We start from the raw sequence: 288358 nt of genomic DNA on the forward strand, positions 1-288358 counted from the left end.
TATCTCAGATTACATCCAAAGCCGGAATTCCAGCCCGACAATCCTCAGACATCGCTACTATGAAAGCCGAGCCCTGAGCTGTCAGTGTGAGTGTTTTCCTATAAGTTAATTCACAAAGTGGATTCACTTTAACTACTATTGATTTTCTTTTACTGTGTGTTCATCACACGAGGTTACCTGCTGTTCAACTGCAGGGGAAGAAAAGATGGTGCGACTTGATAGAGCTGCTGCTGTCATGTTATTTGTGTGTCTGTGTGTATGTAGGCGCTGTGGCAGAGTTGGCATGCCAAATGAGAAGCAAGTGCTAAAGAAAATCAGCGATAAACTGTGTCAGGCAACACAAAAGCAAAGAGGTTTAAAACACGGGGCCTTGGGAGCTAATTAGAAAGAACTGCTGCAATCAGCGTCACCATCTGAATCACAATAATAACAATAAACATCCCTGAAAAGAGAAAAAAAACTAAATGTATCACTTGTTTGTTTTAATATCCTTTAGCAAAATGATAAATCACATTAGTCGAGGTCTGGTAACAATCATTTTGAGAGCGATCCGGAGCCGAGCACGTGTCTATTTCTCTCGGCGAAGGAGACAGTGGGAGGAAATCAGCGCAAGCAATTTCGTGATTGTCAATTATTCCGAGAGTGCACAGAACTTTTAGTCAACAGAAAATGTAAAATAAACTATTCCAGGGTGTTTGTAAAACGCTCCAACGAATGCATGTTTCTTTGGTTTATCTGAGGTTTGAACACCTACACGGTGACCTCTGCGATCAAGTGGACTCACAATCGGGGACACCAAGCGGGACCTTCCCTCGGCGTCTGGCTCACAACCACGTGTGTAGCAGCGCCATTAATGCACAGATCAATACAAACAACAACAGCACGGCTCACCAAGAGGCGCGGGGATAGCCAATACACAAAACTGGCGTTTTTAATGATATGAACAGTCCTGGCATTTAGATAGCTGCCGAGTTAAATAAAGCCCGTGCTCTGCGGCGCTGTCAGAGTAAACACGGCCCGACGGCGGCTCTTTATTCTCTGCTTTATTAGAGTGGTATAATTAATCTACAGGCTGTGCGAGGCATTTGCCTTTTCACAGCTGTGTCCAATTATTTCCCGGAAGTTTACCTACCCTTCTAATAATGCGTATTACACACTTAATTGGATTTTGAAAATTTGAACCCCAGGCCTCGGGAACCACACTATAACGAAGTCCAGGTATTTTCCTGTTCAACACAGTTGCCCATACATTCAAACGTAGTTAAAATGATGTATTTTGTAGTATTTACTGGCTACACTATTTGTTTTTCTGCAAAGGTTTGAATCAGCTTAGAGAGAAGTCTTAAATGAGATCCATGAGGGCTATGAATGCACAGCCACTCAGGGGTTTAAAGTCAATTTAAAGAAGTTCACTTTCATAAAGTTACCATTAGAAAATAACCGCCAAGGGAAGAAACCAACTAAAACGGTGCTGGAGGAACCTATATGAAACTAATATAACTTCCGATTCATTACAAACAAACAATAACAACAGAGTTTAGGTGCTGAACTCTGTGAAATAAAGCAAATCAAGACCTGCAAGGGTGAAGGTGTCAACCCAGGTGTTGCACAGAGTCTGAGCTTTCCTTGTTTGCTTTCTGGCAAAGGTAGAGCGAACAGGTTATGTGGGCTGTCAAACACAGCACTATCAATGACTAAACTATACAATTCCTGGCCTGTTTCAAATCCCAGGTGCACAGGACTCTGCACACAGGTGGAGGGGGAAACATGGGAAGACAACGTGAGAGCTCTGACACAAAAGAGGAGCCACTCCAGACAAACAACGCTGACGGACGCCTCTGCCACCGCGCTGTCGCGAGTCCGTCGTGCTGAAGTGACTCTTTAAACGGACAGCACTCGATGTAAACCGCTGCGATATATCGGCCTCTCTTCCCCGTCACATTGAACTGCTTTCACGGGGACAGATCTAAAGACGCTGTAAGCTGCTATTAATTATTTAATCAAACACAGGATAAAGCGCATCTCCTTACACCAATGTTAATTATTTAACAACCGGAGCAGTGAGAGACGGGGAGAGTGCGAGGAATACTGAAGTGGCCGGCCTGTTGTTCTGGTGCAAGCACCGCTTTGCGCCAGTAGGGGGAACACTATCTATGTCAGATCGGTTCAGAGGTGGCTGAACGTTTTTCAGATCTAGTTAAAAATAAGCAATTCACAAAGAAGTGTCACCTTAGTATCTTTGCAATAAAACAAAATGTTATTCTTCTACATCAGATCTGTGTGTTATTTCAAACGTTGCAAGCACAACTATAATGCCACTGAATTTATACATTTGTTTTATCTCAGTTTGGCTACAAAGGGATTACCTGGCTTGGGTGAAAACAAAAAAACTGAAATGCATGCATTAAAGACATACAATTGAGACCAGCCGTAGGTGGGGAAATCAGGGAGTTGACAGGGGATGAAGAAATAGGTTTCACTAGTTTTTACAGACAAGGAGGATTTGTGTGAAATTAAAAATCACAATCACTTCTCGGCTCATCCTCGTTATGACTTTATAACTCTGACAGATAGGTCCTCTTCATATTCTCTCCAGCTTCAGTCTTGTTACCTTGAGTTTCTTAAAGCTGTGAAGCAAAGGGGAGGAAGACCCCGTATCAAAAGGGTTCAGGGGGGATTTACACTGGCAGGTAGGCATCTCCACAGATCAGTCCTGTCAGAGGAGCGCGGGGCGAACGTTACAGGAGTGTCAACCCGGACTATCCCTGGTTCTTTCAGTAAACAGCAGGGACTTGGATGTGCTGCGTGTCTGATCCGAGGCTAAGCCACCTCAGCCAGAGAGAATGAAATAAATAAATGCATATGATTTGAAGAAGAGAAAGAACTCAGTGCAGACAAAAAAAAATGCAATTACCTCAGCCCTTGAAATACCTAATTAATGCAGAGAGGAGAAACAGCTGGATGGCATTCAACCCCATGTTTCTGGTGAAGCACTGATTAAGATTGCTCCCAGTTCTGGGGTGACTGCTTAGACCAGAGCAAACCAGAGGAAAACAGAGAAATTACCTTTAATTACAGTCAGTCGGATCGGCCCTTTTGGGGGGAGAATAGAGTGCACGTGTCTGTGTGTGTGTACATATATATGTATATGATCAAGCATAAAATCAAAGGAGAGTTTTGCAGTGAGCTTGAATGACACTTTCTAATCACGCATCCTCTGTGTTTGCGATCTCTAATACCGGGATAACCAATGCCATATTGAGCGGGAAGCTGCATGAAAGATTTACACGTGCCGCATAGGCAAACATCGCAGCGGATCCGGAAAAATGACTCCTTCTGGATGAGCTGTCGCATTATCGGGGCCCAGAATCGCTGGGGAGAGAGGCAAGTGTTTTTGCACGCTTGAAATCAAGCACCTCAAGCGTGGGTTTAAGACAAACCTGTCTCTTTTTATTCCCCATAAAATACACTCTCAGCACTGGTGCTCGGTATCGCAGTTCTCCGATATCATTCCCTTCTTTGAAAATGCCAATTTCCCTTGCATTTAGGTCACTCTTGCCTAATTAATGTTGCTTGATAATTGGTAACACTGATGGATGAGAGAGGGATCCACAGCGCACTTTGCGAGCCTCCGACGCAGTTTTAATGCTTTAACCCTCTGCCGCGTGATCAAGTAAGACATTATGCAAATATCTTAAAGATTCTCAGAACTCGAGATTAATACTGGGGCTTAATCAGGCTGGCAAAAGCAGTCCACTGTGCCTCCCAGCCCAATTGTGAAATTCGCACCAAAGAACTGGAGGTTAATTGTCTTCTGTGCACGTGTGCAACTTCAAAATCTATCACCCCTTTCCGACAATAAGGAAATTGTAAACCATGAAACTGCAATATTTTTTTCCCGTTCCTTAACAGCGCTGACTCACTTTGTTGATTCCTTTGTTTATGTGTCTCACAAAAGGCACCGTTCGGATCTTTCCTCGCCGTCGACTGTAACTGCACTTCATCGCACGTCTCTCTGCACACAGAGAAAGGGCCCCTGGCTGGGCCATCGCTGAGCAATATTGTGTCTTGTTCAAATGAAAGCAAGCGCGTCCGTGTTTAGAGAGGCGGTAATCTGTGTGTCTGGTGATGGATAGGCCTTTATCAGGGTTGTCTGCGCGGTGAGATTAGTGTCTTGTAAGCAAAGCGTCGCGGTACAGGAGACAGATAATGCGGGGGGAAGAGAGAGGGGGGGGAAAAAGACAAGAAAACAAAAGGCAAGGGAAACAAGCCCATACGTATAAATAATAATAACACAATGATGCCTGATTTATCACCAGGAAATGGCCTGGGACAGGGGCTAAGAGACCGCCACGGGGTGGTGTGGGCAAATCCATCAGCCGCTGCCACTCTTGTTCAAACACAGTGACAAATAGGAGCTGTCTTAATCTACCTCTCTCAGGTATACTTCTCTCTAAACTCGCTGTGCACTGGAGTAATGGGCTCTGTAATTTTACTGCATTCATGTCATTTTTCATCTCTGGTTACCTGCTGAGACGGCGATGACGAGCTTTGCGGGGAGCATTAGGACGATATTGCCGCTGACAGGAGATAATGCCGCGAAAACAAACTGACATGCACGGCGTGTTGGGCCCGGCCTACATTCCAGCTCACAACAATGCCGGGATATCACATTGATGTGAGCTTAGACGACATAATAAATAAATAAATAATAAAAGCAACGCCACAGTTTTCTGGCTTACAATGTGTTCTGCGTAAATTTGGCGACAATTTAACAATGTAAAAAGTAAACAAGGGCATAAAAAGGTAGATGACACCTGCAGGGTGAGCCCTATAGGTCAGGGGTTCGAATACACATCAGGACCAGATGTCAGTACATTCTCCTGGTATAGCGAAGATAAGTTAGCTGCCTCTCAAAAAGCTGCTTTGGTACGTTGGCATTAATGAAGACATTCTTGAACACAGCGTTATTATTTAATGATTAAGTACAACCACAGTAGCAAGAGAGAAATGTTTTTTTTAATATAGTCTTTTAGCCTTTAATGTTAAATACAGCACAGAGAGAAACAGACATGAGAAAGCAAGGAAGCCTTTCTACCGCATCAACTGCACATCTTGGCCAAATAGGGTTAACACCGTAAACTATTTGAAGCATACTTAAAATGGTACAAGTGATAGCTGTATTAATTGCCTTTTTTTATTTTTTCTCCCCTCTCCAGCAAGGTCAGTGAAGCACACATTAAGATAAGGCCAAGTAATTCTTCTATATTACGCTGAAGTAGACCACATCACAAAGTTAGTCAACCTGAACAAAGGACTGGCGCAGGGGCTGACTTGACAAGAGTCACTTGAATTTATATTAAAAGAAAAAAAAAGGAAGGAAAGAAGAAAGGAAGGGGGGGTGGTATTCTAAATCTCATTCCAAGACTCTTGTCATGTAATCACTGTGCCTCATTAAAACAGAAATATACCTTCAGATCGAACGCATGTGCTAATTTAAATATTGTTGGGCTCTCGCACAGACTGAGACGTTCGGCCGCAGTTTCCAACTCCCGGAGCAGCGATACGGCCGTCGAAAAAATATGAAATAATTGGTGGCGTTTCATATATACACCGGATGTATAATGTGTGCCGTTAAGTGTGCTTATGCTTATTTCTGATTAGTAAATCTATAAAAAAAAAACGGGTAGACTTTGCACTAAATTACATTCAGAATATAAATGAGGGGGCGTTGCCTTTCATGGCCTAAAACACTTGACCTTGAGTTAATGTCACTAGTATTTTAATAATGTCACAGAATCCAACCTTCCTCGCCTCAGCATGACCCCCTGTGAACATCCGTTAGTCGGCATTATAAAGCAGCTGGGTTCAAATCCTGTCCGTTAACCGAGTGTTATGAGGCAATTGTCAGAATTCGGTGCAGCACGGAAATGTGCGGACGCACAGAAGGGAAACGTGCCTTCGATTGCGATTCTTTGTCCGTGTACTAAACCTGATAAAAGGTGGGGCGCGTTGCCATTGCAGAGAGGAGCGCGTTAGTGTGTCTATGACAATCCCAGGATTTACCACCCTCCGATGACTCCTCTCACTCGAACTACCGTCAAACGACTTGTGTTTTGTTACACACGGGGTCCTCAGTTTCATAAAAACTGCAGTTGGAGCCCTCGTTCGGGTGGGGGGGGCGCACGAGGATGCCAGTGGGGACGTTTTACCTGCCCCCAATCCCCAAACTCTGCAAATTACCCTTGAATTTACTGCCTGAATGCTGTTTTATGTAACCTGACCTAAAGTGGCATTAAGTTTTTTGTGTGTGTTTTTTTTGGAACTATAAATGTACCACATGATTGTTCCCCGCAGTGTGCTGTTGAGCTCCTTAAACTGAAAAATACAGTAGGACCCAAGTGGCAAGACATATGCATGCTTCACATACAGTAAATAATACAATAATTTATTCTGTGCTGCCTGAAAATACTGCTGCCCCTAATTAGGTTCAGTGTACACTTCTAAATGTGGTGAAATACAACCTTTTCTTTAGTTGACTGCAACTGCTTGGCAAATCCTCTCATGACTTTAGTAATATTACATTATTTTTTCTACTTTTTAACAGGGCATTAAGTTACACTGTTGTAAAATCAAGATGGATCACTCAGTTCTCACAAGGCCTAGCATTCAGAAAACGCTCACCGACGCACACGCGGTCCCACCAGAGAGTTTTCGACAAGAAACCTTTTCATTAACAAAGAGCTCCTCACCCTTCTGTGGCCAGTCATCACTCACTTCTCCAAAAAAGGGAGGCTTTATGGATACCGACAGAGGTGTAAAGTATCATAGAAATGCTGAATTCGCTGTCGTTTGGCCAATATCATCAGAAGAGCTGAGCGCTGAAACAATAAGAAAGGGTTTTTGTGTTCTTGTCAGGACCGTCGACAAAATGTATTCATTATGGTGGACTGCCGGTCCCAAACCCTGGTCACTTTTCAATCCCACACATACATGCTGAGAAGAATGAAATGTGGAGGAAACCACACTGCCAAAATCCATTATTGCAGCTTTTAAAAATTTTCACACGCTCGCGTCGACCGCACAATAACGCAGTGATTCATGTTCACTAATTAACGGTCCCCAACATCCCACCTACAGTGGAGTTCAGAAGGGCAGGCCGGAGTGGAGGAGGAGTCCTTTGACCCGAGAGAGAGATGGTGAGAGAGAGAGTGAGAGTCAGTGAGAGAGTGAGAGAGACAGAGAGCTGGTGAGATAGACATAGAGTGAGAGAGGAGAGAGAGTGAGAGTGAGTGACAGTGTGAGAGAGAGAGAGCAGGCCAGAACCCAGCAGCCCCCCACACACACACACACGCCTACCCTCAGTCCTGGGGGAGCCGCCCCCCCGCGAGCTGATCGACTGCGCGTTCTGTTTGAGCCCCTGCCATCACACACTCAACTCATAACACTGGAGATCTTTAAGCAAACATCATCTTCTCTCGTTTTTCAGCTCCGCGCTCAAGCAAAACAAAGCGCGGTGGAGGCGGCAGGAAATGAGAATGAGCGCCGACGGGGCCCCTCTTCCTGTGCGGGGTCCCTGGCGGTCCGAGGAGACGGGCTCGCGCCGCACCGCGGATTCCAGCCCCGGACGGAGAGATTAGCTCTGTTTCTCTTCTGGTTTGGGGCCACTGCCGTTAGCACGTCAAGTATTTAAATTTAGACACTGAATACGCTGATGCACGACGCCTCCTGCCAAATTATATAAACACAGAGTGTGTAGTAAAAAATGTGCAGGAAAAGCAATTTTTTCTGCCCAAAAGAGATTTTTCTTCTCCCCCTCGCCACACAACTATATTTGCAGGTAGAAAACAAAATTGAGAAAATAAACCTCAAAATAGTTCTTGCTACATTAATGGATGATAACTGGTACCAATTTGGCCTAAATTAGGGTCTGTTTTCTCACTAGATGTGTAGGAAACCCAACAGACTGACCCCTTGAGAACACAATACCAAACTGACAGTAGTTTTGCATTTAGTTTTCCTGTATTTAATGTATGTAAATGCAATGTCAAGTTCTGCTATGTTACTACTGGATGGATACGATTCAAATTTCTCTCCTAATCTTTGTACAAAGCCCTTTAGAAACAAATCTGGCCCAGATGACGGCCCAGAATAGTATGTGCTAACCACGGCTGTACAGATGGTGGTTAAAGTGATTTTCATAAAAGACTCTGTTTTACAGACTGTCATTGTGGGAGATTGATGTAAAATACATTCTTTCGTACACAATTATGGTACCTTTTTAATTTTACTCTATTCAAAACGTTCATCATCGGTATTGGTCGTCTTTATCGGTTATTACTCTTCATTACTGAAGCAGTTTGAAGGCATGTTTTGACTTGGGAATGGAGGAACTTCAAACTTTGACCCACATGCCAAATTAAATTCCCCAAAAAGCGCATGTGGGATTTCCACCGAGGAGAAGCCACAGCCCCTGATAAACAGAACAGCTCTCAAGTTTCGGGTTTGTAATGTGCAACCTGATGGGTGATCACCATTTGTGTTAGGATGGCTGAGTTATTGGGGGATATTTGGGATTATTTTTTAAATCACAGGGAGGATTCCAAGTTGAGGTTAAAACTGAGGTAATCACTTTGGACCTGGTTCATTAATATATATATATAAATTTATATAATCTCCATCAGCCCATATCGATCCACTGCTGGATGAAGGCCTCCCCAGATGTTTCTACTCGCTTCCAAGCTTTACAGCTTCTGTTTTCCATGTCACGCCATCTTTAACATGCTCTTTTTTTGTCTCTTGGGATCCATTCCATAGCTTTCGTTGTCCATCTTTGATCTGTTCTTCTTGCAACGAAGGTCTGTTTAATATATACATACCTATTTTTACATTGACACTGCAATGCTCAATTTGAAGAGAAAAACGTGTTGCAAGCACTTTCTAAAACTGCAGTCACTATTGTCGTAAATCACTACAAAATAAAACAAACTGGACATCCCCAAGATGTTGAAAATTAGGAACACATTGTCTCTCTTTTAACTGTGTTAAAAGTGTGAGAGACACAGGTTTCTTTGGAGAATTTCTCCATTCAGCCTTGCAGGCAACTATGACTGATTCAATGGCCTATGGTTGTTAGTCAGCTTATGACTAATTCTGCCCATTTTGGTATAACGCCCTGCAAAGAAACACTCCGACAAGAGCTATGATTGGGATTGACTGTAATCTGGAATGGCTTTTTTGTGGACATGATCCACTAGTAAAGGGGTGGAAACCCATCCCAGCTCATTAGTGGTTAGTTTACCAATCTGACATTCGGGGAGAACCACAGCGGCCTAACAAGGGAGTTATGAATCCTGTCTTTGTGTAGCGCTCTGCACTGCATTGTTTGCATACGGGGCCTGAGGCGATGGTGTCTGTCCAGCGGTCTCAGGACAGCACACTCGTAAGACAGTGGGAGGCTTATTCTGCAGCTTCTGAATCGCAGTTCATTTGGTTCAAGTGGAGGTGGCGCTCGGGGAGGCGGGGACTTCCACGTACATGTTCAACAATGTGACCAGCAAAAGCACATCCTTGTACTCCAAGCTCCAAGGATATATTGTGGTGTTCTAGACCTGGCGGAGATCCAGATTTACACAATCACTTTGACTTTGGTTCTTACCATAAACCGATACATTTGTCTCTCTCACTTTGTTGATGTTAAAAATAATATGTTTGTACACGTTGGTGTGTATTGGTATTTTTCTGCCTTGATTTATGTATGCACTGTTTTTTTTTAAGATGATTATCAATGCACTCACAAACATCTGTGTCCTACGGTGGTACCAAGCAATGGACCGCACCCTTTGTAAGTTTGTCTGGTATATCGAACGCATCACGCTTTGGCCCACACCAGATCAGAACTGGGACCCACCCACCCACAGGACTTGTTGGCGGTGTGCTTGGTCTTGAAGCAGGAATCCTCCATCAGACAAAAAGACACTGTCAAGAATTGCAATTGTATTAGCAACCGGCTGACGTTTTAATCTGGTCTCTGTTTTGTTTTGCTTCACAGTCACAATCGGACGCCTGGGTTCGAGTAACAATTTACAAGCAGCGGCCCAACATGACTCGATACACGATTTCCAAACGAAGAACCCGTCGCGTCTTCCACGGCCGAATCACTTCTCCGCACCCGCATGCACACGCGCCACATTCATTATAAATAAGGATTGTTTTTGTTATCGCTTCCATCTTTTAATTTTTCTTTTTTCCCTCCTCCTCCTCCTTATTTCTCTCCCCGGTTCTTTTCCTGATTAAATAAAAAGCCGAAGGGAAGGATCTGGGTTTTAATTGCAGGACTCTGCAGCTGGAACTGAATCAACAGTAAGTAGAGGTCATTAACTGCAGCAAGCCCTCCTGCTCTGTTTGTCTTGAATATTTTAAAGCGCATCTTCACAGATATTGGAAGGTTGCTTATTTCCATGTCTCTTGCCATTTTCGTTTACTTATTAATTATCATCACACCTAAGGGGGCCAACCCTACATATTTTCACCATTTATTTTGCCTACTGTTTACAGCAATGGTTATAATTGCTCTTCTTTTCACAGACCTTATTATTGTTATAACTACTTTTATATGTCATACTGTAAACATGATTAGAACCCTATTTATTTGCTATGGAGATTCCTATAGGCACTTTGTATACACATTTACTGTATAATAGTGTAAATTGGAAAATAAATGGCATCTACTGTTGTTTTTTTAATCATGTATATGCATTTCCATAGCTTTCGTCTTGATAACAATACATAAGTAGGGTAACAATCCCTTCCAATGCATTTATGTTGAAGTATTTAAATTATCTGTGGAAATATGGATAAACTTTATAAATAAACAAATACATACAGGTTTAATTTATTAAATGCATCTAGTTAACGTCAGACTCATTTACCAATTTGGCCGACTTGTTAGCTTCTAATTATCTAATGATGGCCACGTTTATAATGATCATAACGAGTTACAGTACACACACGTTTCTCACGCAAAAGATCAGCTGCCGTTCTGTGGACAGACGGAAGAGTAAACTGTGAGTATCTCTGACTGAAGCGTACGCTCTTAGTTTTATGTATCGAACATGTGCAGGCGGTTATTATGAGTAGGATTACATACAGGCAGTTTAAATTAACACACGCGTTTTTGCAACGCAGGCCTGGCATTTATTCATCAGAGAGAAAAGCGCTTCAATGCATCTTCTCGGAGGGCTTGGAGCAACACCTTCTTGGAGGCTGTCTGTCCTTGGGCTGCGGTAATGAATATCAAGCTGAACAGAGTGACTGGAGGTCTGTGTGTATCTTGGATTAGGGTCCCAGCCGAGGAACCACAAAGGTACTCCGCGCACATGAAGAGGAGAATTGTGTCGAGCACGTGTTTCAGTGGACGTCTTAATGCAGCATCTAGCTTGTATATTATCAGACCACAAGAAGGGAAACGTACAGAGCAGCCAGGCTGTGTTTGATCAAACAAGCTCCACGGAGGAAGTCATTTTAATGGCTTTTCTACGGGTTTTCTCGGGCCGTATCCTATTTCTCGGGCCTCTGCCATCCACTGCTTTAAACTTCGAAATTAAAAAATGTCTTGGCTTCACCAAAGTAGGAGCTCAAATACCCGATCTGAGGTAACGGCAAATGCTCTTGTTGTCTTGTTTATTTTTTATATCTTTGTGGGTTTTTGATTTCCTGGAATTGAAAACTCTTTGTTTGTCTGCTGCTCGGATAAATCGTTTATAGAAATACCAATCATTTTGCGATTAAGAAACACATCTCTTGCTCGTTTGGTGCAGTCCAAGAGCCGCAACTCATCTCAAGACTTTTACCAACTTTATTGTTTCCCCCGCAGGGCACAGCATTCTCCCTGCCTCGATTTCTATTTTTATATGAGCTTAATTGAATTTTTGGAAGTTTTTTTTACCCACATACTATGAATAATGTAGAAACCTTGGGATCAATTCCCAGATCAGCTGACCACCCACTCACAGGGAGTCCACTGTGCTTTGTAAGATACGGAATCAAAGAATAGCAGCCAAACTTTTAGGAGTTTTAGGTGCGATTCCCACTCTCACTGCGACTGGCTTCCTAGTTCATGTGCAAAAGTGTTTTATAATAACATGAGGAAAAGTCAGCAAAGCAAGGACTATGTAAGCTTTATAGTCCAAAGACCTTCACTGACCTAGATCTTGGAGTACACCAAAAAATGGAAAGGTTACCGGATGGCTTGGTAATTTATTCCAGACTCGTGACTTTTATAAAAGTACCTCTTCAGTTAATGTGACTCATCATCCTGCAGCGATCCCACAGCCGGCCACGGCCCTGAGAAAAGCCTGGAAGAGAAGCCTGCCAAAACATAATCAACATGTGTTTGTTTTACTTGAAATGTAGTTGCATGTCTTCCCTTCCCAGTTCACGCTATCAGATCATGCATTTACTGTCACAACCCAAGTCCACTGTGCAAACAGTGAACTGCAGTCTTTCGAAGGAGGACCGCAACACGGGATTGCCGACGGTTGCCCAGTGCAGTGAGGTTGTGTGGAAATGTCAACCCATCCACCTCAGGCACTGACCTCCTAGTTGTGTGTCTCACTATAGGACATCACAGTGAAACTTGACCGAGACATGGTCAATACACGAAACAGTGCAATCCGGTGACCTGCCTTCTGAGACTACGTTTTTACCCGTGGAACCATTCACGAATCCTTATATCATCGATCCTGGTTGTAATTAATGTGACAGGACACTGAATTCAGGATGGTTTTAATTACTTTCTTGACTTACGTTGTTGAGCGTTGTTGACATTTTTTGTTTACAATTCACAGATTTAGACGTTACGAATTGTGTTTCCTTATACTCAATTAACTCAGGTGATAATTCTGGAAAGATGAAAACAATAATTCACCTTGACTGTCTCTGAACGCTTGCCTGTTCCACCAAATTCCATACATACACTGCACATGTTCAGAAACAATACAATAATTACATAAATAAATAAAGATGTTAAATACAGACTCATTTTCACTTATTTTTAATGGTTTCTGTGGTTGTGGTCATAAACCCTTTCAAGAAATCCACACTAACTCTCACAGCTGGAATGTTTTTGTTTTGTTCTCTCTCTCTTTTTGATATTTCACAAAGTGACTTGTTAAATGTCTTTCCCAAGCATGCACTGTGCGTGTGTGAGAGCTCAAGCACTGTGCTGTGCATTCGCCTGTGTGACTGTACTGGTGCGTCTGTCTGCTGGAGACGGCTCGTCAGGGTGCATTTGATACAGCGATGGTTTAGAAACGGGCTCTCTGTGGGATCGCTGCAAAGGGCCCTGCTGCTTTCATGTGGGAAGACAAGATGTTTCATTGTAGTAGATGTCTGGCACAGGTCCCGCCAAGTTGGTGACTCATGAAACTGTCTCAAAAACAGATTTATGCTAAACAAAAAATCTGCTGGGCTGGCAAGAACAGTTGCGTTTGTGTGTGTGTGTGAGTATGTGTTTATAAGGAGCTGGATTCTAAAAGTGGAGCTAGGTTAAGGTGTGGAAGCTCATTGGCTGTGTTGTGGCTGTGGGATTCAACCACTGCAGACTAGACAACACTAATTAGCCTCTTCAAAATCAAAAGTCCTTCAGTTAAGGTCAATTCTGTTCTCTTTCACGGGAAAGTGTCTCATCTTGAACAGTACAGACTCGGGCTAGATCTTCACGTGGTAAGAGTTTCTGACCCTCTCTGTGGCTGACTGTCAGTTACATTAGACAAGTATTTCAAAATGGCAAGACAACACGAAACCCAGCCTAGACACAGCCATGCCTCATGACAGAGTTCGGACACAACAGCGCATTAAATCACCACACTAGTCCTCTGTGTTTCAGGATAGATAACTGATGTGCACTAAGATAAAAAAAACAAGTAATGCCAAGTAAACATACATAGGTGTATATATAGACAACAAAATGTGAACGGTTCAAGGGGCTGTAGACTTTCTATTGGCACTGTATACATCATTATACATCTACACTTTTCCTTTACAGCTGGCCTCACACCTAATTATTAATTTGCATTTGAACAGATGCGTCTCTCGATTTCCATAGTTGCATATTCACACACACGTGCAGATCCAGAAATGAGCCAGTTTACACACAGGGGGGGTTGTGTGTGTGTGGGGGGCAGTCATGTTACTGATACCATGTGCATTTAATAAAGGCCCATTTGCATATTGGTTTACCAGACTCAAATGTAGATCTCCTGCCGATCCCTGGCCGAGAGCCGCCGCAGATGATTTGCGAGTCCATCTTAGGTGACTATTAAAATGCAATTACAAGCCACATTGGGAACACACACAAACGCAGCCTGAGGAGGTCCGGGCAGGCACACAACTCGGCAGAGAGCTCATTCGAGGGAGGGCTGGGGATAGCGACGGGTCCTCCAATGTGCTTAACCAAATGCTACCATCTTAAAATCTTGATCAAAGGACTATTTCATATGGGGAACAGTTTTTGGTGTGAGACCATCATTCCCATAGTTGAAAGAGTCAAACCACTTACATTTATCTCCCTCACGCCAAATCACAAATCAGTGTGGATTTATTTCAGAAAACTACTGAAACTAGCAAAATGTAGCTACATTACTGAAAACAATACTACATTTAACCTTAAAGATAATCTCTAATGTATAGTGATTATATATATATATATATATATAATTGCCAAACTTTCAAAATTTGAATTTACAGTCTTTTAAAAATTAAACTATCCTCAAACCAAATATGCAATTAATAACCGTTAATTAGCCTAACAACTCGATAATATTCAAATTATTTATTCAGGACTGTGATATGTGAGATAAAATCAAGGATTCCCAAACCCGGTCCTGGAGGACCCCCTGGCCCGCTGGTTTTTGTTCCAACCAAACTCTTAATTACATAATTGCATGATTAGTTCAATTAAGGATTCAATTAAGCAATCATGTGCTCAAGTGGAACAAAAAACAGCAGAGTAGGGGTTATTCTAGGACAGATTTACAAACCGCTGTACTACATCAAGATAATACACTAATCATCAGTTGACAACAATTTGAACCCTGAACATACTGAACACGAAAATTGGCGCTGGGCTCATAACAAATCTGCACTATGAGCTGGTACATCTCTAAGTGTTTGTGTGTGTATATATGTACATATATCTTATAAACAACAAACACAAATCTGCAACTCAAAATCCTATCAGTCTGTGTTTTGAGAATCAAGGCATTAGATACATACCTCTGAACATTTGAAACATGTTAAACAACTATAGACACATATATTCCTAAGTCACGCATTTCTTTTGTTAGTTACTTGCACGTAGAGCCTGATGGGGATGTTTGAATCTTTCCCTGCTCAAAAACAAACGTCTACATTAATTTGGTTCGTCTAATATCGCTTTAAAAACAGGTTGTAATTAAGTGCAGCACTAAATATTCTCCCAGGATAAAACACAAACAGAGCAGCACACTCACTCGTGCTCGTAATTGTCCATTTCGCCACCAGAAGGAAACAAATCTCCCCGACAAGATGTAAACGTGACACTTCTAATTGACTTGGCCTTTGGGAGGTGGCAAGTTAACAGAGCTTGTGGTTTTGTGATCGTGAAAAACGGACTGGTTTCCAGATGTCTTTCTGGTAGGCACCGAGGTACAAATATCAATTTACATTGTTCACAAATGGATACCAAAGGCTATTGTACACAATAAATTGCAAGACCAATGTTTTAATTAGACAGTCCCCTGACAATTGGTCTTTCCTAGTTTAGAACAAGCATAATTAAAACTTAGTTTCCAGGCTGGTGCAAAGCGAATGTCGCACAATCAAGGTTTCTTGAAAACTAAGTGCTCACCCCAAGGCAAATTCTCTATAATGCCAGTGTTTTTCCCCCCTCTTCTTTCGAGGCAGGATTGCAAGATTAAAAGCAGAACTATTCTACTCAAAAATGGTGCAAAAAAGGCAGGCAACACTGAAGGATGTATAAATACACTGTCCTTTGAAGAAAAAACCTTTGTTGTAAACACATAAAGATACACGGATGTGATCTTAATGAGGATCTTTACCACTAAGCCTGGCATCCCCTTACAATTGGGTTTAGAATTAGTTTATTAAAGGTTACACAGGGCTGATAGCACATTACTGAGAGCAACACCATTGCAATGTTAAACAGATTGTATTTGAGAGGGGGGAAAAAGTGAGATATCCTGCTATTCTTCCATTCCCTTGGCCTCAGTATTAATAAAACAGAAGCTCTGCCCTGCGTTTATCACCTTTTATTACCGAAGAAAAGAAATGCAGAATTTTTCTCCAAAGCCAAAGGCAAGTCTCGTTTCATGTCGAGGGTATTAATTTATGATTTTCATCACAGCTGGCGACCTCCTCACCTCTATTATAATGCGGTCTTTGTAATTTCATAGTTAATATTCAATAGCGGCTTGTCCTCAGTTCCTGTTGAGTATATGAGAAATTCCAAGGAGGAGGGGTGGGGTGGGGAAAGAAAATAAAACAAAAAATAGTACAAAAAATAATAACACTTTAAAAGAAACCCACTTCAAAAACAGATGCATTTGTCAGCAGACAGGACACTTGATTGTTGTGCACAAGGCTCTCACACACAACATGAATCGACACATTGCACCTGAAGGCATTGCAGCTGTATCCCGAGCTGCAGTGCAGCGATCTGCAGCAAACTCGTGCACTTGTTCACCTTGACCTTTTGGAGCAGAGCATCCATATCAACTGGGCATGATCCCCAGTTCGTACATGCTCGTACATTTCAGTGCAGGGCAAGCAGGGCATTCTGAGGCAGGGCAGGACGGGTGATTAAAATGCATGCGAGCCTGGCACCCTGGGAGCGATCTCTCCCCGAGACTGGGGGCGTACGTGGTCCCCGGGTCCCCGCGCATGAGCGCACATCGCTAAACCCACCCCAACCGGCCCAACACACGAAACGAAAACTATAAAAGCACAGTGCATTGAAAGTGGTCCAGCTCAAAAACTGGCTGGGGTTAACTCCTTATATGTCACCACTTGCAAAAGAAGGGGGTCTTTGGATTATTGTTCTCTGGTTAAGCATTTAAACACATTAATAATAACTCGTGATGACACTCGCCCAGCTTGCATGCGGCATATTGCATCAATTAAATGATCGACAGCCTATCCGTGCTCCTACCCCCCGCGCTGCTCTCCTCTCTCGAAGAGCACGTGCCAGAATACATCCCCAGCAACGATCTTGGTCATCAAAATAACTTCTGCATTCATTAGCCAAACAAATACTGTAGTGATCTGGGACTGTGTGTGTAGGGAGGACAATCTCTGTGTGTCGGTTGGTGGAGCAGTTCACGTGGATGTTATTGACGTTGTTACTAGTTAGCGGGAAATACTATAGCTTCCGGGGTCATGGGTTAACCAGGCATGCGACCAGTGTAGGCGCCGTGATTGGAGGATCCGGTCATGTGGTACAATAGCATATATATGGGTGTTCCAGTTCCCGCCCAGCAGGCATATTTGGAGTGAGTTAAGACACTACGAGAACAACGTTTACATCGTCTCTATTTGCACGGATTTGCAATATAGTGTTAGGGTTGTACCTGCACACAGGTGAGAGACCCGCACTGCCCCCTGCAGGACCGGGCCAACACTGCAGCACCGCCGGCGGTGAGTGATGAAAGACACGGGCTGTTAGAAAAGCTCATTGTTTAAAAGCATCACAAAAATCCCCACCACATATTGAACATAAAGCAACTTTATTTATAATTACACATTTTAAAATATTTGTTCTTAATCTATAAAACCACATATGAAGCAGTTTTTTTTTTATGTGATCCTAAAATCATTCCACAATATCCTAATCAATTATCTTGAGATTATAATGGCGTATTTTAATTGTTTTTGTATGACTATGCAGTAGCTTTTCTGCCCCTGTGTGGATTGGTGCACCGTCTGAGAACATCACACCATTCAATCTGCACTCCTGTGATAAATTAGAGGGGGGGGGGGTAACAATTAAGCAGCCTGGTTGGTGTTGAGTGTCATTTCGGGGTCTGGCTGGTCCCTTATCTAAGTGATGGAGGACAACCTTGACACAGATGTAGGTCAAATACCTTGGCATCGACTTGAAACAAAAGCAAATTGGAGACTTGGAAGCCGTTTGCAAACAGGATCTCCTGACTGGCAGCCTTTCGCTCTCTGGGCTCAGTGCTATTGTCTCTACGCAAGATTGTGTATCTGACCTGCAGCTGAAGGTGACAAGATGACCAACAACAGCACACAGCAGCATTGTCTCAGTGTCAGTCCACAAGATGTGTCTTAAGTCCCGCAGGAATACCCTACACAATAATTTTCAGTTTCCTATTGCATGGCCACAGAGGAAACTTCCCTTCTCTATATTTTTAAATACAGGGCAACAAATCTTTACTTTTTATGCATTTATTTTCTTATTTTCCTTCTATGGACACTCAAAACGTGGCATTTTTTTTAATACATGAACAGATTAAACTGTTATAAGGCGCACTCAATTAAAAAAAAACACTCATATTGGATTTATATAAGCATAGAATGCATGAGTAGATTGTATACACTATAGTGTTAACTGGATGGTAAATAATCTAGTATTCATTTATCCATGTGGAAAGTGTCTGACATTTACTTCATAGTATTTCTTGTATAATCACATACATACTCCACATTAGACCACTTCAAACACAAAGTTTGCAATTCTAGAACATACATGCAAAATTACTTTGGTGGAGTATTGTATTCAAACCGCAATGTCACTTTGCATCATGTAATCTTTAGCAATTAAGCAAAGGCCTTGTAATGTTTCCATATTCAAAGTAAGGTTTCACGGGCTTGTCAGTCCAAAGGCAATAATGTTTCGGGCTTCTCACCAGCTGAAGCAGGCGCTCATAAGCGAGGAACGCACTCCATAAGATATTAATGCTGTTTATAATACTTGTCTAAAAATATGTTCACACCCATAATGATGCTGTAATAAAGGGCAATTGAAAAGGCAATTAGAACAGCTCAACAAAGAAACACACCGACACATCAAAACTGAAATTAATTTCCATGTTTAGCCAATGACAGAGAGCCACACTGTTTATAAATCAAATCATGCTGCCACATTAAATAACAATGCATTTTTAATATTGAGTCGTCTGTCACAGTCCTCAGTGTTGAGAAACAGCAGGTGATATACAGAATATAAAATGTTAAGTCATTTGTACCTTAAATTTACATCCTAGCAGAGCAACATATTAAACCTAAATCTATAGAACATAAATCTACAGAATACGCCCTGGAAAGATTCAGCTTAACAACAACACAAATCCCATTAACACATTAAATAACTGCATTGAATTGCACATCAAGGGTCACAAAAACAAAAACGAAACTCCAGTCACGCTGCTAATTCATCACTGACTTAAGACTCCCAAAGGGTTTATTTTTATTGTATTATTTCCAGACTACAGTCAATGATTATGGTGGTCTGTAATCACATGAGCTTGTGTGTGTTTGTTTTTGCACTGACACAACTGTGCCAATCACTTTTCTAAATTACAATACGTTTTAAAAATGAAGCGACAAAGACAAGGTACACAGTTTGGTATCGTTTTCAGTCACACTGCCATCGCATTTCCATACACACACACACAAACACACACACAATACCAAGTAAGATATGAAGCTGATCCAGCATTGCCATTTTTGCCCGATCCTGTATTGCACACATCGTTTAAAAACCTCAGCAGTGAGGTCACCTCGAGAGTTGCGCCAACCTTGTAAGATCGGTCTTCGTGATTCAAAAGGACAACTCATATCCCCTGTGGTTGCCTGTTACTTCATTCCCTTCTTCTTTCACATGGTGCTGTGTGCACTTTCGGTTATTCTCTCATTTCCTAGTGAATCAGCTACACCGTGTGCCAACCAAGGGCAGGTCAGACTGCTCTCGAACTCGCTCAGAAATTGCAGTCTTTCCAGCCAAAATGTCCTAAGCCATTACTGCTCTATAGCAATGGATGCCTACCAGTACTGCAGAGGTCCTCTGGGCTTCAGCAAGCTGCACAACCCTAATTTGTTTCCCCCAAAGTACTACCTTTGGTCAATTCAAGCTTAGTATGATTAAGGTTAAGGCGGCTTGTTGTGATAAAGAACTACGACAAAGACCCTTACAGAACACACAGCAAGCAACGAGACAGCTGGACCAGACAGAAGAGAATTCGTGATCCCTCTATCACACATATGGTCATGCTGAAATACTGTTAAAAAAAGCACCCACATTGCATTGCCATAAGAATTTAAACAAAGGGTCCCCAAACATCAACATTTCATACATTTAAATCTACCACTGTAACCAGGAGATTAATTTTAAACCAAATTATAAAACAGTTGTCCATCTTTCTCCCTGGTCCCATCGTGTACAGCTTTTATAGAGTTAAAAAAAAACGATATTCAGATGGTTAAAAGATTGAGTCATTTCCTTTCACAAGGCAAAAATGTGACTTCAATGTGACTATCTGGATTTGTTCCTTAAATGCCTTGAATTCATTATGCAACAGCATGCCTGCGAGTGAATCGAAAGCCTGGAGTATTTACTGGGACGTGTATGTATATGTGTTTGTTTGAAATGCTAATGCCAACAGTGGCAATCCCTGAAGTAATTTCTTAATAATCCACACCTTCGAAAATGGGCTATTACTGCATGCAAAAATGGTTAATGGAGAGTGTGTGCTGGCATTTTCATTTAGCAAGCATGACAAAATTCTTCCTTGCTCCCACCTAGCAGAGTCTAAATATTGTTGATACCACTCGTTAGTGGCCAGGGTATTTATTTACAGGTCTTTGCACGCCACTGGCTTTAACCTTGGCATTAACACATCACTAATTTGTGATTTGTGAAATGTAATTTAACAGTAGTTCTTTAGAACTAGATATTTTCAAAACACTTCCAAAATTGTGCCAGGAACTCACTTTTTCCAATGAAATACTCTTATCCTAACTAAAAAATATTTATCTTGAAACAGGACATTATTTGTTTATTCTAATATTGTTTTTTTACTACGATTTTAGAATGTAAAATGTTGAGCTGTAGCATTTCTGTAGTTCAATTACAAATAACAGTGAAACCCAGCAATCCCAGAAAAATGTCACATCCATTCCTCACTCGTTGGCTCAGAGTGCACTGCCCTGTTGTATAACGAAGTGAAGGCAGGTTACGACACAGTAATCATTTAGTAACAGTGTGTCAGAGCAGAAACCATGCTTTTCAAAGTAAAATCCCAGTTCAACATTTGCTGCCCATTTTCTGAATGTAACTGTACATGCAAAAAGGTTTAATACCATCCCAGGTATGGAAGAGCGTGTATCACATAAAAAACATTTACTTCAGTTAAACAGTTTTGCACAATTAGCTGGAATTTATTTGGAGTCGGACAAAACTGGAGCAAATGTTGCCCTGGAGCGAAATGCTTTGAAAGTAGTCCTATTAATGTTTATGCAGTGTTTATTTCTCTCCAGCAAATTGAATAATTTCCCTCCCCAGTTCAAAACGTATTTGCGCTCACCATCGAAGGCATTTTACACTCTCAGTCCATTATTCTTTTGTTCATTTGGCTACTTTGTTCATTTTGCTATTGTTCCAAGAGACGTCCTACCCCTCTGCTGTACAGCTCAAAAACATTGTGTACATTGTCTCGCTTGTACTCATTTCCAGGGCTCCTAAAACCATGATCCATCTTAAGCCCCCAAACAGCAAGAGTGCACAGCTCTGAAGCCTGCAGCACTGCATTAAAAGTTCACTCTCAGACTCGAATAAGACACTTAAAAAAAAAAAAAAAAAAAGGTCTCCCAAAATGTACTTCTGTTTTTTTTTTTGCAGGAGTAAAAATGTGTAAATCTAGCGAGGAACACATTTAATGTAAAAACTGGAAGAAAAAGGTAATATACACCACAAGTTTATTCTTGTCAGGAGGATATTCCTATAACTAAAAATGCGTCAATCTAACAAGAACGCTAAAAGCTTTGATACACTAATTGATTGTACTTTGGCGGAATTAAAACCGTACTTATCTGGCATCAGTGACCACAGTACAGTGAGTAATTAGTAAATCATCCTGCTAACTCTGAGACTTCGAGTACACGTGCACCAACAGCATATGCACACACAAAATATATATGTTATCTGGGACGATCTAAAAGTAATGAGAAAAAACTGCTTACTAAGTCCTTAAGGGTATTTTACTCACAGTTTGCAATAACGAGCTTTTTTAGGATCCTACCTAGCATCTAGCATCCTATTTAGCATCCTATCTAGCTAGACTCCCAAAACCAAAAATACTCCAGCCATCATTTAATTCTAATGTTTGATTTAAGTTGTGTGAATATTACAGGACGGCACACACACACTCACACACACACACACACAATGACAATTTAAGCGTAGTTTTCCAGTCGCCTGTCTTGCCAAGATCATTTGACAAACAACGGTTATTTCAAACCTTTCCAGCATTATGGAATTTTTCAAAAAATAAAATATAAGATTTAAAAATCTCTCCGGCATGGAAAGGCCTTGGGCTCGCATGAGAAAAGTGTCTGTTCGCACGTGAACATAAGGGTGATATATCACAAAACAGTATATTACAGGCTTACATTTATATATTAAATATATACATTTGTCTATTTTTAACCACTACATATGTCTTTGGCCACACCACACGAGGATCATAAATTTAGTGTCTCTGACTCTGACGAGGATTTCTCTAACCCTATCTGAGCTGCAGTCAGTAGCCTCATTGTCGCCCGTAGAGTCTGAGACAGCGTTCATTTCCCAAACAGCAAGTGTCTGTACTACAAGATTAACGCTGAGCAAATATATGAACCTGTTCTGTTCCCATTTCAATTCAAAATATGTTCTTTCATCGCATTTTCCTTTCTTTACATTTAATAAATGCTGACATCCTGTCAAGTTTGCCTATTAATCCCCAAAAAACAATTTAAAATCTTGACAGGTATTTGTACGTTCTTACTCTGCTGACATTTTATTATTATTATCATTAGTAGTAGTAGAAGCAGTAATATATATATATATATATATATATATATATATATATAATATATATATATATTTTAATAAACTATTACCCTATGCTCTTCGTGAAGTAGTCCCAAGCTAGGCTAAGACTTACACAAGATTTATATTTAGGAAACAGGAAAGCCCAAATACACCCAGAGGAATTGCTCTGAAATCAGCGCATCTATGTAGCATGGACAGGTTGGCATGGGGCTGGCAAGCAAAAGCTGCCTCTGTCCCTTATGGTTTGCAGGGCAGAGTGAGAGAGAGCTTTAAAGGATGAAACCAGTTTTTGAAACGGAGTGGTGCCGCAGTCTCTAGTCTGACACCAGCTTGGCCGGCTCCTCAGGGGATCACAGTCTACCCGTGGGGCGACCCTGGGGCCTGCCTTGTAAGCCATTGGCTGCAATCTAAACTGTCTCAAACCCCTCCCGGCGACAGGAAGCCCCGCACGTCACGAGGAGAAGCACAGGCCGCAGCACTCCATGCAGATCTCCAGGCAGTCGGCTGACTCGCAGCAGGCGTCGATGATGCCGCAGTCCATGTCGCAGGGCAGGTCGCAGTCGCCGCAGTTCTCGGAGGCGCAGCAGCAGCACAGGCACGGCTCGTCGGAGGCGCAGGAGCCGCACAGTGCGCAGTCCAGCACGATGTTGCACAGCGTCAGGAACTCGCAGAACAGGCAGGCCAGGATGCAGTGGACACAGCAGTCTGCGGGGCGGGACCAGGGATAGAGGGACAGGATGGGAGGGGAGGGGAGGGGAGGAGGAGGTTAATGATCTGGGTCACTTTACTCTTTTCTCCAACTCGGAATCAGGAACATGAACTTCAACCCAGGTAGGACCCGTAAAGACCAGCTTATAGGACGGCTTGTTTTATAGCAGTATGAGTTCAAGCAACCGCTTCAAAATCGCACTTCATTCACTGTTCTTAAAGGCTTAATTATAGCGGGGCATATTACATTTTTCGGTTGATTTATAATCTAGCTTTTAAATTTCAGGATCTTTTTGGCTGTTTGTGGCCTATATTTTGGCAGTTGATCAATTCCAGGATTCCCATTGACCAATTCTCTGAGGATCCTGGAGTCAACTTTATCTGCAGGGCTTGGTATTTACCAGACTACCCAAGCCCTGGGTCTTGGAATGAGAAGAAAGGGCCTCACCTTCCCCTCCTACAGCACTAGGGTCAGGCATGTGACCGACTCCCCTCCCCCCACACGAACACACTCACCATCCTGCGCTTCAATGGGGATCTGAGAGCCGGCCGACTTGGAGCTGCCTTTGCTCCTCTTGCTGCTGTGGCTGTTGATGGATGGGTTGGACCGCAGCTTCCGGTGTGCCTTCTGGGAGGCGGCTTGCGAGAGCGAGCCCGCGGCCGGGCGCCCATTGGTGCTGCCGTTCTTCACACCGTTCTGCTGACGGGGGGGCTTGGGCTGGACGCCGTTGTGCAGCAGGGAGGCCGTCTCCGTGCCCTGGCCCTCCAGTGTGGGATCACAGGCTGGCGACCTGGCTCGAGGTTGGCCTGCGTGAGAGAGAGCCACAATGTTCAACAGCAACAAACCAAGTCACCCCTGGTTGACCCCCCGCCACCCAAAAACTAAAGATGATTTTATGCAGTTGTATACATATTAGCCGATATGCTTTGGGATGGACACCTGTGGGAGCCGACACTTTCCAACTCAAAGTGGTCACCGTGGACAAGGAATAATGACTTCAGGTTCTTCTGGAGACTGACCCAAAAAAAAAAGGTGTCAAATGTAAACCTGAAAAAGAAAAACAGCATCCAAAGCAGCCCATTCTACATCCCATTCCCTGCGGGTAACAAGATGGGCTCAGCTCGGCTCCGACAGCACAAGGCCCCTTTCTGACACGCGGTGTTGTTGTCTGCCGTGTAGGAGGGACCTGCTCTTTGAATTTATGACGGCTATATCCTGTTCCAGCTGGAAGACCGAGAGACCTGGTCCTTTGATACAATGGCTAGGTTTACTTAAAGCCGAAGGTTCTGGGAAACAGCTTGTAGGAGTCAGTCAGGACGGTGCATTCATGAGCAGAAACCGTATGTTTACAATAGCTGCTTCCCTCAGGCACAGCGCTAACCCGCCGTGACACCTCGCCTGTGAACCGACACACAGCCCCTTCACCAACTGCCCACTGTCCCTGGCCTCCATGTCACTTTCCTTCTTTCTTTTGACTCTTTTTTTCATGCACACTTCCCCTGTTTCTTATATATCTGTCTCAATATAAAGCACAAGAAAAAATTTAAAAATTTAAAGCAAGAAAACAACAAAGGAACAATCCGAGAGGAACGTTTCTTAACCAGTTCTTCACGGTATTTCTATCTTCTATGGAAAAAGACCATCCACTGTCTGAAAGTGTAACAAATGACAGAATCACGGTCTACTGAAAATCCTTAAACCTGAACAACCGTCTACATGAATGAGACACATTAGTGCTGTAGATTTCTAAACTTCCACACAGAGAAGCACGAAGGTGACAACAAAAAAAGCCATTATCGTATGTAGAGATTATGCAGTGCTGTAAACTACATGCATTAAAAACAATATTAAAAGAGATATGTATATATACATACAGAAATATAATTCTGGTGCATTAGATGCAAACGCTGTGCTATTTATTTAAGACCACCAGCAGGTATCCCAGTGAAGGACAGGGGAAACGATCACACAGAAAGAGGTCAGACTGTGAAACGCAGACACTGTCGCTCTGTGGCTTCTCAGCCTACAAATGTCCCAGTATTAGTCTGCAAACACCACCTTGCTCGAGGAGTTGATTTTGGCATCCACCAGCAGCGTCTTGCATATTTCATTCCTGAGCTTGATGAGCACTAATTAGACTGGCAGAAAAAATCATTGTGTGGCAAATGTACTTTTTCAACAGGAAAATAAAATGGGACTTTATTATCATTTTAGGACTGGGTTTGTAAGGATAGTCAACAGGTCTAGTACAATAATATCCAGTCAAAGTAATCTTGGCTACATTGTTCCAACTGTAAGTCATAATTTTATTAACTGCCAACGAGATCTAATATATATAGCCCAAAAGGTTACCATGATTTAGTCTAGCAATCCTTTTTTGAGAAGAGGTAGTATTTCACGTTTACTGCCTCTCTGTCGTCCTCAGCTGAGAGTGAGCCATGAAGAAAATATGCGTTTCATTTGCGTGTTAAAGAGCAGCCCGGCCTCGCTGCCTCCCCTCTGAAGAGACGTGCCTGGCTGTCACTGTAATCACAGGTCCGCCGCGTGCTCACGGTTCAGAGACAACGCGGCATAAAAGTGAAGACCTATGGCACAGGTGTATTATGAGAGAGTATTTTCAATGTTAAGTGTTATTAATCACAGTGTAATAAGCTTCTAATTAAACACTCCTGTTTGGATAAGCAGTGTTATCAGTAGGAGCTATACTGTTTAACAGATGTACAATACTAGAGTAGCAGTAGTACTTACCAAATGTAACTACTGCATTTAATCACACAGCGTTCAAAACATGTGAAACATCCCTTATTGATGAAACCTCCCTCCTCGAAATATAAAAGCTCAGCAGAGTAAAGACCGTATCCGATGTTCAGGAACCTATAGTGAAGCAAACCGTTTAGAGTTTGAACTAAACTGAATTGTAGTCAATTGCTAACTACTTTGGGCAATACAAATATTTTAGACTAACCCGGCCCACCCCCCACCCAGTGCATACCTACAGAGACACACTTCTTTTGTCACAGTGGACCTTGCAGACACCGGCTCAGAAAGCAGTCCATTGCACACACACACACTCATAAAAACTCACAAGCCTGGGCAAATGAAACAGTCCATAAAGTATAGCTGCAGCTTTTTCATCTGAAGGAGAAAAAGCGTGCAATTAGAACGCCACCATTACGGCTGAATACTGTAATAAGAAACAGTTTTACTGAAACCACAGTTTGACTAAGACTTTTCTCGTTCTTTTTTTTTTTTTACAACGTGTGTCACTTTCAATCTCCAGTACGTTTCTAGAGGAAATGGTATTGGTACAGTGGTCTGGAAATGAGAAACGATGAGTTATAATCTGGTGGAACCTAGCAGAATTTGGAGGTTTTACATCATACCAAAGCAGGGCGAAATAAGTAGGTTATAAAAATAAATAAATAAAAAGTTATCGCAAATTGCACCTACGATGTTATCATGGGCTGAGAATAAGTACAAAGCTGCATGAACATGGAATGAAAGTTAATAAACAACTGAAGTCAGCAAGCACTCAAATGTACACATTATACAGCAATTGACTGTATGATGTAGCATGAAAAGAGTTCCTTTTAAAAAAATCTAAGTGTGCAACAAAAAAGAGGCTGATTTAGTTTTCGTGTTTCGACAGTAAACAAGCAAGCAGCCATGACACTGGCTCTCCAGGGCATCTGGCAGACGCAGTGTTGTTCGAGTTGGCGTGCGGCCGTCTCCACATGGAGTCTGGGGCTGACGGCGGCCCAGAAACACGCCCTCCGCCCCAGCCCTGCGGCTGCACACAGCACAGCACCAAACCTGTGCCTGGTGGGCCAGAACGACGGTATTGTCCCAGGCGGGGCAGGTGGCGAGAAACACTGTACTGCCTTCTATCCTAACAGCCTGACACTGCCCCCCTACTGCACTTCCTGCTGGGGACGCTCTGTTGGTGCTGTTGATTAAGTTGCATGGGACTCCAGCGCAAACTGGTTCTATATCACCGATGGACGAGTGGTGGAGAGAGGAGGCGAAAATGATGGGTTCCACAAAATAGTAACTGATACGACACAGTGTGTATTCAAGTCTGTGTCCATGCACAACTGTATGAAAGGCATCAGTTGGCTGAGGAAGCTAAAATTAAACCGAATAGGCAAACTCTCATGTCAAAGGAAACGGGCACCCTCTGACACAGTGTTAGGCCGTTCCCAAATGCCAGCGCTGTGTGGTAAGTGGGCCATGTGTCAGACTGTTGCATGCCGACTCCTGAATACCGTGCCCCCGAGCCAGAGGTGTGGTTCAGGGTGGGGAGAGGAGGCTGACTCACTCTGTCAGCTGCATCCCCTTTCACCGCTTTTCCCCTCTCCTGTCTTTCTCTTCGGACGGCAAGCTTCCCCCACAATCACCCTCTGAGTGCTATAATTAGAAGGCCAAGTCAGTCGGTTCTCGCCTCCTGTTTGTGAACGACAACAGAGCAACGGCCCCGAGGGAACATTCATCAGAATCAGGAGCAAAACGAGCCAAAGTAAGACGCTCGTTTGGAACCATAACTTGGCAAAAGCACACCGCAGGGGAGCGTAGACTGAATGCCAACTGGAGATGCTGTCTAAAAGAAAAACACACCTCTGCATGCAATTGTGACTATAAATATCAAAATGCGAAACAAACAGTGTTTAAGCTCACGTTCTGTAACTGCATGGTTTGATCTCCGTTACCTGAAACTGTGCCTTCAAACACTGAGGCTTCAGAAATAAATAAATGAGATCCGCACGACACCACGCTGTTCTCCACCGTGCTTTTCAAAGGTACAGTAAATAAATGGCAAGCGTATAGCCACGCTTAAAATGTAAAATGCGCTGAGGCAAAATTACCGTGCAAATTTACCAGGGATAAGGGATCATTTAATGGCAGCGTTCTTAACCACCAAAGCGAGATATCCACTGTGGCCTAGGCCTGTGCTTTAAATGGGAGAATTGTAGCTCTGGACGTGCCCGGGCAATAGAATAACCCTTAATCCCCATCGAGCCTCATTTCAATGACAATCTGAAGTGATGAAAACTCTAATCAGAAAATTTCAGACTAGTAATTCAAGGATGGGTTTTTAAGAAGTTTATTTCCCTTGACAGCCCCCTTCTGAAGTGTGATAATTAATGAATGAAAGATGTCAGGAATGAAGCTTAAAGCCCGGCACAGATTGAATAAATGTTCTCTTAAATATCAAGTGGAACGAAAAGAAGAGGGGGGGAAGAAAAGGAGAGGGAAAAAAAGCATTCCTTAAGAGTGATTGAGACCAGGTCAGTGGATAAATGCAGACACTTTTCTCTCTGAGGAATTTAAATCCTGCAGAGGCTATTGTAAGTGAAAAATCATAACCTTGGGGAAGCTGGTTATGCGCTTTACCGCGGTGGCTTATGCTCTCGTCTCGGTTAAGGTTTACAGGGGTGCGTCGGGATGAACGCCTCTCGGACTGAATGGGTGGAAAGTGCGCGAGGGGTGTTAACACAGTCGGAAAGCAGGTTAAATAGAATAAGCAGGACAAAGGACTTTTTAGAAAGAGAAGTGGAACTGAAAAGCACCAAAAAGGCTTGCCCTTTAGTTTGTCAATCAAAATTTTTTCTATCTTTTCACCCTCCCTCGCCTCCTTCAAAAGCCTGACAATGTCAGTTCTGCATCCGTTGCCCCTTGTAGTCCGGCAATCGTCGAGATATACGACAGCGAGACGTTTCCCCGGGTCGCTTGGAGACAGGACGTGTGGTTGTGCGGAGGATTGGGGTTATGCTGATGTGCGGCTTCACGAGGAAGGCGCTATAACACGCCGGTGCCAAATGAAAGCTGCTTTGTGCCACAATTGTGTAGAATTTTACAGCGAGATCTCAATCCCTGATGCGCACGTATCATATCCCAGCATCGCGTGCTTCCCTGCGCTCGGCCCTAGACCTCATCAGCGGCCCAATTTGAGATTAGCAAGGAAGGCCCAGTTACCCTTCTGCCTCTAAATCTGGGTACACCATTGCACATGCTACACCGAGTGGAGATGTTGGTGCTTGTTTAGCGGAAAGATGACAGAGGTTTCAGGGGAATAATATCTATCCTTTAAATCGATTTCACAACTGTGGGTTACAGACAGGGGGGAGCTCGCAGAGAAGGGGAATTATGGGCGGATTTAATCCCCCCTGAGATTCCTGTAGCACAATTATGTTTGCGTTGAGAAGGTGAGCCCGTTTAGCACTGAGCACAGAGTGTCTCGGTATTATGCAGCTGGCGCGGGTCCATCTTTTCATGTTCAAGCAGTGCAGTCATTACATCTCTCTAGTCTGTCATTAAGCTGGGAAGAAGTACAAAAAGAAAAGAAAAGAAATAGAATATTTAAAAGCAGCCAAACGATCCCAAACAGAGACGTCTACTGAGTAATATAAACACAATGCTTAGAAACGACAAAATATGTTGTAAATTATTGCGGCATGCGAATGAAAACCACCTGAGATGACAGATAAATGTTCTTAATAATATTCTATACATTATATGTACATTATTACTATTTGTTTGAGAGAAAATGCTGTAAAGATGTAATTCTTAAATTATCTTTCAGGAAAGATAATTTGAAAATCTAATTATAATAGCATCAATGCATATTTGTGGATGTGTTTAAGTCTAGAGCTTACCCACAAAATATCTTAAACTACCACCGGAAAGGAAACCAAAAATGCTTAAACCTGAACAGATTTTTGCTGCTGTTGTTTTTAGAAGTTGGCTTGATCAAAGAGTTGTGCCATCAACACCTCACTGTTCCCAACGTCATCCTGCATCATACCCAGACACTCCAGTGTACAGACACATGGGGCAGAGTTGACATCATCGCTTTGTGTCACAGCATCTGGCTGAGGAATGCCTTCACAAGCGAAATTATATCAGAACAAAGTTTGCCAGCAATCCTGTTCTTTTCATAATCTCTGACACTCTCCAATAAAAGTCAATAATGTGCCACAGCCTTTTAGATTAAAGGGATCTATTAAAAAAACACAATAAACACAATGATGCAATAGTGTTTTTTTTTGTTTGTTTATTTTTACAGCACCAAACAGACTCCATCTCAACCAGACGAACCAGACGTGAAAATGAGAGGTTCTCACAAAGTGGCTATGATGACTACGCTGTGTTCACTGTGTTGTGTGACTCTCTCTGTGTGTGTGCGTGTGTGGTAGAAACCAAATCCGCACTTCCTGCCTTTGATTTGAGCGCATCGGCAGTGTGGTGTACAAGTACAAGAACACACATGCTGGCGTGTCCCCGCTGTACAGAAAACACAAATGAAAACGTGTGACTCTGACCTGAATCATATTTTTATAATCCAAAAAAGGAAAAAGAAAAAGGGATTAATGTAAAATAACTCAGTTGGGTCTTTATGCTTTCTTCAAGGTGATACGCCAACAAAATGCTGCTTCTCCAACTATGTTTTTACATTTGGCCCTGGGCAAGTCACACAATGATCCATGTCCGCCTGGACAGAGGTGATTGAGCATCTTTAAGACACTGACACAATCTCTTAAGCACTCTCTCTTAAACAGCCAGGGTTATCGGCGGCTCTATCACATAATCAGCTTGGGCATTAAGAACGTCTCACTGAAACACAGAGCAGAACTAACTTGGAAGATGACCCACATTTTTCAGGCCCTCTGTCGTAACCACTAGACCAGATTGCCTCATTAAATATCAACTTAAAATGCTGCTGGGTTTGTGTGGCATTGTAGACGAGTACTTGAAACCCCAAATCAGCGAGAATGAAGTGACATCGATAGCGGTGCTTTATTAATTAGGCAGGACAGGACCTGATTATAGGTTGTGCTGGTGGTAACAAATTATTTTTTCCCATTTTTATTCCCTTTTTTCTAAAAAATAAAAACAGAAAATCTGGGCTTGAATTCTGCAACTACAGTGTGGCGTTTCGAAGGATGAAGCAACTTGGATTTTGTCTCACTTTTGAAGGGGGTGGGGGAGAGGAAATGGCAGTGAAATCACACATCATATGAGTCTACTAAGTCGGTTGTAATTAGGGTTCCAACGCTCGACACTTATAAAACTCAAGAAGCCTGCAATGTGTCAGCAAACAAGCAGTGACTGTGTGATCTCGCATGACTTCAGCACCGCGCTGATGGCAGGGCTACGTCACTGAGCAGCTGGTCACCGTTTAACAGCTGAAAGAAAGAGCTAGGACGCCCTGGCGCTGAGGAACACGATGCAGCACCTTACGGCAAGAGAACCGGGAAAAGAAAACACTAGAGGCTAGGATGAGTTTAAAAACAATGGTAATTCTTTAAAGCAGCCTTTTTCCCAGTCCTGCTCTCAGAGACACCAGGGTCTTCTTTTTTACTTTTGTCCAGCAAAGCTTTTAAGTACTTATTGTGATTGATCCTTGAAATGGCACTGCTAGCTCGAATGGACCATTTTCTCTTAACGGTTTTCACCTCTTAAAGAGTTGGATGGGCTTTACAACTCCGCATTAAGCCCACACCAACACAAGGATCCAGAAATCTCCTTATAGGGAATATGGTTTTGAAGAACAGCTGTCTGTGATTTACACGCCTAACACGATGCCCATTTGATGCAGTGCAATATCGGTAATTCACGATTAAGTAACCTAGTCCTACTCGTTTCGATGACAGTTGAGGGGGGGAGGGGAGGAGGGGTTATTGAACAAATAAAAACAGACTGACAAGTCTTCTGATATGAAACTGTGGCCTGGCAAACTATACACCTACAGCTCGGTATCGATGAAACCCAAGGATCGATTGAGAAATACATCTTTAAAACATCCAACCAGTGAATAATTCAATGAAGGACTCGATTGTCTCAGAAACCGTTAGGCACGTAACACTTTAACGTCATGTCAAATTTCCCACTCCTTCTCAAAAGGTGAAAAACAAACATCCATTGGTACAAAACACATAAAGTGTTTAATTTACTTTTGTGAACTTTTATGTGAGGTTTTATGTGAAACTTCACCCAGTTTTCTCCCTTGTTAGTAGAAACAGGTGTAGACATGGCACAACAGTAAAGGTTTTATGAATATGACCCCAGGGGAGTGGGTTTCTGGGAATGATTTATATATTTTCTTGTGGCGTTTATTCTCGGATCTATGTTGCTCACAGACAATATACCGGAAGCATATCTGTTCAAAGAAAGCCTTTAATATCCAAGCAGGGGAAGGAGATAAGTGTTACAGCAGCTCACAGTTCCCCTCCACAACCTTTTCAGCGCTTTAACAAGCTCCCTTCCTGCTGTTCGACTTCGTAAGCCTCTGTTGACAAGCTGCTGTCCTTGGAACGGTTTATCAGCATGAAAACATCCTGGGCAGAGGCAACAACATGGACTCTGCGACGGGAGAACAGGAGCAAGGAAGGAATGAGAGGAGAAGCTGAGAACAGTAGCTCTGTGGAGGCTAAGGAGTGCGACTCCATGGCCACCCACAGTGCTCAAGGTCTAATGACACACATCAAGACAGACCTGGGAGGCCATTTCTGTAGTTGTATATAAGGCATGTTTGCAGGCACTGTATACATAACATTAACTCACTTTCTAACTTAGGCGCAACTCTTTATTTTTCTGCTTCTTCATGCTGGATGACTTCCTGCTCAGTGCGAGGGGGGTCCGTGACCCAGTTCTCGAATGTAGGTGTGACAGGCTTGGGTCACACCAGCGATGACTAAGCGCTCGCTCTGGGAACGCAGCCCGGCATGTCTGCAGGGTGTTAGTCATCTCAACCTGCCTTTCCAAAGATACCAGTAAAGGAGCTTAACGGATGATTTCTTTTAAAACTTCTTTGAAAGAGAGAGGTGGCCTGGTGCTTTTGCAGATCCACTCCACTGCTTACTTTAGGAGCAAATCCAAGACCCGTATCGTCAACGACTGCCCTCTTCTCTGGTCTCTTGTCCGTCCCTGTACCCCCCCGCCCTCTCAACGGGTCTGTTAGACATGCCTTCCCTCAGGTGTCCGGCTGTCCGAGCTCGCACTTCCTCTCCGGTCCTGCAGTGGTGCAATGAGCCGCCCATGAGCGTTAGGACTGCACTTTAGTTTTTACCGCCCTTTGACACCTACTAAAGACACATCTGTTTACATGTCACCCTCAGAGCCTTAAAATCTTCTCTGACATGTTGTTCAGTGTAGTGCGTGGATTCATTTTTATGTTACACTTGTAATGTTGTGTATATGCAGGTCATTGTATGTTCCGGTTTTTTAAAGCAATGCAAGTTATGTTGACAAGTAATGATTAAATTAAGGAGCTTTATTGTAAATCACTGAAGTAAGAGGTACTCAACAGGTACTCAACAATTCAAGAACATTCTACTCACATGTGACGCTCTTGTCCGGCGCTGAGACGTGCCGCTGCAGAAGGCTGCTGTTGTTTCCGTGCTCTGGCGCACCGGGTTCTCCAGCAGGGTCTGTGTTTGCAGTTTCAGCGTCCGGCTGCTCTGTGGCTTTAAACTCCTGGTTCTCTGCAAAGCAAAGGCAACGACAACAATTTGTTAAAAAAATTAAGAAATCAACTGAATCAATGTCAACGCCATAGAAAGACAGTTCGCGTTCACCATGATACCCAGCAAATACTCTGTAAGAAAATGGTGTGTGGTAATTGAAGTTGTGGTTCACACCTCCACCCCTTTACTTCTTCAATCAGATTCAGTCTCACTGTTCCCCTGCTCTCGTCATTACGAATCAAAATAATAATAATTCATAGTATTAATTAGTAATGTACTTTTATATTCCCAGTGTGGTGGTGATTAAACAGATTTTGCTGTGTGCATATTACTCTTCTTAAGGCTGGTAAATGGCAGCTAATGAATGAAGTAAAACTAAAATTCCCTGTAGTTGTACTTCTGATTTTGGGAAGGAAGGAAATCTCACTTTTATCTTTTCTCTGAGCGTGTGCTTGGGATTGAAAAACGCAATGGTAGAAATCAGCAACAAGCCCCGCAACACAACACACTGGACACAGCCTGCAGATAACACAGCTTACATTTCTACTTGATATGACCAAGAAACCAAAACATACACATCTATAGGTGAGCATGGACTGCCGTATCAAACGGTTTCACCGTTGGGGGGCTGGGGTACAGCTACCACATACATCTCAAGGCAACAACACTATTGGGGTCTCTGTTTTTTTATTTTTTTTTATATATCTTTTCTGGAACCAAATGGTGCCATTATGTGCTGGCAATTACACGGGATTACTGTGCTTCCTCAGACTGGTACTTCAAAGCGTCAGGTTTTAACCTCAGAGAGGGGCACAACCCAGGGGTTTCGTTTTCCACTAAATTAAACACAGCTGCAGTTTATTTGCTGTCTGATAAACACAACATCTCCTAATGTGAAACATTTCTGGATTTGGAGTGGGAAGAAGGTCTGCAAATATAAATATAATTTTTACTTCCTTTTCTTCGGTACAACTGAAAAAGTGTGGTTCAGAACACCTCGCCTGGTAGTTAACATGAGCATGAGTTTACACACTGATGTAAGTCAGATTCAAAAAGTCTACGTTAAAGTTTCTCACAACAACACTGACTCAAAAAAATGATGACAAAGTCAGCCTCATTAAGGCGCTTAAAAAATCCAAATAAAACCTAACACCTGAACGTATGGATGTTGTCACTGGCTAATTTGCGCTCGGCTGTCACATGGAAGCTGTTTTCTCAACGTGGCCTGTCGGCACAAACCTGTAGGTTGAGCCTAATTGCTCGGTCAAGGAAAGAGCGAGGACATTCGGTCCGTCTTGCCAGCCGGAGTGACTGTCAGACTTCACCCCCCACCCCCGACAACCCCTACCTCCGACCATGTTCGCTGCCTTTCAACTGCCATGTAATCCTATTTAACGGCGCTGTAAACAGTGGGTTGTCTGTAAATGCCGGTGCTGTAATTAGGGCCCAGCAAAGCTCTGTGTACGTTTGCGTGGTGTTTACTGCACATCTGGAGCCCAGCATCAATGGCAGGACAAGCTGCTTTCCCAGGACAAGACTGGCAAACACATCCGTGGGAGGCGTATGTCTTCAGAAATAACATAACATAGTAGAACTCATTAACACCCTTCATTTGAAATGCTTTACCGTTTCATCATGTCAATCAAAGACAGTCGAATCGGGTATGAAAATCTTGACGTTTGTTGTTCATTTCTTAACCTTATAAAGCAGAGTTTTGTGGCTTTTGAAAATGTGGACTTCAAACAATGAAGCGTAGTGGATTGAGATCTGTCATGAGATGCAGGCCAGAATAATTTTTGAGGCGGACAATTGTCGGTTGATGATTCTGCCCTGAAGATATGTGTCAGCATTCGACTCTAGTTTGCAAAGTATGTGGTAGTGTTGTTAGTCACTTTGTTTTTACGTTACACAATAGCCTTTAAGAAATTAGAAAGAAAATTAAATGTGATTTTACTGATCAAAAAGAGAGTTGATCAACACAATGTCTGCAGCAAAATCATACATCAGTTTATGCTAAAAACAGAAAGACCAAATTACTTTAAATGCATTTCAAAAATGCATGAACAATTGTAATAGATGTGCACATCGTATTAATATTGTACAATCGATCCAAAAAGTGCACAAATAAGCCATTTCATAATGAGTCGAACCCCTGAAACATGACCGCTTGTGAAAGCTTACTCGATATTTTTGTGACGTAGAGAAAAACGAGACAGAGATTAAAGAAATACAGTATTGGCGGTAGGATCGGCACTGTGGTGATGCTTCAGTAGCGATCTTAATTTAATACAACTGTTGAGTTACTGTTCCTCCTCCAGCCCTGACCAAACCCCAGGGGGTTCTCCGAGAGGTGGATATAATTTCAGAGGATTTTCAGCTTCTTGGCAGAGTGTAGCCGAGGGGGGGGGGGCTTCCTGCTAAGATAACATCTCTCCTCTAGCCGCTCACAGCAGCCCCTCTGCGTTAGAAATAACAGCCTTGTGCATTCCTGTCACACGGGACGAGGTCTCGGCCTTTCTCGAGGGCTGCCATACCCCTCCTCTCGCCGCACGGGGTTCGTTTGTTTACACACGGGGCAGGTAAGGACGACAACGCCAAGACTGGGCGAAATATAACGAGCCTTTTTATAAGTCTGCAAAAAATAAATAAAGTCTGAGGTTTTTAAACTGAGTATTATGGACTACCTCTAGCTTTGACAGGGCTTTGAAACTCTTACCACCCTCGTACGTTTTGCGATTCAGGATTGGCAAGTGTTACCACTGCCACATTCAAGGCACTGTTTCTTCAGTGAAAGAAAGGGTGTTGAGTAATGTCAGGTTTCTTATCCGCTGGAGGATTGTGTGTCTGTGTCCCTTGGGTGCACACTGAAGGGAATTACAGCTTGATGCATCTCCACTTTCTGTCCTAAAGCAAACCCAGATTCTAAGGCTTTTGCGGGCGCCATCGACACATAATAAACATTTAAAAAGAGACTCTTCCACTGTCTCTGGGTGCTTAGATTTTTTTTCTTGAAGGCACTCCATTCATACCCCGCAGCGCTCCACGTTTGCCGTATGCAGTGTAGCTTTATTTTACTGTAAATTATACACAATGTGCTTGATTGTACTGTCTCAAACCCATCGCATCACTCCCGCACAATCCGGAGAACTGTCACTGCAGCTCCCATCGAGGCGGTCTCTTGGACTGGGTTGAGAAGAGAGAGGCTAAATTATTTGTACATGACATCACCGTCAAGGGAGCCTGACGAGAGACTCTCGATTAAGGATTTAACTGTCTCTGCTGACCAGCACTGCACCCCCCTTGCAGCACATCAAGATAAAGACGTGCGCACTGGCGGGACACGACTGCATCTGCCGTTTCAATCTGACCAGAGAGTAAAATAAGGTATTTATTGATATGAACCAATTTCACGCAATAAAAAAAGACTACTGTTGTATCCTTTTCTTGCTGCACAGTGCCCAAGCCTAGCTGAAGTTTTTTCCCAGGGTTTAATTAGCAGGGAGGCAGTGTACCAATGCCAGCAGCGGCAGACACTCTTGACAGCGCTGAGGGTCGGCATTCCAGCGCCGGGCCGGCCCAGCTGGCGCCTCAGCTGTTATCTCCATGCTCTGGCGGGGGCTCGAGAGTGCCAGGGCCTCGGCATGCCAGTGTGGGAGGGGGGACAATGGTCTGGTGCTCAGATGTCGAGAGCTACAACATCACTGGAGAGCGAGGAGGGCAGCAGACCCGTCCAGCCGACGGAACAGGAAAGAAATGCACTCGTTGAAAGCGGTGGAGCTGAGATTCTCCAGTCGAACGTGTGCTGAAGAAGAGGTGGATTCATGTTTGTGTGTTGTTTGCCTGCCCATCAGTCCATGATGAATATATTAAGGACAGCTCATTCTCACAGAGAGTTACATATGGATACAGGTGACGCTGAAGACAAATAAAACCAAAGACAAATGTACCAATTTCATAACAATTATCTTAATATGAGATGAATGCCTTTCTATGGACCGAGAGATGAAGAGATGTGTCACTTATTTCAACAGGAGTCTTTTTTCCTGTCACTGCGTTGAGAAACAGAGCTGTCAGTTGCCGCCTACCTTACTAATAGCAGTTACATGTATCGCTGTATTAGTGAATAAGAAACAGGTGGTCGAATTCATTGAAACACGTAATATTGATGAGAGGCTGCGGCTTGTCATCTGCTGCGTGGCTCGTTTGAAAGACGACATTTGTCTTTCCCGATACAGTGTCGAAATATACATCACAATCTGCTGGGAAGCTAATATGACCCCCTCGGGGTATAATTAGGGGGAGAAAAAAATATTAATTAAGCATCACTCTAAATCTACTCTCAACATGTTAATAAGTTTGTAACATCTTTACTAAGCCGATCCACTAAAACAATGAGGCTAATCTTCCTTGTAGTGGAGCCAAAACTGAACACGGATATTCAAAACCGCTTGAAAGCACGGGTTCTGGAATTTCTCCAAATTCACAGATTATTTTTGAAAGAATAAAACTGCGTAAGCTCATTAAAGCAGAAAGGGCTTGCGTTTTACATCGCTCTGAGCAGAATTTAATTGCTAGGGAAGAGAAACACGTTGTTCTTCTAAGTTTCTCCATTCAAAAAAATTATAATACCTGAATAGAAAGTTTTAATGTTTCTCGGTTTTGTTGTGGTTAAAGCCGTAACCTGATGAGATAAAGTGGGAAGGAAAGAATTCAGAGTGGGGAGGGTGGGCAGTCATTTTGTATTAGAAAAAGGAAAAGCGATTCATGAGATACAGATCTAGATTCCTAATACAGAATCAATGTTATCTCCGACATTACAAATTCACTCTAAAATGCCATTAGCGCTTTGCAGTTGTTTTAAGAGACACAGGAATTGAAATATATTCACTTCATAATTACTGTCTTTATAAAAGCAGTACCTTTTATTACAAAACCATTGCCTTCCTTGAAATTCAAAGATATCATGGAGGCTAAACTGTGCAGGTTTTAGACACTCTTGGAGTATCTGCACTAAGAACAAGAATCACACATTTGTGTTGAAAGATTTTTGTTTCACAATTCAAGGCTCTGAATGGTTAAAAGTGGAATAATAGTCCCTCTGAGCAAGCTGGGGATCAGTTTGTGTTTTAAGGAGAGTACGGTGTATTCACAAAGTATGCATATTACTCTGAAACAACAGCAAAGAATCGCAGGCACACAAAACAAGGACGCCCGCTGCTTTTCTTAATGGTGCAGTGACTTTCACATAAACAAAGTGAACTGATTGTATCTTTTCAGCTGAATTACTTAAAAACTCATTCAGCTTTGGGGTGACGACAAATGAAGGAGATCATTATGTCAACAAACGCTGTAGCATAAACTCACACGACGAAGTCTTTGTTGCGCCGTCTGCCAAAGTACACCAGACACACTCACTGAGACAACATCGGACCACTGCGGTGCTTGCTTGATTAACAAAATCACGTTGTCTCAATATCTAAGGATAGGGAAATAAAACAGCTGTCACCACTTGTACAAGGCTACTGTATGCAGCGGTGGTATTACAGTGACTAAGCCCATTTGTCAGTGCACCGAGCAATTGGGGAACACTTATTAGTACTCGGATGAGACAAGAGTTGATTTACTGCATCCACTCGATGACTGTCTCTTTGCCGAGGAAAATTAAACTCTGGCACTCAAGGATTTTGGACTAACGTGTAAGTGACTGCGACCTTTCGGCGAATTTAAAAGGAATTTGTTGCCACCTTCAGCGAGCAATCCAGCGTACGAGCCGTCGCACAATACCGCACAGATTTCACGAGCACTCCAAAAACCCTAATTTAATCACAGCGCTTGACGTTTTCAGGCCAAGTGTAAGTGAAGAGATCAGGGAGATTACTACCGTGAACAGGTCCACTGCCAAGTTTTATAATGACCATTAAAGTTAGGGGCCCTAGTAAGGCTTTCCTTTTCTCTGGCCTTTAGAAAAACCAAGCCGAAGCCGACAGCTTTGTGTGGTGCTTTAAAGACAGGATGCATCACAGACAGGGGCCAGAAAAACTATTCTGTGCATCCTCAGACATTTATTTTGCTCTTAGACATTTGTAACAATAAATAAAAAAAACACATTCTACATTCAGTAGATGTTACTAACCTGGCCTTCTACTTTCTAAACAAGAAGGGCTCAGTGTGGCCCCTCAGAAAGGCCCAGCAAAGCCCTTCAATCCTACCTTGACTAACTAAGTAAACAAAAAGTAGGCAAAACACAAATTCAGCCAAGTAGACATCTTTCCATAAAGCCAAAAACAAGCACCGCTTCGCCACAAACCCCTGCGCAGCACAACGCCAACAACAGAGTATTGTCTGGGATTCTGCACAGGAACGGAGGTGGGTTTCACAGCCGTCCTTGAAAAACGTCCAGGTAAATCAACCCTACAGTGACAGAGCAGACGCACTTTCGTTTTTTTTTATCCCGCTTCTGACCATTTGCTGGCCTGCCATCCAGACCGGAGTCTCAGACCGCCAGCTAATTAATTCTGTGGTTTGCAGCCTGGCCTCCCAAGCAAAGCAGGGCACATTATAAATAAAATGTTGTGTCTCTCGCTGTGTTTGCCTTTTTTTTTTTCTGGGAACCGAAGACCAAAGCCGAACGTCAGCGCAGGGCGAGGGTGAGGAATGAGGTGACGCTTCCTGCGCTGTGAAAGGACGATCTTGTGGTGGCAGCTGGCCCTGTATCGGGCGCTTACCAGCTTCTGTACCTCAACACACTGGCTTTAAAATAAGCCTGCGGGTCTGCAAATAATGGCCACTGCTAAAAACACTGTGCGTATTTTAGATCTCTCTCGAACACAACACACACGGGGCTGCACATTCCAGTCCATGTCTCATTTTAAGTAGTAACAGATGCATCAGATATTTTCACCCATAGTAGACTATACTACTACTGCTAACATTGCTTCTATTGTTAATAAGAATAATTCATAATTATGCTTAAAAGATTGTGCACTAAGCACTGCTGCAAAAGGCTGAAGATCACACTTCCCCTGCTATTTGAAGATCACTAATGAACACGGCCGGCCCTCTCTGTGAGAGCAGTTCTCTGCATGCGCATGGCAGCCCCTCGCACGGGCCGAGACGAGTCTGGTGCGCTGCCGGGGCCGCAGCTGGGCGAGCTGAAGGGAAACACAGACGACTTGCTGGGCCACACAAACATTCGCTGTAACGGATCTGGTGTGCAGGTGTGTTACCGCGATGACTAAAGAGGAGCTGACAGCCACCCCCGGGGAGCTGTTCCTGTCCTGTTCTATTCCCAAATCTCTCGTCTTGATCTCCGTCTTCAAAACCCCCGAACATCCCAGGGTACCTAGAATACCATCTGTACTGTACATCAACTCCTCTTAAGTTAGGGGTTTGAACATTCACTTCTGCAACGGTACAAGAGCTTGGAATATCCCCCAAAGGTTTCAGGTGTGTGTGTGTGTGTGTGTGTGTGTGTGTGCGATGTATCGGGATGTACACAACCCTGAATTCTGTGCATCTATTAACCGGGGTTTCCAGCACAAATCTTGCTCTGAAAATTATAACTGTACACTGTTTAAAGAAATAATTTGGTTCTCTGAGAAAAAAAACTAAAATGTGGTTCTGGGCATTCTAGAAAACAATAGCCATTTCAGCTAAATTAACTTCACATGTGTGCAGAAGAAAACTCATCATTCCCAATCATCTGAGCCGTCTCCTTATGTTGTGTACTAATCTGTGCACTACCCAAAATTGCAAACAGCCCACGAGCATCAGCAATATGCCCCCTTGCCCCCTGCCCCAATCCCTGTTGTAGGAAAGCTCTAGTACAAGGAGTGCTCAGAGAATTTATGATAATCCCTGTTAATCACACCGGATCTCACTACGTGAAATGAATAATCATTACCAGCATACGTGTGTTTGTGAAATGGTAACATTGAATGCTTTTAAACAGAATTGGGACGTGTTTGCCATCAACGTAGACACCTCCATGTACCACGTCTAAAAGTGCACCAGCAGACAATGTCTTCTACTCTGACACAGTCCCGACACCCCCACGTTGTCGTTACCTGACTCCGGAGTGCTGGAGCGGTTCTGTGGCGCTGTGGGGTCGTCATCGGCAGAAACAGGCAAGCTTGCGGTTTGACTTTGAACCCCAGACATCTGTCCGCAAGCTAGAGGGAAGGGACAACAACAATCGGGAATAGGGTCAACAAGGCCAACAGCAGCTCTCTCCTGTAGTGGAGCAGTCAGGGTTTCCCACAAACGTGGATACAGGTGGAGAACACAACAGATGCTGAAAGGGTGTCAGAAACCAGTTTTCCTTTGTCTTCCTAAATGGGGACAACCCTCATTCTACTTAAAACACCTGACTTACCTGAGCTAAGGATGTCAACATTTAGGGTTCCTGGGTTTTACATCAACTGCATTGTTTTGTGTAAGAGAAACACAAATTAATATATCATATAGGCCTATATATATATATATATATATATATATATATATATATATATATATATATATATATGAGATGCCACTGACACTTCTGAGAAAATAGCTGTGTAAACTCTTGACAATATCAAGTTTCTGATTACATGGTCAGGCTTTGGTTGGCCAACATTCCCAATATGAAAGATGCAGCTGGTGATTATTTCATGCTGTTCTACAATTGTTCACTAGATAGTTATTCTGCCCAAAAATGCATAGTTTATTATTATTATCATCAACTCTGAAGACAATATTATTCATTCAGATCTTTATTTTTATATTAACTAGAATATTTATTTGTTTTCAGTATTTATTCCTGCAACATTTCTCAGTGAAATCTCACAAAGAAGCAAGAAAAGTTAGGAAAATTGTTTGTTTCCCTTGTTCAATGTGTATTTTGTGTCTTATTAACTTAAGAATACGTCAGAGGCCAGTTTTCATGTTTTCTTGGAAGAGGTCTACCAGTAAAGTTGAAGACAACCTTTTCATTTTCATCCACAACATGTCATTTAGCACATTTTCTAAAAATGTGTCCTAATGAGTATTTTTAAATGTGAAAAACCTTTGAAGAAGAATAAAGGAGAGCTAAATCACACATATTTTACAATCAGTGGCATTAAAACGCACTTTCAATATTTAAAGGATTTCACACACTTTAAGTTTAGTTTTTTTCTAGAATTACCTCCTATTACAAATAATATTAATAATAATAATAATAATAATAATAATAATAATATAGTCAACCTCGGGTGGATATTTCAAACGACATTATATGATTAAAATTGTATCAGCTTATTGTTTTAAGTAGGCTACATACTTACTCAAACACAAAGTACAGTATAAGTCAACGTATCATATCAACCATGTAAGAAAACGGTAAACAGATTGGACTAACTTTTTTTTTTGTTCCCCTAACTTGTACAATATGAAAAAGAAAAGAAAAAAAAACCTTGTGTCCAAATCTGAGGGAAAATATACGTTTTAGTATACAATCAAGACTAGAAGTCCGTTTTAAGACAGCACGGCCATCCAGCACCTCGGCGCCTTCATTTGTATGATCACCTGGGGTTTTGAGCGAGTCCACACTCGCCGCTCGGCCGCTGAAGGCTGTCGGCGGTTCAGACCCAACAGTCACAATGTAACGATCGCAACGGTAACATTTACAACAACGCGGCATTGGCAGCGCTGCCCTGGACCCACCTTGAGTCGGAGAGTCAGTGGTACTGCACCGCTTTCATTCTACGTCCCCTCTTACGGAGTTTACTTTCACTTGGACAGGGTTTTTAAGGTCCCGCAGGCTGGCACATTCCTGGCTTCTTCTCCTCCATGCATTCATAAAGTTGGTGCTGCTGTGATGCCCAGCCTGCCGGCTCTGCAGAAGTCACTTTTCTCGGGTTGTTTGGTGAAGTTGTCCGTCTCTCCTGCCGTCCCGTCCCGTCCCGTCCCGTCCCGCACCGCCGCTGCCAGCTCCCCCTCTCAGACACTGCCAAACCCCGCCGCTCGCCCGTCCTGTCCTGTCCTGTCCTTCCCACCTTCTCCCCGGGAATTGCTTTGTATCTTGTCTTGATTTACTTTCTCTCCCTTTGCCCCAGCTTCATCTCTCTCTCTCTCTCTCTCTCTCTCTCTCTCTCTCTCTCTCTCTCTCTCCTTCTCTCCCCACTTTTCTCCTGGAGACAGCTTCAGTCTCTTCAACAGGAAATTGCATTCAAGGCTGATTACTGTGTTTCCTTCAGGCTAGAAACTTAGAAGTTGTGTTTAACTAATCTATAATTAGGTCTAACCTAAAACAGGAACACATCAAAACACGTTCCTTAGAGCAAGTAAAAATAACACAAAATAAAAGATACATGTGCAGTAAACAGTAAAAATGTATTATCATCATCATAGGAATACAAAATTATAAATCAGTTTTCTTCTTTATTTTTTTAACAAACATCCTAATCCAGTTATCCAGCCTCCGGCATCTACTTATTTTTTGTTTTATACAAGTTAGACTTCTTTTTCCTTGGCTTCCCTACCAGAGATTCACCTTTTTCTGTATTTTGTCATACTGCCCCATAATCAAAACTATTATTCTGTAAACTCCCTTTATGTGACTCTTGCAAAAGAAAAAAAATAACCCCAAAATTGAAGTTTCCTGTGATTGGCATGAGTGTTTGGTCACTGGAAACTGAATAGCAATGGATTTTAAAAGTCACAACACGGGCACAGCAATACAGGTGTGTCTGCCCACCTAATTAGAATGAGACTGCGCATGCCCACCTAATTAGAATGAGACTGCGCATGCCCACCTAATTAGAATGAGACTGCGCATGCCCACCTAATTAGAATGAGACTGCGCATGCCCACCTAATTAGAATGAGACTGCGCATGCCCACCTAAAGGAGGTCCGCAGTTTTTTTTCCAAACGCGCGAAATAAGATTGGTCACATGACAATCACGTCGATTAATTTTCTCTTAATAGAAATTGACAATGTTTGAATACCTAACCACACTTCAGATGTCCTCGTAGCCTTTCTTCATTAAAACATGTGATTGGTATGATGCCCATTACTTAAATAAAAGTAGTTGGATGGAACAAAGTTCAACACGAAAGGTCAAAAGTCCGCAAAGCCGCTCAGCAGGCATTGGACCGGACCATTCAGTGAATCCATCGGCGTGAGTTTAAACGATGCAGTAAATGCTTACTGTACAAGTGTGCAATATGTTTTAAGAAAGAAGCTAAGGTATAAATATGAAAACAAAACTCTGAAACATTACTTAATTAAATGTTTATTTTGTAAAAGAGCGCAACCCCCCCCCACCAGCTTGCATGTGGTCCACTCCGCGTTACTCTGCGTGTTATTTTGTTTCTCTGTCCGGCATTTAGAGCAAAGTGTTGTGCGATATAAACGACAACGTAAACACAGCTCTGGGATCAATTATTATTATTATTATTATTATTATTATTATTATTATTATTATTATTATTATTATTATTATTATTATTATTATTATTATTATTATTATTATTATTATTATTATTCCCTACAGGCTGAGAAGACCCCAAAAAAGATGAATGTAAAAGCTGTGCAAGAGGAACAACCCATCTCCTGGATCGTTTATCCAGTGTAAGTTTTAATTACTATGCATTATAGTCCCTTTAGTTGTATTAATTAAGGTACTCAGACACACTATTTTACTGGAAGGTAAACACCTAAAATAGGCCTACCTGTAGCCTACATAATCCTACATAATATATAATGTATATTGTAAAATATACATAAAAACACTTACTGGTTAAGATAACCTATTTTAAACCACATGGGGATGTTTTGTTTTGTTTACATGGATTACCTGTATAAAAAAGGAGGATTCTCAATCAAATCTATACACGAGTAGCTAATGTAACATCATGGGCCAAATATGCAAATTGGCAGATTCGAAACCTAGAACCTTCCTTCCTCCGGTCACGGGTTCCGCGCCCTTCGGGACAGACCTGCTGATGTGACCCCGATTTGCATCTGAGTCTTCAAGGCTGTGAGCTGGTAAGCAAGGTGGGAGATCAGTGCTACACACACTGTATGACTTCTGTGTGGGTGTTGAGACTAACATGGAAATAAGCAAAACTGTGTTGGGCAGTAATACGTGTTTGAGTTGACTGTCTCTCACACACAAACAAGGACTGACAGGACAGCCACAGAAGACGCACGACAACGGCTCATTCGCTCAGACCATGCAGGCGGGTTTACAGTATTGTTTTGTGGCACGTGCATGCTCCGCACCGAACACCGGGAATGACAGGAGGCCCTGCAATGTCTAGTTCTAGTTACGGCGGCACATGAACACCAGTGAATGGTGCTCAGGGACAGCTTTTGTAGTGAGTGCTGTCAGACCTCACTGGGACTCGACCTGCCATCCCAGCACAGGCCCCAGTGAGCGAAAAAAAAAAACACACTATGTAAAAGAGACCGCCCCCCGGGAACAGGAAGTTTGAACTCTCTACCAACGTTGGGAGAGTGAAGTCAACGAGTTCACAATGATCTCAGTTACACTCTCTCCCGTCCCAGTACAGTGCAGTCAGGTACTCTCACTAATCTCTTGAGCTCAGCTAATGACCCTGGATTAAGAGTTTTATCGTGTGCAAGCTAAACCTTCCCCCCTGGTTTAAACTTAGCATCGTATAGCACCCAGTGCTTACGAGCCGGCATCGCTATCGATCGCAGACGAGAAACAGCTCGCGCTCGCGGTATCGTCTGAACGAGCCAGGCACGTGATCCGGCACCTGCTGGAATCGTGGAACTAATGAGAATCGTCTGCACGGTAGACGCACAATGGGTTTGTGGGTCAGAGAAGTTGACAGGGCTACGTAAATCAAGTCTAAAGGTGTGTTTTTTTTTTTACATCACAGACTGAAATGAAGGCACAGAAATAATATTTTGGCAATTCAGACCGTTTACAATTTTACTAGTGTGATTTCATAAACACACTGATACTAATTGCCCTTCAAGAAAATACTTTAAGTCTAGAAAAGGCAACTCTCTCCCTCTCTCTCTCTCACTCTCTCTATGTATATGCCCACTATATTAACAATATAAAGGGACACGGCTTCTGACATCTATAATCGATTGTCTTAAAAGTGATACTCAATGCCCAGGTTGTTTTTGTTAAGGTCACTTCACCAGTGGTATGAAATATGACAACTTGGACAACAGTGCACATTTGGGATAACACACTTTGTCACAAATCTGTATAAGGACTTCAAGGGGAAAAGTAATGCAAACATTTATTGGGCGGGTACAGGGTATTCTACCAATTGTATTTAAAACTCAGTTATTTCAATGTTTGGTAAAACACACATGCACACACACACACTCACAAACTCTCTCACAGACACACACCATGTACTAATATCTAATACATATATCAGTACATAAGAGCTTTTGTTCATTTTTCATATTTATCATCCTCTGCTTCTGTCCACAACTGATAATTTATACATCTTAGGTTATTAGTTACAGAAACGTTAGTCTGGATTAATTGAAATTACTGTTGAGTGACTTCCATCTCTACGACGTTATAAATCAGGAGGTGTCGTATCCATCAGAATTACTGGGGCGCTTTTCTCCCCTCCACTTCTCCCTGGTGATGCTTTTCGAATCTTATTCAGTCTATATTCCCTGTAATTCTCCTGTAATTTATGTGCAGGTTGTTTTCCAGGCTAAATGATTAACCATGTGAAAAAAAGTAGCTCCTGAAAAAAACTTCTGGAAGTTGAGTGAAGGGAAACAATATCAAAATGAGTTAGAGCCCGTGGTGCAGCACTAATTTACTTCCAAGATGCACTTGGCGCGAGAAGAGGCAGTTCAGAAGTGATTTTTTATAAAACAGATAATCAGCCGGTCAAATAGAACATGCAAGCGGAAATAACAGGGAATAACTCACATTAAAATATCAGGCAAACCAAAAAAGAAAGAGAGAAGTGAACTAAGAGGAGAATGCAGATGGTTTTAAATACTCTTTGTAACGGGACCAAGAGGTACAGGCGCACTTATAAAAGCAGATATGTTTTATGAGGCGAGACTATAAAGAGTTTTTTAAGAGGCCGGCTATAAAACACACAACTTTCATCACCACAGCAGTGACACTTGGTATGAATGTCAAGTTCACTGCATCACCCCATTGGAAAGAGATGGACTGAACCTTTGTACTGTATTCAGCAACTCGTCCCAGGAGGATTCGGGACTGCGAGGGCTGGTGCAGGAGAACTAGCCGAGACTTGCACAACCCACAACTTTTTTCCCCCTAACCAGCACACCCAGGCTACATTGGATCTGACCCGACCATGTCCAGCACACACACCAGCCTGCTTTGACGTGTTGAACGCGGGCTCAGTGGTACAGGCCACTGTGGATTATTTCGTATCCTTTTCTACTCCGGTTTGCTAGGAGTAATTGGCAAAGCTCGGCTCCTATACAAATTCTAACGTCTCCTCGTTTTGAAAAAGAAAAACCTCTCTTTCGAGGTGGCAAATCCCCATTGGGGACTCCTGTATGAAGTCTTAGATTGCAGTCTAACCGAAACAAATGAAATAGAATGAAATTCACTCCCATCCAAATTTTGTCTTTTTTTTGCGGTAATCTTGAAATGCAATCCTGCAACACCGGTAATATCTTGTTCTGGACCAGAACCCAGGCTTGCCAAGTGTGCAACAGCCCTACAGATATTAGCAGCGCCGTGCAGATGTCTATTGGGAGTCTTTGTATTATTATAAACTTTTGACGTTGATTGTTTTCAGTGGGTCGGTTGACTTGGCACGGCCGGGGATAGAGAACTGAGCGAAATGTGCTTCTAATCATCCACAATGATGCTTTTGTTCTCCAACGCAAGCTGTTTCACCAGTCAGTACGAGAGGGCCGGGGCGGGAGTCTCTCTCAGTGCGTTCCTTAATGGAGTTGATATCGAGCAGAGCCGTAGATTGTGATGCCTTGAATAAAAGATGTGTGTGCTTGCGAGGGAGAGTGTTTGTGTGAGAGTTAGTGTGTGAGTGCATGCATGCGTGTGTGTGTGCATGAGTAAGTGAGTATGTGTACGTTTGAGTGTGTGTGTTTCTCTCGTGGTTTTTGTTTTGTAGCAGGCGAATCTGCAGCGCTTTTGACGTTGGACTGTTATTTTTATCCTCAAATTACAAGAGCACATTAAGATAATTGGATAGATTTTCTTCAACTGGTTTTTAACTAAAAGCAAGGAAAAATCAAATTGCAACAAGAGTAAACAACTGCCATTCCATTGTTACACCCTGAGTGTTAACTAAAACATTGCTTTTCCTATATACTGTTTTAATATATACACAAGAGCGAGGATTGTTTTTTCAGTTTTTCAATTTGCATCATATCTGATGATGTTAAAATTCAGTTCAGTTAATTATAACAAAGCCCAAAATATAGTCAATGCTATCTATGTGATATATAATTATTGCAGAAACAAATAATAAAAAAACTACCTCCCCACTCCCCAAAAAAGGAATTAAATAAATAAGCCTTGACATACTTTAATGGGGTTAAAATATCATCCCTTCGTCTTCCAGTTGTAAGAACTATCCTTTGTAGAGTATAAGAAACTATTGTTTACCTCGGAGCAGAGGTGCAGATTTTTTGTGGTATTATTGTGGAGGCTTGACTGGTTTGTTTACCCCTCCTGGTGGACAGAACATGTAAAACAGCATCAGGGGTTGCCTGCCGTACTCTGCCACTGCCCACACGCGTGACACAAGGCCGGCACGTACTTCACATGCACTGCCTTTCCCACAACAACGATTGAGGCTTAGAAAACAAAAACAGCAAGCAAAAAATATATTATTTTTGTTTTGTTGTTTTAATAGGTTGAGTCAACAAGTTGGATTGTAATTGTAAAGCAATTGTAAAGTAGACTAACTGGACATAACACAAACCTGCTTGTGAAATTAGATAAATCCCCCTGGAGAAACAGCATCATCTGATTGGATAACTTGAGATTTATTTGACCAGTCAAAAAGGACTATAATTGAAAGGTATCTTGAAGTATATAGATGTAAGAGCAGAGCTATTTTCTCATTTTTTTAAATTATTATTATTATTATTATTATTATTATTATTATTGGTGATAGTAGTATTAAATGTTATCAATGTTGTTAAACTAATGAAAAAGCCATATTACTCAAATACGGCAAATCTAAAGCTACACTGTATCACCATTTAAGGCAGTATAACACTGAGCAGAATGTCTTACTTCATCTAATTAAAAAGGCATATTGGAATATCTGATTTTCACTGTTTGACGTTCATTACATTAAGAACAGTTAAGCTGTCAGATGAACTGTCTGCCGCTTACTTTTATTGCTTTTTTTTTTTGCCATAGTTTCAATTTTCAAACTTTTTTTTCTAAATGAAGCGTTGATTCTATTTTCTTTTAAAGTGCATTTAATTAGCATTTATTACATTCTTGAAGGTCAAGGATCATTGCCAAAAACGTTTTAATTCTTTAAAGCTCCGAGCAGATCAAAGGAATTTCTTAAATAGAAATTCTAAATTATTTTAATAGAATATGTATCGCATTGCGAAGTACTCGGCAGACTGTTCCTACACCCAGAAAACCCCCTCAGTCCTAAAATGATTAGTTTCCACTTTAATTAAGGATTTTCTAACTTTTGAAACCGTGTCTGTATAACTAATCTATTGTTGTTTTAGTCACGTCATGGTCGAAGAAAGAACTTAATGTTTGTAAAATATGGTTTTAAAAAATCCCTCAGATGAGATTGAAAGAGTCAGGACACAATATTGGCACGATCTTCCTGGTTACAGCCGTTACAGTGTTTTTATTTCCCATTTCCAGTTCAGTTGGGAAATAAAATATAGTATCATGAACAATCCCAATACACATTCACTTCCTGCTCTAGGTACATATAGTCACAGGAGACGCTTCAGTACAGAGGCCCAGAGTTCATTATCTCGAGGCACTAATAGGTAAACCTGGCGTATAGATACATATGGAAACTGCTGTATATATAATTCACTCATTATGCACTGAATTGGAATTCCAATTATAATAATTTAAATGGCTCACATATCGGAGCTTAACCATTCACTTTTAATGCTCTGGGCAGGGGACATACCAGAGGCGACAGATTTGATTGTATTCCCTGAGAAGAGACTGACCACAGCTTGCGTTTATAACATCAGATTCACAATGACTCGTAGGAAAGATCAGATCACGAGTGCTTTGGTGTCGTTCTTAGATTAGCAGTTGTTCTAGGCCGGCTATACGTTGTATCTCTTGTGGTGTTTCACTCTCTGCATAATTCTTGATTGTTTTCGTTTTTTTTTTTTATATAACAACTTTTTTACATTTCCTTGTTGGGTTTGAATAGCCTTGGACAAAGGCTAATAATAATATTGATAATAATGCACATACACTGTATGCAGAATGTGCTTTGGACGCCCTAGTTAAAATCCCCACACAAGCATTTGATGTGCCAGACCAAAACCAGGCATTAGTAATGTGCTGGAAGCAGCAGCTGCAAAACAATTAAAGGAGTAAACTCCACATGTTAAAGGACAAGTGGATGACAGAACCAAGACAGTCTCGCAGAGAGTTAATCAGAGCCAAGTCTGGGCCAAAACACACTGAAGTCCCAGTGAGGGGAACCTCGCCGTACCAGACGATCACATCTGTTGGGCTCCTGTCCTGGGCCAGACCTCACCCCATGGCCTTCCTGACAGGAACACATTGCAAATGTTTTCCTTTTCTGCGTTTGACTGGCAGGCCAGCCGTGGCCCTGGGTGGCGGCTAATATTAAACACTTTCTACCAGATGTTTTCTTTGACTTCTCTTTCTCTGGACTGTGCCGTGGCCCCCGCGTTGAGACCTCACTTTGCTACCTCTCTCGTTCCCAAGCAGAGCTGCCAAGATGACAATCACCAGTTGTTTGGATCGGGAACTCGAACGGCCTCTCACATCCAATCCAACGGCAACACTGAACATGACGCAGAGAATTGTCATTCATGATTTCTCAGATGCCGTCTACCCTAATTGATACCAGATTCTCCAGCACAATAGACCCTTTTTTCTTTGTGTGTGTGCGTCCGTGTGATGGTGTGTGTGTGTGCGAATGTGTTAGACGCAGGTCTCGACAGTGGTAGGAGGATTTGAAATTTAAACATGCTATTAACGTGTTCGCTTTTCAGCATGTCGACAATAGCAGTCTGCTGTCAGTATGCGTGTATTCCACACTGTTTGAACAGCAGACAAAACATTGAAGCACCAGGCTCATATCTTGAAAGCGGCCTGTTTGTTTTGATCCGTTCCAATGCTCAATTAAATAAAAATACATACTTTCAGATTGCAGGGTGTTAATAGTGATTTGAAGTGCAAGGAATGTGATCCTTAACGAACCTATTTAAACTTTACTCCATGACTACACGTACGTGCAGTGAAAAAGCTTGAGTGCTTTATGAGAAAACTCATTCAGTGCAGAGTGATGGAGAATTGAATGTCTCGATAGGAGTAAACGCACGCTATGCCTCTGAAACGCCAAGCGGCGGTGAGCTGCAATTTCCCAGGCAGCTACAGCACAGTGTGTCAAGACCCAATTAAAATAATGAGCGTTTTAATCTGATTGAAGAGTTCCCGTAAAACACGGCCTTAAAAAACGTTACGAGACAGTGTAAAATATTAACAGAAATATTTTATTGCCAGTTACCGTGAGATTACTTGGTTTTCTTACATTAAAGTGTTTTTTTTGTTGTTGTTGTAAATCGCAGTCATTAATGATGTGTTAATGGCCATTGAAAACCGAGCAACAATGGCTACATGGCTCCATTGTTGACAGCCTCCTCCAGCAGTCATGAAGAGCGCACTGTGCTATGGCTCCACCTGGCCAGCCAGCAGAGCACACTTGGCAGAAAGGTCGTGCTGTGTTGTACCTTCCTTCTGCTAATTTTAACAAGGGTGCTAACCTGTGACCAACTGCCGGTCTGCATTAAAATGAAAAGGTTGATCCATTGCATCAGCTAAACCCAGAGATTCATGCTGTAGCTGCTTTTGTTTGCCTCTTCCTCCAACAAATGGAAGCCCGGCTGACAGGTACTCCTATCGGTAATTTGGAAACGTCGGGTCAGTTGAAGTTCGACTGTAACCTGGGCCTGTGTGAGGGATTAACAATATTCACTCATTTTGGTCTGTAGAAAGAGATGATTTTAGTTGAGGTGACTAGGAAGGTATGGTGCGACACGATGTTGGACTTCACCATCGCCACATACCCCTCCCAGGATGCCCCCCGATTGCCATATACCACAGATGGTGTAGCTATGTACAGATAACTACAGCATGATACAACAGCCTCTACTGCATCTATGGTCTGAGGCCAAGTGTAGGAGCGTCCATCGCCTCAACATCTGTATAGGGAGGCAGAATCTCTCCAGTGAGATCACTGTCCTGGAAAATCCACATCCAGCAGGTTTAATAGATATCATCAGTTCATAAAGACTTTAAAACATCTAATTCCTAACAAATTGTGCAGGGGCTGCATTTTGGTCAATTCCCTTAGAGATTGTGTTGCATTGCACCTACTTCTTTGATCCATAACTAACACACGTTTCTCAATAGTCTTTTGAAATCTGGGTTTTACAAATGGATTGGTCTAGCATTCCTAAAGTCCTAGCAGTCGCGCGCTTGAGAACACATCCTCCACACAGATACACGCCAGAATCGCAAAAGCTTCGGCACCAAGAGAACCGTGTAACATATGAGCTTAAAAACATGGCAGGATGTGAGGAATGAAAGCAATGACTTAAACCTGTTCTGCAGTGCGCTATCCAACCCACGTGTCCCCTGGCATCCAGCTACATCAAGTCCTCTTTAAAGATTCCCATCCCAGCGTGCAGGACGGGTGTGACCTGTCTTTATTGCGGCCATCGTCTCGCAAGCTAGGAAGGTGTTCCAAAGGCTGTGAACGTGAGGAGAAATAGAAATAAAATTGGAGTCTATGACGAGCTTAATAAATCGGAACAGACATTAGGAGAAACCAGCACTGCAGTGTTCGTTCAACCGATCGAACGGCTTATGTACTGTATTGGGCCATTAGTGGATGAATGCAGTGCTATCAAGCTAATCTTCAGTTACAGGGTTATATAAGACAATGATGGGAGTGAGGAATATAGCCAACATCCCATTACAATGTCTAAGCTCTTGCATTTACAGCACAGTGTAACTCAAACAGCACTCCACACAGCAAACCTTGATACTACTTTTATTTGTGTATAATATCCAATTCTTGACCCCCCACTCCCCCAAACAGATTCACAGAAAAAGCATGAGCCACCGGAGACAGTGTAATAAGTATTTTATTGCATTTTATAATGCCATTGTCAATAATTAGTACAGATTACATGCAACTAGAACTACTGTACAGTTTTTTTTATTGTCTGCATGAACAGACACAAGGAGATTCAGGTTACAAATACACAGATATATGTGTGTGTTTCTTTTATACAGCATGAAGAAAAAAATGGCAGTGACCTGCATACAAAAAAAAAAAAGAAGGGTACCCAGGAGACTATCAATGTGGCGGGTGGTTACAGTTTTCTGCCACCTCGAAGCACCCACTTTTTCCTCCCCTGGGTGGCATGTAAAAAGAAAGGAACCCAAATAAAAAGAGAAAAACAGTTATAGAGAGTCACTGCAGAAAATGTTCACACATTCGTAAGATACAATGCGAGAAGGAAGTGGTAGTTCCGATCGGTTGGTCTAAAAGCTGACACCATTGGGCAGAGCCACCACGTGCGGTCTTCTGCCCGAGCGAAAGTCACGAGAAGGCCGTTGTACACAGCAGAATGGATTTCCAAACATGTTACAGGGTCTCACCAGCGAGCGGAAAGTGTTTGTGTTAATGTCGTCTAAGGACACAGTCAAGAACAAACAAACAAAAAAAAGGAATCTCTTTAGATTTAGTAACACTAAGAAGGGCACCTTGTAAATCAGTCCTTGAAATGAAATCCACTTCATAAATGTACAAACCCCTCTTCCAACTCTACTAGACATCATTAAACACTTTTAAACCAATAACAATATTAGAAAATAAAAAAACAATGATAATAAATGTATCAGGAAAGCGCATTTCTTTCACACTCATTTACTTCGGTTAAAGCCAACTAATCTGTTTTGTTGATGGTGATGTACCGCGGGGTACGAGATGGTGAGACGTGGCGCCCAGGAGAAGATGCCTACAAAACAGCTAGATACAACCCCTTTGGCAGCTGATTTGTGAAAGCCTTGATGCTTCGTTTGGTATGGTGCTGTCGAAAGTGAACAGTTATTTACTGCAAATAAACAAAAATAAGTGAGAGAATGAATGCCTTTGTCATTTTCCATCTGCCTCCACGATGGAGTTGAGTACGTTTGACCATTTCCCGTCACCCTTCCAGTCTTTGGAAAGTCCAAGTCATGGCTTGTAGAACAAAAGGCAGAAAACGTGTCCAACTGCAGAAAGCTTTTTGATACCCCATAACTCTGCTTTTGGTAACTTGACATGGCAACTTATTTTACGAACACAGCACGGAGAGAGGAGGGGAAAGACCTGTTAAAAGTCCCTGGCCTTGGCCCGTATCTTTCGTCCATCCACTGCTGTGGGCGAGTTCGGTCACACACCATCCTGACCAGCCTCGCATCGTCCAATTTCAATATTGCTCCACTGGTTTACAGAGACGGGGGACGGGGTGTTTCTTTCAACGCGTCGCCAGAGGTAGATGGAAGTAAGACACGGTTGAGGGGAAACTGGGAGCTCCATCTTCAGCACTGAGGCCAAAGCTTGGTTACTGTCTGTCAGACGAATTGTTAAATGACGTATGAATGGGTCTCAGGCTCAGACACTTGGCTACAGCCGAAACTACCACTGGCTAGTGAGATATGGTCTGGAAGATAATGGTAGATACAGGAATGACGCGGGTTAAAGGGAGTTTGAACACATATTGGCACCTAAAAGGACCAACAAAATACCTTACAATCGCTCGCTCTTAAAAGCAAGAGAGGGCTACACATTTTCTTCACTTTTTTTTTTTTTTTTTTTAGTTTACTTTTTGAGGTTTTGGTCCTGTCTTTGAGAAAAGTCCTTCTGAGGTATCAATACACAATGATTTTTTTTCTTTTATTTGTTTGTTTACTTTTTTTTGTTTTCGATTTTTTTCCTTAAAAATGCATAAATGCAGTACGGAGACAAAAAGTATCAAAATAGACCTAGCTAAGATAAATATACAAACAGGTGTGTTACCTAAACCACTTATCTAACTTATTATTATTTTTTTTTTAAAGATAATACACATAAAAAAAAAAAAATCGTCCCAGACGTTTCATGAAAAACAAACCGAAAACAAACCAAAAAACAAATCTATTTAACCATTATATCTGCTGCACTTATTATGATAAATACATACACTTTAGCATAAGCAATACAGTATAGGAAAAACTGAGCTCAAAGCTTTACAATAGCTAAACTGGTGCAGTAAATTAAAACAGGAAAACATGAAAAAAAAATGGAGGAAAGAAAAAAAAAAAAAAAACTGCTCTTGAGAGCCAAGCCAAGCCTTAATATACAATAACACATCGAGAAGAAGTTTGTAAAGTAACTTATTTAAGTGTAATGAATTCTAATTCCATCAAAGGATGTCAGTTCATCTACGTCTTATAAAACGAGTTTGTTTACAGGTGTACCTTAAAGCACAATTGAAGTTCATTTTGTAAATGCAGCAGTTCCATTTTCTAGATTTATTTTCACTCTTTAAGATGCGGTTTTGTCCCCGTCCCCCCCCGTGTCATGAGCACGGTAGCATAACAAGTTCCGTTGTGGTCTTTGGATATCTTATTTGTGTCGTAAATATACAATGCCAAGTTGTACAGGAGAGAAAAACAAAGAGGGACACCCCCACACACACAATGAAAGATGCGGACAGCCTGTGCCTTATTCAGAGATCCCACCCCCACTGTACATCTGCACGGACAAACGGGAGAACAAGATCTTTCAGTGATCTCAGAAGAATATCCTTCACTATAGTCCTGTAGCCCATTTAAGTCTCTCCGACTGAATTCACCGCCACTAAAAAACAAAGCCAAGTTGAAGCCGAGAGGAATCACTCGAGCATTACTATTTAATCACCCCGTATCCATCCTCCTCTGCAGAGGCAGGGCAAAGCTGGCCGCTACAGCTGTGAAGCAGGAAACGCAACCTTTGATTCATCAGCTGACTGTTGTCCTAATCCAGCAATGGGTTTCGTTTGTGGGATTGTTTACCAGTGGGCCATAACTTTAGTTTGTATTATTATCATTACAGCTAGTTGAAAAGAAAACACCTCCATCTTAAAACCCGACCAGTTGGGAACAATTTGTGCAGCCAAACAGTCTCCCAGACAATGGTGTGATTGCCTCTATTGAGCCCACTTGATAATTGGCCATTCAGATGCGTTCTGATTGGCTTAAAGCGAGCCAGTCTTCATTATGCTGCGGTAATTAGAGGACGCAATTAAGCTGCAACATAAAGGACGTGTTTATAGAGGATATGCTAATAGATCACTTAAAGAAGGTGAATATGTATTCTGTGTAGACCTTTTAAATATGTTGACCGCTTCTGTTTTGCTCTTCGCAGAACAGTCTTTTTATTCAGTTTTTTTTTGGAGAGGTAGTCATTTTTCATGTAGTACAGTATTGTTCTGTTCAAGCCTGTTATTCTCGTTTGGAGTCCAGATGCAACGGGAGGCTTAGGGTTTGCATCAGAAAATTATACCTTTTTAGTCTCTCTAAGTTGCAACAGGAAATTGTGTTTTGGTTTGTGTTTTTTTTTTTGAGTGTTTTTTGTATGTGAAGTAGTAGTAGTGGTAGTAATTGTAATAAAAAAAGATGTCACATGGGATACTCATGGGTTACTCGTGGGTTACACATGGCATACTCAAGGGATACTCAAACCTTGTTGTATTTTGCTCTGAAACAAACATGGGCAAGGAGGTAGTGTTTTTATTTCTGGTTTCATTTTTGGATTATTTCGTTTTACGGTGAAAACGCAGTCATGTGAACGATTTTATAAATTGGTATAGGTTGGTCACAATAGTCTGTTGCAAACTTCTGCTTTAAAATAACAGGAGAGGGAAAATAAATCGATGAAAGTGTGATAACTTATTGATGTGGGATCTAAAGGGCAGAGGGAGCGAGTTCTGTCTCTATCAAGCGCGGGATGGTTCAAATTGCTTTTGATTCTTGGAAATAGATTTCTATACCATCCAATTATGATTCCCTGGCCTTTCTGTATTTATACTGTATATATACACACACATTTGATATGAGTGTAAAATGCCAGTGATCTCCCCCCCCACCCCCATGACTGGTGTTCCAACACAAACGAAAAACATTGGTTTTAAGCTAAACAGTATAAACAACCAGTTGAGCAGCGTTTGCAACTTTTCTTTTTATCCACTTTCTTTCTAAATGTGGATTATCTCAGACAGTGTCTGTTTTGGCCTTTACAAAAAGTACGACCGGCTCTTTATTGGAATTTATTTACAATTTGTGACTTGCACACACAAAATAAAACGTATTTACTCTGCAGTTATACAATAAAGATTTTTGTTTTTGTGATCTTACATGATCTTATAATGTAATACCACTACACTGCCTATTGGTAATCGGTCAAATGTATGTTTGTGTATCGATCACTGCTTATACTCTAAACTATAGATTTGAATTTGAGAGAGTTTAGAAGCAATGAAACAATACAAATAAATTGAATAAAGAGCTGTCTCTTATGATTATTCTGAGACAAATTAAATAGAAAAACACACAAAAACACAAGTTCTGTGTTATTTTCAATATTCCCATATTGGTCCCAAACCTGACTTGGACCAAAAAAAAAAGTTGCAAAAGAACAGAAGGAACTTCACTACTATTAGATTGTCTCAAAAGATATCAATTGTGGGAAGCTTGGTTTGAATAATCCAATCCAATACAGCTGAAGAATTACAGCATCACTATCCATCCAAAGAGCCTGAGGCAATCCTTGTCACTCGGCTCCGAAGAGAACATGAGGAAAACATGACAACAGTTTTGCTACATTATAAATCTGCTGCCCCTTCATTGACCACCTCAGGGAGGGAGAGACAGACGACCCAAAACATACAGTCCCAAGAAGTCCCATCCGAGTATCAAAAGCAAGAATGACTCCCTTGCTCTTCTTAGTGTTAATGTAGACCACAGAGAGAGAAAACAACATGTCTGGTAAACTGCTTACTGATCCCATTTTTAAATTTCAGTTTCATTAATAAAAGAAAAAAAGACAGCAGCAAAAAACATAAATGAAAAAAAAAATACACGCCATATAGGCTAACCGCTTCAAGAGAGGGTGGTAAATTAAAATGAATTTGGTAGATGTGGAGCTGTAGTACAGGGCTGGGTGTCGGATTACGTGAATGCACGGGCGCGACGCCACGAACCGTGCACGTCTGTTTGTGTCTTCCTTGTTTGTCTGTAGGTTTATTCGCTCATTTGGTATCTCTGTTTTAAAGGTATCCACTGGAGAGAGGCATTGAAACATCACAATGGATACCGAGAGGCTACTCTCCCATGCGTAGGTACATGTACTGTTGCTTTCAAGTGCCTTAAAAGGGTACAAAAGATTTTAAAATCTTCCAACGTGAGGCTTTACTAGGGTTGTGTTTAAAACACTGTTCGCCTGAGCGTGAAAATGGTACAGTTTACTTTTTTAAACTTTATTTAAGTGCTTTTTTTATTCAAAAAGAACTGTAAGAGGTTTGTTAATACTGTCGTTTCTTTTTTAGCCTTTTACCATACCTATTATGTATCCTTCTGTCCAGACAACTGATCTTTTCAAAGCTTTTAAGAAACCAAATCATTATTAGTAATTTTTTTTTTGTCCTTTGCTTTTAACTTTGGTTTGGAATGTTCTGTACTGTAAGTCATGAAATTTAACGAAGAAGAAGAAGAAGAAGTATTAGTAATCATCATCATCATCATCATAAAAACATTACAGAATGGTATTCTTTTGGCCAGTACTTTTGGAGGAAAAGGTTAATATAAAACAAAAGGTAAAACTGAAGGGTTTTTGGTTTACTACACGTCTCTTTGGTAACCTGTAACGCAAATAAAACGGGTAACAAAAAATACAATAGAAAGTCATTAAATTTTGGTATGGCACTGCAGAAAAAGGTTTGCTTTTGTGCTCACGGACAAAAGTTTAAAATCTCAACACGCTGTTCCAAAAAATCCAATTCACATAGTGAACTGCAAAATAGCTTTATAAATTTATATACGAATATAACTTTAAACTTATACTGAGCAAAGAGTCACCAAGTTGGTTACCCACATTAAGAGTCACCTACGAATCACACTTGATACGGTTCAAGGTAGGATCTTAGTGGAATGAGGTATTGTGTGACAGTATATATATTTCTTAAAGCAATGCTTTGTATCGCAGCTGATGGTAGTAATAATAGAAATAATAGAAACAAATAATAGAGGAAAAGGAAATGAAAAACAGACATGGATAACTGTCTGAACTAGGGATGTTTTGCTTAATGTCTGTGCAGAAATTCTCTTCACTGGACCGACGAGACTAGACACAGAATCAGATTTCATACTACAAGACTACTTTTACTGCAACTATAAACCTCGCGGAGTGTAACGAATCCATCCTTCGGTGTACAGATTGCGTTTGGGGTTGAGATTTCCAGTCTATAGACATTAAGTGCTATTCTTGAGAAACTACTTTAAATCCATCCACGTCACAAGCTGGAAGGAAACGAAAATTCGTATGGACTGGATGTTTCTGAAACCAACTAAAGTGTGTTTTGTATGTGAGCGCATGTGTGTGTGCGTGGGTTTAAGGGGCGGGGGACACACAGAAAAAAAAAAAAGCAGTTTTCTTAAAAAATACCCAAAATAAAAATAAAAAAAATCATTGTTTACTGGAGACACCTAGTGTAGCAACTGTAAAATGCCATCCTGGAAAAAAAAAAAGTGATCCTTGGAAAGAAACAAAAGACAAAATGAAAAAGAAGAACCCTAACACATAACATTTTAAGAGTCACCCACAGTATAGTGCTCAAATGTCACAATTGGCAGTTCCCTCCGTTCCGGTTGTCAGATGGCATTCGTTCGTGCAGCCTAGAGAAACCGTACAGCTGTCGAGACGAAGAAGAACGCTGATGGTCCTTTCCTCGATTTCTTTGACCGATGCCTTCCGTCTTCACTGAAGAGCGCCGTGACTCTCGTCTTCCGGGCTGAAACGGAAATCCCGGCCCGGCGCGGCCGCGACAGAGGGGCTGTGCATTAGCAAGCGAGCGTTTTTTCTAATTACAACATGTCCCTAAACAGGAATGAAACATTCAGATTTCCCTTCTCCAAGTTCTCCACCATGAAAAAAGGACCAAAACCAAACCGATACGTGACAGACTTGCTCCTTACAGTTTTGTTTGTTTGCGTTTTTAAATCGGGCTGAATGAAGATCTCATGGGCAGTTCTGCTTGTTCAAACTGTACGTGGACTCGAGCAGGGTGGCACCTCCGCCCAGTCATCTTCAGACCCAGCTCTCCCTCGAAACACCCCCAGATCAAAATGAAAAACACTGGGAATATAACACTTCATAGGGTAACTTCGTTCCCAAAATTGATCAGTATTTTTTCTCTCTTCCAACCGATTTCTGAGGTAATGTGTCGAGCGTTTGCCATCGCTTCTCCCCACAAAAGAAAGCGGGGAAAAAAAAAAAAAAAGTTCAATGGAAAGAAAGGTACCTCCAGGAGATAATCATAGAAAAATAGATATATGTGTATGTGTTTGTGGTTGTGAATACATACGGCCACACACACACAGACATATATTTTACTTTGTGTGGTAAAATCTCTGACCACTAACGCCGTAACACTGAGAACCAGACCGTTCGCACCGTACGTCTACGTTGGTCCGGGGGTGGAAGAGGGATCCCGCCTTCGTCTCTGACAAGGGAGCTTCAGGTCTGTGTTGAACTAAGGTCACCAAATCAGCATAATTTGGGAGCAGTAAAAAAGAAAACTAACATCAAGAAATACAAAAAAACAAACCAAAAAAAAGAAAACCTAATTTAGTTTTTCCGGAGAGTCTGAGAGCCTTGCCTGGTGAGTCAACATTGCCCCGGTCGGTACTGTGGCTGAAGTTTGTGAGCAGAAGTGAGGCCTGACCCTGTTAGTATTTTTCCTTTTTTTTCTTTTCTCCTCTTTTTCTTTTTTTTTTTTTTTTTCTTTTACTTTACATCGTGAGAAAGAGGTGTGGCATTTGTCGTCCCCATCCTCTACTCCAACTCCTCGGCGGGGATGTCCTCCTCCAGGTCCCGCTCGTCTCCGGGCAGCGCCAGGTTCTGTGGCACCGACGCCATGAGCGATACGGGCCGGCTGTCCTCCTCCATCTCGGCCGGCTCCTCTTTGACGTGGACCTGGTGCCTGAGAGAACCGAGAGAGAGAGAGAAAACATTGAGCATCTTGTCTGGAGAGAGGCGTACAGTCACTGATCTGACCTGGGTGGCGGACTGGTTCGAAAAGAAGAATAGTTAGTCAGGACCTTCATGTTGACTTTGTTATTTAGTTATTTTTAATGCTGGATAACCTCTGTGGATGTGAGGTTGTAGGACTTGCAAAACTGAGAGAGACCATGTGTTTTCACACAGCCGTGAGGGCAGTGCGTCTGCCCGTGCTCGTACCCGTACTGCTGGGGGGACAGGCCGGGGCTGCAGCTGCCGTTGCTGTTGACCTGCTCCACCGTGCTGCTTACGTCATCGTGGCCCACGTGTAGCATGTTCATACTGGCTCCGGTGGAAGTGTTCACCAGGGTGGGGCTGTTGAGCAGTGGCAGGCTGCTCTCGGCCAGGGCGGCCTGGGGGCAGAAACAAACAAACAAACAAACGCACGTTAAAGGATGAGTTAAAATGTCTGAGTTAAAAAAGGCTTTCTTGTGTTTCTTTCCTCCGCTAGACTCTCTCATTCTCAGTTTCTGTGTGTCGCGTTTGGTTTTTATTTTTCGGCTGTACTTTCTTCCGTTTGCAGGGAGTGTGGGGCGAGGGATTCGGCTATCGATTCCTGTTATAAAAGCATGCTGCCATTGGAGGGGTGCGGTTTGAAAGGTTTTAATGGGGCTTTGGGCAGTGTGTGTGTGCTTGTGTGTGCTCATTATTCACAAACTGGTTCCATCCACAGACAAATAACCTGCTCCCCCCCAGGTAACTCAAACGTGTTCACGTGAAGCTGTAAAGCTAATGCTAAGTGTGTCTCAGCTTGTCATCCCAGCAGCGGTCAAAGTGAGGTTCAGAAATAAAAGGACGGGCAAAACTTTGAAAGTAAACGAATGCGATAGATGCCGTGCGGAGACATCATGCCTTTATAGGACACTATGTCACATGATGCTGGACTGGAGTGGAGACGCTAAACTTGCTCTGATGGAACCCATTGTATCATCAGCAAAATGAGCTGAAATTGCTCTTGCGCTCTAACAATCTACTCAGACATTACAAATAAATAAATTAATTAATACACTATATATATATATACACACCAAATGTAATGGGACAAAAGGGAACAGCACTGAAAACATTTCATGGCCTGCTCAAGGTCCTGACCTCAATCCCATAGAACACCTCTGGGATGAACTGGAACGGCGATTCAGGCAGAGACCACAGAGATCCGACTTCTCTCGCGGCACTAGAAAGGGCGCTGCGGGAGGAATGGCCCAGTATTCCTCCGGCCATCTATCAAAAGGGATTGCAGCAGTCATTAGGGCGGACCTGCACCCTCGTCCATACAGTGTCAACAGCTAGTGCTAGTGTGTCTCTGTTGTCCCAATACTTTTGATAATATAGTGTAAAAAATAAACAAAGTCCCCTGGGAGGTTAAGTTTCTTCTCAGGCATCGGAGTGTCAAGTACTAACAAGTCGCAGCTCATCAAACGCAGTGCCCACCTTAATTAAAAAATAATTAACCACCAGGGAAGGCTCACGACAGAGTCCACCCAGATGGGTAACCCCTGCCCGGGCGCCAACCTGCTTTGTCTTTCCGTACCGGATTACCACGAGGCACATCAAAGCAAGATCGCCGAGTTACGCACTTAGGAGGATTTAAACGCGTATTAAGTCAGGGAGTGTTTCCCCCCCGCTGTCTCCTTTATTAAGCTCACTAGGGAAAAAAATAAAAATACATGAAAAAGTAGAGGGGAAAACGGAGAGGGGAGAGCGCTTGATCAGACGCGTCGACGGTGCGCCACTGAGCTTCCTCGAACGCATGCGTCGACGGGGGGGGGGGCTCGTGCGGACCACTGCAGGACTCCTTCAGAATTTAATTGAAGCTGCCAGACATCAAGTGTGTAATTGCAGAGCTCATTTGGAAAAGTTAGCTAATGGAACGACTTGGGGGGCCGTGGGGACGGACGCCACCTGGCCAGGCGGAGCTGTGGCGGGGGGCACCGTGAGGCCAAGGAGAGCACCGAAGGGCTGATCCTCACATCAGCAGGAGAAAGGGGGAGGAAAAAACAAAACTACAACAACAACAACAACAACTCGATCTCCGCGGTGCCATTGATCAGATCAGATCACAGGCGTGCTATCTCAGATCAGCTGTTCTGAGCCAGAGCACACAGGAGTCCCGGCCGTCTTGGCACAGACCTGAGAGAAAATGTTGTCATGCAGTATCTTCATTAACCTGGCCCGTGCGTGTGTGTCCGTGTGTGTGTGTGTGTACAGTTGGTAAGGCTCTTTCTCTGTCCACTAGGTGTCTCCTGTTCACAAGAGTAAAGCTGTCTGTGGCTGCGGCTCTATAGGGAGGACCTTTAGGGCAATGAACAGCAAAGAATTTTTTTTATTTTTTAAATAAATAAATACAGACACATATACATATCAATTAATATCTATGCAGGCTACTACTTGTACAAATACCTGTAATCAAAATTTAACTTATTTTTAGAAATCTCCCCTACAAGGATCTAGGTGGGTTTTTTTTTATGTTTTACGTCAGTCATTAGCTTTATAAACGGTGAGTTTTGTGCCCTAAAGACTTGCAAATCATTGCATTATAATACAGAAGAACAATACACACACAACAGATTAAGTATCTAGAATGGAAGAACTATATATATATATATATATATATATATATATATATATATATATATATTACAAATGTATCCTGTGCAAGAAGCGCATTTAATGACAGTAAGCAAAAAAGGGGAAAAAGTAGATATGCAGATCAGAGGGAAGAATAATTTTGCTCTGTCCTCACTTGTTATTGGGCTCTTTCAGTCACAAATAGAAGCTCAGAGGAGACGATGCTTCCGTGCTACACATGACAACTTAAAGTGTAATAAACACAGTATGGTCAAAAGACTGAAAAATGGGGGGAAAAAAGAAAAACAAAGTTCTGCTGACTGAACACCCTGCTCGGCAGCCCGCTCTGTTATTTCACATGTTTCTGGAGGCTAGGGTGGAGGGAAAGCAGTGAAAGCATATTTCACAAACATTAGCCGTTAATTGCAACAGCTGTGTAAAATCTTGAGAATAATAAAACACCCTCAGTCTGGTTGTAAAAAAAACAACAGAAAACAGGATCACCGAGTTCAGGATTAAAAAAAATACAAAATGTAATCCAGTGAGTCGTGCGTCTCGTAAGCATAGTATTACTGAGTAAGTCAGTAATGTATATCGCAGCATTAGTATTTTTGTGTTGTAAAATGTAGATATTATTTATAAACATCTCCTCCTACAGTTTTTCAGCCACCAATATTTGCGCACTCTTATTACTTTTGGTGCAGATTGGGGGTCCCGATTCCTTATGGGGCCCCAAGGACTCCAAAACTTTCAACAGCTAATAACTACTGATAGGGTGCTGTCAGCACAACAGTTGCCATTGAACACTAATAGGAAACCACAGGCTCTCTTTCAGACTATAGCATTACATCTGACCTTTGACCTTTCCAGAGCCAGATGCTGCCCGTTGGCTCTGTCCCAATGTACCCTCAGATACAGGAACATAGACGGGAAATAACATACTTGTCCAAAAACACAATCCGTTTTCTGATCTGAATTATAGATCATGGGATATGGCCAGAAAAGAATGACTTTTAACAACATCTGAAGCAGGCCAGATGTGTTCTTGTGAAAACACTTTGAATTTTGCACTTTTAGCTCTATAACGCCTCACAGAGGAGACAGACCCATGGTCAATATATAACACAGATAGCTGTCAAAATATGGCCTGGAATTTGACATTTCCTTCAAGGTCAAACTCACTAGAAGTATTACAAATGTGCTGATTTGTCCTAGTAGGAGAGCTCAAAGCTGAATCCTGACTTTGGATTTGTAAACAACATAATGGGTTAATTGAAAAAATGGTTCAAGATCTTTTGACCTCACCTTAAATGATTATCAATATTTAAATTGCTTTATATTGCCCTAAAGCGTGTATAGAACCCAGGAACTCAATATACGGTCTGTTCAGAAATGTCCTCCATATGACCTCTGACCTCTCCTTGAGGTCAAATTGAGAACTGGCTCATAACTCCTTACACAGTGCAGCTAGGGTTACACTTACTATGGAGCAAACATAGGAACCCATGTATGATGTCTCTGAAAATGCCCTTTGCTATGACCTTTGACCTTCCCATCAGGACAAATGCAAAAGTGGCTCATAAATCCTTACAAAGTCATTTACACACTGATGCACTGAACTGCACTGAGCAGCTACACTTTGCAACATCATAACCATCGTTTCAGTACCCAGATCAAGTTTCTAGAAACTTCTAAATCTAGTTAATTACTAATGAATTGGCAGGTGTTACAAGGAGACTCGCATTTTCTTATGGTTTTAATAAAATAACCTGAGAACAGCCCTAATTCTGTACTCTTTCCCTGTGACTTTTTACACTGATCTTTCTAATGATTCCCATGTGCATTGGAATCTTAAGACACATTTAATGCATTATAGCTCTTTTTCTGTTGTGGTTATTATTATAATTAAGAGAGGCTGTATTTATTGCATATCCTTTCATTTTATACTGCGAGTGCGAGTCCTGGTGGGAGAGAGCGTCAGATTCCTCCACATTAAGACCTGTAGTCAGAGATGGCCTGCGTCTGAGCAGAAATAATGCCTTATTAATAGGTAGCTTAGGGCCTGTATTTTTTATTCATGATGGCATTTTAAAGAGGTTATAGGAAAATAAAGGGCAGAGCGTCTTCACACAGAACGCCCTTCTTGTAGCTGTCGAGTGCAGTTATTTATACATTTTTATAAACGCCACGCGCTACCTCTTTTCACGGCGTAGCTGAAAAGACATGTAAATAGTGATGTAAGGATCCCCTTTTGTACGCACGGCACCTGCCACCCACAGTCAACGACGGAGACTGATTTCGATCTTGATGTGAGAACACTTGGGGACACGTGGAGTCATTTCCTATTCTTCCACATACAAGTCGCCTTTTGTGTGTCCGGAGTTCGCTTTGAACCGCGCTTCCTCTTACGCTGAATTGCTGCGCGTAGCCAAGGTCAAACAGCGATGTGTTGCAGCGGTTTATCGTACTCCGAGCTAGGAAATGGCAGTGAAGGATTAAATATGGCGAATCCGTGTTGCCGCTGTGGAGTTCTGAAGCCGCGCAGGTGTGAATGTTATGGGGGAATAGTCAACCGCGTTGGAGGTTATACAATGCATACGCACACCGATTCATTACTCTAGTGTATGACGGCAAGCTGATTTTGGTTATATAACACGTTTATGAACACGAATAGGGCTCATGACACCACAGTATCTGCGACTGCTTTTGTTCTTGCTTCACAAACCAGATTGACAGCAACACAGGGAGGCGGCGGGAATCATAGTGTGATGCAAAAACCACGAAACACGCCAGCAAGCAGAGAAACAGAAGCTCCCGTTTGTGTTTCGGCGGATCTTGAGCGTGAAAACTAGACACTGTTGCTTTAAAATGGATTTTCTAGGACAGACACTAATTTTATGCTATGACCTTAATTGACAAACACTTGATGCAATAAATCATCCGAGGCTGCTTTCAGATAGAGTTGTGTGTGTGTGGGGAGGGGGGTTTGGCTCTGGAATGCACTAATTACAACAGGAAATTGATATTACTGCCCTTGTACGGTTGATCCAGCCCACGAACAGAGCAAGCCGACTCACAAGCAGAGACTCACCTGGTAGCTGGCGTTCAGCGATCCGTAACCAAGTCCTGATATCATATTCTTGACTAAAGTGGGGCTTCTGAAAACCAGAGAGAGCGAAAGAGAGAGAGAGGGAGACAAGATAGAGAATCGGTTACACCTGTGCACGATCCTCCGGGCCTGACAAAATCAAAACCTGAAGCGTGCGTTACCCAACCCCCTGTGGTCTTGCTGCATTTTAAACGGTTAAAGCAGTATCGATCACATCCTGGGAGCAGATTGCCTCTTCAGTACCTCCTGCCTTCTTTGACAACTCAAGAAATCTCACACAATCTACTCCTTTAGAAAAATGAAGCCATCTGGAGTTGTGTGTGTGTGTACCCAGTGTTAAACAACTAAAATAACCACCAACAAACATGAAGCACGCGCTGCCCTACACCCGTGGGTTCCCCAGTGTCCGAGCTTACCCGGTCATCTTTGGTGGTCTCCTCTTTTGGTATTCAACTTCGTCCACTGTCCACACTGCTCCCTTCACATTCTCTACTCGCACAAAGCACTTGTGCAGACTCAGGTTATGGCGCACAGCATTCTGCAAAGAGCAAAGGGAGGAGAGAGAGAGAGAGAGATGGTCAGCGAATGATCAGAGGAGGCTGGGCACATCAGTGGTTTAAGTAAAGGTCTTGCAAATAGTGGGTTTCCAGTCCAAGTGCATTGTCACCCCGAGAACTCCTTGTGCGTTGCGACAAGATGGATCTCCGGGGGAAAACACGTGGTATTCAGCTCAGTGAAATCCAAAGACAAGAAAAACAAAGCGGAAACAAAAGACAACCCAATATCGTGTCTATATTTTCATTAGAGAATAATCGAGCGACAACAACAACAATGAAAAGATCAGACGAAACGCAGATCACATTATGGATTTAGCTTCAACGTCTCTGCCCCTTAACCCGTGTTCATACATATTCATATATTTGGATGTGTGTTTTTGTCGCCTGTTTGTGCTGGCGTGGCTGTCGCTGTTTGCCAGTGCCCCAACGCGGCGCCCGAGCCATGGGGCCCTGGCAGAGTCGGGGGGTGGCATGGCACCGCAGCCGAGAAAGGTTCCATCTCTGACGCTAAAATAAAAAGATGCGCCCCCTTGCACCCCCCCCTTTTAAATTTCACTAATCAGCCACTATCTAGAATAACACCCCCCAGGGAGCCACATTCCTTTTCATCTGCTATTTGTAGTTTGTTCATGCCCAATTTCATTACCAATTTTAATTCGTGTATAATTAAATCCTGTGTATTTTTTCTGACACGCTTTTTTAATCCATAAGGGAGAGACGGCGAGGCTGGAATCACTCCTAACCATAATTACAAGTGCCATAATCAGGCTAGGCCTCCCTTCTTTGAATAAATTTCCTCACGCAGAAGCGATGATGCTTAGTTTTGCAAATTAGTATGACCCCAATTTCAGACAGCCACCTCGCGAATTTTATTTGCATTCCCATTCGTGATGAAAGACTAATTCTCCCAGTTAAAACATTAGCAGCAATTTAAAGAGGGTCAGACACTGCAGACATAAACAAAATGCCTCAGCCGCCAAAGAAAGGAAGGGGGGGAAAAATCTGTTCAAGAGGTGTGGAGGAGAAAGAAAAAAAATCAGTTTGTGCACACAATGCTGGCATCAAACATGTCTCAGTTACTTGAGTCAGTGCCACAGATCGCACAAACCGAAACCTGTTTCTCTCATGATTATTGTCCATCACTTTTTACTAGAATTATTGAATGTGTATATATGTATATATATATATTTAAAAAAAACAACAGTAATCATATGCTTCTGGGTTTGTGTATTATATCTGTTCCTCAAATGAGAAACAGGTTCAGTATTAATATATATAACTGTTACACACACGCAAACTCGCACTAAAGGAAAAAAACAGTTCCAGTTCTCTCTGAAAACATTTGTGCTGATTGATTGATTGACTGTAGCTTCGTGTGGTTTTGAATATGACTGACATCTCTTCTGCACCCATTTCAAAAACAAGTTAAATAAAATATTCTTATGATTTTAGCTTAAATACCCATGGAGTAGAATCATGTGGGTATTTTTTTTTTTTTTTGTAAAGACAGGAATAACTGTCATTGCGGCTGCATGTATATATATATTCAGATATCCATAGGAAGTACTTGAGTTTCTTAGAAGTAATCATGATTCTATGAAAATAATATGCTTCTATGACGTCTATGCAAATCATCCATTTCAATTTTCAGACAACAGGAACACGAGCCGTTTCTGTAAGTGAACTTGAAAAGGAAGATTTAAATTAAAGCGTAATATTATTGTATTATTTTAAAAAAGATGCAACTAATGAAACGGAGATGCCCACATGTTAAGACGATGGTTAGGTCTTTTAATTATTTAACACGAAGGAACGAGTTTTAAAAACGATTCTGGGAAGAAAAGAAAAAGAAATGGGGAGAGAAAAAAAAAAAAGAAAAGAAATGAAGGTTTTGTCCTCCTGGAATGAAATGGCAAATCTATTAATTGTTAAGTTTCATAAATGTGAAATGAGTTGTTAAAGATATTCTGCTCAGGCCCCTTGCCCGTCAGCCGGCTTGTGACGATCACTTCCCTGGTTCAAGGCCATTAAACCGCAATAGTGTCAGTCGCGCCTTCTCTCTCTGTCTCCTAATTCGCCCTGCTCTCCCGAGGACCTGACACACAAATTAGTGGGCTTTTTTCCCTCTTCCTTTTCTTCTCTCTCCCCTAGAACTGGGTCAGCACCTGCAACAGTCCACGCTGCAAGTGTGAATCTCTAATGAGGCCCAATGACAGCCTGTTCCCTCGCTAAGTGGGGCCTTCCCAGCATCCTCTCTGTCACAGCCAGCCGTGCGCTTGAGTTTACGCCAAGAAATCCCTCCCAGACCAGTTTTCTTATAGATTAGAAACTAAACGCACCCGCTTTTCCCAGAAGCGACGGAACATCGTTATTGAAACGGGACGGATCTCGTATAGCGCCATAATCGTGTCAGTGGGCGACATGTCTGGTTAGATCTGTGATGTCTAGGTTCAGGTGCTGCCGGATCTGCTCCTTAAGAGGCCGAGAAGAGGTTTCAATAGTTTATGTAGCCTTGAGCATCGTTTCAATGGAGGAGAAATATGAATTATCTGCGGACAGAGAGGGCTTTATCCTCACAGAGACAATCGCAGAATAGCTCTTTACTTTCCTGTCCCATGAGCTGCATTGTCACGCACCGGCATCGGGATGAATAGGGTATGTACGGAGATGTTGTTGGCTTTACAAACTTCAGGATAAAATGAGATTGACTAGGCAGGGCTGCACCGGTGCTGTCAGAACCAGGGGTAGGGATTTGTATTCGGTTATTTGTTTTGCTTATTCTTGTCACTTGCAGTTTGTTTCAGGTATCCATCAATTATTTCCCAGCGCCAACAGGAATCCTGCCGGGTAGGGACACTCCTTTAAGACTGATTGTCAAGTCAAGGTCATGTACTAAACACCAAATCCCTGAGCTGAAAGGTATAAGCTCATAAAAACAAAAAGCAAAAACAACAACCCCTGCCACGTCTGCGTCAGCCGGCCTGCCCACCCTCCCCGCGGCGTGCGACTGTCTGGGAGTCGCCACTCTCTCAGACCCCGGCCCACACTCGCAGGCACCTCTCGGCGGTGCGTGTCCGATGGCTCGCGCAGATAAAGTGCCCCCCCAGAGCCATGCGCCGCACATTAATCAACGACCACAAATTAAATAGGCAGATAAGGAAGAGCTTTATTATGGTGAACTCTGTGTAATGCGCCTGCAGTCAGATAAAAAGCATAAGCAAAAAAAAGAGGGAAAAAAAGAAAGCAAGGCAATAAACAGGCAATGTCTGAGCTGAATTCCTGTCACCCGGCGCCAAATTCTCCCGGGCCAAGCCAGCCTCTCTTGTTTTGCAGGAAGAATGAGATGCAAAGCAGGCGAGTGATTTGGGTTTGCGATTTTTTCGAGATTAACGACACCTGACAGCAGTTTAACATGGTGTGAGCTACCCCCCCACCCACGTAACTCAGAAGAGTTCGAGAAAGGGTACAAAAGGTTTCCGAGGTGCCGTACTGAATTCCAGGCATCCGTCATCGGGGCAAATACAGCTTGGACGGCTTTCGCTCCTTTTTGTTTGGAAACTAAACAACCGATGGCACCGTTTTTTTGTTGGAAGGGCTTGTTGTTGTTATTGTCACGGTGCAATATTTATTTAAACGGTTTAAATGTTCTTTCGCCTAACCTGTTTTCCAAAAGACCTTAGCCAGCAAGCGCCAGTTAAGCTGAGCACGCCTCCAAAATAAACTCCAGCCACCCGACTGTAAAATGTGTTTTTCCACACAACAAACACGGCGGAGCCAAACACGACAAAAGAGTTGCTGGCAGGGGATGACAGGGCTCTGTTATTATAACCAAACAAAACGAAACAAAACAAAACAAAACACAGAACTAAACCCAAAGGGTGGGTGGAGTTCCCCTCTGTCTCAACAAGTTCAAGCCTCTCAATAAGGTCCAAACACCACACTGGGAACAGACTGGGGGCACTGGTCCAGTTGATTTAACCCCCTCTTATTCATCTGGCGATCTAGCTAATTTAATACAAACAATATTAGCACAAACTGACAAAATGGCAGAAGACAGCTGTTCAGAGTGCACCTCAGTTGAGTGTAGGCCCAGTCTTGGCCTGAGTGACTGTTGTTCTCCTTTTGAATTCTGCTGTGCCGAGAGAAATGTTCGGGATACGATGTCCCTGCTCATACCAAAAACTCGGCTCAGGGATTTAACACAATTTCAGCTCAATTGTCCTTAACCCGCTGTTTTGTTTCACTGTGTGCCATTTGTGTTTAGCTTTCATTTGGTTCCCTGATCGGGACCTCATGCGTAAACCTTCTCTTACCTTCCATGTTGCTGTGTTTCTCCTGAAGTAGGCGAACATTCGCGTAAACCAGTTGTAGATTTCGTTGAGGGTTAATTGTCTGTCGGGGGCTTCCAATATTGCCTGAGAAAAACAGCAAAACCGGCAGTATGAACAACAACTAAACAGACTGAGTAACTGGCAAAAAATAAAAATAAATATTATCTATATAAAAAAATAAAATGGCAGTGACTTAAGTATTTGGGGTTTTCTTACAGGCAAAACTATGTGGCAGACTGGCTCGTAATGAGTGATTTTACTTATTCTTAGATTAAAAAGAAATCTGATACTTCCAACTTCTGGCATACAGCATTAAGGGACTTAAACCAGATGAAGCTACATGAATAGTGAACCGCAAAACAATGTCGCAGGAAGTGGAATGGTCCGTTTCACGGCAATCCGCTCTGTGGATGCCATCGACCACGAGATCCGACTTTCTCCATTTAAACACAGGCACAGAGAAAATAAAAACACATTAAAAAGGCTTCCTTACGTGTCGTATGAGCGAGGCGTAGGTAAAGGGAGGTCTGACATCAGCGTTTTTGTAGAATTCGTGGTTCTGTGCGAGCTCTGGGAAGGGAAAGAGAAAAAGACACGGCCAACAATTACATAAGTTTTTATTCTTTGTTGTTTTTCTTTCCGTTTTCCTTTTATTGTTTCTGTAGGTGGAAAGGTTGCACATCCTATTCCTTCAACCGAGACCTGGGTGGAAAGAGACGCTCTCTGACCTCAGACTCGGGATCTAAACTTGCGAACACAAAGCTGGGCCTCGGCAGTGTAAAAGTGCATCTTGCTTTTCGCTCGCAATCAGCGTCTGTATCTGTGTACGTGTTCATTATTCTGGTAGAGAATTAGGATGCGGGGGCTCACTCCGGTGTCCACGTGCAATAGGGATGATTATATAAAACTATATTGTGATTACTGTCGTTGCCTTTTGTATGTGTCTCGCTAGTTTGCCAGAGATAGCGTAGGTGTTCTGTGACGCACCATATATGGGTGTGTGGGTGTGTTCTGTGCGGTCTGCTCTGTTCCTCTGTGTATACGATTGGCTGTGCCCCCCCGGTGATCGTACAAGAGTGCTCGATGATGCACAATCAACACGAGGCGGGCAGATCCACTCAAGGGCTTAAGGGGTTTCTGCTTTTCACTCCACCTTCTTAATTGCTTAATTGAAGCGATTACTCAGACAATGAAGTCAAATCCCCAGTTTATCCCAGGTTTTAAATCAGTCGGCTACCTGCCACAACCCCGCCCTCGAGCACTGGACTCGTACGCCACCGCCAGTGTGCCACACTGCCCCCCGCCGTACCTGAAGCGATTGGGGTGCAGAACTTGTCGGAGTTCCGGCGGCGGATGGGCCCCCCCACGCCGTGCAGGCTGGAGGAGCTGATGACCGAGGGGCCCTGCCGCAGGGGGGTGATGGGCGCCGTGGCCGAGGTGGGGGGGTGAGGTAAGCCTTCCGGGAATGTGTCGCTCTCCCTCTTCAGCAGAGTCGCGCCGGAGGCCAGGTTGAGCTGACATGCAGGGAGGGAAGGGAGACGGGTTTGAGTCACGGGGGTTTCAATGCCTCTTCCTAATTGACTTCAAGTTCTGGGATTGTGGTTTCAGTCTGGACTGAATTTGGGCCTGTATCTGCCATTGGTAACAACTACTCCTGCAAATACTATCACTCTGTTCCTATTGTTATGTTCACGGTCTGAAGGCTGAACTAAAATGAATTGCAAGTAAGTGAAGTGTCTGTTCTCTTCTGAATGAAACCGCAAACCCATCTTGCTTCTGGAATTTAAAAGGCCACTCAGCCATTGTCTCTTGCTATGGTGTTCAATCTGTCGCCCTGGTTAGGCCCAGAACACAAACCGCACACATCAACACACACACACACACACACACACTGGCGTAATACAATCTAAAAGGCTGTACTAATCAGAGAGCCTTGTGAGAGAAGAATAACAATAATTAAACAACACAACAACAACAACAATCTCTGTTAACAACGGCGCACATTACCGAGCAATCAGCGGCTCTAGCGCTCTCTACAGATCAGTTCTGCCCAATTAGCTACAGCTGAGATGACTGGAAACCAGTTCCTGGCCTCGCCGAGTCTCGATGGGAGTTTTCTTTCAGAGGCTGCCTGTGCAGCGATAATTAAAACCATGATGCACATGTGCAGCCGGGAGAGGAGAGCAAATGGAAAACTAATACAATAAATTAACTCGACTACCCCTCTGCCGACAGCGACGCAAACCTGGCCCATCTTGAGTAATTAGGGGGCAAAATTGTTTAACAGGTACTTAATTAACACTGGATCGGTGCCAGTTTCTCTGCAACTTAGACCATCTTAATTGAGGGCAATTTTTTGTTTTGTTGGCTCCTCCCGGGTGCCTCGCGCTACTCTGAACCTCTTCGGCAGATGCCAGAGGCAGTTTCTGATTTCCCATTAGGTGCTAATGGCAGCTCATCCACTAAATTTGTCTCCAAAACAAGAACTCGGCCTACTTTTCTTGCACGCCACGGTACAATACAATTTATATCCCCTCGAATTAAGACACTCCACTTCTAATTGACAATTAATTTCAATGTCTTCATATTTTAATAAGTCTACTCATAAATCTTGCCATGAAATATTCATTAGATACCTAATAATTGCATTGCACCGGGTGTTATAAATGTGTTTTCATTCATGAACGGGGGATTGTGCTGCAGCATTCGAAACGTTGCCGATAGAGATGTTTTCTCCCTCCTACTACTCTCGTATTCTCTCTCTCTCTGTGCGTTTTATTCTACCTTTGATACAAGCGGCTTATTGGAAAGAAAAACTGTTGATTGTCACTTTATTATGTTTTCAATTATAAGCCTTTAATTGAGAGATTTAGCATCTGCCTTCAGATTTAGTTTTACAGACAGATTTTACTGATCTATTAAACACAAACACACCTATCTATCCATCCATCTACATATACACACACACCATAACACGCTCAGCAGTAACACCTCTTATACATGATTCAATCTTCCATTCATTTCCAACGTATGACTCTGAATTTGAAGTGGTAAAAGTGGGAGAGCGTGCGAGTCTATATGAACACAAGGTGGCGCAGTCCGGTCTGTTCCTCCAGCACAGGGACTCGTGCCCCCCGTCGACAGAGCTGCGCAATCTCAGCTCCGTGCGCGGGGATATGGCCCCATCACGACAGGGGAGCACGCTTCACTGGGGAGAGGAATGCAGACTGCTCACAATGACGCCACTGTACACACACACAAGCCTTTCGCTCTCACAATAGCAATAGTGATGGGAACTAGCCATTGGCCATATTTTGCAAGAAAAGTTATCTGCTAAACAAACAGAATGAGGAATGAGGAAGAGGAGAGACAAGAAAACAGACGCCGATACTCACAGGTTGGTTGAAGGGCTTTGGCTCCGACGGCCTCATATGCAAGTGAGTCATCATGGCCTGAAGACGCTCGCTCTCCTTGGCCAACTGCAAGGACAAGGCAGAGACACGGTCAGGAGAGCGGCCATATCCGAACAAGCGAGCACAGTCAAGGGTGGCTGTCTGTCAGGCGGACACTTCCACCCACTGTACCATTTATTCTCCTCATTTGTATTTCTATTTAGTTTTATTTACAGCATATTTACACAACACACATTGTGGCTCCAGACGTACAGTGCTTGACGTCATCCTGGCGAGACTGTGACTGCTGTGTAATGTCAAAGGATAAGAGAGGGGAATGTGACTTCATCTATTTTTTGGTAATCTTTTTCAGGAATGGAAGGAATTGAAGGGGCGCATACGTGTGCGTCTGTGTTTGGGGGTTGTTGGAAGGGACCGGAGAGCGAGGTTTCACGACTGTGCACCAGCCATGCTTTCCACACTCAATGTTAAAGTGTGTGACGCATGTGATTAAAAGCAGAGCGACTGAAAGGGGAACTACAAAAAAAACACATCCAAGAAACTATAATGATTTGAATTTCCCTAGATCTGAAACACACTTTGTGTACTTTTTACTTGTGAGAACATTGAGGTCGTTCATCTGAAAAGGCTGCATCTGTATGCATGTGTGTTTGCGTGAATAATTAAACATTCATATGTGAAAAGTGATAAAAGCAAGCCCTCAGCAAGGCACGCTCCACACAATCCCACACCCGCAGTACGGTCTCCGATCTTCACACTGAAAGGAAACCTCTCACAGACACCCAAAGTGCGACCGCAGCAATCGCCTCTCACGTTTCACATTTTCCAAACTCCCGTAAGTGGCGGATGAGCCAATCGCGCTGCTCCGACAAACCGCCGGGCCCCGGAAACCTGTTCAGGCACTTGACCAAAATATAAAATAAAAAGGCTGGTCGGAAAGTGAGCCCCCCTCCGCAGGGCTCTCCAAAATGTCTATGGGCTGCATTAAAACACAACTCGATGCGTCCGCGTTCCTCTGAGCAGCGCCGCCGGGATGAACAGCCCTGGAGAAGGAGCTGGGAGCGCCGCTGGAAATGCAGAGTTGCTTTTAACGTGACCAATTAAATTGTTTGGAGAGGGCCGGAGAGCGTGCTTGGCCGGCTGAAATGAGATCATTAATATATAAAGCCTTTTAAAAAAAAAAAAAAAATAAAATAAAACAGCTCTACAAACAGCATTTAACCACTGCAAGTTTTTTATTGTTTCGAGAGAGGAGAGGTGGGGGAGGGAAGTGGAATTCCCCATTCAGATTGTGTCACTGCTCCCCCACTCAACCAACACCAACTCTGCCAGTTCACCATTCCTGTCTTCAGTGCCGACACAACCAGCCTCTTTTCCATATTATATTTTTGGTAGTTTACAACCCCAATTAAGACTTGGTGTGAGCAGTTAGTCTTTAGCTTAGGCTTTATACCCGTGGTTGAGGGGAATGGGATGGATCCCAACTCCCAGCTGAGAGGAACAAGCCGAGGAGCAGCGGCAGAGGCGGCAACACAGAGGAGGAGGAGGGACGCAAAACAACAAACGATAGTGTTGTGTGTCAGAAAGCAGGTATTTATAGTTTATCATTGAGTCGAAATGGATGTGAAGAATTGAGGTGGTTTACTCCTGAAGTTTCATGATAAATTCCCTTTATGGATCACACCTGGCATCCCTCATCAAACCACCCCCCACTAGTGCTGAACGCACTTCCAAATTACATGCTGCAAGAAAGAGCCCCGCCTTGTCTGATGTGAGTGTGGACTCGTTTTCAACCTGAATTAAACTGCTTCTGCACCGCTGTCAACACGACTTGCATTAGCAGCACTGCTTCTCAGGCAAAACTGGAATCTCTAATCAGTCAATAGATGGGTGGTAACAAACTAAACCAAAATGGCACCGACACAGACAGAAATTGGAGGCAGGGTTCCTGGATCCTGTTTTCTAATCTGTGCACTTTAGAGCTGATAGAAAAATGTCAGTAACAAAACCGTGTGCAAGAACTCCCTTAAAATCTTACGGTTTAAGTTATTTTTTAACTCAGTGTGTTCATATATTCTTTTGGAACTTTAGTTTCCACCCGCACTTTGGATTTCAGGGGCTTCACAATGAAAGGTTACGTCCACCGGCAGGATATTGAAACGCTTGACGTCAATCAGGGCAATTCTCTCGTATCGGTGATCGTCTTTGAGTCAACGGCCGGTCTGGGCTGGTGTGACAGAGAGGTTTAGCGCTGTGATCTGTTTTGACACAGGCTGTCTCCCTGTCACTTTGCGTTTCTTTTGTGCTTTTAAACAATTTACTACACATTGTTTACTGAAAATAGCAAAGGCTTTTACAACCAGTCTGAACTCACTGACATATATGTACAGTGATGGAAAAAAGTATTTGATCCCCTGCTGATTTTGTACGTTTGCCCACAGACAAAGAAAAGATCAGTCTATCATTTTAATGGTAGGTGTATTTTAACAATGAGAGACAATAACAACAAAACAATCCAGAAAAAAACGCATTTCAAAAAAGTTATAAATTGATTTGCATGTTAATGAGTGAAATAAGTATTTGACCCCTTCGACTTACTTGGTGGCAAAACCCTTGTTGGCAATCACAGAGGTCATACGTTTCTTGTAGTTGGCCACCAGGTTTGCACACATCTCAGGAGGGATTTTGTCCCACTCCTCTTTGCAGATCCTCTCCAAGTCATTAAGGTTTCGAGGCTGATGTTTGGCAACTCGAACCTTCAGCTCCCTCCACAGATTTTCTATGGGATTAAGGTGTGGAGACTGGCTAGGCCACTCCAGGACCTTAATGTGCTTCTTCTTGAGCCACTCCTTTGTTGCCTTGGCTGTGTGTTTTGGGTCATTGTCATGCTGGAATACCATCCACGACCCATTTTCAATGCCCTGGCTGAGGGAAGGAGGTTCTCACCCAAGATTTGACGGTACATGGCCCCGTCCATCGTCCCTTTGATGCGGTGCAGTTGTCCTGTCCCCTTAGCAGAAAAATACCCCCAAAGCATAATGTTTCCACCTCCATGTTTGATGGTGGGGATGGTGTTCTTGGGGTCATTCCTCCTCCTCCAAACACGGCGAGTTGAGTTGATGCCAAAGAGCTCGATTTTGGTCTCATCTGACCACAACACTTTCACCCAGTTCTCCTCTGAATCATTCAGATGCTCACTGGCAAACTTCAGACGGGCCTGTACATGTGCTTTCTTGAGCAGGGGAACCTTGCGGACGCTGCAGGATTTCAGTCCTTCACGGTGTAGTGTGTTACCAATTGTTTTCTTGGTGACTATGGTCCCAGCTGCCTTGAGATCATTAACAAGATCCTCCCGTGTAGTTCTGGGCTGATTCCTCACCGTTCTCATGATCATTGAAACTCCACGAGGTGAGATCTTGCATGGAGCCCCAGACCGAGGGAGACTGACAGTTATTTTGTGTTTCTTCCATTAGCGAATAATCGCACCAACTGTTGTCACCTTCTCACCAAGCTGCTTGGCGATGGTCTTGTAGCCCATTCCAGCCTTGTGTAGGTCTACAATCTTGTCCCTGACATCCTTGGACAGCTCTTTGGTCTTGGCCATGGTGGAGAGTTTGAAATCTGATTGATTGATTGCTTCTGTGGACAGGTGTCTTTTATACAGGTAACGAGCTGAGATTAGGAGCAGTCCCTTTAAGAGAGTGCTCCTAATCTCAGCTCGTTACCTGTATAAAAGACACCTGGGAGCCAGAAATCTTGCTGATTGATAGGGGATCAAATACTTATTTCCCTCATTAACATGCAAATCAATTTATAACTTTTTTTGAAATGCGTTTTTCTGGATTTCTTTGCTGTTATTCTGTCTCTCACTGTTAAAATACACCTACCATTAAAATTATAGACTGATCATTTCTTTGTCAGAGGGCAAATCTCTATACAAACTTACACACACACACACAATTTCTTTCCCCTCCCCCAGTTGTGTGAAAACACACGAGGCAATAGCAGCCCAATTAACAGGCCCATTTAGCAAGAGCGTCTGAGGATCGAGCTGGAATGCAGAAATGTGTTGCACCCGTATAAAGCATCGAAGAGACTGAGAAAACAGCTGAAGGGCCAAACTGAAACAAACAAGGATTGCACTAAGCAACGCCAGTCTTTCAAATTACATTTCGGTTTTGTTTTTTTAATGACATTTGTTGAACAACACTTTTAACTGCAGACACTAATTTCATGTAACAACACAGACTGCTTCAATTTCCCATACGCTGCCCCCTTGTCTCATGCCAGTACTAACTGGACAATTATGTTGAAAAAAACCCCAACAACCTTTCATTTAGCGCCTGAGTTTTACAGTCAGCGCCGGTGAAATCTGTGCCTGGTTTCTGCAAAGGGCCGCCAAAGATCCTTATATAATTTTTTTCTTCTTTCAATTGCATGGTATTAATATATATCTTATTCATTCATTGGGGACATTAACAGGAATACATCTCTGGCACCTAAATGTCAGGCAACACCAGTAACCAGAAGTGGGAGCTCATCCACTGTAATTGCATGTCAGGAACCAGACTGGGAGGGGAAGACGGAGCGAAGGGGGCGCAAGATTCCAGGGCTGAAGGTGTTAAAGCTCCCACTGCCTGGCTTGGCGTGGCGTGGCACATCAGACCCAGGAATCACACGCCCCCCCCGCTCTGGTCTCATTAGAGATGACACCGCTTACACCACTCCAACAGCACTTTCCGAGCCCACACAGCAGGCGGGAGGCCCTGAAAACTTTATAATTGGTGGCTGCGATGGCAGGTTTTTTCCGTTTTTTTTTTATTTTTATTACAAGCTTCAGTAATTTCTATAAACTTCCAACTCTACTGTGACAAATTACGCCGGCGAAATCAAGAGCCGGCTCTTATCGGTGGTGTATGCAGACGACGGGCATTATACACAGCCCCTTGTAAACAGGCTCAGTCTTTGTTGAATCTCTCAGCGGAAATACCAAGCCCCCGACGTCTTCCAAGGAACAAATCACAGCCCGACGCATCATCTGGCTGTGACCCACACTGGCTCTGACAGGAGGGGTTACCCGTAAAGGGGGCACAACTGTATTGGGCTGCTGCTGTCTGCGGAATCTGCGATCATCAGATTAGATTGGGGGGGGGGATCAGAAGTCTTCATTCAAAACGATCTTCAGAGGATTCAGATAATGTCTTGGAAGGATATGAGTGACTAAAGACTATTCAAAGACCAGGCACAGGGAAATGTGGAGTTTAAGTTTATCATAGTCGCACAACAGTCATTTTTATATCAAATTACTGAGGAAGCCGCTGTATTTTAGACCCTGCTGAACAGGTCCACTGTGGACAGACAAGATATAATCCGATCCAGATTTTTGTGCCCTTTTCACCGCACACTCAATACAGCGTCCGCACAATGCATTCTGGGAGTAATGTGCGTCCGAGAGAGGGGAACTCACCTGAATCTCCAGCTGCTGAACAACCTGCATCTGCACCCTGCACTGGGCCGTGCTGCGGTCGTCCAGGGCGTGGTCACTGTTGAGGTGCCTGTTGGGGAGAGAAGCAGCTGTGAGACACCACCCCGAGGCCGGGCACACACACACACACACACACACACACACACACACACACACACACACGTGAGGGCGGACATCCAGGCCGGATTCAGACGGACCAGATCACAGTCAAATAAATAACCGAACAGCTGATGGCAGGACGAGGCTGCATGCAAACCGGCACGGCGTGGATTTTTCACGTCAAGTCGAGACGCTGGAGTTCTTTTCCACCATGACGTGACTCGTGGGGTTTTGGTATGAAAAGCTCTTTGTCTGATTAACATGATTGTTATATTATTCATTTCTCTGGCCGACGCCCTGTTTTTTTTTTAGCCTAGACTCACAGTAAAGCTTTATGAGAATCTGTGAAAAGTTACGTAGTGCGAAAGTTAAAACGGTGCAGAGAAATACAAATAATGGATTAACTCGAAGTAAAACACTGTAAACCCGTTATATTTACTCTGGTTAATGAGGTGGGGATTACAACACATGAATAGTGAGCAGGATAGGAAATGGGGAAAACCAGGATTGAGACAAGGTGCCGGTCACCTGACCCTCACCAGTGCGCGGTGTGGAATAGTGCCGTTCCGGCGAGATGTTAAACCCTGCCGGGAAAGATCCCCATGCAGCATAAATGGACTAATGAAATTACTCCGATGGCAAAGTAAATAAATAATACAGTCATAACCCGAGGGGAGAGATTCAGCAGTTAGAGACGACTCCTCAGATGTTTACCTTTTCCCCTGGATTAGCATTAAGCTGCAAAGAGCTGCAGCCTTAGATGGATCTACGCCGAATTCTTTGTAACTTTGCCACATCAAATATTAAACCACACAGAGCAGAGACGGCTTGCTGGCCCACAGCCCTTTGTGCAGCTTTCCAAAATACTCTGGTTTTGCAATTTTTCTGGAAATAAAGTACACAATAAATATAAACAAACAAACAGGATCAATGTTTATTGTTTGGTTTCTAGGTCTCTCTAATCAGAATTCCAGATATTTAAATTCACGAGGGGCTGCCACGGGACCGCATTGTTTTTTTCCGTCTGTAGGAATAGTTTTACTGGCCATATAAAGTTTATTTTCTCCACCAAAGACATTTGGACATGAAAGAAAAGACTAAAAGTCAAATGTAAGCTGCCTTATTAAACAACATATTAAACCAAGTCCTCATGCAATCATATTAATTGACTTACTTAAAGAGCAAAAAGCGGGGTTCCAAAATAATACAACGCTACACAGCACTGAGTGTTTAAGTAGCAAGGTTGTAATTTGCGTACATCGCCGACATCCTGAGTCGTTTAAAAGTCACCGATGCGGAAAGTGTATCGTCAAAAAAAAAACAGTTGTTTTTGTTTAAGACTCACAATAATCTAAATTACTTCTGGACATGACAGTTTCTGCTGTGTATTTATGCTAATAGCACACTGCCTGAATTCCACCCTCAGCAAGTATCTGTTTTTCTTTACAATCAAAAGGGATGTATCTTGGGAAAAAGAAAATCATACATAAATATATATACACACATTATTGCACCCAAGAGCCACATTCTGAGCGAGTTTAATTCACTCTAATCAGATTTGTTGCTTCCCTCGTACCAGGACCTCCCGATCATTCTCACCGAGTCACTGCTACTCCTACTAATTGTCAGTAGTCATTTACTAGTGGTTGCTGTCGCCTACCAGCCTTTCTTGGCTGTGAAAGCGACAGTGTGGTTTTCCTGGGAAACCGTTCAGTTCCTTCCACGCCTGCCCCATCTGCACAACAATGATCTCACCCAGCAGCCCCCTACACTGCGGCGATAGCGAGATTTCGCTTTGACTAGCTTCAAATGCTTTCATTTCCTCTCTTTAAACAAACAAACACAAGAGGAAAAGACATCCCACACTCCACGGAGCCAGAAACCAGACACCAAGACACAATATGTCCTGATTCATTGCCTCATATGATCTAGGATATACGTTTAAACTGAACATGGTCAGAGAAGGTGTTGTTACAGCTAGGCCCAAATATATATTACACTCCCTCCCCTAATGTTTTTTTCTAGTTCTTTCATGCATTTTAAAAGGTTAATGTCCCACAAAACAGTTACCTTTAAGTTTACTTGTGACCAACTGTATTATAAACTAAATCCACATGTACAGAGGGTAAAGTCTCGGCGGTCTGCCCCCCGAAGTCATGACTAAAACTCCCACATAACAGCACACGCCGCGCCAGAAACCAGTCACTTCATCTCGTATAAAGCAAAGAAAGTAAATGCAAGTCTCTGCAGATGGGGTTACAGGATCCAATGGAAAACCCTGTCTAGACAAACAAGCCTGGTTCTTCTCTACAGAAAACAAGGGGCCGGCTTTTTGGGGTCCGAAGCAGATATCAAGAGCCTTATCACTGAAGTGAAACGGCTATTTCTTTCATATTTAATCGAGTAGACCGAGGCATTCAGTGCTTTCTCTTTCTGCTTCTGTTTTCTCTGCCGACAGTAGCATGTTTGTCCAGACGTCCATGAAACCCCACATCGTCTCCCTCTCTGAGTCGGGACACTGCGTCTTTAAATGCGGACGATTCGGGTCTTATTCATTATCGAAAAACTTTAAAACAATAACAGTGATGTCACCCTTCCTGGTAACCCAAGAACAGATAGCTGTTTCTCCACGACGGCATGATAAAAAATGAGCTCACCCCATCCTTCTTTTTTCCTTTTTGTGAACAGAACGACAAACCACAACGCTTTATAGCTTATAATAAACAGTAGCAACATTTTTTCCATCATATCCAACAATGAGGCACTGTTTACTTCAGACCGACAGGGATTAACTGCATTTACAACAGCCGAAACCACAACCAGGGAACAAAGGCTCTGAGTATTCTAACATGTGTACTCCAACATGCCAGAGAAAACTGAACATCATTAAAACGCTCGCGGACAGGGGGGTGGTGAAGGAAAGAGAATGGGGATTAGAAGTCAATGAGAGTTTTATCATTTTCAAATGGTTTGAAGGCTTTGCTCACAACCTGTGGCCTAAAGCCAGATCACACTCTCAAACGCCAACAGCCTCCCCGCCACCCTCCTCCTCCTCCTCATCTCGGGGGGAACAAGACAAGCTGGCAGCCACACACTTTCCTCTCCCGACTCACTTTCCGTCTACTAGTACTGTGTCTGCATTTAGGCTGCTGCCATTTATTGTTTAAATGTTCCTCTCGGACCCCCCCCCCGCTGATTTCTGCGTTTTTATTGTTATGCTTCACCTGTAGATTTACCTGGGCGGGCAACAGATTGTACAAGTGGTCATGAGCCCATTTATTTTGAAGACATTGCTTCTCGGTTTTGACTAGAATATTTCTGGGATAAGCTTGAATGGGAAATCAAAAAGTACTGTGGTAGATCTAGACACTGGGTGGATCTACACACTATTAAATACACCGTAAACATTCTGTTATGAAACCTCTGAGAGGGCAGTTTATATCCATACATACAAGCATTTACACACACTGTGTTTGTGTTTCTCCTAAATATTTGCAGAGCTTTTATTGACCATATTCAACCTCATTCACTGTTACACAAATTCTCCTTTTTCCTGGATGTCTGGGTGTAGAAATAATCATCAGTTTGTTTATCCCTTTTAAGGGAGAAAAACAGTCTGGAAAAACACAAAACCTATGAATACATAACAGTAATTAGCAGATGAAATGGTTGGGCTTTTGTTTGTTTGCTAGAATATTCATAAACCCGATGTATTTATAAAAAATTAAACAACCCAAAGGAAGTAACGCGTTTCTCTTGCTGCAGACACAAGCGTTTCTCTAGAGACTTGAAGTGAGAGGGAGGCAGACGGGGTCACCGGGCCAGAGCCAACCTGCTGGTAGGCCTCGGGTTTACAGTAAATGGCGGGACTGGAAAGCTTGTTTATATAAAAATAAGATGGTTGGGGTGAAGATCGGGAGAAGTGGAGTAAAAAAAACGAAAGCTTTGGATTTGCCAGCCCACCTCCTGATCCGAGCGCTGGCCTCTGGGGCCGAGAGCACTGAGTCAACCACATGTGACAACCCACCATGTCAGCCCTCGATTTTGAAGTCTAATTATTTTAACACAAAAAGACAATGGTGTGTTTACATCTCTTGTGTGCTCAGATCTTTCCTCCCTTTATCGCTACCAGCTAGCTCTTTTCTGCGAGTCCCCAAAGACACAAAACTGGCAAACAGACAAAAAAAAAAAAAAGAATAAAAGAAAAAAGAAAAAGAGGGTGGGGGGATGCAAAAGCCGGTCTCTTTTTGATGTCTTTGCTAGCATCCCAGAAACAAAGAGATCTAATTGTAAATGAGCTAATTAAGTAAACTACTGACGAAGCGTGAAAACAATTTGTTTGACCCTTTGCTATTGTGCTGCGAGGTGGAAGGGGGGGGTGGCTGTCAGAGCAGAGAGCTAATCAGTCATTCGCAGGCACGCAAATTACAGCGAGACACCTGCAACGGACGCATCAGGTAGCTTAAAGAGCGGAGAGAGGCATTTATTTACGCAGTAATGGGAAGGGTTGTGGAGGCAGACGGAGCACAATCCTGGGTCTTGAAAACTGAACCGTGGGGCTTGATTTCAGAAGGTACATCGGTAAATCTACCAGCAATTGTTTTGCCACTGTATTTGGAAATCATCACAAATGACATCAGATGCGTCAGAGTGAACGGCGATCAAGTTTTCGACTCTTCGGGGTCTTTAGCGCTTCACAGACTGGGTTTTAAAACCGTCGTCATCGGAATTAAATCAACGGAAGGATGATTTTGCGTAAGTGATGATAATACAGAATTTAAACAGAAGTCACAGTGATGAACAGGCATTAAGGCACTGTATTTAATTTCTCTAAATACATTTCTTATAAATGTGAAGATAAATAAATCAAAATGAAGAGCTCCTACAGCCGATGGAGTTGCCCCAATCCACCAAGGAGATCAACCAAAATAAAGAGACGGCCTCCTTCCTACAACACTATGGCTCGCCCTCCATACTAGACAAGATCTCCACAGCACAGTGTCTTCAGAGCTCCCGTTCTCGTGTTTGTTTGTTAGTTTTGGATGACCGCCTAGCTCTCGGACGGCCTTTATCCACTCGAACACAAAGAGGAGAAGGAAGAGGAGGAGGAGAACAAGGGCGGGAACGATTACTTACTTTATAAACTGGCCCATGTCATCGCATAGCGCTTCGCACCCGGGCCACTTGCACTCCCCGTGTCCGTACAGAGGGTGTGTGCCCGTGTGCTCCTCGTGGGAAGAGCTGCGGGAGAGCGGGAGAGAGGCGTTAAAGACTGTCTGCGGACCGGTGCTCGGGTCATTATAGTTCTGGCCCTCTGACTGGGTGTGCTCGGGAAGGAGGGTCACACAAACGCACCACATGGGTGACCTGGGACCCCTCCACCCCACCCAGTTAAACAGGCAGAATGAGTCACCTGACCTTGAGAGCATGTGACCCAGAAAGGATGTGTTCAGAAGAGACAGAGGTTTGGTACCATCAGACTCTCTTAAAAAGGTGCTTATATTTTTATTTTACAAACTAAATAAAATGGGCCTCCTGTTAGTTCGTCTGCCCGCTACTTCAAAGCCGGGCGACACCGAGGACAGGATCTCACCAGCCACGTAAGGTCAGGTGACTGCCTTTCTGCCGCCGCTACCACTGCCAGAAGTGTGATAAGGATTAAACATGACCTTCAAACCGATGTGGAAAGAGAAAGCCATGTGACTTCAGTACAATAGAGCAGCAACAAATATTTGAACCTTAATAAAAAAAGAAAAAAAGAACAACTAGCCATCCAGATCACTCAGGCTATGGGATTTAGGAAAAGCAGGCCTGAGAAATAAAGAGCTTCATCTCTGACCTGTGGTCTCGGGGAGACACGGTAAAGGTGGCAGGACTCTTTGTGAATAAGAAAAAAACGAAAAAAAAAAACAGTCCAGACACATCAGTTTGCAGGCATTCAGTTTAGCGTCATAATGCTCAAAGCCAGCGGTGGGTAAAATAAAAATGTTAAGATGTGGGCTGCATAACTAACACGGATCCAAAAAGCCAACCTGGAAGATCTTATAGGTTAATCCATTGTTATATTCCCTGTTATGGCAACAACGGGGCTGAAATGTTGACTCAAGCATAGGAGTTATTAATATCGAGACACAAAGACACACGGGCACTGGCGCGCATACATATATATACATTCATACATGTACACACATCAGCCATTCGCCCAGGTCTTACAAACGTCAGAGCGGGAAAAATGTATTGATTAAAGTGAGACAAAGCAACAGTTTCTGTATGACAATTACACAAGTACATATATTGCTTTTGTTTGTTCTATTGGCTAATGTATGGGTCTCACTCAATTGCAAAAAGAAGGGGGGAAAAAAACAAACTTAAAAAAACATTTTGGCTGCACGGCTTGTATTTCGGATGGCTTTGTTTATTGTGCTTCATTAGCATCCTAAAACTACATCCAAACAATTGGATAAGTGGCAAGACTTTTCCAGGCAACTTTTGTGCGTCTTTCACTTTCAGGACTCATTTTCAATTCAGTCCCTCAAACAGTTCAGACGGCTTCGGCCATTTTTACTTTCCCTTGAACGCACCTTCTGGGAAACTTCCCGAGGTCAGTGGACTGTGATTCAGGTCTGAACTTATTATGTAAAGAGAGGTCAGTGAACCCCCTTCCTCTAGTCCTGGACTCGGTGTTTAAGCTCCGAAAACATTACCATATACAGCAATGTCAGGAATGAACACGGCTGAAACGCTGAGATTTTTTTTTTTCCTTCCCCCAACAAACCCCCCAAATCTGCATCTTCGTGTTGAGAACAGGGGCAGGAGTGCCATCGAGACAGCAGACACTGAGATATCGTGCTGGCGAGGGAAAGATCTTCGGCACAATTGGACTCGAACGGTTCCTGGAACAAGATCGGGGCCAGTTCTCTTCAAGAGGTGAAAGATCCGAGAGATCCAGCAGAGTCTCGCTTGAAGCACTGGCACCCAGACAGAGACTTGTCTTGTAAACTCCCTGAGCAAATCTCTCCAAGGCAGTGCCCTTCTTTAACACAAAGCTGGGGGAGTTCCTTCCAAAACCACTTACAGTCCTAACAGGAACCATCTTGCTTGCAGATGACGTTGTCTTGGCAGTGGTGACTCTGACGTACTGGGGACACAACCTCAACCTCGAGAAGCTCCTCTCATTCCTGACACTGCACGGGACAGCCACTTCTTCCATGCATTACCAGCGCTACACAACGCAGCACCTACACACTGAAACCTCCTAGTCTAGGCAACGAGAGCAATCCTACTCCACAGCGTGACACGGGATCTACTCACTGGATGTTTTGCAGGTAACCGCTTTTCAAGTGTGGGGTGTAGTGATCATCCACAGGTTCGGCCTTCATGAAGGAGGAGATCCAGTCAAAGAGTCTTGCTCTTGAAAATGGAGAGAATCCGTGACTACATTGTGAACCGCGAGCCACACAGCAGCCGAACAGCATCGGGCAGCAGCGTCCTTTTAAACTGCGCCGCACAACCCCTGCCCCCCAACCCACCCCAAACAAACCCAACTATATATACATGCAAACTGCTCACAGATTCACGAGAAGCAGCTGTGATAAACACTCACTCATCTGTTTATCGCCAAGCAATACAGCAGGAGATTTTCTCTTTTCTCAATCTTTAATCGTGGATGTACCAACGAAAATAGTGGCTTGGGCCATCTCTCAATTTAGCAGGGCGCTCCAGTCATGGGGAATTGAGTGCAAATGACTCTGGTTGATATTTAAGTAACCAGCTAAACCCCAATCTGCGCTTGAGAAATAAAATGACTGCTAAATACAGCTCCCTCCTGACATTTTTATATTTTGAGCAGTGCATGTCTGGGTCAGATGTCTAAGCACGGTGAGTCACTGATTGTGGTGTTCGAGAGGAAAGCGAGCGACTCGACAGAGCGTTCTTTCAAACGGGAAAAGAAAATCTCCGGGAGAAACAAAATGCATCATTAAAAAAAAAAAAAGAAACACTGAAAGCCGCACGAAGCACATGCGAGCGGGCGCCCTCCTCACCTCTCTCTCTTTGGAGTGTGCACAGAGTTCTGTCCGTTTGGCAAAGAGTGATGGGGTATCTGAGGTGAGACCTTAGCGGCCGAGTACGAGGTAGTGTTGGAGCTGTTGGTTGTCAGGTCGAGGCCTTCGTGTTTCATGGCGTCCTCCGCGTTCTGCACGCTGGCCACGTCTTTCCAGAGCTGCTGCAGGTCCGCGGGACACATGGCTGCAGAGAGCAAGAGCAAAAGAAAGAGAGAAAGACACGGCGGGTTAAAATCGGCAGTAAGATGCGTGTTTGTGTGAGCATCGCATCCCTGCGTGTGGTGGAGAGCATGGCTGGGCGGAGTGTATTTATGTAAAACCTCATTTAAATAATTGAACGAGAAGGGAAATGCACAGGACAGACAAGAGAAATGCATTTAACATCGGAAAGTGAGCCGTCCTCTATGAGCCTCTTTGGGAGACGCAGTCCTTTCAGTTAGACCTTGGCTGGGGTTGCAGTCCCCCATGAATGCCTGGCTCCGTGCCTTTGTTTTTCCCCTTAACATGCACTTAACATACAGTGAATCATGCTTAGTGGTGGCACACACACATTAAAGCACATCTGAGTGAAAACTTGCCATGGTGTTGTGGACTAAAAACCAGACACTCTACCTCTAGTATCAGAAGTAAGCAATTGAAACATACGGGCTATCAGGCACGTACTCCGAGAAATGAAAAAGGACATTTAATTAATAAATAAATAAAATAAGTATCATCGGCCAAGAAAAAGACATGAAAAGAGCATCTCAGACTTGAAATCTTGAAGGACAATCTAAAAACACTGCAAAGGGTTTGTTTGTTTAATGTTTTAGTTTTTTCTTCTTTCTAAATCCAGAGAAAGGTTTGGTTCACATCGAGTTCTGGCCCGTTTGGGATTGTTCCATTTCTGCGAGGCGGATTTTCACTTCCTATCTGCACATATATGCCTGAATACCTCTGATGCATTTATCTGATGTCTGATTAAAATGTGTTACAGGAAATCCACCCATCGTCTTATCATCGCTGGGCTTGAACGCACGCCAGCTGGCACTGTGCATCCCTTTAGGAGATAATAAACCTTGCAAGTAAGTTGACATTAGTATGGTAACTCATAAAACAAGACGCGCACAGCACTGCGCAGTTAACTGGACTGCAGAATCACTGGGGGAATGTTAAATAAGTGGAGGAAGGAAGGAAGGAAAGGGAAGCGGGCATAATAATAAAAAATAGCACCGATTTCAGCTTTTTTGTATTCCAATTCCTTTTCTTATAATAGTTTCTGGATTTTTGCAGCCACACCTGGGATCTTATTACAATCAGTGTCTTTAAGTACCCCCTACTTTTATTGTACATTAAAACCTACTCGGGTTTTCCGTCTCTATACTCAACTACTGCAGGTTTTCCTTTTATTTATTTTTTCTCTTTCCGACGCTGGTAGGGAGAATAAAGGGCTCGAGATCTGGCGCTGAGCAGTTGCTTAAATGCTCGGTCTGTCACATTATCTTGCGTGGCAACAATTTAATAGTAATCCAAATATTATGTCTGGTATGTCCACATTTTTGTTGTAGACCACGCCAAAACAAAAACTCTTTGTCAGGAATTGCTGAGCTCGAAATACGCCTATTATATCTGACAACTTGACAGAGCCGATTAAATTGCATTTCTATGCGTGTGTGTACGTATACATGAGATACGTGTGTGTGGATTCACAACGTTCTCACATACTGACCCTAGCAATGCACCTCCTCTGAGGAACTTCAAACGACATCGGCTAATAACTCTAAAGGGGCAATTGGCGGAGATTAGAGTTGACTTATTATGAAGTGTTTTTATACATGTTCAAATTAATTTTACCTGCTGTTTCATTCAAAATATGTTTTAAAGTCAGGCCTCCGGGCTTTTCCTGTGTGGCACCCCTCCAAATCTCTCTCGTTGCCCACGCTTTCCCCCCTTCTGCAGCGCTGCTCTTGGCATCGGCTCGGGATCCACATTTTCTCCCTTTTCTCTGCTAACATGTGTTTCCCGACCAGCTTATATCAGCACAGTCGATCTGACTCGCTTCACACACAGATTCTTCCACCTTCTCCATTTTCGTCTACTGTCTGCAAGCGATTCCGCAAATTGGATAAACGGTGGCTGCTGGCCGCCCGCTGGTAAAATAAAGATGGGGTCCCCTCCCTAATATGTCTAATGTCCTATTACTCGATCATGTATTTCCCCGCTCATCTTGATTACCGTAGTGGGAGCAGGGAGCGACTGACAAACACAGCGTTCGGAAACCGGATATTCTCCGCAACAAAATCAGCTGGAACTGATCCGGATTCGTCTCTGAAAGCTGACAGCAGCCGAGAAACGCAAGATTTCAGACTGTATATCGAGGAAGTAAAGGGACAGGAAAAACGATACAAAACAAATTTAACTAAATTAAAATCTGAATTCTGAAATAGTAAATTAATCTTCCTTCACCCCCCAAATAGTGATGTTTCTTCCATTCAAATCTTCTTATAGGCTGATACTAAAAAATCTATTTGGTCGATGCATTTATTAGTATAGTTTGTTATTAACAATTGGTTTAATTTTAAGCAATATCAAACAATATGAATATAAAATTAAAACACAAAATGGAATAAATACAAGCCCTTCTCTTGCTTTTGGAGTAAAACCCGGTGAGCACGACCAGACAAGAATGCACAGTCGGCCGATTTGTCGCAACGGAGCGTGTCTTTCAAAGGGATTGCAGGGAAATTCCACGGCTCCCCGTCCCAGGACCCATCCAGGACTGCGAGACCGGAGTTTATTGTTCTTCGGGCTCCCGAAACTATGACATCACCAGCGCGAGGAAGCCAAAAGGATGCCAAAGCCAAGAGTGTACAGCTGTCTAAAAAATTACATTCCTCCACTCCGCAACCTCCCAGTCTCCCTTGTAGACGGACGGTGCCTAAAACCTCTCGACACAGGGTGGTATGAGAGAGAGAGGGGCATTTTTTTGAAGAGTGGGAGTAGAAAACTAAAACGATCCCACATAGGAAGCATAACACCGAATTGAATTAAATCCACTTATAAATAAAGACTGTTAGTCCGTCAACAAGGTGAACAGTCAGAAGTATTTCGAGGCCAATTCTTCCCATCTGTAGCTTTCGTACTCTCACTTATTGGACTTTATAGGAGTGATCCATTTCCATCAGAGATCATGACTGTTTTGTTTTCTCTTCAAACTGGAACAAACAGACCCATTCTGAAGTACAGGGGGGAAAAAAAAATCTAAGCATCATGGGAAAATCTGCCTCTCCTCCCCCCCGCGCTCAGAGCGTTTTGTGGCATATTTGACCTATTATCCAAATGACTGCCTTCCACAAAACCAACAATCAACTGTCCCTTTTATCTTTTTATGACCTGATTAAGTTAACAAGCCTCACATGTGGCTGACGGTACGTGGCTGCGGTTCTTTTTAAGGGGGAAACAATCACACGCTAATAGATTGGGACGGTCGCTGATTGCTGATTTTGGGAGAGCGCCATCGCTGGGGTTTTATTCTTCTTCAATAATTTATTTGACTATTATGATGATGATTATTACAGAACCGCCTGCCCTCACGCCCTCCGAGGGCGTCAATCAGCCAAGCAGGTGACCTCTTGGGGGGTGGGGAGAAGAATTGCTTTGATGTGATTCTTTGACATGAAGGTTTTCCTCGCCGGGCTCCAGAGAGGGTCCGGCGCCCCTGTGAGCCCCCCCGCGGCGTGTGAGCGGCCCCTCACCTTGCTGCAGCGTCTGCATGGGCACGGCCCCCTGGCCTGGCTGCAGGCTCACCAGGCCCTGCCGCTGCAGGTTCAGGAGGTGCTGCTGCTGGAGCTGCTGCATCTGGAGGAGCTGCTGCTGAAACGCCAGCTGTTTGTTCCCCAGCTGCTGCTGCTGTGGGGAGGGAGAGAGGGAGGGAGAGGAGAGGGGGTGGAGAGAGAAGGATAAAGAGGGAGAAGGAGAGATGAAGGGAAGGAGGGAGAGAGGGGGGAGGGGGTGGAGAGAGGGAGAGAGAAGGAGAGATAGAGAGAAGGAGGGAGAGGGAGAAGGAGAGTTGGAAGGAGGAAGGGAGAGAGTGATGGAGAGGGGGTGGAGAGAGAGAGAGAGGGAGGGAGAGAGAAGGAGAGAGGGAGGGAGGGAGGGAGGGAGGAGACAAGAAAAAAAAGATGGGTAAGTCTCAATAGTAGATCCCTGGGCGGGGGTGCAGACCCAGAACATCAGTGTATATTGCCTGCGGTCGTGCCAGGGCAGCACAGCACAGACACTGCCCCCCCCACGGCTTAAACGGACTCCACTCTGCACTCTATACGGGATCTAACGGCCCTGTGCATAAAGTCAGTTTCTTCTCTCCAGTATGGATCGCTGCATCTGGCCCGACCTACGTACAGATCAAAACACACACTCCCCAGAAACAGCGCCGTTTCTCACATTTGCACACTGTTTGCCGTGTCACATTGAGGCACTTTCCCTTTCACACAAACACACAGCCTTGCTCTGCTCCGCTCTCTGGGCCCGGACTTCAAAACTCGGTACCTGCGCTCATAAATGTCATTCAACACTCTTCATACATTTGTTAACCGGGTTGTGAACTAATTTTTTTTCAGTCAGGGATTTTCGAAACAAAAGCTCAATCTTTATACGATCTCAGTCTGGACTATGATCTCCTCTTATTAGATATCTTATCTCCTTCTTTGTATGACCTCCATAGGCTGGTCCTGTATTTAATGATACATGTATAATTTGGAGAAAGCACACACACAAATACTTAGTCTGCTCATTCTTTATCAAGGAAAAAATGAATGCAACTATAATATGTCTTAAATGTGCATCGTCAATTACCTTTATGTAACATCAGGGTGAAAGAGTGATAACTATTTTGATTGCTACACTAAATGTGCATTTGTCACCGCTGACTTTTTTCCCCAACACCTATTGTGTGTGTTTATACCACATGGTGCAAGTTCTGCTTGCTTTTACCTCTAATTATATTTGCACACATTACTGGGCACACTTTGGCCTATCCATGATAGAAAGAAGAACTTGTGTTAGCCCTGGGCACTGTAGTTTGGAAGAGGAACTTGTATTTATTATTGTTTCATTATTAGTTTGTCAAAAAACCTCAGCTTTCGTTAACCTTGACTTCACACTTCCTGTGAACTTCACAGCACCTTTACTAGTTTATTTTCTTCTTCGAGGGTAGTTTTGTGGCCAACCAAAATAATTGACAACCAACATAAAAAAATCCCTCCCCAAAAATAAGAACTAAATCTACACAATTCACTCTACATCTGACAATGCAGCGCTTCATTAAAAAGATGCCCCCAACATTAGAAACCATTAAGACAGCACTATCCCTTTCGAAACACAGTCGAGTCAAGTTATGGGCGAGATTGCAATTCAACACAACTGCGGGTCACTGTGGATTTGAACCTGCCAGTGAAAATAACATAATTCTTTTATTCCTGAAGCAGCGAGAGATGATTGAAACATCTGGCGGTTTTATTTAGGTAGAGTGTGAGATCTAAAGGCAATCATTGAGCTGTTTCTGAGAGAAACCACTGCACTGGAGTCGCCGTAATAATGAATTAAAAAAAAAAAAAAAAAACAGAGAGAAAGAAAATGTTCTCCAGACACACTATCACATCCATCTTCTCACAGAGGTGAAAATATGGGAAATCTACACAGGGGGTGACTGGTACGGGCTATATGGCATCTGGCGATAACGTCAGAAAACGTTAGCTTGATAAATGTTCCCCTTCCTGGTTACTCTCACTTAAAGAGGCTTTCCGGCATTTTGCTTTTGATGTTCCCCAATGAAATATGGCTCTTATCTTCTGGAGATAAGACCCCTAAAGTATATATATATATATATATATATATATATATATATATATATATATAAATAAAACTGTAGTTTCCAATCTCTTCAGAAACGGTAACCCTCCCTTCAAAGACGAGCCATCTCAAGAGGAGGGTGAAAGGTCACTTCCTACGAGAGGCGCGGAGGAGCCGGTCTGTCAGAATCAACCGGTACGATTCGGCAGCGGCGCATCTTTCACATTAATCTTGTTAGGGCCCGGGTAGAAGCTATAAGTGTCCTGACAAATTACTATTATTTCTCTCAGTCTTTCTTTCCTTTTCTCTTACTATTTTTGTTTAGTAATTAGGTGTTGTGATACGAATCTGATGTTTAAAATTTTGTTTAGATATTGAACACATGATCTGACGGAAAATGCATTCAGATCAGATTATCTGGAAGTGTTATCAGTCTTTATATGAAACCCAACCTTAGCAGTAGGGCTGTTTTCTGACAGTATCACACTCCTGTACGTTACTAGTTTACCTTTTCAATTGTGCACGAGTGAAGGCATATAACATTGGAGAAAAAGTGGCCGTCTGTACCTGAATTAAATACTGTATTTGTCAAAGCTGTAGATTCAATTTTTTTCCCCCTTCAACAGGTTTAAACTCAGAAGGAAACTTGACAAAGACGAGAGGAATGTCCTCTTTCTCAGAAGACGTCACACTTCAAGAAACTCACACTTGTGGAGGAAATAAATATAACTGTCAAACTTTAGCCAGAAGTACAGTAGCAAGCTGTCCAGCCGGCACTACAATGCTTTGTTGTATCGAACTTCAGTTGGACAAAAGCCGTGCTGTGGCCCGAGCAGTCAGGGGGTGTCTGCTGTTCCAAGGAACACTTTGATGGTTTTGGACAGCAGAAGAGAGAGAGAGAATGTGGTGTGATTCCCTTTTTCTTTTCCTCTTTCTTCCTCCTCTTCTTCCACCACAGACATGAGCAGCAGCATCTAAGACTCGCTCTCCGGCGCGCGCTCTCCCCAGTGACACGGTTCAAGTTCTTTAACACATTGTGTCTGCGTTCTGTTTACATTAGATGCAGTTGAGTGGCTAAAGCTAGCGAAGTAACAGGCCTGTCAGGTTGATTTATGAGCACATCAAACAGAGTTTCAGCATGCCACTGCAGACTGACAGCGGCACTTCATTAATCCGACTCCTGGGTGACTCGCCAGCTCAACCGTCAAACCGGCATTTTAAACATCACTTCTTAAAAACTGCAAAAGCGAGCGTCGCCGGTGCACAAGCATGCGGGCGTCTCGATTCTCAAACCCGGGTCCGTTTATCTCCCGTTTCTGCTGACTAACAGCCCTGCGAGCCAGAATGGGGGCAAACTGTGTTTCTATTTTTTTTTTTCTTTTTTTTTTTTAACTTCAGTTACCCTTTTCAGAAGAGATGCTCTGTAATAAATACTAAGAGGGAACAGTTACATTCCTGCAATTAATTACCAGAGATCAACTCGCATTATTGTCAGTATTAAATCCTCGCCGTAACCAGGGCTACGGGGAAACTATTTCCTAAGATGGGCCCTCTCTCCGTTTCTAGCAACGGTGAAGTGGTGGCGAGAGCCTGTCGAAACAAAGTTTACAACTCGCTGCCTCGGGTGAGATAACTGGCTTCATCAGCAGTTTGTTGAGCAGGTGGTAGCGGCGTCTTTAAAACACACTCACACACACACACACACACACACAAAGAAGGGAAGGGAAAAAGACTGAAACAAGCCTCTGATAGCACCAAGCAACCAGCGCACATTTTACACGGTCAAGAATCACACCGCTTGCTGCGCCTGACTGGCTTTCATTTAGTCAAACACTGTCAGATCCTCTCACTCCAGGGGTTAGAGACTCCAAAAGAAATTAAAAAGGGAAGGGAAAGAATGCACAGCGCTGGCTAATGCCTCTAAACTGATGCGTTTTAAACTGGGACCGTTGCCGAGTTCACCTTTTCCAACCCCTTCTCCCTGTATCCCAAATTCCCTGAAAATTACAGCCCCAAACCAGCTCATCTGCCCGGCAGTAAATTTGACATTTTGCTGGTAAAACACTGGTGATCTCGATGTGTAATACGGCTTCTGTCCAGCAGACAGCTACTCTCTGGCCTCTGAAATAAAGTACAGCTTTTTTAATTCTTCATAGGTTTCGATAATGACACAAAATGCATCGGCCAGGTTTAGACCAATTTGTGCCGCCCGTGCTCTGAATTCTACAGTTACGAGGTTTAAACTGCACAGATAAAGGACACGCTTGTGCCCAATTGCTTGACTGATGTCTGCTTGTCATTTGCATAAACCACTTTGTGTGGTCACCTACCAATGGGATGAGTAATATTCATGGGAAAACAAACTGTAGAACATAAAACTGGAACATATTTCAGCACATATGAACTGTACAACATCTGATACGGGCCTGTTTCTGGACATTGGAACTCTACAACATCTGATTCTAGCATGTTCCAGCTCATATGAACTGCAGAACATCCGAATGGGGCATATTCCAGAACACATTAACTATAGAACATGCGATTCGAGCATGTTCCAGAACACTGTCTCCTAAACTATATTCTCCGCTGCGTCCGAGACTAATCCTGCCAAGCAGCCGAGGGGTGTGAGCTCACCACAGGTTTTCCACTGGGGAGGGAATTACGGCGCGACCCTTGAGTAAAGCAGTGGCCTCCTAATATTAATTTCACGTGACACCGTGCTCTTTAAAACCTGCGCTGTACCTGCACTACTATTTAATAAGGGAAAATGTCTCAAAAACTCCAGAGGCCAAGAATAAGGTTAGCCCTGTGTTTTTTTTCTTCCTCTCCTTCCGAGTCTCCCCCCCCCACCACACTTCTCTCCTCTATCTCCTGATTTCTCTCTCTCCCCTCCCTGGAAATGTCAGGCCGGAGCCTCTCTGGAGGTTTTTGCTGGGAAATCGTGCTGCATTAACCATGTATTTGCACGATCAGTCAAGAGTCTGTCTGGGGCAAATCTAACAAGTGTAGCAGAGGAGTCTTAATCCTGGTGCTTTTTCAAGAGGAAAGGGATTTGCAGCCAGATGCCGCTTCTATACATTTCTCTTCAGCAGTTTCTCAATCATTGTATTTATTTTATTATGTAGACCCTTTTTGTCTCATCCAGAAAAAGCTCATTTATATATATTTAAATGACTGCAAAAACTACAGCAACAGTACGGTTTTTAAACTATAAATTCTGGACACATTCACAGAAGAGCTCAAGCTGGACATCAACTTGTGTGAAAAAAGTACAGACTAGGGGTCCAAAAAGTGTAATGTCTCCGTTTTATTCACTATTTGTGAGTGGTGACGTTACCTTGGTGAAGTTGTGTGTTCGAAGTGCATTGTATGTGAGCGTTTGGGATAGTGGCATCTGGTAAATCACTTCTGAATAAAAATGAATAAAAATGTATACACTCATAGAATTTGAAACCTTGCTGACTAGTGTTCCTGTTGCTTCACTCAGCCTGTGTGTGAATAAGGAGTGGGAGTATCTACTGGAAGTCTGACCCCTGGGGCCGCCGGGCTCCCGGTGTCTCGCTGTAACCGCAGATCTCACTGACTCAGATCGAGCCCAACAATGGAGAGCAGGAGGACTATCCTCCTCGCAGGCCGAGTCAAATTCTTTTCAGGTGGAGTAATGCCATTACCACCCCGGCTCCTTGTGGAAGGAGCCTCTCGCTCGTCCTCCATCGCAAAACGGCAGACTGCTCTCCGAGGTGAATTCCAGAAAATAGTTATTTTGTCTTTCGCTTCGAGGAGGGTAAAATAAAATTTTCCATCATTAAAATGTTAAAGACGAGGCCCTCTCCTCGGCCGCGTCGATCCGAACACTTGCTTACAATCCACTGAGCTTGCTTTACAGAATCTGGTAAACCGATATCTGAATGAATCTTTTCTCCGGGGCACGTTGCCTAGATTTCTGATAAGACTTAAGTACACTAAATACGTCTGACAAAGAGCTATGCGCACGGGATATAAAACCAAGTAAGTTCTGCCTCCCGATATTTACGCGAAGACTCGAGTTTCCTTTCGATATTGACTCTGGCATGACCTCTTTCACCGAAATGAATGTATGCGCTGATATTTGGGGAATTCGACCCCTCTTTGACTCGCATTAAACCTCAAGTATGTGGCTCTGCTTCTTTAAGAAAATAAGAAGAAACGAGAAACACAGAATTGAGATTACCATCAAACAACAATAAGCCTGCTGAGTAACCTCAAAATATCCAAAGTATCTTGACATTTATTTACATATTTTCAAGGTCAATCTATCACTGTAAATAATTTCCCTGTCACACTGGAGATGGTATTAATGTTTATGCTCAGATGTTTTTACTGAACTATGCGATGTTTGCTAAATGCCAGTCATAACTTTTTTTTTTTCTTTTGGAGGGGGAGATGTTTTTGTCTCATATAGACCTGTCAGAGTAACAGCTGAGGAATTCTCACAATGCAAACAGACCGTGCACTCGATCTTTTAACAAACCACGAGAGCGCGGGTCTGAAGACACGACGGATCTCTCGCTCGCTGCTTCACACGTACGGCTGGACACGGACGCTAGCTCTCCTCAGCCCAGTGTGTGTTCACTGCCCTTATGAATAGAGACTCCAGTCGTGACATTGATCATTGATGTACAACTCTAACAGGCATCCACGGCAGCTATGAAAAACACACACCTGTTCTGACAACGGTGTGGCCCACGCACAGGAGAATGGCCCTGCAATCCCACATTTTCGTATTCCTCTCTGGAGAGAAATAATAATACACAACGATAACTGATAATTATTACCTACAAGCTATGCAAGGAAAAGTCATCCACACAGGCCTAAATAGAGATTACCAGGCAGGCCTTACAGGAAGACACTCATCAATTAATATTGAATAGGTATTAACAGAGCACCTGGGGGTGATGATGTGTGTTTAATAAATCAGTCAGGAAAATCCATATTCCTCCATTTGCTTAATCCCCCGGTTCCCCTTGCGCCGTACAGGTACGCTGCCATCTCATGACCGGATAAAACCATAGAGGAAGCGCTCAAGACACATAGTCCTACGAGGAAAAGCACTGTTGTGTGTACGCATGCGTGTGTGTGTTTTCTGGGTCTTCAAAACCATCATGAGTACAGAAAAAATGGTGTCACTGGTTCAGCTACTGCTAAGCCAGGCTATAGACTGCCCCCCCTCCCCATCCTACAGAGTTGTACGCAGGGTGCCAGTCTTGGAGTCCCATGAAGGGATTTTACACAAATATTCATTGACGGACAGTAAAGTTACATGAAAAAAAAAAAAAGAAAAAAATAATAAAAGGCAGGAGTTGAAATAAAGGGCTTTTATGTATCTATGAAAGAGGGAAGTGTGCAGGGGAAGGAGGAAGCTGTGTTAAGGGACTGGGGCATATCATTTTAGCCCTGGAAACAGTCTGTCCATTGTCTCTGCCGCTGTAAAGGCCAATACAAAAATGTATCCCACCTCTCAGGCCTCTTCCACCAAGAAAATGGGAGAGAAGCGTTCCTATGGGAAGTTGTCCTGTCAGTGTGCGTTTATCCCCCGCTTCCACAGGCTCGACCCGTCCCTAAACTGTCCTTGCGGTCGAGCCCCAAGAGACCATCCTTTGTGGGATGTCATCAAACCTCCCCCCCCCCCCCTCCAGTCCTGGGGGGCCACAGTGTCTGCTAGTTTTTGTTCCAACAGGAGCTCCCAATTACTTACTTAATGCTGTTATTTACTCAGGTAGGCTTATCTAAAACGTTCATATTTTATTTTTATAGCGGATACCTGACAATGTATGGATGTAAAACCAACAGAACATTTCAGAGTCTGGAGAGAAGGGCTCATCCAGTTAATTGTTTAATTAGACCAATTAAGGAGCCAAGAGCCGGGCTGGAACAAAACCCAGCAGACACTGCGGCCCCCCAGCACTTCCTGGATTCGTGTCGTCCAGCACTTATTGCCCAGTCCTGTTTACACGGCCGTTCTGAAGGTAGTGACTCAAGGAGAGGACCGGCCCCACTTCGCAGAGAGACTTACTTCTTTGGCCTGTTTCCCCGCCTGCTGCTGCTGCTGCTGTTGCTGCTGTGTTAGGAGCTGTATGTGCAGCTGTTCCTGTTGCTTCTTGTAGTACTCCTGCAGCTGGAGACAAAACAGAGACGTGCACATCAATGGAGGCACCACCATCCCCCCATTTACAAGCACAACAGAAGACAAAGTTTCAAACGGCCCATAACCCGTAACTTGACCTAATATGGACTGAAACGGGGGATAGTATCCAAAAACACAATACAGTGATTTGGGAATGATTGTCACTTGCTCACCAGTCACCCGATCCCGAGAGTCAGAGACCACTAAGGGTTACAATTCATCCCCACCCCTCCATTAAGCCATAGCCAAGTTCTCCAACTACCAACTACTGCTTTTCCTGTGCTTGGTTTTCCAAGGCTGCGGTCAACCGCCTACCTCTCGCCACCAGGGTTTTTGAGCAAGAGATCAGTCCCATGAATCACCCCCCACCCCCCATCCAAAAAACCCCAAACACAACTGGTAGTCATTTCTACAAGACAAGGAAATCTTGTGTCCTGTGAGTACTGTAAAAAAAATCTGAACACACAGAGAAAAGAAAAAACCACTCACAAAAAAATGATTCTCATATTAAAAAGTGTTCTGGTTGAAGAGAAAGAGAGAGAGAAAAAAGATGGTCTAAGACATGACCAAACAAGATCTTTCCTTCGGGGAATTGTTTCCAGTAAAGGGAGAAAAAAAAAAAAAAGCACAGCATTTACGGCTCCTCTGCTCGAACACCTGGACACTGAGCAGCCAAGAGCCCCGTAAATCTCGATCTCGATCCAGCGTGGCTTTTTCTCTCCGGGTGCCGCCGCCTGCCTGGAAGTCACGCCTGACAGCCACTCTTATTTATGGACTGCTTGAATGACTGTGGACGCCGTGTTTAGGGGGCTGAAATTCCATGTCATGCACAGATAGCGGGGCAGGGTAACCAATCACACGGGATTCACTCCGGTATTTCTTCCAGCGCGCTACTCTGCTTGGAGTACCAGTCAATGAAGCAAAGCCAGAGACAGAGAGACCGAGAGAGAGACCGAGAGAGAGAGAGAGGGGAGAGACACAGCAAACAAAACAAGCCACGGCTGTGCAGTGAGGAGCTTTTCTGACTCAAGAGACTTGTTGCTATGGAACAAGATTTTAGGCCACAGCGCGCCGGAGAGAGATACACAGTTTCACTGCGCTCAATCAGAGCGCCACCACCCCCATCCCCTTCCCAGAAAACACTTATTTATTCTTTATGGAGAAGGCCCAGTTATGATTCAGTTATCTTCACAAGTACTGGGGGGGGGAAACAACACATTGCAGATTCTCCTTTAGCAACTGAAGAAACTGATACTTCAGGAAGTTATTCATCAACAAGGCCGAGCTATTCCCAACTTGTGTAATAGCCTCTAAAAAGCCTGCCCGCCACCTTGCCTGTTTTACGACTTATCATTACGGGGAGTACACTGTTGTGTTACATTAAATAAAACCACCTTGTATCGACCTAGTAAAAAAAAGAAAAAAAGGCAATGTACAAACCTGCCCAACAACTACAGCACCTAGTTTATATTTCTGAGAAAACAAGTGTCTATTTACCTAGAGGCCGGGTTAATAGAGAACGCAGAGTTTATTTACCCAGTGGTTATTCATTTAGTGCTTTTCTGAATAGGAAATTCAATCTGTGTGTACAGGTAAATATTGCTCAGCCTGTGATATCATGGGGGAACAATTTAGACCGCCACACCTACCATTGATTAGGAGAGCGGGGTGGGGGAGGTGGACAGGGAGAACATTACAAAGCTTTAACTTTATTTTCAGGAGGAAAACACAAAAACAAAAAGAGACAAGCAGAGAGGTGTAAAGGATGTGTGGCGCACAAAAGGTCCCCCCTCGTTCTTTATCGGGAGTTAGTGGGCCGTTTCACGAGTGATGAAATTCGGCCCGTGTTTATATCTCCTCGCACTTTCTGCACTTTGAATTCGAGATGCAGGCGGGAGAAAATATGTGGGGAAGGAGCTTCTGAGGAGAGCTTGACCTTGGATATACCTCTCGCGCAGATGGATTTAAGTAATAACTATAACCTTTTACAGGAAGCTGTGGGGTTTTCTTGATCTTTTTTTTCGTCTCATGGACTTGTTCTTACTGTGCCACGTTGAGGAAAGACAGAACTCTTTTCGGGCAAGTTAGAGAGCAAACACAAGTGCAGTGTGGTTTTATTTCATACACACCTTGTATAAGGGGGCCACGAGAGGAAGGGTCTGACTAAAAAAAGTCCCGTTTTATGTTATGTTAAATTATGACACTTATCTTCCTTTAAACACTACAGTAAACCATCTCGCAACAGTCTGGCTCCCGACCAGAAAGCCCGTCCCCGCCGGTTGCACTGAGCTGTACTGTACTGTACGTCTCGGCTAACCACAGCCGCGCTGCTCTGGTTAGCTCTGTTTGTTTTACTTTTAAATTATTAATTCGCAAAGGAAGTCCCATTAAGATTAGAATCAGTCTTTTGGTGAGGGTGACCTCTCCCAGGGGGAAGTACAGTGCATATCCTTACAGAAACGGAGAGATAAATATCGCCAAACAAACAAGCGGATTGCCACACACCTTCTGGTCAGCAAAACCGCGTCAGCAAACTGGGCAACAACAACAACCAGAGAGGAAAAAAGCCTTATCCAACAAATAACACTGTTTACACATAAGTCGCAATACCTTATGATAACAAGAGGAAAGCATGCACATTAATCAGTTACATAATCACTGGCTGAACAGTTAATCTCTTCCTAAGATAACAACTGCCCCACTTCTGAAGTCCTTTATGAACGCCACTGCACTGTTGTGTGTGTGTGTGTGTGTGTGTGTGTGTGTATTGGAGGGGGGGGGGGGGGGCTCTGTGCGTATAGGCTTGTAAAAGTTTTAATACAATCAGTGAAAGAGCCGAAACAGTTGTTCAGTACTGGTACAGCCTGTGGCCCTCACTCGCCAAGGGCGGCCCTCATTTGCATCGATCTAAAGGTTACATTTAATGATCCAGAGCAAATTATTTCACAAAAATAAGGCCAGCAGTTTTATCTGGGAGGAGGACGCATTTCTGGAGCTGCTAACGAACAACATGAACGTTTGGGCCTCCGTCGCCTTCTGACATTGGGTTTTGTTTTTTAATATGACCTTGTGATTTACTGCCTATAAAATGCCAGGTGTGGCAATGAGGCCCATACAGAGAGATGCAATGATCATCATCATCATTATTATTATTAGGGACCCAATCAGGTTCTCCTTATTGAAACTCTGTGCAGTATTTTCTCATTAATATTCAGGCATTTAATTATTTTTGATTAATCGATCATTTACAACCCTGTTTTTTTTTATACTGTAGTGAATCTTTTGCCATCTGCTAAGGAAAGTAAAAGCAGTTCTCCAAGTTTCCTCCCAGATAGTCGAACCTGAGCGGGGCACACGAGTCCCGAGACGAGGCCCGGCCTTCTCTCACACGCAGCCCGCGCCTCTGGTCCAATCTCCCAGCTCACTGGGCTAAAGTTACCGCCACGCACCGGCACGCCGATCTGCCGGCGCTCACCCACTCATTACCCCCTTAATTCATGCGAATATGGAATTTAATAGTTGGAGGAATAATTAAAAGGGATAATTAAGGGTTTTTTAATGATTTGATTCAGTGCCCCTTAACGTTAACGGCACCGACTGAAAAGCATTCACCTTAGATTTCCATTATTGTGACCTTGGTTATACTTTAAAGGAAGAGGGGAGGGGGGCGAGAGAAAAAAAAAAAAAAAAAAAAAACAATAATTAAAGGTTACAGGAAAAAAAAAAAAAAACTTGGTTGAAAGATTTTATACGCACACACACTCATATATAAAGTGAATATGAATACACACACACATACATGGTGAATGAGATAAAGCACACTAACAGACCACTGACTAAGTGTTCAGCCCAGACTCAATGTTATCTTGCGATCTGTTCTCTGTGTTCGAATGCACTCGTTTTCTGACAATGAATAGGAGACAAAATCTGAAAATGAAGCGCCTCGCCACAGCATCACGCTCATTTAATTTGCACACTGTACACAGGGTTGTAGCTTTTGTTCTAATGGGGACAGCAAAAATGCCCCACTCACAGAAAATATTTCAATGTGATAAACACTTTCTATATAGAAACATATTCTCAACTGCCTCCATTTGTGGGAAGGCTGCAAATTCTTATTATGATTAAGATCACATCAGATTAGGTCAGATCTCTACCAATTTATAGTCGCCTGCAGCCATTTTTGTGTTGTTGTTATTATTTATACTTTTTCTCATCTCAGCTGTCTTCAAGTCATGCCAAAACATATTATTTTAATGTGCAACATCTTAAGAAAAAAAAAAGAAAAAAGAAAAAATTTCCCAATTTCTCTAGGTACAAGAGGTGAAAAGGTCAGAGGCTGGTGCATTTTTGTTTTCTCTCTCATCTTAGTGCGCCGAGGCACCGCGGGAAGCATCGGGGGAGGCTCGTTAAAGACAGGGTGTTTGTTCGTTCAAGTTCAGCCAACTGTTCTTTCAACCCCCCAGTCATAAAACATCAAGATAACACCAACATCTACCAACAGGCAAAGGGAGAACACTTGGCTTATCGCTGGAAAAGCACGGCCCTGATTTATGTCAGTGTTGCTTTGCCAAGGGGCAGAACGTATGGGTTCTATACGTTGACAAAAAGGGTGTCGCCCGAATGCGTCCGTTAAAACCACGTCAGAGGGACGAAGAACTAATTTCCAATGGAAAACGGTTTGCATGTTTGTTTCATATTTAGAAAAACATCACCAACACAAACAGCAGATAAACTCCTCATTTCAAACAAGTCTATAATGGATTATTTTTCTGTGGTGCATTTGTGCGTGAAGAACCGTGACATGAACCGGACTCTTTGAGAGCAAGGCCTCCACTGCGCCGGTGAAGCAGCGATCGGAGGGCAGTGTGTTTGTGGGGGGGGGCAGGAGTCGTGGAGGGGGAGGGGGTCAGGTGAGGCGCAGGAGGCGATGATAGTGTTACCTGTTGTAACATGAGGGCTTGCTGCTGCTGGAGCAGGGCCTGCAGCTGGGGCGGAGACAGGATCTGCTGCATCTGCTGGGGGGTGATCATCTGAGGGGTCATCATGGCAACTGAAACAGGAACCTGTGGGGGAACACGGAGAATTAGAGACCCTCCAACGACACACAGACACTCAGAACAGTATTCCTCGTGTACACATCAGCTTTCTCCATTACTTTCTGTTCACCCTCCCGTCCAGGAAACTATAGATTCCAAATTCCAACTAATCCTCTCTTCAGCTACATGTGATGAACACGTTAAAAGCAATCAAGTGGATAAAGTCAATGAGACCGTCTGCAGCCGCAGCAGTGCTTTACTTCTTCACTTAAAGAATCGACGTTTTAATCTCCTTCCTACCTCGTCTGTTCTCCGCAGATGAATAATACAATTGTATACATTACCCGGCTTAAAAAACACGCACAACAGACCCGCGAGATGTTAATCATTTACTGTAGCTGCAAAACTAACAAGATGAAAGGATGAATTACAAAGCGGGGTAATCATTGAAAGATGCAAACACAATGCATAGCGGCGACGCAGATGAACCAAGACCGATACGAGAAACGTGTTTTAGCAGCCCGATCTTGAAGGCTCTCAGAAACCACTTTAATAAGCACTTTATTTGGATTTATCGCCAATGAACCGAAAAAAATAAACAACTTTGGATTTGATTGATATCTGTAAGGAAGCATCTGAGTAATAGAAAGGTGCTATCCACAAGATGATGGTATAATCAGAGAGAGAGAGAGGAACAAACTGGTTTTGTTTCCCTGAAATAAATCCAGTTTGACTGCATACACAATATTCTGTAAACCTTGATTATATTTAATATGTTGGATTATGTCCAGAAGAGGTGGATTATTTCATTCATCAGGTTCCTTTTCAATCAATTTGCTTTATAAGGTTGTAGTAATTAATAAATTAGTGTTGCACCTTTACCATCAGAATCTATTAACACTAAGGTTATACCGGATAATGTTTACAGCACTTAAATCCATCCATTGATGATTAACGTTCACAAATACAATTGTGTGTTAAAGAACACAAAGAGAAACACACACACAAAATCAATGTATTTGAACCTCACGGGCTGGTAACAATTTAACAGCAGTTGACCTACTATACGGGGGAAGACCATCATTAAAATTAAAAATGTGCATTTATCTTTATCTCCCCTTGAAAAAATGAAGAAAGGGCACACAGATGTCACGTGAAGCGTCAAACGTGAAATCTCCCGTTGAAAAAAAATGTGACTTTTCACCCATACAGTGCCGCAACGTGTTCCTATCAGATATTTGCATTCATTTGTTTTCCTGAAACGCATGACTGCTCGTATTCTGAACAGCCTATCTTTGCAAAGCCTGGGGGAGAAAGAGCTGTCAGTTACAAATTAAATCTGTAAAGGACTGATTTTACTTTGTAAACAAGATTTCCCGTAAATATGAACACCTCCTGTTTGAAGGCCCATCACGCTTTGGGCGGATAAATACTTTCACGCTAGCTGTGAGGTGCTTAGTTATCAGCCGCGAAACCATGCCATCAGCCCTGTCCAATCCTTTATTTAAAATTGTATTTCCTCTATCAAGGAGCTCATCCAGAACTTAAAACACTCAATCATTAAATCCATAAAAGAAACAGAGATACCAGGTGGGAGGAAGTCTTTAACATATCAGGCAGCGCGAGAGGGAAGGGGAGACATTACTTGCCTACTGGAGTCCTGTAGCTACAAGATCCTCTCATTTCAGGAGGGCGAAGTGAGAGAGGAGATCAATCTATGGTGCTTTCTTTTGCGGTGGTTAGTTATTTCTTTTGAACGCACTGACTTCAACGGCATTCAACAGAACGCTTTCCTCTCAACAGCTCCCAGAATAGGAAACATCTCTCTCTATCCCTTGTATCGCTTTATAATTGGCTCTTTGAGGTAATTGAAATATGAATTTTAAATCAAGCACGTTCTCAAAAATAATCACCTGTCAACTAGTGGCTTTTTCCTCCCACCCCCGCACCATCCCTATCTTAAATAATTTTTTTACAAAACCTTGTGAAAATCCTTTAGTTTAACTGCACACACATCTTGGTCAAGGGAAAGGTCAAGAAATAAAAATGGACAACAAAAAGATGACTTTCTTGCTGCGGAGGAACTTTCTGGAGATGATAAGTTCAAACCGTAACTGTGACACAAGGTCATCGCGACCAAAGTGGAGAAATTGGATGTTCTCCGGCAGATGTGGGGGATTCAAACAGTTTTGTATTTGTAGAAAACCAGCAATTATCAGAAGGGTTAAAAACCCATTCATACAGTTTACAATATAGTTCACTTCCTCTTCAGAAATTCTTGAACCCTTAAGTGGAACAAGATTGACATAATTCGTATCTACTTAGAATGGCAAGAAAAGCCAAGAAGGACACATATCAAAACATTAAAATAGGGCATTCAGGAGGCAATCCAATATTTCACAATCCTACAAAGGCTTTTAGAGATTTATTGCAATATATATATATTTTAAAATATCACACTAACAATGCCTTCCACAAATTTGAGTTTCCGAACATAAAATCGTCTCGAGATAATACATTTAAAATTACGCTAATCTTGGTTTTTAAAGCAAAACGGCGCCATTGTTTCACTCTCCACATTAATTAGGATAATGTACAGTGTGCGTATCTTCGTTGTGTGTGCCGTGCCTGCGATACGTGGCGCATTTTAATACAACGCACTAAAAAGATAACGATGCGGTTAATGTTGCCGTCTGAAGGCGGTAAAGGATGCCGGTATGTCTTGTACGGGAGTATAGAAAAACAGCAATTTCAGTGGCAGCTCTTTAAATGCACAAGGGAAACAAACTTGAGCAACACCCTTGTTCTGATAAGGAGTAGTAAGAAAGAAGGGGGGGAGGAAAGGAAAAAGAAAAGTAGGAGAAAAAAAAAACACTTCTTCTAACACACTGTGAAATCCAGCCACCAAGAGGAACAAATGGCAGCACTTGGGAAATGCCTGGCGTTACGCTAATTTGCCTATGCCGTCGCTTGTCATTTGGAGCTAGGAAATGAAAACCTGTAATTAATTGCTCTTGTGCATCCCATTCTCCAAGTGACAACCCATACATTTTATTTTATACACACGTTCATTGACATTTTCAAGTTGCAGGCATAATAATTACCGGAGTTATAACACCTTCCATTCCGCGGCTGCACGATTGACGAGCGCATTGAATACCGAGTTGTTAAGGTTTGACGGCATTAATTGCCCCTATAATCTAATATCACAAAGGCGCGCGATTACATACCCCGAGCGGAGCATGCAATTCGACACTAGGGTTTCAGAACGGCACGCGAAAACAAAAGCGGCACCATTAGCGGCTTGACGGCTACTAACAAAAGCATCTCACAATGCAGAATTATATTTTCATTCGGCTTTGTCTCTGGGCATAAATGATTTTTTTCTCTTTCATTTAGATGTGAATAGAATGGGTAATAGAAGAGGCTGGAAAAGCTAACGATTTGAAGTCAGGCATATATTAAATGCATTTAATTTTTTTCCCCCTTTTTTTTGTCACCGCTGTTAATTTAAAAAGATGCGTCTCTTGGAGGTCTTTGAATGTAGATTAGTCAGGGAGGCAGTAGTTCTGGCTTTGAGAGGAAACATGGCTACCGTGTCTCTGTATTTCTCCCAACATTTAGGTTAACGGCCCCGTATGTCGCACGTACGGCGCGTTTTGACAGCGAGCACAACCCCGCGTTTGGTATCCGTCTTAATAATTAGGATTTGCAGGACCCGCTGGCTCGATCCGTCTTTGAAGATCCCTGCTGAATGCCTGTTTGTGCAGTTTATTGCCGTTTCCGATGCCAAAACATCTCCGACGAGGGTAAATGTGTACATACATCATTATGGCTTTGGCTTAATCGGGCTTGACAAGGCCTCAAAGATGGAGACAGTCTCCGCGGTGCAGGAAACACAACTGTTCTCTGCCCACGTAAACGCGCCGCAGACACAGAACCTCTCTCTCTTCGGCCTGGGTTTATTTTTGGGTCGTCTCGGCAGGTTGTTATACCAATCAAGGCTGTTTGGCATCCTGTATCAAATATACCTCCATTAACTTGTGGAACTGTAAATAAAGCTGGCCGATCTTGACAGTAACTGGTGATTTATTTATTTTTAATGTCATTTGGAATATATACATTTTTTTTTTTACGCTCGACTATACACAATGGTCTATACTGACACACATACTCAACGTGAATTCTTTTAAAATCGAAGCTTGTTGCACCAGCCTTGACCTCAGATAGTGTCGTCAAGAACCTATTGAATTGTTTCCAGTTTGAGAGTTGTACGAGCTGCCCTCCGCATTTACCCCACGCTGAACGGGTCTGTTCAAGTGTCAGCAAATGAGGTTTAAAGAGTACACCCACCCCGTTCGGTTCAAGATGCACCGAATTTATAGTACGACGACGGGTGGAGGGACATTCAAAGAGCTCCTTTTGATGCCTTACAAAAAAATAAAGGTCCCTTCAGAGTCGCTGTCGTCTCTGTGATGATCTCAAATGTGGGCCTCTACTCAATCCACCAGCTTCGACGAGAGGCGAGACACACACGTGCGCTCGGGAGGGAAATTGCGCCTTTCAGTTACATCCCTGCGCCTTTCAGATAAATAAATAGATAAATAAATAAAGGTTTGGAGGAGAGGTGTTGGGGGTTGGTGGAATTAAACACTAAGCAACCCAGCTCCATAAGTATCTCAAATTGGCTTCTAATGAGGGAGCGTCTCTGGCACCTCTGGTACTTCCCAGCATCATTAAGATGCTACAGCAGTGGCCAGAACCGTGAACAAGGGTCTCTGTAATTGACAGAGGTCAACGGCAATACGGAGGAGAAGGGAAGAGCGCGGAGGGAAATGGGTTTCGCAGAGACACTGAGGCGTTTGCAGAGAGGAAAACAGTAATTAGAGGGATTGTTTGAAGAGCAAGTTTAACTGATTAACAAAAGGAAAAGAAAAATTAGAGAGAGAGAGGATGGGGGAGGGAAGAGAGGAGAGTGAGAGAAGAGAGGGGGAGAGAGAGTGAGAGGAGAGGAGAGAGAGACAACTGTCCCAATGGGTTGAAAAAGAAACTGGGTATTGTGCATTTCAATGAGTTTTAATCTGGTTGAGCTCTCCTTGATGCATTTTAATTTGAAACAATGGTGTAGCCCTCTTTTCTGTGGCGTTAATAGAAAAATAATGAAATCTGCACCGAGTCGCCGGCGAGGCACAGATCCACTTAGGGAGGGACATTCTTCCGGATCCTGCGATTTGGCATGCCTGTTTATGATTTATTTGGTGTAAAATAAGAGCGGCTGCGAAAGCAGGACGTTCGCTGGTTGCTGAATGCCTCGCAGACCCACGTACGCACAGACGGATGACTCACCGTTCATAATCGTACAATCGTGAGGTGGCTTCCAGGTGAGAATCTCAGAGAGCATTTTTAACGGGAGAATAACAGCTCTCTTGTAAATCTATTTTCACGCTTTGTAGATCATTGCTTAAGAATTATACCCACTTTGAAAGCACATCTTTATCGAAGAGGCATGCTGCTCTCTGAAACAATTTCTTTGGCCTACAGAGGCAGTCACCCATCCACGGCGAAGGGGGCCCAGTCTCAGGACAAAGGCGTATGATGGCGACCTTCTGTACACCAAGGATGTAAAGTCGACCAAACGCTTTGTGCGGAATCTGCACTGGAGCCCATGTATGGTCTGACACCATCTCTTTTAATTAGGAAGCTTTCCTTCTAAACCACGCATCTGTTTAAGACATTAGAGAGGCGCAGTTTAGCACTTATACTCACTCCTTCTGGGCGAGCGAGACGCCTCCTACACGCGTCACAAAGGGACCCCTTTAAAAGCAAATACGTGGAAAGCTTAGAAGACCGTTATATATTCAATGTATTAATGTATTTATTTATTTTTCCCGGGCAATTTCCGCCCACCGTGAAACCCGTCTTTTTCCTCTCCTCCTACCCGACCCAATCATGTCGAGAATACTAAAGGAGAGCGGGGTCCTTCCCTCTCCGAAGGTCAGAGTCTTAGTAATGAGCTATGCACTAAATTATGGTATTTAAATAAATGGATGATTAATACATCGCCATTCTCCAGAGGTTTCTGTGCCATTCCATATTACTGGGTAATTATCACATTCCTCGCCGCAGTCACCGCGTACAGGGGAGGGAAGAGAGAAAAGGAAAGGGGGGGAAAAGAAGAAAAAACCCTCCAGCTAAAGCACATTAAAAAAAATATGTAACAAAACTTGGAATAGACGCAGAGATCATTTTTCTAAAGAAATAATTGGGGCTGGGGACTTCTTGAAAGGGTTTTTATTGTCGTGGAGATGCAATATCCTTGTCTCTGAAGTTAGAGAGAGAGAGAGAGATAGAGAGAAAGAGAGGGGGGGGCAGGGGAGGGAGAGAGAAATAGTCCCTTGAATCAGAAAAATAGAAAAGTGCAAAAGGTTTTGAATGTTTGAGAACTAAAAGAAACAATATCTAATGGATGTCATGGAAATCAAATATAGAACAAATGTACAATAAATAAATATTACACACAGTAATAATATATGAAGCCATGTTCTTACAGAAGGAAAATCCTTAATAGCATAATTTGACAGAAAATGTTGGTCCTCTGTGTGTGTACATGTACTAGCATAATAACTCCAGTACAATGAAGCTGTGTGATCATACCCAGGCGTGTGATGCGAGAGCACTTTATTTAAGTCTCTATTTGTGTGTGAGAGAAACTAAACTGTGTTTGATACAGGAGGGGGTGAACAGAAAAAAAAGAAGAAAAGAAAGAGAAACCCTATAATCAAAATATAAACAGCGTTTATCTAAATGACGCGCCTGTGATCGGGGCTGTCGTTGGAGCTGGAGTGGCTCAGAGAACAGGGCAGATAATTGAAAAAATGACAGGGAGCACTCTCACGGGCAAGCGCATCACCCCCCTCCCCCCACGCGCCACACGTTGGGGACAACATCGCCAGGCTGTTTATCCCTGTCAGAAGGCCTTACTCACTCCACAGGGGACAGAAACACGCTACTCTCACACAACACTGGCTAGGCCAACAGGAAGGACCGTTACTCTTAGTACTTAGTACTCTTAGTAGTTTATCTCCTCCACGGCACCCAACTGAGTTTGAAATAAAACCTCCAGCTTTAAGGGAATCAAAGATGGAAGGAAGGAAAATCAAAGGTGAATGAAACACAGAATAAAACACACAGCAAGACAAAAGACAAACAAGACGCGTGGACAGATAGAAGCGAGACAAGCCGACAACACAAAAACTAAACGCAAAGCAAATGGAAGACAGACGGAGGTAAAGACTGTAAACCACACAAAAAAGGGGAGGAAGAGATAGTAAGTTTGATTATTGAGATAATAAAAGCAGGTCCATTAGATCTAAATAGACCAGATAATTCTCCCTGGCCCCCGTCCAGAAGCGTAGCGGTGAGGAATGTAAACCACCGTGCCGAGAGGAGATGTGTCCACAAGACGACCGCAGACCTGCACTTTCCACACACACGGCGGGTCAGGAGCTCCCAAACGCACAGAATCAATAAACAGAAGGAAGAGACAGGCATGTAGAGAGACAGGAAGGAGGGAGGATGGCAAAGTAAACTGAGAAACATTGCTTCCTCACCCCCTCACTGCGCCTGTGGTGACAGCAGCGTCTCCTCTTAAGACACTTACACTGATTTTTGTCTTCTTGTTTTATTATATATTATTTTTTGGATTCACCCCCTTGCACCTCCAGCCCCTTGTAACTGTAATTTCTGACGCTTCAAATAGCATCTGAAAATTAGGTGGTCTTAGGAATATCAGGAGCATTTTATTGATCATAAAGATGAAACCAAAATTGGTCACTTTGATAATCGGACGTAGGTTGTTTATCCTCCAGTGAGGCATTTTTTGAATGAATTGTCAATTGACAACACAGACAGGTGTGTTCAGAGAAAGACTACATCAACACAAAACTAATCTCCCTCTCCTCACTGTCCCGGGCTGCCCAGCTGTCGGTGGTTAAAGCCTCTTTGTTTTACTGTCCCGAGGAGAAAGGTAAGCACAGCTCCGGCACAGTCATAAACGCGGGCGGCTGGCGAAGGCAGCAGCTCTGGGCTGTCACTCGGTGATTTTCAGCGAGTACTGAGCCTTGTCCACAGCTCTGCCAAGGGACTACTTCTTGACAGCGTCCAGACAAATGAAAAACTTGCGTTGTGAGAAATGCCCCGGGTAGCGCAAGTTCAAGTGGAAAATCCCCCCCCTCCCCAACACAACACCCCCCCCACCATTGAACGCCCCACTGCGCCAGAATAAAAATGACAACAAATTTCCACTGGAACACAACAGAGATTACTTTAGCGGGGAAATATAAAGGCCTATTATCGACCCGGCTTCATTACACATTTCACTCATGTTTCAAATCAAAAATTGGACTTTCACACTCCACTGCTTGAACCTCAACTCCACAGCCACCGCTTTCAGTTTTCTTCTTCCACCGTTCTCTCTCTCTTGCTCACTCTCCCTCTCTCTCATTCTTTCAGTTCTCTTCCGCACTGGACCCCCAAAATGTGCCGACGCAGTGTTTTTTTATTCAGTCGACAAAAGGCAGGAAGAAGAAAAAGAGTGATTGTCAAAGACGGATTGCTTTTAAGGATAAGGTATGGGTAAGGAGACCTGGATCGATCCTCGGAATTTGCTGTATTTAGAAGAATTCCAACAGAGCAGAACTATTACAAAAATCCAGAAACCAATACATTTGGGAAAAGCGCCGCGCCTAAAGTGACGGTCATTACGGGAGATTGTTAGATGCCGACTCTTCGGACGCTTCACTTAAAATGCAACTTCCCCTCAGACCTTCTTCAGCATTTTTTGTTTTTTTTTTAGAAGATGAGATTGAGCATTTATAACCTAACAAAAATCCACAGCGGCACCAAATTAGAGGGGAGGCAGGAAAAGAAAAAGAAAAAACAGTCAAGATATTGAACCGCTCTGTTGATATTATTTCTCCTCCACATTATCTGACGTGCCTTGAACTGAGACCCGAAGCAGACTGGGTTACGGAGGTGGACGCGGGGGTCCAAGACCACTTCCGGGGGTCTCCGTACTGCGGCCGAGAGATAGGGACGCGTCACGGCGATACCCATCTGCGGCAGACGGCAGCCTTCATCAGCTCGTTTAAACGTAATACTGTTTGAACACAAAGCTGCAGTAATATCAGGGCTCTCTATTGAGAGAAAAAGGAATCTAATTAGCATGTCTCTAATGAGTCCTTTCATTTTTTTAATTAAATGAGGAACCTCAATAATACAAGAAAAAGAGGACAGTTTCTTCCCCTCTCACTCACTCTCTTCAATTACCAAAGGAGAGGGGCTGTGCCACATGTCTGTATCGGAGAAAGAAAAAAAGAAAGCATGTGCGAGGGATCAGAGGTTACTGGCACATGTTTGTGGGAAATCTGTGCAACCCTAAACAAAGACCCGTCCCTTACCCGCCACCCCCGTCGTTAGCGCTGCCAAATGGCATAATGTGTGCCAAGCGTGCCATCAAAAAAAGGACGCACTGCCCACTCTCAGACACTCACGGGCTTGAACCGACGGAATAACTGGCTGTAATTGCACGGGGAGCGCGAGGACGGGGCCGAGCCGCAGGGATCTGTGGTTTGCGACGACCGAGTTAAATGTGGTTATTCAGAGGGTGGGATAATTCCACGTTCGCTGCAATAAAAGCAGCAGCTCCTGACATCCTAAACCCTTCATCAGAGCGACCGCAGAGAAAGAGAAAGAGAGAGGGAGAGGGCGAGAGTGCGAGTGCGTGTGGCAGAGCTGTCCCTGGGCGCAGTGTGACAGTGCGTCACGCCTGGGTTAAGTGTGCCCACAAGGAAACCGGCAGCTCGTGCGGCATGGTTAAGGACAGCTTCCCTCTGGCTGCTGGGAGAGAAAAAAAGCACTGAACAGCAGCTAAAATGTGAGGGTTAAATGGCTCGACTGCGTGGGAAGTACATGTATTTATATATGTTAAAGAAAATACTACGTGCATGTCCCCGACTTCTAAGGGTGCCAGTCGGTAAACACACACAAGACACGATTCATCTCCAGCGAGGAGCCATCGCTCTTTTGCTCCAGACGTGTGCCATCACCCCAGGCTATGTTTCTCGCTCGCCACGAGATTTGCAGTAGCTTTAGGTCAGGAAATCCCGGGTTTTCAACAAGTTGGCAGCCGAGAGAACTCGACTTACAGGACGAGCCGCCACAAGTATGGCCCGCTGTCAAGGCAACATGCTGGGGGGGACGACAAAACAATATGTACAAATAAACACCAAAATAACACGACCACAAAACCGCCTGTGGCTGTCACCTCCCAATGAGGAAGAATCTGTTTAATCGGCATCCAACTTCTTTTCATGTCGGCATCGTTGACATCTCTGAAAGCGCCTCCGATACACAACAGAGAGCGAAAACGGGACTGTTCAACAGGGCGGAGACAAACCTGGCCAGTAACGTCACTTCAAAATCATCCCTCTCCCGTCACCCGTCTCTCTCCCTCTCTCAGAGTGACAAAGTGCTACAAGAGTAACTGGCACAAAACCATGAACCCTGGATGAAGCACTTCTATTTATTTACTGTTGTTGTTTTTGGTTTGTGCATTTTTAAAAAGGCGCTCGAAATTTTTAAACGAGGTCCTTACCAACAAAGAAAGAAAAGCCTTTTCAAAAACAAGGACCTCTCAAACAGCTGCAGCTCAGCTGAAGACCTCTTTAAGAGCAGGTCCCTCGCGCTCACAGTAATCGAGAGCCTGTACCAATTTTCCTGCTTCCCGTTACGAGAAGCCGAGGACCTGGTGGTCTTTACAATGCAAGCAACGTTCCTCGAGGTACGGTCCAAGTCTCTTCCTCCTATACTGACCATTCCGCACACAATACCGAATATCACCATGCTGTGCTACAATATCCTTTCAAGCAAAGTGACTCTGCAGGAGAGGCAACTTTTCTGCCCAGTTTTGTTTGTTTTCGGTACAATCCCAGCTTGTTTCTCTGCAATCCCTAATGTGCTTACACTCTCAGCTCCTCTACTGAAGATCTATTATACCCACCGGTGTACAGAGGCCTGTAATCCACTTACACTAGCGCTTGTTTGGCTCTTGTTTAATTCTGCAACAAGGCTAATGTGCACGAGCTGGATTATTCCCTTACAATAATAAGCGGAGCCAAAAAACGATAACCCCGGAGCCCGAGCCAAACCGGAGGGAGAAAGCGAGAGAAGGAGAGAGGGACAGAGAGGGACAGAGAGAGTGAGGAAGAAAGAGAAGAGAGAAAGTAAAGCCAAAGCCAAAAACTAGAAAGAAAGAATAAAATAAAAAGAAAGAAACCTGGGAAAGATCAACGGCAAAACAAAGAAGGCAACACAGAAAGAAAATGAAAAGTGCTCAGTGCCGGGGAGGAGAGGTGGGGGAGTGCCGGGCCGGGCCGCCCCAGGGCTATGGATGCACCCCTGACAGTACAAAGGAGGCGGCTCCTCCCGCGCCTTCATTGACATGCTGGGCCTGGCGCGCTCTGCCGGGGTGTGAAGTCCAGGCATGCTCTGCGTTTTCCTTGTAAATACCTCCAACCGGAGACGCACCGAGTTCAAACGCAGCAGCACAGAGCCGCAACTGTTCAGTGGGGAACTTTGTCAAGAAGCTTTTCCTTTCCCTCAGTCGTGTTTCAGTTTCTTTTTTTTCTTTCGGTCTCCGATATTCAAAACAATTATAATTGAAACCGGTGGATCTTTTGGCTCTCGTGCCCCAAGTACGAACTGTATCCCGGTCCGCTGCTCTCTAAGGAGGGGGCACTGGAACCAGAGCAAACTAAATAAAAATATAGTTCCAGAACTTGTAAGCGTGCAAAATTCTCTGCTCAAGCCCAGTCATCTCCACTGTGAAAGTAAAATAATTAAACGTACCGAACTGCTTTCATCCATCTACCAATTTCCTGATTGCCGCGTTTGAAGTCATTGATGAGATCGGAAAGTATGACTCCTCGATCTGCTCCGAGCATCCAGTGACCTACACCCATAATTGAACCGCCGCTGATTGTCAGGAAAGGACTGGCTTTTTGCTGACAGCACACAAAGCGAGTAGTGAAGGCGAACGCGATGCAGGTTAATCAGGAGGAGAGTGGGCAGGTTTGCTCCGGGGTAACATCCTCTAATGCCATCATTATCCTTCAAGAACCTGCTTAGAAGCAGCCAGTTACGCCTCAGCGTCCGGGCACGTTTCTCTCTCTTCTTTTGTTGTTTTCAGATGAGTAATGCTCAGGTGGGGACGATATTGTACCGCTGCACTCGAGCAACAACAGACTGCCAAAAAATAAATAAAGGAGGGGGGGGGAGAGTTGCAACTTTTTAAAAAGACTTCCTTTCTTCCCCCCTCTTCCCTTTCCTTTTGTGTCTGACAAGCCCGTTGCAGGAACCTCCAGCCCAGAGTTCAATCTAATTAGTGTGGTTTGTTAATTAAATGAACGTGGCACTAACGAGGTAACCCGCTGTTCCTTGATAATGTTAATTACCCTAAAGGGAAAACCTCTCAACATGGCCATTTAAACTGTCAGCCCACATTCCCTTCTTTATTATTGATGATTATAAAACTCAGGATTCCCCCCCACCTCTCTTTCTTTCTCTTTCTTTTTCCTTTCGTTCCTTTTGCCCAGCTGGTACTCAATAAAACCACTGATACCTGCAATAAAGAGGCATATAAATAGATTGAGGTATAGAAACTTACGGTCCCCCCACACACACACACTTGGTACAATAAGGACGTGATCAATAACAAAACTGCACGGGAAAGAAACAGCGGGTAGATGATGAGATATTACACTGTCCCATTAAAAACTGCTTTTTTGTTTTACTTATTTACTTACAAGTCTTAGGAAATAACTGATTACAACCTGGTTACTCTGTACCATATTTTAATGCTGGCTGAGCATTTTAATGGCGACACGGGTGTAAACTACATGACCGAGCTTAAAGACTTGTGCGTTAGTGGTTTTTTAATAAACACAGTGAGCCGGGTTTTCACAAGTGTCAGGAAAGGCAAATGGACGTTGGAAAGGACCACGGAGGATCTTGAAAGTCTTGCAGCAGCACCAGGTCTGAGCTTTAGCAACAATGTGTCAAAAGACAGCATAAAACGACGCATCGTCGAAGAGCGATCGGATTAAATAATGTGCAGATTAGTAAAATAAATAAAACTTAACTTTCAAGACAAATGCAAGATATGAGGCCTGTTGCGTATTTCCAGTGAGTAAAAACTGCCTAAAAAAAGTAGTTTCTATACAAGAAAAAATAAACCTTGGCACAACAACGTCACTTTACGTAAAGTAGTGATTCGTGCCACATACCTTTTTCAATGTAATACTACCTCTTTAACCCCGATAGGATTTTAAAATTATATTTTTCATTATTATAATGGTTCAACAGCCCTTTTTATTTATTTTTTCCAAATACTCTACTTTTTTTCTATCCGCAGCAAATAAAATGCAAGATTTCCAACACCCCACCATCAATCTGCTGACAAACGTTTTGACATCAGTCGAGCACTTTCCCACAAGCAGAGACAGGGAAAAGAGAGGGCCTTTGTGCGCCGTCGCATTCCTACGCAAACGTCTGACCCGGAGACTTGATGACTTTTAATATGTTCGTGTAATTCTTCACCCGAGAGGAAGTGATGCTTATTTGTAAAAGCCGAAAAGTTTTAACACATCCCCCCGGCGTGGCCGCTGGGCTGTGAGTCGCCGCTAACAGTGCCCTTTCTGCTTGTGAAATGTTACACCCGCTGGCTGGCGTTCAGACTTCCCATTTTAAAAGGCAGTTGCGTGTGGGCACCGGCTCAGAAGTTGATGGATTGTGCGTGCTTAAGTGTCATATCCACGGCTTCCCCAGTTAGGCCCGCTTTTAGACAGCCTGTGGAGAGTCCCCTGACAAGGGGGCAAACCTCACCGAGAATAAGGATCCTGTACTCCCGCTAACCTCCAGCTCGATGAGGGATTGTGCTGTTTACAGAGGCCGCGCAGCCGTCGGTACAAAGGACTGCATTGACTTCTCGGATACCCTTTTTTATACACATAAACAGAGGTGAAAAGTATTTTTTACATATGAGAAGTTGCGTGATATTAAAAAAATCAATTAATGTCCCGCTGTAATGAAGTGTTGCCTCAAATCTGTCTTTTGGGGATTCCTAGGCAAACAGATCAGTGAGAGCAGAGTGTAAATCACATTTAGAAAAGCTAGGCTGTGTGTGTGTGTGTGTGTATATATTATTTAATTTAAACACACACACACACACACACACACACACACACACACACACACAAGATGCATCCTATATTACCAAAAGTAATGGGACAACCTGAACCAAAGGTCATGAACTTTACAAAGACTTATTTTTGAAGACCCCATCTCAACGAGAATCTCCCGTACATTTTTTGGGGGGGAAAGTAGTACAGTGCAGGCTTTAGTGTAATTTAAATATTTAAAACATCTGCTTGGCAATGCGGAGTGCCTGACACAGTGACCTCAATCTCACAGAACACCTCTGGGATGAACTGAAACTGTTCACTCCAGCTACTCTTGCTAAACTGGAAACTACATCCATCAAGTAGACAGTAGTGCGAGGGCCATCTTTGGTAGCTGGTCTCCTGTCCCAACACTTTTTGTAACATAGCGTAGGCCCGAGTCATAACAAAAAAAAGAGCTTTCTCTTTGTTTTCGTGGTGCTGATGGCGTGTATCTGACCTGCACAGGCGTCTGCTTGGTCTCGTTGTTGCTGGGCGAGCTGAGTCCGGTGGCCTGCTGGAGCAGGAACTGACGCGCCGCTTGGAGCGCCTGGGAAGAAAAGAGAAAAGGGGACTGTTTAGCAGGAATGCATAGTTTCTTTTCAGTTTTTAATAAAGTAAAGATTCAGAATTATTTCTGGTTTGCCTGAAGCCCAAACTCCTAATGGTATAAGATTGAACTTCCCCCGAAAATGCCGTTCCCGTGCCAGTCTTTTCACAAGTCCGTGCCAAAAATGACAACCATGATGGCATTCTAACACAAGGGGACTACAGTGAAACGGGCCCCTCTTGTGGGTCCGTCTCCGCGGTTCTCCCTCCTCTTGAGCAAAGCAGAAAAAATGGAGTGGAAGCTTCCAGTTTTTAGTATTTCCCCCCCAAAATAAGCCAGCTTTAATTTGAGGGCTACAGTGAATGTTTAGAAGAAAAACATTTGAAGAAAAAACTGTTGACCAGGCATTTCCAGGCCCCTGTTTTCTTTGAAATAGTTGAGCCCAGGCCCGGGTCCAACCGAAAGACACGGGCCGCTAAAGCCAAACACGACCAAATCTAGATGAACAAAGTGGTTTATGCAGCCGGACCAGGATGCACATTTGTATCCTGAACTCAGAAGGAGTGGCAGGTTATCCGACTACAGAGTAAATATTGATTTATGAAAACAGATTCATGCAAAATTAATGACATCAACAATAAATCAAGCAGCACTAAAAACAACAACCAAAAATGTGCAATAGCTGTGTGTGACAGATAACTCCTTTTGGGGGGGAAGAAAAACAGACATGACTACAGGAGAGATCCTATCAGAAAAAGGCAAAATAATCGGTGACAGTACATGCCCCAACTTGCCACTGAAGATATGATAATGAACAGATGTATACTAGGCCCAGCCCAATGCCTCACAGATTACACACAACAGGGTCAAATTAGCAGCGGCTTCCTTTAAGAGTGAAGGTAGCATTTTACAGTTCACCAAATGAACCACGTGTGCTTCAATTAAAGATAAAAGGTTGCCCTTCAGAGATCTTTAGGAATCAAGCACACAATAAATTCCTCATGTTTGAAAGCTGAGAAAAACAACAAATTAGCAAAATCGATAGATGCCCTACGATTGCGTATACGGCCCCTTCCCAAACGATGCCACCTTATAGAAACACCGCAATTTGAGGGGAATAAGGTGGCCCACCCACAATCAAACTCAAAAATGATGAGAAACAGCTGCGTCAGACACACTTGCCGCTTTTTCCGGGTGCATTAAACAAAAACACCATCAACCTGCACACCTCTCTCCCTCTCCCTCCCTCTCCCTCCCTCCCTCGTTCTGCCATACATCAGGACTCCAAACCCTTTGTGGAAAACATAACTTAAAGTGACCACAAGCGCCTGCAGCCAGACTTAGCCCAAGATCGCCATATGGTGTGAATTACCAGCGTATGCCGGCGCAGTGCGCACCGCTCATGTCTGTTAGCAATAACGGACAATTTTGTATAAATTACCGCACTGATTACCAGTTTATTAAAATCCTATTTATGGGTTTAATAAATGCTACTATTACTTTGATGCAACGCTGTATTTCAAAATATAATAGAGAAACTTATTAAATTCCAATAACAGTAATATGTGGAGGGTGATAATTAATTCACACAGATATATAGTTAGTTGTTTTGAAGTTGTGTTTATCCACGGTGAAACTATGGCATGAACGAATACGAAGGCTTCAGTCCACAGTCTGGACAATTATCATGACAATATGAAGCCGTAAAGAAGACTAACGTGGTTGAAGACATGTCATGCAGGGACACGATAGAGAGCAGAATAAGTCTTCAGTAGAAACTCTAGTAATGACAATTTGACAGTGTGTTTAAGCATGCTTTTCCATCGCCCGTAATTACCCTCCTTGTGTTCGTACAGTAAACAGGTGTCTACCTCTCTCTTTTTTAAACGCACTCATTCGCGATCAAAGACACAGCAGCACGGTGTCTCTGAGTTCAGAAGAGCAACAACAACAATAATGCAGAAATCAAAAGGCCAAATCACAAACTCCGTCCCTTACACATTTATCGAAGCAGACAGCACCTGGACTACTGACTATGTGGCTCTATTTGAGTACCGCTATATGCACACAACACCCTCTACAGCTCTCTGTGTACTCCCAGAGGATTGAAGCTAAAAGTAAGACTCCAGGTCGGCTTTCCCCACCCTCTCTCTCCCGTCCTCCCCACCGGTCTCCGGCTCAGACCCGCACCTCTCTCTCCGCTGGTGCGGACGCTGCACCTTTAAAGATAACACGTTGTAGGCCGGGGCCGGCGCCGAACAACACGGGCATTGTGCTGCTGTGTGAGACAGGTTTTATTACAGCGCGGGGCAGGCTGAGAGAAAGGGGAAGGGGAGGTTGAGGAGGTCAGCGCCCAGCTTGGCGGCCGGCGCACAGTGTGTGAGTTCTTCTGACTTGTCATCAGAGCGGCAGTAAATCAGCGCGCCTGACATCGCCTCTAATAACAGTGCATTTTTTAATTCATCGGGGTGGAAAGGGAGTTTGCTCCTACTTTATATGCAATTCCTACTTATTTATTTAAAACATTTTTTTTTTTATTTTTTTTTATGTATTGCAAAAAATGTCCGACTTTTTGTTGAGAGGGTTGGTCTAGTCAGCGGAGGACTAATGTTAAATCTTAACGTACAATAATGAAGATGTTTTTTTGGGGGGTGTTTGTCGGCGACATCAAAGGCTCACAGGGGCAAACTGTGCTCTCAGGAGGGCAGAGAGAACGTTTCATTTTAATGCAAGTTTTATTTCAACCGTGCTCTGGTGGCATATTTCTCTTATACTTCAGGAGACTTGCACTGAATAGGTACTTTTTTAACAGGGGGGGTGCAGCCAGGCAGAGCAATAAATCCAGGAAGGCACGGTCCACCTCGTGTAAGGACAGGTGGACACCATATGCTGCCGTGGCCCATCAGCGCTGACAGAGAGCCATTGTTGATGCTGCAGTTTAAAAACGAAAAAAAAAAAAAAACGACAATGGACTGTGGGCCGTCCTTGAGGAAACCCGGGCGGTGCAGAGGTCAAAGGGATTCGGGTTTCAGAGGCTGGCCGTCCTCGAGTCCTGCCATATTGACGCTGACACTGCCGGAGGGGGGTGGGTAACAGCAGCATATGGCCGCGTATGCAATTATTTAACAAAGAGGAGGAGGGGTGGAGGAGCAAGAGACGGAACACCAGGCTCAGCTCCTCTGTACTTTCATCGCCCTCCCCCTCTTCCCCTTCTCCGAAAAAAGTTTATCGATAACCAGGGAGTGGAGCAGCTTGATCCGTCCGTCACCGCAGTAGCCGGAGCTGCAGCCGTCTCCCCGAGCAGCCGCTCACAAGTTTCCCCGACAGGCTTCTGTGGAATTTGACCTGACCGCGCCGCCGCCCCTCAGGGGACCTCTTCAGCACGGTCACGGACCCCCACTCTTCATGTCGCGAAACAATATCTAGGCCCCCATTTGAAATGGCCACCTGCGAGGGACACAGAGCCAATTCAGGGTTTATTTATAGCTTCCTCTGCGCGGGTTTCAGAGGGGAGGTCAGTGGCTTGACACCACTGTCTGCCATGTGGATTTCACACAGTGGAGCGAGCGCTTGTGGGTCTTCCCTGTGTTTCCATTGGTCACTTTCAGAGTTCCCTTTTTATTTGTTCTTCCCCCAAAAATGTTTTATATTAAAAAGCCAGTTCTCTCACTACATGCATTTTGGCCACCAGAAACTATCGCTGTTCCACCACATGAGAGAAGCCATGACAGCCCTTTAAAATGATTTTATTTTATCATACAAAGAACATACACACGCTAGGGGTATTTTTCTACTTCTTCCTTCGACAAAAACTTGACAAATGACTAATACCATGTTTCAGGAGCACGAGCAACATTACCTCCTCAAAGAGCTCAGACCGTTTCCTCTCAGACGCCTCACACTCGCCCTGTACACAACGTGCTGGCTCTCATGCCCAGGGCACTGAAGCGACTCCCTTCCTGTTTACCGTCCTGACTGGCTTCGGGCGGCCAGCGTGGCCCTCTCAGAGCAACGACCCGGCTCTCACGTTTCAGCGTGATGGGAAAAGGACATGGGCCTAAGCAGGCAAAGCTGTGCCTCCTTCACACTGCAATTCCTGAGGTGCAGAGATGAAAAGGCCAGGCTGTCTCCAGACACCTCCGCCGCGCGTTTGATTTTACTGCACTGCCAAGATCTTTCCGTTTCCTCCGCGGACATTTACACTAACTGGAGGTAAATGGCGATCCTCTACAGTTATTATCTCACATCATTATTTATCAGACCCCGCTGTGCGGAGAAAGCAGCACATTCAATACTGTATGAAGCCCCGGTAACAAAACCTTATCTACAATCGCCCCTATTCCATGTCAGAAATCAATAACTCATATTTATCTCTGCCCAAAAGCCTCAAAGAGCGGATATCATCATTGGGTGGTTTGTTCTGGACATCTCGGCCACTTTGGGAGACGGGGAAAATGTATTAAAAATTGAATAAAAAGCTTTAGAGTTTAATACACACAGTAACTAACCTGAGGAGAAGAAAAACAAAACTTGACAAAACTTGACAGTGAAAACACAAAAGGAAACATCTTGAGCGTCAGTCATGCAGGGGATTTGGCTAAATAACATCACCTGGCGTTCCCATAAATCCAGCCCTGGGGGCTACACCATCACCCGATACTGCCCTGTCAAAGCAAAGTGCATAATCACCTTGTATGACACCTGAAGGGGTTCTGTGACTCTCCAATCTGTTGTGATATTTTATTTTTTCCCTTTAAGGGCAGCATTGATTTCAATAGTGGCCTCTTTTGATGTAATGTATATATCACTGTCATTTTCTGTGGGATTGGTTCTTTTCCTCCTCCATGTGTGTGTGTGTGTGTGTGTATGTGTGTGTGTTTTATTTGTATGTCCCGAATCCTGAAACATAATAGCCGACTGGAAGACAGCATAAGTCTAGAATGTCAAAGGATGAACAACGGCATTTTCCCCAGACAGCGTCATGCACACTCGGGTGTCTGCACTTCAGACCGCCTCCCCGATAAACGCGGGGGTCTGACTGAAGACAGGTGAGAGACGTCAGGTTACGGAATCGAGAATACACAAATAATACCCGCTCTTCAAAAAAAAAAAAATCGTACTAACCAGGACATTCGGAAACACTTCGATAAAGACCGAGTTTTCTCAAGTGCAGCAACTGATCAAATAAAGACCTACAGTCAAAAAGGATATTAAAAGTAACCGATTTTTAAATATATCACAAAAAAACCTTAATGCACGTCTCAGCACATCAGTGCCAATGATACATCTGCACAAAAGCAAGGGATCGTGTTTGTTTGCGTCTCTGTGTCCTGGCTTGTCCAATCAGGCCTGCAGACAGATTCCCAACTGAGGCCTCAGACTGGTTTGGGTTTCTGGAAGGCCCTCGTCTCGGAGGCATCGGCAAAATGACTGTAGATACCAGTCCTCATGCCCGGGTCTCATTAGCACCACTTTCTACTGGAGTCAGGGCCAACGTCATAGTGGGTTTCAAATAAACTCCCTTTTTAATTTGAACAGATTTTATTTTGTCCCCCTTTCCAGAGCTGTTTTTTTAATTTAGAACTTCCTTCTTTCATAGTGCTGATCATTTTATTTTTCTTCAAATCAATAAAGTATAAGAAAGAATCTAGCAGCTCCATGCCAGAATTAGCCAAAACCCTCTTGAAAAAATAAAAATAAATTAAAGGTCCTTGTGTTATTTAATGTAACGTTTCCGCAATATAAAGTCTACGGTTCGGCTCTAAAAGTTTAAAATGCTCCAGCAGGCCGCTCTGGATCCACTTTCAGCCATTAAAATGGGAAAAAGGAGCGAGCCGTGCCAAAGCCATAAAAAATAAAGTAAAATAAAAAAAGACCTTGAAAATATGCCGTAATGTTTGAAAAACTCGGACCGCTTTAGTTTTATGTCCCTTTTTTCACAAAAGGGACCTGTTTCAGACTCGCCACCAGACCCAACCTCTCTCCAGATGTGGACGCTTCACCGTGCAATCATAACAAATTATAGGTTGTTTTCGCAGGATAAAAAAAAAAAAAAACGAAACAAATTCTGGGAAACCCTGTGAAGCACAATGGATGCTCTCCTGAATCGGTTTTGTGCCGAAAGGAGGAAGACTATGCATAATAAAAAAACAAAAACTTTTACAGGAAATCAAATTTAATTAAAAAAGAAAATATGAATTTTATAAATGTGAATTATGCTTTGATTAAGGATCTTAAAATACTTTCAAAGCAGACAGCGAGAGAAAAACCTGGGACAACTTTGAGGTTGGGAAGCCCCAAAGGCCGACATGGCGAAACCACAGGGCCGACCTCTTTCTTTAGGAAGGAGAAAAAAAGAAAAAAAATCCTGAACAGCCAGTGTCCAACTGACAACTGTGCACTCGGGGCTTCATTAACTCCCCACTGGCACTCACAAACACAATCACTTTGCTGTGCTCTGAAGCACAAAATTACAAGATGTGAGGCAAAGAAAACAGGATAAAAAAAAAAACCTGGAAAAAAAAAAAAACAGTTGTGGTCACATTCTTCAGATGATGGGAGAAGCCATTACAGCACTGCTTTGTAGTCTAAAAGGTTGCTAATATATATTTCAGACTTATTTAATTGTTGCTAATCTTCAGTTCCCCAAGTTCCTTTTCCAGACTTAAAGACTTATTCACGCAAACCTAGAGGTAGTTAAAAAAACAAAAACAAATCAACACACCCATAAATACATAAAAAAGGAAGGATGATTGTGTGTTTGGAGCTTTTCAACCTTGTTCTGCTTTTGGGGTTTTTTGTTAACCCAAAAAAAAGGGAAACCACTGTTATTTGCCACAGCAGAGAGGAAAACAAATTTCGGCGATTTCCTCTTGGTTCCTGAACCCGTAACCGCGGCATTCGACGTACAGCTCTCTGGTTACGGGTCACGCAAGAACATCTCCAGCACCGTTTCCATTTCATCCCCTCCCACGGTTTTATCGATTACACAATACCTAGTGCTCCGTGGGTTTATTTATTTATTTTACTTGATCATTGATTTGTTATCCGTGCTTCAGATGGAGACTGAAAATGAGACGACGGTGTCCTGACAACTGGAGGAACCTCTCTTTGTAATTGTGGTTCCTCTTTTTAAGTGACACCTGTCACCTGGGAAATGGAAACGAATGAAAAGCAATTAGTAAGTGAGAAAGGAACTGGAATACAGAATAGCTCAGGTCTGAATTCCAGTACTTCCAAAACTCAAAAGGTTTCTCTCTCTTTTTCTGTGGATTTACTTTACTTTGTCTTAATTTTAATTTTGAAAGAGACTCTTATACCAAAGTGTGCCAATATGAAAAAATGTGCTGTGGCAGAGCATTGGACGGACTCCACTCGAGTAAGCCAAGCTTCCTCGCCCGTGAGCGTAAATGTGGTTCTTGTTTTGTCACCTGTTCTGTACTGTTAGAATCACACTATTGATACAGGCTGGACGCCTTTCCGAAACAAAGAGTATACTGCAAATGGTCTGGGAAGAAAATCCTAACACTGTTGCTTTTGGATGCCGCGAGAATTCTCCAGGATATTTTCTGTGGGTGTTTTTGTGGGCAACTCAGACTTGTCTCTTCTACAAAAGTAATACCTTCATAAGAGCGAGGCACCATCCGAGAGTACAGTGGAGCGCTTTGGCAGTTTGAAGACAAAGACTCGTCACAATGCAGTCAAAAGGGATGGATTTCTGGGTCATAAGAAATCCCCAATAATGCATTTCCACTCACATTCATTTCATAGAGCAAATAAAACCTCTGAATCATTCATTTGAAATTACAAGCAAATGATAAGCATCTATTTATAATATTTTTTTGGTCTTGCACTAAATCTGGACCCATTTTTTTTTTTAAAGCACGGTCGGACAACAGCTGTAGTCGTGAATGGGCCGGACCGTCTCTGTGGTTTGCCCCCTTTCCAACCGATGCATGTTGACGTGGTAATCTGCAGTTGCGACGGGGCGATGCAAATTGAGGGGAAAACAGCCAATTGCTAAAGTAAACACTGCGTACATTTAAAACCACGTGAGACGCAAATGAGCAAATCCACATTTTGGGGCGGAGGGGGGAGATCAAACTAAGGAAAAAGTAAATATTGTAAAGACATGTTTTAAAACTTTAACACTAGATGGTGTAGTGAAAACAGAAACCATATCGTGTAGGATTATGATATGAAATGTAAAGATTGGTTTTAAATGCGAACCGTAGTCTGTTCTGAGCTTTCAAAAGACTTAGGATGTTTTCCGTAGTGCCTCCCCGTTACTAACCCCTGTTGATACTCCAGTCCTCGAGCAAGACTACTTAATAAATCAAACAGCAAGTCGCAGACAATATCAGTTATTTAATCCACACTGAAAGCGTATCGTTTGCTGTTCTACAATGTAAAGTTCAAATTCGAGTGAACATGTGGCATGGATTTTTTTTTGCTCTTTCCATTTATGAAAAAAAAAAAACTATGCTAATAATGTATACAGTTACTGAGAAAAAAAATAGCTGAACCGTATTACACAAAATTATACGAATGACTTAAACTGACTGCCTTGTAGGTTTTGGTTTTATACGTATAATTACTTTTTTTTTTTTTTGGTCCTGTGTGTGTGTGCGATTCAAAGAGTTTACACCTGGCTCTATGAAAAAGGAATACAAATAAATAACAGGACGCAGTGCCGCGGTGAGTATTGTTATAATGATCCCGAGAGCTGCCAAGCCTGTAGACGTTTTGAAGGGCCTTTTTAAAATTAGAAATGTATAAAACCTTGTGGGAGGAAACGAGACTTTCAGAGGCATGCTAAATACACTTCCCACTGCCAGCGCCGATGTGAGGCCGTGGTGTTTTTCAAACCTCTCTCTGAAGGTGTTACTCTCACCTAGTGTACCTTGCCCCCTCTCTCTGCTTTCCCCCGTTCTCCATTTTATCTCCCTCTTCCTTTCTCCTCCTTGAAGCGGGCAGACCCTGGGTTATTAATATCAAAGCAAACCAAACAAAGCCAACCTTGCAAAGGAGAGTGTACTTTAGAGAGAACATCTGAAGTCCATAATCCAGCACGTGTCAATAAGCAAATGCCTCTGCACGCACTTTGTTACTGTACAGGGGGACGGCTGGCGTTTTTCTCTTCGTTTTAAGCTTTAGAAATGTATCCCCTCTAAGGAAGACAAAGCTGGCCCTTCTCGAGTCCAGAGACAGCACGAATCAGTTTTCAGGACATTATCTGTGGCATCAATTAAGACTGGTCAAACTAGCTCTTTATTAGTCGCTTCTATCCCTAGCCTAAGCTCATAACTTAAAAAAAAAAAAAAGAAAAAAAAAAGCATTCATTCACTGTTGCCTAACGTTTCTCTCGGTTGACTTTAATCTCCTTTTAAGACGTCAAACACAAAGACTATGCGCAGGCAAGCTAATTAGCAACACTTAAAAAGGAATCTGGCTCTATTGTTTGGAGCCTCTCGCCCTCCCCAGTTTCCAGGGCAACTCGTTTGAGTGTGGCATGGCACATATTTGAATATTTCGGTGGCGTGTTTCTAGTGCTGAATGGAGCGCTGCGAAGACAAAGCTGAAGACGGTCAAGAAAGCCCCTCTGGCACAAGAACTGCACGGACGGCTGCCACCGTCCCAGGTCTGCGGGCTTTCATGTCCTGCCAAGAGCACCTTCAGTTCGGGGCCGATGCCTTTTGAAGCGGGATCTGGACAGCGCTTTTGTGGTCCTTTCTTTCCCCGTCTTCCCCCTCTCTCACCCTCTCCCTCCCTCTCGGTTTCAATAAGAGCTGAGACAGCTAAAACAGATGCCAATTAGTGTCAATTATGGCAGCAATTTCCCGGTGTGGACGCAGACCAATAGGAAATGAGCTCAGATAGGGCCACCAGGATCACTCTCTCCCTCCCTCTCCCTCCCTCTGAAGCCCACAACGTCCATCACCACTCGATGAGTTACCGTTCCTGCTGCCCGTGAAGACGAAGCTCTTGGTGAGAACGTTTTTAATTATTAGAGGAAACGCCAACAGGTCACCACTTCTATCCCTGCACTGTGAAATTATATCTTTCTGAAGAGTCATCACACCTATTTTTATGACTATGTCTGTCAATAAAAGATCTGTGGGCCAATAAATTTGCGCAACAGTCCGCCTATTTAACAGTATTTATGACACCTGCGCACTGTTCTGGTTACTGATCGAAAGCTTTTAGAAAAGTCCCGTCTCGGTGTTACGAGGTACACACTCTGGATGTCATTAAAGATGGAAAGACAGCATTTTGTCACACTTAATGCAGAGGAAGTGTCCAGATACCTCCCGGAGTGTCCAACTTCCCCGCTTGACTCGGATGGCCGAGCTGCCATCGCACAAACACAGCCCTGTGACCTCTGGCCTGTCAGGAGATCCACCCCGTCGACTCTGGGGACTCGGAGGCCAGCGCGGAAACTTCAAAAGTTTCTTTAAACCTACTGTTCAATCCCAGGAGATGACCTTTGACTCTGGTGATGTCGCAACTGTTCACCGATTTGAGGAACTCAGCCCAGTCTAGCAATTATTGCACAGGAAGTTATTTCTGGTTTTTTTGTTGTCGTTTCTTTTCTTTTTGTTGTTGCTAATTGGTTTGGTTTTCTTTTTAGAGTACACGCCTCTTATGAGTTTGTACAGCACTTCCCCACCAACTGAAATGCGAAAGCGGATGAGTAATGGGTGACATCTCTTTTCTGGCCTTTCCAGCAAACATGATCACTTTGCGATTCAGGGCTACTGAACTCCACAGCTCCCTGCCTCTGCTCTGGGGGCATCTACTCAGAACAGGGTCACACCGGGCCAACGAGGAGAATCGGCTCCAGACTGTTGTTCTTGACAATCTTACAGAGAGCAAGAAGCCCCACATCCTCTATCCAAGCATCTCTAGCTCTCGCTGGCAACCGAGGGCTGGTAAAAACTCACACTAGCCAACACTAAAAAAACACTAAAGACAGTCAGATCTTACAGACATCATCGTGGGAACAGAGAGGCGTCAGAGTGCCTCCCCCCGTCCCGAAGCCGAGCTCAGCGCATGGAGAGAGAAAGACAGGACCTCACTGCTCCGGAGAAACTTGCGACACAGACAGGGAAACGGACCGGGTCAGAGGAAGAGGAGCAGGGGAGCCCAGACGAGGGTTTCTGCTCGGCTCAGGATGGAAGTATGATTTCAATTAGCGATCCCTCTGTATCTAAGATTACTATAAGCAAAGAAGTGCCGAAACCGATACCCACGCTTCGAGACAATACCCCAGCTCTCAGAGGCTCGCTTGGAAAAAGCTATAAATTATTTTTATATCCCCCTCATAAATGTGACATTCCAGCATTCCAGAATTAGGACTCAATGTGTGAAAAAATCATTAAATAAAGAATATGGAATATCAGAGCACATGTGAAATACATTACAATTTATGCTTCGTGTACACACACACACACACACACACACACACACACACACATGTATTTTTACATTGTTTTAAATTGTTAACATATTTAGTTCTGTTCTAAGAAAGGATGTGACCATTACGGTTGCACGGTTTTAAAACTGCACTCTCTCACTACAAATGACTAAAATGCATCTCAGGATTACAGTACAGTGTCAGGTACGCTGTATTGTGCTTTATGGTTTGATTTTGTGTATAAATAAAGCTATTTGCAAGGTACAACGCTATTCTTTTTAAGGTTTTAGGTGTTTACTGAAGAGTTGCTCTTATCCTCCCCCTCCCCCTCAACATATAGGTGGATTAAAGAAGCAGCAACTCCCCTCAAAGCATTTTTTCTAAATAAGTTAAGCTCAGAAGTGCGGGAGCAGCACAGAGCCAGCCCTTCTCAGGCGTCCCGCAGGAAGTTGGTGCGCTGGAGGTCTCTTTGTATCGCCACGGCAACAGCTGTGGGAGTTCCGAGATGCTAGGCAACCCATGCCGACCCTGCTTGACCTCTGACCCCGCGTGACCCCGGCTACAATGTAACTGTGCACAATTAAACCTCGGAATGCTTTTAAGCAGTGACACCTTTCAATGGGCCGACTGTGTCAGATTTACTGGATGTTAGGATGCTTTCTGCGCGCCTGGCCCGTCACCTCCCCGCTCTAAAAGGGATATCATACCCCCATTGAAACCCAAGACCCCGGCTTTTGTGCGTCAGCATCGGGCTGCCAGGGTGGGGGGAACGCGGTAATCCATTTTCAAATGGAATAAAAGTTGACGTTTAAAAGAGCAGGCCTGATATTTTTATATATATTTAATTTTTCTCCATGCAGCGCTGTTAAAGGTACCCTGACAGCAGCTCCAGGTCTCACACTGGTCACTAGCAATTGGTCAAATGAGCTTCATTTCACATTAGGACATGATACAGCTATTACTGCTCATTGGCTACTCCGTACGAGGTTATTTCACACACTTAATGAGGCCAGAGAGAGGCCAACGACATACCAGACATGAGGGTGGAATGCTTCTTGCACCGTTTTTAACCCTATTTAACATTTCATATAGCGCCCCGGACAACCTATTAGGAAGTCTAGACAGTTTATATATATTCTATATATTATATACGTGTGCGTGTCTGAATGGATATATCTATAGATAAACACACAGATATCCATTCTCAGCACTCAGTGAAGTTTATCGTATCACACGGACAGCAGTGCAGTAAACACTAAAACATGGTTGAGAAAAAGCTTCTCTTCACTTCGATCAGACAATTTCTTAATATAATGTAAAGCAGATTGATTAATTACCATTAAACAATGCTCAGAATTATATTATTCTCTGAGGTCTCTCCTGATTGCTTTAGCTAATTTTGTAGAAAAAGCAATTTATTTTTTCTCCTTAAAAAAAGAACAGAAAAAAAAAAAAAAAAAGCCTGTTCAGTGGTTATGAAAACATTTTATTTCTGGAAAAATCTGGGAAAGAACAGAAACTGTAAGGTGTTCACTGGAGAATCAGCCTGTCCGTACTATGAGGTCATTGTAAAACTGCAAAAAAAATTGGAGAGATAAATACATCCATCCCATATCCGTATCTTCACCTCTCAATGACGGACTAGGAAGGCAGGCAGAGGAACTTTAAAATAATGGTCATCAAACTAATACAATTATAACCCTCATATTATTCTGACACAGACAACAATGCCTCATCCCCCCCGCTAATTAGGGGACAGCTTTCCCACACACACACCTCGGTGTTCAGACGCTGTTTACAAACGGTACACATGGTACACGCACTGCGCTGCGTCTCAGGACACGGCTACGACTCGCACATCGAGTTGAAATCATGATTAAGTCGTCTGGTTCGTGTAGGAACGCTAAAGCGATCAAGTGCACCCCCGAAATAAAGCACTACAATGGCAGCAACGCTACTGAGTTCATTTTCGCTCTTCCCTATTTGCTCTCTCCCCCTTTCCATAAAACTGTTGTCCTGTTAAATGTATTAAAGACAATTACAACATTGCTGAATGACTAATATCTGGAGTATCCCAATCCCCCAGTCCCTACAGACATCTTTTTTAAAAGATTCCCGGAGGGAAAGGTGAACGGTGAAACCTTTGGTGGATTTACAGTAGGAAGTGAGTCACTATTCGGTGTCCTGAAGTCTAGCAAATGTACAGCATTGTAGTGGGTCCAAAATACAACACGTACATTACTCCAAGGAAGGAGGCCAGCACTTATTCTGTGGGTTATTTTTAAACCCCAAGTTTGTCCCCCAAACACACCACCAATCAAACATCTCGTTAACGGAGGTCAGGGGCAATTTGATGACGAATAGCAACGTCCGTCTCCGACAGAGTCCAAAAGAACCGCTTGAATATACATTAGTTACAAAACTTCAAGTGAACGTATCCACAGTCGTGTGACAGCTTTAAGAGCGGTTTACAAAAGGACACACCATAACTGGCAGACATTTGGCCGTGTTCAGTAGGAGGGCGGCTGGTACTCGTCAGAAACAACACGGGCCGAGCGGGGCAACGTTCCCAGAAACGTATGCCACCTGCACGGTGTGGTCGAGCTCACTTCCTGTGGAGACGCTGCCATCGAAGAGGAACTGAGTTTGGCTTCTCAAGAGAACGACACAGACAAAACCAATATGAAAGAGAGCATGAAAGCAAGGAGCAAAAACTAAAAAGTATAAAAACGTGTTGCTTTTCTCTGAGAAAACAACCCCCAAAAAACATCAATAAACGATGAGAGAACACAAATAGAACGTCGGTGGAAATCCAAGCGTTCTCGAACAAGGGGATGAAATTCTATTAGGGATCCACTAGTGTGCACTATTAGTTTTTCTACTTTCCATTCTTCCTTTCTTTTTTTTTCTGTAACCAAAGGGTTTGCTGGTCTTGGGGGTGTGAAGCAGACGAGAAACATTCCTCAGGGAGGCCCAGGCGCCCTTACTTGACACATCTCAGCGCTACACTTTCCCTCTCCCTGCACCTCTCTCCCCCTTTCTCCTACACCTATTTCTCTCCCCCCCCTCTCTCTCTCTCCACGGCTTCTGTTTGTTTGGTAAAGACTCCGGCTTTGACGTCTCGAGATGTCTGTGATTTCTCCCAGGCTCCCGAGGGACTCAGGGAGAAACTGCTTTGTGTTCTGACAACTCCAGTTTGTGGAGAGGAGCTGGATGTTTTTTATGCTTGAGCAGTTCTTGGCAGGGTGTTTAAGCACTATTGGTATACAACAGCTTCCAGGTGAAAGATCCCCGAGACACAAAAAGAATATAAGGAACAATAAACAAGGGAAGAGGCTGGGTGGAGGTGGGTGGGGGGGCGTTTGTCTGAAGTCTAGTATTATGTTGGAGGCATCCTAAAAAAAGGGGACTAAGATTGTGAAGATTAAATTAAATTTCTAGCAAAACACTCTCGTCAGCTCCCGGCCAAGTCTCTGAACTTCTGGGTCATCTTCTCTGCATACAAGTCTATCGTTAATAAACACTGATGACTATTTCGAAACTATGCCAGAGCTGCACCTTGCATCCATCCACAACAAATTCTGTACCGCTCCTCGTGATCTAGGACCGCTTATTTCGAGATTGAGCTCTTGTTTACGAGGAATAATCAGAGACTTTGACAAACATGAAAATAACTGATATCTGAATGAGCTCTGCTGTTATTTCTTAAGGTATTTTGTGAAAGTCACACACAAGAAAAAGATAAATAAAATAAATACAACTTTGCTTGCTGAACTGCACCGTTCAGCGGGATATCACGGGACACGGTGCGTTGTTTATTGGCACAGGACGACCCTGTCTGAGACCCCGGCTTCTACTGAAAGCAGCATCAGATTTATGAGCCAAATGTTCAGCAACGCAGCAGCCATTTTTCTTTTTTTTTCTTTCAAGGTTTTGCGGCTGTAAACGGTCATCCGACTCCAGATGCGGAGCTTTCAGAAGCACCGACTCCAGGAGAGAGAGAGAAGCCAGGCAGAGACAAGTGACGTGATAGCAGGCTGGGCTTCCACTTCGGTCACAGACGGGGTCTCGCTGTGAGGAAGGCCGTGTTGTGAGTCTCCTGACTGGCAGGCCGGGATAAAATGCACACCTCAAAAACGAGCAGTCCACAAATAACATCACAGGCTAATTAAGGCACGGTTCATAAGTAACTCAATTTGAATCTCTATCAGCAGTTATCATTATTAATATTATAATTTAAAGTCACGATGTGTTAGATCTACCAGCTGCAGTTGCTGAAATAAATCTCTCCCTTCCTTTTTAAGCGGTTAGAGATCATTATTAATGATAGATTAGATCAGGGAAATAAACCACTTCATAACATTAACATGTGTTCAAGGTAACTACACACAAAAACTTATTGGCACAGAATACTTTACTGTTTTCTGACAAACTGGCCACAAACGCTGTGTGACACCATCATGTTTTATAACACACCCGTCATCATGCAATAATCTTGGGGGGTCCTTCCTGTCTGCATATTTTTAGACCTCTTTAGGTGTTCCATTAAAAAAGTATGAAAGAGCCAAAGATATAGATTTATTTGGCCCAAACCAATTGCGTTCTACAAGTGTGAAGGGCGAAAATAAAACTAAAACCATTTCAACTAAACAAACACAAACACTTTTTTTCCTCCCCTCTCATGGGAGAACATCATAATAACAGTAATAAAACATTGCTCTCCTGTGGTAACAAAAAAAACAAAAAAACAATACAAATAAAACGTGCCCGTAGAAATGGCTTCATCCACTGGGTTACCATGCAATTAAAATAAGCAGCAAAACACCCGTTCCCTGTACTTGCACAATAGCAAACAGGTAGTATAAATCCCCATGGGTTATTTCAGCTATAATCACGCAATTACATGGCTATCCGGGACCTGTTATCTAAAGCGCTCCCGTGCTATACTGTACTCGCCACAAGAACTCTTTAACACTGAGCTGGGATGCACAAGTCTGGGGGGGGGGGGTGTGAGAGAGAGAGAGAGAGAGAGAGAGGGGAGTTTTAAATGTGCCGAGTGCCCGTTTGGCCAGTTAGCACGCCAAGACAGCCTCAGCGTAACCCCAGGTGAGGGAGAAGCCCGGATCGTTCGGCACACCAGGCTGTCTTATGCTTTCTGAGCACGGCGGAGCGTCTCCGATCGCGTGCGTGTCTGCGGCGAATTAACAAGTGTCCTCCTATTTACCGCCGTGTTTCCAACACACAGTCACTCTCTCTAACTGATTTTTCTCTCTTTTTTTTTTTCTTCCATGCCGTTTGATCCCTCAGGGTGATATGATATGTCACCGCGCGATTCACTCCGCGATGGCGAAGTCTACTCTGGAGGAGAAACATTTAGGAGTATTACACGGATGATTACTCTGTGGTTCGGGAGGCGGGGGCCTAATCGCAAGTATATAAACACACATACACACACACGCACGCACGCACGCACACACACACACATCAGGGTAAATGTCTCGAAAGCCTTTTGATGCTAGCCTTATAAAATAGTAATACTGCATGGTGTAACCCTCTAATGTCGCACATCAAGCACAATTAGTATGAAACGTGGAGGAAAACCATGACAACAGATCACACAGGAAAAATAAAGGAGTCGTTTTCAAGTCCACGGTACTGGGAGCCCAAAGTTGCAAGCTGGCTTATATTTACATACATTATTCCCGTCCTGACCTGGTTAGAGTATACACATGGGCCGCTAATTTAAACGCTATTCCACATGTGACCAAATGTAATTTTATTTCCATCAAACAATGCCAGAAGAGTTTTGAAAGACCGCTGCTGCAGAAAGAGAGAAAAAAAATCAACAGGAGCAATAATGACATTCATCTGACTGCCGAGGCGCTGACCCGATCTCACAGGAATTACGATGGAATTAGTCTGAGATAATTATATATTTTTTTAATGACATTTCACTGATGCTTTTCCAAAGTAAAAAAAAACAAAAAAAAAAAAACACTGATCTATTTTGAATATTATATACATTGGTATTGATTTATTATAATTTGAAAATGAGCCAATTCTTTATCACAAAATCAGAAGTCATAGAACATCTCTGGGATGGCCTGAATCGAGTCCCAGTCCATTTTTTCAGTATGGATCTTAAAAAGCAGGCTCCCGAAATCTTTGTGATTTTAGCCCCTCTCTCTTTCAGTCTTTTTCTTTTCTTGACCAAAGAATAATTGGAAATAGAGAAATACTACGCACCAAAAAAAACAGAAAAAAACGAGACGAGACGGAGAAAAGGTGAAAACCATATGCAAAAATTAAAAAGAATCCAAAGAAAGAAAAAGAAAATATGACCTAAAGCCAAGAAAATTCAGGAAATGAGGAAATTCCAGCCGACATGCAAGAAAGGGGGAAAGCGGTGACGTACTCACATGAACATGCATAGATCGCAGAGCGTGGTGTTTTCACAGCACTAACACATACTATTAAAGAAGGGCTCAGCAGATACGAGGAGAACAAGGCCGACTACTCAATTGCGTCGTAGTCGGGAGCAGTCCGAAAAAAGAAAAGAAGTTTGCTCAGCAATACACACACAAACAAGATCCGCTTTGATTCAGCCCTATGCTTCATCTTCTGGCAAGTCGAGGGTCTTCCAAAACATCCAGTCATACCTTCCCACCCCATCCATCAGTGCTCAGTAATGACTCTCTTCCTGGTTCACATCCTCACCGTGTTTGTTTTACTTCACACACTGCTGTGTAACTTTTTCTGCCCTCCATAAACAAGAGTGCCGGACACTGATTTGGAGCTCAGAGGGAGAAGGACTTGGACCTTTTACTGTGGAGGTGGGAACTTAAATCATTACACTCTGGAAACAATGTGGGATCTCCCGTAAAAAAAAAAATCACAGATCTCTCAAACTGCGAATTGCTCTTTCCACCGAATACAGGGTGACCAGAGAAAAGTGGCTCTTCCTGTCCGATTCCCCAAGGAAAATGATCAGTCCCACAAAACTATTATTCTGTGGGCCCATGTTTAATCAGAGAGAGCATCATAAATACACAATTAACCCAACAAACAGATGATGGCAACTGTAATTGGCAGAGATTTAGAAGTGAATGTCCTTGGCTGCAGCTTGAGCATTTCTGACTCGTGAACAAGGTGTAGGCGGGACTTAAAACAACACCAAAAAACAAACAAAACCCTCACACGCCCATGTGCCGGCCACAGGGCGGAGCTCACCTGCTGTTGCTGGAGGTGCAGTAAATCCACTGGGCTCACTTCACCGTTGGCGTCCCCATTGGAGCCGCCCTCTCTGCCTCCGCTGTCCGATTGGCTGCTCAGACTGCTGACTCCATTTTGATTGGAGGGGGTTGTTCGAATGGTCTCAGTTGCTGATTCTACCATCATCACGTGTCACCTAGTAGGACAGAAGGAGGGGGACAAAAAAAAGACTATTAATGATCATGAATGAAGACAGTCCGGTTCCAGAGCAGCTCTGAACAAGTTCCTACAGGCAAAAGTCATTTCTTGAGTGAGAGAGAGAGAGGAGGCATTTCTGATATTCCAAATATATGTGTTCCACTTAGCCTTCCCCCCGGGCACAATTCAGAACAATGAATACTGGATTCACTTCACACCCTACGACTTCAGACTCAAAACCTGCGCACCTTCCTCATTACATAAGCTTTTCTGAAAGATAACAGTATCTGTTTTTCTTGATAATGTCCTACAGAGACGAACATCCAACTCAGATCCAACGGCGACACTTGAGCCATTTGAAAGCCCGTCTAAAAAAAGCCACACGTCATAACCGTGCCTACCTTAGAATCTCAAAATCGCCAGGAAAAGGAGTTCACCAGCGAAGCGAACAACGGGCACAGCCTGACTGTGCGGGGATACAGATCTGCGCAGTGCACGATACAGAGCTGAAAGGGTGTTGTTTTGTGCAAAAGAGGGGGGAACCAAAAAAGAAAAATGAAAATAAAAACGACAGTATTTGTTTCCAGGTAATTCTGTTGGGTTTTGATGTTCATCCTTTTGCCGCGCACAAATTCGCTTTGCAAGTGAGATTTGATGTATCGCAGTAAGTTTAGGAGAACTAATTAGAAATATCCGTGGCGACAAAACAGAAGTTTTTGCTGTTCTTGTTTTGAAAACGCTGTTCAATTACGGGGAGATGTATCCGAGGATGCTACGGCAACCAAGGCAGCGTGGGAGAGTGAACGACTTAATATGAAACAAAGCAGAGCCGTCAATAAGCAAATTGGGAGACTCCTAATAATGACTACTGCCTTCTCGTCTTTCTGCCTTTTCCAGTTTAAAAATAAGTTTTTTTGCATCTCGCTTCAACCACCATGGGACTCGCGAGCAGCGAGTGAACGCATTCCTCTGCCAATTGCCTTCTGGGGAATAAACAACAAAGACAATGACAGCTTAAATACCACTGCAAATCACTCCCTTACGGAAACGTGACAAAATGCACACCTAGCGCTTTGAAAGGACTTCAGTGTCTTAATTTCGCAACACATTTCGTAACATGTTGGTTTAATGGGCAGGTCTAAACTGGGGATGCAGGTGAGAGCTGCAACATAGACTAAAACAATAAATAAAAGATAAAAAAAACACTACCAAAAAAGACTGGTCGAGGAGTTTCTGGCACACAATGACTAGTGTTTGTTGATTTGTAGTCAATCGGGCTTTTTGTAATTTTGCGGTAAATTCTTCACAATTTGTGCACGACTCTTTGAAACAAGGCCAGAGAGCAACGTTCTGCACAAACATACCCCATAACATGTGCACAGCCGGCACAGGGAAATTAAATTTGCATTCTTTTCTTTGTGGGAAAAAGAAAACGATCACTTATCTATAAAAATCTGAACTTCTCCCGATTGCCTCAAGTGGTTCCAATTTTCATCCTGCCACCAATTCAAAGCATTTAAGTCTCACCTGGGCTGGAGGTTAAATGCCCCGGTTCCAGCGCAGGTGATTTGCATGCGTTTGGAAACGCTAATCGTATATAAAATGGGATTCTTGGGGGAGAAAAGAAATGACACCTATAACCCAAAGCATGTCCCAAGTATGTAGACAAGTGCAAGAGGCTAGAGGACCACGGTTATTCAATCTCATCAAAATGAAACCGAATGATAAAGTGCAAGTTGCTTTTCAAAGGGAGTCCCCCCCCCGACCTACTTCAAACACTTTACACTAAAGATAACGTCTGGTTCAAGAAAATCCTATTGACTTTATAATTAATCAGCATATCTGATCCTTATGAACGATGGAACATTATTAGTTTCAATTGGTTTCAACCACCTCACCCCCCAGCTAATGTTTTTTTTTGTTATTATTTTTGTGCTTAGATTTGAGACTCAATGAACTACAAGAGCTGCCAGTGGAGAGCAGCATATCATGTGTAGGGCGATCTTTACGGAAAGTCAAGGACTGAAATAATAAATGTGAAACTATAGCCTATTCATAAATACAGAGAAAATGTATTGATCTTTCACCAGTACCAAGAGATTGATTTGAAGTTAATTTATTTAAGAACCGGGTAAATAAAACTGTTTGTTGATTTAGATATTCCCTTTGTTGTTTGTTTGTATGCAGACACTGCCAGCTGGAGAAGACCCTCATCTTGACCCCCATAACCACTGCAGATGAACTTTGACTTCTGTGAACCCTGGGAGGGACACGAACCCTGGAGGGGATTCGACGGCCCTGAACGGGCACATTCATTTAGAGAAGAGTGCAAATAAAATAAAAAATACACTTTTCTTCTTGAGTGGTATGACAAAAATGGGAATGAGCATGCCTTTTCCTTGGGGGGTTGAAAAACTGCCTCGGGTACAAGCAAACCAACCCACACAAGCATCTTTATGCCCAATTAGTTCAGTGAGAAGTGAGTCTGAAATGCTGAAGTTTATCTTGTTTTTACAACCGTGCTTGGACGCTTGTTGGCATTTCTGTTGTGAGGCAAATTCAGTTAAACAATCATAGTTGTGTTGAAGACCCCAGCATTGTTTCGGTCTACACATCTCATTATTCTGCAATTTTTATTCCCCAATTTAACTCCGTAATTATGATCTTCTTTGAGTCAAAAGCATTCCTTTATGTTTTCCTTCAGACAGACACAAAAGCGGTGGTGCTGCTTCCACCAAGTATTTACTGCAGACTTATCCAGTTATGATATTTCAGTTTTGTATTTTTAAGATAGAAAGAGAGATGTTTTGTGTCTTAACTGGCCGATTCAACAGTTCCCAATTCTGGGACCACAAACTGAGCACAGAGAGCAAAGCCTGTGAGGATTCACAAGCTGAGTATCATCCGTCGATCCCCGGATTTAGTCCTTAGAGGCTCTGACAAATGTAATCTACAGGACAACCCCCCCACCACCACTATCATCCCTTTGGTATGAAGGGAGAAATGAGCCAAATGTACATGTTTTAAGTGTGTGAGACTCTAGGTAAAGCCAATACTCCTGCCCATCGCCACACTACAGTGAGACGATATTGAGACAATATATAATATAAAGGCTGTTCTTCTCCGCTAAATACTCGTAAAAGTATTTCAAATGGAGGAAAAAAGAAAGACAAAAAAAGCACGTTTACTTCCAACTGAGGCAAAATGGTTGCAAATCCAAGCTTGTTTCGCAAAATAAAACCCTGCCCCTCGGTCCTCAAGCCAAACAATTCCACATAATTTTCGATTGCTGTGCCTTCTACTTTTAATAAACTGAACATTTTACAGTTGTTTTACAGCGATCATCACTGTATTACACAAGGTCCAATACAAACAAGCAGATCACAGCCAGGCACCTGCAGCCGGCATTTCCGCTCTGTTTAAATTTTAAAGCCATTTGCCATGTTAATAGCTCTTTATCATGTTCGGATTACAGGGGGAATATTTAAACAACTCCCAGAGCCGGTTCCTAGAGCCTTGCGTCAGCTCAAAACAACCGTCCTATTAATAATAGAAGCCTAGAATGTGAAAAAACGTGATTGGAAGAGACAGTCGAGACGATGCCAACACATATCCCCTCTCGCCCCGGGGTATTAAAACCGTATCAGTTCCTCCCCGCGCAATCCCGTTTCTCAGAGTGGCACATTTTATATATGTCGACAAGGCCATTATTTAGACACCGGGGCACTTTGTCAAGTGTTTTCACCTAAACGGCCATGGATCTTGTTGCCTGTGTCAAGGCCCAGGATCTGTGACATCTGGTGCCACCAACACCACTCGCCGTACGCAACCAGACTGGCGTAGCTTTTCCGAATTATGGTCTACAGTTTGAGTTCAGGATAAAACCCCAGGTGCAAAAGGCATCAAAAATACAACACCATCTACATTTTTTTTAATGCATTCCTTCAAAAATATATTAAAAAGGAATCGATGAGTCGATAAACCACTTGAAACCAAAGCTAGACAAATCAGCCCAATGGCATCCCGTCCTAAATCTAAAATTTCTCAGATTCTTGCGGCAAAAAAGTAAATTTCACTAATTTACAGGCAAAAAGGTAGCACCGGTTTCCAGGCCTTTCACAAGACCGTCTTGGGCAAACGCTTCCCCATCTAATTGTGCCAATGCCAAGAGAGGATGGCGCCAAGCCACACACCACCTGGAAGGATGTTGTTTATGAGGGCAAGGCAGTCAACTTTGTTACCTTGTTGCCAGGTAAGCCAACAATCTAGAAAATCTTCACAATGCTTGACATCTAGTAAGGAACTTTAAAAAACTAAACTTTTGTTTTGTAGTCCAACCTGCCCAAGCTGCTAAAGCACTTGTCAAAATCAGCAGACTGAATGTAATCTGAATATCTGGACAGTATTTTCACAATTAAAAGGAATCAGATGTATTTAATGTGTTTATTTGCTTTTTAACACACGCCAAAAAAACAACTACTAAAAAACGTATATGCAAAATCCACAGCACTCTGAGCAATCTCAGGAAGGATAGGGTGTATTATTTTAGCAGTGTGGAGAGACGGGAGGAGGGCAGGAGGGCAGGTGGCCGAGCACACTGGGGCTTAATAGGAAGGGTGGGTAGCGCGCGGGGAGCTCAGAAAGGGGGGGGCATGCTTTTCTGGCCAATGTCAATCTACACCGTTTGTGGCTTTGAAGAATGAGAAAGCTCTTTTTTCCATTTCCCCCCGCCCTCTCTCTCTCTTTCTGTCTCCCCCCGTCCTCTGTGGGTGGATGGAGGGGGTGGGGGGGGTTTAAGATCCATGACGGTAGCCGAGAAAGAATGAAAAAAAAATTAAAAATCAGCAACTGTCTAAAAAAAGACGAGCGCAGGAAGAAAGTGCACTGAGCTTTAACTCCTGGGTGTCTGCTGCGATATTTAACCTTGCCTTTCCCTTCATGGTCCTGCACTTCCCATGATACCCTGCACCGGCCACTTCAAAGCACACCTCCCCACCCCCACCCCCCCCGTCACCCATTAAGCGCGAAGCTCACAGGAATGTCCTGACAGCAAAGCAAAGATCCTCGTCTGAAGAGGGCTTTTGCAGAGCAGTCATGCGTGGCTTTTTTATGGGGACTGATGATGTGGACTGTAAAGCCATTTTCTCTGCACACTGCCCTGCTCTGTATTCCTCTCCCATGCACCTACCTTTACTCTCACTTTTCCTGTCCGTTTCTTTTATACAGAGGGTTTTCCACCAACACTTATTTTCAGAGAAACTTATTTTCATCTCAGGGGAATTTGTTACCCCCCTCGTTTTAGTTTTTTTCTCTCCATCCATTGTTGTAAAGCTGTAGATCAAGTTCTGGGAAAACAGAGACTACAATACATCTGCAGATATCTGCTTAAAGTAACGTGTAGAGCAGTTAGCACCTACTGTGGCTTAGTCTTGTTTCTTTTTGGTTTTGTTACGTTTTTTTTTTTTCAATCATAAAACCACCCTATCCTTCCCCTCTCCAAGCTGTGCCTGCATTGTGAATCCTGCGACTGTCGTTCCAATGCTAACAGACTCCGAATGAAGGCAAACGCCTCCTCCCATGATTACCTGGACTACTTCCAGCAGGTCCAGGTGAGATTTATCGCCGGCCAGAGAGCCCGGGCAATAACTTCTCCTCACTTCTCCAGTTCGAAGCGGGAGTCTGATTACTGAAGCCACTGGCTCCCGTTCAATTTACTAACCCATCCGAGAAAGGTCTCCTTCCCCGGATTGAAGGGGTCGGCTGAAGGTGTCCCAGACCAACTCGGTATATATACCGCACACAATTTGCTTTCTTCTTCGCGATGATTCACAGCCAACCTTTTTAGTGCCCGAGATGCTAAGTGATGAGGAATGTGGTGCTTATTAAAAGGCTAAGGACAGCAGTTACACTGGTGGCCAGAACCACGAGACCTAAACACCTTGATTTAAACACCCTTCTGACATCCACTGCCAAGCACACCAGCTACGCCAAGTTTACAACAGCTTCACTGAAACGGGTCGGGGTCCTGGTTCATACATAGTGTGGACATTTGATTCAATGCTGCGTTATAAATATAACACTATGGACACACACAAACATTTCCACAAACTGTTCTGTTCAAATGATAGACATCTCCCTTGTTATACAAACAAGTCTGAGAACTGACTGATCAAATGAATAAGGATCTTGAAAGCCATCGAGAAGAACAATCCTTCAAAAAAGCTCAAGACAGGAAGGCCAGATGCCAGAAGTGGCCGAAACTAGCCTGCATGATTGACTGTTCAGCTTTAAATTAACTGCCTGCAGTCCAGTCATGCTATTGTTTTCATGCTATAGAAGTCAAAGTCCTGTTTACAGAGTCCATAAAGATAAGTTTGTCCGTCATGTGGTCTACAGCGATCGGTACAAACCCTTTCCTGAACAAAGAGAAAACTCCAGGACAGTGATTTGCTCACAGGAACAAAACTTATTTTAAATAGAAATATAGTGATTTTCCAGCTTGCTTCAAAACCTGTATGGCTAAAGTCACCAGAGAGCCAGCGTTCATGAGCCGTACACTGATCAGACACACAGAGGCCCGAACAAACATTGGGAAGCCGCGTGAGAGCAGGACACCCCTCATTTAGACAGGACCACAAATACGGGCTCATCCGTCCCTGCTGTTTCATACGGTCTTTAAAAACAGCCGTGATCATAGAGTGATTTGTATCAGGACGCAAACTCCAGTACGGGGGAGGTCCCCGCGTTGAATCGAGGACCGTAACGGAAAGCCGCCTTTTTCCAGAATGTCTTAAACGTACCCCATTCTCGGGACTGTAAATGGAGCAAGATCTCCTTCGTTTGGGTTGTGCGGTGCAGGACACAGGAACAAAAGGATATTAAATAACCCGAGGGGGATACTTAAATACAACTTAGGAAATTGGCGTCACGTCTGAAAGAAAAATTGCCTTTTCCTGCGAGGTGCTTACGTGCAGGGTGGGGTGGTGTAGAGTGGGGGGCGCATCTCATGTTAATGGCCGGTGGATATTATCCTGTGATCATGAAGACGAATAATCTAATTCCTCATATCCTGAAAACGGTTTAAGAGGGTAATGACAGGGCAAGGGCACCCTTATGACTCGCTAAAGAGCTAATACCTAAATTGTATTTAACATTGCGGAACAGAGGTGGAGCTTTATTGCTTGCAGGAGCCAACAATCGCGGCGTGGAGCAATTAGCGACCGGCTCCTGCGAGGGGTTTTATGAATATGACCTTCAAAACCTTGCATTTGCCAAGATAAAGTTTGAAGGATGAGTGACTGGAATTACAGTAAAGCACTGGGAATGGGGAGGCCAAAGCAGGGGGGGGGGACCAGACCGTGATACCAATTAGGGTCAGTTCTTTACAAGTCAGCTGGTCCTTAAGTAGCTGATGAGACACAGTACACTGATCCGGTACGGACTAAACTGAAGGGGCACCAAGTTATGGGTAAAAAATGTATTCAGCTGCTACATTGTTACCAATAGAAGCTGAACCGGGTTTTAAATTTAAACGTAAAGGTTTAGTGAATCAACCCACTCCCTCCCTCCCGCTCAGTGAATTTCAGCTACAATAATCATAAATGCATCATGTGATCTAATAGGTGCAAGCTCCCCCCCACCCCAGTTAAAGGCCTTCTCCAGGGTGGGGCGGTGTCCACATATTACAGTACTGAGTGCATGAGTCTGGTTACTGACTCACCCTATCAAACGATGAGTGATGTCTGTCCCGGGGCCCGCAGAGAGAGAGACACTTTTTCACAGACTGTTGAACTCGCGCCGATGAGCATTTAAGGAGAACTGAACTCAGAGACGACACTAGAGATGTAGTACTAGCGAGACCTTTCCTTCCGTTCCCCAGCCCTCTCCCAGGTAAAACAACCCAGCTGAGAGTTAAAGAGCGAAAAGGGTATTGTTTCACACATTGCCAGCATTTGAATAATCAGCGACTCATTTTTTGTGTAGCTCTTTATCAATGTTAATGCTGTCAAATTCTTTGTGTATGTGTGTGTGTGTGTGTGTGTGTGTGTGTGTGTGTTAGTGTGTGAATCAAGCTTTTTTCCTAAATGAAAGGAGGAGACTTAGGGGAATCACAACAAAGTTTTCTGAAATTCGCATGAAGTCTGTCCCCCGGTCCCAACCCCGATTCCAAGTGGAGTGTGTGTTATTTTAAAACACACACACAATATTTAAAAAAAAATATATATACACACATTCTTAGGTCGTTTTCCCCACCTGCTTTTTTTTTCATGGTTTCTAGGGACCAGTATCATAAATCTCTAGAAAGGAAAGCTAGAGAATGCCTCCTAGATATGATCTTTTCTCCGCCTCACAGACCTGGGGTTGTTTCATGAATAGAGGTCTTGTGAAACACACAGATGCCGAACAGCAGCTCGGGTTTCACAGCGTTTTACTAATAATGTGTCCGCAGCGCCGGTGACCACCTCAGAGGGAAATATCGACAGATTCGTGTAGAAGAGGGGAAGGGGACGAAGAAATTAGATTGTTAAATTAAACTTCTTATCGCTTAATATAATAAACAGGAAAAGCAGTATGGATATGTGACCTTCAGGGTGGGGGGGAATCTTTAGTGCCAAGAACTCACAGCAGAAGCGGTTCCTCGCTACTTGTTACAGTATTATTGTACTAACTTCAGCAGCTTTCCCGCACAATGGGACGTTTGTTGGGGGTCTGAAAACTGGTCCTTTTTGTTCAAAATAAATAAAAATCGATACCACTTTTGGACGGGGGAAAATAATGTTCAAATGGACAATTCTCGCAAAACAACAGGCGGTGCTAAAGTAGCTGTAAATATATAAATAAAAGCACTGTGCTAATAAAATGGGGGGGATATCAAAGTGGACATGATATAATTTTTACACCACATCTGCTTTCAAGTCTGGCACACTTTGCATTACCGAGTTAATTAATTGATTGGATCAGAGCGGGTTTAATCAAATAAAATTTAATAACTCTATAATAAAAACAAAGCCGACTTAAAACGCAGACACGGAAGAAAATGATAGCATGTCCACTTTTCAAATTAATTGAATTTTAGTACTTTTGAACTTCGTCCAAGGCGTCCCAGGAGCAATTACTTTACACCGTTGCGAGAGGCTGCGATTCAAGACCAGGCCCACCCAACGTCTCCCTCTCAAACGGAAAACGAAAGGAGGAAAACTAATTTTATTTACTCGGCAGTGACATGTGTGACTGGAATCCTGGTACTTGTTACTCAGCTTTTTTTATGTTTCTCCATTGAGGTCATATCTAAAATATTAATATTTTCAGTGGCACTTCACGCGTCTATTACTGATTGCATTAACAGAAAGTCTTTTATAATTTAGCACAGAGAGAAAAATCTTTGTTAAACTGACTTGGGTGCTAATTTCTGTCAGTAGAGGAACATGCGGGGAATCATTGCTAATTTAGCACATACTAATATTAATTGAATAATTTATAGGGCAATATACATAAATTAATAAGGTAATAAATTTAGGAAGGAAAACAGCCTTTCGTGTTTAATCAAAATAAAACAACTTTGCGGGGGGACTGAATTTGTGTCACATTATGAAAATGCGAAGAATTTAAAAGATTTTAAATACCCTCATAATAAAAAGGAAGGTATATTTTTGCCTGATGATGAAAAATGTTGGATTGAGTGAGACATGCATTTGCAAAATACATTTAATCAAACATTTCCCGGGATTTTGCTATTCAAGCAGATTTTATTGTATTTTATTCTATTTGAAGCACATTTTAGTTTAAAAAAACCTAGACACTTGTCCCCGTCTCTTTTCCTATGTTGGACCACTCGCAACATAAAGATGTGCTTGTGTATCATTATAATTATTATCCTTATTACTCATTAAAATACTGTCTGTAAATGTGAAGTAAAAATATATACACCAGCCAAGTTTTTTTTTGTGTATGTGTGTGTGTGTGTGTGTGTGTGTGTGCACGCGTCTGCGAGTGACAAAAAAGAACAATATAATTGGAGAAATGTACGCAGTAATAATAGGTATTCAGAAAATGATAATTCATATTAAACAGGGTGCATAAAGTCAGGCTCATTTGCATGTTTTAGATTATATGCATTTCAAAAGTAATTTCCGCAGGGCATATGAATGACATTAATTCCCGAGCGGTTTTTGCTATAGACCTCAAACTATCAAACACTCAAACATTTAAAAGAAGAAAAAAAACGGAGGAAAAAAAAAAACGTACTGCCGCATTTGCAAGGGGAGATTTCAAGGTTAAAGTATTTGAATGCGTTTTTCTTTTTTGTAAGTTCTGTCAGGATTGTTTAAAGTTGCTACCCCAGTTAAAAGTTCCATTAGTCTGCACTCAGGTGGGAGACCATGAGAAAACTGTCATTTACCATAAGCAGAGCTCACCTCAACACAACTCACCTACAAACACCCATCTGTATCCCTAAACAACATTTCCTATTTCAAGTCAAAGCCCCGGCGATATATTTTGGGCACACGTTTCATGAGCACGGAGATTGAATCCGACACGTCATGCAAAGCCGGACGTGCGATGAGGCCGAAAGTTTATGAAATGGATGACGACGAACCACAGAAAACATTCTCATATGGATTTTATAAAATCTCATTCGACCGGTACAACTCAAGATTTATAATTTGAAATGGACCTGGCACTAGATTGACCGACATGGCTTTAAAATACCAAGCCACTGAACCAATCAGCATTCTGGAGTTTCACCCATTTATCTCCACCTGGCTAAGATGGAAGTAGCTGTAGTAAAATTTGGCAAAAACATCCGCAAAGAATCGCTGTTCCGTGCGATGTGACTGTCCACAAATTTTCAAGATAAGCCCCATTATATTAGGCCGTTTCGTTTGAGGGGGGAAAGAGGAGGCTTTGAAGACGACTTCATATCGAGGTAATTATAATTTTCAGGTGGCAGCTGAATTCTGATGAGCGATTCAATCAGAGCACAGAAGGAACCTAGTGAAGCCCTGAAGACACAGTGAGCCCGGGCCGGAGAACGTATCTGTTCACCGAGTGGAAAACACATTCTGAATACAATACGGGAGGAAGACACAGAGGAAGAGGAAGCGCCGGGAGCAGCGATGGCTTGGAAACCATCGATGGGCAGAATGGCTGCCACTCGTTGGCCTGTACTGTTTGCGGAAGATGCTTAATTCAAGCTTCAAATGATCCAATGCTTCCAGATATCAAATATGCCTTGGTTGGTAATATCGATGCTAAACAGGTGACATATTTCAACAAGCACAGGAGAACAGGAATAAAAGACACAAATGAAGTTCCAGATACCGAAAATATCAAACAAGATGCATAAAAACAGGCGTGTGTAACTTCAGAGGGGAAATTCAGGGCTAAAAGACCAACAGACGTTAGGTGAACGTTAATGCACGAACACACGCTGAGCGAACGGGCCCCACAACAGGGTTACCAGTATTTTTTCCCGTCGTTTACAAGCCTTCTGCATATAAGTGGTGACAAGCTGAAGATACTGTGCTAGCAGAGACTGAGAAGGAAGTATATTGGATTTTTACAGCGCCAACCACTCCAGTCCTTCCTGTGCTCCCATTACAGAAGCCTCTCACTGTCTCCCTTTGTGCGAGTTGTCTAAGCAGACTCAATTATGAAGAGCTTGTTGTTTAAAGACTTCACAAGCATTGAGAAGGAAGAGAAGGGAAGAAAGGTATCCAAGGGCAGTAAAAGTGGGTTAATTAGGGCCTGGGAAACTTATTTGTTGTTTTTTCTTATTTTTCTACTCCTTTTTTTTCTCTCCCCCTCATCTGTTTACAAGAGCTGCAGAAAAGGGGGAAGAAAAACAATGTATATTTTTGGCGGAGACAAAAGACTCTGGAGATGAAACGCCGGTGCTGCCTTTGTGACTAACCTGGTGTTCGTCTTTACCCTCCGCTTAAGAGACAAAACCCTCCTGCTCTCAAGCTGAAGGAGCTGATTATATATATATATATATATATATATATATATATATATATATATAAAAAAAAAAGATCTTAATAATTAGTGTGCTTCTCTGGGGGGGGGGAAAGGGGGTGGCAAACTCATTGCAGTCTAAAATGCTGCCAGTTTTAATTTGAAGGATAAAGTAGTGATATTGTTAAGGTTTTGGGAGCAGTGCGCGTGTGTTGAAACTAAACTTGCTTTTAAAAGTACGACAGTATAGCAAAACACACTTAAATCATCGCTCATCGTCTGCAATCAGAGCTTCAGACAATTATCCTGAAATTCGGTTTATAAAAAACACTGGGATGCGAGAGGGGAAAAACACATTTATATTTATTTTACAATTGGAAGACTCTGTGAATAAATGAACAAGACAGATGCAACTAAAGTCAAAGTCAAAGCCTGTCAGAAGAAAAGCTGTTGCAAAGTAAACAGAGGACTGGACACAGTGGTGAGGAAAACCAGCGTGCAGACACTGACCACTAGACAACAGATGAAACGCATTAAAATAAATTCAACCTCCTTTGACGGTCAACTTAAAAAAAAAAAAAAAAAACTCTTATGAACACTTGTCAACAACGCCTGTCTTCATAAATACGTGAAGAAAACTATCAAAATCAATCCTTCTGAAAAAGTGAATTTATATATTAAGAATTATATTTCCTAATCTGTGGAAGCTCCGATCTCTAACGGGGGAAAGAAAACCTTTGCTGTGTGGGGACATTTATCACAGCGAGGAAGAGATTTAACAACAAAATAATGCAAAGCCAAAAATTATGAACTTCTAAACTTTAAATGAGTGTTTTTGCAGAAGAACAGAGGCACAGATAGTTAATTTACAGCAATAAAACGAACACACACACAGTCGCACTAAAGTTGAGGCTGTGCACCGTCCCTAGCTTAGCGCACATGCAGGCGTCAAGGAAGATTGATCTGGGGCTGCTGTGGTGTTATGAAAGCACACTAAAGGACATGTCAGGCTCGTCTCAGACAATTGTTAGGGGCCCCGTCATCGGCTCAGCACACAGACAGGATATGAGAACTCGGCGTTATTGTCCAATATTCCTCAGATCTGCGAGATAAGCATGTCAGAGGGCCGTGTACTGAGCCCCCAAATACCGACACACACAACACAGCACATAAAGCACAAGTCACAACTTCGTGGCTTTGGATGCTTCAAAACACAACTAGAGTGCATTGTTGCCTCGTCACAAAATGGTGCCAAGGACACTCTCCTGCTGCGCTGTTGATATATCTGTCCCACAAAGAGCTGAAGCGAGTTTTACTGTCAGCCACAGTCACTCATCATTACGGTCAAGATTTGTTCCCAACTGCTGGATTGTATATTTTATTGTATTATTATTTCAAAGTCAAAGATGAAGCCTCACTCTTTCTGCCTTGTTTGTCCTGAAATAGGGACCAAATAGCAAAAAATAAGACGGGGGAAAAAAAAAAAAAGAAAGGCAGACGAGGATAAAACCTAATTAAGTTACTAAACTAATATTGACAGAAGCTACTTAAAATCAGCTTTTAATTTTCTGAACCAAGCACCCTGGGTTAGATTGTCCCCCCCCCCCCCCCAAAAAAAAAACATTCATAATTGTAACTGAAAATAAAAAACATTTCAGGTTAAGAAAAAATATGGACGGACACCAAAAGTAGCTATTTCAGCACGTATGTCATGGCTGTAATATACAGTCATCACTTCCCTTCATAAAAAAAAAAATTTTGGAGGAACCTACAGAGAATAGGGGCCCAAAAATCTGCCGATGCACTTTTTTTCACCCTCCAAATGTCTTCCTCTGCTTGAAAGATTTGTATACAATTTCAAATTTCCTTGTTTGCGGATATTTATGTAAAAAAACATGTAAAAAAAGCCAGGTTTTGAGCAAAATCCACCTGGGGAGCAGATACTTCAAGAGCCACATTTTCTTTGTTGCCATATTATTAAAGTATTACAATAAATAAAGTCCAAACTTAAAAAAATAAACACAAACCACAAATCTCAGGACAACGGCCCACTCTCTCTCTCTAATCCTCTCTCCTGGTATCTTTCACCGAGTCGATGGCTTAGGAGTCTATTCAACCTCATCCGTCTCCCTTAATAACTTCAAAAAAGGAATGGAAAAACCTGCATATTTGTCATTTCCGATTGTTTACCTTTTTCATGGCAAATTGATTCTTACATCTCCCTTTCCTGGAAGACTTGCAGGCCGGGCTGCCAACTCTGTCTCCCTACTTTATAGACTTGGCTCTCTGGAGAAGTTTTAAAGCTTTCAACTCAAAAGTAATTTAAGTGATACAATACCGCTTTTGTCCCCCTACTCGGTTTCTTTCTCTCTCACTTTTTTTTCTTTTACCGCCCCCCCTCCCAACTTGATAAAAGGATTTTGTTTTGCTATTTTTTTTTATTTTTTTTTGGTGGATCACGGCTGCCGGTTTTAAAGATGCAGTATCTTTTTCGAGGGGGGATTTGTTGTGTGTTTTGTACCAATGTAATACAAGCCCCCCCCACTCCCCCCTCATACAATGTTTCACTTGTGTTAATGTCTGATCCATTTCCCATTGGAAACAATAACATACAACTCGTCTATTGTGTTTAACGCATAACAAAACTGGGTACAAAGAAATATGGGGGCTGGCACATGTGAGGGGGCAGAGTACACGTTTTAAATGTTCCTGAACTGGGATTCGTTGGGATCAAATGACCTAAAACACCAGCTGGCATCCCTCAGCTTGTTGTTGCTCTATTACAAGTGACTACTAGTTGCTGTTTTTTAGCCCAGAGACTAATTTCTGCCTCAAAAGTTGATGATGTTTTATAAGGTTACAGTTGATCCCAGAGGTGTTCTCCGGGATTGCGGTCAGAAATCCAAGTCAGACCGTTCAATGTTTTCCAAGTTCTTCTCCCTGAAGCCCTGTGTGAAACGGTCCCTCACTGTAGCCGATGCGAAGACTGTAACCACAGAATTCCATCAATGCTGGCAGGACACAGTGGTCCAAAATATCCCGGTGGTCATGTTTTCCTTCACTAAACTCTTGTTTCTACACTTTCACATGACCTCTGGTACTAGCTACACAAAAACAACTGGTGTCTCTGGTCATACAGTGTGTGACTGAACAAGATGGGCAACAGGTGATTACATTAATAGCATTTCTAAGAGATATAGGGGCCATCTTGCACAGCTTCCTGTCTAAACCAAGATCCTTGAACACAATACAATAACAAATAAATACATAAAGAGTTTTAAGGTCTAGGAAAGATATGAACAGATACCAAGCATTGCTCTGAAAGTTATAATACAGGTTATTCTTCATTGCTTTTCCAGAACAAGTTGTACTTGAGGTCGTTGGTTGGGAGGGGACTATACACCAAAAAAAAAAGCAACAAAACAAGAATTAAAACCACTAAATCACCGGAAAGTGGTGTACTTCCTCAACAGGTGGTCTCTCTCTCTCTCTCTCTCTCTCTCTCTCTCAATGCAGGGGTGACCCTCCAAAAGGTATTGCAAAATATGGAGAGAGAAAAAAAACAACTGAAAAGCGACGTCTCTTCCACAAACAGGCGCGTTGAAACACAGGGGTGCATTCAGAGGGAAAAGGAACGAAAACCTAAATGAATAATTGTAAACTGTGGGAAAATGCCGAACAGAACAGATGTCTATTCTTATCAAAACATACTTCAAAAAAGTAGGATATTGTATAGGAGAAAGGAGAGGGGGTGAAAAATGTAAAATTAATTCCAATAATTCAAAACAATGTCTGAGTTTCTCCAATATCTACCTATTAAAACTAATGAAAATATGGCGCGACTCCTCTCGGAGCAATCACTCTCAATAGCTTTCATTGTTCTAATTACTCGCTCCGGATGGTCCATAATGGAGCCATGCTTTATGTGCATTAATTTTAATAGCTTATTATTGCAGAATCTCTGTTTAAATTCAACAAAATAGCACTATTTAAAACCAAACATGACATTTAAATGAGACCTCGCACCTTAATGACATCCCCCCCCCCCACCCTCTGAATGCTAACTGCAAATTAAGCGAAGATCTGATCCACTGAGAATTGTCCTGTAAACCCTTCCCATTTACACACAAACCAGGTCTGTCGAAGAGGACACCGTAATGTATTTGTTTAAAAATCTCTTAATAAGCATTTCACAAACAAACATTAACACCGGTGGCATTCAATTAAGTGGCACTTAATTTAATATATAACGGTAACAAATCCTTTTCATCAGAATGCATTTTGCTCTACTTTCCTGGCACAATAATTACACTCGTATAAAACCAACAGCCCCCCCCCCCGCCTCTCTCTCGGTACCTGGAAAGGCATCCATGGTGTCGCAGGTGGGTGCTTCGGAGTTCACAACGATTTGATCAAATCATTCGCCAATTAACAGTAATGCCGGCTCTTCACTGTCAACCAATTAGCGTTTCAAGCCACCCAGCCACTCTTTGAATGTGGTGCCGTCATTGTAATTGAGGGGCAGCGAAGGGTTAACCGTTTTTATGGAACGATTCTTTCACGCAGCAATTCCATTACTGCCCCTTTGTGTACCTTGGGTTTAACGAGACGGCCCTGCACAGTGTGCTACGGGCCGGCGAGTTCACTGCACAGCACCGCAACAAGCTGCGGCTGACAACCTGCTTTCATAACAGGGTGTGAATGCTGTACTAGAAGACAGGGAAGTTTGGAAAGAATTTAATATATTTACAAACTTCCAAATAATTTATAAGGTTTCCACGGTTTCACCCCTCGAATAAATAAAAGCTTGCGATAAGGATTCAGAGAGAATCTCTTCTGTTTTATTAACCTAGCCGGCCTACCCTGCGAACAATGAACTGTTATGGCAACAGCAGCTTAAAATCCATCTGTGCGACCGCGACGCAAAAGCGGCTGCCAGAAAGATAGACAGAAATGGACGACAGAAGAGTCATGCCATAGGTTTAATAACACCGGAGAGGAGAGACGAGAGGGGGAAACTTATCTACCAACTGAAATAAACAAAAACAAACAAACTGCTTCTAAAACATCTGCACCTTTGTTTGTTTTTAATCTCGGCCAACTTTACAGTCTTCAGGTGCGTAGAGAGGTCGTTCAGGCCAGCAGCGTTTGAATTCAGTTACTTTTTAATTTGATTTATTTGTTTTTCTTTCACAAACTTGACCAGGTGGGTCAGTCGGCCCAGCACATGCAATGGCACAACCTCAACACAAAAACAAGGACAGGAACTGTGTGAGAGAGGGTTTATAAGGTTGTGCTGGGCCTGTAAGAGCAGTCCGTGAGCAACACAATACCTGCACTCTGCAGCAAGAACTGGCCGACAGTCGACACTCTTCAAACCGACAATCCAACCCTTGCTTTTCCACAGAAACACACACACACACACACACAAACACACGGCCCTACTCTGGAGCTCCCTGTCTGGGATTTGCGGTAGTGGTGAGCGCAGCTGGCAACATCTGGAGGCATTTTAACTCTGTTTACATTTCCAAAACGCTGAAAAATAGCGCAGGTGCCAAAAGAGTAATAAAGAAACAGGTCACAAAAAGGGATTGTTTAAACTATAACAACTTTCTCCCGCTCGGCTCCCGGAGCCCTCGGCAGCGCAGAGGCTCATTTTTCATGAATCGCATGCGCTTCTCCTTCTCAAAACAACGAGACCAGGTCCAAGTGCCGTGTTCCAGAAATAACTCGACAAAAAAAGGAAAAGGAACACCGTGCAGCACTGTGCATTGTGCAAGCGGCGCGGTGCTCTGGCGGCCCGGAGTCTCTGCACACAGGGTCAAACCTCTTCACTAGCGACGACGGACACGAGCACCGACTGAGCATCTCCACCGAGGAGCCCGGCTAGACTGCACTGCACACACAAGAGTCCTCACCATCTTCTCTCTGGGAGGCAGTGAAAGTGCTGCTTCCAGAAAACCCTGGCCCTGACCCCAGCTGGAGCGACATTTCATAAACACAAACCCAACAGCTCAAACCTGTGAGCGAATGCACAGCCAAGGATCTACGAATGACAACGGGAATCCAGTTAAACCTTTTAATAACACCAATCCGGTCAGGGTAAACCTTCGACAGTGATTTGAACATCATTGCCATCAGCAACTGCCTGAATCAGGGTCTTAACTACCCCCCCACACCCATTAATACAACCCAACCGATCTTCCTCGGAGGAATTTCACATTGGATTGCCGTCCAAGACACACAACATAGCGGTGTGCCCTGCAAACCGACAGCATGTGGAAATTCCTCTGCCCATGAAAAAAGAACATGCCCAATTACCAATGAAGTGAACTATTCTGAGCTCTGGAGGGTTTTAACAACGTGGGATGGAAGGCACTCTGAGCGAACTGCAAATGTGCAAAGCGTACGCAAAAGGCCAGATAGCACACGTTTTTATTGTGTTTGGTTTCTCCTTTAATTCATCTCTCCTCACAATACAATGCACCACCCCTGCCAGCGGTTACAAATCACGTTTGTTCACAAGCAGACCGGTACGGACAGATGTGATGAGCCATGTTTGGTTTAAAAAAAAAAAAATCCCTTGAAACAAAGAAAACAAATAAAAAAAGTTTGGGTTTTGTTCAGACTAATCAAAACAGACACAAAATAGCTCTAAACGTTGACATCATCTCAGGCGCTGTTCACGGCGAGGCAGCAAACTCCAGTCAAGACTCTGACACACAAAGGCACGTTGTGTAGGATGCAATTACAGTGATTGAGTATAATTTACCCATGTAAGCTGATACAGGACTGGTAAATAGTAGAAAACTCAGGAGATCAAACGAAAAACCTGCGCACACACACACACACATATGTAGCACACAATCAACTTTGAACTCTAATCTTTTCCATGATCAGTATGTTTCAATTTAAAACATAAAAATAAAAAAAATCTTGAGAACACGTGTTGCAGCTTCTGCACAGAGACAAACCTGCATCAACCGACTGTACTGAAGCGTTCGGTTTATTTTTTTAAGCCACAAAATGTGTTTATCATTTTCAACACGGATAAGCCTCTTTCCTGGCAGAAAGCTATTGTTGGCACGTTTCTGCCAATTAGTCATAATTAGGTTAATAATAATAGTAATAATAATAATAATAATACAATTTTAATTGTGTGAAGTGTGATGGTAAATAAAGCTGTATTTCGGTATTTCAAAAAAAGGGGGTTTTAAATGTTGTGCCATGAAAGTTGTGATCTGGGATTCCCAAAATCCACTCGGGTATTTCACTTTCCCATGGGATTTTGTTTTTCTTTTGGGGGAGAAAAGCAAAGAAAAAAAAAAAAAAAAAACACATCACACTATTTTCTGTGACTGGTCTGAGGGGAGAGATCTCGTGGTGTTTGGGGCAGGATACTTTTGATGGATTAACATCAGTAACGATCGTTACCTCCAGAACCCTGAGAAAGCAGTCGGGGTCACATGGGCTCTGTGCTCTCAGACCAATGCTGAGAATCATTAGGAAAGTGTGGCAAACAAATTCAAACTAATAAAACACACAGACACTCATGTTCTGAAGACATTTGAGACATTTCCCTAAAATAATCAGCTTTTTTACTGTACTATACTTTTTTACTTTAATATAGATACTATATTCGAGGGGTAGGTGGGAACGTTATATTTACAATAATCAAAAAGGTAGAAATATCTGATTCTTCAACAACAAATATGTATATACACATATACATATCAATATAGATGTGTGTGTGTGTGTGTGTATATATATAATACAAAAGACACCAAAAACACAAAATAAAACACACTACAAAATAGACTATCAGAAATGTCTCGACTGTTTTAAAAGTTATTCATCAAAAACGTCCCGTAAATAGCCGATAACGGCCAAAATCTGTGTGTCACATTTGGGTACCAAGTCTCCGGACTGTGAATGTGATATGAAGACCTCGGTTTGATCAGTTCATTACCAGTGAGAAATTAAATTAAACTGTACAGCATTTGTTTCCCCTCAAACTGTTTTGACTCGTCCCATGAGAGTTCTCATTATTGTTGATCTACATTTAAGGGAAGTATCCACACGACCCGCCCAGCTCTGTAATTGTTGCATTTTCTCGGGTCTAATCTTAATTCGCTCCTTCCATGTTGCACCGGGCTGCGGTGAACTGAGCCAGTTTGCATCCTCCGTGTAAAATCAATCACGGCTTCATGAGAGCGAGATTAAACGGAAATGAGTTTGCCGTGTGCGTTTGGATATAGACGTTCTTCTCTAATTAAGTCTTAATCAGGTTTCGTTTCTGATTTATTCGTTTATCCGAGACATTCTCTTTATTTTAATTGGTTTAATTGTTTAACCTCCACTGGAGCTTTGTGTTCATGCTTGAGAATTTAGCAAAGCATATTAAAATAAAGGGTCTGTGCATGTATGTGCTGGTTATATTTATAAATAATAGAAATCATACGTTTAGAAGACCTGTAAACTAAATATATTTCCTTCCACGAGGATGTATTTTTTCATACATAAAATTATTATTTCCCCATTGATTCTTTGGCAGAATAATTACACTGTAGATGAGATTTTCATTTAAGAACTGCTACCTTTCTCTTACATCCAAACAATAAAACCAGATAAATCCAAATTGTCCTACAATTATTTTGTATTTTTATTTAACCAAATGGCACCGTTAGTCAGGCAACGTAAAGAAAACGGAGGCTAGGAAGTCAGAAAGAGCAATTAAATACAAGGAAATTATTAAAATGTGGTGCCAGGAAAAAAAAATTCATTTGTACTATAAAATTACAAACAAAAAATTGTATTGTAACTATCAGTGCACAGATCTTTTGTTTGTTTTGTTTTTTTAAATCACCCGGTGGAAGCTATTTGGTGAACCACTCCTTTTAAATGTAGTTTATTACTCCATGAACAATACAAATAATATAAAATGTGATTACTGTACAGTGAGTGAGTAGGAGTAGTCTAGTAGCACTATTTTGCATTTCTCAAACCAAAAGGAAAGACACAGACAAACCCTCAGCCTGGGAAACAAATCAGAGTTCATCTCCATCTTTTTTAATGTGATAATAATCAAACAAACAAACTGCAAACTGTAAGGAACACCTGTCGTGCACGAGTGCTATACCCTCCCCCCGACTACAGCACGGCTCTTCCAGGGAACTCTTGCCGATTCCCTCCTAGCAGGATGCCACTTTCCTGCGCAAATTGAATTACACTTCCTTAAACTGTAACTGGATTAATGGTAAGGAGTGACCGCCGCTATCAAATCACTCCACGCTGACTGGCAATTCTATAAACATTAGCAATCATCAGCCTTATTTGCAGCCATGCGTCCGGGTGCCGCGCAATTTTCAAATTTGCTCGGCAGCGTGGCGATCGCGGCAGAACCGAAGGGAATTATACGCGTGTGGAACCGAAACGAGAGGCAGCGACGGCCCTCGGCTCCCGAAAACAAACCCTTCCAGCCGGGGGTGGGGTTGGCCTGCTTGTGCCTACTCTTGTGCTTTGGTTTTGCTTTTGTGGCGGGGATTTGTTGTTGTTGTTGTTGTTGGTCTAATGTCTTTTTTTTCAGTTTTGTGTCATCTTCTTTATAGTTAGGAACCAAGTGAATTGAAGCTGAAATTGTTAACAGGTTATTTTTCTTTGTTTGATGAATGATGCTTATATTGGTTTTGTGTTAGAGAAAAAAGTATACTCTTTAATGAACACTGTAAGTGCACAATTACCCACAATAACATTTCCTCCCCAAGCGTAGTCCTAGTTTACACCTTCCACTTTTAGGTCTAAATCAGATCTGTTGAATTACAGTTAATCAAAGAGCAAGTTAAATATTTCTTGTACTGAAAAACCTGTAGCCCTTTTTCTTTACAAGACATCTAAGAATATTTAGACAGCAAGGAAAGAAAGTCAATATCCTCTGGAGTCCTGATCGGATTATAAAATGTCACTTTGCTTTCTTCAGAGAGGGGGGGCCAAGCAGGCAACACAGACACGGACACGCGGACATGGACACACTGCAAGTGGACTTTCCAGTCAGGTGATGCACGCTGCTATGCAAGGTTTGCTGCTCTGTCACTAATCCCTAAAAAGGTCTGTCTGGTTTTATATCCAGTGATTATTAGCAGTAATTCCTGCAACACCCTTCACACACAGCAACAACACAAGTGCGTTAAACTGAGGTATGTGCAACAATGAATACAGTATTGCATAAACCGAAAGCAACAAATAAGCATAAACGCATGGGAACAGAGGCCACCACTTCAAAGCCAGGTAGAGGATTAATACGGAAGATTTCACCAGTAAAAAGGAGGACTACAGATGGCGTTGTGGTTCCCAAAGGTAAACTCTACTCTAACCCTCCCTCTCTGGCCCTCGGTTTATCTATCTCTTCCATTCATCTCTCCGAAACTCGTCTCGTAAAACACATCACACGTCAAGGTTTAAATCCAACCAATTAACCACGTTTGCTGTACCTGTACATTCCACAGTAATGAGTCAACTTCCTGTATTAAAATATCTATACATCTATCTATATTATGTACACAAGCACACTCACGCACGCACGCACACACACGCACACACGCACACGCACACAAACACGCACACTCTGACTTCCTGTATTCTATTCCCTTTTTTCTACAACTGTCAAGTCTATAAAGTATTCTGGTTTTCTATTTTCAAAAAAAAATAAAGGAAAAAAAATGAAAGAAAAAGAAGAAAGAGAGAGAGAGAAGGAAAAGAAAGGGAAAAAAGTTAATATTATCTAAAAGAATTCCAATTAACACTCTCCCACACAGTAATTAGCCATTAAAATAGCTAATGAACAAATTGAAAATCCCTAGGAGATAGGAGGCTGGGTTTTCTAATTAATTTTGAATCGGGGGTATCTCTCATACAATGAAATGCGATAATTTGTCTAACTTACCTCGCTGCCTCCTAAACAAAAACGCGTAAATAAAACAATGGCTGCCTTTGTAGTCTTTGGTTATTTCTCTTTGTTCTTTTATTTCGGTTTTTCCCCCCCTCTTTCTCTCTCTCTACAATAACTATTTTCTGCCACTATTTAATTAGGAACAAGGGGAAACTTCCCACACTGTAGGAAATAAACTAAAACCGACTGCTTGAAATAATGTCAATGTGTACTTAAAGAAAGCTAATTAACAGATTGCACAGGCAGGGTTGTCAAGTTCCCAGTTATCTTGTGTGTCAAAATAGGTGCAACTCATATTCATACTACAAAATCAGGACCCTGGAGCCGGACACGGCCCCCTTTATTGACTCCTGGTTTTGTTCCTTTACCCATGAAGCTTCAATCCACACAACACCTTCTGGAGTGATAAGAAAGGTGTATAAAAATTAATAAATAAGATGGATGTAATAGACAAAACTAGCAAGGCCTCGATTAAAGATTACTGGGTGAACCGATATACATCTTGTAGGACAGTGACTGTCGGTACAAGCATTGTGAAGATTTTCTCTCTCTCCCGTCTTAAACACGCCGCTCCCCCCTTCAGCAACATCGGCACTATGGTATCTATTAAAACCAGCATGTGGCTCCCTGGCCCGGACTCCTGTTTTCTGTCAGGCGCTTGGTTTGGCGCTCGCTGGTGAACTTTTAACCCGCTCACCTCCCGAGCCCCCCGCAATTCCAGGGCCGGCGATGCCCGGGGTTCAGAGGTCACACATGGCTGTTTACGGATGGCTTCTGGGAGTCAATACCTTGGGCTCGGAATTAATGGCCGCGTAAAGATGTCGTTAGTCGTCACGACGGACGTCGTTAACAATTACAAATGCGATCGTAACGGCACAATTTCCATTTGGAGAGAGATGTGTCTGGTGGCCGTGGCTGCACACGATCAGTGTGTCCTCTTATGTGCACCAGAGCTTGTTTATGTTTTTTTAATATACATATATTTGTGTGCGTCAGTATTCAGTTCATGTCCTGGATTAAGAGGACAACTTTGCAGTTCAGAATAAAACCCAGCACAGAAAGTAACAGGTATTACTGAAGTCCTTTGCTAGACTTAATAAACCTTCTCCAGTTTGCTAAACAAGACATATTCTCCATCTTTGACTGGCACATCAAATCACTAAACATTGCTCATCCATATTCACATGCCTCTGTGTGACAGACAGTCTTTAAAGTTTAACAATTTGTGCGTTGTAGCTTCAAAACTAAACAAAATATGTACAGCAATCTTACAGTTTACCCAAGGTGGCCATCCAAGCCCCTCCAGCATGACCTTGAACTTGTTTTTTAGTTTTTTTTTTTTAACACACCTTCAAAACATAAAACGCAGCATCAAAACTGGGAGCACAACTTTATCTTTGTTTAATTGAGCATATTGTGCAGATAAGACCTATCGCTCTCTGTATAGATAGAGTAATCAGCACTAGCCCATACATAAAAGCACCACTTTCCATTCAAATGGCTGCAGATTAAAGCGAAAGCGAGTGATATTGGGGTGGACGGGGGGGGAGCGAGGGAGGGTGGGGTCCTTAACTCCAGTGAATTAAATAAAAGGTACTTAAATAACGCATAATAATCAATACAAACCACGCCACTTACGGCTCCCACTCGGCCGCTAAATGAATATTCATTTCCATTGTGGCTCAGGAACCACGGGGCCAGTTACTCAGCATGGTTGTAAACCCATCAACAAGGCAGGGGCGGCTGAAAAGGTTAGCGCGTTCGTAAATAGGTACATAATACAAAGCGCGGCGTGTGAATATCACCCAAGATTAAAGAAATTACACATACTTACGCAACACTTAGGACGAGTGTGAGAGCATGTGTGTGTGTTAGTGTGTGTCTGGTCAGGAGAGGGCAGGGTAATTTTAATTTATTGAGACCCTTATTTGGCTTTTATTTTGTGTGTGTTCTCACATCCTAAGACGACGAAGTTTTCTACCCCCTGGATGTGTTTTATAATAATCTAACTTGGAAGGTGATCTTTACTTTTTAGGTTTTTGTTTCAGTTTTTCGGTTTTGTTCCGATTCTGAAAGTTCAAAGCCCCTAACCTTGACTCCACAACAGCAAAATAACAACAATTAGTCTATCATTATTACAAAAATTACAACATTGTTACAAATTGACTCTATCTGATCCATAGGGAAGGGACTTTGAGATTTGAATACAACACAAACATGGTCCCAAAGAAAATCTCTCTCTCTCTCTCTCTCTCTCTCTCTCTCTCTCTCTCTCTCTCTCTCTCTCTCTCTCTCTCTCTCTCTCTCTCTCTCTCTCTCTCTCTCTCTCTCTCTCTCTCTCTCTCTCTCTCTCTCTCTCTCTCTCTCTCTCACACACACACACACACACTCTGTCCTGGATAAAGACTTGCCCCAGCCCTCAGACAATACAAATAATAATAAATATTCCCCAAATAATAATAACAACTCGCTTTCTTGGACAAACAGTTCTTGGAGAAGGTTGCTTCAGAGGCCAGAATGAGAAATAACAACTACTTCTCTCCTTTTCTTTGTTTTCGTTTCATTTTCAGGGTGCAATTGGTGTTTTTTTTGCCCTACTGTTTGCCGTCTCTGCCGGCTCGAGCACCTGCAGGCTCAGACGCACTGTCAGTCACGGCGCTGGCCATTGTCCTTGTGCACTGGCTCAGAGAGCGCCGTTTGATCACTTGAATACTCAGTAATTGTAAGTAATTTCAGCTATGCAAATCTCTAAAGCTGGTATCATGAAGGGTAAACCCTGCCTGGGATCCTACGCTCTTCGCTTGATTTTGACTTTATTTTTCTCCAGTAGGTTGTTTATCATTTGGAGACTTTTCTTCACACACACACACTATATATATATATATATATATATATATATATATATATATATATATATATATATATATACATATATATATACACACACACACACACAAACACATTTTAATTCAGTCAACTCCATGAACTGTATCGCAGGGACTCAGTGTACCTGACGGACTATAACTGCTCTGCTCTCCAATTAACTCCTCATGTTCGTCAAAAATAATCTAAAGAGACCCATCAGCGCCTCGGAGAACATTAGTGAAGGCAAACAGGACAGTTTCCAAACCGATCACTAAGGCAGTTGCTAAAACAATCCGGTCGTAAAGTTGGGGGAAAAGTGGAGTTTTGAAAGTCAGATTGAAAAAATGAAATGAAAGAAATCAAAATCATTTTAAAGACCATGCATACAAAAATAAAAAACAGGGCACTTAGGTCTATCTAAAAACAAATGTAAATATATATGCAGAGTAGGTTTACTACTATTTTATTCCAAATTCAGTTACTGGAGTAAAAAGGAGAGATTTACAAGTCTTTAAACTCCGCAAGATCAAATCCCTCCCAATTGTTCACCTTTCAATCACAGCTTCCCTGTCTGTCAACCTGAAGGCCCCGCCCTCTTTAAGACAACTTTAAAGCGAATGTTCCCCTTTAAGACGGCCCCTTTGACCAAACGAAAATCTGTAAAAGTACACAGTTCTTCTAGATGTCCGGTTACAGGACAGACGGGATACCGAGCAGTAAACTCACATCGTGTAGTCATTACTAGTCATACGTTTGAGCTATAAGCATTGACTCAAGCTTTGTCCACCAGCACAACACACTGCAACCTTAAAAACTGACTCGTCTTTCTAAACAAATGCAGTTGTCGCAGCATTTCCCTCCGTACACAAAGGCACAATCCAATTACAGCTCTGTAAACAAATACCAAGAGCAGTGTCAACCATGCCATATGTTAAATATATAATAAATATATATATATAATATATAACAGCTACAACTTTTAACTGCCATCCCGTTTATGTTAAAACCATGCGTCCATCCAATTCATACAGTTTAATTACTTTCTCTTCCCCTTTCTTTTTAATGGGGGCTGAATCCTGCGCTCGGCCTTTTTAAAATCTGTGCACGGTCGCTTTAAGGCCCCTAATTCCCCACAAAAGCAGGAGTGTAATTTATACACGGCCGATGGACAAAGCCCGCAGAAGACTAAGGAATGTTTGCCAGCTGCCCGGCTACTGAAGAGGAGAAGGATTTCATATTTACGCAGTGGCTGAGAAAATAACGCCATGGTGTTTACCGAGCCCATAGCCAAATATCCACCAACCTTTAATCAAAGACACAAAATACAGCCCAGACAGGATGGAAGACAGCAGATAGTGACCATCTTTTAAACAAAGACTTTTTCTTTTCTTTTTTTTGTGGGGGGGGTGGGTTGTAACTTTTCCCTGCTCGGCTGTAGGAGCCATTTTCTGAGTTAAAAGTGAAGCCCTTTGTCTCATTTTAATTTCTATCTTTTCCTACTCTCTTCACTAGGGCAGCACATTTGTTCCCTACATTTTTGCCATGCAAATGACTGGAAGTCCTGAAAAAGATGCACAAAAAAGGAAAAATAAAACTTTGAACTTAATGCAATTCAATATGCATTCAACGCACAACATGAACTAAAAAAAAAAAAAAAGAAAATGAGAAGATTTGGCGTAGTTTCGGTTTTGAAATATCATCGTTTGTACCGTAAGACAACCGTAGTGAATTTGGTAACTGGGAGGAGACGACACCAGGTATACCGTCCAGACAGACTTTAAAATAGGCCGAGTCCCGATTTGTGAGTGTCCCGTACCCCTCTCCACCGTACACGACAAGCATCGCCGCAGCACCGTCTCGCACTCGCCTGTTAATGAGCTACAAAGACATCTTTTGATTGGTACTTGAATCCAGACCGCGGGCCAATGGCACGTGGCATTCGCCGTGACCTAACCGGTACCAGTTGTGTAATTAGAGCCAATCTGTAAGCCATATGCCACTCTCCCTGCGTGCCAGCGCTGCTGTCATTGCACCGATGCCAAACCCGCGCTCACTGCCTTGAAAAAACCGCACTTCATTAAGAAAGTAAACACAAGTGCTGTCTGAAGTGTCTAATTAGTCCCCTAATTACTCCCCGCTCGTTACTAATGCAAATTAGATTATGCTGCTTAACTTCATCGTGTCCACAACTGCGCTGTTAATTGCGGCCTTTTGAAATTAAATTACTCGCTAATTAGCATATCAAAGCCATTGATTCGGAGCCAGAAAAAAAAAAAAAACAACAAACGCCAAGTTTTGCTAATGAGTTTTGCTAATTGAATATCTACGTTCAATATTGAGTTTTTGCCAGTTTGCGCAATTTGAAAGCTACACAGCCACTTCCACGTGTGAATTATATATATATTAAAACACACACATACACATACATGTGAAAAGCTGCCACATCCCTTTTTGTAGGAATGGCTCCGGGCCAAAAAAAAAACATACTTTAAATATTTCACTCTTCCCACCCTAAAAAACAGCACAAAAAGTTCATAATTGCATTGCTAAGAGTGTGTGAAGTCACGCGTGGTAATCGTCTCTGGCTCATGAATATTTAACAATATTTGTGTATTTCAGGATTCACTTTTACTGGTAAGGTATGTTCATCACGGCTTGGGTTATAAAACCAGGAATGGGTGAGATTTCTTCAGACATAGACGACCCGACACAGACAGATACCGTGGTGTGAGTAGGGTGTGAGTAGTTACACAGAGACTACGGCCATTTGCCAAAGACATGTAAAGCGAGTTTTAAGTCTGCCATAAAGTCTATATACTATACAGCGAGCATTTCTTTTCATTTAATTTCTTTACCTGACAGCAAAAACCCTTTCTTGAACTCAATACTTCTATTAATCACCAACTCAGAGAGCAAATTACTCCCGATTACTCTGATAAGATGTTCTTTTCAAATAAAATTTCTAAAACACAATCTATCACAGCTATTTCTTCAATTATGTGGCACGGGGGAATTTTCTCCTTTGCCCACTAATGCATTTTCAGACACTTTCAAAACGACCAGCTACGAAAAACATAAAAAAAAATCCAATATCCCATCCCAGGCCCGTTTCAAAACGGCCATAGTCGCTCTCAAACCGCTAATTCGTTTTTCTAAGAGGAATAATTACACAAAACTCAAATCTTAATAAAGCTCCGAAGCGATTTTGCTCTAAATGGAAAAAATAACTGATTGATTGTGAAAGTTTTTTTTCTCTCTCTCTTTCTTGGTTTCTATCCACTAAGGATCGAGTGAGAGCCTCCATTCAGAGCTAAGTGTTCGGAAAGTTTCGTTTTATTAAGGTTTCCAACTTTTGATTCTGAATGAAACTCTAATAGAAAGAATGGGAAAATGAAAACTGAAATTGAGAGGTAGCCACACAAAAAAATTAAATAACCATGATAATTAGATGTAAAGATATTATAATTCCTTTAAGGGGATGCATTGAAACTGCAGCACTACAATATTTGCCCTAATTGCCAGAATTACCATATTAACCAGTTGCCATTTGAGTAAGTTGATTAAAAAATTGATTATTCGTCCATTTCTTTTAGGACTTTCTTAATCAAAATCTAACATCCTTGAAAAATTAATTTGAAGCCCCTCTTATCAGTTAATTAAATCTCGTTGGAAGTCATTTTTCTGTGAAGAGTGATTAGACATTTCCCTCTGTTCTCCACTGTTCAGACAGCATGACGTTATAAAACTTTTCAATGTCTCATCAAACATTAAAAAATAAGAAGAATAGAATTTCTTTGAAGGGCCTCCTTTTTCCCCCCCTCTTTTTTCTTTTTTCAAAGCCTACGTCTTTCTGATAAATTGTGCTATACCCCAAAGATCTCTCACTCTCGTTAAGGCGCTCTCATTAATAATTTTTGCTGCCGTTGGAGAAAGAGCACGGGGGCCGTCACACTGCTCAATCTCTCCGGAAGAGACGGAGGACAGAGAGAGAGAGAGGGAGAGGGGGATGACCGATACCTGAACCAGACGACCCGACGATCTACCTGGGGGAGATGAATAGTTAGGAAGCCCAGTCTAGGGTGACAGAGTCAAAGACACCAATCGTTCGGCTCTCGGGGTCGGGAAACAGGTTTGAACCGCTATTACTTGAGAACGTTCCATTCGGGACTGACAGATGGATGAACCCCAAAGGTCCTGGCTCACCCACACCCCAAAACCAAACCCACACCAGCAGAGCCCAGGGTCCACCCGTGTTCAGAGAGGAATAACTAATTTTCCACAGACATCAGAATACTGTTGACGAGTGTTGTGAAGAAGTGATGGTGACGGAAGCCGTGGAAATTCAGGATCCGGATTAACGCAATCTAATGGACGTTGCGTTTTGTGCTCTGGGCGAGACAACCTTGGAAATCACAGCGCCTATCTGAATGAGTTCCTGCAGACTCAACACTGAGAGCAGAGACTGGGGGCGGGTGGGGAGTAAATATAAATAATTCAGGTGCTGATCCCCGTCTAATGTGTTAAAACACACACATCTGTTAAAAATCTTCAATCCGCCTGGTGAACCACTGAAACGGGACACAATTGAGGATGTAACTCTTGGAGCATCAGCTATGAGTTTGTTTTATTTTCACCAGACATAAGAAAAGAAACTATTGAAGCCAGTTCCTTAATTTATCACTACACACCCTGTATTGCCTACAATTATCCAAAATACAGTGGAGCTTTGGACCTCTGTGAGGAGCACTGAGCACACCTGCCCTCCTCAGTGTCCCAGTGAACACAGCAAAGCCCCCAAACTCACAAGGCAAAACAGGCAGATCTTGGTAACCCCCCCAAACTCACACCAATAAACCACAGGGTTTTCTTAACAGCATTTCAAGCATTTTGCCACCGGCCACCTGCTTGAAACGTCATTTCTATTGCAGTAGTTTCTATTTTAGGGTCACTGGTTTGGGGTTGGGCCTAGTGTTGAGAACGGCTTGTGCCATTTGATTTTTGGTTTTCTACATAAAATAGAACTACTTAAGTATTAAAAATGCTGCAAGGAAGAAGGCAAACCCTGAGCACTTTAGCGGCACACAATTAGACAGTCAGTGGATTAAAGCTCCCTCGTCAGGAGTCCACGATCGATCTGGGTAATACGGAATAATTTGGGAAGTTTGATCTCACACCAAGGCATACAGATCCAGCATCATGAATATGTTCAGGCTTTGGCCGGTTTCAAATCACATTTGAATGCTCAATTAGCCTGACGATGTAGCTTATTGACTGATCAGGTACCACTGATGATGGGAGGAAAGAAAAGGATAGGAAGTCTTATCCTACTTTGGTTTTAATATGGCCCTTCCAGGTTTGATTATTTATTAAAACAGAAATGTGCTCAATTCTGCCTTCGTTTCTGAGAAGAAATGTCAATGTCCAACACAAAACTCACTCCTGTCCCTCACAGCGGGGTCCCCCCTCAACACAGCCACAGTCACTTGAATAGAACTATCAATTTCCTACACAATTAACTCCTGTGAGAGAAGAGAAAAAAAAAAAAAAAAAAAAAACATTTGGGATGCTAAATTACGCCCCCTGCTTTTTTTTTTTGGTCCCCATTGGGCGGGCTATTAAACTTGGGAGGGAAAAAAATATAAAATATCCTTGGGGCTCAACTTGACCCCGTGTTCTTGGGTTCAAACCTGTTACTTTAAAAGCGGCTACATCCCATTAACTGTCAAATTGCGACACTGTTTTATACTGACAATAAGCTAATAAATGAAGAGGAAGTCTTAAACCACAGCACCGAGCCACTGAAAAATGATCTTCCACGGCAGCAGCTAATTTTATTTGAGGAGGGGATGAAAAGACGGCATTTAAGGAGAAGTCAGGACTGTGTTTTTGAAATTAGCCATGGCATAAGTACTGCGACTGTCTGCTCCCCGCCAGAGGAAGGAAACCAATCGCTCTAACTGCAGAGCCTCACTAGGTAATGGTGACAGCATACTTACAGCAAATACAAAACTGATGTCTCCGTCCGGGCTCCTTAGCACAGAGCCCAGGAGATGGACTGAAAGTAGGGGGTTTCTGGAAAGTTTGAGGCAAACTTTGACAAAACACTGAATAACACTGAAAAAAATACAAAAAAAAGCCTGACTGTATGTCTCTCTCCCTCTCTCACTCAGTTGAAGGATGCCAGGTTTTCATTAAATGCCTCTCCTCAGAAAGAAAAGGCCTTTCCTATCAGAATGCTGCCGCTGCCCCTGACCTTCTCACAATGCCACCGTAATTAAAACCTAATGGACAGAAATTATCGACACCGGTCGTGTGAAATAAAACAGACCTTCGCAATGCTCTGGTATGGACTGGTTTTACCGTGGTAAGAGTCAACGGCCTTTGCGTTAAAGCGTGTGATAAACGCCGTCGGTCCCTGACACGGAGCTGGGTTTGTGCGTTCTCCATTATTGTCAGATTGTAAAACTTCAAAAAAACCTCAACCAGAAACTGGGGGGAAAGAAAAGGCCGAATGAGTCTCAGTCGTAACCTTGCCATCGTTCTCATCAAAGCTTTCCCCATCTGTTGCGTTTATTTATTTTTTCTGGCCGATTGATTGATTTACCTGAGCAGCAAACCCGGCCTTCAAGAGTTCAACACCGCTTTACAACAACGCAATCCTCTGGCTTGGCTGTTCGAGAGACTCCCCGTAGAGAGAGTGTCTTATGTTTATTAGTTTTTGCTCCGAATCGTGGAACAGCGATACACAAAGCTTGGATCATCAACCTTTACCTTTTTTGCTACAAAACTTTACTACATCTTGTATTCCAGAAACGCAACCAGGAATGTGTTTGTCACTCTCACACAATCCCATCGTAAACATACAAGGGTTTGTTTTCCTTTTTTTAGGCAGCAAAATTAGGATTTGTCCCCTGAGCATATTCTAGGTATTGTAACAATGTTTACTACAGGAACGCTGATGATGAATTGTTACATTTCAATCTTGTGTGTCCCTGATAAGAAGTGATCAGTTTAAGCACTTAGACCTTGTTACAAATAAACACATTTTAAAGGCTGAACAAAAGCCGTCGAATCACAAAGCGGACAGTATTTATACTGAATGTGGTTCATTCCATTTCTAGTAAAGATGCCCAATAATAAAAATCTCTCAAACACATTCCTTTGCCGATTTTAACCGAGCTACACGGGCCCTGATGAAAGCAGGTTCAAGTGTCGGGGAGCGAATAATATGCTGAAAAAGAAAGATCATTAGAAATTGTCACAAACCGATGGAGTATTGCATTTTTCAATTAAGCTTGATATCGAAGTTCAAGTTCAATTTGCAGCCAGTGTGCACAACTTTTAGGTTAAGTCAAGATTATTCCACAGTTTACTACCGGAATCGATTCACAGGGGGAAATCAAACCAAGCAGAAAATATAACAAATCAGTGGCTAGTTAGTGATCCAGCTGCCCAGAATACAGATTTTTTTTTTTTTTAAGTTTTCAAATAAAAGAATGGGATACCAGGAACTAAAAAAAAAAAAAAACCTGTGCAATGCAGCCTTATTTGTCGGTGTCACAGAAAACACTTTTGCGATCTGTTTAGCACTAAACTGTTGATGTAATGATCGTCTTCACCAGGCGGTGTAAACACTATAATTAAAGTTAGCCATGTGTGAATGACATCACAACTATGCTGGGCTTGGTGTGACAAATTACTTACAGAAAACAAAAGTGAAATAGGTGTTTTAGAAGACAAAAAATTTGGGGAAAAAGCTGCATTGGCAACAGTGATTAGAAAAAGAGCTTCCTTTCCTTTTGTAATGCACAGTTCACCAGTATCGCTCACAAGTCCAGTGTGAAAGGAATTCAAATCCAAATAAGGCAGTACAGGATTAACGCTTACAACTTCGACAATAAAGGGATTGAATTCTACCGAGACGACAGCTTGTCAATATGGATTTGTATGACGGGCGCGATTTCACTGTATGAAAGGGAGAGGGTTCGAGGCCCTATAGGGGACACCTGAGGACCCAAGACACGAGCTGTGAAAGTTCTCCGGTCGTTCCGGTTTGACGCCACTTTGAGAACGGATTGATCGAATAAGCCGTAACATCATGACTGATCAGCGGCCGCCCGAGTTGGCACACAGGTGACAGTACGGCGATAATGGCCAGGACTCGTCTCACTGTAACAGAAAGCGGAACGTATCGCTCTGCATTTCTATATAATCCCTCACGACTGTGTGTAAGCATTTGAAAAGAGAGGAAAAAAAAAAGGGAAACCAGTCAACTACACAAAAGAAAGATACGGCGCCTTACAATTAGTCCCACCTTGCCCCCGACTGCAGCTTGGGTTCGTGCGTTTGGGATTGTTAAAACAATGTGGGCTTCAAAGCCAACGCTACACTCGTTTTTTTTCTTTTTCTTTTTTTAAACGCTAATTCTCTCTCCTCTGAAGGATTCCAGAGTCGACAATATAATCTAGTGGGTTTAGACACTTTTTATGTGGAAGAGTACTGTAGATTTCTCCCCCCCAACTCTATCAAATGTCACACGCACCCAAGTGACCCGGGAAATCACAACGCGCAGACGGCCTCACACCCACAGAGCGCACAACACACCACAAGCACCGGGGCTCTCTCTGGTGCCAAACGAACAGTCTGAAAAACGAATTGACCATGACTTTTTTTTTTTTTTTTTTTTTTTTCGGGTAGTGGAGGAGGGGAGGGTGGGGATTACACAATTATTCAAATAACAGCTGTGGATAATTTAGTGGCAGATGTATCTCGGTCAACAATGCGGACCGGCTGAAGCGCTGGGCGTTACGCTGGAGGGGCAAAGGTAACAGGATGAATCGGCAGCGGGGGGTTTCCTTGCGTAACAAATCTCTCTGTGACTTTGGGCAACTCGTGCCATCCGTTCGGTGCCGTGACAGTCACAGATTGGCAAACGAAATAACAACAAGGGCAATGCTAGAGAGATCCCAGTTTTGAACCGCAGTCATCTTTGCAGAGGGAAAATACATCTAAACATTCCTTCCGATTGACAAGCAGCATTTTTTCATCTGCACTTCACATTTCAGGCTGAAGTTGCATTTGTGTAGCTTGAAAATAACAGGAACATTTAGGGAAAGCTTCAGTTGAATGTACTTAATAAAAATGTACTTTTTATGCATCTATATAATTAATCTGTCACTATAATCTATATATATTTACACACACATCCATAATAAGCTCATACACTTATCAGTGGTATGAAGGATTTTTAAAGTTTGTGTAGAATATATAACCATATAAATTGCTATACGTGTAACTCTACTGAACACAATTCATTAACTGCATATCTGTGTAAGATTCCCAGACAATGTCATCTTGAATGTGAACAGTTTGCAGGCTGCGGCCAACATTTTCATCCCAGATTGGTTCGGAGTATGTTAATTTCTGCTGACACGTCGACTGTCCGCTCGAATGAAACACCCCGGCTGAATCCCGAGCTCGTCTGATGCGATAAAGCAACAAATCCTCCAACACTGGCAGGTGATCAACTGGTACCAACAGCACGGGAGACACGGCCATCGCAAACAGCAAACGCTGTGCCTGTGCGTCTCCTCCTGTGAGCATAACGATCCAGCTGACTGCTAACTGTGAACGTCTCTGAGCACAGGACTGAGGGCAAAGTAGTCAACTGGCTACACAAGCAGCCAAAACAATTTAAAATCACTGGCAACTAATCTAGTAAGTAGTCAGAAGACTCTTACAGGGAGAGACCAGTGGGTTTCATTAGACTCAGTGTCCCTGATTAACAAGTAAAATGTTTTAATGCTGCTTATCATTATTATTGTAAATAATAAGCAGAGATACTGAAGTTTACTGAAACTGTAATATGCAATTGACATCTTGGAAAACAGCACCTGCAACAATTAGTCAATCCATGCCTCTGCATTCTGCACAATTCTTGCATTGTGTGCCTTCAAACACAGACACATACAGTGTGTTAAAAAAGATACCACACAGAAGAAAATAAATATGAGAGAAATTATCCCCCAAATCTGCTTTTTAAGTCGATTGTAAAGCACTGCTGTCAGAAAAGGTATCAAATTCACATATTTCACATGCAAATAACATAAGCAGGCATCCCTTGTTCGCCAGCACTAATACCATAAAAGAAACCAATACTCCTACTCCGCTGATACGTCCCGGATTACTAATGAAAATTAGATGCATTTATATGGTTATTACTTATATGGTCATCCTGTGGGATGGGGATTTATCAAAGCGTACAGTGCCCAGAGTCCCCGAGGAACGCTCTCTCTCTGACCTCAGCTGTGACTGGATTAGGATTTAAGGAGCATGCAGGATTTACCACTATCTGACAATACTGCGGAGACCACCAAAATAAAGACAGATAAATAAACAATTTAAATGTGGAGCCAAATGCAGCATCTATGCAGTACAAAAAATAGGTCCTGTACAGTTAAAGTCTCCGTAAATCTTAAATCAAAGTGACTGACTTGAACACTCAGAGCAGAAATGAACATTTGGGTGTCGAGTGAAAGATGTTTAGCGCTCTGCTCTGCCAGACTCTGATGAAGAGGAGAGATTTGTATCGTGCCTGATTTGCTGTCGAATTCACAGCTAACTCGGGGGGAATTGTGTGGCCAGAAGAGTTTCATATTTAAGGGTCCTGACGTGTGAACGCGACGACTCAGATCAGACTGGTCTTGCAGTTTCCCCATCTGCGGTTCCGACTTCACACTCTGGGTTCATTTACTTTTTAACGAACAAATCATTGAGGAAACTCTGCACTGTGTTTCTCTCCAATTGTGACTGATTTTACCCCTCAAACCCCAACTGCTTCTGCTCTCTGAAGCTTTCAAATCCTCGAACGCAGCTTTATGAATATATTCTAAGTAGCAAAAAAATGAAATGAGTGAAAGAAAATCCATAACACAACTGCAACAGCCAAACAAATGCGCAGTTAGCACCAGGGAAGGCAGAGATCTGTTGTTTTGTTTTAAGTTGAGATGCAATCCCTGAAAAGATATGGTGCAAAACAAGCCACTCATCTAACAAAAAATTAAAAAGTTGCATCTTAACCCTGTTGCTCGGGAAGGACTGGGTCATGTTTAAAAAATGCCTCACTACACTTTACAGATACTAGATTGAGTTTCCCAGACACCTTAAAATAACCCACAGTATTTTTTTCCTATTCTGGAGGCGTTTTTCACTTATTGCACTCCAGACGGACACCCCCCGAAAAGCGGGGCAGCGACCGGCGCAGGATCTTTATCGCCCTGAACCACAGGCGGACCTCGGGATAGCGGCCGAGCACTATTTCAACCTGTATCAGCAAATACAACTTCAATAATAGGTCATAAATTGAATCGCTGCCTGCCAAGATCTCCCGGGGGAGGTTTAGCTAATGGATACAAAGAACAATGACCAACACCCTTAGCTCTAATATACGGTCATTTCCGGCCCACGGACTCACTTTCTTTCTGAAAGACTTTCTCGTGCTCATCGGAAGTCAGCCATTCCCATTTAAAATAAAAAATTAACATGCCCCATCTTTGAGACTTTAATCACTTTTCGATGGGAAAGGGGACAGTTCTGCCACACCGTGTAACAGGAAAAAAAAAAAACAGATCTACCAAAATATATTAAAATGGTATTTCAAGCAGAGGATGTTGTTGTTTTTATTGTGTTTGTACAGTATTATTTTAAGATCAATCTCAGATCAAACAAAACAGGATTCCTCCCAATCCCAGCCCAAGTATTACGGCAGATTTCTTTTTGTTTAACTTAAGCACAGCAACTGCAACCTGAGAGCTCTCTCCTGATTCTAGCTGGGTGTGACATCTTCGGTTTGTGGCATCAAAAGCCTTTTCGCCGGCGCTGGCGTCGCCACTTTCACACACAGGGAGGGAGGTCAACTTGTTGCTGTTTTTAAAGATGCTTTCCCATTCGGTGGACCTGTTCGAAAGGGTCATTCCTGCAGACCCTGAGCTCCCGCTATCGCTTTCATCTCACTGAAGGCATCTGACAGAGCAGTGCAGGTAGAAAAAATACATTTCAAACTGCAAACGCTCAAGTGCTCACAAAAGACAATCTCCCAATCCAATCCGGTGGAAAATCTTTGCCGTGTTAATAGGATTAATTGTACTTTCTGGATTAAACAGCTGATTTTTAATCTTTTCCATTTCTCTGTAACTATTCGGAATTTTCCCTCCTTTCCTGCTTGCGAGTTTAAAATGATATTCTGGATGAAATGCAAAAATGAGAAAGAAAAATATATAGTTTTCACGGTTCCTGATCTTGCAGAGCACAGAATGACAACCCTGGAAGACGGGCAATAAAAGCAGCCCTCATCGTCGAGAAAGGCGTGTAATTTATTATTCCAAAAAATGTTGCGCCTTCTACAACCCAAATAACACTTTCAATTAAAACCATATGTTTAATTGCCATTCACTTAAATTGGCCCGAGATTCCGATCGCCAGCGTAGCCCACCACTACTGGCACGACGTTCAAAAGCCATCGCTACTCTTCAGATTTCAATTATCCCAATTCTGCAGTTTATGCTTTAGATTATTTGTTTTTAGAAGAATTTTCAATCCAAATGAATAAATAAAAAGTAACTCATATTTATAAATCTTTATTTCAAAACTTACTTTATCCAACATTAAAAAACTATAATTTGAATAAAACAAATATTTTAAACAGAAAATGCTTCCATCACCAAAAAGATATATTTATTTCCGTGACTGATAAGTGGCGCAACGCTGTGCGAACTATATCAACCTTCAGAAAGTGTACAATAGGGCTCAGTGCAGTCACTTTTTTATTCTTATTATTTAAAGCATGATAAGACTACCTCCAAAACCAAAGCCACATTTAACCTCGCTTGACAGGACCTCGTTTCAAATTAGAAAGCACACACACACACACACACACACACAAAAAGCAGCTCCCTTGGGTTGGATACTTGGTTGTTTAGCTGGCAAACCCTAGGCAAGGTTATAGGAAAGCTTTAGATCAAACCAAGGTAAACTCAATTTCCAACACTAACAGCTTGAGGACCAAACGAGCAGAAGAACCTCACCGAAAAAGGGAAATAAAATGAAATAAGTTTCAAAAGGTCTTATTCTTGACCGTCTTTCGAGGCAAACTCCGGGACCTACACATTCCTTCCCCTGACCCCGGTGACTCCAAGGTATCCAAACAAGGTTTAGTTGAAGCCGCCAAGTATTTTAACCCCCCACCCCCTGCCACAAACACACAACTGCCTAAACACACTTAAATTCACCCCTTTTCAATAAATACAATTGGTTTTCCTTTTTTTCCCCCCTCTTTTTTTAAATCACTTCATCTCAATAACATAATGCGCCCATTAAGTGGACAGTATATATTATTTTTTTTTTTAAAGGCAAGGGGGATGGACAGTCTTTCCATGACTCCTCATTAGCACATCAACAAGCAATAAAAACGCAGCACAGTGCGAAGTGAAAGCACACAGGGGTTTTCAAGAGATGTACGCACGTTTACAAAAAAACAGGAAAGGCTATTGAGGAAAAGTAGTAGTTTTTTTCTTTTTTTTGGATTACAGCTGCAGAGAACTGGCAGACACAGAAGCACAGCTATTCTTTATTTTTATTAATTTCCCTCCATTTGCAATATTAGTTTGAAACCCCCTTTTGCCTAAAAGCGAAGGATGAAAAATTAACTTTCCCCCCAGTTCGCCCGGCACTGTTATGCTGTGGCTTTCGAGTTTTTAAGACCCTGCCTTCTCCCTTCACCACTCTCGCCCCCGAGGAACATTAGACTTTTCCATCGGAGAAAAGCGGAGCACGCCGAGATACTTTCCCTGAGAAGCACCTGTATTGTTTCGACACACAAGAAATGCATAACCAGGACTTATCCCCATTTATAAATACCTAGTTCTCCGATAGTGATCATTAAAGGTTAATCTGTATCAGAAGGAAGCGGTCTGAGTGTTATTTTTAAGAAGGTCTGGGAGAATTTGATAAGGGGATTTGTTATTAGGGCTTCTTTAGTATAAGGGCCAATCTGTCTTTCGGTGGGAATCCACTTTAAAAAAAAAAAAAAATCTAACTAGAACAGGAAAGGCTGCCACACAACTCCCAGTCAAGCAAACAATGCAATAAACACAATACCATTTCAATCGTGTATATGATCTTTGGCATTAAAAACATCTGAAAATGTGTTTTCATTAAGTGATATTATATATTATTAATATTGATTATTAGTTCACTTTAATATCTGTTAGGTTTGAACAGAATATGTTCAGATCTTACCAAATTGAGAGGTATATATCATTCCAAAAGTATTCTTCTGATGCTGCTAAAAAAAATTATCTTATGGAAGTAATAAAAAGTCACAATCCTTCATCTCCTTACTTAAACCAATTCAGAATATAAATATATATAGAGAGAGAGATACTCTCACACACACACACACAAATACATTATCAAACACCACATGTAAATTTGTGATTTTTTCAGAGAGATATTGTGAAATGACAATTATGAAAAGCTGTGTTTAATTCACAAACCTTATTCCATTAAAATTGAACTGGCAGTTTACTTGACTCAATTAAAAGCACGTCATGTATTGCAAATGCTAGCCATGTTCCCATGCTGAAATCACCTTCACACACAGCAGTGACAGCGTTTACGGCTTGGAACAGTAAGAAAAGACACAAAATAATATAAATTGTGTAAACGGCCCTGTCTGTCACTCAAAACTGAACAACACCGATGTCACTCTCAAAATGTCAAGCTGACTATGACTGGAAAGAATTCTGAACTAGATAATTGCGTTTACTAATAAGTCAATTTTCTCATTTAAAAAAAATATATGGCATTGGAAAAATGTTCATTTTCATGGTTTTGTTTTTGTTTGTTTTCGAGTATATTATAAACAATTGGGAGAAAAAAAAATCTGGATCTATAATGCCTTTTCTACATATTTTTTTAATTGAATAACAACTTTATACATCCTGTCCTGAATTCCCAAACACATCCTTGCAACAAAGTAAATAAATACAAAGTAATTACAAACGTCGTGTTTAAATGGTGTTTACAGAAAGTGGAGTCTAGCAAACATTCCCTGCGCATTTGTTTTCTAAAATAAATAAATACAACTGCACAGACTTTCTACACAAAAAACGGTTTAAAGTGTTGTTTCTTTTACAAATGGAAAACAATGTCTTGAAAATGTCCCAAATGTCGACTCTGAATGTCCATAATTTTGTTTATTTAAAAAACACAAGACAACGGTGTAAAATGCATCAACCGCATGTTTACGTGATTGCCTGTATGCAATTGTTTTCAGGATATTTCCATTGTGATGTACATAGATTAATTATATTTAAGTGTATTGTTATTATTATTACTATAATTCAATTGTGTACTGAATTGCTATTGAAATGTGGGGACACCACAGGCATTTAATTCACTATGCGCAACAATACACTTGACTATAAACTAATTAAAAAAATAATAATAATAAAAAGGTGTTAAGAAGCACGTGTATGCATTTATTCTGGAATTGATCTTCGGGTCGAGGAGCAAAAATCTGTGAAATGCATTAAAGTTTACATCAGCTGTGTATTTATGGCTGTTTTTGGTTTGTGTATTTTTCTAAAATTGCGATGCTACTTTTACACTGGAGAGAATTTATTTTGTGCAAATATCATTGGTGCCAGGATATTACAATTTAAATTCTGCTGCAAGTTGTGCATATCCGCAGTGGAGATGCTGTTTGTTTGCATGGTTTTCACGGACTTTGCACTTTAGATTAGACTTTATTTACTTCATAAGCATTTACATATAAAGACGCAAACACTTGCCACGTCTACCTGAAAGAGTGAATCTTGAAATTATAAATGCAACCTGTCTGTCCCTTTCTCGCTGAAATAAGGAGTGGAGGGAAATACACACGCATTTAAATTAAATAAATAATATAAATACTATGCAATACAAAAAAACATGGAAACAAAAATATTACACTCCAAATTAAGCACTGGTATCAAAAATATCCGATTACACCGTTCATGCAACGCATTCAAATTAAAATGTCGCAGTTTTAATCTGTTCAAACCATTAGGTTACAGAACCGACTGCACAGAGAGTTTATATTAAGTTATGCACATAAAAAGCGATTTTCTGCTTTTCTCGATTTCGTTTTAGCTTCATTGTTGGCGTATTTAGCAATTAATTCATTAGATCCGACGCAGCCGCTCAGGCCTGGTTTTGCACGCTTTACTCTCCTGTAATTAAACAAGACGCTATTAAAATACCACATACTAAAATACTAAATACGAATAAAATCGCAAAGGACTCAAACGATGAACTTCCTCCAGACAGCGGACCTACACACATGAACATGAGACAACTCCGGCCAATTGTTTCAAACTGGAAAGGACACAACAGGCACCACTAACCGCTTCAATTGGGAATCAATTAAGCCCCACATGTTAACCGTGTCACCAGGCGCCGTGTGTCGCTGGACCGGCCCGTCCGCAGCCGCCGAAGCCCCGCTGCGCCCCGACTGCTACTCTGTAACTCCTGCGCGCAGACCGGCTACTTTCTGTCCTTTAACCGACTACTGTTTCCACGCAAATATAAAATCCAATGACACAATCAAATAATCCTAGAGACACACAAAGTCCAGAGCTACAATCCAGCAACTGACTTTCAATTTTAATTTTCCGCTTTTATACACAAACCCCGGTGTGGAATAACGCGTCCACTGAGTGTATTATGAACAACACAGCAACTCATTATAATCATAAATACACCCGGGGTTTGCTATAGGCTTGCGTTTTGTACTTTCAACACTTATATTGACTTTGTTATGTAATATCAGATTAGAAAAGCTAAAAACAGCTAATCACTACCGAAAAGATTATACATCATAATTACAGTCACAGTCAAAAATATATAACAGGCTACAGCAGGTTCCCAACACAGTAACCATTAAAATGATACTTTTAATTTGCGGCGGTCGCCCACGCCGCCGGGCACAGCACCGAGCGAGCCGCCTCACCTGTCACAGACCCGGGCAAGTTCACCCGCCGAGCCCGCCGAGCCCCGACATCACGACACTCACACTCACACACTCCGTAATAATAGTAAATCAACCTGTTCGGGAAATGCTGGAGAAGTCAACTTTCACGCTAGTGCTGTAGTACCATGTGGGCTTTTCACTTCCAGGGCTGAGAGAAATGTCCCGGCGATCCCCCCCAAACGGTGCACCAGCAAGGAAAAAGAAAAAAAGAGAGGAAGAAGAGGTCTGGCTCTAGGATGGGTATTGCACGATCATTACTTTCGGTGGCAACGGTCTCTCTGGGCGGCTGCCGTGCGGCGGCGACTCGGCGGCGAGGGGCGGACAGGACTGGCACTAGCTGCGGGGCTGCATGCTCTCCGCGCCTGGGAAGTTGGAGGACAGGAAAAAGGCACGCAGTCTTTTCTGCTGGTCGTGGTTTCTCCCCGGGTCTGTTTCTCCTACTTTCCTGCGTTGCTTTAGCGCGCACCGCGGGTCCCGACGCTGCTGCTCGCTCGGGTTTTGGGCATCTCGTCTGTCCCCTGCTCTGGCGGAGAGAAATCAGGGTTGAATTACTCCGGGTTGCGTCTTGTGTTGGGAGATATGTTAGGGGACAGTTTGGTCTACCGTAATTCATCTAAGACAGGTGCGCGCCGACATTTCCCCTGCCTGCCGCTTGCTGTAGTAGCACAATAACAAAACAGCCCCCCGCACACACACACTGCCACACTCACTAGGAAAAGAGGGTGCCATGTGCGCCCCCGGCTCCCAGGCAGTGATCTTTTAACCCCTGTGCGCTTGGAGAGCCCAGATCTGCCATTGTTGGCAGCCAACGAGCAACAGATGTGATTGAAAAGACTGATCAGCATCGGAAAGCGTTCACAAGTCGGGGGGAAACGCGCAGAAATGCATGTTTTGTGGAACTTGTCCCGTCTGTTAGCAGGACATTTTGCGCCTCGCACAGGATGCCCGGGTGGCATAAGCAGCATTGCATGTGCAACCAGCTGGGAAATGATCATTAGGTAAAGGACAGGGTGTGTAATGAGTTACTACATTTTATTTAGTATATTTATCTGGGAAATAATACAGGGAAGACTGGTAGAAGTCATACATATAATAATCATAATTTACATTTTGTATACTAGTTCACCCATATATTATATGAACGCAAAGGGCACTAAATAATTTTGTTGTGAATGTTTAATCTTACATATACCTATATCATCTGCAATGTAAAGCTCTTGTAATCAATGGTCTTTAGACAAAGATGCCTCACTAAACAATCTTGCCTCTGTTTGATTCCCCAGCCTGAGGAAACCAGCACTGCCACTAACACACTCCTGCTCCGATGGGGGGAAGCTCCTGAGTGCAGGCAGAGTTCGGTGGTGTTAAAATCAGGGAGGCTGGCTGGGGAGAGCTGGAGGGAACCAAGGCGGGTTGTGGGCCAGTCTCCATATTGAGATCTCCGGTAGAGCAGGTGATGGGAAAGACCAGGCAGAGGACTCTTCTGCTCCCCTGTGCATCTTCTCAGCGCACAATGTTCACCAGGTGAAAACGGAAAACTAGCAGCAATCCTTCTTGTTCATGTGCACACACAGCAAAGATATTTGGCCACTGCTTGGAGGAATTAGTTGATAAGTGTGTTGCATATATTTTACGAAGTGTACCGTCCATAAACTGTAAGAAAAGTCTCAGTATACTTCTCTAAGAGGGGACTGCTGTACTGGAACTGGCTGTATAACAGTCATCGCAATACAGAAGGAAAACAAAAAAAATCTCAAGAATCAAGTACAGAACGATGCATGCAACACATGCAGCCAAATGTGCAACAAGTAAGAAATAGAACAGAAAATGCAACAGCAAATAATGTCTCATCTTTCCACTGCCTGTGCTGTGTCAGGTTCATGCTGGTCTGCAGGCCCAACAGTGACTAGAACAAAGAAAATTACGTTGCCATTTTTATTTCATTGTTGTTTTTGTTGTTGTGTTGAGAAGCAGTAAGTCCTGAGAATAGAACCTCTGTATATTGGAGGATATTGGGCGTCACCAAACTACTACATAGCATCACACAATCTCCTAAATTGTACAGAGACACACATAGACATTATGTTCTCTGCTTAAAATAATAACAGAAAAAATAGGATAAGCCTCATAACCTCAGCAAGGCTTCAATTGTGTAGCAGTAAACTCTTGGTACTTGAGGGAGTGCAAACGTCCCGAAAAACCTCTTCAAGTCGCAGCCGTAGAAGTGATTTTCAATTCATGCTAATTCCACTGGAGTTGCACAGCACGTTCTGCGGTCAAGGTGAATTCGTATGAATCAAACGCTGTTGTCACAATTTCCTGCGAAAACAGTGTTTTTACTCAAAACAAAACCACACATTTTGAAAATATTAAGACAACAAAGACAGAAACATACTTGCAGAAGTGTGTGTAATTTCTTTACACGCCTTCCTTTGTTCTGAAGCTTAAGTGAGGTGTTATTTCCATGAACGCAACGAACTGCAAGAAGGTAAAAACCAAAGCTTGGGCAGTTCACAAATACTATAAATTAATTGCTCCTTAAACCAGTGGATTATATCTGCGGAACACAGTGGAATAAGCAGGTAAAGGCAATTGTTACTAAGCATGAGGTGTCATAGGACTTTGTACTGAATTTGGATACAGAATCCAGCTTCTGTTTTTCGATGCTGTTTACTTGTTTACAGCTAATTACCATGATTAAATCCACTCATTATGACAGACAAATGATTAATACACTGTACTGTTGTGAGAGCTTTTGTAACCATTGAAAAGGCTTGTTCTTTGACATATTTGTAAAGAAGAGACGCAATACATGTAGCCAGAGCTGAACTCTATGCTCCGAGAGAAGAAAGGAACACACAAATCTGATCTCCACAGGATGTAATATATATATATTTGTCCGTATGTCTTATTGTGATACTCTTCTGCATGTTTGTGCGTGTCTGTGAGGTACACAAGCACACATTTAAAAATAACCTGGTGAAGTTCGAGCTCACGGAGCAGGAATCGGAAAATAAAGGACATTGTTAGTTTTTCCAAAGCGTCCAGCTCTCAGCGCCCCCCCCCCACCCACCCGAGGCGCAGTGTTTGGAGAGCCGAGGGAAACGCCGAGCGCGGCCTGCCTTTGCTTTTGTTTGTTTGTTTGTTTGTTGTTTGTTGTTTTGACTATCTCAGCGGACAGGAATGCAGTGTGGGAGAGACGTACACAGACAGTGTTGTTTTTTATATAAGCCCTCAGCTCCAGTAAACAAACACCGCTGGCACAGTTTGTCTGTCCTGCAATGCTCCAGGGAGAGAAAAGGCCCAGTATTTGGGAATTTCCATTTATGCGTCAAAAAAAAAAGCCAAAACATTCTAGAACACTCTGCCCGTTTCCTACGAATTTGTTTACACTGAGTTTGTGGTTAATTAGGAAAATAATTATCAACATTGACAGGTAATTAAATTTAATTATGATTGCCCACATTAAACGACAAAGTGTTAGTAATTGAAAGAAGATGAAAAACTTACAATTATTCCTGAGGGAAAATTGTGAAAGTTATTATTATTATTATTATTATTATTATTATTATTATTATTATTATTATTTAAAAATTACAGGACAACCAATATTTTGTAAAGTACTTTTGGTTTGATATTTAATAAGTTATAGACATTGTGAAATCTGGTGCATCCAACCAACTTAAATAATCATTAATTTAACCACACACAAACATTTTATTTTTATCTTAAAACACACACATACTTACATATATATAACAGTGCGATAAAAAAGAAAGTGGGAAGAAAGTAAGGTGGAACTAGAGAGAGCATACTTAATTAGTTGCATCATAATGTTTTTATGTCACAAGAATGTGGAGTTCTTAGACATGACCTCATTCATATCTCCTGATTGAGCAAAAGCAAGTAATGCACCGTTTATAAAAACACAAGGAAGTCAGCGACACCGCAATTCGAGCTTTGAAATCTAGTGGAGGTCACATTTGCAGTGAGTCTGATGGTCCCAGCACAGCCCCGGTGGACAGCAGCCAGGAGACCTGTCAGCAGATTGTCCTAGCAGAGCAAAGTAGAAATACAAGGAGGGACATTGTGGGAACGCTCTTGAAGCTGTTCACATGCTGTACAGACGGACTACATCGATAGACACAGAGAGAGAGAGAGATGCACAGGAAACAAGTAGCGACTAGAATAAAATAGCTTTTTAACCCAAAGATGGGAAAGAAATAAAATAATTCCAACTGCTGGCAAACTTTCCTCCCAACCACACACACTCAGACATGCAGACAAAAGAAATCAACGCAGGACCCGGAGTCTGGCTCTGGTGGTTTACAGAGCAAAAGTCTAAACATAACAGCGCAGCCCCTGCTGAGGCAGATATCAGCGAAGCCGAGGGACGGTGTTTTTGTCCAGAAATAAACACAGCGAGCAAAGTGATAGACAAACAACAAAGGGTGGTACTGGCTTTGCTGTGCCACTGTTTACGTTACAAGACAGTGGCTGAGTGTATAACACAAATTATGCAATTTGATTGCCGAGGCGGATCACAAGAAACAACAGCATGTTTTCATTAAAGCGTCATAAAACTGTTTACTGACACAGCTGGAGTTGATTACAGGGTGATAAATAATGCAGCATAAACTTGTTTTTTCCTTCTCTGCTGTCTTCTGTTTGTGTATGAGGGGGATACTTTTTTTTTCTCTTTATATGTTTTTTTTCCCCACTTAACTCTGACACCAGGCGAGGGCAATTTGCAACAACATGCAACAAGTCCTTCTCCTCTGGTTAACATTTATAATAACAGATTAAAACGTATCATAACCCTCTCCTTCTGTAAGCCTGTCATAAAACCCACTGGATGGGGCTCGGGATTAATGAGCTGTTTTAATGCACCGGTCTTTTAATATGGAGACGGGGGTTAAAACCCTGCCTTGGGCCTTTTTGTAGACAAGCCAGAAAATTCAAATTCACTTTGCACAGCTGTTCCCGGCCACATCAGTGACTGCACTGGGAATGGTACCTCGGCACGGGGCGGCGGAGGAGAGGAGTCGGGACTTGGAGAGTGGAGGCTTGTGTGTTTTTTGGAGGGGAGTGAAAAGTGCCTGGCCTGAGCTCACGGACGGGACCTCAGGTGGCACCGGGCAGGAATGTGCCGCGGACCGTCTGCACCTCGCAGCGGAGGGGCATGTCTCCCCGAATGAGATCTGGTATCAAAGCACCGAAGCGACAGGCTATCTGTGGTTTTGTCTTTTTTTTTTTTTCTGGGTTGTGTTTTTTTTTTCTCCCTTTTCTTTTTTTGATCTGGAGTCCACGCAATGACACACATATCTCTGTTGACTGACACTATCAATCGGCGGCGCGCTCGGATCTTCCGGCCGAACTCACATTTCCCAGAGGAAATCTTACAGCATTGTCCTTTGTTTGCTAAAAGATCTCACAGGAATAATGCTGACTTTTCACTGAATTGCAAGTTGTCATGTAGTCTGCTGAGGCATAGGTAGATTAAGTTCACTGCCAGGACGGCTGAACTTTAGGTCTCCATTTATTTATTTATAAATCCTTTGAAGAATTTCAATTACACACACACACATATATATATAGTAACACTTATTTTGTTGTCAAATCATGAATGACAGTATTAACATAACGATATTGTCGGTATGTCCACATTCCTTCTTCTCATTTGTGCTTGTGAAGAATGTTATATATGTATATGCATTTTCACTTTTTTAAAGGACATCATTATAATAAAAAAAAAAAACATGGACAAAATTCAACGCTGTGCCGTTGTTCAGAGGAGTTAAAAAACAGCACGAACCTCTTCACCTCAACGCGTTTGCATTGAGTCTCCGGTGCCGTCGAACTGTGCCACACCGGCCTGCAATTCGCACGCCTCAAAGAGCCGCTAACGGACAACAGATACAGACAAACCTTCCCCGAGTATTGATTCACAGCCCCCCCGGCAGGTGCCTTCGTCACATGAAAGAGGAACCAACCTGGCAAAGTGCTGACTCCGAAACTCGCATCAAAGCGTTAAAAAACACACACCGGAGAGGGCATTGTTTCAGTCGCAGTGAGATGAAGAAAAAACTGAAAGCAGGATTTAATCAGGTCACTAAATAGTTACGCTCTCTAAATGGTTTTATTTTAAATAATTGCAGGGGGCTTTTTTCTTTTCTACTCTTTTCTTTTTGGCCTTTTTTAAATGAACACTGCTGCTCAGGAGTCGGTGTCCGGGATTCAAGTTTTAATCCTGGGGTCTAACAATTAAATGCAAGAATGAAAATGGCGAGCATTTTTTTTTTTACGAAAAAACCCTGACCTCTGCAATTTTGCCTGTCCTTGAAATATATGAAGAAAAAAAATCCTAAGATTAAACAAAAGGCATGAAAGCTCACATTAGCCATATATTAAAAAATCCCATATTCAGATAATCCACGTATTTGTCAGAATCAAACACAAGAGAATATAAAGGGACAAATTACACAATGAAAAGACAGCAGGATTTATTGTGGCAGCGAATTATATGAAGTGAGATACATTTAGCTGAATGTGGAAAGGGGAGAAAATAAGTCCTTGAAGAATATTATTGAAATTCTAAACTGAGTGTCATGTGACTGCTGCCAAATATAAAAAGCTTGTCAAATTATTTGCCCTTTTGATGCCCTCTGCAGTCCTGCAAAAACAAAAGGCGGGAACGCCAAGGATGGAGGCTGAGACGTACCTGGGCCAAACATGAGGAGAACAATGGCCCTTTCTACCTCTATGCTCCAAAACTTTGAGCAATGCGGAAAGACACACATTTCTGTTTTTATTGTACCGTGATGAGTACGCAACTCGCACTTTTAAAAACTTGCTGTAAATCTGGCGGCGGTTCCGCAGATTTTTTCGGATGCATGAAGCCCGTTCGTTTAAAACCAAGTTAGTTATTGCGAGACGCTAACTTTTACGGCCCCGTGGTGAAAAGCAAAAGACAGCTTTATTCCCCGCTTCGCTGGTGCTTCGGCCAAAACTTGCGCCTTTGATGGTTATGTATTTGAGCACTGGGTTTGGCAGGTCTCCGCAGAAGGATTCAGTGATTTGCGATTTTACCTGCCCCCTTTCATCCCAAACCAGACGCCTTTGAAGTGATTTGTTATATAATTTCAGTTTCTAAGTTGTCAACTGATTATCCACTGATTATTAGTGGTATTAAATACAATTAAAAAAGAGGCCGTACTAACAATTGACAAATTCTCATTAAGATAAACAAATTTTTGTGATTTTATTTTGTAAACCCTACTCTTATTTCATACATAATAATAATAAATAATACAGGGGGAAACGCACTATTTAGATCAGAGAAAACATTAGCACCAGAATGAGAGAAGCAGACAAACGTACCTCTTTGAAACCCACAAAAACAACGTCACTGTCTAAGCTTTCCACCCAATTTGTAATTTTAAACGTTTTAATATAGACACAGGGCACTGGGGAGGGGTATTCAGTAACCCCCACTGAGACACTGACACACTCCGCTCAGTCGACACACAGTATTCATAAATCTGAGCTTTTATTCCTGTGTGTGTGTGTGTGTGTATGTGTCTCTCTCTCTTTTCCCTCCAAGACCGAGCGATCGCACTGATAGATCAATTCAACCCACATATATTACGAGTTTCAGCCAGGAGATGTGGCACAAAACGACACTCTGAGCTGGGGGGGCAGCTCTTCTCACCACGGCGTCCTTTAAAAAGACCGCCGCTAAAGCAAAGCGGGATCTCTGTCCCTGAACCAGATCCCAGCCGGAGAGGAAATGGCATCACTGCTCAAACTTTGGAAAACTGGCTGCAGGAATGAAGAAGAAGGAAAAAAAAAAAAGAGTGAATGAAAATATAGTCATCACTGGAAAACCCAGGAAAGAAAGTATAAAAGAGCAGGATGTTAAAAAGGAGTCCTCTCAGGGGGTAGAACATTTAAAAAAAGCTTTGGCCATTCATAAACTGAAATATTGGGACTGTAAAATTTTTCATATATTAAAAAAACACACTGGCTGATGAAAACAAGATGATTTTACAAATAAGGTTTTGGTGAAATACATTTCCATATGAACATTTAACCAAATAACGTCACGTCATTCAAGCTGTTTTTGGACAGTTTTTTCTGGAGGCAGTTTATGTCCTGAAAGAAAAATAATTCAAATTAGTTCAAAGAAAAACTACCAGACTTTATGGATGTCAAGCATTGTGATCCTGTTGGCCAATCACAGCGATCTTCCTGATGGGTATTTTTTTTCCCTGACCAATCAAAATGACCTCCCGGTAATTCATGTTCTCTGATAGAAGCGTCAAATCAAAGGAAAAGAGCAAAATTGTGTGAAATTTGACTTTTTGTTGAATGGTATATGATAGGGCTTTTCAAAACAAGAATACTATTTTCTGTAGTGACACTACACTACAGTGCTATTTCTCCCTTCTTCTATACTTCTATTCTTCTACTTCTACTACTACTACTACTACTACTACTACTGCTACTACTACTACTTATAGTAATTTATCCCAGATCTGGTCAGGAAATACAGAAGGAATCTATTTCTAAGTCTTATACTGTTTGTTTCTCTGACTTCCCTGTAAAATTAAGTTTGTGCATAGAATGAAGTAGAGAATAAATATTTTGACAGTTTGTGTAAATTGACTTTGGGTATTTGTGCCGAGAGGGTATGCGTTCATAGAAAACTTGTAAAACGAGTACTGGCCTGGGAGTCTCGTTCCCACCTGTACATGTATGTTAAATCCCCAAAGTCTGTGAAGAGTCAGTTGTGTCAGATGGCATCTGGTCTGTCCTTGTTTGATTTAATTTAGGGGCACCACGATTGCCTTCAGTTTTGTGATATTTGGGCAACAATATTGTATTGCCATCATTCACTGAATTTTGTGGTGGTGGTCTGTGTAACAAAATAACACAACCTGTCTACCGTAGACAGAGCAGTTCAAGCAAAATAGGCTTGAAAACTTGCCACAGGCTGCTTAATGTCCCGACTTCAAGCCCATTGTGAGAGCACCCATGGGAGCAGCTGGGGGAGCACATCAGGATGAGACAGCCAGCAATAATCTTCTCTTGCGGTGCTGGAATCTGCGATGGCGCGATGAAAGGCACAGTGTTCCTCTGACCGTCCACAGAAAGGATCCCAGCAGCCGCAGACTGCGCCCCATTAAAATACGCTGTGAACAGCTGTGTTTGGTAATCGTGTCCGTTGTCCCAGTAGTTTGGATCCAGACACGCTGCTCCTCGGAGGAAGGTATGTGAAGGAAACTGAGATGATGGGAAGCTGACTTTTCTGAGCAAATTTGACTTTGGTTGCAGCTAGACGGTCCCAGCTGTTGTTACTATAATCACCGGGGCTGCAGCCGCGTGTGTCTGGCTCCGGTCATGTCTGTGTCTTAAAACTGGAGCCTGAGCACAGGTTCGTGCACTCTTTTATGCCCATCGGACAAAGCGGCTCATTATGAGAGCGGCCTCGGGATGACGGTGCCGTCCTCGTTACGGTTTTACGGTTCCTTCACCGCACAATTTGAGAGCGGATTACACAGGACGGACGTTCGGTAGCTCTTTAATTTAAAAGTCTGTCTCTGCCCAAATGTTTTTTCAAGAACACAATTCTCCAGCACGAGAGGTAATGTGGTAAATGGGCAGAGGGAAGAGGTTACCTTTTTGATGTGGAGCTCTGAAATGTCCCATGAGCCATTATGTGGTTGTGTCAATATTTGAAATATAACCCTCAGGATCAGAAATATATTAGTTTGTGCAGAATAAGCAAACAAAACAACTACAAAAATTGTCTGTTACACAAAAACTCTGAAACCCATCTTAGTTTTTTTTTTGGGTGGGGAGGGCGATAAAAAGACACAGACAGGTAAGGCTTCACTGTGTCTGTTTTCTGTGTCTGTTTTCCGACTGCTTACTCTCACTGTTTGCTCTGCTTCTCAAATCCCTTATCCCTCCTGGACACCTTCACCATTCCTTCACCGCAGACGTGGTCCCCACGGTCGACCCGGCTGGGCCCAGTCCAGCATGTCTCGCTCTCTTAACCCAGCCTTTTCTTTTTTCCTCTGGATTTGCTGCAATGGCCGAAACAACGGGGCAACGCCGTGATTTCCTCCCCCTCGTTTCAGCGCACCTGAAAACCCGTCAGCGCCGTCCTCGCCCCAGTGTGGCCGCGCTGTCCGCAATCGGGCCACCAGCATGTTTTCACACCACAAGCAAGACAAACTTACACGCTTTAACTGACTCTGCTCAGTGTCACTGTTTCCCCAGAGCGTTGCTGAAGGAAATAGCTGTGGAGCGCACTGTAACCACTTTATGGCCACCGAGACACTTAGATTGGGAAGCCGTTCAATAGAGGCTCAGTGAGTAGAGATGTACTTTGGGGTTATATGTTCCTGTTGCGTCCGGCACTAAAAAGACACTCTCCTCAGTGAGGTCTCCCGCTCGTGTCCAAGAGGCAGCTGGCGAAACGTCTTTTCCCACCAGAATCATTGTTCCTCGAGTTACCAACGGCTCTGAATAGAAAAGAGAATGCAGCTTTAATTGAGTGATTCCTGTTTACCACCTACACAAGTACACAATGTCGGGGCCCTTTTGTGAGCATCTGAAACACGCATAACTGAGCAGGTGAAAGAATTTGCCTTTTTGAAGTATGATTTGTTATCGACACATCCTGTATCAATCACGAATCAACACAGACGGAACACAATGTTCTAATAATAAAAGTAAAATAAAAGAAGGAGAAACATCATGAAAAGAAACTAAGGAGAGAGAGAGAGGGGAAAAAAACGAAATAAAAATCTCAGCAACTTTCAAAATGTGTCCCCTATTCTCGGACTGAATCATCCCCCCTATATCAAATACATTACATTACTAACAACACTTACTCCCTATTATTTTCTGTTTCTCCACAGAGGCCCTTGTGCGATGCTCGAGGGCACAGTCTCACATGTACTGTAATGCTGAAATCTCTAAGTCCACTTTAAGGTTCCCGGGAGACGGGAGATCTGAGAGAACTCATTGGAGAGTCCGCCTGGAGCAATGTCAGCCTGAGAGAGAGGCTGGCTGACGGAATTCAGAGCAGGGGGATTAGGGGAGAGAGAGAGAGAGAGAGAGAGAGACAGAGACAGAGAGAGGGAGAGATGGATAAGAACACACAAGCATTCACTTTCACAGGTCTCTTATGTTTGTTGTGTGTTTTTCACCTGAAGTTCAAGAACGAGTCTCTTCCATTCATTCTTCCTCTATTCTCTCCTGCTAACAGTTCAACATCACAATAAACACATCGGCCTTTTGTTTCGTTCAGGTTTTTTGTAATCACCACAACTGTGACATGACGCAAGGAAGTTAACCGGTCAATCGGACGGCTCAGACCCGGTGTGGCCGTGTCCAGTCTGCGCTCACACTCGGACCCCCCTCTGGACAGCACCACCGCAGTCACTTGTCACACAAGTCACTTGAGAGTGGCTCCCGAAATCAGTGGTTCAGGGGGAAACACAAGTCATTGTTAGACCAGCATGTGTTTCCATCAGGGCATTGTGGGAAGGCACACAGAAGGGTCAACGGGAAAGCGATTGAACCAGTCCGACATGTCGAGACACATAGAATACTTTCATGTGGAGGACTACAGCAGCCCCGGCCGAGAGAGCTGGACCCCGCAGCTAGGGGGAGCCAGTGCTTGGTGACCCCAGTGGCCCCGCAGCGGTACCTCACTCCCCTCAGCAGCTCTCGGTCAAGGGTGCAGCTCCCCGGGGGGCTCCACCCACCGTCGGTGAGTGGCGTAGCCGCAGCGTGAACCGGTGGCACCCGGGCGGCAAGACGCATCCCTCAGGCCAAGAGGAGGCTTTTATGGGATGAGCCACTTAAGGGCCCCCAGGGAGGTGGAGTCCAAAGAGTAACAGAGGGAGTCATTTCAGCAAGGCACTTACTATCTTATATATAGCATCGACATAGAGAGAGATAGATAGAGAGACAGATAGTGAGACAGATACAACAGCTCTTCAATTTGGGGGTAAAATACGACACACTGGGTAATTTGGTGTCTGCGGACCCCTCAGAAATGTTCAATCAAAGACAGAGACTTTCCTCCCCAGCACCCAGAGCCCTGACAGCGCAGATGACATGTACAGGTGCCGCAGATGGGTCTTAAGCTGATTAAAATACCTCAAACTCATTCTTTAACATCTCATCTTTTTCTGTTTCTCTCTCTCTCTCATCCCCAGAAGAAACTGAAAGGCACACAAAAAAAAGACAGGAAGAAAAACAAGAGACCCGGGCACAGTTTGGGCCAGCGAGGACGGGGAGATTTGAGAGGTTGGGTTGTGCGTTTGCCATACCCCACCGCTGCACAACGCAGGCCGCGGCACAGTGCCTGTGATTGAATGTTTTTCATTTATGTCTCTCTCTCTATTTCTTTTCTTCTTCTCCAATTGGCTTTTCTGTTGCTGTAAATCCCTTATTTATGTCTCTTACCCTTGTTGTTCGCGGGCGCCTTTTGTTGCGCTACCTACTGGTGCCCCCGGATTGATATCTCTTTTTTTTCCTCCCTTTCTGCAGAGATACAATCTGGACTAACCCATTTTGTTCACTGTCCGGGCCCTGTCCGGGCTATTATCCGAGCCCTGTCCGAGCTATTATGAGGCTATAATGCGCTCCGTGGCAACATCATCACCGCGGTATCACAAAGGTAATAGTCAGAATTGAATGAAAAAGATCGGCCTTTATGCTGCCTTACTCAAACATAATTCTCAGCATTTGCCATTTTGACACCATCATTTCAGTTTTTCTCTCTATACACAACCACAATAACTTTATTTTATTTTCTTTGCTCCGCTCCAATACACAATATTCAACCCCTATTTCTCCTTTAGATTTTTCTCTCTCTCTTCTTGTTCTTCTTCTTTCTATTTTTCTTTTTTTAACTTCCAAGGTCAGGCAGGACAAACAATGCCACTGGTGTCTGCTTGAATTGTGAACGCTACTGGCGACCATTGCCTTCGTTCCCTTGGCAACGCACTAACCATTAATTTTCAATTAAAGCAGACAAAGAGATGACAGCTCTAGGTCTATGGAAGATGTCAAGAATCTGTATTAATATACGACAAGTGAGCATAATTGTGTGTCCATTTTTGAAAACTCATCTATGCTATCAGTGAAATGTGAATGCAGAAGATAATTTGGGGGTGTATACTTGTCCTTGTATACTATACTTGCGTTTTTTTTTTTTTTACACATACCCTCATCGCATACCTTCCCCAAAAAACATGTATTATCATTGTAATTATTATTATTAGCAGGAGTAGTGGTATTAAAGCCATTATTATAACGCTTGTTTCTTTATTTGACTCTTCCTGGCGGTGCAAATTAGGAAACAGCTGATACCGAGGGAATGTCGGAGTCTGAGGACGCGGTCGCGAGTAGGAAAGGTGGCTCATCCTCATCTCTCTGGAGTTCAAGGGAGGTTTGAACTTGGCAGCACGAGCTGAACACACAAACGAGCATCTGCTTATATCAGGCACGTATTCGAATGCTGATTAAATATCACGTGACCTCTCTGCGATTGATCTGTGTCACTGTCCCCATCCTGAGCTTTCTCTGTCCAGGTGTCGGCCTCCATGTGGGTCACTGTCTGTCTGACACCAGGACGCCTTTGGTTAGCGTGGGACGCAAACAAAGACGATTCTCAGTTACGGGAACGCCTCGTACCGAGACAGACGAGGCGAGGCTGTACTTCTATCTGTTTCACCAAAGTTTGCACGGCCGCGATGCAAACAGATGGAGCGGTTCTCTCAATCCAACGATCAGGTGGTGCGAGCAAGGGCACGAGTTCAGGGGCTCATCCAAAATTAGATGAGCGCAGACCTAATTAAAACCTAATTAAAAGCGCACTTGGGCTGCAGTGGCGTTGTTCTCCTTCTGTGATTGTTGTAGGTTTCTCAGCTGCTCTTTTGGTTTAACACCATTAGCTGTTTTTCTTCGGCACCACTCTGAAGCGGCCATTGTTTCTGTGATTAATTGTAATCGCAGTGTGGAGAATGTTATCAAAGTTTCACCTGTTATGGCGAGTGAAGCCCCTCAGTCTGAGTCTCAGCCGGCCTGCTCTGACACCGGTGCCCTTTTACAAAATATGATCTGAATATAATGTAGTTGGCAGCCATAACAGAAAAGGAAACGGCACGCAGTCTGTAGCTCCAGACGTGTATTGTGCAATCGCCATCCCTGCTGTTGTGTGTGTGTGTACTGATAAGAAACGCAGACGGACCTCAAGTAACTGACGGCAAAGGGCGAACAGTTAAGGAAAGCAATCGCAGGTCAACCACTGGAGTGTTTATATACTTATATTATAACCACTGTATTGTTGAAATATTTGCGTTCATTTCTGCGTGTGGAAGAACGCACACTTTGAGATTTAGTTCTCCCTTCCCGAGACACAAATCCTTACAGTACGGCACAGGTCTGGAAATGAAGTGGTTGAAGTTACGGGAGTGATTCATCCAGAGAAACACCACCCACCCCTCGGCAAACCAGATGTTAGAAAATGAATCAAATCCTATTTTTTGCCAGGTTGATCTCTCCAATCCATAAAAAAACTGGTGATGTTAGACTCCATTCACTCGGGGAAGAAAATTACTTTCCTTTGTGGCAAATTAGCTTCAATTCGTCTCCTCAATGTGCGTCGGAGAATGGATCTATTTTTTTCTGAAAATCTCCTTCCAAATTGTGACACCGTGGCCCTTGGGGGGCCCCGAAACGCCGGAGCTCCCAAACAGAACACGACCACCTAGCGCCTGGAAGACCGCATCGCCGACAGGAAATTAATGTAACCGTAGAAGAGTGCTCCGTGCGGCGTGTTGTTGGGCCCTCCTGCCGTGCGACTGCTAGCCGCTGCTCTGTAAAGTGGCCTGTGATTTTTATTTAATGCAACACTCCGGAATGTTCACAAATCGGCTCCTTTCAAAGCGGCCGTCTCGTGATGAAACCGCACGGGGGGTCTGAGCCGTCCTGCCACACTGCAGCCCACCACGCTCAGCGCCTGGCTCTCCGGCGAGGCCCACGTGAGTCTGCGTCGAGGGTCCGTCACGGAAGACAAGACCATCCGTATGATGTGGGAAGCGTTTTCTTTTTTTAATAATTGCAGTTTCAGGAGCAAGCGTTCCTGACTGGGATAGTTAGAAGCTTTTTACTTCAATACTGGTGTGCTTTGAATATTATCCACAGTTCACTACACTCCACTAATGAACCTCAGCCTCACATTTTGTTGCCTTATATTTGTATTTTATTGTATTTGAAGCACAATACTAGATAAATAAACACAAAGTGAAAGAAAACAATAGGAACTCTCCTTGCAGAATTCCTTCCAAGCAGTCGATTGGAATCAACACCGCAGATTGATGCATCGCTGGATGTTGTGTCACCAAAGCGCACCATAACTTCAAACAAAAGAGCTGTTCTTCGGGGAGAAAGTCACTAGGCAACCTACGGAGAGCCTCTGTAAATCATCTAAGGGTACTACTTAGTCTTGGAAGCTGCTTTAAACATTCAGGAGTATCTTTATCCCAGCAAGACTCTCAACTGATCTCCGTGTCGTGTGAGTTTTACCCAGTAGGGACCGTGGAGAGTTATTCAAACAGTCCCCACATCCGGCCATGAAAGATGCCAACTTCTGTCTTCTTTAGCCTCGCAGTGTTAGTGCTTTTAATTAAGGTGATTAGATTCAGTTTTGCGACACAGTAAATACAGTTTAACACGCATCCCCTCAATTAAACGCTGACCCACTTCCGTATGCTTTTACCTTAGGATACTGTGGTTTCGTAATGCACAAACCCATGCCCAAACTGACAGGCCCTCCTTTCCTAAAACGAGGGTAATTGAAAGGCACCACAGAGGGCTGCACCGGCACAGAGAAGGAAGGAGGAAAATGCTACATTATTTATAAAAAAACATGTAAAATTAACTCAAGGTTTGATGAAGATCGTCTAGACTGAACCTCTTAGAAAGCCCCTAATTAATAATTAAACACCTATTAGTTCTTTTCATACTCTTTAATTAATTTCATGTAATGATCATTTTTAATTCACATATTTAATTTTATGTAATGTACCTTTTCGTTTTGCATATTTTGAGTATTAATCTGTGGGACTTAGAGATATGCAGATGCGCCCGGCGTGGAGACACCTTCCTTTGTTCTGCGCAAGAGAAACTACAGCTAATGATGAGGACGTAACTGGTGTTATTGTACGCCAGCGTGTGTGAAGGAACTCATCCCACCTTCAGCGGCAGCAACGCAGTCCTACCTTTCTGCCTCTGGAAAAACAAAACCGCCATCTGCTCCTGCGATGAACTTCCTGAGGTCGGCCACTGAGGTCAAAGTCTGTGTCACATGTTCCAAGAAAGGCCCGTTCTGTTTGGGGGAAGAAGAAGAAAAACATTCTGGGAAACAATGCCTAACAGTGTGGGTTAAGCTTAAACCCTGCTACCCACAAGCATCCCGAAAATCACCCTCCAGCTTTTACAAGGTAGACTGGAAAATAAACCCATCGACACGTTTTTATGGGGTGGAATATTTGGTTTCTAACGGAGACAGGACACACAGGCAAAACTACCAGAGTTTCAACATCTGCCGTCGTTTTTTTATTTATTCTCTGGTTCTGAAATCATCACCCTAAGTGGAGCCGGGTATGAGTTAGCACTGGTTTGCGCCGCTTTCCCAGGGTTTAAAAGATTGGAGGTGAGTTCAAGCTTTGAAGGTTGACTGACAAGTCTCAACAGCCCGGTGATGTCAGCCTGCCTGGAATTCCTGAATCAGTTCGAATGGCTTTTAATGTGGTTGTGCTAATTATCTGAAGACTGCGCTCATAAAAGTATTGGCAACAACAACAATACTTCAAAAAATAATCATAATAGTAGACGTGGGGGAAATATGGTCAAGAAGGAGAAGAAGAAAACTGTGGCAATTATATTTATTCTCAAAAATGGGTCTAGATTAAAGAAACATTAAAATCTCCCTACAGTGATTAACTGCTGCTGCTTACAGCAAACAAAACAAAACCCTGCCTCCATCGACGATATTGTTCAAACGAGCTCATATTCAAAATGCTAATCTTTCCAGATCATTAAAATGAACTCATCCTGTATCTGTATGATTTTATTTAAGTCAGAAAGGACACAGAAGCCGTGCGTGCGTCCGGCTCCAGAGCGAATGTGTTTCAGGATATAGGAACAGACTAATTACACGCCGTGCAGTGCAGGGTGAGGGGAAGGGGGCTCCCAGTTAATGGGCACCTGGGCCTGGTCAGCGTGGGGACTGCGGAGAGTAATTACCCCCCAGCTTGGACTGCCGTGAGACAGACAGTCAAAACACTGACCTCACGCCTGGATACCCACAGCACCAAGTGAAGGGTGTTATTTCACAAACAGGGAAACAGCAACAAACGGATTCATATGTGTTGAAATATGATTTTTACAGTATCGTTTCTGCAAATAGATACTATTCTTTTCATTTAATCTATAAAAAGACTGATAGTGAATCCTGCACTTTTGTTTGAGTGGAAATCTGAGTATCTTAGTGATTTTACGGCACCAGGTCGCTTTCTGGCAAACGCCGACATAGCATTGCTGTTCGCTGCTTAAATGGTATCAGAAACATTCATAAAAATCTGCTGTAACTGGAAAGATGACCTCCATACCTTTAGCATCAGCTCAAGGGGGGAAAGGGTTTGTTTTTACTTCCCTGTGCCGAACTGATACTAATAGTGAAAATAACAGAAATCTCTGTCTCAGTGATATGCAAACTTCTCAGACAGTTCAGATGGAAGGTGCAAGAAAGGGGAAGGGACAGGGGGAGGGATGTGTGTGCGTGGGTGTGTGTGTGGGTGTGCGTGGGTGTGTGTGGGTGTCCGTGGGTGTGTGTGTGGGTGTGTGTGTGTGTGTGTGTGCGTGGGTGTGTGTGTGGGTGTGTGTGCGTGGGTGTGTGTGTGTGTGTGTGTGGGTGTGTGTGGGTGTGCGTGGGTGTGTGTGGGTGTGCGTGGGTGTGTGTGTGGGTGTGTGTGTGTGTGTGTGTGCGTGGGTGTGTGTGTGGGTGTGTGTGTGTGTGTGTGTGCGTGGGTGTGTGTGTGTGTGTGTGGGTGTGTGTGCGTGGGTGTGTGTGTGTGTGTGTGGGTGTGCGTGGGTGTGCGTGGGTGTGTGTGGGTGTGCGTGGGTGTGTGTGTGGGTGTGTGTGTGTGTGTGTGCGTGGGTGTGTGTGTGTGTGTGGGTGTGCGTGGGTGTGCGTGGGTGTGTGTGTGTGTGTGTGTGTGGGTGTGTGTGTGTGTGTGTGCGTGGGTGTGCGTGTGTGTGTGTGTGTGTGCGTGGGTGTGTGGGTGTGTGTGGGTGTGTGGGTGTGTGTGGGTGTGTGTGTGTGTGTGTGTGTGGGTGTGTGTGTGGGTGTGTGTGTGTGCGTGGGTGTGTGTGTGTGTGTGCGTGGGTGTGTGTGTGGGTGTGTGTGTGTGTGTGTGTGCGTGGGTGTGTGTGTGTGTGTGCGTGGGTGTGTGTGTGTGTGTGGGTGTGTGTGTGTGTGTGTGTGTGTGGGTGTGTGTGTGTGTGTGCATGTGTGTGTGCGTGGGTGTGTGTGTGTGTGTGGGTGTGTGTGTGTGTGTGTGTGTGTGTGTGTGCGTCTGTGCGTGTGTGTGTGTGTGTGGGTGTGGGGGGTTAGGGTTGGGGGGGGAATGTGTTACCTGCAGGGTGAAACAGAAGACAAGGTCAAGACTTCTAGGTCAACACACTCTTGACAAGAGCCAGACACGACCTGTGTGAAGGGACCAAAAGAAAGAGCTGCTCAAATCCACCCCTCTCTCCCTCTCTCTTTCTCTCTCTCTCCGACTGTGCGTAAGACTTTCCTATACCGACACGAATTGTAATCCGTCCAGAATCCCTCTCACACGCGCCAAACGAATGTGCTGCGCGTCCTAATAGATCCTGCCCTTCATGTTTCTTATTAAGGAGTCGAGCATAAATATTTTTCTTTTTCCTTCCCTTTCCTCTGAATTTTTTCTTACCTCCCGAGCGCTGTCAGTTCACCGTGTTTATTTTAAAACCCTGGTTTCCCCTACCTCTCTCCGATACGGATGCTGACAGGACTTGTTTGCTTTTTCGGGGGGTTCACATTTGCATCCCGAGCAAAAGAAAAACAAACAAAAAGCTTGACATGTTCTCTAATATACTCAAGATGGATTCCATTCAAAACCAGGTATTTCTGACTCGTTCGGCAGCCTACGGACATTTTTCACTTTCTTTTTCCTCTTTAGAAAAAGTGTGGGAGCAAAAATGGTAGCAATAACAGAGTGCAGCTGAAGTCTCGCTGAAGGAGCATGAGCAATAGACACGGGATTGCGATACTCCTCAGAAACTACAGATCCCTTTCACCCAGCGCTGCTTTCCTGGTGATTTACTACACTTTAAACGCCATTCACTGTGTCACCGCCTTGCCGCGTAGCAGCGTTCGAGGCCTACTCAATGGGCTCTTGGTTACAGCATGCTGTGCCGGGGAAATAGGCAGGGCGAGCTGAAGTATCTGTACTCTCGGGTATCATTCAAAGCCTTTCTACCCTGAAGTGAAACAGCTGCTGATTGACACCGGTGACTGAGGACGGTGTGTGTGTGTGTGTGTGTGTGTGTGTGTGGGAATGTAAGTGCTTTAATTTGCATATTTGTCAATTCGGCAAGGAAGTTTGCAGAGGAGGGTGGGGGAAATGCAAAAACAGCTTAAAGTGGATCATTCGGCGGCCATAAATACACATACAGTCGAGCAGAATGAACAGAATTGAATATGGAGCCGCGATCTATGATCTAGGAATAAAAACCACTGCTGCTTGTTAGAAACAAGATCTGGTTGTGTTGTAGCACTTTCATTATAATTGGGAAGTCTTTTTCTGTGTGTGTTTGTGTTTTCAGTTGCTATTGATAGTCGGGCTGCAGAAGTTCTCGTTTCCTGTGAACGCGCAGGAGATGGGGCCTGTGGTTTTGGAAAGCAGGCCGGATTACACCATCAGATGCAGGGCAGCAGCAACAACAATGTCAAACGGCAAGACAGGAACTGAAACGTGACAAGTACAAACAGAAGGAAAAAAAAGAGAAAAAGAGAAAACGGATCACAATCAGAAGATGTGGCGAAAACCAGAGTAACGAATCACTACTGAATGGCTTTTGTAAACCAGAGATTGACTCACAGCCGGCCATTTCCTGGTGAAGTCAAAGTAAAACCAGCAGAATGTACATTTGACACTTAAACTTGTCATCAAATACCACCTCCTCCACAACCGCACACACACACACCCTCAGTTTGCGTTACTAATTATCCACCCTCTTGCACACACTCACACAAACCTGCATGTGCCATATGTGTCACCCATCCAGCCCCTCCACAACTGTGGTGCTGGCGATGCTTTATTAAAAAAAAAAAGAAGAAGAACTCCTTCTTGAGAGGCAGAAGCAGCGCACTGTGACATCGCGGGCGAAGCCTCGACGAGAGAGACACGCCGCCGCCGCGCTCCCCCATTAAGGCGAGAGTCATCAATCTGAGCGCGAGTAGCGAAGCACTGTAACATCATTAGCCCGAGCAGCTGGAGTGGTACTTCGTAAGCGATTCATTATAATTTGTGGCTTTTTAATTTTAAAGTCGGCGCTTCTTATTTGGGAACTGAGGCTTGAACGAGACAATCGAGCCGATCCGCTCGCCGCGCCCCGTCAGAACAATGGGAAGCGGCCCAGGAAGCCGGTTTTAACGGGGGTCTGAACGCACACGTGCTGCGCCGGGCTCCCACAGAGAGCGGGATTGTGTGTCTGGAGACTATAGGGCTCAATTTATATCTATTAATCATTTACAGAACTGATGCAAAGACCAACTGCTTATCGTTTCATTAGTAACACAAAAGTACAAGCCATTGTTTGCTCCCAGTGTATGGTAAACACCAACCGACTGTACATCACCTGTGCCTACCGCTTATTCTATATATATATATATATACAGCTCTGGAAACAATTAAGAGACCACTCCAAGTTCAGAAATCAATGTTAAGTGGTCTCTTAATTTTTTCCAGAGCTGTATATGTGTGTGTGTGTGTGTGTGTGTGTGTGTGTGTATTTGTGTGTCACAGCAGCTCTGATGACAGATAAGTCAAAGAGGCCCAATGCAATGTGTACGCAATGGCAATTTTACATGGGACAGGTTAGCATTCATTTGACTTTGATCTCCTCAGAAGGTGCGGAGGGGATTTCAACATTGTCACTGCAGTCAGAGCGGGATTGAAAGCCGCGTCAAGGACAGACTCACTGAGAGACGCCAAACACCTCTGTGTCAACGGAGACAGCAGGACTAAGAGTTAGGGACCAGGGACGCACAAACAGGGATCTTGAAATAAATAAATAATTTGTCTTCAACGGACGCGTCATTACATATTTCAGGACATTCTCCATCACGGTTAGTGTTTAATTAATTTACAATACTGAAACAAATTACCTTTCCACGGTTGGAAATTATACCTAAATGTACCGTGTCTGTTTCCTGTTTGGTGATTAAATAATCTCTACTGTTTTGAATATTTGACAGGGAATTGGCCTCTCACTGATCTTGTTTAATAGTGTTAAGGTTGAAATAACAATGGCTGATTTCCCTGTATACACACTGACAGATACAAACAGCCCAGGGCTTGGCACGTGATCTGCGCCAGTACACCAGACTGGGGAGACAGAGAAACCCCATCTTATATTCAAGCTCTGGCCACTTATAATTATTTTCCCATTCATCGATGGATGCTGTATTTTCAAATGAATTTCGGCCCGTAGTGGTTGGCGTCAGAAGTGGAGGTGGGGTTTTGGTGACGCTGTGGATGACAGTGCCAGGGCTGACAGGATGTGATGGTTGAGGCGGTTACAATTGTGTGGAGAACATTTTATTGCCTTATCAGACTCCTGACCTCAATCACACAATATCACTGGGATGAACTGCGGCGCTGAATCACAGAGACACCCCAGAGACCAGGTTTCCTCTCTCTGCTGTGTAGGAGGCTGGCGTTGTATGCTTTTCGTCAGCCATCGGAAGGAGAGCAGCGATTTCGAAGGCCAAGACCGGGCTGACACCCTACTGGATGTGTATTGAGCACAGCTGTGTTTTGGTACGTTTGTGTCTGTTGTCCAAATGTTTTTAGCTGACTGTCCTCTTCTACTAACTAGTCGAATGCATTGCTGTGCTGTGTTGCTGCCGACAGACTTTACAATCTGTGGACGCGAGGCTGGGCCGACCCCGTGTCGTTCAGGAAGTTTTTAACAAACAATAGGAATCAGCAGGTGAAGAAAATATCAAAATCATCGTCAACATCATCATAGAACAGCAGCTGTATTTGATTACATGTCAGGAGCACCGCAAACTAGAAGAGTAAAGTCTTTTATGTATAGGTACATGTGACCTTCAGCCAGGAATGATTTCCCTTATTATTATCATCATTATAATTATTGTATGTAGTAGTAGTAGTAGTAGTAGTAGCCACAACAACAACAACAACATTTGCTCTTCTCTCCAGATAATTACTGCAATTGTTGCGCCCCCTTCCCCTGTCTAATCCAACAAAACAACGCGCATTTCAATCACTTCCTGTACCTGAAGAGCGCACAATACACCAGCACTCTCCCACTGTTCGCCAGGAGATCCTTTCAAAAGACTCCCGGGGAAGAGCGTCTGATTAAGTTTAAATACCCGCAGCCCAGCACAATGTGCGAACGGGAAAGGTATCCCTCGCCCGGTGCTTACAGATTAGAATAATAAGGTTCATTCGACTGCCTTTGTGCGTCTGACTCACTGGTGACTTCCCTTTGAGGTTTTACCAAAGAAAAGAAACGCAACACCTTAAAAATAAGTTACGTGCCTCCATCCCCATTGTCGGGGACTTTGTTTTCCTTTCAGCCGGAGAAATGTACCGATGGGCCTTTATCCCGAGGACCCGGCTTTGGAATTTTCTCCTTTGTGAGGCGAGCTAAACGCGGACGGCGGCTCGTCGATATAAAAGAGTTTCTGAAGCACCTTTCGAGAATACATCTGTGTAAAATTATCTCCTCATAAACACGAGCTGCGGACGGTTAACCCCTCCAGCAGCATTAACGCATGGCTTGAAGCCCCACCCCCACCCTGCACGCCTAAATGTCTTTCCTGGGAAGGGTGTGCTACTGTTATGAATTCTGATTTGCATTCAGTTACTTTTGTTGGCTGTTGTTGTTCTAGATCAGCGGTTCCCAACCCAGGTCCTGCAGAACCCCTTACCCTGCTGGTTTCATTCCAGCCGAGCTCTTAATTACTTTATTGAACCCTTAATTGAACTAATAAATTCCTAAATCAGAGCATTTTAATTATTTTAAACCTTAGGGGTATTAAGTTAAGTATAAAATGGTATAAGGAACTTATCATATTAAGGAACCAACTTTTGATCAGTTACACAGTTTAAAAAGTCAAATTATTACTTCTATTAATGCAATTAATTAAATAATTGAGAGCTGAGTTGGAACAAAAACCAGCAGAGTAGGGGCTCCTCAGGACCAGGGCTGGAAACCACTGATCTATATATTGAGCTTCAGGTTTTCATTCAACCGAAGAACTTCACTACCTAATTCATAAAATGATTGACTAACTAGAACTAATTAAATTATTTCCCAGGACCATCAATGGGAACAGAAGTTTTTGTTATTACGGAGCCAGTCCAGTCACAACAACTGAGTTCTCCACTCTAGAATAAATAAAACCAAATGGAGACATTGGGACACGCTCGGCCACAGTGAAAGGTCATGATTTTAAGTTCCACTATTTAAAAACGAAATACACAGGGGGACTTCTGAACACAGTAACAAATCCGTGATCCTGGTTCACAGCAGCAGCCAAAGTTGCTTGAGGCGTGTGTGTGTGGGGGGGGGGGGAGACATTGTATAGACTGTCACAGAATTGGACCTCAAATTAAGCAAAACATATGTGGCAGCGCAGAGAGCTCAGAAATAGTCTTTTATCGCTTACACAAACAATGAGCTGCCTGACAGCACTTAGCCAGATAACTTAGCATGCTTTTATTTACATTTTTATTCCTCTCTAATTCCGCTGCCTTTTCTCCGAGACTTTACGGCAACTGCGCGCTTTCAAGTGTTTAATATAATGCAAAATAACTGTGTATTTTCTCCCCCGCCCCCCCATCTCATCCTGCCTTGCATTATGCCTCTAAGCACTACAAAGCGGCTCTGTAAATGAGGAATTGAAGATGGGTTTCCCCCCTCCTCTCTCTCTCTCTCTCAATTTTTTGAAGACAGACACAAAGTAGCCTCAGCTCACTGTGATGCGTTCCACCCATTTCTATTGTTAACTAAACTGCTTATTTACCAACACAATTGCTAGATTATTTACCAACACGAGTTATTACAGGGATTTCCTTTCTAATGGGTTGGCTGTCAAACCCACCTTGCCTTTCATTGCCGTCACTAAGAAGTGTTAAAAAGGCTCAAACCGTCGTTTCGGATGTTGTAACGGAGTACAAGAAAAAAAGGCTGGATTTTCCCGATATTATAGTGGCTTAACGATGTGTAAAGCCTGCGTGTGTTCAATCGGCTGCTCACAGCGTCGTGCAATTGAGTATGTATGCTTGTTAAAGGATGGCTTTTATTTATTTCTAATACCACACCTCCCTGTGTCCGTACACTTCTGTCTCCTCGAGATGGACTTCCTGACAGGGGAGTGATGTCACTAGCAGGGGAAGGGGGATATGAACCAGTAAGCGCTGTGCCCAAGGCCCGGGCCTGTCTGTTTGCGTTACATTCGGCTCCAACATGCACCTAGGCTGCCTCTCCCGTCCGCAGGGATATAGCGGTACGGTGGCGCCTTACGATGCCTCTCTGAGACCAGATCTCCACCCTCATCCAGGACGAGTCAGTCATGAAAGCCATCGTAGCTCTGTGGAACGGTTGTCCACTGCTGTATGCAAATAAAAAGACCCCGAGACGAAGTAACTCGCAGGCTGATAGATACTTATTTCGTATTACAAGTGTTTGGATGCCCACAATCCTCACTTAATGTAATAAAGGGTGTATCTAGTGTTGAGACATTAGATCATCATGGCATTAAAGAAGAAGCCCTGGGATGTAAAAGATCAATCCTATCAGGGGGAAAAACACATTTAGAGCATCATTTTGGAGATATAACCTATTACACTCGGTTTCTGCTGGTGAACATCACACTTCCACTCACTTGCCCTGTAAAATACCTGAACTCCGGCGTGCAGGCAGTTGTAATTCACCACGTGTGTGTACAGTTTATACCCTAATTAAGCTGACTACATTGAGCAAAAACCACTGCTATCAGCATCATTCTTCCCCCAGGTCAAGCAGTAATCTAGAATATGAGAAGCACCCAGTGATAAATAATTTTGAACAGAACACACTAGGCTTAAAAACTAAACTGAAGACTTAAATCCTTCTCTCTGAGATAAAGGGAGAAAAAAGGACACATCAGTTTTAAGAAATGGATTTCCATTAATGAGTGGAGCAGAATAAGGCAATCTCCTCAGTGCGCAGGTAGATAGAGGGAAGAGAGCATCTGCGGGAGACCTCGTCAGAGTGCTATAAATGGACGGATTTGAAAAGAAATGTGAAAGAAGCGCTTTGGGTTTGAACTTGAAAATAGGCGTCAGGGGAGTCCAGGGAGTTTAAGAGGAAAAAACAATGTTTGTTCTGCAAATGCGATGATGTATATATATATATATATATATATATATATATATATATATATATATATATATATATATATAATCTTTAAACTACTGTATAAGCTCTTGCATAAATTAATGGGCCAACGCTAGCAAACAATAAGAAAGTAGCAGCAGCTCAAGCAATCTTTCAATGTGAGCAAAATGGCAGTGCCGGTAATCCGTTCCACTGACTGGTTCCCCAGTATCTCCCGGCTTCATCTTCCCTTCTGTAAGTACTGGGATTTCTAGTTATGCTTTTAAAATATATATATATATATATATATATATATATATATATATATATATATATATATATATATATATATATATTGTGCCCAAGCTACTGTTGACCCCGAGCAGATACCATGAAACAGGAAACTACAGATCTTTATTATTGAAAGATCATTTAATTTTTTATTCAGGGATCCTTTGACATAAAAGCAGGGTTTGAGATAAAGCTTGTCCTATACGTTCCTCAAAAAAAAGAAGAAAAGAAAGAAGGACAGTCAAAGTGAGTCCAGGTTTTCACTGATGAAGTGGACCTTCATCACACCAAACACAGGGAGGCCACTCTGAAACAGCACAGTCTGCAATAAGGCAAAGAAACAAGCAAAATAACAACAACGAAAAGAACAACAACCCACTCTATGCGTCCTCTCAGCCTTTCACTACTGAGACCAGAGACTCCCTGCCTATATATGTCTATATAATTTACGATTTGCCGATGACATCATCATATTTGTTAAAACACCTGAAGACCTGCAGCTTCAATGTCAAGAACTCTCAGATGCAAGAAAACTGGGCTTGAGTAAAACCAAAGTCATGTTTAACAGCTTTGTTAAATCTATGAAAATTGATACTCGCTTAAGTCCAAAGTTATGTCTACCTTGGACAATAAATCAGCAGAGACAGAGATATTATGGTAGAAATCAAAAGAAGAGTGAAACTGGGATGAAATGCATCGGGAAGAAACTAAACGCTGACATCTAAGAAATCTACCCACTTGCCTCAAGAGAAAACTATTTGATCAATGCAGACGACCAGAGCTCACTTATGGCTGTGAAACCTGGTCACTTAATGCAAAAATGATACCAGAAGTGCAGACAAAAGGAGCACGGAAAGATGTCTGCTAGGAATAACAAGAAGAGATAGTAAAAGAAGAAAAATGGATCCAAGAACAAACCAAATTAAGTGAATTATCATTGAAAGAGTGAACATGTTAAAATGGAAATTTTGTGGACACAATACAAGAAGAACAGATCAAAGATGGACACAGGAAGCTTTCGACTGGATCCCAAGAGATGAAAAAAGATGGGAAGATGAAATCATACACTGGCGTGACGTGGAGAAGAGAAGCTGTGGAAACATCTTGTGGGGGGGGGTCTTCATCCGGCAGGGGATCAACATGAGGGGATGATGATGTTGATGATATATACTTAACAGATGGGGCAAGGCAGTTCAAAAGATAAAACTAAGAAAACACACACATTTATGTCCAGTTTTCCAACAATTAAGCGCAATAGTTTCCCAATAGACTGATTTAGTTAATTGTATTTATTTGCTTTTTCAAACGTATTTTGTCGAATTCTTTAGCTAGGCTGTGTGGAGGGTTTATTTGTGCATGTCAGTAGTCGGCTTTTCAAGGCTGTCCGAGCGATGACAATGCCTCAGCCCTGCGTTCTGTACAATCTGTATCTGTTATACAAATCAGTCCGATGGCCGATAAACACTAAATCTGCACTTCTCAGCCTCAGACATTGTCACAAGTTCAGGTCACAAATTCGTGCAGTTTATATCTGAGGTTCCTTCCAGCCCAGGTGAGATATGTCAATAAAGACAATCGATGAGTTTTATGCAACCTGTGTTAAGACCGAACTGCTCTCCTGTACGGTATGTTTTTAGCACGGAGACCCAAGACCTATTTCTCCCAGAAAACCTTTTAATAAATCTCTCACTCCCTCTGCTTTCCTCTCTCTCTCTCTTTTTTGTCATTGGAGAGTCAATTATAATCATCTTTATTTCTGGTATCAGGAGGCTATCCCCAGCTGAGTTCTTCTCATTCGGTCCTAATGAGAACATGCTAAGTGCCTCCCCTGCTATACATGTATGCAAATTCAATATTCTTCCAAGGTTTACATTTGCCCCAAAGCCCCCTAATGTTATTGGCTGGGATTCTATTAAACCCTGTTTAATATTAATGTCCCTTCTGACACACGCTATTCAGTCGATGGGTAGTCCATTGAGATGTTCCGTTTGAAGGTCCCAAAGATGACAATTTGCTTGCAGTTTCTCCAAATTGTTTTGATGGCCTTTCCCTTTGGGGGTCTTTAGAGTGATTCCTAGAAGCACGGATATGATACGGGAGCTGTCTTCTGTTGGGAAAATATGATTTTGTACATCTAAAACACAGCACTTCCTCCAGGGCCCCTACTTGACATTGTAGAGGGTAGGTTGATCTGTGGCTGACAGCTGGCCATGACCTGCTCAATGCTACTCGAATACGCTTACTTTCACACACACACATTCGCACTCACACACACACTCAGAGAGATAGATAGGTAGACAGATAGATAGATATAGACATATAGAGAGAGTGCAAATAATAGTTTTAATAATGTTGTTGCAAAGGAGAAGACACAATTGGAAATTATTATCATCACACGTAAATACGCCATGTTTATTTGCGGCTTTTCACAAATTTGTGCAACTGCCACTTACAGTGCTTTTAAACTTGAAGACACTGCACAGTATACAGCAGGTTGTGTGTATTGGGGGTGTGTGTGCTTGACAAACAACAGATGGGTGCCTGTGGCTTTTCCAACTCCGACAATATTTACAGTTTAGGATCCACTGATGGGAGATATGACTCGAGAAAACAAGCCGGCAAACCGAGTGCAACTCTCCCTCACAATCTGCAGAATTAATAGGAAAACTCAATTAAGCTGGAAAGTGAGACTGACCCCTTTGAAGTCGATTCAACTCATCTACAATGCTTCTGCGCTCGGCTGGAACTCTGTTGCACTGTTTTGTGTGTAAAGAAAAAATAAAACAAGAAAGACAGTTCAAGGGGGGAAGAAAAGACGGGGAGTAAAAAAAAAAAGAAACCTTTGTTAATTCTGTCGAGAAAGAATATATGAAAGCTAGCCTTTGCATCCCAATCACAACAAGCAAAACACACAAAAAATAACTGTGTACAGAGAGGAACTTCAAACGCCAATGCCAGGGAATCAACGTGCCGTCCTGGTTTATGCATCTCCATTCCTCGCCTCCCCTCGTTCAAACACCCTGCTCACCTCACAGGGTGCCACCTTTATCCCCAGTTGTTTTGAAGGGAGCTAATTTGTTGCTAGAATTAGGGAGAAGGGAACGCGTGGAGGTTGTTGTGCGATGCATCATATCGCCAGTGTTGTGTCAATAACCGTGCCTCAGGCAAATGAAGCCCAATAAAGCTTATCAATCATACAGTGCAAACACTCTGTGTTGGCCCATCTTCTCCACTTGCAGTCTTATCTTTCATGTTTAAACCGAGCGGGGGGGGATCAAACAGAGGTATTCACCGAGGAGGTCTGTGTTGTTTTACTGTCTTGGAAGAGCGTTGTTGTGTTCCTGGCGTCCTGGTCTCACTCCCGGATTGTTAATCTTGCTGCTGTTTTCCTAAGAAACAAGATCCATGCAAATCCATTCGTTACTGACTGTTTGAGCATTACATGGGTGTAACTGTTTGGAAATGGTCCTGATGTGCTTTAAAGAAATAATACAAAATAAGGAACATAAATAAAATGAAAATGAATGCTCCCTGATAGAGTAAACAGGCAATGAGTTGTCTTTGGAAACTTTAATGTCCACCACACATAAAGCTGAAATGAAAATAAAAAAGGCACAAACCAGTATAAAGATATATATACAAATTAAAGCTTCATCCAGTTGTGTCCAATAAACAGTCAGGTCTGGTGTTTTATTGGGCGGATACCCCACCCTTCCCAGACATGCTACAGTACCACTAAATCGCCGAAAAGAGAAAGATTTGAGTTAAATAAACAGGAGGGGGGAAACATGAACCTGGGGTCACAAGGGGAAATTAAGAACAGGTGCATTTAGGAGTAAACACAGGCAGGACATTGTTACACAAAGAGTCGTGGGAGTCTGGAACTAGCCACCCAGCCACACCGTCCGAGCCGAGGCCCGGGTCCCACAACACACACAGTGGACGGACTCTGGAACCAATTAGCTCCCAGTCACCAGAGTGGGCCGAATGCCTTCGTTCTCATCTGAAACTGTTTTTACTATTCATAATTTGTTATTTATTAATTTGACTGAGGCCTTTATCAGTGGCAACCCACAATCCCATTCTGCACAATCCGTGATGTTTAAAATGTCGCCGAGCATGAGGGCGGCCTCGCTCTCTGGCGCCTGCATTGGGGTCCCGATGGTCTCACTCGACGGGAAGCGGCCTTCCTCTGTGGGTTATTGCTCTGGGGCAGCTGCGTAAACTCCTGGTTACAAATCCACCTTTAACTAGGCAATTGTTTACTGTTGTTTACCAAGGTTTCTTTTACTTCCTTCTCAGCTCTATCTCGCTGGATTTTGGAGGTCACTCTTATGCTGTACAGCAGTAAAACTTTGAGGGGGGGGTAGACTGACTTCAGCACAAAAAGCAACACTGAAAACAATAGAGGCCTCACTCACTGAAAAGAGCTCATATCTCACATCTGCGCAGCTGGAGCAGAAATGACTGGTCTGTTCCTGCGACTGTCCCTCCACTCCAGTCCAGTCCAGTTCAGTCCAGTCCAGCATGCTTTGCCCTGGCCAGGGAAATTAATCTGTGAGGCAGAGGGTTAGGCTACACGCCCACACTGCCTCTGACACCTGAAAATATCCCCCACGCGGATGTCTGCTCATCCAGGCTGCTCCGTACATGTGGAGTTTGACCCGCTAACTCGTAAAAAATATTAAGAGCTTTGAAAAGAGATCAATAACGGTGGAAAATCATAAAACTGCCCACGCAAGATTAACGAAGTACTGAGAATAAGCTGATTCGTCAACATTTACAGTATTTCATTAAAAAGGGATAATAATCATAATATTAAAAAGAAAACCTTCATTAGGAAAAGGGATTTTTTTCACAAGACTGAAGCAAAAGTGCTTTCAATTAAAATTTGAATACAACCAACAAGGTGAGTTTCCCAAAATGGAAAAAATAATCATCATGGCAAAGCAGAGGCTATAATAAAATAACTTCTATAAGAGATGAGGTTGCATGTTGAGATGCTTACAGAATAAGATGAAGGGATTGTGTACGGTGACATGGCAATATCAAACTCCAGTCTCGTGGTTCTGCATCACAATATGGCCGAGCTAAAGACTGTTCATATTGTGTGTTTTTATTGCACAGACTTATGTTTGATTTAGGCTTCCCGCTACAACTCCCCAAAAGTGGATTTCAATCTCTAGTTCAACAATAAACAATAACGCCAATAACAAATAAGAACACAACAAAGGTAACGGTTCAACCTAGATTTGTTTGGCGTAATCCTCTTTGTTGGATGTTCTCGAGGATTACCACATTTTCTGGAACAGTCACTTCACAAAAAGCAATAGATGGCATACATGAGGGAGAGGGAGAGACCAAAACAGAGAGAGAGACAGAGACACAAAGAAAGACAGAGAGACAGAGTGGGAGAGAGACAGAGAGAGAGGTGAGGGGAAAACATCTCTAATCAGGAGGTTTTTCTGTCACCTCTTTCTGAAAAATCTGAAATAAAAGTCTCATTCCTTCAAACCATTTTCGATTTGGCTTTAAGACCAAACACATAAAAACAAAAAAAACAAAATATAAAAAATGTAATTGCAAAGCAGCCTGTACAACACTAAGTCCCCCCTGAGTCTTTTGGCTTATAATTTATTCATTTTAAGGCAACAACAGTGAAAGAAACAAGATAACACGGGACACGACACCCCACACGCGGAGTTCAGACCGGTTTCCAACGGCTTGGAACAAAGTCCGTCCGCCTCCCTGCCATTCGTTTTAATGTGGTTGCTGCACATTGTTATACACGGAGGGCAACGTTTTAAAAGCTGACAAAATGCGACTGATCAAGTTAAACCTGGGATGTTTCTAAAGGAAAACAGTCTTTTGTATATATTAAGGGAGACAACGAAATGAGAGAGAGGAACATTTTATTAATTACAAATTTAAAAAACGCCGCAAAACCGGTTGCGGATGATGCCGATATTACGTTATTGTCGTACGTGCCTCAAATGAGGACAACTTCACAGTACTTTTTACTTTTTCTGTCCCCATTAAGATTTGTAAGTCAGAAACAGACCTCTGACGATGTTTGCCCCTTGATCGAGATTCACCCAGTTATTGATGTGTAATTACAACTCTCCCCACACTCGTTCGTGATCAGGGGCGAAAGTGGCAGAGCACGGTAAACGCTTGTGATACAGCAGGTACGTTGTGTCTATTACCCTTGCCCCTGTAAGATGTGTTCTCTGATTTCTATTGCTAGATAGAGGCCGGCGAGCTGAAACACAGACATGGCGAGAGGGAGCCCACGTTATAATTGGAACTGGAGACCAATTGGACAGACAAGATTGATTTTTTGCAAGGGTTGTCTTGGCATTTTTGAGGTCAAGCCCATTCGCAGTCATAATTTGCCATTGTGCTCGAGCTCTGAGAGTGTACACTGGCTCCGCACAAACAGGTAAACTTCATCTCCCGATAAAGAGCGAAAAGATTTCCAATGGAGTCGCAAATAAGAAAAGGACATTATTTTTTTTAGAGATTGCAGGAGACTTTACACCAGTTTTTGGGGTTGACGATCTTAGACTGGATTACTGCTCAATCGTATTCCTGTACAACACTGCAACAATAAACTGTGCGATGAGACAAAGTAAAAGTAAATGTTTTCCAAATGGCATTGAGTGTTTCAGAGCTATATTTCTATGCTGTAATTTATCTATCTCTGGTCCGACAAAGAATCTGCCAACCCAGATTTCTGTCTCTATAATGTCTCTAAAATCAATAAACCCCTAAATTATTGTTATATATAATCTAGCGCAGACCCATCTACATTCAGAAGAAGAAAAGCTACTCACTGCAACACTTTATTCACATATTTTATTTTAGTGATCTGCAGATTGCCGCTTGACTGGTGAAAGATGTTTTTCTATAGTGTTCAAGTGCCGTCTTGAACTTTGTCTGTCACATATTCAGGGAAATGGTTATAGTCTCTTACATTTATAGATTTTTATAGCGAGTAGGACTGAAATGTCTAGTACAAATGGATGCGAACATGATTTGTCATTTTTTATAGTGTAGTATCCTTTACAAAAAAGACGTTTTTATACAGGAGTGTAGTTCTACCGTTTGGTGTCAGATCTTTATTTAAAAAAAGACATGACATCAGTAAAAGGGACAGAATATACCGCCACAGAAAATGGTGTTAAAAGATGAACCCAAACATTAAGCAAAGGCAAAATGTCTGTGTTGTTGTGCGAGGATTTTTCCGTTTGAGAACTATGTAGTTCGGTTGACCTCTTTATCAAAGCTGTGACTGTGGATATTAAAAATAAAAGGCTAAATTTAGTAGTTGTTTAGTGAGAAGAGTGCCAGGAACAGAGACTTGGCTTAAAAAAAAGAAAAAAAGAAAAAAATAGGTTTGGAAAATGGAAACCTGGGTGAAATTGAAGAAATGGGTCTGTGATGAAATTTGATAAAAAGCAATTGAGTTAAAGCACGTGGCACGGACAAAGGAAGGCAGAATAACTGAATGCCGTCAATAGGGCAGCTTATGCGCTGGGGACGCAGTCTATTTAGCAGACGGTGGCTGGGACATATAGCGGCGCTTTAAAAGGGCAGGTGTCTATTCTGTACCAGCTGTCAACCTCTCAATGCCGGGCCAGAGTTATGGAATCTGAAATGAAGGCAGCCTGCGTTTGAACCCTGCCTCGCCATTCATCTCTAATTTTATTTCGCTGATAGATTTACACACCAGTAAAGGTGAGGGGACAGAGCAGTCTATCTCCTCTTAGGTCGCAACACTAAGCGATCACCTGGAGTGATGCGACAGCCGTGCGCTCAATACAGGACTCCCAGGGAGCGTCGTGTAAAGAAAAGAAGAGATGTATTCTCCTGCCGGTGCTGTGCGCATCACGGTTCTTGGGCTTTTGACTCCGTGGCCGATGTTTATTTGTGCTGGGAGGGTCCTGACATTGTGGTCAGGGTTGTGTGTGTGGTGTTAACACCCTACTGTATACAATGCTGGCTGGGGTGTCACATTTTAATGGCCTGAGCAGCACTGTTTACCCGAGTAGCACATATTTGGATGTAAATGACTTGGATGTAAGTAACTCCCAGCTGGAAAGCGTTGGACACAGTATACATATCGGCACAGACCCTAGCATCGCCATTTCTGTAGATATGTCAGTTGCAACACAGTTCTAGATTTTATTAGTGTTGTTCTAATAATAATACATTAATTTAACATACAATATAAACAAATTCAAGTGGCAGCAGTGCATTTGTTATACCACTCAATCCACTGGATAGCAGTTTGTATCTTCTTGCAGTTCCTAGAAAGTATATAATGTTGTGTGTTTTGAGATTTGCATACAGTGGGAACTTTATTTGTGTGTGCATAGAAATAGACCAACAAACCAACAAAAAAAACAGCCTTCTATTTGCACTGCCATGTATATAACTTAGCAAACACCCAGTTTTGGCTAAAGCACGAGGTCTGAAGCACGGTATAGGGATACTGTAGATACAGGGCGTCTGCAGGAAAGTCTAGCAGATCAAATCGCTATTGAAGAAGAGAGCAGGCCATACCTGACGGGCTCTACCACGCCGACTCTCTCCAGTATGGCATTTGCCTCCATGCCGCATCCCCACCGCTTCTTCGCGCCGCGCCAGCCAATAACAGACGAGAGCTCATGCGCTTCTCCGAGATGATGCGTTTTACTCCTCCAGCACCGACCCCATTTGATTCAGTTAAGCTTTTCCTCCCTCTTGAAAATTTGATATGTGAAAAGCCTCGCCGAAGACAGCAATCTCGCGTGCAGATTAAAGAGCAGGCTGCTCGAGTCCCGTCTTATAAGACTCAGACGCCGGGTTTAAAAAACAAAAGGTGCAGATCCCTGTGATTCCAGCGAAAACAGCGGGGGCTCTCATTTCTCTCAATCAAACAGGATTTAAAAGTGAGTGCTCAGCACAGAAGTTTTGTCAGTGTTGCATGAGTTTCATATACATGTGTGTGTGAGAAGAAAACAAAGCATAAGATAAGATCAACTGGTAATTCTTACAGAGAAAAATCTATTTTTAGAAAACTGTTTTGGGGGCCAGAGTTTGGCAGGTACTTCCAAAACAAAAATTACAACTACACACAAACAACACCCTCTTGTTCCAGCAGTGCATGCTTGGTAACAGAACAGAAATCCCTGTCGTCACGAAAAAGCTGAATAATCCAACAAACTAAACGTCACGAGTTCAGAGTCCCGCACTAATCACCCATGTCCAGAAACGTCTTGAAGTCCCCCCCATGTGTCAGAGTCATCCAGCAATGTCTCGTACAGTAACTATCGTTTAATTAGAAACAAATGCACCACTCTCATTACCCAGCATGCTCGACAAAGTGGTCCAATCAAGGGGGATGTCAAGACAAGGGGGCTTTCGGGGTGTTCGGGAGTGAAGGTCAAACCGTCAATATTATTTTCAGTTGCCGGAGACAAAGTGTACCTGTGAGAGATTCACGCTGACAGCTGTGTTATTTGTGCTCCCGCTGAAGAGAAACAGACCCCCTTTCTTGAACGAGGACGGGGGGAGAAAAAGGAAGTTGCTTTTCACTCTCAATGCTTTCGTATAAACAACACTCCCTCCCTCTCCTCTCTCTCTCTCTCTCTCTCACACACACACATACAGACACGCACAGAAAAAAATCCCAGCGACTTGTAATTATTTCTTATTTATAGCGGTGAGCCCCAGGGGCCGAAATACCAGGGTGTACACTTTGATGAGACCTCACCATCGCTGAAACCGTACACTCTTCCCCGTCCAGATTGCAGGGAAGTCAAGTGCTTTGACTACAACAAGGCCCCAAGGAGGAGAGAGGCAGTTTAATTTTCATTGCTTCATTAGTCACCAAGGCCTCTGTAACTACCCAAAGCAGGGCCACTTACCTTTTTTTTTTCACTCCTTCTTCTTCTCCCAAATATATATGTATAATTTATGGCCGCGTCTATTTATCTATTCATTTTCAGAGGTAGGTATTCGGTGGCTGTTTGTGTGCTCTTGTGAAAGCTGACAGCCCCCTGCACGGGATTAGGGTAGAGTGCACTTTAAGACCAGCGAAACCATCTGAAGTACATATTAGGAGGAGAAAAAAATGAAAGGGATTTTGGTCTCCCCTCTCTGGCTCTCTCTCTCTATACTCTATATACTGTCGGTGAGCAGCAATGTGGGCTTCAAAGGCAAAGGGAAGTTATAATCCTTTTCTTCACTTCTGTTCCTGTCTTCTGAACTGTATTTCTTGCTTCACTGTATATCTGACAATCAGCTTTGTGATGTACACTGTAGAACACTTTATAGTTGTAATGTGCAATTAATCAATTGATTAATTAATCAATTAACATGATGTATGCGATTTGCCTGAGATTTGTGGTCAGGGCAGATGTTGGAGTTGAGTTGTGTGGATTCACTCCATTAGAAAAGCAATTCAGGAGTGATTTGCTGTCAGCATTACATTTGGGTTGTTGTCATGTCATGTTTGGTCATTATTATCCATAACAATGTCCTGAACAACATTCGAAGATGGCCCCCAAAACAGATGCAACGCCATATCCACAGCTAAACGCGTCCATGACCTCACGGAGCAGAAACGGGGGAGAAAGTCTTAAACTAACCTCATCCCTACTGCCAGGCCAGACCTTAAACCTAGTCTAAACAAAATCACCTTCCTGAAGTATAATGCCATTCGATTTAATATTAATCTGCATGTACGGCGATTCCACTCTGTCACACTGTCACAGAAATGACAGCTCAAGCGACAACAATGGGTTTCCGAAACGCAACAGCATGGAAGTGTTTTCCAGAAGGTACCGCAGCGTGAAATGTGAAAACCCTGTGCCAGGGTCCATTGATCCCGGCCTGAAGCAAAACTAAAGTATTGGTTTCCCACAGTGGGGTCCCGGAGGGTCCTCAGAGACTTAGCACCTGTGGTGAGAAATCGCTGCTTGTCAAGTCCCTTCCTCGTTTGTGGTTGAAAGCATCCGTTATCTTTGGCAAGGTACACCGAAGACACGGGAGAATGTTTTTCAAGTACGCATAAAAAAAGGCAGTCTTCCATAAAATTAGCCTGTTGGTCTATAATCGTTTACACTAAACGACCAGTCTGCAACAAGTTGTGTATCAAACACACACAAAGTTAAACACACACAAGACAAACTTCTGGCACACTAAACCGCAGGCCGGCCCTTTCTGATTTACAGTTTAAATTCCTTTGGGTTGTCCATTCGCAGCACTAATGGCAGCATTACGCCGAAACAACTGTGCCTGAATGGCTTTCTGTAATGGGGTTTTACTTACTCGCTTTCAAGATAATCCCTTTTAAACAGAAACCGGTACCCTGCCATTAATTCTAATCCCATGAAATCTGCTTAATTGCGTCTTTTTTAAACACAGTATGTTATGAGTTTGTCCGTCACACAAAAGCGATTGCCCTTCGCCGGGAGCTGGGCTGCTCGGGATGACGGTTCGTCAGCCCTTTTTTGTGGTCGCAGAGCTGGGAAGGGGAATCTGGGGCGGGATGTTCTCGGAGAGGGACTCAATTACACAGATCAAGGCTGCACACTTTTGGTAAACCAGATGCCGAGGGTTGTCAGCGGCTGAGGTCTCTTTGCTGTTCGCCGGCCGCAGTGCACTGCAGTGTCGGGCTGGGAGACACATTGCGTACTCTCTTGTTGTCTGACAGCAGTTACATGTGCATCTGGGTTTCTCCCACCATAAAAAACACGCACGCAAAATGATACACACGACATATGACACATGTTCAGAGTGCTGTCGAATTCAGTGCGATTCAGAGAAATAAAAACAAGTTAAGCACTGATGATCTAGCTAAGCACTAGTGATGTAGTTAAGCACTGCTAATGCTAATACTTCATGCAAATCTTTTAATTAATTTGTTTATTTTACAAAGCAGCACATCCTAGATATCTGTCTTTATGGATTTCAAACTGCTTCCTGTGTTCATTTACATGGATTAATTGGAAAGCAAAGATCACTCGCTCGACCCCTCACCTACTCGTGATCTGAGATGTCCCCCGATGCAGGGGCAGGTACATGTGATGGCAGAGACCCCAGAACCCGAGACCACCCCGTCCTCTCGGAGATTTTCCCCGGGGAGCCGAAGCTACTTGACCTCCCCGATCCACATTCCTGCCCTGCTGTAATGGCCGGTCAAGGGCAGGGGACCCCCTAAAGTGGGACAGAGAGAAGGGGGGATGGGGAGGGACCACAGAGGAGGAGAAAAGCTGACGGGCAACGCAGGCCCCACAGTGTGTCTGTGTCACTCTCTGTTTAATAGCAATCATCACCATCGCCATGAGAGAAGGCTACAGATATATATATAGTAAAATAAAAGTAATAAAAACACATTATACTCAGTGTAGCAGCACAATTTAAAGGAGTCAGTCATGAAGCGTGAGTGATGCGGGGTTTAACTGCTCCAGGTCAGTGAAGGGGAAGCTGAAGATCGAGAGGAGGAGAAAATTCACAGGGTGGGAACCACACACAGCCCGAGGGTCCGGCGATTGTGATGGGGGGAGCGCAGGCCTCACTGGCAGAGAGATAAACACTGCGGCCCACAGGCACCGCCGAGTCCTCCAGCGCCACTCGCTGTGGTCCGGTTCTGTCCCTTCACCACCAACGTGCGCACAATACCGCCAAACTGACACTTTGTTTTTTGCTTTTTTTTTTGCTTTGCTGTTTTTTTTCTTTCCTAAACTCCTCTTTTCAGACTAAACAATTGTGACTTGGCTGAGAAAGCAGCTCAATTCCAGATGCTGCTCTACTGCCTCCTTCTCTCTCTCTCTCTCTCTCTCTCTCTCTCTCTCGCTCTCACTCACTCACTCACTCTGCAGATTGCTTTAATTGGAGTGGCAGGCACAGACGCTCTTTCAACAAATGAAATACACAGGGGAGCCCCTACTCTTGGCACTGCTGCTCCATTAATACTCCAAATAAAAGAAAGTTGAGAACTGTTTTCAGGTGTTTATTGCTAACTCAGCTGTAGGCAGCTGCTAACTTGTCTTGTGCTCCTTTCTTTTTTCTGCTTCGGACCGAAAGCCCAAGCGCCAGCCGCCGAGAAACTCTCCCTCCGGGTCCTGGGGTGGGGCCTGCACAGCGCGGCGTTACTCTGACGCACTCAGCTCCTCGTTTCACCGTCCAGACACACAAGACACCGAAACCAAAGACCGGGATCTGATTGGCAGGGCGAGGTGAGTATCTTCCTGTCCGTAGTGAAATTCTTCCACAATCTGCAGGATGATATTAATACGTGTTTCCGCCTGTCCCCTCCCTCAACAAAGGTCAAAAATGAGTTGGAAGGTTTTGAAGTCCTGAATAGAAACTACTATAAAAGACCAGTCACTCAGTTGTCGATTTCTTTTACTCAACTTTTTTTGTTTGTTTCTTTTATCCTTAAATAAAATCATAGGAAATTAATAATGCAAGCAGGCCACTATATTTTATTTTCTGTGCTTCCATACGGTCCATATATTGGCAGTATTTCTCATTTTTCCCTCACATGGTACAAGCACCAACGGTCAGAAAGCACCATTTTCTTCCACAGAGGAATAAAAAAGAAAATTTCCTCTGAAATTAGTTCAAGAATTACCGAGGTAAAACGAGTAATTCTACACCATCCCTCCAGTACATTTCTCGGCCTGCTGCGGTAACACGCACTTTAATATGTAATAGTCATGCATTTTGTATGAAGAGGGTTTCTCCTAACCTGGTCTGGGTCCAAGGCCGCGAGTCTGACCCTCACAATTTCAAACCCCAGCTTCCTGCCCTCTCTCTCGCCCTTATTTTTAGACCAGGGTTAAAACCAACACAGTACGAAGAAAGAAAGAAAAAAAAAGAAAATGCCAAGAACACACAAAGCCCTTCCCTTTTCAGCAAGTCTCTAAACAGCACCTCTCCAACCCGACTCCCGAATAAAAGAAAACATGGAAAGAAAAACAAAAAAGCAGCACAAAAAGGCGGAAATGTTATTTAAAAGGTACCAGACCGCATCATTTTCCAGCGATATTATATACTCCCTGCAGTATCCAAAATATATACGGGCCCAGAGCCAAGAATGTAAAAATAAAATACATAGACTCAACATCTGGACAGAGGCTGAACAAAACTCCCATTTAATCGCAGCTGAATAAAGTATTCTACAGTTTACTTCTGTTTTTTTACTAATTTGGCTTCTTTTCCCGAGGGGGTCTGCTACCTCTGATCTAGAAACGGATCGCGTTTCTCCTCAGTTTCCTGAAACGTCGACAAAACGTTCATTTTTATTATAATTATCCACATTGTCCAGAGCACAGGGAAGTACAGTGCTGGCAGAATTAAAATCCACAGCGCACCTACTCTGCAGACATCCACTCTTGGGTTACGGCGAGGTAAACAGTCCCGTGGGGGTTTTGGCAGCACCGAAGGGGGTAATCGCTGTTCACGTTGTGGGTTCCAGTGCGGCACATGGGCGGCCTTGGAGATGTTCCAGCCCTGCCTGATCTAACGGAGATATTTACCTCTTTAATGAACCGGCACGAGAAGTCACACATTTAACGATGACAAGATACACTGCGTTTACGGGCTCTGTGGTGGAGCGGCGCGACATAAAGCGAGAATCATTGGAGCAGATTGGGTTTAAGTAACGTTTTATGATTTATCGATCGCCTCCACTTATGTACGGTTCCCCGTGATGCCATGAAATCAGCAGTTATAAGATTTCTGGTGTGCATGTCCGGGGGCGAGAGGAGAAAGTGAAACATAACATTTACAATAATAATAATAAATCTTGTCCGTCTCATTCTATTAAAAAAGTTATTCCAAACTATTCCTCATACTTTCACTTTGATTTTTATTGTTTTATTGCTTCTCAAACCTTCCATATCGTGAGACCATTTTGAGAGCAGGGACGCACACACATGCACACACACAAAGTCTTTATGGTCATACACACACCCAAGCAGAGCCAAATACATAATGTGCCCCCCAAAACATTTTTAGGAATCACTTATCCCTGCAATTCCTTTTATGTTCAAGTTCCCTCCCCAAAACAAATAGCTACATAACTGAAGATACAATTGCCTCACAACAGGCCTCACGTCTCTTAGATATAAATGGAATTGCACGCAGGAGTCGGATTCTTTCATTCGCGTTCATTTACAAGTCTGGGTGCAGATTGTTCCTGGCAAATAATGCCCTGAAAGCGGCCGAATGTTTACCCAAGTGTTGTTTTTGTTTCAGGGAGCTCGGAGAAGGAGAAATACCTAACGCGGCTGATTCTGTTGTGTGAATTACCAGGCGCCAACGGAGCTGTCAAACACAGCGGGGTTATGGTGCGACACACTTATCAGACTGCCTCAAAGTGCCAGCAATATTTAACTCGACTGATTGTTACCTAGTACTTGGCACAATGGATGTTGTTTATTTTGTTTGTCTCCTTTATATTCTCTCTCTTCTCTAAAACACAATACATGGCACGGCTCCAGGAAACATCATAAAATTATCACAGAGGCCATAAAACAAAGCGAATGCGGTGAAGGCAAAGTGACACGCGTATTGTGTACAGTGTTTTACATCAGATAACTGAAAGGATTTTCACAGCTAACTCAATTCTGCAGTGACAGTGCAGATCAAAAGCTCAGTCGACAAGCATTTACATGCTTCACGGGCCCTGCTGCCAGACTTATCGGAATTATGCAATAAAACCCTGTCGAATGCTGATAACGATCTGAATATCAATATTCTCCAGAGAGACAGTAGTAGCCACCCCACGCACATGCCTCACATGGCTGGCACATGCAAGGTACATACAGTACCCAGTGGTCTAACAAAGCGTACGGCGAAAAAAAGAATTTGGGACCAACCGTTTAAATTGTCAATTCAATAAATTGGAGCAGGTTGTGCTGCGGTCTGTCAAGTGGGTTCCAGAAAATGACACTCCACGCCGACGAGAACCTTTTAATAGTGGTAGTGTTTTTCTCAGGTTGCCGTAGTGTGCAATAAACATATTAAAGGACCGATTATCTCAACCTAGGCCGCAGAGATAAAAGGATTACCCGTACAGGCAGGGCCTACAATGAATAGACAGTGTTTATGTATCTTTTTATGCTTTCGTTCTTTTGCAGCGGGTTATAAGAAATAAGACCCCCCTCCAAAAAAGGCTGAGAGGAAAATCACCTATCTGTCACATTGGAGGTTTTGTTTAGTTAACCCACAGGCTTATTTTAATGTGGTTGTGGTAATGCTGAAGCTTAATCTGTCTCTAAGCAACTTATTAAAAAAAAACGAAAAAAGTCAATAACACATAATGCCTGATGGTGACATTGAAGAGCACCTATAATCCTCGCATCGTGATCTGTAGATCCCCCTCAGCCCGGCCTGTCTGGATCAACATCGTGATCAAGCTTCTCCGCATGTAACAAATATTGTTCGACTTTATTCAGCAGCACTTCCCAGAATCCCCCTGGGTGTCGGCGCTCCCTGGCGCTTCAACCCGCTATCCCTTTAAAAAGTGTTTGTTGTTTCTTTCTGTCTTTTTTTCCATGTTTCAACGTGGCCCACTGCCAGTTATGAGATCACCCCACCCCCCGTTCTGACACAGATCGATGCATTAGCTTCCCAATTATTTTGCTGGACGCAATTCAACTATTTACCGAGTTTGTGCAGCTTGTTTTCCCCCTAAACATTAATTTAATCTCTTCTTTCGACATAATTCTGAGTTTATGACGTGCTGATGTCAGCGCCCGGCTCGCCGGATGAACAAACGCACGCCGAGAGAGTGGGGGGGGAAAACGCCATATAAAACGCTGATAGATAACTTGCATTTTTGAACTTGCATAATTTTAATCACCCTGCTAAGAACTTGACAAGACACAGGATTTTATAATTAATTACTTTTCCGACTGAGGCTACAAGTACTGGGTGTTACTTCTTATACTTGGCAGGATGTCAGACTCGGCAAGTCCTGGAAAAACTAAAGAATTAAATAATCTTTTCAAAACTGTTGTTCACCATCTAGCACAGGACGTCTACTGGGCTGAATGTTATTAATATGGTTTCTTCTGTATTTCTTTCGAAGCTAATTTTTTCTGCCTCTTCCTGATGTCTCTGTTAAACACTTGTTTCCTTCCAGATTTCTCTTGCAATCATCGTGGTTCAGATATTTAAATTGAGCCTCATGCTGTAAACGAGAAAATACCCTCCAATTAACACTTAATGCAAGTCGTTAGTGTAGCAATTACTAGCTGGTTTGGTAAAAGGTTTGAATGGGATGTAATTGCCACGGAGTACGGGTCGTAGTTTGGGACACTGTTCACTCATAAAACAAACAAACAAACAAATAAACAAACAAACTGGGATTGACTTGGGGGTTGTGGTAAGAAAAGCAGTAGAGGGTTATAGACTAAAGGTCTTATCTACAGGGAAGCTCACCAGAGCATTTTAATATAACTCTCCAAAGAGCACAGTCAATTCATGACTTCGGTGACTTGTCTGAGGTTAATCGCAGACTTTATCTATCCAGAAAATAAACCCCTTCAGTTTGTGGGAGTCAATATGATTAAAGTGGAGAAGGGGGATGTCAGAGGGGATGCAGGCTACACTGAGAGAGAGAGAGAGAGAGAGAGAGAGAGGTCTGCTATGGTTGGCAGATTGCCCTGCTTCAAATACTCCTCCTGGTTTGGTCCTGTCTGGTGTATTTCTCCACCAGATCCAAACAGCTTCACTTTATGTGATGAAAACAGTGCACATGTAAAGACTGAGTTACTAAGTAGTATCTTATTTATAGACAATTCAGGTCAAGATCCCCAGAACTGCTTGTATATTCACGGATTGAATCCACACACGCACACACACACACACACACAAAAAAAAAGATATCCATTCAAGGGAAGTTAAAACAAATGTGACCATTCAGTTTTTGTTTGTTTGTGTTTCTCACAATCAAGTCTTGGCTTGCAGCGGACGAAGAGTGACTCACACATGGGCCCGCCCCCCCGCAGGTACAGCCCGCTCCCTGACCCGGGCCGGGCACGCCCCTCCGCGAACAGGGACTTCCTGAAATGTGAGCGAGGGAGGGAGAGACAGAGAGACGGAGAGACGGAGAGATGGACGGGGAGAGGCACGGTGAAACGTCTCCTGCAGCTATGGAAAACAACACCCCCCCCACCTCCCAAAAAAAAACTCCCGTAAAAAATTAAAACACAAGGAACCATAAATAATCCGCAAACCGAACAAGCATCTCACTAGAACCTGTCAGGCCGACTCGGTGAGACGACAGATAAGCATCAGTTTCAGATCAACATTCCTCCCCTCCAGGAAGAATGACAATATTGTTTTAGTCGTGCGCGGTGTTAGCGCATCTCAGCGTGACCAGAACATTAGTCGTACAGAGAGAGACAGAGAGAGAGAGAGAGAGAGAGAGAGAGAGAGAGAGAGAGAGAGAGAGAGGGAGAGAGAGGGAGAGAGAGTGTCCCTCTTGCTGGGGGAGTACAGTCTGTGTCACATTAGCCTTTGCAAACCAAGGTGGTCAACTGTCCTTGCCTTCTCAACTCATGAAGCTATATCTGTGTGTCGCTGCGTCTCGCTGGGAAGTTCCTGGTCACGGCCCGAAGTTTGAATATAGTCACTTAATTAATGGTCAACCCAGCAGCTGTCAAGAGGGACTACTTCAGGACGAACAGCCCAATTTAATCTGAGGTCTGAGGTACAGGTCTGGGGTCAAATGGCCTATTCCTGGAGGGCAAAGCTAGAGAGAATGTGGAGCAGAGAGAGAGAGAGAGAGAGAGAGAGAGAGAGAGGCTGTAACTGACCTCACAGGCTGAAAAGAGGACAGGACCATGAGCATATTAAAAAGGGGAGGAGTGACAAGGCAGTCTGGGAGTCCGAGAACAAACTCTCTGACTGTTAACAAGACTGGCTGTCAGCGTATGTCAGATGCTGCGTCAGGATGTGGGAGATATTCATAAATAAAGAAAGAAAAGTGGGTCGCGTTTTGGACCTTTTATTTCCCAGGATGCAGTCTGTTCTTGAGTTTAAATTCCATTGAGGAATGAGCACCAAGCAATGCTTGACACCAAAAAGGATTTACCCCAAACAAAAGCTTTAAAAGACCACCGATGGATCTGAATTGTTCAGACCTGATAAAAATGTCCTCGGGAATATCCGTTTCCCACCTCGGACTTGTCAGGTGGTGTTCGGCACGTAGGCAACCCATCGGACGCAAACCATCGGATTTAAACACAGTGAAAGAGAGGCTAGTTTGGGGTAAAGAGTTGTAATTTTTTGTTCCCGCTGTTCCTCGGTGGGACGGCAGTCAGAGAATCAAGTCTGGCGGCAGTTGTTCAGTCGTTCTGCTGAGCACAGGCTCTCACAGCCGCCTGCAATAAACCTTGAAAGAAGAAAAAGATGGACACAGAGAGAGAGGGAGAGAGAGAGAAAGCCGCAAAAGGGACGCGGCAGCCTTTTGACAATAATAGCCATCACAAAGCATGCTAATTTATACTCCTAGTAATGACTGGCAAGGAAAGATAATGAGCCGCAATCTGACAAGAAAGGGAGTTTACCCTTATCTGCCGCTATTCAAAGCAGGGATCCTTCACCTGCTCTTTTACGGGCCTCCTGTCTTCACTCGCTGCCACATGTCACCGCAGGAAAACAAAGGCGGCATTATTGGGCAGCAGTTTTCTGACAAACATGCCAAATTAAATCCCTTACATATGCAACAGCTATTGACGACTAAACCTATTTTCCTTTAAAGAGATTAGTCCGGCTGATGCTTTTGACAGGATGATGATCTTTAGTCTTTTCTCTTCCCGTCCCCTTAATTCCCTGCCCCTACCCATTCTGTCGTGGATAATTGCATTTGTGTAGAGAGAGAGAGAGAGAGAGAGAGAGAGAGAGAGTGGACGACTTTCAGGAGGGAGGGAGAGAGGCGGGTGGGGGGGTGAGCAAAATAAATGCAGTGCTCTGTGTTACGCCGGTAACAGTGTCTCTCACTGGGGCGAGAGAGCGCAGGCCGAGGACGCCGATGCCGCTGCTCATGGCTGTTTGTTATTTTCGCGGCGATGGGGGCGCGGGGCTGGCTGGCAGGCAGGGGCCCCGTTCTCCTCTGAGATCCAGGCTTATCAGCAGACACAACAAGGCCGGCGGGGGGAAACGGGCTGCGGAGGGAAGACAGGCCTCCTCCCAGTCTCACACAGGGCCAGTTTTTTCAGTTTTTTTTTAAAGGGGAATCTTTTTTTCTTGGCCTACGTAACCGCGGCTTTTCGACGGCTTGGGTCGAGGCTCGTTGCAGCGATCAAGTTGAGAAACACAGCGCCGTGCCCCTCAACCCCCTCACAACCCCCCACCGTCCCCGCACATATCTCTCTAACACTCGGACGATGTCAATTCCCAAGGTATCGCTCTCGAAAACCCAACGTATGTAAGTTCGGGTTCGTTAGGCCAACACCTCAGCAATGCACTTTCGTTCTTTTGCATTGGCACTTTTTGCATTGTTGTCATGTAAAAAAGTGATTAGACTGATACACAAAAAGATCTGAATCCATATTACCCAACCTTTACTGAGCTGTGTTCACTTTCAGATGTTCACTTTTTGTGGTGCAGATTTTAACTGATTAATTGTAAACACCACCAAATTCCCCAATCGTGTGTAAGAAAGCGAGATTCCACAACGTCAGAGGAGGCTCTGAACGAGAGAAACGCCAGAAGTGGCCGTAAACAGATGCCTAGTGTTGTGGGGCCAGACGGACACGACTTTCTTTCAGGGCAGGTTGCTGGGGCCCACAGCCGGCCTGCTTTCAGACGACCCATGCACCTGCGTCCCAGGTGTGCGTCGACGGCACTTGTCACCACCCGTCACTCAAGAAGCAGCCGCAGTGGAAATTAAGCTCTGTCACCACAACCGAATTTTAATGAGTCACGTCGGTTGTTCTGGCTCTCGTTAATAATCTTCAAAATGCTGCGCTTTAATAACGTACAACTACCCCCTTATCCCACTCCTCCCCCATCGTTCTGTGTGAGTTACTTTTACATGAGCACACAAATGTGACAAAATCTGAAGTGAAAACAAAAACTGTTCATAAATAATCCAGTTTCAACACAAAAACAAATGTCAGATAAAAATCCATTTTAGTTTTTTTCTCGGTAAGTCTTATTGATGACCTTTTAGGTCTTTGTTTGGCGTTTTAAATCTTTTACCAAACAAAACTGCAGTTTGACAAATGATGAGTGAATAACACTTTTATAAACTACTTTTTTTTACTTTCTTGGCGGTGGGGGGGTGCCGGTGTGGAAACTGGTCTGAGCTCAGAAATCGCAGATCAGTCGGAGCGCATGACTCCCTCGGCAGTCGGTGACACACTAATGTGTTGTGGAGCCTGGCACTTTGTGTCCATCTGCTGTTCTGAAAGAGAAGCAATTCATATTAATAATGCGACGCAACGTTTACATGGCAGTGTCACAGGAGCCCTTTCAGGACTCATCTCTGAAACAGGATTAATTCATGGGGTGTATCCACGAGCAAGCCGTACGCCAACCACACGACACACCGCCTCGAAATCAGGGGACTTGTGCGCGTCTTTCACGATTAGCCAGAGCACTGAAGCTCTGAGTATTATTTTAGTGTCTCCTGGCCTCGGCCGCAGTCCCGGCAAGCTAAAAGGAGACATGTCTCTCTCTCATCTTTCATAGCATTATCCCCATTGTTAAGTGGCCGATAATACCGTGTTTAGTACACAATCGACTGCTTCGTGCGTGATTTGAACTCTCTGAGATGCGCATTAAGTGCACGTGCCCACTTCACCGCCGAAGCTCTGTCCAAATATTTATAGCAATTCCTTGTGACATCATCCTTTGATCTCCAGGTTGATTATTTCAACAAATTCACTTATAAACCCGAGATTTCACAGAGAAACCACATCAGGCAAAATCCACAGGAGCCGGCGAGCTAATTACAAGGGCTCTGTCTGAAGGTCCCTCGCACTTATTTCTGCATCTGCGGCAGAAGGACAGTCATTTTTAATGAGGATCAGCTAAATTAGCGATGGATTCTGAGTTTATACACACGATATGGGGAGCTGATGCTTAATGCAAAGCGAACACACTGCGAGTAAAACATGGTTGTGTTGTGACACTGGGCTGGATCTGTGAAAGCAATTTCATTCAGCGGATAATGATAACAAAAAGCTTTTTTTCACGATTATTCTGACAAATATATTCTTCAAAATTTAAATCTCAGTCTTATAAATCTCTCGTCTATATGTTTCTTGTTTCAGTCTTTGTTCTTGTTAGCAAAGGATTTTCACCCTTCAGTTTTCCAATGGCCATATCTATGAACATTAATTCCTGACCCTGACTTGCTAGTTTTCAAATTTACATTAAGCAGCGGTCAGTTGAGTTTATTGTGGGTTTTAGCTCAAGCACACGGAGAGACCTGTCAGAAAGCCGCCACAGAGGCTGATGGACAGGAAACTGTGCCATGAGAAAGCTTTCAAAAAAAGAATAAACCAAAGAAAGAAAGAAAGAAATCGAATAAATAAATAAACGTAGATAGACAGATTGATTGATTGATAGGTAGATAGATAGAGAGACATGTATCATCCTTCAAAGATAATTCTGAGTTACTTTTAAAGAGGGACTGAAGTCCAGGGGGACCATGTTTATGTGACAACAAGGTAACAAAAATGAATCACAATATTAGCTATACTGTAATGTCAGCACAGGTATCGGTCACACAGAGACTGACGTGCGGGGGGAGAGGGAGGTGGGCAGTAAAAAGGGGGCAACAAAGCAAAGCACCAGAATAAACACGGCGTCTCTCTCCAAACGCAGGTAGGCAGGGACAAGCGCCGCGGTGTTATTGTCTGCTCGGTTTTGATAAGCCCCCCAACACCTCTTAATATTCATTAGGCATCAAACAACTCATTTTTAACCTCGAGAGATTACTCTCCCGGCTGTTTAAACTGACAGGGTGGTGAACTCTAATTGAAATGAAGCGGGGGCGCTTGATCTCCGGGTTTTAACGAACGCGCTCATCGAGGGTGACTGATGAACTTTGAAGTGGATACACGGAGGGGTGGAAGGATGCTTCTCCCTCGAATTTAGCTGATGGCTATATTTGTTTCCGAGGGCCCTGCTAAAGATGTTATCTGGAAGCTGGCAAACCTCGGGAGCATCGCACTGCCAGACCAGCTCTCTACATTAGTCTGGGAGCGTGACAGATGTTCCCATTTGTGTTATGACGAGGACACAACACACACACACACAGAGACAGACCTATCTATCTGTCTGTTAGGGGCCCGATCCTTTAAGGGAATGTTAATCTTTTTCTTTTTTCTTCTCTTCTTCTCCTGCTCTACCCGTCTTCAGATGTGAAGGTGACTGGCTGTGCGGATGACAGCCGCCGTGCTCGGCTCAAGTCAACTGATTCCCTCTCTCTGTGGGAGAATGAATCCCTGGAGTTGCCAGCGGGCTCGGCATCATGGTCTCCTAACACACCACCTGTTTGTTTGTTATTTTAAAAGCACACTGTTGCTCCTAGTGACGTTTGCAGGAGAGAGAGAATCTACGTCACCCATTTTGTTATTGCCATTATAACCGGACAGCGTCAAATTGTGATGTTTGTTTCCTATTGTGCAAACATGTCTCCTTCGTCATCATCTTTATCTCCAGCCTCTATGACTCCTATGCACCTTCACAATCCATAAATAAAGAATAAGAACAACAAGAAGACCAAGAAGAGGAAGAAGAGGAAGAAGAAGAGGAAGAATATACTCATAGTGTTATATTTGTTTCTTTCCAGTTGGGTTTGGATTTGTATCTCACCCACAGATCTGAAGCCCACCATTGAAGCATGTCAATCCCCTTCACCGTCTTCAACCATAACTTTACTTTGATGTCATTTTAGGAGTTCCATTGCCTAATAGTCTCCCACCGTTACCAAAAACTTGAGCGCAACCTTGAAATTACCCCTCATGCACGCTTACTTGTTCTAGCCAACGCAGGGTAAGCACTACAGCACCAGTAAAAGTAGATTTAATAGAAACTCAGGTTCCACAGCTTTTAATATAATCACCTCAAATCAATGCTAATTCAGGACAGGCACACATTCTGAAGTATGGCCAAATTCTCCCAGCTTATTTCTTAGCGTGTACTGTATCTCTTTTCCCTTTATATATATATATATATATATATATATATATATATATGTGTGTGTGTGTGTGTGTGTGTGTGTGTGTGTGTGTGTGTGTGTGTGTGTGTGTGTGTGTGTCTCCCTAACGCACATTGTGAGTTGATGCCAAAAGGGTAAAATTCTATTTATGAATTCCGTTTCAATCTATTTTTTTCCTTCCTTTTCTTTTTTTCCCATTGTTGGTGACACACAGGGTCTGGCCGCTGCGAAGATCACTGTGTAATGTCATTGTCGCCGTGAAATGGAGAAAATGCCAAACTGATACACTTGACAGGATTATACAGTTTAAATGGAAACTTTACAAGACAGTTTAAAAGGGAGATGAAAAAATAGGAGAATTTTTCATCTGTGTTCTCTCTCCCTCGTTTTCTTTTACATTTCACCTTGTTGTCGAGCAGATAACGCAATAACAATAACAGTTGCTGTTGTGATGTTGGCTGCACAATTGATCAGAATCACTTTGTGTGCCTTAATGTCTGACTGAAGGAGGTGCAGGGCTGTTTTTTTTCTTTCTTTCTTTCTTTCTTTCAGGAAACGAATGTAACAGACAGGAACACTTGCTTTCCAGAAAAAGCAGAGCAGAGTTTGGCAATCAATTAACGCTGATTTGCACTGGACAGATTTAACACAGTCTTTCACAAAGAATCTGTTTGTGTTACAAACGTCTGTCTGAACAAACATCAACATTAACCCTTTGACTGTTTCATTTTAGTAAATTATGGATATTGCTGATTTGTATGTATTTTTTTAGATTAGAAGGGATATGAAGGAAACGTTTTGTATTATTTGACATGATTTACACACACACCCCGCAAACAAAACGTATATTCTTAAACATTTGTGTGTTTTTGTACTGTAAACGCCTGTGTTTTATATTGTAAAAGAGATAAATTGATACAGTGAACTCCCATTATAAACATCTTCAGTGCCGACACACTGCATTACTGAGCAGGCCGTCACGAAAATCATTTTCCATTTTGTCAGTCAGTTACTAATAGTTGCCTATAACATAAATAAAATATAAAGAAAGAATTAAAGAATTCTTCATTCTTAAAGTAAGAACATTCTTAATCACTTCATGAGGATCCAAATGACCTTTGTCACTGATGATGTATGGCCACAATCAGCAAAATATATCATATTTTATATATATATATATATATATATATATATATATATATAGTTTAATAAAGGAATTGTCAAGGCTAGCGCTGAGGCCACAGGGTCCCTTCTCCTTCGTACTGCTGTTTAAGCCAATTAGCCGACAGCCGAGTCTAACACCTTGAGAGCTCCACTGCGCGGAAATCAATAGATGTTAAACCTTTAGTTCAGATATAAACAGCTGGATAAGTTAAGATCAATAGGGTGAGATCCTATAGCAACTGGTCAATATTTCATCAGTTCAGCTGAGTGAGGAACCTGCGCCCGCGTCCCGCATTCGCTGTGTTCGAGCAACGACCGGGGGATGCTAATGATTTCAGAAGACCAACTGACACCGATAAATTGATACCATTACAGCTCAGATTCAATAGACAAGGACTAAATGAAAAGCAAAAACTTTGTCCCTATTGATTTGTGTGCATGTGCGTGTGTGTGTGTTGTGGTTCCTCTGTGAAGAGCGCTGATTCACTGCTTCACCACAGACATCGAAAGCTTTCATCATTGCAATACCGATTTCATTTTATTTCTTTAGTTCTCCAAGTACAAACATTTGTTTTATTTCCCCGCATTTCACCAGCAGTATTTTATTTTTTATTGTAACCATTTCCAGGTCACTTGTATGCCACATTCATACAAACTACACACATTGTGACAACCTTCTCTGGCAGGAAGTGGATTGAATCAGAGGTCATGTGCTGGACAGAGGCAGTAAGAACCTAATGGTCCATGTCTCACAGCCTGGCTCTCATTCCTGACTTTGATCCCTCAGAACATCTCCGGGATGACCTGGAAAGGCCAAGAGACAGCCAACCACCGATCAAAAGCAGCCGTCTGGGCCCTCACCCCATTGAACTGATCATGAACAGCTGTCTAATACATTTTGTTTGTGGTCACTACATTGGATGCATATAAATTAATTACAATTATTTCACCCATCCTCCGAGTACCAGCTAATCTGGCAGCACCGTGTCGACCCGCAGCCACTTTGAGAGGGAACTCGCTGCAGAGCCAACGTCTTAAAAAATAATTAATAGCCCCTGAAAAATAAATAAAGGGATGTTAAGTTCCTCTGGACGGCATGGGGTTATTTATTTTCCAGGACTGTGTTTATCTCATGCCATTTAAAATCCTCTCTCAAATAAGGGCTCAGTTTATCCCTAATGCAATTTTCATCTCTATTCGCGGGTCCGGAACTAGTTACGCCAGGATGAAGGTATGTTATAATTAATTTTTGGCACCGACACTCAACCCCAGCCCTCCCTTTCTTTCAGTAAATGTTTTTCCAAATTCAGAGGGAATTGGGGGCATCAAGCTTCCAGTTTAGCAAACTTAAAAGCTCAGTCGAGATTGACTTTCTAATTCAACTTTCTCCTCGGTGTTTGAAAGGTAGGGGTTTACAGAGAACAGCTGCCCTCCCGCCATGAAAGGGGGCGACATATTGTTCGCTTGGACGCGGAAACTACAGGAGCATCTTCTAATTGCTCCTAAACAAACGAAACAACTAAAACCCCTTTGGTCTTCACCAAAGACTAATATTCCTTTAATAGTACAAACACAGATACACAAACCACTTCTACTTTTACTATTGCTAACAACAATATTACAAAAAATAACCAGATTATCTTAAACCCCGGCGAGTGAATCAACCTGTGATCTTCAGCCTTGTTGTGTGACCAAGCGCACAACGGACCCACAAGGCTACACTACTAATGGTGCGTCACTCAGATGGTGCCCTGAGACGGGTTGTTTTCCAGACAATAACATGTGGTCTGCATTAGGCACAGTGTCTAACAGACACAGGCCTCCCAAGTCTCACCTACTGCACGGCCCGCTCCGCGAGATCGGCCGGGGGGGGAGGATGGTTTTCACAGCTGTGCCAAATTGAGTGGAAAAAAAAGAAGAAAGAAAGAGGGAAGGGAAAAAGTGGCAATCTGACAAAGTCTCTGGAAAGGGAGAACGTGTACAATTACAAGCGGAGGCAGGGCGCTCGGTCTGGGCTCACATTCGACAGCATCCTCAGTAGCCGGGATCTCGAAGTGATAAAGGGTGGATTGAGAAGTGGTGTGAGATCAAGTCCATATGCCTTTTTGTTTTCCTCTTTTCAAACATGAAGGTGTGAATATGATGGAAGCCTTTGGCTTTTCCCAAATTTGGCTTTTTCTGCGTGTGTTTTTGCCCTTTAATTCCCAACACTCGATGCTTTCTTGTTTCACCTTTTACTCCTTTTAAACTCTTCAGGTCAGCAGGAAGTGGATCATCTGACCCGGCCTAGAACTAAACGCATTCGGATTAAATCAAGACTCGGACCAACCCACTGAGAGCAAACCACAAACCTGTACATCGGGTTGAAATGCACATTAGGTCACATTAATGCAGATGAAAGTAGCATCTCACAAAAACTGAAGCCGCCACCCAGTACAGTACAGCCAAAGTTACGTCAAGCACTTACAGAAATCATAGTACGTAATTGATGCATAGTACAGATTATTATTATTATTATTATTATTATTGTTCCCACTGTGAGAATAAGTCAGGTAGCTCACTTGGTTTAATTGGAGGCTGTGGCTACAGAAACGGTCGCTTCCACTAACCACTTAGCAGCCAATCCTCATAAATCTGAGCTGACTTTTAAACACGGCACAGCAATGGGTTACACTTTAGCCACGGGGCGACGTGCCACCCGATAGATCTGGATATACGGACGTGAACCGGCGCTGGAAAGCTCAGCAGCAGAGGTTCCTCCCCTTTCCTTTCTCACTCTCTCTCTCTCTCCTTCGGCACCCGATCTCCCGTGCTATGACACAATTAATATGCACTCATCCATTTTTAACACTAAATTCAATTAGATTAAAATGGTAAAATATGGCCCGAGCGCCACTGTCTGTTTCGGCAGTGAAGATGACATTTCCACTAATGAAGTTCAGCTGGAAGGAGGGGGCATCAATCACGGCGTACACGATGGCGCTGAAGTTGACTTGACAGGCCAGAGCGAATACAAACAGCAGATACATGCAACTTAAACATGTGGCTTCCCGACACCACTGTCACCCACATCCACACGGAGGTCTGTGCCAGAGTCAGACATAGATGCAAAAGGCGATCACTTATACACACTCGGTGCTGGCATGCCGTGCTCAGGGCAACCCAAAGACACGCTTATCTCCCCGTAGCTGGCCCTTCACACGTTAACAACATGTGCCACCTCTCCAGACTTCTCCCTACCTAACTGCTGTTCAGATTTCGCTAGTGTTCACCTGTCTTCCTCCCTCCATTTTATGATATTTTCAAGTCCTCGTGTGTATTCTGTCGCCTCGATATTGAGTTTTAATCATTCACCTCCAACGCCAGCTCTGAGATAAACATGCTCCCGCTATTGCGACCGGCTCTCACTCAGACGTCGCCCGTGCCGTGTTTTATACGAGGGAGTCGAGGAGTCAGAGGTCACCGTCTTAAAGGACTTTGTCGAATAATGAAATCAAACACGACGGGCAGGTAATTAGCATTCCCAAAGCTGGGGAACAGACAGATATGAGGAGAAAGGGATTCAAATTCAATTCGAGAGCAAATGCGATTGCAAACTCTCCACGCAAACTTCATAAGGAGACCAGGAGAGAAGATAAACAAAACGATTGCGCCAACCTGGAATTACCATGGAAATAAACTCGACATAAATATATATAAACGGGATCATAAAGCACAGACAAAATATTCCACTTCAGAGTTTATATTTCTCTCCGCTCTGCCCTTTCAAAGCTCCCTGACTTCTTCCACCTGCTCCCACTCTGACAGATACATATCATTTCACCTGGCCAGGCTTCAGATGCACAAAAACAAATAAGCACAACAAAAACAATAAAAGCGATACACAATATGCATCGTCAAAACCAAACTGTAAAACTTCAGGAAGTCATTTCTGCAAAGTCAACAAGTTATTATTGTTTAAAAACGGCTGCAGCACCACTCGACTAAAATCGACGGCAACCTGACACTTTAGAAAACACTTATCCAAAACCGAGGGTTTATATTTATTTATCTATTAACCGTGTTGTTATTATTCTCGCTGGAAAAACAAATTGTGGCATATCCATAAAACGCTTCCAACCCCCGTCTGAACCTGCCGACAAACCCGCCGGTCCGACAAATGAAGGGGAAATGGGGAGCAGGTTAATTCTGCTCTGGGGGGGGGGTTCATTCCTACTGTTTGTCTAATTGTTTCTCACCTCTTCATTATAATAAAGGGAATGCCATTCAAATCTTCCGCAGCGCTCCGGTTTATAATTTAGAGCCGCAGTTAAAACCTGACACCTCTCTTTGGCGATTACGAGACTGTCGCATAAGCCTAATTAAATGATCACATCCATTCTGCAGGCGACCATCTTTTTTAGGGTGGTGTGTGTGTGTGTGTGTGCGTGTGCGTGTGCGTGTGTGTGTGGGTCGTTAATTACCACATAAGAAGCATTAATGACTTGCTTCACCTCCATCTCTTTGAAGAAAGGTCAGGCGAACAATATTTGCCATTAATCTTTCCAGTTGTGGACACACAGGGGCCTCGACCAGCCTGGCGTGCCGTCGTGTGGTCACTGAAAAAGGTGCTGAAAATTAAAAACATTCGCTCCTTCCCCTAACAGATGGAGAGAAAAAGACCACGACGGGTTTCACAATTCACAGAAAAGGAAATGAGCACGTGTGTGAGATTTTGGGAATGATGCGATGATCCTCTCTCTCTCTCTCTCTCTCTCTCTCTCTCTCTCCGTTCCTCGGGAAAAGAAGAAAAGAAAATTTGAATCCAATTACAGCGACTGTACAGCCTACCTGGAAACGATATATATTTTATGGCTTTTAAGAGTCAAACAGGGTATTGAAAGATCAAAACATCGCCGAGCAGAAATAACGGCCCCATATGACTTAACATCTGCGATTCCACTTCCCCTTTTTTTCTGCCCTCAGCTTAAATATAGAAAATGATTAATAAAGACACAGAGAGCTCTCTTCCTTCGAAACCATCCCACCTCATTCTCAGAATTCGGACGAGGATTGTGTAAGAAAATTACCTTACGCCCCAAAAACACACACACACACACACATACATGCACAATCACCTGAGATGTATCAAGTTCTCTTACAAATTATACACAGAAATACAACAAATGCCCTCAGATCTGCAAAATGGCTTTTATTTATTCTGAAATAATTGTTTACACGAATTTAGAGCAGTAATTGCTTCAGAAGAAACAGCACAATACTGTAAATAGAGTTTCATTCAAATTCAATACGTCTGAGTAATGGAACAGCAACAGCATTTGACAACAATAATTAAAAATGTATGTATACAAAAATGCTTCATCTCCTCAAAACAACAATCTAAACGTATCATAAGTGAGTTTTAATTTTAGCTTCACATTATGGCACTATTAACTGGCATTGATTCTTCCTTGTGTTTTTCAAGTTGAAAGTAAATAAAAAACCCTTAAATCCCTAAAAAAACACAAATGATATAAAACTGAATAAATAATATAAAGCATATGATATATCATCATCAGCCTTTATCGATTCACAACTGGATCAAGGCCACCAAAAGAGATGTCTCTACTGTTACATCTGTAAACACTCATTTACAGATGCATTGTGGGTGATCTGTCAAAGTTTCAGGATACAAAAGCATGTTGGTATCAATCTGCGCCCCTTTATTAAACCTAATTCCTGCAGTTTAAGGGGTTTCGTTATATTTGTTTTGAAATAAGCGCTGACTTACACCCTCCTATCGAGAGATCTGTTAGAGATATGTTAAGGGGAAAGAAAATAAGTCAATTTTCTTAGCCGTTGCTGTTTGTTGTTGTCCCTCTTGCATATTCATGCTTTATCGGAGCCGGGTGTAAAGGAAGGTGTCACAAGGTCGTTGAGACTCGACTCATTAAGTCCCACAGCATTACAGAGGACAACTGACCTACAGAATAGAGGTCCTTCTCATGGGCCGCTCTCTGACACTGGAATCAGAAATCGCGTTGATCAGGGAGGTTACTTTAAATTAAAGAGAAAGGAAAGTGCGTTTGTTCCCCGAGCTACGCCTGACCGCAGTTTTACAGGGGGAAATATATTGATACCTTTTCTCTCTTTGGAGACACACATTAAAATCCTTTCCGAAGCACCTCCATCTCAAAATGTTGCACTTGTGGCCCAACAACAGAATAACGAGTGTAAACTCAACATTAATGGAATCATTTTGAGATACCAAACAGTGAATGTGAAATGAATTGGACGACTTTATGACCAATACATTTCACACTTAGAAATGCATTTAGTCTCCGTGGCTTTATGAGATCAGACGAGTTCATTACTGACACAGGCACCGCTGGTAATAAACTCGGGGTAAACTAATTGTAAAGCCTGGCCAGTATCCGTGCATCTGCCTCTTTTAAGTTGCCACTGAGAGCCGTCGAACGAAGACGAATCCCATCTGAACACTTCAGAGTAACTCTCCTGCATCGTGGGCCGTCGGGTCAGGTCCTTTTCGGGGGATCGTCTCTCGCTTTATTTTATCATCTCTGGATGTGCGGCTGTTGTGTGCGGAACACCCGAAACAGGGGGCACATCAAGACAAGGCAGCCGCGCAATTTGGAGCGGGAGGCTGTTTGGAGGCGGCTGTCAGGAGACACAGCGCGGGGAGACGGCGGTAAATAAACTGATTAGATCCGACCCGACTGCGCCGCAGGAACGCCTTTTTAACAACTGATTGGCAAATAAACTGCCCACCTTCAACCCGCGAGACAGGGAGCAGGCAGACAGATAGACACCAGACTTTTAATTATATACAAACACACACAGGCAGTATATACACAGCGCATTGTCACATATACATAGACGCACTGTGTTACTGAGCGCAGTGGGATGACAGACACACACCACAATGCCTTTGACAGGGTGGAGAGACGTCCTTTTCCTAAACGACAGCGGGCCGAAAGTGGTTTGGTGGACATTTCTTGATTTCCGGTTTCCACCAGAGCTCGTTCCTCGAGGTCAGGGCTCAGAGAGGCTGTGACATGGTTTCGATGTTTCTATCCCGCGATATTGTGACACAGTAGTTGACAGGTGTTGTTAAGGTTTTAGGGGTCAAATTATTACCAGTAAAACATCTACATACAGAAGCAGATGACCTCCGATACAATCCATTACTTGTCATATATGTAATGTAGTGTGTGTGTGTCATATATATATATATATATATTGATTAATTTTATGTTAATGAACTTGCCATTTGAATAAGAACTGGAAACCTGTACTTTAGGTTTTATCCCCAAGGCTTTCTAAGCCGTGTATCTCTGGTATGTGAAATTGTGGATGATTGGCTACTTGTAAAGGGCCTGGAGAAATTCATTGTGAGTCAAATAAAAGAGAAAGAACTACTGTTTAATTTGTAGTTCAAGGGCATTAAGATAATAAATTAATTTAGTAAATCTCACTTTGAATGCTGAGCTATTTTGCGGTGCTTGTCTCTTGTTTAGAGGGAACTGAGGGACACATATTCGAACGCATCGCATGTTTCACAAAGAGGAAACAACAAGAACTCACAATTCCAAACAGTACTTGTGTGTGAAGGAAAAAAACAAAAATGTAAAAGCCTTGCATATCTTTTTGTATTATTATTACATTTACTTTACGGTGGGAGTTATTTCCGTTCACCAAATTTCAATGGTACACAACTGCAAACACACGGGCCAAATCTCTCGAAAGGGCTGCAAAAATGGTGAATTGGTGCAAATTAATCAACATGGCTCCTGAAATGTGTATCACAAAACGCCAGCAGAATGAGGGCCAGACAAAGCACAACGCTGCCTACCCAATCCTCACACACCCTCATAAACACTTCAATCGCCTGATTATACACATCGGCGTTTACATTAACCCTCATTAACCCAAATAGTTAAATGCTTTCATAGGCAATGTTTACTGCCTGTCTACTTATCCCTGTTTATTATTATTTATATTGTTTTTAATATTATTATTATTATTGAAGTTGTTAGCTAGACTCTTAACACATAATGTGTTTGTTTAAGGATGCAATTCAGTGTTAAAATGTGTTATTATTCAACTGAATAATGTGTCTTTTTAACACATGTCTGTGTTATTATGTTAAAAAGACATTATTGTGTTGTAATTTGGTCAATTTTAAAGTTGTGTTGTCCTTGAATGCACGCAGAATGTGTAACATTAAATGCATTTCTTTTAAGAGCACATTTTTATATTTCAGATCCGGACATATAATGGCCCTTTGTTGAACCTGAAAAATAATTAAAAACAAATTGTGGTCCTTTGGGAGATTTCAGCCACTACAGCATTTCTCTCTCTCTCTCTCTCCCTCCCTCTCTCTCTCTCTCTCTCTCTCTCTCTCTCTCTCTCTCTCTCTCTCTCTCTCTCTCTCTTATTTACAGATTTGTGCATAAAACTTCTGTCAATTGGGACTTTTATTACATTTTGTATCACGCACCCTGTCCCCAATCCAAGGGGGAAGAAAACTGAATCATAACACAAACGTTGCAATGCTCGGCTGAGGTCAGGTCAGCCTCTGTTAGCTTATCGAAGAAATCCAGCCCTGGGTCCCAGTGACCCCCGGCAGTGGGGTCTGGGGGTCTGGCTCTCGGCACGACAGGGGACTTGAGCAGAAAACAGCTTTCAATCCCAGCGAGAGACGCACTGACCTCCATTCAAAACAAAGCCATAAAAAAAAAAATCCTGTTAGAAACTATGTATATATTTAAAAAAGACACACATACGCGCGCAAAAAGAAAAAAAGGTAAAGGCGGGCAGTGGGAGACCCTCAGAAAAGAGACAGTGCATCTTTAAATATTGTGATTTGACTTTGAACAAAGTGACTTTTGAAGTGAAAGAGGCAGTTTCCCCCTTTTCATATTTTTCTCTTTTTTTTATTTTAATGCTTCCCGCTCTATCATGCAAATCCCCATTCAAATTATTAGAGTATTAGAGCCCTCAGCACTAATGTCAGAGAGACAAAATGAGACGGGGGACTTAAGCACCTAACGAACAATGAAATTTCAAAGCCCTGGGACAGGACAATTAAGCAGCAGGCTTAGCCAATGATGAAAATTTATTGCTATCTAATACATATTTCTATTTTCTGAACACTAACCAATTTGAATGTGATTAAGGCGGGGGGGGGGAGGTGTTCATTAAAGTATAGCCAGTGCGGAGCTCTATATTGGAGTGCCTTTTGATGTTAAATTACAAATATGCATATGAAATGTTATTTATTGTCTTTTGCCACATATTATTTCTCCGGGTTGCTCTTAAATGTTTTTTAACCCCATTCTTGCCGGCGGAATCGTAACCGTGCTCCGGAACCGCTTGGCACCGCGGCCAATCTCACCCGTGCAAATTCAAGTCCTTTTCTGTGCTTTTCTAAAGGATTTTTTTTTTCTTGTTTCTTGTACCGGCCCCACCATGACGGTTTTCCGAGGCATTTGATGATTTTTTGAAGGTTTAAAACCAACCCACCCCCACACACTGTCTCCCAGTCCAAACCGCATCCTCCCGGTACACAAAGTGACACCCAGTTGATCCGAAAACACCGTAGATTGGATCCAATGAGGTCCGATGCTTTACTGGTTTGTGGTTCTGATCGAGCCACTGGCACCATATTTATTGTGTGTCATATAAGCTCTGTTATTAAATATATTTAATAAATTTAATTATTAGCGGTGCCTTCGACTCAGGCCTAGCAATAAATTCAAACTCCAACCCACCTGCCAAAATCGCACAAATACCAAACGTGTCACCTGACAGTGGCTTCCTGTTCGCCAGAGGCTGAAGAGCTGCCCTCAGGTAACAGGATTGGAATTTGCACTTCGCAGGTGGGTCGAGGTTGAGATTTCATCTGGGCGGCACTAGCACTAAATACTACAGAGACGACTATGAACAATATATCACAGTGACAGGGTGCATCTGCGTGTTTTAACTGCGCCCGGCGAGGGGATTTGCTCCAGGGAAGCAGTGAGGCCCAAATCTGGTTCTGGAGAGCAAGGGCCTGCAGTTTAGATAGATCTACTTCACCTCTACTAAAGACCGGGAGAATACAATAATTGGGAACGATCCTTAAAGAGTTCGGAAATAAGTATCTCAAGGCAGAACAAATGTTGCTCTGAAACACTTGTGTCCCTGATTATAGATTTTCGTTCTTTTTCTTCTTAAAAACTTGAATCCCTCGCAAACGTGGGAGAGTTCAAAATGTAGGGAATTGCGTTAAAGGAAAGTTTTCTAGGAATATTGGTGATTTCTCGAATCTGGGGGCAGAAATTCAGTGAAATGGGGGGAATTAAGTCTTTGTTAGTCACCTCATACGGACATGTGCCTTAATTTCTACAATAAGAACACCAGTGATGTGCACATATAACTCTCTCACTATAAGACCAGGGTGTATTCAGATTAATTCCCTTTAATAAATGCAGTCTCAGGCACAGTTTAACAGGGATAAAGGACATTTTCATTAACTTTCTTTATATTTAATGTTCAATTAGTCCTGGGTATAACCGGACGCTAATAAGATGGAAATATGGAAGGGAATTAATGTTCCACTGGAAACAGACCCACATATTTGAATGTGAATGGTGTAGCGTTCAGCCCGGCATTTAACATATACATACATATACATTTATTGTATTTATAAACACATATTTGCATGCACATGTATTTACATAGGCACATATGTACACAGCGAGCCTCATGCATTGCAGATGTAAATGTGCCAGTGCGTGAGATGTACTTTCTTCTGTAATTGTGCAGTTTTTCAATAGATATGGATCTCCAAAGTGCTGAGCAATCTCAACACACATATAATAGCGGTTGCGTAGTGGTGGTGGTGGGGAACAAGACCACACATACACACACACACACACACACACACACACACTATTAAAGACTTGGGATAACGTGAATCGAGTCAGGTACGCCTGGCATGACCTCTGCCTAGGGACTCTGCGGAGAGGCAGCAACACTGGCCTCCTCTCTGCTCAGGTATGTCAGCCTCTTAAAAATGTGGGCGTCCGTCCAGCGGTGCCGGGGACTACAAGTGCGAGATTGTGTAGGCCGAGAGCAGAGCACTTGACAGATACGACGGCAGGTGAGGCAAAAACTCAAACCCACTTCCTTTCGGATGTAATTTGAAAGCTTAAGGAGATTTAGAGAGATTGCAAAAATAGAGCTGAAATGTCTTAGAGAAAATCCACCCTGAGGTAGTGGATGAGGTACCCAAAACAGGTTGAAAAACACTGTACGATGGGAGAGAGAGGACATTTTGTGGCGTACTTTTGGTCTGTTATATCTTTTGTGATGACGACGATTATTATTATTAATAATAACCACAAATTGTGTGTTATTTTCTTACTACATGTAATAATATTTAATCGCAGCAATACTCCGAAATTGAAAGCCACCACGGGCACATTGCCCATCTCGTTAATTTACTGTGAAGCCGGAAACTTGCCTATAATTTAGCCCGACATGGAACAAACAGACCCCCTTGTGCCTCCAGCGCGAGCATAACTATTCAAACACAGTAAATTGGATCAGTAAAGGACAGGGAGGTGGTGGAATCAGAGAAATAAAGACTTAAGAATAGTAATAGCCCCTCTTAGTGCTAGTTAGCCCAACTGTTAACTAACCGTTCACTAATTAAATATGAGCTACGGGTTTCTGCGGCCCAACGTCCTCTAAAATCAGCTGTCTTGACAAAACATCAGCCGTGCGGAAACCGGGGAGGACACCGAGACGCGCAGGCAAGGTAATGTTTAATTACGAGAGCCATAAATATTTTTAATTGAGGAGGCTTGACGAGAAAACAGGGTTTACATCTTCGAGACACCTTCACTTCAGCGAATGAATAATGCCACAATTTAGCACATAATTTCTCCGTGTGTGAAGAGTGGCCAATTTTAATGTGATTATTAAGGGAAATGACTCAGTCTGATCAGATAGTCCCACATTTTAATTTGTCAGCCATTTTCCCTCTTAGCACGGCGCAACTCCTCAGGGATGGGAGGAGATAAAACACCTGCATAAATAGCTGATTACTCTTCTCGGGTGGAAATAAAATAATAACACTGCTAATACTACAAATGCAGTCCTCTAGCTGGCTGCTGTCTTTTTTGGGATTAACTCATGTTTGGAAGGATGTCACTTTTTAGTGTAAAAGGCAGAAAAATAATACACACAAAAAATACTCTTTACTTTAATATAGTATTAAATTAATTCTGTCCATCTTCAACGCTCGACCAAGTCCACAGGAATGACATCAGCACAACCAGCTCCTTTACACAATATTCCCTGTCATGTGTTGCAAAATTATTTGATTATATTGAATGTTGTTCATCATGTATGTAACTTGCAGGGGACACGTGTGTACAGGGAAGACAGAAGGGCATCATCATAACAAAGCATCTACAAATACTCCCTCAAAACCTCTCAGGTCATAAAAAAAGTGCGTACACACACACACGCACACACACGCAATAATAAACAAGCCCGCAAAAGGATAATGTATTCATATGTTGAACTACATGTTGAACATATCAAGGAATGTTTACTGTACTTCAGAGGAGAAAATTGCCATATTGCAAACAGACAGCCGGGCGCTGATCTCACACTGAAATTGTTTCGCACACACAAGGCCTGGGCAAAGATTTGCATTTCCTTTGTAGAACAGAGGAGATATTTATACTTCACAAATACACACAAACAATTGAAATATAGATTTATTAATATGCAAAATATTTTGTGTTATCATCTACATATATATAGTTTCAGAAGGTATGCAATGTACACATGAAAGACCGGTTAAAAATAATTAAAACGGGCATTATGATGTTTGATGTTATTATAAATAAAATAGAAATAAAATGTTATAGGTGTTTTTGACAAAAGCCCTCCATCAGCCGTGTGAAAACAAAAGAAAAAAAAATGTATTCAAAGAAGATTATACAAATAATAATTTCACGGTTCCTTTGGGGGAAATTCTGTAAATCAAAACGACCAAAAACGCCACACGTATTATTATTTTCCTTCTAAAGAGTGGGCATATTACTGTCCGGGGCCGAAAATCCTTGAGAGGAGAGAGATAAGTGTGATCCCAGCCTAATCAGGGAATCAGGAACCTTTCTAGTTACCATAAATTCACCAGTCTCTCTGAACTCTCCAGTTTTGGGTCTTTTTTTTGTGCGAGACTTAACATCCACGATTAAGGAGGTAATTTGCAGAATACACTACTTGAATTTGACAGGCCAAGTGATATTATCAGTTTTACAATTAAGTAACAAAAGCAGATAACCTCAGAATTTTATACTTTACTAGCAGCATTAATCGCCTTAAAATTGCACCCACTGTGCCTATAGATGAAAATATACTGCAGGGATTTATTTCCAATTAACATGCATACGAAGCAATTTAGACCAGAACAAGATGTTTTTGTTTGACTGCTTCTGGCTAATTTTTCTCCGGTTTTCACTGAACCAAAGAGGGAGAAAGAGAGAGAGAGAGAGAGAAAGTCAATGGATATTATGATTAGAGGGGCTGTTTTGTCACACGCGTGCACATGCAGGGATATACGTACACAAAACATGTCATGAATCCATATGATTCAATATGTATTATCGCTGTGTTGTTAATTCCATTCATTAGTTTCTTTCCAGGATGTGGATTTAATTTGTGGTTGTCTTTTAGCGAGATCGAAAAATCAAATTGAATTTGCAGCGCCGTTCAACACAACCTGTCTCTGTGTCGTGGACGTCTGCTCGTTTAATTTTCTCTTTTTTTTTTCATCCCTCCCTTTCGGCTCAATAAATCAACACAGATTACAAACAGAGTTAAAGATGGGTAATTAAAATAGACCTGCTTTCACCCTGCATCGCCTCTTAAGTAATATCGGTGTATTACAGAGAAATTTACGTGTTTCACATCATATCCTAGCTCGGGTATCTTGCGCTGGGCAGTTTCCCAGCTGTGGTTCACTTCTGGACAATCAATAAACATATATTTTAGATGTTAAAGAGCTGTAAGGGGATTATACACCCTTTAAAGCTCATCTTACACTAAAGTTGCAGGTTGTGTTGTGTTAATCTGTTGTGGTAATGCAGGCGTCTCTTGCTTTCTGTCCTGGTAGGGGTCGTGCAAAGACACCACAGACAACCTGGAGAAATTGGACGCAGCGGATATTTAGCAGGGTGTTATTTCTGCACACATCATGCACTCAAGTAAAAACAAGCATCTAATTTATGCAACACAACAGCAAATGCTAAACAATAAGCCGAGATATTTATTAGACAAACCAGGTGCAGAACAAACGCTGTGCCCTGGATGTCAAGTGGTGACACTACAGGGGACGTCTGCTCTGAGGGGAAATGACGGGCACGAGGGGGCCGAACGGACTCGAGGAGAGAGGAGGAGAAACTGAGCTGCACATCTGTATGAAATTGAGAGTGCGAATACAGGCAGACAGAAGAAAAAAACACATTTTGTTGGTGGCTGCCGATTATGCAACACACACACGGTCTATTATTCTCCACACACAAACACTCTCAGACAGAAGGACCCGTTTCTAACACTCAGCATCTCGTTCACCACCTGCACTCACACCTCGACTCAGAGGTGAGGGCCCCACCTGTAACTGGAGAGGAGAGAGAGAGAGAGAGAGAGAGAAAGAAAAGTGAAATAAAGGGAAAACGACAAAATCTTTGCTGCCACTCGACAGCGTCAAGGTTTCCCCTCTCTCTCTCCCTCTCTTTTCTTTCTCCAGACATAATTAAACAATTAGTCAGTTTCAATTAGCACAAGCTTTCTCTCTCTCTCTCTCTCTCTCGTGCGCCAACATGCCTTTATAGAAAAATTAATTAGTCAATTAGCCAATTAACATCTGAACAGGGCTTTGTGTTAACAAGGCTTTTACAAGCAGCAGTAACCCCTCTGTAATGACACCGCGGTCTGCCACCATCCAGGGACGGCGGTGTGGAAGCACGCCTTCCCCGTCACTACACAGCCTCTGACTAATCACTTTTTTAAATTAGGAGACACAATCATCATCATGAATTTAAAAGCTTAATTGTCATGCTTTTAAGTTGCCTCTCTGACTACAAATAGTTTTACTGCAAACACATTTTATGCCACCCCAACAAATCAGAAATAAAACATGTAACAACCTACTTTTAATAGGTACGTAAACACGGTTTTCTGTAGTTGGCAGCAGTGTGTGTAATTAATTAATTGAGTGTTTTAACAAAAGCCCAGCGGAGACCCCTGTTCCCGTCATAAAGAGGGGCGGCTGTTCTCTCTCTCCCTCGGGTTCGCAGCCGAAGCGCAGTTTACAGGCGACCTGAGAGGTCAAGCAGGGTTCAGCTGGGAAAGGTCTCCCCGTGTCAAACGAGCAAAGAGGGAGGGAAAAAAAAAAGAGAAACGTGCCTCTCACTCGAGGACAGACCGCGATTCAACGCATCTGACTGGACCCCGGCTCGGCACGCTGTACGGCCCGGGCGAGGAGAGCAGATCGGCCCTCGGGAATGTTTATTTTCTCTTCCCGTGCTTCTAAACAAACCCTAAAAGGGAACACAGCTGTTTATACAATGTTTTCTGACCAAATATTATTCTGGATTTTCAGTTTTTTCATTGTTTTTCTATTTTTTCTCCCCCATGGCAACACGCTGAAGTATACTGGGCCAGAGAGCCTGTGCCAAAGAACAAGTGTGCTGTACAATGCTGCATGAAACTAAACTGACAAATATATCTATAATATATTATGAGAGAGAGAGAGAGAGAGAATTCATAATATAAATGGAGGAAAACAGTGTCCCTAATTGAATTTCTAGGATAGATCTGCATAAGGCTTTTTTTTCTGAATTTTTTTAAGGTTTTTTAGGCTTTAAGTTTATTAGGTAAGTCCAGAAGAGACAACTACATTTGTTAAGCTGGTTTAAAAAAAAGTGCAATAAAAGAATCTGCAGGCTGTCCTGGCTGTCTGACGGTTTCAAAATTTCTGTGTAAACAACTAAAGCTTTTTCACCTTAAATGGGCACAGAGGGCTCCACGTGACGCCCTGCTCTATATAGGGTAAATAGATATGGCTAAGTGCCTCCATTATTAACCTTTTTTGACAGACATACATGTACACTTTGGCCTGTGCAAAACGGCTTTTGTTCCCCTGCTAAAATGTCCCCCCTTTCTTGGCTTACAGATAAAAGCCAGGACATAAACAGCTCGGAGGGGTGTTTAATAATGGTTCAGGCGTCAAATAACTTTTTTCTGTTTATCCATCAATCCTCTATGGATCTGTTGCTTTTACAAATCGGCCTGGATGGGAGAAACACTAGTGCCAGTACAAGCACCATACACGATTTACATACACCACGGTAACGCACACTGAACTACAGCAGTCAACAGTTTTTGGCCGTCACTCCAGTCCTCCAGCGTTATTGTTCCTTTGACGCTGATGAGCTACACTTGGGTGTCATTATAATGCGGCCCGTCCCACGCCATTGTTCGGTGCTGTTTTGGCACGGGCTCTCACTCTCGCAGAGCGATGCTGTGCGATCCGAGAGTGGTAGGGCGTTATTAAAACCAACGCGCGATCGGGGAGATGCTCTTTCCCGTTCTGGAGAGCAGGAACAGAGTCAGAGATTTGAAACAGACACACAAAACGAACGGCGTGATATTCCTCGTAAGGGTGCATCATGGGTAACTTTCCCGCTCGCCAGCTATCTGGTTCCTCGAGGTCTTTTTAATTAATTCACATCCCTGCCGCTGTTTGACACTGAAGGCACTGTAGACACAGATTAAGGAGGAAGTCCATGAAAAATTTACAGGTTTATCTTTCTGCTCAGGCAACTGAAAGGCCCATAATATTCCCTCTCTTCGTAGAGGCAGCAAACAGGAGCCGCTGTATTGGACGCATCTTAATTTGATATATTACAGATAATAACAACAGGAGTGTATTATTATCCTGGCGTTTAGACCAGAGCCCTGTTGTCTGCGCTGTGCTGGCAGCCAAACATGTTCCATGTCCCAGCGTCTCTCGGGCCTGAGACACGTGTCCAGAAAATGAAAATGAATAAATCCAGGCCACAAATGGACAGTTTCTGCGGAGGATCTGTGGTTATTCTACTGTTTAGTCTTTGAAAACAATTCTTGTATCACACAGCCCAGGAGAGGACGAGCTATACTAGTCACCCGGCTTAAAAAATATTGAATTTTAAATTAGGCTAAATCACGTAGTTGGGAGCTGAAATGTTACCGTAATGAACAAAGATGTACCTTTATCACAGGAAGCACTACAAATTACATCTCAAATACTGCCACTACGACTGACAATCATCATATTGCATGATCTTAAAAGGTGAGGTTTGGAGTCCTTCTATATTCTTCTGTTTTTTGGGCTGGTGTTCGAATGTTACTTGTATCCAGCTGTTGTATCCCCCCCATGCCTTACACACACCCTCGTATGTTAGCACAGCCCCAGTTGCCCTCCCCTGTCTCCACAATTAGCTGTAGAAGGAAGAACCCCCCCAAAACTTCCCTTGAGATCTACAGGGTAATGATATTTGTGACTATACTTTTGACTTACGGGGGGATTAGATTTCTGCCTTTCTATGCACTGGGAGTGGGATTACGGATGCTCTGCTATGTGCCAGATGTTTCTTTTTAATTTCCCTTTAAGTTGGAATTGTCTGTATTTTTATTGCATTATTGCCTAACGCTGACTCTAGCTCCTTTCCTGAGGATCCTGTTGATATCCACACGGGCACTGTGGCGTGATGGCAGAGCCGCCACTTTAGATTCAAATCCTTTCCCGCTCCGTTTGGCGTTGTCAAATCCAGGGCAAGAGCGCTAACTCATCTGAAGTGTGTAGGGCGCTACGGGTACCTGGCAGAACCCCTTCACGCGGGTCAGGAGAGCATTCTGGGTATTTTTTCTGCCAGGGAACGCCACCATGCTTTTCAAACGACGGGGAGATACTCACCCACTCGCAAAGCATCATCACAATCGTCTGGCATGGAATCGTGCCATCATGCAGGATGAGATATGAGGATATGAAGACCATTTTAATTAGTGATTAGGGTCTACTGACACCGCAACCAAGCTCTTGGTGTTGTTTTCGTCAAAGAAGCAAAATAAAACACTAGGTCTAATCTCCAGTAGGATACAGTCCAGTGTGAGCTTCACCTCACTTCTCCTAATTAAAAAGGAAACAGGTTTTCCACCTTTTCCATTGCGCCAGCGACGAACGCCAAGATTTATGGCTGAGGGGTATCAGGAAACACTGACGGCAGCCTCCACCTTCACTTAAGAGGCTGTAAAACCCATTCTTTAAACAAGATAACCATCTTCCTCGAGTAATCTGATAATTCACTCTGTAAAACACTAACAAAACTTTAATTTTATACACTGGGAACCTTGTTTTGACTGCTAGGAGTTTTTTTGGCAAGCGCTCAGGATCTGATAATGATATTCGAGTGCCAAAACTTTCACCATTCTCTCCGTCCGCTGACGATCGGAGACTAAATGTGTCTGAGGGCGAATCAGAGCCGGAGGGGAGGAGGAGAGGGAAGGGCACTGGGGCGGGGCGGGACGGGGCGGGGGGTATCAGGAAAAGATGATTTTCCCTTAAAACCAAACCAACACAAACCCAAGATGAAAGGAATGGTGTAGACCCTTGCTCCATCACAACACTCAAATGAAAAAATCATTAATGGAAAGACTGAAAAAGGGGCCACCTGCCCAGTTTCACACAACAGGCCGCAGGTCGTGGAAAAGCCCTTGCGCTCCAGTTAAGAGATGCACCATTGGGATCACAGCCACGTAACCCCTCAATAAAAGACAACGAGAGACCAATAAAGAATAACCCGACCCCTGGCGATGACACCAGTGCTGTGAAGACATGTGCACACAGATCCACTCAGCTCCCAGTCTGGCGCTGGGGTCGGAGGCGGCCAGTGCAGGAATCTCTCCCCTCTCTCTTTACAGTTTTCAGTGATCAAATACAGGTGTCACAGAAGGAAGGAATAACAGACGCATCTCTCTCTTTAAGTCGACTTCCAGGTTTTGAAAAGTCTTTTGTTCTGGCTTTTATTTCCTCTTTTCCTCTCTCTCTCTCTCTCTCTCTCTCCCTCTCTTTCATTCATGTTCCAGCAAAAACAAAACAAAAAAAAAATCTCATCGGGGGAAAGCGTGGAGGTCTCTCCTGCCAAAGGAACAGTTTGTTCCCATGTAACAGTAAACATTTTAATTTATTTCAACAGCCTCCTTTACTCCGGAGCCCCGGCCGTCGCCAGCTCTTGTGCTTGTAAAACCAGGAGGATGACATCAGTGCACTTGACACCAGCAAACCAATTACCCACAAGCACACGCTTTTAACACTAGGAACCTGCCATGTCCAAATAAACAATTAAATATCACTCTGTACAAATAGAGAGGAGGTTTATATAACGCAGTCTAACAGAAAGGTCAGAACTTCGGAGGAGAGGTTCTGATGCTGTTCCAAGAATAGCAGATGCAACGCGTCCACGGCAGCACATAGTTTTGGGGGAAAAAAACTGTTTCCCAGGCCTACGCTTGATAATTTAAACTAATTGAAACATCAGATGCAGCTCTTTTTTTTTTTACTTTTCTTTTTGTTGTTGTTGTTGGTTTAATTGTTACAACAACAACAACAACCACCAAATAAAATCACTGTTACAGGCAGGTTGCACAAAAGGCTGCTCGGCTGACAAGCTGCAACGACACAGATGTCCAAAACAAAGTACTTTGGAAACAATTCAGGTTTATTACGGAGTACAGCGGAAGGCAGGAATGCTGTTATTGTTACATGTTGATGGTTAAATTCGGACAACTTCTGATCAAGTCTCAACAGGGATGAACTGGAGGCTTTCAATAGTGTTCAGACTAGGGCGAGGCCAGCTGGAAGTCCAAGTTCATTTAGACTTGGTTTCGGGTCAAAGCTGTGTTTTGAACTAGGTTAATGAAGCCAATTAAAAATGTGTATCAGGCTCAGATTCAGACTTTGGTGTTGGCTCGCCTCGTTGTTCTCTCTATTGGCAAAGACTAACACTGGCCTGGATGACGTACTGGTTATCTGAACCTGAACTCTAACCTTCAGACCAAAGACAGACGCTACCCCGTGTATTCACTACAGCCACCCACCTTTAACTCAACCACTAAACCTCACTAGATGCGTCATCCAAATTCTTCAGGTCAGGCCGTATTACTCCAGACTGCGGACCGATCAAAATCTCACAGCTCTGGACCGGGGACTATATTGTTTAAGGGAACTCATTACTGCTGAAAGTGTTTTTTGAGCCGATTCGAGAGAGTCAGCCAAGACATTTGTGGGTTTCAACAACTGCCTGAAACAAAAACTCAGAAAACTGCCGTGGCATTCCAGGTTTGGCTAATTTGGGATCCGTTTTTACGACGCTGAGTGTGTGCCTGCGTCAGCGCGGCTCGGCGAATTAAACTTTTGATTCTCCTCTCTGGAAAAGAAGCCTGGTTATGAAAGTTTTTTTCGTTGAATTAGGCCAAGATTCCTGTGGCGGAAAGAGACACTGCTGTTGTAATCGAATTTGTCCATGTGGAAAAACAATACCTGCTACAAAATACTTAATGCGTTGTATTTTGTATACATGTCAAGTCGCATGAGTGTAAGTTAAATTGGTGCCATTTGCACAGTGTGTGGAGAGTGTAGCTGGGCTGTAATGGTCTAAACAGCAGCGCATCTCGGCGCGGGAGATGGGTGGGTAAGGCTGCTTGGATTCCCGTCAAGAACGGGGTTCATTTAAGGCACTGGTGCTAATGTTATTCATATGTCCAGCATTATGAGTCTCAAGTGGAACAAAATAAGTCCCCGTGCCTTGTATTAAATACGTTCTGTTGCTAAAACGTTCTGTATGTTTAATTTAAGCCCCACAATGCATTGTAATCACCCTCAGAAACCCTGCCATTTGCACCAGAAGTCCCTCTGCACAATCACGGACAGTACACACTCCCTCACGGTCGTGCACAGCTCACTGACGTCTCGTGTGTAAAATAGTCACAGAAGAAGCGCAGGTAAGAACAGCTCATGGTGCGATGTAGAACTCTTTAAGACTCTAAAGGGCTGTGATTTTGCTCAGCTTCACAGACTTTCATATTTCCAAAGATAAATGATGCTAAAACACACAACAGACTAATTAAAACGGTCTCCTTGTCTTTGGGGGTTCCTGTTTGTACGCAAGGTTAAAGAAATGCCAAGACCTGAGCTGTTTTGATTCACTGTATTGGCACATTATTATAGATTGGTAAGATCACCAGTATTATTAGTTTTTTGTCTGTTTGACGACACAGTAGATTTGCCAGACAGTCACATCAGACTCAAAATGACCGCTCCAGTTATGCTGTGCATTCAAAAGCAAACGGTGTATATGTCAACGACCGGGAGATAGAACGGTTAAACTCAGTTCTTCCGTGCGAATGAACCGGGCCTTTCCAGCGTCCCAGCTTTCACAGGGAGCTGAAATGATCTCTCTGCTTTCAACCTACAAACATTTACCTGGGGGGGAATCCCATTAGACCTCCACTGTGAGAGGATTAGGTGACCGAGGGAGTCATCTTGGCATGATGATAAAAAAAAAATCACATATACCAAATCCTATTAGGAAGCTTTAATATTTACCAAACTTTATTTTAACTCAGGTTCAGAGACAGGTGTTGCCTCACCTTGAATAAATGCTGAGGGAAGGATGAGACTTGTGTGGGGGTTACTGTTTTTTAAATTAAAATCATCAAATTTTTTGCATAATTGAATTACTACAATGTATCTGCACTATTAAAATGCTTCATTTCCTATGATCCCCCCTTGTCTGTCTCCTGAGATAACTGCAGATTTTTGTTTAAAAACTGCAGAGGTGCGGAGAGTGTATCTATGTTTTAAAACTGTTAATAGATTAATAATCCTGGCCTGGTGGCTTTATAGTCGAAATTGCTTCATCAACCAAAAGCAGCAGGAATTAAATTAGATTTTTATTCCATAAAAGCAGCGTCAATGTAAAACTCATTTGACCCACATGTTCCCTGCGTTTTCCTCTCTAATTGGGGGACGAGGGGTTTATAACTTGAACAGTCTCGTATTACACAGGAAGCGATTCCCAATATGGATTCGGACGGGATTGTTATTTCAGATGTGAAGGACGTCGCTAATTGTATCGAGCAGTTAATACAAATGTTTGATGCTCGGGAAGTTAAGAGCCAGGCCATATCCCGGGCGTTTGTGTCTAATTAAGGTTGTCTGGATGTGGCCGGCTGTACCGGAGAGTGGAGGGGAGCAAAAGTCCTGTTTCAGCGGCTTTAGTTGAGCTTAAAGAGCTGCAGAGGTGACAGAAATGGGACCTTTTCTACGGGGAAGTGCCAGGCAGTGTGTGTGTGTGTATGTGAGTGTGTGTGCGTTTGCTGTTTGTGTGTACGTGTGTGTGCATTTGAGATGAGCTACAGTGGACATATTATTATTATCATTATTGCTTAATCTAGGTTTGAGCTACAGTCAGCTTCCTGGTAGACCATGACCATGTGGTTTATTTGGCAACTTTATCGAGCTGGGGCCAGTATTGTGCGAAGATATGATGTGACCCTGCAGGAAACAAAAGACCACCTTGGACCTCCTCAGAAACACAGAGAGAAGGAAGCCACTAAAGCAGAACTAAAGAAGAAGGCATTGAGGCCCAAATTCATAAAACTCGAACATGCTGTTAAATCTGTCATCCTTTTGCACACACAAAAAACAAACACTTAACAGTAGACAATACATTATATTAAATGAAGAGCTCGTTAGACGTTAATTGGCATTGATGTGACAACTCCCTCCTTGTTTGTGTTTTCAAAGTCTTTTGTGTTTATTTTTTGTGTGGTAAGTAAATACAACAGATTGTGAAAGTCATGATTGTGTAAAATTGCATTTACTATCTCAACCTGCAACAGTATCAATCTCCCAAAGCCAGACAGAGTCAGAAATCTTCTCCTAGTCATTTATACGACAACATCAAGATCTCTGTGTATCGCAAAGCATCTCCTTCGCAGACAGAAGCAGAGGTCTCCCCTGGGCCGACGCCGGCATCTAAAGGGTTAAAGATCGGGAGAACCTGAAGCTCTATTTTTCTCCCGTTAACTACTTAAAATTATCTATTATAGACCCGCAGTAAACCGGCGAGATAACAGGGCCCAGTTTTTGGTAGATTGCACGGTGCCGGTGCACTGAGGTTAATAATAACTTTCAAGAGTGGGGACTCGGCGAACGGATGATCACAAGACAGGAAAAAAAACTGATTTATCTGTGTGACGGACACAGTCTCGGCGAGAGAGCAGGCGCCATTGTCACACCGCATTGCCGGTCAGATGAGCGGCGGGGGATTCTGCTCATCCAGACGTGTGGGGGAAGAAGAGATCAGGGCCGGGGCGTCCACTGGAACAGGTGTGAACACCTACACGTCGGCCCGGACGTGGGTCTGCGATCGACGGAGCGCAAGAAGACGTGGCACTCGGTGTGAATTTGTTTAAGCAGAGCCACTCATGAAAGATGCAACTATACATATTCATGATGCGGATCTAGTAATTAGTGCACTCCCCCCCACCCCCCCCCCACACACACCCCGCCCCAGACTCATGCATATTTATGATCGCGGCAGCCCAGCAAACAAAGACACGAGCCGTGCGGGGCGCTCTCCATTAACACAGCCAGCCACGTGTGATGGCACAGATAGCGCCGCTGCCACTCAACGGGACTGCGAGGGACAGAGAGACCAACGTCAGAGGCCCCCGGCACACCGTGGCTGAAACTGATGCCTTCTTTAGTGGGGGGCTGTTGTTTGTTAGTACTCCTTCCTCACAGACAACCACCGTACCTTCCCCCTTTGGCTAAAATGGATCCAGTCTCCTCGACGCGCCACACTCAAACACATGACACAAGACAGACCGGTCCGAACGTTTTATCCCTTCTCTCTTTTGTGAAACTCGGCCGCAATCCAGAGGACACCCCGCTTGCTATTTTAAGCAGAAAAGAGGAGCGCCCCCCTCCCCCTCTTCTTTTTCAAGTACAGCCGAGATTAAGCCTGAAAGATCGTAACCTGGTCCATCATTAAAAGGACATATTAATCCCAGGGTGAGGCCTATTAGAAAGTCAATCTGCTTGAAGCCCATTCATGCATCGGAGCCGCCCTGTGGCTCACTGATGACATCATTATCTGAGTGCGAAGGCGGGGGGGGGCAGGGGGACTAACCTGCCTGTGTCTGCCACGAAGGCCAGTTCGTTTGCTTTTGAATGCAGTGCCGGATGTCGCCCTCCCTCATACGCCCCCGACTTGAGGAGGTATGACCTCTGTCTCTAATCCCCCACCCGTCACCAGGTTCGAGTTTCTCCTCTTCTGATTGGCGGTTGTAGCCGTGGGTCATGTGACAAGCGGCCACCGTGACAGAGGAGACGAAAGGTCGGGCCGGACCTGCTCTGAAAGCACACGGGCCCATTTCAAGGAACCACGAATGAGCAAGTATACACACACACACAAAACGAATTATGATAATAACAATAATGTGAGAAACATTAAACGGTGCTGCTATGAGACAGAGCACATGAAACTGAAATGTTTACGTTTTGGAAAGGTAGTGTCTCCAGGCTAATGCGAGTGAGTGTGCAGTTTTCAAAGCTAAAAGTCGAAGAAAAAACATCACGGCTAATCAAGTTTACTTGCTTTGTCATGGGTGAACATCTGTGTTACAGTACTTATTAAGACAGCCGGTGCTAGAGAGAGAGAGAGAGGGAGGGAGAGAGAGAGAGAGGAGAGAGAAAGAGAGGAGAGAGAGGGCGAGAGAGCTCAAGGGAGAGAAAGATAGGAGAAAGAGAGCAAGAGAGAGAGGAGATTTCCAATGACAACAGAGAGACTCTGAACCTGTGGGCAGTGCTCTCGATTTCGCTATCATTACAGCCAGGCTTGTGTGTGTCTGCCGTGTGATAAATGACGGCCGGGGTGCGACAATCACGGAAGTGTGAGTTTGTTGACACCATGTCAGTGTGGGGTGGGGGGAGACACACCGTGTAACTACAATCGTCAGTAGTGGAGAAACATCTCCTTTAAATCCGGCAGGCGGGTATGTTGTCTTCTCAGAGCCTCGCGGACGGGCGAGGGACACGCATTTCCAGTTACAGGAGCCCGTCCGGAGACCCGCTCACAGCGCTTCTCACCCTCCGACATGGATGGACAGCTTCTGCCGGGGAAAGAGCCTCTCTCCTCTCTAATCCCCCCCCACACCCCCGTGAACGTCACACACCTGTTCCACTCCTTGGAAAACACAAACACTCCAAACACACACGAGAGAGAGAGGATCTATGCGTCGAGGGTTTTTTTAGGCCAAATGATAATTAGTTGACTTCACCTGCCCTGGAGTCTGACTAATGTAAAGTAGCCAAACCCACTGAAATTAAAATAGGATTACAGTGGAGAAAGGGATGATTTCTGAATGATCGTCTAATTGAGTCTGAGAACTAAAGAAGCCCCAAATTAATATTCCATTTCATTCGTGGAGGAAAAAAATAGACCAGGGCGTGAGGAGGGATGGGGGTCTTTGCCAGAGAGGCACCGGCAGAGCGAGGCCCCGTGTTTCGACAGACAGACACTTTGACGTGACTGTGTTGTTGTGTCACAGTGTTCGGGCCCCGGCATTGTGACACATACATCACAGTGTGTCACCGGGAATCCGCAGAGTGACCTTATTATGCTGGCGGGTGGCGCCTCTCTTCTTTGTGATATAATTTGCTCTTTTCTGCTCTTAAGTTCAAGTGCTCCAATTTACCGCGTGTGAGACGCTGTGGGGGTGGGGGACGGGGGGTGACGGAAGGGGGTCTATACCTCCAGCGGTCGGCGGACCCTCCAACACGACTCAAGATCACGACACAGCGCAGAGCCAGTGTGTTGTATGGGGCCTCTGTGACACCTTCCCTCGAGTAAAGTACCAATCATCCCTCCACTTTCAATCTAATCCTCCCATCGCTAGACTAGACAGCGGGGTATAGATGGTGAGAATGGACGAATTCGGACCGGACCCCCATGCTCCCTCGCCTGCAAAGGGGGGATCGCCGCCATCCGCTTATTCCAATTTAACGGGGCGCCCTCTGATTAACTGCAGCCCTCGCCAGCCCACTTTAAACCAAGTATATTACATGTCTCCATTTAAATGTGTAATTTAACTTTCTCAAAATGGAACATTGTGCTCCTTTCATCAGAGCGGCAAGGAAGAGATTAAAGTTTAAGTCATTATGTCTCCATAAAAGAGAATTCTTCTCCGGTCGGAATTAGGTAATATTTTCCCCCTGATGACTCCTGCATGGCGATGCGAGAGCCGGGATTGGTTTTATTCACCTGGCACCCGGGAGAAAAGAGGTCCATTCCACAAAGACAATGGGAGACCGCGCTCGGGAGCCGGCAGCGCGGAGCTCCGCGGGGGAACGACAGCCCAGAGAAATAGGTCACTAGGACCAATTTCGTGTGGCTGTGCGGTAGAGAAAAATGGATTTGTTCCCCCCGCTTTGGTAAAAGAAAAGCAGACTTTGATGAATGAAATCAATTGAACAGTCTGGCTCAGTGTTTTTTTCTTTAACTTTCTTTTTTTTCTCCCTCTTCTTCATGTGGCACCTCTAGTTAATTATTCCAGGCTATGTCACTTTAACTTAACTGTATTGGTTTTCTCTAATGAGGATTATGTAGTCGGCTGCTCTATAGCTCCATTTAGCAGTTGTAGCGGTTCACTTTTGGTTTTAATTGTCTTTAGGTTCTGTTAATTAGGGATACAACGCAGGGCACGGACCCCTATAATCCCCTATTGGTTTTTAACTCTAACCAGGGCATGATGGGAGATACTCTTGAACTGTCCTAATTTGGCGGAGAGTAGACCGCACAGTTTGTGAGGAGGGAGAGAGCAAACACACAACCTTCGTTCGAAAACCAAGAAAGGGAAGGAGAAAGGATTGTTGAGTCTTAAAAAAAGGCTAATCAAGGTTTAATATAAAACCGAAATCGGGTACATGATTAGAAGTAGATCCGAATTGCTCCCTGCTTTCCCAACCTGTGAACTGTTATCACCAGCACTGCACGACACTTTTCTGTATACAAATCATTTCCCTGTACGTTGATACTGCAACTCCCTTGGATAAAGCCATCAGTAAGTAATTAAGTAAATAAATAGATAAATAAAGATTATTATTGTTATACATTTATAGCGGTCTTTTATAAGAACATATGACCCTCCCAACCCCAGCCCCCCGTGGGAGCGGCAAAAGTTCAGCCCACAGTCACTCTTCCCACTGGTATAGAAAATAAACTGTACTTTTTAATCATGAAAGACTCGGCAGTATCTTTAAAAAAAAAAAAGCATCAGTATATCTCATTTGAGGTAGGGCTTGTGTTTATTTGTTCTGGCCCGGCCCCAGAGGCAGTCACAGTTTGGTAGCTCTCACAAACACATGTTATTTCTCATGGTAATGCACGGCTCTATTTGTTATTCTTCACTTCCATCCAGCACATTATACAGATGCGGTCCGCTTTGTTTACTTCAGCTGTGAGTCATTGGCTGTTTATTGAAAGAGCTCCGAGAGCAACAGATGAGTTTTATAAAACAAATTAGAGCATATTTTCATTTCTGCAGCCCGTCGCGATGACATCACGTGTTTTGGCTGCGGAGAGTGGCAACAGAAATGCCGTTCTCTGTAAACAACATCACTCATCCCAGAGGGGATCTGTTTATCACAAGGCCCCGGGACGAGAGAGGAGATCTCTCGGCGGCTGTGGCGTTTACGGTGACTTTTGTGGGTCTTAAAATATGCCACCTGTTATTATCAGCGCTCATGACAAGGGGCGGGAAATGTGTGGGAGGGTTAATCTGCTTGCAAAGTTAACATCTCGACTCCTTGGATGATTCCTCGGTTGCAGATGAGATACGTCTGTGTGTTGTTCAAAGCCTAATGTAAAACACATTTTGTTTTACTTTAATTTTGTATTCATATTCTATTATCTAAATGTAACAGCCAGGGATGTTGATAACAATCATAATAACACCTGGCATCAAACGGGGTTCTTGCGTATGAGGTTTGGCTCTCCGTATTGACTCCATCGCAACATCAATCTTCAATTTCATATTTTAACCTAAGAAAATGCATATCTGTCTGTCTGTTTATCTGCTGCCGAATCTGTGATCGCTGCTGGAATCTATCTGTGCTGCAGTCAACGCCATGTAACACATGTGGGAGATTTGTTGTTTTAAATAGTCCCCCAAAAATGTGAAATATGTAAGGGAGGGCAGCTTGGGTAGGTGTGTGTGGCGTGAGGGAGTCTGACTGTTTATACAGGAGTTGTTGGATCGTTTTTGTGGTGTCTGGGGGTGGGATGTAGGTAGGAGGTTGCTGTAGTGAGTTGTTGTGTACTTACATCAAACTTTGCCACATGTTGTTTATAAGTTTAAATGATCCTTGAAATTGATTAGTAGTTTTTTATTTCTATTTTGCTCATCCTTGCCTTCTCCAGCTCTGTGTTTCTAATTCGAGTCCCGGGAGGCAGGTTTTCTAGGCAGTTAATGACTTGAAATTATTTGAGTTAAGCAGGTAATTTGTCCGGTGAAGTTATCTGGAGTTCACTGGGACTGGGGCCGGCCTCTCTTGGCTTCACCGAACCCCACACTTGTTTCATTGATCAAAAACTCAGATCTGTTCCAAGTCTTCCAAGCTGCTTCTTTTGTTTTTAAAGGAACCAAAACATCCTACTCCCCCAGTTATGCGATTCATTACTAATCTGGTCCGATAGATATAATTTGTGTATCGGTCTGTAGACGATCCTCTCCCTTCCGATGGGTTTTCAGCTCTGTAAAGCTCCCCCAGACGGCCGATAATCAGCATACGATGATTAAAACGAGGGGATCTTTGCGGTGTGGAGAGCCAGGCACTAAACCAGGGGCTTGATTTAATTTCCATCCCCTCAGCGTGTCCCAGGGCTGTGGCCTCCGAGTCTGATGATCACAAACAGTTGGAATAAACAATACGTCATTTGTTTTTGTTGCCCTTGTTTAGAAAACTCTTTCACTCCCCAGAAATACATCATTAAAACCCCTCCCGGACCGTCACTGCAATTATCTGCTTAGTAACGGACAAATTACAGTCTCCCTCCTCCAACAGCTGCAGTTTGGACATTACATTCATATAGCGGTATTTTGCGTAAATGCTTTGTTTCCTAAATTATATCTCTTTCAGCTTCTCTATCGTCTTAACATGACTTCGGACAGTAAACACGGCGATGAATTGGGAAGGAAATGAGTCCGTGTTCCTTAATAATATCATCAAGGTTTTTTTTTCTCCTCTTTTCTCCTTTTTTTTTTGCAATTCCCCTATTATTACTCAGAGGCACAGGGTCTTTATCTGCTGATCCCGATTTGAACAGATTTCTTTTTCATGGATTAATTTAAAGTTATAATGGTATAAGTATAGCAGTTCTTTTTTGTATTAATGTCAGTCAAGGAACTATTAAGCTATTCATGTGGGGAAAAAATGAAAGGCTGCCAAAAAAGAAACATTTGACCTTATATTATATAAAGACATTTCAAGATTCTTTTTTCTTTTTTTTTTTTTTTACATTTTAAATACAATCACTTCGCTTTTTTTCTTCTCCATAATGAAGATTTGAATGCCTTGTGTGTCGTGTGGAGCAGTGAGGAAAAATGTATATTTAACGGTAACAGGAGCAGTACAGAAATGAAGAAGGCTGGGGAGATGTTTGTCGTTAAGATATTTGTACAGAGTATTGATAATCTAAACAACGCAATTAGAAAAACATAAATCGATCCAGCAAACAGATTTTTGACATAAACCTAGTCAAAATACACCTTTCTCCTGCTTATGATGATGTCTGGGGATCACATCCACCTCTGTTCTCACTGCCAGCGTCAATCGAGAGATGCTACACTTATTTAAATTGGAGGAAGAACGTTTAAAACGTGTCTCTGCTTTCTGAAGACAGTTTCAGAAAGAGATTCAATGCATCCAATACAGAAAATCAAACATAACGAGAGGTGGAGATGAATCAGGGTGTTGACATTGTTTAAACTGCAAAATTTTCACCTGGACAGCCCAGTCCAATTAACTCTGTGCTGCCAATGGGGACCAACACCAAATCCCACTACGGCAAAGACTTTAACCTGGCAGGGAAAGTCACCTAGCACTACCACCTGCCTCCCTACCTGGGCAGCGTCTGCACTAAACTTCCCCAAAAAGAGTCCTACGCACATAGGACAAACCGGCAGGATTACCCTTAAAATAATCGTTTAATTATCTCCGAGATGCACAGTTGTGTTCTGCTGGCGAGTGACCAGCTCTGAAGTCGTCAGACTAATTAAGGTGTAGCGAGAACGCGCCACCTAAACAAATAAGCAAATTGGCGCATTACATAACAGATAATAACATAGCAACTGCGGAGGGAAATGTTTTCTTTTGTAAGAAACTACAGTTATTCTTCGTAATCAGAGCACCTGTTACCCTGGTCCTCTCTCTCTAATAATATCCTTCGCTCCAGCTGTGCGATTGTGCAGGTTTATTGATTTCCTTTGTCGGCGGCGCGGACGCAGAGGAGATGTCAGTACCTGTTGCCGAGCTGAAGGCCTTGAAGGGGTTTTATGGGCTGCTGGTGTATTGTATGTAATGTGTAATGCAAGTCAAAGGAATTAACAGGAACTCGTGGCCATATGTGAGACTAAATTCTTGTAAACTGCACCTGAAGCAAGTTCCTTTTCACATATAATGAGACGCTTTTAATGACTGCATACTGCTTAAAGTTGATAATTAAATAAAGACACAGCTCCCTCTGCCTAGAGCTGGTGCAGGGGAACAGGGAAAAAAACCATGAATACATTTCATTTCCACATGCAAATTTCCTGTATTGTTTTTCTTTCTCTTTTCTGGTGGCAGATTAGAAGAGCTCGGCATCAACTGGCGCTTAAACAGCCACGGAGTTCCTGATACAACGCGAGAGATGAATAATTAAAATGTACCACTTTATCTACATGCAAAAACAGGCCCAACTACAGATAAATCTTTGCACAAATCCCCCAGCCCGTATGGGATCCTTATAGAAAATTAATATGAGAGCGAACATCATATTTGGTGACCTTTACATTCGCTAGGAGGGCACCCTTAGGCGATATTAAATATAATAGCTGAACGTATTCCATTGATGTAAATAAAATGAAGGAGGAACGGCAAGACAACACAGCACAGCGCGGCGGCTGGATGGCGAGACGAGGGTTTATGCAAATAAAATTAGGCAGAGGCTAAGCACGTTTTAATTAGGAACCAGTGGCAATCAGACGTGCGAGTTTTCCATTCCCCCCCAAAACGGGAAGAAGGAATATATATAAACACACACACACAGTTTTTAATTTAATAATAATCATTACAAAAAAGAAACTTGAAGTAATGCTGTGTGAGACACTAAATGGCAACGTGGATCCCTTTTTTCCCCCGTTTTATTAAGACCCATTGTTGAGGCGTCTAATTAATTTGTTTATGTAATTGCTTTCTGGCGCATCAGCGCTGCCAAAACAAAAGCCGATAACCCCCGTCACCTTTGAAGCTGAATGCTCATTCTGTCTGCCGCGAAGAAGCCTTGAAATTCCCTGCTTAGAAAGTTTTCATTATACGAGCTTCTTTTGCTGTGTAGGTTATCATTCAAACAGCTTTGCAGAAGATGCCATTGTGCTCGGGCTCTTATCACAGCCCAACAAAGGCCAGCGCCGGCACCGCGGTGGCTGTGAAATCGTAAGCCGGAGCCGAGGATGGCGTGTCGCCTCTACAGCCAAGGTGAACCTTGAACTCGGTGGCAGCCAGCATACTACACACTGGTTTTGTTAAGTAAGTGGCAGGGGACAGGAAACAACAACAAAAAAGATGTCTTATGATTTGAGTTAAGAGATTTCTGCTGATCCCAACGGTGTGACAGACTAAATATGTCAAATTAGTCAAATACGGAGTCCAAGGCATCCAGGTGTTTGTAGCTCCACCCATCGATATCACCGGTATGATCCTGCACACCTTCACCGCAGTGTCGTACTCGGCTTTCAGCGACGACAATTGTGCGAGGCGACACGGCCGGGTCAGCGTGGAGGAAATTGAAAGCTTTGTCAGCCGCGTGACAAACTCACAACCACTCACCACTGCAAGGGCTGTGAATAGGATGCTCAGGCATTATCCTACAGGTGCCTGGGAATAATATGGCCATTGTGGATGTGAGAGAGCGAAGAACCCGGCCTGGTGGTCCTTCACAGTGTTTCAGCCAGTGAGACACTAATACGACAAAGAGTCTGAGGGCCAGGGTTCGAATCAGATGCTGGCCCACACTGGCTACATAAGTTCTCACCATGGTAGGGAGAAGAGCTTTGGTTGAATTTATTTTGCCCGAGTAGAACAGGCCCCGCAGTCTCCCCGTACATGGGGGGATTGAAATCATGGTGAGAAAAAAAAAAAAAGCACTGTGTTTTGCATTATTGGGATGGTTTCATTGTGACCCTGGAGGGAAACAAAAAAAAAAAAACAGGTTCCCTTTCAATTTGGAGATTCATTTATTTCCCGTAACTGTCTGTTCTGGCGTCTGTATTTAAATACATAAATAAATAAATAAAAATGTAATTCAATGACAAGTCAAGGCCTTATAGACTACAAAGAGGCTCTGACAATGGAGCATCTCCAGAGGTTTTGGAGATGGAACTGTGAAGAACAAAGTCTTTCGCAAGTTAGTTAAAGGATCCTGGGCTGAGACAAAATAGTTTACCGGATTGATAATTGCGTTTGTTTTTGGGGGGTTTCTGGGGTTTTCGAACAGGTTTAACACAATCCTGCCTGCAGAACCGCAGAGGCGACAGACATCAGAAAGCGTAGAGAGTCTTTCTGTGCCTTCCGGTCATTCGAAACCTCACGACGCCAAGGACGAGCCCAACAGCGCAACACAGACGAGCGACACATTTAAAACTGTTCCAGTTTGCGTGCCGACTTAAGACCGACGCACACTTATTATTCCACAGCCAACATCAAACAGAGCGACAGAGACTCCCGAGAAGCGACTTCATTAAGAATTAAATGAATCGTCTCTGCAAAATACAAACAAAGAAAGAGAAACAAACAAACAAATAAACAAACAAACAAAAATGCATAAATTAAACCCAGTTCTGGAATCTTGCGTGATTTTCCAGTCGCACACCGTGGCAGAAACATCCCAGACACACAAGAGATCAGATCTGCGGAGAGGAGGTTCATTTATCTGGGTGCATTAGATGGTTTCCTCGATGGGAAGAACTCAAAAGCCTTTAGATTCGTGACCAGCACGACGGACAATACCTGGTCCAATTCTGAGCTTCTTACACCACTTCTTATTAAAAAAACCTGCAAATTACAGGGTTTTTAGTGGCGGTAATTACTGCCATTACCCCGGTCACTGTTGGGTTAATATTGATTGAAGCTCTTCTGGCTGGCATGGGAGACAGAGAGATCTTTTCAGAAGCCACAACAAAGATATAAATCATTATCTGAGTTATTAATATTCACTGAGCCATTAGTTCTGTGATTTATGGCGTCGTGCGGGACGGCTGATTAGCCGCAGATTACGCTCCTCAGAGCGCCGCTATTAACACATTATTTTTGGGTGCGGATATCGATGGCGACAGTGTGGTGATTATTGGGATGAAAGGGTGGTGTGAAGGAGGAGAGGAACAGAAGAGCGCGTGTGGAAGTGCAGGTCTCTGAAGTGTGTGTGATACCCGTCATTTAGCTGGTGGCGGTCAATGACCTGTGATCAGTGCAGTCAATGCGATGAGGAGGAGAAAAAGAAAAAGGAGAAGATGGAGAAGTAGAAGGAGAGGAAGAAAAAGGAGAAGAAGGAGAAGTAGAAGGAGAAGAAGAAGACTTGTCGTGGATGTACCCTGATCCCTTTCAAGGAGGTTTTACAATTTACTTTCAGCTCCCAATAGGACTTTGCATCTTGGAACTTTCTCTCTCTCTCTCCCACACACTCTCCCTCCCTCCCTCTCTCTCTTTCTCTCTCTCTCTCTCTTTTTGTTCTGTGATCAGGCATCTGGATGACCCCAGCATGTATGGAAGGTGCCTCCCGCCGGGGCCGTCTCCACCCCTCCGCCCCGGCGCTCAGACGCTCCTCAAACAACAACTGTCTGCGAGCCGCGCTCTAATCCCTTGCAGGTGACCCCGGCCGGGCCGCGCCGCTCCGCACAACCAGGGAAAACACAACTGCGGCTGGCGGGATTCCACGGGCAGGGTTAACCCCTTCACCGCCTGGTCACTCTCCACCAGCGGGGTTAACCCCTTCACCGCCTGGTCACTCTCCACCAGCGGGGTTAACCCCTTCACCGCCTGGTCACTCTCCACCAGCGGGGTTAACCCCTTCACCGCCTGGTCACTCTCCACCAGCGGGGTTAACCCCTTCACCGCCTGGTCACTCTCCACCAGCAGGGTTAACCCCTTCACCACCTAGTCACTCTCCACCGGCTGGATTAACTCCTTCAGCGCCTGATCACTCTGCACAGACTGTGTTAACCCCTTCACCACCTGGTCAAGCCACGCTCCTGGCGGCCGAGTTTGTGCAGTTTCACCCACATGCTCTTGGAAATCACTAGCTTGATTGGAGATTTTGCTTTTGAGTGAAAACAGTGCAACATTGATAAATATATGTGTCATTATTTCATCCCAATCTTAAAACAAAAACATAGCTTTTTAACTGACTGTATAACCCAGTGAAATGTAGTGAGAATTTTACCAAGCAGGGCTGCAAACAATGCCCTTATCTGACCACCGCCTCAGCTGTCATCTTACAAAAACAGTGAGGTCTGAATATCATGTAAATTCAAATTGGCCCTGAGCCGCTTAGAGACCTGGTACGGTGACATTCACACGACACGGATAACACGTTTCCACAGGCAGATTGTGTGATGTCAGTGATTCCTCGGCTCAATCACAATAGACACGGTAGCACTTAACAATATTTCATTACTGATACAACACAGAAGGCCGAGAATCCAGTTACCGTGAGCGCTATAAACGTCAGGGTGGCCACAAGATTTAATATCCATGTTAATTCGGTAGAAAATGGAGGGGAATGAGGAGTATTTTTTTATATAACTAAATCTCACCAATAAAATGATTGTATTCTATGTTGCTCCAGCGATTGGAGAGAAACAACTATGAAATAAAAGCATTGGTTCTATCAACTGCATTTTTCTATCTGACAATCATGTATGAGGTTCAAGATTCAAAGATTCAAAACAAGTTTAAACATTCAGCAGATGAAAAACCTTCTCGCTCCCATGTCAACAAACTCATTCTGTTTTGGCCCGTGTGGTCTTCGGAGATGGTGTTACTAGAGGCCATGTAAGAAAACATTTTATAGACAATAAAATAAGCAAAGGGTCTTTCCCCACCTCGGGCAAGGCACAGTGCAAGACAAGGGTGTTATTAGCCAAATCAGCAATAGCCCCTGGTCAAGACTTAAAGTTTAAAACACAAAAAATGACAAGCATAGCAGAGGCGTGTTGTCATCACAGAGTGTGACCCGGGTCAGGTCGGGGGTGCGGGGGAATCCCTTATCATAATAAAATGAAAGGTGATTGGAACAACACTTTGAAGCCCAAATCATTCACAGCCGTACAGAACACAAACAGATGGGTGACTTGGATCAAATTAATTCAATAGGAGTTTTAAAGGACAGCAGTATTATTTTCACATTCATACCTTAGATACCTGGCAATCTAGTAGCAGTATAGTGTCTCAAACAGTGTGTGTGTGAAAATGTTTATCACAGCCATTGTGTGTGTATCAAAAGTAGGCACAAATATATTCCCACCAATGCACAGTAAAGGTATATATAGAAAAACAATCCGTCTCATTTTGTGTATGACCATCCCATTCCCAATACCGAGTTTGGACATTTGTGGAGCAACTGGGAAAGGAAAGTGTTATTTGTGTCACTGATGTGTCAAGTGTAATTACAATGTAGTTACAGGATTATAAAGTTTCTGTTTCATAATGAGAACGACTGCATTCTTCCTTTTGAGTAGCTGGAAAGAGACAAACTACCCTTTTTCTTTCATTCAATGTCTTCCAGTGGACGGGAAACACCACCAAAAAGTCCGTCACGGCCACAGTTTCATAACGGCGATGGCAGTCAGTCTGGGGCAGAACCACAAGGCGCTGGAAAGCGGTTGGCTAGTGGCCACAATCAAACAGGAGAGCTGTCAGATAGGGCGCACAGGAGAGCAAGGTGGGATGGAGGTGCAGTAATTGAAAGCTGGTGCGCTCGGAGAAGCGTGTCACAAAACCCAAGCAGCTATGGCATGTTTTCAGCGTGAGGCTGGCAGGGAATCACCTCGTCCGCCTCCGCCACAGAGACCGTAGAACAGGGCTGTGGGCCTGGAGCAAGGCAATCAGTACTTAAACAGTGAGCAGTCCAGGGCCCAGAGTGTTAAATCCTGCCTGACATGGCTAATACTTAAATCTTATTCCCTTTTTGCAAAAACACAGGATCATCAAAGCCTGGCCAAAATCCTTTGAGGCAGTGACACAGAAAATTCCCATCCTGGAGCTTCCAAGGGAACAACAAACAGTGGCAGTAAATACAGCTGCATACATTTAGCCAGATAACGTGCTGCCCCCCAGGCCTCGGATCAACACGCTTCATGCTTGAGCAAGGCATAGCAACACTCCGGCTCTCACAATCCCCCCCGCTGCCCTGCTCTCGCGCTGTCTCTCCCAATCCTCCCCCGGCGCTTCACCTCCTAACCACCACGGCCTCCCTGTGCCGGGAGCCCGGTGTTGCACTGAGGGGCTGTGTGCGGCTTTTCTAGACACCTTCCTAAAAAAATGTGTGAGGCGCACACGCATCTGGGTGGTAGTATAAAAGTGTATTTGATGAAAGAGAATTGTCCAGCATCACATTACAAGTTCAGGGTATATGTTCTGCCAGACACAAGGAGATTAATTTTTATGTATGTGTGTAAATAAATATGGAGAGAGAGAGAGAGCCACAGAAAAACAGAGACAGACAGACAGATAATCGGACAGACAATAAGATGTAACAGATCTTCAGTTAAGTTTGACACAAATCAAAGTTCAACTTGCTGTCTTTCTTGCAAACCAAGCTTTCCATCTCAAGAGGGTAGAGACCCTACAGGACTGGTTGCGAATGTTTCCACATCTGTCTTCCTCGTTGTGCGTCTCGTATAAACAGCCGTGACTTGTTATGGCTGCGGGAGCGTTTGGGAACGTTTTAACACTGATTGCATGTATGCGTTAAATCACCCATGTTACTCCTGGAAGTGTGAAAAAACAAAACGCCGCACAATATCCCCAGGTTGCGCTCGTGGGCCCGGCCGACATGTTTACGCAGTAGCAGGGAGTCACGCGACGTTTCCAGCCCTGCTTCGAGATGCCGTGATCCCAGACTGCGCTGAGATATGCAGTCCTTTTCGTTTAATCGCTGACAGATTGTTGTCTCTGCACATATTGCTGCTGTTTGAAATCCCCAACAAATGTAAATGAGCTTCTAACAAAGTTCTTTATAAAAAAATTAAATAAAATATTTAAATGCCAGACTCCAGCCACAGAGATATGGGAGCTCCTTCTTTTCCAGATACTCCATCACCACCTTCTCTGCTGTGGCCCCCGAATTGCAGGGTGACCCCTTTTCCACGGATAAAGTCACACCAAATGAGGAAAGCACAGCAACGTTTGCACATACGCCGCTCACAGCCAAATAACAGCAGGCGAACAGTTTGTTCAGTTCTCCCAAAGCGGCTGCTGCATGAATTTTTAATTGTAAGCATAAATACGAAAACATGACAGAGACGGAGGGGAAGAAACGGAGGGTGGTAACACTGCTACAAAGCTGTAACCTCACTTAACCGAAAATAAGCAGATGCGTCTTGATTGACGTTCCGTCCCCTTGTTTTCAACGCACCTGTTATTGACTACCTCTGTCTTTCGCTGGCTCTTCCTGACAGGGCAATACAGAACTGCGTCCATCACAATTAATTTTTAAATTATAATAAATAAATAACCCCTCTCTCCGATGAGCCGATTTTGTTTGATTAAAAAAGCTGTCAGCACGTCCGACACCAACACGTCAACTCTCTCGGCCAACAGTCTCTCTGCGTGGACCGGTGCCAATATTATTATTTTCTCTCTTTTAATTTTGTCACACGGTATTCTCCCATGTATACTGAAGACAATCAATAACCATGGCGCTTGTTGACAGCGATGGTGCTTATGAATTCAGTGTCAACCCAGGAGTGCACTGTTGCTCCTCATGACTGACAGCACCGATGCACAAACAACACACACAGTGATCAACTCTCTCTCCTCAGTCGTGGGCATTGTTAACTCAACTCTTACGACTAGTTAGTTCACTTAAACAATGACATACATCCTACATGACAAACTAATTCACCGTGACCAGCGTTATCAGTAATATAAATAAACCTCTGCATCAACCCAGAGAGAGAGAGGGAGAGAAAGGTATTAACAGACTGTCTAGATGTAATACGACCATTAAATGATTGTGTGACATTGCATGATGAGTGTCTTCTGCAAAACAGCTGGTCGCATTAGCTTTATTAAGGATGAATTAATATTCCAAGGCAGCAAAGTGAAGTTTGATTGACTTGTTTTATGTGGATTTCCAGATTATTCTGCACAACTCTGTAAATCAGGCTGTTGCCACGAAAGTCAGGTTGCGTTGAAGATTGCATGCGGCCGGGCAAGCATTTATTTTCCTACGCCATTCCATTAGATATTAAAATCTCCAATTTAATTCAATTAAAACCTTTAAACATCCTAATTGGAAACAACTGCCTCGAAAAATAAAATTACATAAACAAAACTATTTCGGCAGATTACATCTAATATTAGACATCTGGCAGTCATTAGCGCACGATAATAATAATAAAAAGAAAAGGCCTGCAATTTAAGATTTAGGAATTATTTGGGTTAAAAGTCTATTCCAGTTCTAATTTAAGAAAATAAACAGTCTGCATTTCATGGGCGCACACCTCAGCAACTATGTGATCCTAAGCTAATATAGCAGAACATGTGTACTTTTTCATTCGCGAGATTGAGAACACATGTCAGATGACTCTCCTCATAGGAAAGCCAAGGCAAGAAGCATCTCCCTGCACTTTGACAGGCAATGGCACAGTTCTGGTTTCACCTCTTCTCTCGATCCATTACTAAAAATCTATATATATATATTTGCAGGATGTTGCACGAACAAGGAATTTCATTTAATTAGCTCTGCACCGGCAGCAAAGTTATCTTGATTTTCCTCCTAGAGGGAATTTGAGTCTCCTTCAACACTGCAAGAGAAACACCTTGTGTGCCATACACGAGTATGTTAAATTCCTACATGAAGTTGTCTGCGTTGAGTTCAGTAATAAACGTTATCTTTTAGGCTCAAGGCTTCTAAACCCATGCAATACACAATATTACCCCAAAGTAGTCGTGTGAGTCTCTGCATACTAGGACTATGTAACTCGCACACTCACAATTGGATAACGTGGGTGCGTCCAACATAATAACACACCGTGTCACGAATCTGTGAGTTTAACACAGTCGTTCGAGGAGAAGAATGTCTCAAGGACATATCACGGCATAATCACCTCACCATAGAACACCTCCGGGATGAACTGCAAGGGCAGATCAGGAAGAGGCTTGAATACATTGGGACCGGCTGTCATCCATACGCAGTCTGTTGTCGCTGTACGTTTGGCGCACATTTATCAGCGCATACACGGACTGAGCCAAACTTTGAGGGAGAGATGAAACAGGCTGTAGTTGACCTGCACTACTGACACTTCCCCTACAATCCCCTCACAACCACATGACTTTGAACTGGCACAACAACAGTACAAGTTTATACACAGATATTTGTGTCTCTCACTCTATTCACCTTATTTGCTGCACTGAAATGTAATGTGTTTGCACTAAAGTGGATAAATAAATAATCCCAGGCTTAATATCTGAAAGCATTAATATGTAATGATAATAATAAAACTGCGACAGGCACAGAAAGGGTGCGAATGATTTGGATTAATACTGTAAAAAAAAACAACAACTGCGGCACAAAGCCGGCAGGCGTACGAATCTGGTGGCCAATTACAATCAGTATACAAAGACACTCTCCAAAAGCAGATTAGCGCAACAGGCTCGAGTGAGAATCATAAACAGTAACTCTCCCTCCACACGAAAAACAATTAATTCCTCGGCACGCGTGTCCGCCGGTGCCCTGATTACTGCGTGGAACGGAGGAAGGCTATTGTAAACGGCCGTGCATTATTTTAAATGTCACACTCAAAGTAGTTACAGCCGGATGATCCCAGCCTCTTGCACAGAGATCGCCGATCACGGATCATTAGGGAAAGTAATAAGTGATTATGAGACTGAACTCATCACCGCGGCTCGGCTCAGCTAGACAGCCGGGCTCCCGGAACATCTGCGCTGCCCTCGGAGCAGATCACAAAAACTGGGCTCTGATAACGGGATCGAATCTCTCCTCGTGGGCTCGGCGTCAGGGCCGGCTGCGGTCAGTGACACCATTCTGCACGGCGTCCATATCGAATCACCAAGTCAAGCATGGACATCGAGGGGACAGAGAGACGTTATGTTTTATCTCCCCAGGTAAGATGACAGAGAGAGAGACAGAGAGAGACAGAGAGAGGGAGACAGAGAGAGGAAGACAGAGAGAGGGACACAGTGAGAGAGAGCGACACAGAGACAGACAGAGAGGGACACAGTGCGAGAGAGAGACAGAGCGAGATAGACAGAGCAACTGCAAATGTAACTTGAAAAAGGCAAACAGCAAGAGAATTAAAAACAGAAAAACAACAAGCAAGGATGGAAAAGTCGAAGCTGTAGAAAAAGAAATAGAAAGCAAGAAAGCACTATGTTTAAATTCAAGTATGTGAAATCTGATGTGTTGTAAGTTTAAATACTCTGTGCAGCACAAACTATCAGAACAAGCGGTAGGCCTGGACATGATGGTGCAAAATCCCAGCATATTTACTTATAGTTAGTAAAATGAGGCTTCTGACAAATGTAATCACGACAGGACACAGGACTGTACCTGGCGATTAGCGGGCAGGTCACACACTTTGACTCGGTCCAACCCACAGTAACTCAACCTGTGTGTGAACGGAGGCAGATATAAGCCACTGCAGATCGTATCTGTTTTAAAAGTGAAATCTTAGATGCATTTTCATCAGGTAGCAAAGCAAGGGAATAGGGAAAAAAACATTAAATTTATTCCGCCTCACTTGCCAACAACATCAAGAATTATAATCCACATTGAGTCATGTAACCGATGACAATTAAAGCAGAATTAGTGTTTCTCCTCAAGTCATTTTAGCAAATGTCATCACATTCAGTTAATAACAGTCAGAACAAAACGGTTTGCTTCGTGTGCAGGAGAGAGCTGGGGGGGGGAACAGTTGTAAAACCAGGCAAATATGACAGGTTGGTGAAACAAATCTTTTATCTCGGCTCTGTACCGTTTGATCATGTTTGGTGTAGCTATGGTTTCACACTCGTGTTTCACTGGAAACCAGAAAACAGAGCGCTCGAGTCTCCGCCCACCTGGAATCTGTGTCAATCACTCTCTGATCTGACTTAATCCACAGGTAAGGTGTGGGGCTTTAGCACCCTCTCCGCCACGGCCGCTGACAGCAAATGCCATTGTGCTGAACCGACATTAATTAATCTTTGCAACACCATCGCCACGCCGCAGGAATTAACTTAACCTCGTATATTTCTCTGGAGTTCAGCAGAGATGTTTTTAAATATCCATGTCTGTGCCAAGTCCAGACAGACTGCCAGCCGGGCGTTGTGGTTGTTTTACACCAGAAGAGAACAATAACCAATAAAAATGACTATCGATCGATCTGTCCGTCAAATTCAACCCTGAGAAGAACAGTCCCCTGCAAAACTATCCCGTCTCTTACCTACCGACAGGATAACTGCACTTGGCCTGGCAGAAACGGCGGCAATCCCAAACACCGACACCAAAGCAACCTCCTCAAACACAGTGCTTGTTTTAGCAATAAGCAATTTATTATAATTGTGCCCAAGCGTTCCTGTTATGAAGTGCGGTGTTTACCACCGGTACACAGAGCCAGAGAGTCCTTCACCCACGAGGAGATGTTTATCCAGATCAATAGAGAGAATATCCTTCACATCCGCTCTCTCTCACAGGTTTTGTAGGATCCTCGAGCCTGAAAGAGAGATATTTCCCCTCTCTGTGTCGGAGTGGCAAGAGGGATTGGCCAAATTGTGTTTACTGAGGGGTCAGAGGTCAAGTATAGCCCTCTAGACACTTATGACATTACAGAATAAGGGCATTAAGACCCTTTTTCCATCCCCCCCACCCCAGTATGATTCGGGATGCAATTAATACCTTCGGGGTGAAGAGACTTTCAAAGGCGTTTGCCCCAGAGAAAAACGCGCTGCCATTCCTGAAAGCAATTGTACGAGTTTAAAGGTCGGCGATGTAAGAAAATATAGTTTTTGAAAGTTAGAGGAAAGTCAGGCCAATTTCACGACGGAGAGAAGCTAATTTTTAATGGTCCCGTAATTGTGGTGGTGGTGGTTGTGCAGAAAGCGCGCAAAAGCAACGCCTCAGGGGGGATGTGTGTTTTCTCTGCAACCCCGGTCTGAACGAGCCAGTGGGCATGTGGCAACAGGACGAGCCAAGCGCAGATTTACGCTGCGTTTCTCAGGTTGCCGGTGAGTTATGGCCGCCTCCTCCGCCCTATCCTTGGGCACGGTGCTATATCACCTTCTGCCTGACAGGCTGAGTGTCTAATTCTCAAATCAGACATCCATTACGGAATAATAGGGCTGTATTGAGGGTTTGAGTTTCCCTATGGGGGATTATCCTGTAATAATTTATAATCCATATAAGTTGGAAGCAAAGTAATTCACACCCCTCGCCCTATAATGCCCCTGTCAATCATGGCATAACCTGACAGGGGAAACAAACAGTGATAAATGAAAGTTTTTTGGCGGCACCTCGAGTCACAGTTCAAAGTGGCGGCGGCTGTGACAGCAGAGGCATCTGTTTCCTGTGTGTGTGTGTTTGTGTGTGTGTGTGCGTGTGTGTGTGGACTGTTTTGTCCTCTCCAAAGTGTTTAAAAGCCTTGCATATATTACTGAAATATTTAAACATGACGTTTCTCCGCACACTGTGTGTTTGTTGCTATAAGTAGGGCTGTTGCACTTCACAGCTATTGCTTTATTTATGCACTGATATCCAGCCAATTTGAAGAGGTTTGCAGGGACCTGGCGCAGGAAAAAAGTCTGATTTACAGCAATAAAAACATTAAGACGATAAATTGTGCGTATGATGAAATAAATTCACAACTCCCGTGTTCCTGAAAGGGGACAGAGTTTTTGAAAACGACTGTATGTCTACTTTAGAGCCTGAATTGGATATAAAGCCAAAGTTTTGGATTCCAGGAACTTTGTGCAGCTGTTGCAAGTCTTTGTCATGCTTTTCAAAATAAACACTATCAGAGACACAATGGGTATGGGTAACTATATGTAAGAAGATGTGTTTTCAAAAACCTTCTCCGTTCAGATTAAGACTTTATTCAACCAATGAAAGCGGTACACATTAAGTAACAGAAAGGTGTTACACACAAGCACAGCATGAAGCCGGTCTCCAACACAGTTTTGTGTGTTTGTTTGTTTCTTTCTTTTTTGTCTGTTTTTGTCTTTTGTTTCTTGGCAGATTTTGACATGACTCATTCCGGTGCCTGGGATGTTTACTAATAAATGCTGACAGATTTAAAATGGTGACGCGGCTGAAAGGATGGAGGTAAAGGTGTCAATCTGACTTTAATCATCACGACACACCGACAGACAGAGGAATAGACAGATAGGTAGATAGACAGATAGATAAGCTCGACTCTATGAATGTCTCCCACAATGCATGCAGACAAGCCCGTCATGCAGAGTGAATCTGAGGACAGCATCCTGTCAGGCGATATCGAGATTAAACCGCGGCCTCGCTTTTAACGTCCTTTTTCAGCTTCCACTCCGGTAACAAGCAATCCTTCTCTCCGGTGTCGGAGCGGGATGCTAAAGCAGGTAACTGGGTCACCCCGTCATCTCCCAGGACGAAAGGAGGCTTCAATCTGGGTTTTCTTTTCCATTATTATTGTTTTTGGCGGCCGGGGCTGCAATCTGAACTCCAAGAGACAGAAGTGCTCATGGGGAACGTCTGTGGGGGGGACGCAAGAGCGGTTTAGTCTTTTTACACTTAAAGAAAACATACAGCCGGGTGTAGAAGGATGTTGTTCCGTTGTCCTCATTCCCCGGCATGAATAAAACATGCCTCCGTTCTCCAGTTGTGGTGTACAGCTCTCTCAGATCGCTGGCTGATGAAAAGGGTGACATACAGGAGCCGAAATCCTTCTCCCGACTCGTGTGGGTGGCGTCGCCCGGCTGTGAACCACTACACTTGTTCAATTAGCTGCAACTATTCGGATTTTAGAAAAACAACAATCACAAGCATCAGAGGTATTGACAGGTCTGTTTTATGAGAATTATTATTATTGGGATGAAGAAATGGTGCCAGGCCTGAGCTGGGACCCTACGTGACCCTACGTGCTCGGTTTTGACAGAATCTACATTTCAGCACCTTGTTAGCATGTGACACTGATTTCTTTGGCCACGTCTTTAAAAAAAGCAAGTGCGGACAGCTCCCAGCGCACCCCGGCTCCCCTAGTTACACTCAGCTGATATTTATTTAAAAAAGACTCAAACATCAGCCACGATGAGTCACCCGTCACGAGCTGCCAGTCAAAAAGACGCCGTAAACCGGTTCCTGCCAGCATGACGTGTGCGTGTTGGGAGCCTTCCCCGTCATAGCAACACGAATCCTGTGATTAAAACCTTGCCCTGCTCCGCACAAATTATCTCTTAAGCTTTTAATTGAAGAACTGCACCTTCATTTTTATTCCCAATTAATCAGATTAGCTGCTTCGGTGTTCTTAGCACTTTGTACTAATATGGCGAAGAAAGATTTTTTTTAATAACATTAATTGAAAAGGAAAAAAAAAAGCCCAGTCGGATAATGAAATCAAATCCTGTACTTGAGGTAGATTTGGACAAACGGGCATAATCTGTTACAGTAGGGTTCAGAGGGCACCATGCCAAGGGTGGTTAACAGTTACTGTGGTTTATTAAAATCATCGCACGCCTGCTTCGCACCGTGTACCGCAACAGTTTGTTTTGCCCCCGAAGGACAAAATACCAGTGTGTACGTGAACACAACACAGACCGAAGCAAGCAGGGCGAGAGTGTTTAATCTGAACTCCAAACGGCAACCCTCTCCCAGCGTCACCTGTCAGAGAACAGCGCTGTCATGAAGATGAAGTACAGTCAAATGAAGGGGATTAAGCCCTTTAAGTCTTAATATGTAGACTGAAATGTCACTTAACGTAACGCAGTGTCTGTTTTCACATTATCTTGGCAAAATAAGTCACCGCTTTAACACGACTGATCCCATCACACCTGCGGGGTACGAGGACTGAGTGAAGATTTAATCAGATCTAACTCTGCAGTGAGACACTGAACATTCAAGGGCTTTTAAACAGCCGAGTCAGATTTCATTGTAACAACTTTCCAGCGCTGGACTGAAAGTTCCTTGTTCGGGGCAAAACAGGTCTGGGCAGCAGGCAAATGCCCCTCTGTCCTTTCTGCAATTGTGTGTCTCGCCCGTCTTCCTTGGGCTGTGATTTATTTGAAGTCTTTCCCCTCAACAAAATCACGCTGATGCATCTAATTTCACCTCTGAACTCGGGGGAATTGGCGTCTCAGGGGTCACTTCGTTCTGGTCAGCCGGACATGGAGAATCCTTTGGCCCGAGCACAAAAGCACAGCTGACCAATCGAAGGCGACCCACTGAGATGGACGAACGTGGGTGTGGGGCCGTGCCTGTATGTTCATCGGCACGTTAAGCGGCCTGGACTCTTGTCTGTGATCATGGGGAGCTTGTGTGCTTGCGCGCCTGTGTTCAGGTATGTGTGTGTGTGTGTTTCTGATCTGTACATCTCCGGTCTAGACCTCGAGCTCGTTCCACACAATCCACTTTCAAATGCAAACCTGTGAGCAGAGCTTGAAGAAAGAGAAAGAGAGAATGAATCACTGAAGAGCTCAAAGCGTTTTTTTTTTTAAAGAATACCTTTCAGACAATGTCACCCTTTATCAGGTGGATTTACATTTCCCCTCTTTTTTTTTATCAAGTCATTTCATCTTCTGATGTGCTGCGGCTGTTTAAGCACAACCAGCCCCTGCTTTTATGTGTATTACAGGTCATAGCCGACGCAGGGACAAATTAGCTTTGGGGAAACACAATGGAAGGAGATTAAGGTGGAGAAAACAACAACAAAACGCTTGGCTGACATTTAAATTCGAGGACTCGACGGAGATAATTGATCACAATTCTCTTGGTCTTTCTATGCTGGTTGAACGTGTGCTTTCTCTGTCTCTACATGTGAAGCCGGCGCTAGGCTGGCCATTGTACTAGCCCTCCACACGGGCTGGCTGTGTATGTGGCTGCTGAGCGCTGCGTGACTCACAGTCTTGGACAGTTTGCTCTGGATATTAGCTTTTCAGTTAGCGTTTGGGAAGGTCACGTGATGCCGTCACCCTTCAACTCTGTCAACTTCAATTAATATAGCAGGTGGGGGCAGTAGGGGTTCAAAGGTTAAATTGTACTGTGACTTCACAGGCCGCGAATGGAACGAGCGTATGGCCGGTTAGGTTTCTATTTTACGTGTTCGAAAGCCAGCGAAGGGACTTTTAAGAGATAACATTGATGACAAGAAAGATGCCATTGTGCGTTAAATATAATAAAACAAATGAAACAAATAACAATACATTCAAAATAAGGATAAGATTCTAATATATTTCAATTAAATATGCTCCTGAATCAACTGAACAAAGGTTGGTGTGCCGCACAACTTAAAGTGTGCCATATAGTATTACATCAGTAGGTTAACATCAAAACCTTCACTTGAAACAGGGATGAAATTTAACATATCTCACACCTAAATATTAATAGAAACCCTTATTCTGAACTGTCATAATGCATTGCTTTGCAGGAATGAGAGACTTATCACATTGATCACATTAATTGATTACGTCAGCAGGTTTCCTAACCCATTTCAGACCCCAACACCAGCCTAAACGCCAACCCTAACCAACACCGAATTGTCAGCCTAGAAAAATAACCCCAACCTTAACGAAAGCCTGAGTTTATTGGGGACTCTAACCCAACCCCAGACCGGACCAAAACATAACCCTAATTCTGTCACTTAACTTTCTTCAAAAGCAAAATTGTGCTGAAAAAATAACTTAGACGTAACCCTGACTACTAATTAAAACCCAGCTCAGGCAAATTCTCCTTTGGGGTTTTCAATTTGTTTTCATTTGGAATTTGTTTCTCCAACACCCAAACCTTCAGCTCATACAGACTTGTCAATTAATTAACCTCAGACCTGAACAATATTCAGAGTCTTTATTCTGACCCGGGACACCACAATGCAGCACAGAAAGGAGAGACTTTTCACAATAAACTCTTGTCCTACAGCAACAGATAACCTGCCCCATTTACAGCCCGGACAATGGCCTGACCCCCCAACCCTCACTCACACCATACTTTCAAGCTAGGCCCATAAAAAACACACAAAAAATTATCCTAACCTTAACGCAAGCCTACATTTACTGAGGATTCGAACCCTAACCCAAGCCCGGACCAAAATAGAAGTCTAAGGGCCGGATTAAATCAAAACTTTGACCCACCCACTAATAGAAAACTACAAATCTATACATAGTAGCGGTTACATTTATGATTAGAAGAAAGTGGCATCTTATTAAAAATTAAGCCGCAACTGTGTACAGTAGTTTTCTATGAGCGGGTGGTTCAAACTTTTGATCTAATCCAGCCCTAATTCATCTTTAACTTCCGGTTAATGGAATATTTTAATAAAATCACTCAAAATAACTCTCCAAATAACCTAAAGTAACCTTTAGTACCATCCATAAACAAAACCTGACCATCAACCTTAAAGCGTCTCTTTCAAAGCTGTGAGTCTGAATACACCAAACCTGATTAGAAATGTATGATTGTATAATGGCGATGATAAGTTGTTTCCATGTCACCGTTCCAAAAAGTCCTCCTCTCCCAATATGACGCACTAACTTCGGTCAAAGAAAAACAGAGGAAACCAAACAAAAAGCATGCGAAAACAAACAAACCTCCATTATTTTGGGAAAACTCAGTAAATCAAGGAGGAAAGACCAAATTAAACCCAAGGCAACGCTTTAAACTTTTTTTGCTTAAACAGTTATCAGAAAGCTAATCCTCTCGCAGGACACTAGAACCACTCTTCTCATGTGTACTGCTTGGATATCCATGCATTTAAAACCTGACACCTGTCCTCTGGGTGGATGCATCTTAAGACGGAAAAAAAATCCTGAACAAAGATTGCTGCATTCTTTCCTGACCGTACGGCGGTTATTTATTTATTTCTCAAATCGCCTTTAAAGGAGTCTAGCGCTGGATCACGACCCCTGTCACAGGAATGTGTTGGACGCCTTTGTGTTTTGCCTTTCCTGTGTCTCCGCTCTGCCTCCCCAGACAAATAAACAAAGTGAGCCCCAGTGTTGTGATGCTGCCACGCACGAGCATCTATGTTCCTAGATCAGTTTGTCAAAAGTCCCTGTGGTAAAATGAAAATAAAGATCTCTCTCTCTCTTTCTCCCTCTGCCTCACTCTCTTTCTCTTTCTTTCTGTCTCTCTCTCTCTCCGTCTCTCCCTCTGGCTTGTCAACTGCCATGGGCTGACGTCTCCTTTCATGTTCTGTGCCCAGCCAGGGCTTTGAACATTCGTTTGATTCTTTTAAGATAATAGCTGGTTAGCTGTCAGAAGGAGGATGATCAGTTAAAACCTTAATCACTGCCTGTCGACTCAGATGACAGTTATTTTATTTTATTCCCCCCCCAACCACCCCCTCCACCAACACCACCCCCCCTCCCGCCTCTCTCTCGTTCTAAAATTAATCCCACTAGCGAAGCAACAGCAAACACTTGTGTTACAATGGGGGTGTCGTAACGGGAGAGTGGGAAGGGTGGTAGGAGGACGGCTGGTGGGGACGGGGTGTATTTTTACTCTCTCTAACAGTGTATTGGTTTACTGTGTGCGCTGCCGTTTGATTGTCTCCGACAGGGAGTGTACATAAGACTCTCTCTCCCTCTCCCTCTCTGTCTCTCTCTCTGTCTCTCTCTCTCTCTCTCTCCAACCAATATTTTAGCCTTCTTGGAGTACGGCTTCAAAATCATCGTGATCTGTGCCCTGCAGTCAAAAGATCATTGCGTTGAAATGGAGCGCGTTTATACGGGCCAATTTTCGGTTGCCTGCAGAGTCGCGATCAATCAGGACCCAGTCAGCGGAGACATGCGTGTTTGTTTGCCTTTTTTTCTTTAAGGACCCCAATGAGATTTTCAGCCAAAACTTTTAAAATCACTTTCCCGTGAAGTCAAATGAGGTAGATCTAGTAAGAATTCAGTCTGTTACGGTTTTGTTTTTCGAGCACCGCTCAATCAAACTGTTAATGAAAGTCAGTGTCTGCAGCTGTATTTATTTCAGTCTGAAAGATTAGTGTGGGAGTGATTATTACATCGGACACGAAACTGTGACACTATCCATGGGAGTTCCTGCTTTCTGTAGGGGATGCGTTTCCTAAAACAAGCAGGAATATCTAACGTCCAATACTTCATTTTTGTTTGATTGTTTTAGTTTCCAAAATGTGATTGCCAGTGGTCAGGTCACCTGTTTTGTGGCCTGTGAGTTCTGGTCAGTAGCGTCCACACTGTAAACAACTCAACATTTGTGAATGACGCTGCCCGCGATTGGTCAAACATCTGTTACATGTTTATGAATCATAGATAAAATAATGCACCCCATTGACTAGTTCTTGTGCCTTTCTGTGCTTCGTCCGTTTTCACTTGATAATTCATCTCAGTGTCTATGAAAGAGGACACCTGGAAGCTGAATGGCAAAAAGGACGGAGGGTCACGGAAGCACATGGGTGGGAATTAGTGCCAGAAAAAACTGTTGTGAATTCCACGAGTGAGGAATTGATCTCTCTGGCAGGTGTATCGCTAATAACCGTCCCAGCTTCACTTCCCGTGCTCCAGCAGTAGGGGAACCTTTAGCAGTAAGTCTTCCCACAGTCACAGTAAGTCAAAGAGGAAACCGGTGTCGGCCAAACCAACGAGGAGGAATCTGACGTACGTATGGTGGGCGGCACGACAGGTTGGCGATGCAGTAGCGGGTCAATCCCAGTTCAAGACGTAGCTCCTTTGAGATCCTCTGAGGTTACTCGTGCGAAGGTCTGAGCAATCATGTAGAGCCAGCTGAGTTAACATATAGCGGGCAAGTTTCATTTTCTCTCATCTTCTCAGATCTTGTCCACGCTCAGAACGGAAGCAACAGACTTGAAACACCAAGACTGGCCCCCATTCCCCACTGCAAGGTTTTGCTTCGTACCATTTAATAACTTAAAACAAGAGGCCTATAGCTGTCAGTCCACCTGGTCCATAAACACAGTCCTTTCTTGATGGCTACGAACCGACCCAGCGCTGGCCATGTTTTCTTTCCACTACATGCAGGTTCACGTGCGTTTGAGATGCAACACAAAAAGAAAAGAGGAGGAAAAAAAACGGGAGAGACACACAAAAAAATAAAAAAACCAGCATAAATTGGGGTTTACTGCACAAAAGCCCACTAATCCTTGCATTTGGATATTTGAAACAGAAGCTCCGCAGAGAAACCATCAAAGACAGCTCCTAAATTAGCCTGTGAAAAAGAGAGAGAGAGGCAGAGAGCGAGCGAAAGCCTGCCGATTTCCACCACTGTGAAAAGACAAGGGAACTGCAATCTCCTAGGGGCCCAGATTAGAAACATATACTCATTATACCCTCTCAGTGGGTGTCTAAAACCAAAAAAATCCCAGTTCCAGGCACTACGCTGAGACATGTTAACCCCGGTGCTACTTTTCCCTTTGTAGCTGCGCTTCGTTAGATGCCTCGGAGTTGCGTCTTAAAGGGAAACCAACTAAAGCTGGCAATTAGAAGTGGAGTAGCCCTTGTTCTCTACTGTCAACGAAGGAGTCCAAACACATATTATATGAGAGTTTAATACAGAGGCTGTGGACTTGTTCACATGTTGTGTTCCCTTTCTTTAAATCTCACTGCTTTTTTTATATGATAGGATTAAATTAGAGCTGGTATGTCTCTCCGACAGGAAATGCTAACCTCTAGTTTCTTCTTTCACTTTTTTTTTCCTGTGTAGAACAGCAACACTCGAGATGAGAGGAGAAAGGGAACGGACTGGGTTATATCACGCTTTCAGACGGGGGTTTGTTTAGGATCAAATGTGTACCGAGACTCGGAACGACGTTGTGCTGGAAAACCTGGATGCTACGTTTTTTTTCTCCGCTTTAAACTTTAGTTTTTATCTTTTGTGAGCATGTTGAGGTGTCACCGTGATGCTTTGTTGAGAGTAAATGGCAGGACTGGTGGAGTGTTGTCTAGAATCTCACACAAATCCACCCGGGGAATTCAAACACAGAGATAAAAATGAGGGATGGGCCTTTTATTCTCCGTCCCGCTCAGGCGTCCTGGAAGCGGCTGCCGAGATTCACAGGACGGCTTTGGAAAAGGTGTGATATTATGAAAATGTTTTAAAGGCGCTGGAAGGTGAACATTTGTATTACTTTTTAAAAACTAAATTGTTTTGCATTCAAATTAAATAAATGTACTCTTATTTCAGCTTTTCTGTATCTGACTTGTTCTTGGCTTTTTCTTAATCATAGATGTATTATTTATATAAGTATGAAAGCATAATATGTGTCTACATACACACAAACACACACATACAATGAATAACTGTAAATAATAATATTAACATTAAAACAATTTATTTCTCCCTGAAGTGGACAATTTTGCAGGTGCCTTGATTTACTCTCAGTACAAACAGAGCCAGGGATAACTTGCTTGAATCAGAGGCAGAAACCCGGCTGCAAATCCATTAAACATGAATCCACACAATGTGCCTCTTCATATTGTTCAGCAGATTAGGGACGTTGTCTGGATAGGAACAGTAAATATTTAAATCTGCAATTTTAATAGGAGTGAATTAGTATTTATCTCATTAGTTACACATTAAAAACGACATGACAGCCACACAATGCGATCGCCCAAGTTTTCTTTTTTAAATACCAAGATTAGAAAGTGCCTTTTCTTTGATGTGTGCTGACCTGGAACAGGCGAGGCTGTTTACTAGCCAAGAAGTAATGAGACTTTCACTCGGAGAAATCAGTCTCAGCAACTGAGGAGCAAGGAAATATGGGATAACAAAAAACTTTAGTATAATAACAGCAGTGGCAACACTACCACTACGACTAATAATACCAATTATAATAATAATGGTGGTGATGATGAGTCAAGCTCTCCGACTCGGGGAAGGAAGAGGAACAGAGAGTCTCGTTTTCAACAGCTATACTCCTGCAGCCTTTCCGGTTTCCATTAATGACAAAAGCTAAACAAATAAAATAATATCCAGGGGTAAAACTCAGCGCCGGCCTTCCTGCATTCGGACAGTCCCCTCTCTCTCTCGAAAGCACATGCCACAGAAAGAGGGGAGGAAAAAAGGAAAAAAGCCACAGTGAGCCCCCAGATACCAATAATCCTTCCTCACTCCGCAAAAGCAACAAAAGAGAGAAACGTTGTTGTGTTTCCTCCCAGACAAACCATAGAATTAAGGTCAACAAGTGGGCAGGAGGGGTCAGGAG

The 288358-nt window shown here is 43.2% G+C and overlaps 2 protein-coding genes and 1 long non-coding RNA gene across 10 annotated transcripts; 1 reads left to right on the plus strand and 2 right to left on the minus strand.

The window, feature by feature from the left end:
• Positions 1-19093: 19093 nt before the first annotated feature.
• mdfi (MyoD family inhibitor) lies at positions 19094-44446 on the minus strand. The gene is made up of 5 exons (XM_066703262.1): positions 43967-44446; positions 42349-42453; positions 34157-34300; positions 24335-24625; positions 19094-23815 (listed from the first exon to the last, which is right to left on the minus strand). The coding sequence occupies exons 2-5, from the start codon at positions 42440-42442 to the stop codon at positions 23562-23564; spliced, it is 783 nt and encodes a 260-aa protein (XP_066559359.1). The 5' UTR covers positions 42443-42453; positions 43967-44446; the 3' UTR covers positions 19094-23561.
• A 10160-nt stretch (positions 44447-54606) lies between these two features.
• Positions 54607-184614, minus strand: foxp4 (forkhead box P4). 8 transcript variants are annotated; one of them, XM_066703265.1, is made up of 19 exons: positions 184228-184608; positions 140951-141128; positions 122215-122304; positions 107383-107505; positions 102329-102430; positions 94182-94335; positions 90427-90631; positions 89696-89794; positions 87521-87625; positions 82268-82355; positions 76783-76866; positions 74697-74901; positions 73881-73957; positions 73370-73471; positions 68916-69037; positions 68482-68548; positions 63915-64043; positions 63003-63175; positions 54607-62745 (listed from the first exon to the last, which is right to left on the minus strand). In XM_066703265.1, exons 2-19 carry the CDS (start codon positions 141116-141118, stop codon positions 62598-62600), a joined length of 2241 nt encoding a protein of 746 aa, XP_066559362.1. In that variant the 5' UTR covers positions 141119-141128; positions 184228-184608; the 3' UTR covers positions 54607-62597. The 8 variants fall into 8 exon arrangements, with proteins under 8 accessions (XP_066559362.1, XP_066559361.1, XP_066559363.1 ...); XM_066703264.1 differs by having other exon boundaries at positions 184094-184608; XM_066703266.1 differs by having other exon boundaries at positions 94182-94332; positions 184044-184608.
• Positions 184615-205872: 21258 nt separating this feature from the next.
• Positions 205873-234165, plus strand: LOC136750527 (uncharacterized). Its single transcript, XR_010816879.1, has 3 exons — positions 205873-206132; positions 223072-223223; positions 233377-234165. It is a non-coding gene; the product is annotated as an uncharacterized LOC136750527 (long non-coding RNA).
• The last annotated feature ends 54193 nt before the right edge of the window (positions 234166-288358 follow it).

Source organism: Amia ocellicauda, chromosome 5 (assembly GCF_036373705.1).
Source record: "Amia ocellicauda isolate fAmiCal2 chromosome 5, fAmiCal2.hap1, whole genome shotgun sequence".
NCBI lineage: Eukaryota > Metazoa > Chordata > Actinopteri > Amiiformes > Amiidae > Amia > Amia ocellicauda.

Bases quoted from the DNA above. Each gene is read 5' to 3' on its own strand.
- mdfi (XM_066703262.1), bottom strand. From the start codon at position 42,442: ATGTCTGGGGTTCAAAGTCAAACCGCAAGCTTGCCTGTTTCTGCCGAT. The intron at 34,301-42,348 runs GTAACGACAACG...TTTGCTTTGCAG, and splicing joins CTCCAGCACTCCGGAGTCAG to AGAACCAGGAGTTTAAAGCC. The intron at 23,816-24,334 runs GTGAGTGTGTTC...CCCGCCCCGCAG, and splicing joins CCCCATTGAAGCGCAGGATG to ACTGCTGTGTCCACTGCATC.
- foxp4 (XM_066703265.1), bottom strand. From the start codon at position 141,118: ATGATGGTAGAATCAGCAACTGAGACCATTCGAACAACCCCCTCCAAT. The intron at 63,176-63,914 runs GTCAGGACCTTG...TTCTGCCCCCAG, and splicing joins AGGTGTTCTATGGGATTGAG to GCCGCCCTGGCCGAGAGCAG. The intron at 62,746-63,002 runs GTACGAGCACGG...CGGTTCTCTCAG, and splicing joins CTGTCCCCCCAGCAGTACGG to GCACCAGGTCCACGTCAAAG.